The 288,358-nt window shown below is 38.9% G+C and overlaps 1 protein-coding gene across 5 annotated transcripts; it reads right to left on the bottom strand.

Moving 5' to 3' along the window:
• Positions 1–11,813: 11,813 nt before the first annotated feature.
• On the bottom strand, positions 11,814–209,532 carry COBL (cordon-bleu WH2 repeat protein). Of its 5 annotated transcripts, none has more exons than XM_032182843.1 (15): positions 209,392–209,532; positions 125,794–126,000; positions 117,764–117,974; positions 116,746–116,974; positions 114,724–114,768; positions 112,608–112,702; positions 83,656–83,850; positions 61,698–61,836; positions 58,663–58,833; positions 35,578–35,890; positions 23,610–23,713; positions 20,334–22,348; positions 19,561–19,680; positions 17,168–17,422; positions 11,814–12,114 (listed from the first exon to the last, which is right to left on the bottom strand). In XM_032182843.1, exons 2-15 carry the CDS (start codon positions 125,991–125,993, stop codon positions 12,097–12,099), a joined length of 4,110 nt encoding a protein of 1,369 aa, XP_032038734.1. In that variant the 5' UTR covers positions 125,994–126,000; positions 209,392–209,532; the 3' UTR covers positions 11,814–12,096. The 5 variants fall into 5 exon arrangements, with proteins under 5 accessions (XP_032038734.1, XP_032038736.1, XP_032038735.1 ...); XM_032182845.1 differs by lacking the exon at positions 209,392–209,532 and adding an exon at positions 170,758–170,805; XM_032182844.1 differs by lacking the exon at positions 209,392–209,532 and adding an exon at positions 167,598–167,646.
• Between the last annotated feature and the right edge of the window lie 78,826 nt (positions 209,533–288,358).

Below are 288,358 nucleotides of genomic sequence, written 5' to 3' on the forward strand. Positions count from 1 at the left end.
TTTCAGTTGTCTGGGCCTATCCGGGGATTTATAGGTGACCTTCTCTTTTGCTTGGATAGTTACATAAAGATCACACTAGAATATATTGCACTTTGCCTCTTGATTTTTGTCTTACTTATTTTTTTGGAAACTGTTTGTGATTGAGGTCCTTCTCTTGCTTGTACTAAAGCTAACAAGAGTTGTGCCATTTACATAGATACCCCTGTGCCCAATACATTTATACAAGTCCTTGCTGAGATCTCATGCCAGCAACAACAACTTAGCACCTTTAATCTGTGAAGTGCCTCACACAAATGTCACCCACACCACCTTTATGAGTCAGGAAGCCACCATAAATATCTGAAGTTTCCCATCTAGGGAAGCTAGCATAGATCACAGATTCATTACGGAGTGGTTCAGATTGGAAGGGACCTTAAAGACCATCTAACTCCACCACATACTGATATCATGAAATTTTGCTTCCTTTGGGTGATTGTTCCAGTTTTTCATAAAGTCCCAGTGACAGCCACATCCATTTTGTTAGCTGGACTGCTCCCCTTACAGAAAAACACATTGAAACCCAGGACAGGGCTCTGAGAGGAGCTGAGTGCTCATTACTGTGGTACAGTGTACCATAATGGAGGTGCAACTCACCGTGGTCTGACACCACCAACGTACAGCTCCTTTGCAAATCTCCAGCAGGTCTTTGCCCTCTATGGCTAACCTATCTCCTCTTTAACATCAATCAGTTTTGTTTGTTCTGCTGGTAAAGTCTTTATCCTTCTGTCTTTCTTTGACCAGGTTGGCCACCCCGACCTTGTGAAAACAAGATGAAATACCATGCTGGAACCTAATGATTTAAATATGAGACTGCACATTTCATCTTGAAATACGGATGGTCTTATTAAAGTGTGGAGGGAAAGCAGACAGAAGTACAGCCTTTTGTGTTTGGTTGGGTACATGTATTATTTATGATGTGGAATGAATGACTGATTGTCTTGAATTTTGATATGTGAGGCAAATGAAGAAACGTTACCTCTTCACATGCAATGCTACAGGAAAGTGGTTTCTTCAGGCCTCTGATGTGGGAAAAGCTGGATTATGGCACCTTTCATACATTTGAGCTGTAAGCAAAAGGTAAACAGGCAGAGCTGATTTAACCGTGAGGACCTACAGTCATCTGTGGTGAAAATTCTATTATATTTAACAGTACAGCACTGGAGCTGCATTTGCCCAGTGTGTGCTGATTAAAACTGCATGTAATGGCACTGTGGTTACTGGCAGAGCCGTGACCTTCACCCCTGCAACTCGGCTTCAAGGGCCACGGAGCTTTGCGGCTGAATAATAGACTTGTGTCTGCAGAAGAATTCAGTCATAAAAACCAAGCTGCTGCTCTGACTTTGTGATTTTCTCCTAATGGCCATCAGGACAGCAGGTGAATTAATCTCTTTTTCACTCTGTCAAAGCAGACTCTAAATTATTAAAGGTAGAGAGAGGCAAACTGTGCATTGGTATATAGCAGGAAAGGACTTGGGTCACCAACTTGCACACTATCAATAATACCATAAGTAATCACACTGTCAGCACGTACTTAAAAGCCATTTTGACCCTATTCTTCAAGTTACCCATCTTAGCACAGAAATGGAGAGGCTGCAGGCTGAGAAACCATGATGTCCATCCTTCCCCTCCTGCAGGAGTCTCGACAGCAGTTGCTTGACTGTTTCCCAGCCACCGCTCTGTTCAGTTCTCTTGTGTTCCTGTAACTTACACTGACCTACTGAGTGTTGTCTGCCTTCCTTGTATGTTTATGTAGAGCATATAAAAAAGGACAGGGCACCCACACAGACAGACTCGCACATACATACACTGGTGACTTGAGTTTAAATATAACCAGGATTTGCAAGGCGTTTTAAGGTGAAAAGCTTCGCATAACTGCTGACTGTCATTGGAAGTTGTATTTCTCCTTCCTTTTGCCTAGCAGACACTGTCTGTAAGTGACAATGTCAATGGGATAGGCTGTTCTCATGGGATAATGGCTTTCTGATGCTTCATAGTGCTATAGTGAATTGGAGATACCCAAGCAAGAGGGATGCTCACTTCCAAAGCAACAAGACAGTCAGTGGTGTGGTTCTGCTACCGGAGCTTTATTCTTCTGCTATAAAATGAACTTAGCAGACACCTTAAGAGGAACTCTTCCTGGTCGTAAGGTGTCGCAAAAACTGCCTCTTGTTTTACCAGCTGGCTCTGGATACAGCAAAACCACTCGCCAGTTGATGCCAGATATGCAGATTACTGTGCTGGCCAGTGCAAGTAAGCAGGGGCACCCCTCCTCCTTCAGGCTTTGACAGCTGGACTGAAGTGGAGCATCCAATACCTTGATAACATCACTGACTCTCAGCAGCTCTTCTTGGCATGGTGAGGGCCTGGCCAGCACAAGGGCTTTGCTATGCAGAAGGCATGCCACTGTGAAGGCCTGGCTGCACACACGATTGTATAGACTGGTATAGTAAAAATGGTATAGCTTCCCCCAGGTAGAAACAGCTGTACAGGGTATAAAGATGCTTATTTATGCTGAAATTTTGATTTCCACACCAGAAGGTAAATAAGCTGCATGGGTATGAAGCCCCTTTGTGCTAGTAAAACAGTGTCCCCAGACAGTGGTCATGTTGGTGCACCCATTTCACTGAAAACATCACACCTCTAGTGGAAATTGTTGTACCAGCACACAGCCTATAAGCAAAAATTATAAAGACAAGCTCCATTTTATGAAAAAACACACAACATATTAATAACTGAGTGGGCTGGAAGTTTTGGAGCATTGGGCTGGACTACCTTGTGGTGCTCATTGGCAAATGTGGGCCAAATATTCGGCGGGCAGTGAGACATTTCCAGCATGCTCAAAGTGCTACCACTGCACACCCTGGGGCTTGCTGAGGGTTTTCCTGCCTGTCCCTGCAGCACAGCCGGGGGTCGAGGTGGGAGAGGAGGGTGCCAGTGGCTCTGCCCACACCCCAAGGAGTTTCCAAAATCAATTCCGAGACCAAACCACACAGCAGAAGCTGTTCCCTTAAAAACAGAAAAATGCAACCCTCATCAGCCTGGGGACCAGTCTCATGATTTTGCGGCTCTGACTCATGATTCTTCATCACTGATAATTCTGCTTCACACACTTAAAAATAAAATCTGCTCCTTGGCTCAGGTCAGGCAGATTTGGGGTGAATTTCCTTCCCTACACATTCCACTTGCTGCTTCATTGGCAGCCTCCAGCACAGGACTGGTTTGTTGCTGGGAGAAAAATGTTACCTGCCCTCGGGAGAAACCTCTTCTCAAAACTGTTATTTCTGATCCCACCTTTGGTTGTTGGTGACAATTTGAGTATATGAAGAAAGTATATATTTTTCCCATTTTGGCAATGGTGGAAAACCTTCTCCTGGTTAAAAGAAAACATACATGAAAGGACCTGGTTTAAATTATTTTTGAAATCTCCTTCAGATTGCACCCTCAGTAATGTAAGATGAGATCAGCATCCCAAGGAAAACAAGAAATCCTCACCTTTTGTTCCCAGTTTTGGGAACACGCAGCATGTTATTACCCTGGGCTGGGCTCCATGCAATCTCGTAGCGCCAGGAAAAACAGTCGGAAGATGAGGTACTGCATCATGCTGGAGACCACACAGACCTAGAATGAATGGCTCTTCAGAGGCAAAGCAAAAAGAGAAAAAGGGTGGCAAAAAAAAAAAAAAAAGAGAAAAGAAAGAAAAAAAAAAAAGCTACAGGCCGTCCCCAAGCACTTTCATTGCTGCTGCAGTTACTGTGCACACCAAGCTCTGACAGGTAGAGAGCATCGCTTACAGCAGGAGGTTGCTGCTGAAGTGGCAAGATTGGGAATGCCTCCTCTTCCTTTTTCCCTGGGGAGAACAGCTACAGGTAGGCAGGAAGCCATCATGGGGACAGATGCTATTTCATGACTGGGGAATTTCTACCACTGAATTCAGCAGCTGTATTCCAGCTCCTTATTGTGTTATGTGTTTGCTGGAGATGTGTCTAGTTTAGATACAAGTAACTAGGAGCATGTTTACCTAGTATTTTGTACCTCATGCACTGGGGAGGATAAATAAAAAGACACGAGCACATTACCGCGTTCAGCTCTGGGGCCCCCAGCACAAGGACATGGACCTATTAGAACAAGTCCAGAGGAGGGCCACAAAGATGACCAAGGGGCTGGAGCACCCCTCCGAGGAAGACAGGCTGAGGGAGTTGGGGTTGTTCAACCTGGAGAAGAGAAGGCTCCAGGGAGATCTTACAGTGGCCTTCCAGTGCCTAAAGGGGGCCTACAGGAAAGCTGGGGAGGGACTCTGCGTCAGGGAAGATAGTGACAGGACAAGGGGGAATGGCTTTAAACCATTTAAAGAGGGGAGATTTGGATTAGATATTCAGAAGAAATTCTTCACCCAGAGGGTGGTGAGGCACTGGCACAGGTTGCCCAGAGAAGATGCGGATGCCCCATCCCTGGAGGTGCTCAAGGCCAGGCTGGATGGGGCTTTGGGTCTGGAGGGGGGTGTGGACTATCCCAATCCCATGGCAGGGGTTTGGAACTGTGTGGTCTTTAAGGTCCCTTCCAACCCAAACCATTCAGTGATTCTACAATTAAGGTCTCTGGGGAGAAAGACAGCTGAATGGCTGCTTTGCCAGCATTCCCGATGCCTGACCTATACTATGAGAGGTTTTGTTTGTTTCTTACTCAATCCATACCTACTGCATGCAGTATATGGGCCAGGAAGCAGCATGACTTGGAGGACAGGGCCAAAATATGACACACGCATCTCGAGTCCCAGCTTTGCTTCTGCCACCATCATCTTGGGTGACCACAGGCAAGTCACCCGAGTGCTCTGCTCCCATCCAATTCTCTTCCTGACTTTTCTAGTTTGGAAAGGTCTTCAGGGCAGGGACAGTCACTTGTGTTTGCACAGCACCAAAGACAACAGGGTTCAGGAGCTCAATTAAGGGTTGTATTTACAAATATAAGCAAATAGTAATATAAATAGAAGCCATTCTGCTAGCTCAGCATCCTGCTGCTGCAGAGGATTAACCCATTCCAGAAGTCCAATGTCTTCTTGACCGCTTTGATGCCAGGACAATATGAATAAAACATGCTACTCATTACTTTTACAAAGCATTTGCATAAAATATATTGCTACATTTTACTACATTTTCCTGTTATGCAAGCCCACCTTTATGTGGTAAGATTTATTGCAAGCTAAGATTTATTGACTTATTTCAGCATGGAAATGACTATTAAGATTGACCTGTCAGCAGTTTTTAATTTAATTGCTCTTTGATCCTTCAGCCCTGAACATATTTGCATTTTCAGCTTAGCATCTCTTGGCAACACTTGTAGAATACAGCAGAAGTAGCAGCCGAGATGCAGAGTCCTAAGAAAACCCATGAATTTCTCCATTTCTGGACATGTTCTGCTACTGAAATACAACAGCATTTCAATCTCACTTTATCCTTACAAGTAAGCTTGTGGGTGGGAAAAATACTGTTATTTGTTTTCATTCCCTAATCTTTTAATCCCACTCTGAGCAGAGAAGAGAGTGAATCTCAAAGGAACAATTTTCAACCTGAAACCAAAACAAGATGCATCAAAATCTGTCCATATTCGGTGCTCCCTACCAAAATAAGTGCACAGGACTCACCCACCCACAGTACAAGGGGAATGAAAACTGTGGCTGCTATGCATCCAAATGGTATTTTAGTTTGTTCCTTCACATAAAGCAAAGGTCTAAGAGGATAGATGATTTCCATGGTGTTTATATGGAAAAAATAATTACATCTCATCCTTTCCTGTGGAGAACACCTGGACTAATCAATATATACTATCTAAGGCAAAGCTATTTGTAAAATACGTAGGATGATCAGGACTATAAATGAGGAGGATAGGGAACTGCCCTCTCCTGGAATGAAAGACCTGCACTGATTCCCAGCTTGAAGGTGGAAAAATTCTGCCTCATGGCAGATGCATAGGATAAAATTGGCAAGCTTTAACCTGTGTAGCTAGGCTTAGAAAAATGCTTCATACCAACACTGGCCCTATCAGCAGTACAGCAGCAATTTTACATAACACAGAATTGGTGCTAAATTATTCATCAACAGACAAAAATATAACTCTTTGCACTTCTGCAGCAATGGCTATCTGCAAATTGCCTTTGACAGTTCCTTCCATAAGCTGGAAAGTTGGAACATTAACAGCGAGGCTAATGAACAAGGGAATACGTGCTGGGGGGAAGGCCAAATTACTGCCCTGTGCTCAGCATTTGCTGGTCAGGGATAACACAGCCTGAACCCATTGCTGAAGCTGACCAAGGGACTGAGGGCTGTAGCTGTGGTGAAGGCTGGATTTTATCAACAACGAGTCTACAATAGGGATGGCTGAATCTGGTTTTGAGGACATTTACCTGAGCATGTGGTTGTATTGACAGAGATGCTTGCAGTCTCAGGATCTCCCTGGTGACTTCCAACACCCAGTGCAGGTATCAGATCCCAGTGTTTTGGTGGGGTTGCTGCTCACTGAGGTTCCCCCTGGGTGCCATTGGCACTGGTACGTGTTGCTGTGGAAGGGAGGGCTGCGGCTCCTTGGCTCCTTGATTTAGGCAGAGGGCAGACACATCCAGTTCCCTCTCCCCTCACCATTACCTCTGGTTTACGAACGAGGGGAAACCACGCAGGCAGCTGGCTCCCAGGACCTCGGTACTGTAGCTGCACAAAGGCTGAAGCATAGAGGGGACTTGCTCCCCTCTTCGACTGCCTCTCACCAGAGCCTTTGTCCATCAGCATAGTGTTAGCACTTGGTTTGCCAACTTGCATGCTGGCTAAATCAAACCACATATTGGTTTGTTGTGAGGAAAAACATAGAAGTGACACCACAAGTCAGTGGTACGACCCAAACCAGGGCCCTCAAGTTGTGACCCCCCTTCCCTGTGCCAAGCGCTACAAGGAACAGATCCAAGTACATCTGACAGAAACGCTTCTGTTGGATGCATGAAATCAGATAAAGGAAAGCCGTGCATATTTGCACTGTGTTTGCTTTGTTCCTACTGCAGTAAACACAGGTTACAATATAGAAGACAATGATGTTCCACAGTCTTGTTCTTTCAGTACAGTTTCCTCTTTTCAGTTCCTGAATTGCAAAGTGGACAGCGTGTTCGTGTAGGAATAATGTCCTCTTTCAGCCTGATGTACAACTGCAACAATGTTGTGCTTTGTTCAGGGGGACCCTTTTAGGACTTCAAACACAATAAAGACCTCAGAAAAAAGAGACATGGCACGTACATGTTTTTATAAGCATATCGACAAAAAAAGTAGAGAAGAGTGAAAGGAAAAGAAGTTGGCTGAAGATGACATTATCTGGAGCTTGCAGCAGTGACTGTGTACAACTGTTGTGACTGCATAAAAATTTGGTCCCTGCCTTTCTTGCTATTTCACAGGATAAAAAGGCTACTGTAATAAATGAAAAAAGGATCCACTGGTAAAGATCCTTTTTCCAACAACTACTAATTTCCTGGAATGATGAAGAAGACTGTGTGTGTGTGTGTAGTGAGTGGCGGAAAGGAACAGACAATGAAAAGCGAGTTTGTTCTTAAATTCCTTAAGTGTGAAGAACATAAAGTATTCCTGTTAAGTTGTTCTAATTTCTCTCTCTTTTTAAACATAAAATATTGCAACAAATCAGAAATCTGCTTAAATAAGAACAACTCCCCTTTTAATTGTTAGACAAAAATAAAAGGAGAGCATGGCTTTTATATCTGGTGTAGCATCACGTAGTCTGTTAGTACTTAAACCCAACTACACTTGTTTAACATACACTTAAAAATATTTAGTAATAAGAATAAAATACCTTTTTGCTCCTAGAAAGGTTCATCCATCTTAGTGTACTTTGTTGAACAACCCTGGGAACTGAACTACATGGAAACTTTCCCCAGCCAAATGAAGACATCAGCAATGAATCAAACTCCACACCCTACTCAGAAAAATAGAATAGCAGATCAGAACAACATTTTTTTTTTTTTTCTTCATTTTGTCCTTGAGAAAGAAACTCTGCCATTGAAAAAGTCATTTTCTGCAAGTGGGGAAATGCAACCATTATGGAAGCTACAGCTCCCATGTGGTGCAGCATATTTTATTTTGTGTTCTCAACAGCAATAAAAGTGGAAAAAGAATAGGAATATCCACATAATCTTAATACAAGTTTCAGAGGCAAAGTGTGTTGGTACACATGTATATCAGTGGAGGAACAAAGACGACTAGAGGAATAATGCACAAATAAATACTTTAAATATGTTAAAAGTGCTAATTTACTGTTGTAGAAGACAACTATTTTTCATATTTCACCAACAAAGAACCAAATTATGAACATTTCATTCAGACAAACTTTGACTTAAATGAAGATTTGTGCAGATTTTTGCATTCAAATTAAAATACGTGCTTACTGCTAAGCAACACTAAACAACAGAACTGATTCTTTTCTGGAGAGATTAGAGGAAAAACATCACAAACTATCTCTGGGTGGCATTTTCCATTGTTTCATAATTGCATCTCTTGTTCTCTTCCTTCTTCCTACACACTGATGAAGTGCCAATTTTTGGCTGTGGTAAATGTAGCATAAATTGTGCAAATCACTTGAATGACCTGGGGAAGTTAAAACCTGCCACGTTCAAAACCGTAGATTGATGTACATGTCAAAAAGTCTTTTGGTCCAATACTTTGCATGACCAACATTAGCAGGCTGTCTGTATAAGTTTTCCATAATGAAGTCCCCTAAGTCAAATAGCTCATGCAGACAGTCAATATTATTTAAAATTAAATATTTAATCAGAGCTATTTAATGCTAGCTTTATGGTTGAGTGATATTCCGAGCTCGGCAAGAAAAAAAACTAAAAACAGGTAAAAATGAAGGGGGTGAGGTGGCTTTTTTTTTTTTCTTTTTTTTTTTTTTTTTCTGAGAAATGAGAGTGGATTCTCTAAGCCCTGAACATCGATTTATACCTGCACAAGGAATAAAGATAGCAAACTCAGATTCTCCATTCACTTTCTCTGATGATACTATTTTTCACCTCATTGGACTACATGTATACCTTACCCAGATAAAAGGGCAATATAAAGGACCAGAAGAACCAGGAGTGTATCAGACTTTCCTCTGGTCAAGTTAAGAGTTCTGTAGGGAAAGCCTAGGCCAAGAGATAGACTGTGGAAAAAGGGAGCTCACTGCTCTTATTTTGGTCCCTCAAGAAAGAAACCAGCCTTCAGATCGTTCATCTGAAGGTGCCATGAAAAGACACATCGAAGACTAATCTATGTGGCATGCAGACCTCTAGACATAGGTTGTATATACACTTGCAAACTGTGTGGACCAATAAGAGAAGATAAATCTAAATACTTGGTACTGAGGACATGATGTCTACCAGATATCTGTCAGGGTTTTTTCCTTTAACTTATGACAAACTCCAGTCTGGTTTCATGGAGTGAATGTCAAATTGTGATGACTGCATCTCCCAAATCAATTTCATCCAGTAGCAACCCAGTTCCCAAGTCCTGAATCACAGCAAAAGAGGGGGGTGACATGACAAAGGGATTCAAAAGAGCTTGTCTGACATGCACTGAAACACCAATGTATGCTTACTTCCCAAATGAAGACTGCTGAAAGTCTCCATAGAAAGTTATTGAATGGAAGGGTCATACTTTTAACTGGGCTTCATCCAAAATGGGCTTATATTAAAATTTCAATTAATTTGGACTTAAATTAAATTGCTACCAGGATTTCTGCAGTACCTGGGATGACAATGTTAGCAGCACACACATCTCCCATCAGCAAGAATGCACACCCAGTCCAGCTTCTTGTTGTAGACAGCTGAACTCCCTTTCCATTTTCAGCTTGAGCTCTGAGTGAACTGGCAGGATTTTTTGTTATTTTTTTTCCTGTCACACTGAAGGTGACATCTCATCTTGCAGCTGTTCTTAATCTTATTGCTTCTTTGCCATGGGAATTTGATAACCAGAAGTTTATCCAAGAATAAATATTTTATGAACTTCAGTTCTATGCAGCAGCCAGAGACAGAACCTTTGAGTCTCAAAGACTGGAGTATCTTATTATCTCAGAATCCAGTTTTGGATCCCTTACTTTGAAAAGTATGTATCTACACAATTCATTACACAAAAGGGGCATTAGGAATGAAGGGCTACAGACCCAGGCCATCAGACAACACTAAGAAAAACAAGAGGAAGAACTGCAATGAATTCCATCTCACTGCACCTCACCACGGAAGCTGCACTTGATACTGGTGGGACAATCTGTTTAGTATTCAAGCTTATGAGTGACTGAACCTTTTCCTGCAATAGCAATTTATCATGTTAATATTTCTTATTTCAAGAACACTGAGAAGACTTTTAAGGTATAAGAAGGCTAACCAGTCAACAAAAGTGATCTTATTTATCTTAGGGTGTGAAAGAAGACCTTAATTCTAACCATATTAGCTTCCCTAATGATGAAATGGATCTTTAGCAGAACTGGGTTAATATCAAAATGTATGTATACAACTGATACCTTGATTCTAGTTGTTGATTTCTAACTGTGTTCCTAAAGCATTAGCTGCGAGCCCTTTTCTGTTTGAGACATTTTATATTAGAGCCGAGATATCAAACACTGCATACTGGTTTGCTTAAGAGCATCTTCAGTTCTACTTTCTTTTTTTAAACGGAAAACATTTGGCAAAAAGAGTCTTTCAAGCCATGTAAGGTTTGATTTTATGTTTATTTGTGGCACTAACAGACATCAATATTTTACAATATATAATATACAGTCATATTAAATGCAGATGGCTAAATATTCTCTTGCTCTCAACATTACATAGGCATACATTTTAAATTTCAGCTAAAAAAAAAAAAAAAAAAAGGATCTACCATCACTCTGGCCTGTGATTATAAAAGTGTAAATGTACAAACTTCCTCTTCCTCCACTTCATTACAATATAGGAAATATGAAAAAGCATTTTGATCCCTCTTTTATAAGTTAATCATTTCAATTTAATGAAATATTTTCAAAATATGTACAACAACAACTACCAAAGTAGTTAACATTTGAAAAAGATGCTGCTATATAAATACTCATGAGACAACATACAACAGCAGTACAACCTGGAAACAAAAGGCCAACTTACGCATGACCTGACCAAGGGACTAGGTCCTGACTACTGATCCAAACCAGCTTCACTTCCTTTTGCAGTGCGGGAATGAATTCTAGACCTTGGACCTCTATGCAGTGCTCTGAAATCTTACTAGTAACCTTCACAGTCTGTCGCAAATAGAGATCCCTTAAGGTGTCTCAGTATTTTTAAAGTGCCACAAACGTTACTAGGGTTCGGTATATCTATACAGCTTAGTATTCTATACGTCATATCCCGTAAGTAACTCTTCAGTAGACACAGTCTCAATCATTATTGATTGCCTGCTTTCACAGAGCTCCACCAAAGATATGAAGTTTATCTAATCTTAAAAAAAAAAAAAAAAAAAAAAAAAAAAGACGCCATCATATGAAAATTAAGGTCCCTCATAATGTACCGTAACCTTTTTCTTGTGATTTTTTTTCTATAGATCTTTATTCTCTTTTTTCTCCCTGATCACTTTCAGCCCTTTTCTCAACCAAATAAGAAGCAAGTGAAGAGTTTATAACAGTTACATATTTTTAACAACTTGAAATGAATATTACTTTTCAGATAGCTAGCAAAGCCTTTTTATTTTGCCCATAAACACAATTAAGTATTAACACAGGACTGCACAGTGTTTATATTCTTATTAACCTGCCAACAAGAATAGTTTATTGGCAACCTTAAATATTCAGAGGCAAAACACAATTCCTTGGCACAGACGCTTTACAGCAGAGCAACACATTTTTCCCTTAGAACCATTATGCAGGAACACACAGAAAATTAACTACAACTTATTTTGGCTCGTAGACAAGAGAATAAACTAAACTTCTTGATGTTTTTTGCCACTTCAGACCTTGAATGATGATTATGGGTGCATATGGGGTTAGATTTCCAATTACCTGTTCTTTATACACGATTCAAACAAGCAGAGGGACCTGTAACAAAGAAAAGCAGATGATCACTCAAGATATTTTTAAACCTTCAACTGTTGACATTGTTAACCAAACATTCTCTTGTGGGGCTGTTTTCAAGCCTAGTCTCTTCATCAGCTCCTTAAGACTTAGAGCTTATCTGTTCTTTTTTTTTTTTTCCTAGCTGTATCAGTTGGTCTAATAAAAGGTTATATTATCCTTGCTTAAAACCCCACACACCTCACATACCCTTAGATCTTACAGTTGCAGTAACATTATTACTATAATGTAGATGACATTGTTCTGTGAACTTCCTTCATCTTGTGGAATGAACAGAAACCCTGGCTGTAAGCATGCAACATCTGAGTGTCAAAATCTATGCAGAATCGGATAGCTGTCACTGGTCACATAAATCAATCGATGAGTACTTTGCTTCCTGACTGAAGGAAATTCCCATAGCCTTTAATTCAGGAAAATCCTTAAACAAATGCTTATCTTCCTTCCTACTCCTCAGGTCATCTAAGCATATGCTTAATTTTAATGCCAGTGTACTCTTCCAAAATCAAAGTTGCTGAGCTTTGATTCTATCAGACAGATATACATTAATGTCACCACAAAAGCTAAACAGGAATAATGTATTTGATTAAGTTTCAACCTTCCATATTGGCCTTGGTATCCATGGCAGAAACTTTATTCTTGTGGAAAAAAGTAGGCCATGGTACAAATTATTAGCAAGGTGAAGAGTTCAAATTAAGTTTTATCTTTCAATTCAAATGAAGTAGCAACATGCAAATGACTGCTTGTAACTATGCATGGGAACTAGAATCACTTTATGTGCTCATTTGACTACCTGTATATCAAGCTTGGCCAACCTCTAAGTGGGGTCTTCTGCCCCATTTCCAGCATAGCAGTGCCAACATCAACGGTGGATTTGAGTCTGTAATTTCTGCCATTGCTCCCACAGACAACAATGATGAGAAACAGTCTTTCTTCATTCAGAATACCACATCTCTGATTATATGAGAAAAATAATCCAGGGCTAGACATAAAGGTACAGAACTAGGCCATACTCCCTGGAAGACACTGAACATGCCATAATTCAGATCAATGTATTACTTGCTGGCAACCAACTTCAAATTATACCAGCATACAGCACTGACTTATTGTAATAGGTGCAGTAATTACCTTACCTGGCTCCTTTGATTGCCAACAGAGTGATACACTGCACGTATCAACAGTTCATGTGACTAAATGCCGATGCCAAACACTGGAATGAATGCTTGTACATACTGTGATAGAGCCAAATTCATTTTGTTAACTTCGAAACGGCTGCTTAAATATGTCTGTCTCTAATCTTTACTGGGAAATGTGAAGTCTGTAGAATACCTCTCATACATACTATTAAAAATGGTCTAGAGAAATCGTTTTTCCATGAGCAAAAGCTTGTTTTTCAGATATGCAACTTGCCTTCCCCACCTTGTGCAGGCACATTCTGCTGCGCTATTTCTACCAAATCCCTGGGTACAACTCTACCTACTATGAGTAGATGGTATAGCAGCACAGGCAACTTTTTTAACTTCTCTTTGTTGGGTAAGATTTTCCATCCTGCATGGACTTGTGCTGCAACTATACCTACAGCTAGACATCTAATGGGTTATTTGCATGTGTAGTTATGTTATTTTTCCACAGATAATCATAGTAAATCCCAAGGCAAGTATACTTCTGTGTCTGTGTAACATGTAATGATACACAGAATTGCAGAAATCTAGCCAGATTAGGCTGCATTTTCTGAGACAGAAATAAAACGTTTAAAAACTAATCATAAGGATCTTAACCGCATGAACTTGTGACAAAAAGTTCTTTGACACAATTTAAAGAAAACATTAATTCACTTTTAACACCAGAAGCTCAGATGTTACAGTTCTACTAACCTGACTCAGTAGAATTAGCCAACATTTGGTCTCAGATCAGCTGTTTATTTCCCCTGCTGACTGACTATCCTTTGTACAGGAGGCAGACTGTGTGGCTAGGAAGCAGGCTCCTTGCTAGCGCGGTGACTTTATTTCTAAAGTCAATTAACTGCCAAAGGCATTAACTAGGTCATCTGTCCTGGTCAGTGACTTTACTTCACACCATCTCCCTGACTTGCTGTTACACTTTGGACATGCTGAACACATACCAGGTTGCAGGACAGACCACTCTAAAAACTGAAGAAAAAGGTTGCTGCCTGCAATCTTTTCCAGCATGGTAGGCTCATCACATTTGCACCTCTATTCCCTTTGGGTAGGATATGAAATCCAACCTCCTTTCTGGCAGGTCTCTGAACTGCAGTGCACTGCACTGGGGATGAACCATGTTCCTCAGGAGGACCAACTGGGCTTGGCACCCTCAAGAATTTTCCTTCAGGAGTCTGTGGACAGCAACAGTGTGCAATAAAACAGAAGCCATTTCTTCAAAACAAAGTATGATTTATTTGCCATAGCAGGCACAGTACTCCAAAAAACGGATTAAAGAACAGCCAGGAGACCTGTGCACATACTGTTGTACCTTCACTTGGCATTTCTCTCAAGTACCTATTTTTGCTCTAGTTTGTTTTGGGTGACCCACTTACAGCCTGTGTGGTGCAGACCCTGACTCGCAGCAAGGCAGGGTCAGCCTGCAGCAATTTCTTTCCTCCCTTCCTGCACAGTGGATCTTTTAACCTTAAAGTTCATGACTTCAGCAAACAGCTGTGTAATCAAGGGTGGAGTGGAGGAGTTGCCTTTTCACAGATATTAATAGAGCTCAAATTTTGGTTGGGATGCTCCTTATCTAGGCAATTGGTTGCTTTTTATGTTTGGTTGCCCTGACAGCCCTGTTTGATCTACTTCCATTGCAAATAACCCCTCATAAATAAGGCCAAATTGAGTCATACATAACTAAGCAATGCAGATCCTTCCCAGTTCTCTGCAATATTAGCTAAATAAATGACTTCACCATCAGAAGCTCTTGTTCCAGAAAACTTCGAGAAGACAATAAAAGGGAAACAGGTACATTTCAGAACTGAACTTCCCAGTCTGCTGTCTAGTTGCTGAAACCAAAATCTTCTAGAAAGCAAAGCCAAAAACGGCTCTGTGCTCATACCTGCAAATCATGACATCACAGATCCTGGACAGACAAGACAAAATAAAGAAAAAAAGTTCGCTGTGGTGTTGATGCAAAACCACCTGCTAGTTACTCTCTACCAAAACCTCAGTGCTCATTGGAGACATGTTCTTCATGTAAAGAGACATGTAAAGGGAAAAACCTCCGATATGCAGATACATACTTCTACCAACTCAACTTTTGCTATCACAAGTTGTCCAACTGCAGGGGAAATATCAGCATTCAGCTCTCATTTAACATAGCAAACTAGGAGAGAGATTAATACACGCTAAATAGAAAGCTCTTTGGGAAATCTGACATTCTTACTTTATCAGTGATCAAGGGCATGAGATACCAGATGTCAAAGCGATATGATTCCTTTAGCATATACAAGACTTAGCTTGAATATCCAATATCATGGAGGACAGCACAACAATAAGAAAATCTTACTTTGTCTTGGACAAAATGCTGCTCTCTTTTATTTTCCTGAAAGACCTGCATAATAAGAGATGCACTCTCCTGTCATCTCAATGTCAAAACTACCAAAAAATTACTCTGTCTCAAAAATGAAAGAAGACAGGCACAGTGTTTAGCAGAATATATCAGTATATCAAGATTACTTTCATAGACTGCAATGGCCATCCAACTGTTTCAAAGTAAATCCCCAAGAATATGTTAAAGACTTGCTTAAATGAGTAGTGGTACAGGTCCCCCCAGAGACTTCTGCAATAGTTATGCAGTTGGAAGAACGAGGAATTTGAAAAGATCTAGAAATCAATGAACCACAAGAAGCATTCCTGTATGTTGAAATCCCCCCTTTTTTCTGTAAGCTGGTGAAGTGTGGAAACAAAGGCCTGACTTTTTACCTTGAAAAAGTATTACTTTTTCATAATTCGCAGTCTTCTACTAGTATGCATAGTATAGATGTAGCTTTTCACATGCAAAATAACTGCACATCCAGAGTTCTCTTTGCATGCTCATGTAAACTTCACTGAAACACTTTGAGTGATTCTGTGGAATTTCTTGTTCGTCAGATTTCTTTAGCTAGCCTTTTTATTGTTGAAATTTGGTCATCTTTTCTGAATTTTTTTAAAGAGGACAACTGAGCAAGGTTAAAGACTATTTACATATTTAAGGCTGGCATTAGGCAAATCACATGTTGGGAAAATGGCATCTGTTTCTGTACATTCCCGAAAGTCTGTGGATCAAAGTCCATTTTTGATACTGTAGTATAATATTAAGATAACTCCACTCAAACCAATTAATCTGCTTCCCTTCACCTAGAAACATACTGTAACACAAGATTAGGAAGAGTAATTTTCGGTCAAAGAGATAAGTGAATTTATGCCAAAAAATCATACCCAGACAACCAAGCATTTAGCCATCTGGGAGTAAGTAACCCACAGATGACCACAGGAGTGATACACATATCATCCAATTTACAGTTAAGTTCAGACTGACATTAAAAGGAAGCCACAGTCTTACTGACAGCTCTCATCTCTGTGTGATCAGGGTGCAAATGTTGGGATTCAAAGTCTAGGACACACTACTGAAATTGGGAGAGAATTTATCTCTAAATTTGCTTCAGGGTCTCACATCTGATCTTTCGTAAGTTCACTTAGTCTGAAGGACATTCAGAATCATCTCAGATTCATAATAATTGAAAAGGGCATGGGAATGCTTTCTGAAATGATATTCATACTCTTTTCAAAAAAGTACTGTCTGTTCATACGGTTGCATGTATGTACAGCTATGTTTTGGCCTTAATAGTGTGTTTTAATACCCATTCAAAGGTTTGAAATATGCTAGATCTTTAACTCATTTAGAGAAAACACTGCACATACTTTCTCCTGATGGCAGAAAGAAATGTGTGGCTAGCACAGCTTACAAACAGCTCCCAGGGCACAGCAGCCCCAGATTACTTCATCCACATAGAAATATAAAAGTAATTTACCTTTTTTAACTTTGCTGCTCCAGCACCGGAGCGAATGGCCTCCATTAGGGCTCGCCTTGCCTCCCCAGGGTCACCTGCAGTTGTAGCAGAGAAATTAGGAGCTGCTGTTGACAGCTGAGTTGGAGGTGGTGGTGGTGGTGGCTGAGCAGGGGCAGGTGGGATACAGAACGGCTCTTCCTGAGAGTCTTCTGTTTTCTGCAAGGACAGTTCTGTATTCCTAAAACTCTGGAGCTCTTCAGAAGCCAATGAGGAGATCTGTTCATGATGCAGTTGAAAGGAGGAAGTTAATACCAAGCATGACTAAACAGTAATTACTTGACATTTGATGCACTTTAATTTCAGTACCCCAATTTCACTTTGCTTGAATGACATAAAACATGTAGAACTTTTGTTTGCTCATGAGGTTGAACATCTGTTACTACTCACTCACATCACTCAGCTGGGCTGATTACAAGCATCAAGGATTTGGCATTGACTCTGACTCAGAAACTCAATCTTTATTTACTGTGAGCTCTAGCATCCTGTAACTCTTCTTGGCATGTAAGGTAACAGACAGAGAGTTGGACTTGGTATTCATTTGGAAACAACCACAAGGGGTTTTGGAATCAGGAATATATATTAAGGCTGCAGTAGCCACCCAGGAATCTCATTACTTTTCACATTCTATGCTGCATGGAAATAATCTCATATGACAGAGAGGCTCTTCTAGATTTAAGATTTCATTGCTTCATTGAAAAAAAATAATATTAAACCTAAAGATTTTAGCCACACTGGAAAAAAGTAAGAAAAGAAAGACCAGAGAGAACAATGTGGAAGCACTGGGAACAAAACTGATTGCTCTTCCAAGTGGCTTTCTGTAGAATTTCTGAACCTAAAATTCCTGCATGAATTACTTACTTGGAAACTCTTTCTAGTTAAAATGAATGCAGGGGAGGAGGTAATCTTTCAGACTAAGCCAGCTTTTCCATCAACTGCCTCAATAAATAGTTTTGCCATTAGCAACATTACTAGTAATAATCATGATAAATTATTTGTAATCAAATGATTTGGCAATTATTAGGAAATTCAGTTCCATGTGCCAAACAGGAGGTATTCAAGTAGATGCATTAGTATTCTGTTGCAAAGAAACTGAGGCACAACACTTCCTTAGTGAAAAACGAAAGGATTCATTTCCCATCAAATAATCCAAACTCACAGAGCTCCTATGTTCTATTCCTTCACTGTATACACACACACACAGACATGGACAAATACGTGGTAATAATGTAATGTCAAACAAGACATGAACATTTGAGATGACATGAAAAGACAGCATTTTCATCACAGCACATCTATATCCCACCCTGTACACATACAAACACGATGCTTCAACTAGCACAGGTGACAGAGTGTGAAAAAGAAGCGCACGGTTTCTAGGCAACTTCCTTTAAAACGATGGCAAATGCTTCTCTGCGGGAGGAAAGTATTCCAAAGAGTCTCTGTGGCAATACAACACCACTTCGTTGTCAGAGCCTCTTTTGCACAGATCTACATTTATTCCTCATGAGTGCAGGCTGCAGTTTAGTGTGCGTGAAGATGGCTGCTGCGCTGCATGTTCTGCTCTCAAGCTCCCAGGAAGCTGCACCCTATCTGCAGCAAGGGCAGTAAGGTATTTAGAACTGCTTTGAGGGAAGGAATAAGTCCCTAACAGAGACAAGGGAGACTTTCTACCTAGTGCCAGCTATTTGGATGTGTGCTAATGGCCTGAGTCATTGCATGAGGGAAATGGGAACCTCCTTGCCAAATACACATCCTTGGCTGGATTAGTGAACTAAGGCTAGAACAATGCAGGCTTCGGCTATTAGGAATAAGAGATGCTTTAATGATTAGGTGAAACTTTCAGACAGAAGGAATTATCCCGCTGTGGTGAAAGTGTTTGAAATTTTCCATCAATTACTTGCATGCACCAGCTCATATTAACAGATAAACAGCACGCATGGAGAAGTCATAGTGTTTTTTCAGATAGCTGGAATTGAATGTATATGGAAGGAAATGCAAATATATTAACCTAACCTCATACCTCTAAAGTGGAAAAAGCAACACCTAAAATGTGAATGTGATGAACATTTGATGTCACCAGTGTACATTCACTGTAATCCATTTGTATTTCTGTACACTTCTTTCTCAGTTAAAAGCACACTGGTTGAAGAAATGTTAAGTTTTATAGCAGAGGGCAGAATCTGCCCTGCCCTGCTATCTGCATAAGTCAGATCTGGTTTTGTATCATCACACTCGCTCCCTAAAGTCTTCTCTTTGCAACACAACTTGTAATTTGCATCTTCTCCATGTTTATTTGAAACACTCAGCAGGCACAGTCTGCCCCTACGAGACCACTCATCATCTTGATTTCTTACCTTTTTCAGCTTTGAGGTGCCACTGTGGCCTCTAATTGCTGCTAGCAGGGCTGAGCGCTCATTCTCTGGCTCAGCATATGAGGGTTTGTTGTGATTGCCGTATAGTGCACTGTCTGAAACCTAGAATGTGAAAAGAATAAACCTCAGATTGTTATTAGATATTTACTTAGAGATACTTTGTAAACACTATTAAAAGTATTTTTAGCACTTGTACCAGAATGCAAGCTATGGAAACTGCTGTCTGTCTGCTTTTGTGCCTGCTTTACAACCTGAGCTCACACTGAATGGTGAGGGTACCCATAGGTCCCAGTTAGTAATTCCATACTTACAGATTCAGTCTCACATCCCCTAAGCATAAAATCAGTGCTTAGGGCAGTGCCACTCAGTGGCAAGCTGGTATCACCTAGCAATACAAAACGGAGTTTTCTTTCCTTTGCAGGTTTTTACAAGTTTTCTACGTGCTGTGTGTTCCTGTTTTTACATAACAGCCCGAAACGCAGGCTAGGCTCTTTGGCTAACCTCGATTACCTCTCCTTCATGCTGTATCTATGCAACCTCTGCTTCTTTTAGGCAGTGCAGCAGCAATGGTGTTGCGTAACATACAGGACATGCAGAACCACCAGTGGCTTGGGCTGCATTTTGCCACTATAAATTTTTCAAAGGCCATGTGTACTCCAGGTCCCCAGCAATGGTAAGTTATAAAACCTCTTGTGTCTGTCAGACTTCTGTGGGTTTCTGCAATATGAACAGACTAAAGAAAGTCTCCACTTTACCTTCCTGAGCTTCTCCTTTCCCCCTCCTGTTTGAATGGCTTCCATTAGGGCGCTGTGCAGCGACGTGTCTTTAGGAATTGGTTTTTGGACAACAGGTTTGAACTTCTTCTTTGGTCCAAAGATATTGGTCTGCACATTAACATCCAGTTCGCCAACAGCATTAGTAAGTGAATCATCAGGTTTGTCCTTCTGTTCTGACTCTGCCTTTGCTGTCACACCATTTAACTTGGGCGATGCTCTCAGCGAACTCACTTGCATGCTGTCAGCAGGAGGCCATTTAGTGATCCGCAAAGACGAGCTGAAGGGGGGTGAGACTCCTTGGAGATCAGGTGACTTGAGAGAGGAGGCTGAATTACTACGGGGCAAAGTCTCACATTTCTGGTCGAACAAAAGATGCTTCTTTTTCTCCGCTACACTTTGTTTGCTATTTAAACTGTGCTCATCTTCTGTACCATCGTTATCCTTCAGAGAGGATTTAAGTGGGACACTGACATTCTTTTTATAGAAACTAGCAGGAGTTGCTTGATTTGGTGCCCTGATGTTAACTACTTTGTTTTCCATGCCAGAATTATCACCAGGTGTGAGCCTGTGGGATACTTTTTGACTGCTAGTAAAAATATTTGCATTTTTTTCTGTTGTTTCTGCCGGTTCCATTTCCACAGGGCTGGAATTGGCCACAATAATACACCTTTTTGAGGAAACTTCTGCTTCAGTTTTAGCCTCTCCTGCTCCATGCTTATATTCATCTTTCTCATGAAATTCTGCAGAGTCAGGCTTAAAGGTAGGTAGGTTGATGTGTTTTGCAATGGCAGAGGCGACATACTGACTTGAAGTTCTCCTATGAGGTTTTAGAAACGGAAGCTCCATCTTGTCTTTATTAACGGCTGGGGCCATTAATGGTTTTACCTGAGACTGCGTGACTGGAAGAGGTGGTTTGGTCTTTTCGTTCTCAGACGGTTTTTCAGCTACCTGGGAAGTAACAGTTTGTGGTGCTACAGGTTTTGGAGCTGCAGGACTGACAGGTTTGTGTTCCTGTTTTGTAGCGAAGGACTTAGAGTTTGTGTTAACTGCTGGCTTCTTAGCAAGATGCTCCGCAGAGTCATCGCTTTGTTTTTCCACAGAACTTGACCTCCAAAATTCCTTCACTTTCCCAAGAGGAATTTCCTCACTTTCACCAGTAGAGGAACCTGGTATGTTCTTACTGACCACAGCCTTTGGGTTGATAAGGTTGCCTAGTTCGTCTATCTTAATGGCACCAGTGGAGACTGAAATGCCTCTATCAGAATGTTTTACTTCAGGTTTGGGAGGGACAACTTTAAAGGTTGTCAAACCCATTTTGGGTTCGTAATTTGTTCCCCAGTTCTGGGCACGATGACACCACGGGGGTGTTGATGGGACCTCTTCTGCCTCAATTTTTTTTGCTGGTGGCCATTTGATTTCTAATTCTGATTTACTTTTTTTCAGAGTTCTCTCTCTGTTACTGCCTTCATTAAATGGATTTATTTTCTCTTTTGCTGTACTGATTTCAGTTGTGGTCTTTGAGTGAGACGGAATCAGCTTAGATTTACACTCCTCAGACTTCATACCATGCCTGGGTGGGGCTTCCAGTCTTAAGTTCTTTTCACTTCTTTTTTCGAAGGAGGATGTGAGAGATTCAAACATATCTCTCCTCTGTTCCACAGGCAAGTGAATGAATTCGCTTTCAGATGGTTGCTGATGTAGTAGGTCTTTGGATTTACATACAGCTCCAGTATCTGTGTGCCCTTTATCAAAGGAACCCGCATTGTTGTTTTTATTTGTAAAGTTTTCTGTACTGACAGAGTCAGCTAGTAAGTTCCGTGAACCCCTTGTCTCTTGGTTTCTAGGTGAATTAGAGATGGTAACTTCTGGAACATCATCTATGACTGTCACTGGAACAGAACTGGCAACATCCTGGGGATCCTCAACTTTTCTTATATGTAGGCTCAGCACTTCACTCATACACTCAGAGTCAGAGTTACTTTTAACATCCATTGCTGCAAAATACACATATAGTATTACATATAGGCAATATTTAGGCAATATGACTTTAAATTAGACAAAGAGCTAACACAAAGTTACCCATATCAGATATTTCAGTTACACAAAAACTAACAGGAATATATTTATGCCTGTATTACGAAAAAGGAGAGATCTGTGTCCTTTTTATTGTCTGGCTGCTGATTAGGATCAGCCAAATGTTCCTGCAGTCCTCCTGCTTCAGCCAGTGGGAAACATATAAATGCAGCTGAAAGCAGAATTTAATCTATTGTTCATACCTTATCTTTGACTAACTTCTCTCAGTGATAAACATTTCACCACATGACTCCAAAGGAGAAACACTTCTGAGAAACAGTGAGCAACTCCAAATTATGTTTCCCAGACCTGGTTAGTAATAACAACCCAGCTGAAGGATTTCCTTGAGCAAGCAAACAAAGAAACAGTACTTGTATTTTTTTTCTCCATTCTTTCGTTTTCCTTCATTACCAATGACTCCAGAAGCCTCATTGTGCAAGAAGCTTAACTCTCCTCTCAAATTTGCTGGTATAAATAAAGGGTTACAACACAGAAGCTAAGAAAAAGCAGTGTTCAAAAACTCACAGAAATTAAATTGGAAGTCCACTGCAAAAGTACTGAAATAAAGATGGAAAGTTTTAAAGTATTCAGCATCGTTTGATGACAAACCATTAATAGTGAAATGTTTGTATTCACAGCTGGAAAAACAGAAGCACATTATTGCTTTGTGATTAGATTTTATCTCTTCCCATTGTTTCTTCCTGCATTTTTCAATTTTTAACTTTACAACATACGTCTGCTAATGTAGTGGAGACACGTAAAGGAGACCAAAATGTCTCCCCTTCTCTGCTTCACTAGGATAAAAGATGCAGCAGAAGTACTGTTTATAAAAGAGAGCTAAATTCACTAGTGATTTAGCATCACTGAAGTCCATGAAATTATACCAAATTTGGCCCACAATATGTGTCCACAAACTGCTGATCATCTCTTCCTAGTAGCAGACACCAGAATACAATGACAACCTGATAAACAGCTTGATAAATACTCAGTGCTGTTTTATAAGGAATGGCTGTCCCAGAAGCAAAGGGAAAGCAGCTTCTTTGGGTGCACCACATTCTGCCTCAGACCTGAGTTGCTCCCAGTGATCTCAGTGAGAAATGTGCAGATGTCTCAGATGTTTGACTGAGTACCTCCCAGCTATGCATATGTCTTTTGTACCTCAGAGGTTACACAGCTCCCTACCTTCTAAATCTTCATCCAGGTCAGCCAAAGTCTGCTGGAGTTGTGCATCAATGAATACATCCTCATTTCCATGCTTAGCTGCAGTTACTTCTTCATTTTTGCTGCTAATAAAGAGAAAAAAACACATTGTGTGTCCTGCTTTTTTGCTTTGTACTGTTGCTCTGAAATATGCTCTCATTGCAGCCCCTTTGGCTCCACTGGGGTTCTGAAATCCATTCCCCAAATTATGAAAAATACGCAGCCTTAGAGACTCAAACCACGCCGACACGTGCATTTAGGAGGGACTTCAGTGATGCCCAAGCGTATTCCGTGTGCTGGTGATCAAAAGATTAGGATTAATACACCCTGTCACAAAGAAATGGTCTGGCCTCACTGTGAAGCATGCAATTCAGCTGGACCGCAGAAAAGCAACATATGCCAAGGCAAAGTTTTTGCATATCCACGTAATTTTAAAGCAGACCGCTAGCCATCCTGTGCACACTCTATGCCAACAAATCTGCACCTTAATTAAATAAAAATTGCATGGCAATGAAAAATAAATACAGCTAAATACTGTTAGACAATCGCTCTGCATCCTGGGGGGAGGGAGGAGAGGAGTAAAGAGAAACTAATCCCTTGAGAGCTGTTTCTAGTGAAACATATCGAGTGGCCTGATTTTGCCAAGAAATAACTATATGGTTTTTGATGGAGTTGTACAATGATCTAAAACAAGTCTAAAATCAGAATGAGTGCCAAGTGTTGTCTTGGCTTATTGAAGAAAAAAAGAAAATGAAGATGAAACTAAGAAGAGTCCTAACAAAACAAAACAAAACTAAAATAAAAAAAATACACATGACAACCTGTTACACAACAGACCTTCTGTTTCTTAGGAAGAAAAATCTTGACCAGCAAAGCTTTCCTATCTAAATAATCAAAACCAGGATGTTATGTTGGACAATTCATTTTTAATAGCTACCTGTTTCTCACCTGAAGTTAAAACATTGTCATCTGTGACACTGCCTCTAAGTTCTGCCCATGTGATTAGTTTATTGACAAGATAGTTTTCCCTTCCAACCACACCTAACACACTCTGGTCAGGTGAAGCAACTTTGCCCTTTTCAATATCAAGCCCTTAATATCATAGATAAAGAAACATGACTTGGTTTTTTTTTGGTAGTTTGTTGAAGATCACATGAAAAAGTACTACTTTTCTATTACCCTTTAGAAGAATTTACCGAATAAATACTCATGGATGTTACCTGACATTGATTTAAATGATTTCTAACAGTGTAGCTTCTTTTTTTGCTATTTGATTGCTTTAGTTTTCTCTTGCTCTTAACAGGACTAACTGAAAGCACATGTTCAAGCATCAGGTATTTCATTTTTATTTTTATTTTATTTTATTATTATTATTTTTTTTTGCATTCACCTCTCCTTTCTTTGCATCTTCAGTAGCAGCCCTGGAGCCTGATTTCTTTCTCTACACTAGGATGAAATCAAGGTTTGAATATAGAGGAAGAGACGCAGTGCTGCCATAGAATATCATTTCTTCCAGCATCTTCCACTGACCAGAGCTTTGGCAGGCTCTGAATATCCCCAGAAACTGATGTGAACTGATGATGCTCAGGCTCATAGTGCAAGATCATGGCAAACTGAGTTTTCCACATGATGGATTAAGAGAAAGGTGGCACAATTCAGCCAAAGTCACCAACAGAAGCAATGGGTGCTGAAAGGCAGCAGTCCTACTGTACCCTGAACAAACACACACACACACAGATCAATGAGATCATTCATCTGAGCAAACTGATAAAAAGATTTAAGCTTACTTCAGCATTCAGATTGAGGTAGAAGTCTGGCAAACAAAACTATCAACTTTATGGTGGCGGAAAGTATGAACCACCTGAATGTCATATTGATTTTGCTGTGAAAAGCTTTATAAAATTAATAAAAAATACTTGCTCTCCTGAGTGCATTTTAAAACCAATTAATTGCAAACTCAAAGAAACCATTTGTGATGGGAAAATGATCCAAACTGTGCACCAGCTAAACAATATGCAGCATGGAAGGTAAATATTACTTTCTTCTTTAAAAAGATGGTCTTGTGGGATAGTTGTGAGCAGTTGGAAGTAAACTACTGACATACATTGAGACCCTTTCTCTAAGCTACTGTGAAGAAGGTGCTTCAGGCTATAGTGCTTGAGAAAAACCTTGGAAGATACATGTGTAAACCTCTATCTACCACAGAACTAGACCATATTTTCATGAAGGCTGTGCCAGCTCACCACCTTTTGGTACTTGATCATATCTTTCTGTCTCTTGCCTGACTGTTCTTCAACACAGGCAAAATCTGTATTACTAAGGTTATAGGTATTGGGCTTTCTCCAGGAAGTAATGAAAACAATTGGCTTGAGGATTTTATGGGTGATTTATCTAGGAAAACATATTTAGGGCTAGAATGGGGATTCTTATGTTCCAAGTAGGTAGTTTGGGTTCACTGGATTGACCAGCTCTTTTCTCATGTCAATCAGGGAGAATCTTTCAAAGACTCCTTATAGCAAAATCATCTTCTCCTTGATGGGCACAACAGTCAGCAAAGGTTTCTTTTATTATCCTCTGTGCACTTATGCAGAGACTATACATAATTTGCCTCTCAATCTCTGCTTCAATCTCCTTATCTAGACAACCAGGATAATAATATCCAATTCAGAGAATTTTTGTGAAGGAAAGAGAACAATGCAGTGAAAATGAAAGGATTCTTATTCTTTTACAGAAAGAGCTTCAGAAAAAGCAGATCTTTTCTTGTGCATTTCCAAATTCCTAAAAGAGCTATTGTTCATTTCATCTCCACACTCACCAAAAAAAGCAAGACAGAAAGTATATATTAATCACAGAGCCCGTCTTGAAATTCTTAGCACTGAGAATTTAAATGTGATACGTGTTTCAGGAGGTGAAAATCTGGTAGTTTCCAGTAGCTCACATAGTTTATAAATACATGACTGAAAAGACTCTTGCACACAACAGCATTTGGAAAGGAAAACAAGAGGGCCTCTGATTTTTACTTTTTTCAAAGACTTCTTCCCTTCTAACGCTATACACTTTTCTTTTGTTGACAGCTCAGTTTTGGCCAGTATCCAAGAAAAATATAGGACTTATTCCTACGTTTTACATTCTGGATAAATATTACCAGTGGCATTTTCTCACACATACTTTTTTTTTGACGTAGGAAAGAACTTGATAACCTTTTTGCTGCCTTTCTGGTAAAACGTGAGGTGCTAAAAATACACCACTGGTAAGCGTTTAGCACAAGCTCGAAAAGGCAAACTTGTGTGGTTCTTGGAAGCCTGCTCACTTATTGCTTATGTAGATTAGCTGAGATTTGTGCAGGAGCACAGAACTGAGCAAAGTGAGTACTAAACTACAGCCTTTAGTGCTCCACTGAGCTCAGGCTACAATACACAACTACTCCTCAGCAGTCATTCATGCAGTTGGAGACAAAATGAAACTTATGGCAGCATTTTGTCAAATTAGTGCCACGGGAGACAGACATTTATGAGAAAGTTTACATTCTGAGAAAGAGAGGAAAATCTGTGATAAGCCTTGCTGGAAATGCATTAGAAGACAATATATTTGCAATGAGAGAAGCTGCTATTTTGTTCTACTGAGAGCAGCTTTATCTGGGGGTTTGCAAATGACACAACTGACTTAAGTCTCTCTGGGCACTTCTTGGGAGTTCTGGAAAGCCTCCCGTATGGGACCATGGGTACAGACCATGGCTTCCAGCATAATTGAGAAAATATAACATGGAGCTATGCAAACTGCAGAGAAGAGACCAAGGAAGAGATTCAGTTGTTGTCTAGCTGGGACACTCAGTGCCATCTGAAACACTGTAGGACATTCAAGACATCTGTGTGGGGCTGGCAGACAACAAGGAACTGATAGGAGACCCATGCCCCTGCTAGAGGTGGAACACCAGTACACGTCTTCATCGAATGCTTCCCAAAAGTCTCACTCATTTTGCACCACCTTTGCTTTAACAAGACTTGAGAGTACAGCTCCTATAGATTTGTTACCAGCTGGGCAGGAAAGACAGAGCCATTGTAAATCAGAGGCAAATCGAGGGAGGCCCACAGTGCAGGAGCAAACACGGGGAAAGAGCAGCTTCTGTGAGGCTGGCAGTTCGATGGACATGAGAGCATTCAGCCCCTCACATGTGTCTTAAGCAGCTAACAGGGATGTGGAAGGCTGGTATTATGGTTACTCCAGACTGGCCTTTGGAGCATTTTGGCTTCTTTCCCTGCTCTGATAGTTTTTTCAGTGGGGTACTGGGGATTTAGTTTAACTCTGCTGAATGTATCCAGATTCATCCTCTTCAAAATGGATCAACAATATTCTCCTCTTACATAAATGCTGGGAAGATAAGTGCTTCTACCTGGGATTTATCATAGCTGGTGTTAAAGAAAAGACCGATGGTGAATGATTTTATGTTGTAGAAAGTAGGGCTGAAAGTCTATCCTTTTTGAAAATGCCTTTCTGTTCAACCAGGTCAGAAATGACATCAAGATATCTCAAAGTGCTTATGTATTTGTTTTGTGATTGATGCAGCAAAGTACTCTTAAAAACTGGAGGTAACTATTTTCCAGAGTAGCCGAGTTTACAAAATCTTAGGGTCCATTTTTCCATTATTTATATTTCTTATGCTATATAACTTTTTTTTTTTTTTTTTTTTTTTTTCTATTTCCTTTTGAGGAATTTCTTGCTCTCTCTCTCATGTTTTTCCTTGTAAACCAAGAGATGTTATTTAACGTCACTGCACCATCTTTTAACCTGCAGTGTTACTGTGCACAGGTTAAGTTGCTGCACTGAGATTTAAGTCAAGCTAGTCCACTTTCCTGACTATTTCTGGCAATCCTGTCTGCCTGCAGGCTTTCCTATTGAGAAGTTGAGAATGGCTGCAGAAGAGCAGTTAGTGTAAGTAGTGGGCTCTCTGGTCACTGAAGCTATGACTGGACCAAGGAGATTCTCTGCTAACTCCTGTGAACCTGAGCATAATGTTTTAAAGTTCTAGCTGTGTATGACCAAAGCCTGTAAAAATGCCATACTGTAGACTGTTAAAATACTGGAAAGTACATCCCACTTGGGATTGGCTAGGTAAAAAAGTCATCAGTTGTCTTCCACATAAGATTTCCAAAAGTGGCAGGAACTAGGGAAAGGAAAAAGTACATGTTCATATTCTGTTGAATGCCACATAACCTTGCTTCTTGTGTTCTTCAACAAGGGGTTAAAAAAATCGCTGTAAATACATTTTGAGAACAAATTGCAAGTATAATTTCTGCTCCAGGTTTTTAGTTTGTGTTCTGTTTCTAGCTCTGTGGGACTGCATCATACTTACAATGGTCTTTGGGCTGCAATTATATTTGTGCTGAATAAAAATCATCAGAAAATTTAATTAATCTGTTTTCAAATTCTAGAATACACAGGTCCAGTAGTGCCCTCAGACATAACACCTGGTTAAAATAAGAACTTGCAAATACAGAGAAGGAGGAAAATGAAGTAATTTTTCATCAGCAGCTAGGTTTACGGTTCTTTTACAGTCCTCCCCCATGGCTACTGGTCAAAAACTGTAACAGAAAGCAAATGAAAAAGCTTCTGCTTATTTATAGTATCATTTTGTGGTTTTGAGATCCTTAATGCTAGAAATCTCTGAGCTTGTTACATAGTGGGATGATTTAAGCTTCTAGAGCCCCAGACATATGTCTCATACGCTTCAGGGTCCTCCCCTAGGCTGCAGAAGCAGCAGCTTGCAGTTGCTGTACAGCTGGAAGCATGCCCCCGCTCCCCCTCCTTGCACCGTCCTCTGGCAACAGCTTCTCAACGGGAAAGCCCGCAGGCAGATAGGATTGCCAGAAATAGTCAGGAAAGTGGATGAGCTCAACTTAAATCTCAATGCAGCAACTTAACCTGTGCGCAGTAACACTGCAGGTTAAAAGATGGTGTGGCGAGGTTAAATAACATCTCTCGGTTAACAAGGAAAAATATGAGAGAGAGCACGGACCAGAGCCTTTCTCTGCTGGAGGCAGCACTGCATCTTTAGCAACCCAAGCTGCTTCCTAGCATGCTGTGTATTATACAGCTCCAAAGTACATGGCATTTTACAAGCCGATGAGTTTAACAGAAAGGCTAATCTGGATTCTTGCTGTATAATGACTGTGAGTATCTATTACTTAACTGTAATATCATTAGTACCTTCCCTCCATGAACATCTGCCAGCAGAAAAGTGCATGAGAATATCCAAATCCAAAGAGTTTTCTGGAACAAGGGGAAAGGGAAAGCCAGAGATAAGGAAGGAAATTAGCAAAACTATGTAAGAAGCAGAGGCTTGCAAATCTGTCAGACATCTGGGTCTTAATTAAGTAATTTTTCATCCCTGAAGTTCTCCTTGTCACTTTAACCCTTTCTTGTCCTTCCTCCTCCTAAAAGTACATTTATTCTGTTTTCAAAAAAGTTAAACACATGCCCACCCAGCTAAAACAAAGCCCATCTTATAAAGAAATGAGGGAGTAAAACTTTCCCATATTTCTCTAAGATTGCTACAAGTGACATGCAGTTATATAGAAGATATTTGTGCACACAAATGTATACATATTATATACACAGTGTTATTCTCCTTCCTGATTGCCTTCTGCCACTCTCGATTATACTTTTTCTTCCTCTGACCTCCTTCATCATTAAATTCTCTCCAGCTACCAAGTTCTCTTTCCCCCCTGTCCTTCCCAAGTGGAATACAAAACCTTGTAACATTTGAATTTGAATGGGCTGAAAATTAAGCAGAACAAGTTCACCCACCCCTGTCCTTTCAAGCATTTTTTTAAATCTAACTCGTCAAAACTCAAAGAGTTTTGTAGCAAACAGCCGAGTATTTCTCAGGTTGGTAACAAAGCGGACTCTTTTCCTTCTCCTCCCCATAGCTCCAGCTACCACAACCAGAGCCAAAGGTAACAAATTCTCCCAAGAGAAAGGGAGGAAATAGGATTCTCCCTCTCCAGATCCAGAGCATGAACTGATCTCCGCTTGGTTCCCCCACCCCCACCCCGTGCCCTCAATTAGCTGTACGTGAAAAAATAATCCTCCTTCATGGCTACTGACACAAGAACTCAAGGGAGGGGAAAATCCCTTTTTAACCTCTGGAAGGTATCTTTTTGTCCCTGACAAGTCACCGTCTATCATTATGCATTTACTTCGCTTTAAAACTGCAGAATTCCCTTTAGATTTTAAAATACTTAAAAACAAAAACAAAAACAAATACAAGAAAACTAAATTTAAAACCTTTTTTAAACTTTAAAAAATATTTTGTACTTTAAGTATTTTAACTGCCCTTAGTGAGGCTGGTAGAACAGCTCACTCTTAAGGGCCCTTACAAAATCCCAATTTCAGTTGCTCATATCTTTGAGAAATAATATCTTTGCAAGGTGCCAGTCCAAATACAACAGTTTACAACATGCCCACGATCATTCTATTATTTTCTTTCTAGCAAAATGGTTAAGTGTCTTTGAAGAAGAGAGTTTGAAGGAAATGGGGGGGGTGCACCCTAATACATGAAATGCTGTTTGAATGCTCAGTCCTCTGAAAAAAATGGGTCCTGTGTGATCTAACTGGTCACTGGTCTGCCTTGACTCTGTGCATCACCTCTCCTTCTCTAAAGTAGGATAACGCCACCTCTTCATCTCACGTGAGCACTGTGAAGAGAAATTAATTAAAGTCTGCATGGCACATGTATACTAGCATGATGAGTAAGATAGAAAAAGCAAGAGGAATTTAAATAATCCTGTCTCCAGAAGAGAATTTGAACTGAGAGCAAATGTTGGTATAGCTGCTCTGTTAAGTAAGTTCTGACACTTAGAAAGAAAACAGAAGAGTATGATCATTTAACCAGAGACTTTATCATACTGCACAAAAGAGGGGGAAATTAAGGTTAAAGGGGGGAAACTAAGGTTAACCAGACAGCCTTAATATTAATGTTACCTAACTTTGAGCATGTGACTTAGCATCCCTAATAACATTATTTTAAAATAATTTTTAATGTGTAATTATTTATAAAGCTCCAGACAGTAGGTGTGCATGATGCTTTATAGGCATATAAAATTGACTGATCCCTGCCCCAAGGAGCTTGCGTGATGACACCATACAAGGGATGGGAAAGGAGGGGGTATGGGAGGACAGGGTTGCAACACTGTGAGATCATGAGATGTGCTTACTGCTACATAAGCAACATTTCAGCTTCTCTGTGGTTTTCTTGTTACTCATTTAACACTATATATTAAAATTTGGTGAACAGATACATAACACAAATCAACTGTAAGGAAGGATATGAAGAAAGAGAACTATGTTGTACAGTGTTGGGAGTCAGCAGTTAATATTAAAACATTCACAGCCCAACGCTGCATGTAGTCAATTATTTATATGGGGTTAGCCCGTGGCACCTCCAGCTGAGATCAGGATTCTGCTCTCAGGCACTGTGTGAACATATCATGAGATATGATAACTGTGTGAAGAATTTTACCGTAAAAACAGTAAGTGTCTGACAGGAATATCAGAGGCAGAGCGACAAAAATAGTTTAACAGGTTAGAGGCAGGTAGAGTGAGTGATTTGATACTCTACATGATAACTCTTAGGTGTATTTGGATTAAGATCGCTTGAACAAGAATCCCAAAACAAAACAAAGAAGAATGCAGGTGCAAATGGCTCCCATGTGCTGGAAAACAAGACCATGGAGGAAAAATCCCAGCCTGGAAACCCCTGCACTATGGGGACCTTCTTTTAAAATTTTTTGTCTGTGTTCTCTGGGAACTGAACAAGATTTGAACTCTGTTGCAATTTTCATTTCTGTGTGTGCAAAACCTGTGGTAGATGCCATTTCTTCCTTGGCCACACTATTATAATGCTACACAAAGACAAACCTATTGCATATTGAAGCCTGTACCCTTAAACACTCACAACTTTCCTCGAGTTCAGTAGCAGATGAGGTGCAGACCCTGCTGTGATATTCCAAAGCCATCAGGTATTTCAGCTGCTCTGAGACCACCCACGCCAGCCAGTGAACAATTCCAGAAGCTTTAAGAAAAATGAATTTAAAAATACACGTACAATTAACTAAAGTAAGCTATGTGGTAAAATACTCTTGATGATCTCCTGGAGCACAGGCTAAGCCTTTGTAGCAAACCTATCTCTAACAGCTACGATCTTGATCATGCTTTTCACTGCAGTTTGTTATGGTGCACATGCCAAACACCACTTGGTCTTTCTTTATAGCCTCTTCACACTCTAAATATGATTTGCTTCCACTTTAAGGGTGGTTCTCATTACCCACACAGTACAAAATGATTTTAGTATACAGCACTACAGTTATTTCACAGCGTGAAAAGCCCAGATTTTAGTCAGCTTTATAGTTTAAAGTGATAAGCTAAATATTTCCATTATTCTTATTAACTTTTTTCCCCCCAAGTCTGGGCCACATTAGTCACTCACTGCAATTTCTGGCTTCAGTGGAGCTCAGAACTCAAGGACTCCAATTCACTGCTGCTAGCTACTGTTTCTCTACAGCAGTGACATACTCTCCAAATTTCTTTGTTCTTATCCTCTTTTTAGAATTGAGTTAGATCTAGGTACAGGGAAGAAGACAAAGGAATTAAGAAACTACATTTTAATTTTTCCTTGAAGTTCTGCAGCTTTTGAAACACATTTAAATCTCTGTATAGGTTGGTATCGATAATTCATAAAAACTGCGCTTTGACCTGTCTGGGAATTTAGAAGGCTTGTTGGTCCTGATAGTAGCCCATTCATCACAAGAATTACATATAATCCCAGAGCTCCCAACAGATTTTGTTATTGGGATGGTGGCTGCTCTGACAGCAGAAGTTGACGTTGATGTTCTCCAAATTGGCTGTACCCCAAATTGTACTCAGAATTGATTTAAATCCCACCAGAACAAGCATTTAATATGAATAGCTTAAAAAGAAAAAACAACCACCAAAAAACACAACTATTTTTTCTTCCCCTCCACACTTATGAAGTGACTTTTAAACACTTAGCAAGCTGACCTCAAAAGGATTTAGAAAAGCACAATTTTCACAGCTGGTTTGTTTATAAACACATGTTAGGGGGAGTGCTGGATTTACCTTCAAACACTGCTGGCACATTCAGAGCGCAAAAGTTTAAAAGATTTTACTACCAGTATCTCTGCTGTGGCAGCCTAAGTGATTGCTGCCATACGACTAGAATCAATCACAAATGTTAGACTGCTACTCACTCCTAAAGGTGATCTGAAATAATTTTTCTGTCCCAGAGCCCCCCCCAAAAAACATGATTCATGAAAAATAGCTTCACTCCCTGAACAACAAAACTTCCTCCTCTTCCAGCCTAAAACCTCTCCTTTTTAATTATAGTTAAATACAGATTATTTCAAATGCTAGAATCACAAAAGTTTAGGTTAGTAGCATAGTCCAAGCAGGGCTAGTTTCAAAGCTAGATGAGGCCACTGATTAGGATTGTTCTTACAGCACCATGCTTTGATGTCTTTGTTCAATATTATGGTAATCTTTTCTTTTTCTTTTTTTTTTCCCCTAAATGTACATGTGTGTTTTTCTAACCAGTTTAGAACCTGGATTTTGAGGAAAGTTGCTACTGCTTAATTATTTTACTACTGAAATTAAAGGGTTGATTTTTCAGACTGAGTCTGGAAGGTTCACTGTAGCTACTATATTAGCCTATCAAACCCTCCAAACAGAGACTGTATCAAGACCTAAGAAACTGTAGAAGGACAAATGCTGAGAATAATGTATTATTGAAGAAGTATTTAAATGAGACTTGACCTTGTTCCCCTTGATATTGATGGGAAAAGAAAAGCCCTGAGATCATTCCAATAGGTTAAATACTGACTTTGGCCTAATTTATCCCTAATTTATCCCTAATTTATCGTCCACTGCATGATCCAGGATGAAGTTCTCCCTCAGAAATGTGTGGAAGGAAATAACTAGGTCATGATACATGTTCTTATGAAGGGGCTACAGATTAGCAGCTGAATGGAGAGAGACCAGAAAGCACAGACTTTGTGTCAACTGAGAATTCAGAGGAATTTCTGGCCCCTGTCCCATGACTCTGCAGCATCACACAGAGCGGATCCCTGTCAGTATTACCAGGCCACCCTCCTTGCTGGAGGCACAGCTTCCTATTTGGCCAGTTTGTATTTGCAAAGTCCTATAAATTTTGGGTTCCTTCTGCAGCCCTGCCACCAACTATGTGAGTTTTGGCAAACAAACAGTGTCAGAGTCACTTCTGCTTGAGGGCAGTTTCTAGTTAAATTCCAGGTTCTCGTATTTTCTTGCAAAAACTTAAGTAAAATATTTATTAAAAAAAAAAAAAAAAAAAAAAAAGGAAATATGCTGGGAAAAAAAAAGAAAAAGAAAAAAAAACAAGGTACAACATCAATGGAGGTTAGCATTAGGTGAACATACATATGCATGCACACACCCACAAATAAGCCCCCAAATTTCACTGAACACAATTCTTTTCTACCTGGTTTTCAATGACTTGAATTTTTCCATTTTACACATTTTTCATTATATGACCTGCATGTAATTTTTCTAGATCAATACAAAGTACCATTTTAAGTGCTTCATATCGGAACCACAAACTACAGCAAACTGAAACAAAATTATTTCAAACTTCTTGGAGAAATTAACTCTGGAGGGCAGCAGTCTTTAGCAAGAAATGTAACTACAAGTTCAAACAGAAAAGTGACCTTTGCCTGTTGCTACAAGTATGTTACCGGAGGGGATTTGGCAGAGAGTTTTTTCACTGGGAGGAGTCACTTGGCATTGGCAGTGGTTTATGAAAGAGCAGAAGAAAGAATAAGAAGTTGGTTTTCTTAAAAGATTCCCTACAAGGAGGATATGCAAGATATTCTCTAAAAGCCAACCGCAAATGAATCTTTACCTCTGTGGAGCACTGTCATATCCCATGTTACTGCAGCAGGTCTTCTTTACAGGGCATGTCTCTGTGCCACACATTGCATCTGCCTCAGCTGAGTCCACGTAGCCATTGACCAGCTTGATGTCTCTTGACTTCATGCTGTCATTTTGTGAATCCAAAGATACAATGTCAGATGGGGAGCTCACAACACCTGAGTCTTCCGTGGTGTCCTCTGATGCAAAACAGCTGCTTTCTGATGCTGTTTCTTCTACCTCAGATAGCTCCATAACTGTGTCATCCACTGCATAAGCATTATCATGTGCAGGCAGCAGGCTCTCTAAATGAAATACAGCAAGGAAAGTTAGCTGAAAGTCATTAGCAAATAAACCAAGGACAGATCTATTGCTTTATACCTAGAAAAATAATACATGAAATCCATTAGAAATAGTAGAATGGTGCTCAATATCTGTATACATGATAGAGATGATTTGCAAAGTGACAAAAATTTCATCCTTCTTTACTTCTAGAAAGGTGTTTTGCCATGCATGTCCTGTGGAGTTTGGGTTTTTATAATGTTCGTATCATCTTCCTTACTTTTCTGAAGAAACAACTCTCTAGGGACAGCTTCTTGAGGAATTCGAGAAATGCAAGGTCTCAGCTCCTTCCAATGAAGCATGAAGATAAATTTAACTGATATTGTATGTAAAAAATAAAATAAAAAATTCCCATAAGAAGTCCATAGAGAAGTAAAAATGGGCTGCATTTCCTAGTTAGGAAACTGAATTTGTAAAATAGTTTTTTTTATTGCTGGCCCACTCTGTGGGTTACTTTATTTTACCACGCTTCAATTTGCTACGTGTTAAGTGGGAGAATAACAATCACCTCTTTGCAAAGTATACAAAACCTAGTAAGTGTTACAGAAAGGTAGACAACTTAAAGCAGAACCTTTTCCAACTTTCAGTTGTTTATATAGGAGATCAAGGGATATGCCCTCTGTATGTTTAACTGTAACATCACTGCAAGTGATGATAGATGATTAGATATAGCATTTTATGCTCCAATTTAGTTTGGTTCCTATTATCTACTTTTTTTTTTTTTTTTGTATGTGTGAAAAATACAACTTTGTTATTACCCTTAGGAATTCTACAACTCTGGATTCCATCCTGCAATTATGCCTTTAAAGGGGAATTCCCAATAAGGTCAATAATTTCAGAGTGACTGAAGACAGCATCACGCCTAAACACACTTCTTTTGATCACGAGGAATCAATAAAGACTAATCTGAATGTTTAATTGGGAATTATAAGTGTGCTCCATTCTCTTCTTCAACCTCAGTAAGCAAAAGGAAGGTTATAGAATTGGTTATGGTCTGATCCTGCAGACAGTTGTGGTGGATGTTAATTATATGAGAAGTCCCACGTCTACAAGTATGATTAAGATTTAACGTACACTTCACTGTTTATAAGGTCATAATCTACAAGTTTTTGAACTACACATGAAACTACAGGTCAATGAAAATGATGAATAGGGGGAACTAATTCTGCATTATAAATAAAAGTATTCTCTTTAGGTCAGGGAACTGAAAACAACTTTGTTAAAGTATTATAGAAATAATTTTGTAAGGGCGTAGCTTAGCAGCGAAGCCTTGAGTAAAACTAAAATAAAAATCAAACCAACATTCTCCTTGACTGAGGTTACAAGATGCCATTAAGTACTGAAATTGATTTCTGACAGCAGAAGCAATAAAATTCACAGGGTTACAAATCATGATTAAAGTAATAAGTGCTGTCAAGCATTAATATTAATGATGGGAGATGATCCAAAGACTCTATCGTGACTTTGGAAGTAATGTTACTTGATTTCTTTGACCTTATTTTCTGTAACATTAGCTCTACATTCCAGATTTAATCCAAGAGATTGTTCCATGTAAAAATATCTGTTACAGAAAAAAAGTATGCGTCACTGACGGATTACAGTATGCTCCAAGACAGAGTAACAGTTAGGAAAACACCTATATCAGGGAGAAATAAGAATAATTTGACATTAAATGCCAAGAAATAAGCACAAACAAAAATAGACAGCAAATGGTAAAAAAGGTAAGAGTGTATGGCCTACTTGGCTTTCAATCAAACAACAACAAGCGCCAGTAAAAGCTACAATAGGTTGAAAACAGAACAAAGTAAGGCATGGTAAAGAAAAGAAGCCACAAGTGGAAGTTAAACAGTGGAAGCAGATGGGAAGTTTTGGAGTAATGCACAATGCAGTATATTTTGATGCAAAAAGACCTCTATGTAATACTGGCCACATCTATTGTTACTAGCATAAATGAGCTCCACCCTGTAGCTGGCATGACAAAGAACCTTCTTCCAGTTCCCGACACCAAGGTGACAGACAGGCTTTTCCTCCTGAGCTGTCTCTCTCATTTATGGGTCCTCTCTTTGCCTGCCTGCAACTATTTCCTGCATCTTTCTGCTCAGGAATATAGATAGTAACTACACCCTAGTCTCTCACTGGTTTTATCCTCCACCCTCCAGCCCCTTCTTCCCACATACTGTCAGAATAAAAACCAATTCTCTTATTATCAGGGTCCATGTGTGATTCGATCCCTATCTGATGATATGCCTGGATCTCAGTAGCTGAGTCATCCAGTCCACTGAAAGCACCTCCTTGTTCAACAACTTCAACCTGAAACACGGGAATACAGAAAGACATCTTTCTATTCGATGATTAAATTCCCTGTGCTCACACAAAACCAAAATGTCTCCCTCTCTTCAAGCCTATCGGTTTGTCAAAGCAGTTCCCTCATCTTTTATTTTCACTGAGAGGATCCATTAATTCTTAATATAGTTAACACATGTCAGCAGAGCTGCTGGCTGAGGTAAAACGTTTTGATTGCCACTACCACTCATCTGAACACGAAGGCACACACTTAAAACCTGACTGCTGAAGTTGTGTGTCATGTTAACAACCTTGTTTCAGCTGTTTTTAAGTGGTGTGATCCTTGGATGGATGAAGTGAGAACCCGCTTTTCCTTCTACACATTTGATTAAGTCTCCACCAGTGCAAACTGAAGATGGCCAGGCTGCACGGGGACAAAGCAGCTTGCTGGGTAAATACACGGCATGAAAAAAGCCTTCCCCAGCTTACTGAGTGGTCTTGACTCTGGAAGTCAGAAAGTAGCTTTTACAACTTTCCAGTTTTACACAGCGCGCTGGGTAATGCGTTGTAGTAGATGCAATTCTGCAATTTTTGTGATTTTCAGAGTGAGCACACCTGCGGAACAATACCACACACTGAGCACTGTGTGACCACAGTGATGGCAGCCAACTGAGGTAATTTGTTGGTTGAACAAAGACAAATCCCAATGTTTGTTTCACTCTTCTTTGTCACGACACTAAAATGACTTCAGTTTGGGCCCTGATCTTCAAGTCCTTATGCAGACACGAAATACCCAGGCTAAGATGCAGAATATTGAGTAAATACTCCAGGACTGGGAACACAATGATTGCCACGGACAACGTGTCACTGGAACAGTGCTGTAACTCAGAAGACTACCTGCATTTCTAAAGGCATGACAACACCAAGCTCTTCTTTCAGTACCTCGTAACCCACTGCATCGGCTTCAGGTGGGGTGCAGTATTTTGAAGGATGCAGAACATGGCCTGCAGTCTCCAAGTCCGGCTCAAACTTGTGTGACATCTCATCCGTACCTGAAGCTGGGGGGTCCTTCGGTGCCCTGCACTCCCCCAGCACTGGGCTGCAGAAGCTGCAGTGCCCAGAGGAGCGCCACAGCAGCACAGCTACCAGCTCCGGCACAGCACCAGCAGGCCGCACAATTAGGTCAGCCACAACCAACAAAGGCTTTCTTGGGGGGGGGGGGGTGCTGCAGGAATGCTGCCACTGATCATCAGGAAGGAAAGAGGAGAGTAGCTCATCAGTAAAGAATGCAAGCTTCTTGTTTAACACAAAAGAGATCTTGTCGCTTTAATCTCAATAGGCTGTAAGTAATTAGGAAAACACCGAGCTTGGAGTTTAGGAGAGCCGTATCTGCACTCCTGCAGCCTGATATTGCATATATGTACACATTACTCATACAGAATGCCAATGATGGGGAGGCAGATAAACCTCACCTAGTTTAAATGCCAATCAACACTTTCAGATATGAAGGCTGAATTCAATACGTGAAGACTATCATGGGTGACATTCTCACTTTGATTACTACTATGAAAATTACCACCATTTACTTCATGTGAGACTGAAATCAGACTTCAGTGTTCAAAGGACGCATGTCCTACCCAGATGTACAAAATTAGAACTGAGTCCACGTCATTAAAGCCCAAACTGTCCCTCCCTCTGAGTCCAATGGGCACAGAGCTAATTCTTTACTTGCCAAAGCCTAACTGTTTGCTAAGTGCTGTGACCTCCTGCTTTTACAGCACTGCTGGTTGTTTATTGTCACATTCATTAATGATAGAAACAGTACATCCAAAGGCATTTTTTAAGACGTAGCAGATGATATAACCCTAACACGGTGGCTAACTGGAACTTTGTACTCGTTTTACAGATGCAGAGTTCCTATAATTCTTCTGAGTTTTTGCTCTCTAGGAGGTTGGCAATTATTTTCCAATTTCTTTCATCACTTGTTCCACTGCCAAAAACTTTCTTTTCATGGATTAAAATTGCTTTGCTGTAGTTCAAATGGCCTATTACAATAAAATTGTAAAAAACGTTACAAACTTCACGATGTTAAAGAATATTAATTCTTAAAATGATCCCCAAATTACAACATAATTATTTTACTGACAGTACTTAAAACTTCTAGTAAGAGAAAGAAACATTGCTCTAATTATTTGCACTGGCAGTAAAAAGTTGGACCATCACAAAAGACCAGTATTAAAAAAATAGTGTGAATTTTTTCATACACTCAGAAGAAGCCTGGTGGAAAAATGGTAAAAGAAAGCATATATTATGGCAACGATTAACAGAGATTATACAAATGAGCAACACAGGAGTACAGTAAGAGTTTTCATACAAGTACAATATGTTCTGGTTACATTTTACTCGTTTTGCTCATCAACCAAAAACTTGTAGGTTTAGGTAGGAGTTAAAATACAAGACAGAATGGGCTGCCTTCTCTTTATTTATGACAGTTTAGATCAATCTAATTCAATATATTTCTTAGCATACTTGAGCCTACATGCCTACTTCCATTTTGTTTTCAATTGAAAGAAAAAAAAAAGAAAACAAATGACAACTGTTATATATTAACAACAGCATGGGGGAAGTGGGAGAACAGATCAAGCTCTGAAGCACTCCTCTCTCAATTTTGTAAATGCCTTGCAAAAACTGAATGCATGTCCTAGAAAGCCTGTGGTGAGGATGCTTTGCAGCTCTAGCCCTCCTCCAAAATGAGGATGCAGGGCAGCTTAGTGTTGGATCTGTTCATTTACCTCATAGAATCACAGGAAAAACTTCATTTGGAAAGAACCTCTGGAGGTCATCCTCCTCAAAGCAAAGCTGTCTTCCAGCTTAGATGAGGTTTCTCAGGATATTGAGAAGCTGAGTTTTTAAAATCCCCAAGCCCAGAGACTCCATAGACTCTCTGAAAAATCATAAATCGTTCCCTGGGTAATGTTTAATGCTTCTCCCCATAAAGAACTTTTTCTTATAACAAATTATTATTTTTTTCTTACTGCAAGTTGTAATTGTTGCCTCTTATCCTTTTGCAGTGATCTCTGAGTCTGGCTTGGTCTTCTTCTTCCTACAGATTCATTTCTGTGATAGCATTCAAATCCTCCTGACCCTTCCCTTTTGCAGGCTGAAAAAGCCCTGTTGTGCCTCAGCACCTCCAAGTACATGTGATCCAGACTGCCATCTTAGAGACCTACCAGACTCAGCTGCTTCTGCTCCAGTTTGTCAGTATCTTGTTTGAGAGAATTCAAAACTGAACCCACTTTTGGACAATGAACACACATGTGGCTTCATGGCAGCCAAGTAGACGGGAATAATCATTTCCCTTGATCTGCTGGCTATGCTCTTGTTAGTGCAATCCAGTATGTGGTTAGTGCTTCATCACCATGAGGGCACGTTGTTGACTCACACAGTCATGCATGTGACTCCCAATTCTCACATAATGAGAGATTTTCGGTCTCCTTCCTTGCCTTATGCCCCACATGTTTTCTTTGCCAACAGGCTCTTTAAATGCAGTCCTTCTCGATGCAAAAAATATGCAAACAGAAATAAATCTATTCCTTTGCACACTAGTCAATAAGAAAAATGAAGCCTCACAAAGGACGTCTCACTACACACATCAACAAAAAGGTACATACGGAGTATAATTATATACACACCATAGATCTACAACATTTCCATAGTCAATCCTAAGCTGACCACACTTAACTTAGCTACCCAGATCTACTCTGCTTTTCCGTGGTTGAAAAATAAATGCAAGAGAGACCAATTCCACCTGCCTTACTAATCTGAGCCAGTTAAGCATTTCTCACTTCTCCTTGTCTGCTGTTTGTTGATTCCTAAACAAAAAGGTAGTTTTGTAGCTTCTGCAAAAGCTTTTTTGTCAGTGGTGTTCCCTACATCAAATGCAATAGAGGATAGGATCAAGCCAAGGGTATTCTGGTTCCTCCACTGTTTTTTCCATGTACAAGTGACCACAAGGGTTTGTGCACCAATGTTTCATTTCCCTTTCAAATTTATGCTGATTTTTTTTTGTGAAGTCTCTCTCTCAGAGCAACACTAGGTAAGTGTGTCTACTGTCTCTTTGAAGGCTCAGAGGAAATGGCTGCCCTCCCATTTCAGCCCTTTATTTTTACCACCTTACAAACAGGAAAATAAAGAAAAAAATCTGAAATTATGCAAAACAGATTTTCAAACAGGGGAAAATTAACATACAGGATTTTATTATCACTATTTCTTTCCCACAGTCTTTTCTTCCATGACTGTAAAATCCTCCCTGACCTCTGCAAAGCTCGTTTGACCTAGAATGCTGCTGCCATTACTAGACTGATTTTTATCCTCTTTTTTGGCACCCTTTTCAACCTCATTCTTTGCTAGTTCCTTGATGTTATTAAAGCCTTGCTTGAAGACTCTGATGAGTACGCACCACAGTCAGTAACTAGCCATCCTTCTATGGAATCAGGCTTATAATGGCTCCCAATTGCCTGCAAAAGCAACACGAAGAGCAAAAAGAACAGGATCGGGTGTGCAAATAGACAGGTCTTCTTTTGACTAACTGAAGAACATTGCCACTTGGCTTGGAGAAGGATAGATTTTAAAAAATGAGATAGTGGTGTGAATTTTCCATTTAAACTTATACACGATAAAGTATGATGGGGAGACTTTCATAACAGTTCCTAGTGTTTAGTATCTGAGTTAACAGCAAGCTAGAATTACATACAGGATGCCTTCCTGGCTCTGCTTGCTCTTTTGCTTAGGTATGAGGAGAGATGCGGTGTGCCTAATCTGGGCAGCTCAAAAGATTATGAACAAGCAGACAACATAGGTTAAAGGAGCCAGATAAAAATGGGAATATATTTAAGAATATATATTAGATGGCTTCAGACTTGCACTTTATAAATCATCATGCATAATACTAGTAACATGCCATTATCAATATCAAATGGGGCTCTTTGGTGGCCTTTGTGGGAAGGGAGAATCTAGATCTAACAACAGAAACTGCCTGATAGAGTAAGCCTGGTGGAGAAATAAACCACTCTCCACATTTTGCTAAGTGATGCATTTTGGCAATCTGCATCCTTTACAGAGGTGGTCGGCTTCAATTCAAGTACACTGCAGAATCTAAACAAATGGACTGTGAAGGTGATTTTCATGAGCCACCTTTGAGAACAGACTCTATAAAATTGCTTGAAAATTGTATGCAGTATAATGATTAAAACCAGAAACGATTAGTGCACCTATACAATAAAACAATGTTTTATTAGGTGATTTTTAAGACCACAGAAAAAAGGCCATTTGCTCAACATTTCTCTTTAAACTTCTCCATCTTTTCCCCTGTGCATTCTGTTCGACTCAATTCATTCTCTTCCTTGCTGTTTGTCTTTATTGTTAACAATTTCATAAAATGTCTACTACAGTCTCACATTTCTAGCATAATCCAGAGAAAAGAACCATAAAACACTTTTGCATTGTAATTATATTTTCCCTCCCCAGAGACTAGCTGCCAGAAAGCCCAGCAAGGAAAAGACAAAAAAGAAAAAAAAAAAAAAGAAAAAAAAGCCCTAAACACACTTACACATTCACTTGCAGGTTTTAAGAACTTATTTTGTATTACAGACATGCCGTTCTGCTCACAATTACTTATTTACTTCTGATTAAAAGTAATTTATAAGTTGAGAATTGTGGAGGAGAATCAGGTCAATCTTTGATTATCTATTACCGAAGCCATCAGGAATCACACACATATAAGTAAAAAAAAATTGAACAGCTGCTTTCTGTTTATGGGGACAAAGTACACTTGCCTTGACAAAGTACTTCTGTTGATAACTTCCGCACAAATGAGAAGAAAATACTTGCTTTATCTTCCTAACAATATGGATTTATTAACCACTAATGGCAACAAACACTAGTCTTGCTTAATGCCAACAGTTAAGAGTGAACTCCAGAGTGGAGTGCTGGTTAACAAGATGGGATTTTATCGCTTTTGGTGTTTTTTTTTTTTTTCTTTTTTTTTTCTTTTTCTTACATGTCCTCACAGCACCTCAGTCTGTTCAGAACTGCGATGTTTCCCTTCAGTTCCTCCATCAATGCATCCGTCATATTCCCTTACATCACCTTCTATCTTGGTACAGAATAGTATCTATAGCATCATCTGAAGTCAGACAGAGCCATGAGAAAATTAAATGTTTCATGCACAAACCACCTGTCTAACTTACAATTAGGACGGCACAAAATAACTCCATTTAATTGGCTAAAACATGCTTCAGCCAAACCACCAATAACATAAATACCTTCACAGAAGTTTTTCGGCAGCCAGCTCTGAATTTAGATATGAAAACATTTTTATACATGTCTGTGCCATAAAGACACGAAGCTCTACGCAGACCTCTTTTGATGTATGCTTCCTGACTCTTTCCCTCTTGGACCACCTGATCAGTGGATAGCTGCTTTCGTCTCCAAAGTTCAAACTCCACGAGGCTACTCTATATACTTGGGCTGGTGGCGTACTTTGGCAATTATATTTGTAGGAATATTTTAACCTAGAAAAGCAAGCTTCTTTTCTAAGTTTAGTTATTGAACATTTTACTCTGCATATCCACACTCAATGAGGAAGAACTACTCTTCCAGCTAACAAAACTAAGGACCAGAGTGTGGTGTCTCCCTGAGGATCTCGTCCAAGACCATCCACAGGGACATCGTGCCATTGTCAGAGGACATTTCATAGTCACCCTGACCAGACTTCCCTGCTGGGAAATGCATAAACCAAGGGCAGTGAGACCAGGGCAGTGTACGCCAAGCACACTCATCATGAAACACCCTTCCAGGTACCCTGGGGCTGTGCTGTCAGCAAAGAGCCACAGACATGCTGCAGAAACCCATAGGGGCCATTGCTTACATGGAAGGACAGCAAGGGATGGGCCTCTTTTCCATAACATATACCCAGAAAATGACCACGCGGGGCAGGAATCAAGTGCTGGGTACCATGAACTCCAACTCAGACTCTAGCCAGGAGGTTATCTGGTTCAGCTGTGCACACTGAAGGTCTCAATGACAGCCTAGTAAGGAAGGAATATAGGACAGGTAGAGAACATGGTGCTCACAGAAGAGCTTTGCTGTTGTGCCACTACTCTCTGACAGCACATGAACTGGATTAGGTCATTTCAGACTTAAGCAGAGAAAGCAATACTTAAGTCAGAGCTGAATTTGGCCTGTTCTTTCAACACCGTCTTCTCAAGTCAATTATCTCATCAATCATGCTTTGCCCTGGGGCTTTCTTTCACTATTAACTTGAAATACCAGGAGGCAGAAATGCAAACATGCAAGGGTGGTAACTGGATTCTATGCTTTGTACTCACGTGTGGATAGTAAAAAGGTAATGGCAGTACCATCTCTGGCACTGCTGTGAAGAGTACCCTGATGCAAGAAAAGCTCTTCTTTGGAAATGGGTCTTCATCTGAGCACCCACTTGGAATAAACTTTCCCCTTTCATATTTTGCTCTGTTAGCAACAGATCCTACATGTACTTCCATTTTATGAGGTGGGTTTTGCCACTGACTTCAGCGGGAGCCGGATCGGGCCACTCACTTATTAAAATGCAAAGCCGCAGATATCTCCTGCATGGGAGGAATCCCCACAGGGAAAATTTGTCTGCATTTTTATTCATGTGAAGCATTTTAAGGCTTTCATTTACACAGTTCGTTCAATAATAATGTGTATGCTGTATAATGGGGTACCCGATTAAGCATGCTTAAGTGCTTTCCTGGAGCAGGGCCATTTCCAGAATTTGAAGGTTTACTATGACCATATCCTCAAAACAGACATGCTAATGTGGGGAATTCTTCACCTGAGTTAATGGGCCTAATTCTGAACAGGATCAGCATAAAGGGTCATTTTTTCATATGAAATTTGGAAATGTCTTTGACTTTTTTTTTTCTTTTTAACCTCAAGTTCCTCCAGAAAGTAGGTTGAGAAAATTCACGCTACTGTGGGTTTATGATGAAACCCTCCAGTAACTTCTAGACTGTTGGCCAGTTTCTCCTGAATTAGTCAGAAAGATTAACAGTGCTAAAGTTCAGTTCCAAAAGTTTCATCAGGAAGTAGAAGGACAGAGCAAGGAGACTCATACATCTTTTTATCTACCAGAGAAAGGGCATCTATCTACTATCCATCTATCCATATACTGAGGGAAAGATGCAACAAACTATAGCTAAGCTTCAACCCAGAGCACGGTGTTTTTATATACTAGAGAACTGTGTCATTAAAGCAGAAGTCCAAAAGAAATACTTAAGGAATTACTTGATGGGGTCTGAGGGAAGAGAAGAAGAAGACAAAGCAAAAAAAGTTTGAGTCCCCTAATCCTAATATCCAATTTGGTCTTGGAAAAAAAGCAAGAAGGTAATGCTTTTGAGGTTTTCTTCTCCACCTATTTCTTTCCCTTTCTCATTCCTAAAAAAAAAAAAAAAAAGTCAGAAAAAAAGAAAGCACCTCCTCTTGTAAATAACCAATTATTTTTCTCCTAAGAACCTAAAAACACCATACAAAGACTGTGTTTGGAAAAATTTTAAGCAGGCGTGACTGGCTACTGTACCAGTTTGTACAGTACACTTTGTACTGTAATACTCAAACAATATCTTCACTCTTCTGATTGCTCACAATTGTCCTCTCACCTTAGAGTGGCCCCTGTCACCACAGAAGCAAAGAATTGAGATGGTGATTCGTTATTACTTTTCACACCATGGCAAGTAAGTTTAAAGACTTCTGTCTCCAGTGCTTTCAGTCTGCTAATTTTCTCACAGGCACTCATTTAACCACATGGAAAAACCGCAAGGAGTTGCCTTGTGCAAGGATTTTTTGTGTAGAAAAATTCAATCAATGCATTGCCAAAGCCTTGCATTATGAACAGTGACATGTATTTTGTGTACCCTGCAAGTGCAGAAAAGCCTTTTTAGTACAATCTGTGTCCTTTGTAGGAGTAGACTGAAGACAAATGATTTTATTTGAGGAACATCTGAATCACATCGATTAGCTTGATGAATACAGAACAGGAAAGCTGCCAGGTACAAAGGAAGCTGGGCATGTCCACAAGGGAGTGGAGCAAACAAGCAAATTGCAGTATATGCACTCTTTTCTTTTCTTTTCTTTTCTTTTTTTCTTTTGACCAAATGTTTTCATTTGGAAAACTTGGACACTTAAACCTATAAGTTTCTTTAACGGACTGGTCAGTTAACCAGCACAATGTTCTCACCTTCTGAAGGAAAGCAGGAAAGTATTTTAGAAGTAAAAAAGTACTTTAAAATCATAAATTATCAATAAAATGTCCATTTGCATTGTGTTTAATTGTAATAAAGTTACTTTTGGGAAAAAAAAAGAAATCTTTTCTCTCTTTGAGGAGAAAGCAGGGTAAGTGTTACCTGGTAGAAGAGAATCATGCCATTCCTGACCATTGATTTAGCATATCTGGAGACTGCAAGTACACAAAAAGTTTTTCAGAATAAAACTAAAATACTAATGTATTCTTTCAATCGTCCCAAAATATTTAGTTCTACTCACAGTAATACCAGAAATTGATTCAGGCTGGCCCTTCTACAGCCCCCAGAAGACCACTGTTAGGCTTTCTCCGTAGAGGCTAAGTATAAAAGTCTACATAGCTTCCAAAATGCTCCTTTCTCTTATAAGCATAAGTCAAGTACAGAAAATTCTTACACTGAACTCTGAAGTTTTGCTAGTAATTTGTTTATTTATTTTATTTCCCTGCATTTCTTATATAATTCTTTATAATTCTCATAGAATAAGAATTCTTGAATTCTTATATCAAGTCTGTACTGTTTCACATATAGAAACATCTTATAAATAGAGATCGCTGCAGTTTTTTTACTTAGTTGAGAAAAAAATGTTGGAAATGGTTCTTCATTGATTTTCATGCTTTTACAAAGTTAACAAAATATTCTTCCCTTCTTTAACCTCATCAAGTGAAAAAACAGAGGAAAGAAACAATCAGAGAGAAAACAAAAAACTGCTAACCTGTATGTTTTTAAAATCAGGTATCAATAATAATTTTTATTATATGTTTGAAGTAAAAATAGGTTGGTTGTTTACTCTAACAAGTAAGTAGATATTCCCCTACCACTGTTTATGAGAGGCTACCATATATTTTTAGCAACTTCACTTTCATCTTTTAATCACAATACTCTTATAAAAATATTTGCCAGCCATAATGGTCCTTTCTCATTCTTTCCTCTGTCTTCTTTTGGTTTAGGTCTTTGTCCTCCATTACACCCCACCTTTGCTTATGGTACAGTAGGTTGGAAAGTAATTCTTTTATCCATGCCAGGAACCAATTATGGAATCCACAAAAGGAGCTGACAAAAGAGGCTCTGTCTCTGCTCTCAGCCTTTTGCTCCCTCAGGCCCTAAAACCCAGAAGTGAATGTGCATGGCCAGAATTCTCAATTTCTTAAAAGAAAGCAGGCAGTCATTTTAGTGAGTGTTTACTGGCTTAGAAGTGGTAATAGGAAAAGCTGAGTATGAGCATCTCTAAGGATGGACAAGCAGTTTGGTATGGTACTATCACCTACCTGGAACAGAGAACACAAAAAATTTCAACACTTTGCTTTCTGTAGCTCTCTGTGCAATGACTGCACTTGAATTGGTAGGATCTTGCACTACAAATTTCCATGCCATTTCCAACACCAACATCCCTGTTTGATTTGGCCCATTATGTGTAAATCAAGCCTAACTTCAAATTCGTACCCAGGATTGAATTTCCGAGACACACACAGTCACACCACGTGCATCTGGCTGGCTGGACACAGATGTTTAGTTCAGCTCGTTAGTGATAAAGCGCAAGTCTGCTGGTATGGGTGTGACGGTTTCTACAAATCCCACAGAGTACATTTAAGATGCTACCCAGTTATTAAAGGTAAGACTCGCAGAGTTAAACTTCTCTTATTCTGACTAAGGAAGAAGAAAACAGGGAATTTGGTTTCACTTAGAATAAACATTCACAGTTTATCCACAGACCACTTGGACTGCAGAACTGGGCTGCAAGGGAATTAGAAGAGAAATGTCTTTATATTTAGTCAGGGTGGGAAATGGGAAGCTAAGTTTTATTCCACACTTTATGAAGTAGGTAAATAAACAGTCAAAGAGCTAAATATCAGGAAATGAGATTAGAAAGACTATTTGATTCACTGGAGTCCAACCCCTTACTTAATGTAAGCAGAAAATATTTTGTTATATTCAAAGGAATTAGGCTAGGGCTTACTTCTGGCTTGAAGTCTGCAAAGTCACAAGTATTATTTCCAATACTGTGGTGGGCAGCTGAGTAGAACGGACATGTAAGGGAATACAAATTCAATCCTTCCAGCTGGTGTTACCTTTACACAGGAATGCATCTCCTTCAGAGCTTTCTCAAGGCATGAGAAAAATTAACAGATTTGGTGACCCAAATTTAGGATTTGCTTATTAGAACTGAACAGGAAAAAAAAAATCTCTCATGTTCAAGAAACATTCAAGGGATATAAAGGATATAAAGGATGCTGCAGTTACTGCCTAGTCAGTACCTTATTATGTTCTAGAGTAGCTCCCTTTTGCTACTGGGCTGTACCCTTTCAACAGCCACTGGCCACCTGAAGTCACACCATCACAGAAGAACATGCAAGAAACTCGTAATAAAGCAAATCATAATGCAGACAAATAGAAGACCACCTTCCCCCTTCTCCACCTCAGCAAACAAAATGAAAGTGGAATTCATTAGGCATAAGTTCTTCTGGATAAGCAAGGAATAAACTGTGTCAACTTACGTATTTCAGCAGTGGATTTCTGTGGCCATGCAGGTGCTATTTGGAAGCCTATCTACACACTATACATGAGATAATGTGAAAAAGAAGTGTAAACAGTGGCAGCAAGCTTGTTTCACTGTCCTTGAGGGGGGAGTTCATAGTTTTGCAATGACATTAGAAAACAACATGGCTGTAATTTTGGAGGGATGGAATAAGTTACATTCTGTCTTCTAAAATAACATGTATTTTAGTATGGAAAGTTAAATGGTGCCTGCTGCATGAACTAAATATATATTGAGAGTCATGGTAGTGACGGGAAGCCAAGTTAGGGAGACAGAACTGCTGTCTTATACACACACACAGAGCACGACTCTCACACTGGGGCACTTCATACTGGGATGGAACCATAAGGAGGGCTTAACGTGGCTGTAAACGTAAAGAATAAAAATAATATGAGAATCATGCCCACACAGCTGACTTTACATATGCATAATAAAGGGGCAGGTGATGGGCATATGATAGGTTGCATGGCCATATCTAATAAATAAATGCATCCTAGGCCTTTGTAATTTACATCACCCAGTCAAAATGGTGTGGTATGTATTAATCACTGTCCCCTGACACTTATTTGAGCACTCTGGACCCCATGGCCAGCTTCAAATAATTACAATTAAAAACAAATAAAAAGAGAAATATTTCCTCCTATCATCCATATATTTAGATTATTCTCTCATATATTTGGAATATTCTAAATATTCTTTCCACACTTTACCTGCCCAGAATCAGTTTCAGTTCTGGACCAGTAGCACATTTTCTAAAGATAAAAATGGAATGAATTCAAAGCTTAGTATTTTGCAGCCCTGTCACTGAAAAAGAAAAAAATTCCAGCTGCTCAGTGAGAAAGTCTGCATTCATTTAAACCCTCGAAGATCAATCATAAAAAAAAAAAAGAAAAAGAAATAAAGAAAAAAAAGACAGCATTATATGGAGAAAAAACATTTAAGGGTGTTTGGAGAGTCTTCAAAACTTCAGTCTTCATCTCCGAATGACTGAATTGCTGATAACTAAGTCACTTGTCAGTGAAAGAGGATGGATACTAAAATAATCTGCACACACTTTTAAAATGCTACAAGTCATGCTGATAAACATTTCTAGCAGAACACATCCTTCTATATCAACACTAAACATGACGTATTCCTATGCACTTGTTCTTAAGCACATACAGCAGCTATGTGCACTAATTTCCACACCTTGGGCATAGCTAGACTAGATACACAGGCAATATCTATACAATATAATAGGCAACATAATATGCCAACACCCTTTGCAAGAACACCTCAAGTAAAAATTTGAGCTTATGTTTGGAAGATGCCATCACACTAGCATCACATGCAAATATTATTTATCTTTGTTTTCCTATTTGTGATGAAACTGATTAAAAATCATAGAAAAGAAATTTGTTTTTCGTTTTAGTTGATGAACAGAACAACTCGGTAAACTAGGTTTAATTTTATGACTTTGTTAAAGACTTAAAGCCTTTGCATAAATATGACACCTATAGCTTAAAATTCACTTTTAGCATTATCCTTACTTGCTACCTATTGCAGATATACGACAACGTCAGCTCCCTCTGGTGGTCAACATTAAAAAAAAAAAAGTTTTAGAGGGGCAGTCAGTAAAATCTGTGCATCATGAAGCTTAATCTGTTTAAGGATATTTACCATGCATCAGAATGGGACTAATCATAAATTACATATCTGTCCTTATTTCCTAAAGGCACTCGGTGTCAATGCCATTGGAGTCATAATACTGGAAACTGTCTTGATTTATACTATCTCTGCATTTACTTACCCTCCTGAGGCATTTCCCAATGGTTAGGATTTTTTTTTTTCTTTTTCACCTGAGGTATCCTACTCTGAAGGAGAGTATTTCAGCATTTCTGTTTGGTAGTGCAGACAAATGCTGAATAACTTAAATGCATTTTCTTACTAACTCTGGTAAGACCATTTTGGTGAAGCATAGCATAGTAGTTTAGCACTAGGTTAAAGGTTGGACTAGATGATCTTAGAGGTCTTTTCCAACCTGAATGATGCTATAATTCTAATAATTATCAATCAGTCATTCTCAGCAAATTTCTATTGTCTCTACAAATAAAATGAAAGGAGTAAACAGTCAACATGCTTTTATATCACTGTTAACTTCATGTTCCATCAAACTGACCTAAACTAGTATTTCTTCCTGCCACTGAAAATGACAGAAACACCCTCATCTCTTCCAGGAGCGTTCTCTTCAGGAACACTGGGTCAAAGCCCAGAGCAAGTGGGGATTCCCCGAGCGCACCTCGGTGCTGAGATGGTGCTCGTGAACCAACATCCATCAAGTTCACATTCCCATGGTCACGCTTTGCTTGAACAGTCTACCCCCTTGTACACACATTATTAATGAATTTACAGTTGTGAAATGGCATATCTATGCAATTCCATTGAATAGATTTGGATTTAATGAGTGTCACTGGAAGTTCTTTCCCACACTGTATATACTAATGGGAGGTTTTAAACATGCTAATGATAGAGCATAAGAATAATTTCTTATAATTAAAATGATTTCTTGTAAAGATACAGTACTTTTTATTTTTTAAGTGTTATTCAATACTATATACATGTACCTGGCATTTAGAAATTTTAAGAAACAAAGGATACGAGCTAGCAAAAGCATGGATTTTCTTTTTAAAAAAATCAGGAAGACAAGCTAGCTAGATAAAATGGGTCATTAAAATATTTTACATAGAAATTTGACAGACAGTATCAATTTCCACAAACTTTTTTTTTAAAGGCAAATGTTGCATTTTAATATAAAAAGCAAGTATATTAAGGATGAGTCATGAATTTTTTTAGTTTTCACCTAGAGCTTTTTCAAGTTTCAGCAGACCACATGGAAACAGCTTCTCACAGCAAACTGTCAGATATATGGAGAGGGTCAGAATTATATTCTTTCATGGCAACAAAATTTTTTCATCAAAAATGTAATTTACTTGAAAACTTGAGCTTTCAGTAAGTGAAACTGGTGTCAGTACACAATACTGCTTTTACAATACACTGTACTTCTACACTGTGCTCAATATAAACCCCTTTATTTCACCACTTCATTATTCCATTTTTATACTAGTCTTAACTCCATGGGGCATGTAACTCTGTGGAGTTACAAATAGGTTGTAAATAGAGTAATGAGAAGGGGTAAATTAGCTTCTTAATCTTCACATTGTGAATATCTACTAGTTGTTTCTTTGTTTTATTTTATTTATTTATTTATTTTAAGAGAGAAGACTTACAATTAAACCATTGTCCTGTCTTAAGAAGCTATTACAAAGTACCTGGCAGCATCGAGAGTTCAATTCTACTCCACTTTTATTAGAATACCTTAGGGTATTAAGTATACTTTCTGAGGCATCACTTAGAACTTATTAACTACATGTCATATTTGTATTAAAAACCATCAGAACCCTTTTTAGTCATGTTTCATATTATCTGTAAGAATGCTTTGTTTTCTTATTCTCCATTTTGCCTACCTGGAAAGGATTCAAGATGAACATGATTGTTTGCTTGAGGGTAAAACAATAATTTTTCATCATTTAAATTATAGTTATGTATTGCAACTCACTAATTTAAGTAACATAAATGTCTTAAATCACGGTACATGTGAGGTCAGAATAGTTCTGGGTGTGTGCACCATTGCAGCTCATAAAACCTATGTTTATAATTCAGAATGATTAAAAATACATGCCTTATGGGCTGTTCACACGAAGAACTTTCTTCAGTGAAAAGAAGTTTTCGTTAAGTACAGTCCTATAACTGATATAATTATAACATACTGAGTATTCCTATTACAGCTGTAAAAAGGGGAGTTGTGGAACGAGATTTATCTTGAGCAAACGGTGTTTGCATCTTTTGTTACAGAAATAGAACACACACCTTGATTTCCATAGGATGTCTCCAACATCAAGATAAAATTAATCATACTAAGCATCAGGATGAAAGCAGAAGTAAAGTCTATGAATCAGTGCATTTGGTACTGATTCTTAGTATCCCTTTTAGGCCCCTTTTAATCTGACAGATCTTTCTTTTTTTTTTTTTTCTTGGCACCTTGACTGATAGCCAAGATATAGAAAGAATCTTGTACTTCAACTTGCCTAGGCCATGCCCAGTTCTACTTTTGTTCCAAGGGAACAGAACATACACTATGTAGGAAAAATAGGATAAATTTGAGAATGTAAAATGTTATACCTACGCTAATAGAGGAAAGAAAAATGTTTTTAGAAAGTTTTCATGAAATGTTTAGATGGTATTGAAAGTAAACCACTTTCCCCTCCCCCATACACACACTATTTGAAACAACAAATCAAATCAAACCATGGCTCAAAATAAAGACAATCTTTTGAAAAAGAATAGACAAATGTACGGATAATCTTTCTGAGGCTGATACATAGATTTATATAACACAGCATTCAGTTCCAGAGCATACATCTCACAAATGAGTAGGAACAACAGCCAAAAATAATCAATAGTAATTAAAAGAGAATGTGCAAGTTCGAAAAGAAAGGAAGCTGAAATTTCAGTCATAAAGAAAAAAGGTTCTTTTCCAGCAGGGAAAGAAGAAAGGCAACAGAAGAATCAGGGTAGCAGAGGCAACAGGAGGTTCAGAGGTATGAAGGTCATAGGAAGAGGCAGGGTCTGTCAGACGCGCTTGGTGTATGAAGGGAATGATGCACAACAATAAACTGTTGGGGGAAAAAGAGTAAAATGATAAAATTATAAATATTGTGTACGTAAGACAATAGAATGGCTAGCATGCTCAGCAACCTTCAAGAATCAGATGCCCAAAGGAGGTGAAGTTAGGTGCAGACATACAGAAATTCAAAATCCCACAGATGCTCTGAGACTAACTCCCTGGGTTTATGTATAAGCTAACTTGATCCCAACAGCACAAAACTGATAGGCAGCATGTCTATGAACTCTGCTTAACTTGGACTGAATTTTAATTCTCTAGAAGGTACAAAATAGATGGTGTTGGAGATTCAGCTTCGTTCTTTATTCTCAGATGAGGCTGGAAAAGAGTGATGGTGGTATAAGCCTCCTAAGTCACCCTTACAGATTTTCTTGCCTTAAAGCCCATCTTTAAAAAAGAAAAGGCTGGGAAAACTGAAAGACTCCTTTTGCAGTACTGCATTATAATAGGCCAGCAAAGTTACCTACTGAGCAGTCCACAGTTCTCTATTAATTTTGAAGCACATGTAAAAAAGTCATTTTCTCTCTAGGAGTTTCTCTATCTGTTTTTGCTTAAAGTTAACAAAGTCCAACCCTTAGAAACTATCCCTAATCACTGTGAAAAACTAAATATCTAAGGTGACTGAAGAAATATGGCTAAATTGCTTGTGAAACTGTCACAGCTTTTGTCAAGTGGCTTATATTACCCATCAGTATATCAACGATATCACAGAAAACGTTAAAAATTAAACACGGGGACAAGGCTCCTTTCTTCTCTGTTTCTTAAAATGAACTTGTTATTACCCATCAACTAGTAGCATGCATGTTGTTCATATAAGATAATTGGGAAATACTTCTTCTACTAATCACTTCATCACTTCATCCCTACTTCATCCCTTTCAAACTTTCTGACTAAGTCAGAAGAAGAATATTTCTGACTAAGTCAGAAGAAGATCGATTATTTTAAAAAAGACAAATTCAAATAACAATCTCATTTTTAAAGACAGAAGTTCATTATCACCTTATTCTGTGTAAGAGTGAAGGTGAAGTGTCTTTTGTTTTTTAACCTTCTTAATTTCTTACTGGATTTCTATATGACAGTTCATAACAGCCAAATAAAAATGGCTAATCAAAGAGGTTCACAGGAGTACTGAATTTATTCTAATGACCCCCATGGCAGGGGTGTTGGGTTAGATGGTCTTTAAAGGTCATTTCCGACCCAAACTGTACTGCCTGATTATCTGATCTACTTGGAAACACTCCAAAGCAATACGTTTTAGTTGTACCTCTAGGTACAGCAATCTTTCAATATATGGATTCTTTACCTGATATGAGTAGTACAGAGCTTGCTATTGAGTTGTTTATTGAGAACTTCAGGAGCTAAATGCCAATAACCAAAGCCATGCAAGAGAGGTGTTAATCTCCATTTCTGTATTACCAAGGCACACTCAATCTTAAAATCACAGGCCATGAACAATCTGATTAGTAAGATAAGGAAGGAGAAAGGATCCCATAAACATATAAGTTTCGACATGCATACAACATGCATCTAAGGTTCAACCACACCAAAAATTAACAGGAAAACCCATGTAATGAGAATAAAAAGATTGAAGAGCAAAAACCAGGAAGAACAATTGCACTCTTGTTTGTGGGAGAGACTCTTACCACTAGAGCCAGAAAAACCCAAGTATCTTACTAAAAGCTCTATTCATGAATGACTTACGCTCTACCTAAGTTTGGAAAACCCTGTGAAGAGCGGTTACCACCATCCCCTATGAAATGAAAATTCCTCACCATGGGTTTCTCAGAGCACAATGGGACGACTGTGTGTTTGCTGGGAAGGAACAAGGGGTGGGGCACAGTGCCTCACAAACCATAGCAGATCATAAGGAGCAAGAATTTAAACTCCACACGATCGCAGAATTATAATTTCTGAACGGGAATCGCATCTTGTCAAACTGCTGCTGACAGTCACCCACTCAGCAAAAGGAGACCACAATCATCATCAAAGAAAGCTGTTTTGAGAGTGATTTCAGAACAAATATGCCTTTCATCAATATCTGGCATCAGTAGCTTATCCGCCTTCCCACCTTGTTCTATGAGAAAACACTTACTGAGGTTAGAGTCAGGAAGACTGAGAACTTTGTTGTCCTTTGAATCTACCGCCAAAGTCCTATTTGCACTGCTTGAGGCATTCTCAGGCAATAAAAACCATCATTGCAAAACTCCGTTCCTATACCACTCAGTCGCTACGGTATCTAAGCACCTTTCAGAATGGCATTAAGCAATATAATTAGCATCCGTCATGTGTGCTGCCTTCTCTCATGGGTACATCTATACACGTTTCTCTTCTGTAAATCTATACATGACTATATCTAGGTAGCGCGCAGCATAATTATGAAGCTAAACTTGTCCCTCTTCAACACTGATGCTTTAAGTCTAAAATAAATATCCACTAAGCAGTACTGCTTTGCTCTTAGTAAACTGAGGATAATAAAAACTCATCTTATGTTTCCATGTACAAGCTTAATCAAATCATTTTGGCTGGGATATTGTGTTTGTTTAAGAGCAAGTGATCGGGCGGATAACATCAGAGCTGCATTGATTAAAGTGTATTTGATCACCAAGGTAGATCAGGAAAGTGTTGCAAAATATTGGAGTGGTAGAAACTCAAATGAAGCAGAAATATTAATGCAAAGAAGGCCACAACAGACTTTTAATAAAGAAAACATTGTAGGCAACCTGATGGTATCTAGTAAAAAAAAAAAAAAAGATTTCAAGTATGATATGGTTTCTGTGCATATGGTAGTAAAGAAATGAATTAGGTTTAATCCTCAATAAGATTCAAGTTTTCTGTTAGTATGGATCTCCCTTTTTTTTTTTCTCTCCCCGCTATAAAGCTCATCAACCTGTATTTGCTTAGCACAGATTTGAAAAATAATACTTTAGATTTAGTTGGCACTGAGCAGAAAAACCACTGATGTTAATGTATCAGTTTAACTGCTACCCGAAGAATAATTTTGGTAAAGAAAATGTCCTGGAAAAATATCTTTGTTAAATTAGCAGCTAATGGAGGCATTTCTCTATTCCACGGTTAGGAGACAGACTCCTAACCTTCAAAGAAGTGTGTCCATGAGATGCCATAATGTGCAGAGCTCTGTTGCCTTTACAGGATCTCCATGGGTGTGCAGGTCAAGCCCGCAGAGAATACACTACATGATCAAAGACTTGGATCATGTACAAAGACTTAAAGACAGTCAATGGATAAGCGTGAAAAAGCATGAAAACATGCTTTTCACAAATACACATGGATGTGGAAACTATTGCATTTTTTTGTCAGATAACAGTTATGCCCTGAGGGGAAGAGCACACAAAGGATTATCCAGAGATGTCAAGGAAGATGTATCCATTAGGACAGGAAGGCCTTTAACAATATACAGCTTCTGTAAATGGCTTCATTTTCCTGAAGGGAGACACCCTGGAGTTTTCAACCTAGACTGATAGACCTATTGACTCTCAAAGGAATTTGTCTCTGGAGAGAGAAAAAATGTTAGTACAGAAAATCAAAGATGGAGAATTAATACAAGGCAACGAATTTCTGCTTTCAGCTGGGTGAAGTCACGTTTTGATGGTCGCTTTTAAATGCTTCCAGAGAATGGCCAGGTATCTCCAGCAAACCTGTCTCCAAACAAGTCCTTAATTTACTTTACATCAATTAGTTACACTGCATTGGGCATTTCGAAAGACAACAGGCTGGAAAAAAAGGGAAAAAAACAGACACGTATATCCAAAGAGCAGAAAGGAAAGTCTGGAAAGGCTACCCCTGAGAATAACCATCAACAGAGATGAGATGCATATACATATATATTTTGAAACATACGTTTAGGTACCAGCTTTGTTGGTGCTGTAACATCTGCTTCTCTGTAACAGACTGCTGGATCCATACTGTCTCTGTCAGGAGGAGGGTAAGGTGGGGGTGGGGGGATCACTAACTCGGGTGGACCCCGAGTGGTGCCTCTAGGAGGCTTTTGTGGCACCTGCCGTCCATCACCTACAGGGGGGATCAATCGACTAGTTACTTCAGCGTCAAGACAACGATTGCTACGTTTGCTGTTATTTTTAAAACACACAATGATTTTCCCTTACCCACAACCGAAGTCTTTCTGGATCTAATTCTAGTCTTATTTAGCCCCAAATAATTAAGGGAGAAGGAAAAGCCTGGTCTCTCTTAAATCAACAACAATGGGACCAGAAATAGGCTAAGCACATACGTGTACATCACAGCTAACAGCTGAAATCTTCACTGGTGTTTTGCCAAATATAAGGAAGGATGAAAATTCAAAAAAGAAAAGTGAAAAAAAAGGTATGTAAGAAAATAAAAACAAGAGAAAACTGTTTTATTTTCCGTAAGTGCCAAACTGCATGAATTTGTTGACCTCTAGGATACATTATGTGACCATTTCCCCTCTCTGTAAGAGAAAAAGGAGAATGCCTAAGATCAATATTTTTAAGTAGGTATGTTGACGGGTTTTTCTTTTTGTGAGTAGTTTTTGTATTATTTTGACATTGCGGGGAAACAGCTGATTAAGTCATTTTTTATAAAACTGTTTTAAGCTACCAAAGGAAATGCTCATAACTTGCTGGAGGCTCATTTCAATGCTATGTACAATATCTGCATAAATACGTGCACCGTTGGACTACGCTGCATCAACCATTTGCAATGTTGAAAAGCTGCTGCCAGTTTGTGGTGTACAGACCTAGAGCTATTGCAGCTCAGCAAGTCCTTGGAGGCTGCAAGTCAGCTGAGGAAGCAGGACTGCCTGCTTGTTTTGCTCTCATGCCCTGCCCTAGGCATCTGCTACTGGTCACAGCTGAAGATGGATGCTGGCTGAGATGGACCTCTGGTCTGTGCCATCGCTCCTAGGCTCATGCTCTGGTGCTGCTGAGAAGGGGAATAGCGCCAAGAGGCAGGAAAAAAAAGATTAAGCCATTCTGATTTGTTACTTAGGAGTCACTAGTTTGTAGAGATTGAAGACAATTAAATGCTGGCAAATGTGCAGACTTTTTTTAACTGCTTTGAGGAAATTGGGCACAATGCTTTGGGGTCAGAGTAAGTGGTTCAGTACTGAATGTGCCCCATTCGCCAGTTCGAGGATATTTTTGATTGGTCTTTTGCTTGGATTCATGTGGCTAACTTGGGAGATATACAGGTAGTTTTAATCCTTTTTTCATCATGAGGCTGCCTGTTTCTTGCAGCACTTTTCCCCCCTCACTACTGTCTTGCTTTTTTCACAGCTTTTCTCTCCTGCTTTCAGAGCCATCTGTGCTTTCTCATCATTTTCTTGCAAGGGCCTCAAAGAGAGGCTGTTTTACCAACCTTCCCTCACTGTAACATTTTTTTCTTGTTAATGAATGTATTCATTCAAGAAAGCAGCAGAAAATGAAAAGCACTGGGGATCGGGCTACTGTGGGATGAGTTCTTTGTTGGTGTAAATTAATAAGGCTCCATTAAAGTAAACGATACTACAGAACCCTATGTAACAGAGTCTGGCCAGCTAGCACTTATGTACACAGCACTGAATGGACTAGAAGTGGTTATGCTCTGCTTTATTTCAGCTGTAACGTTATGAGCACTGATACAAAATAAAATTAACACTTACAAAAAGTTGAAGCACCAAATGTCATCAATAAGTGACTTGCAACAGGGCAAGACATGAGGAGTTTCAGGCTGTGGCATCAGCAATAGTTAAAAGTAAGCCAATTTGCTGAAAAACCTTGTATTATATGGCACAGTGATAACATTCCCCTTGGAGGGTTTAAATAAGAGATGTCAATGGAGTCGAGCATGTCACAAGATAATGGACTCCTGCTGCTACATAAATGCTGAGACATTAAATGTGAAGCATTTACTGTAAATAAATGTTGGAACAAAGCCAAGAGGTTTCTTTCTAAACTGTGAGGCTTTCATAATGTAAGCAATTATGTATGACAGGATGTCATATCTGTATGTCTTAGGCACTTTATGGAACATGAGGTCAAAGACATGAACTGAAGTGCACTGAGTGCATTACAGCACTTGAATGCTTCTCTTAATGTACTGAAAAAAACGTTTCAATATGTGGGGTTATTATCTCATATCTTTACCCATCACAAAATCACGTTGTTTGCTAAAAGCATAATCTTGGGGTCCTCACTTGGACAAAGCTCCCACCAACCTGAACGAGCTAGCAGTCAGATCATGACAGAGGTTTGGGAGAACATTTTCCTGCGTGAGAGTAAAGGTGTATCACATACTGCTGAAGACTACAGTTCCCTCATTTTCACCAGCTATGTATGGAATTCCTTTAAGAGAACCAGTTCTCTTCTTCTAGCTAAAGACTCGGGAGAGATTAATTTAGGAACAAATTCAAAATAAAAACTTCACTGACCATCAACTGACTTGATGTCAAACTTTTGGAGGCCTACAGGAAAAGAAAATGTCTTCAGGCTTTAGGAACATGAGGAGAATATGAACTAGCTTAATTGTACCTCAGTTCTAGTAGACCCCATGGCTTCAGTATGGTATTCAGTATTGCCTTGTCTCTCTCTTCACTTTTTACTAGCAAAATGACCATGACCTTAGAGGCACAGAATAGCTACTGCTTTTGAATACCTAACTTATACAATACATTCAAATCATCTGACAAGTGTCATCTACATTTTACTGTTTTCTGGTCCTCTGAATGGTGCCATTAAAATGAGGTAATATAGAAACACTTATTTCCAGACTTTCATTCTGCAATGTAAATGCATTCTCCCCCCCAGCCAAGTTACAACACTTCCCAACTCACTGCATAACAGAATTAAAGAAACTTTGAACAGTGAGTGTTGAAAGCACATGCATGGAATTATACAGGAGAAAACAGCATCTCTCACCCATTGTGCTCTTCCTCTTGTCTTCCACCTCTTCTGTCCTATTTGGCATGGCAGGAGTGGGCGGAGCAGACAGAGTTGGTGGAAGAGGCGCACGCCTCTTCTTTTTCTGTAAATCGTTTAGGGATGCTCCTTGTGAAATCTAGGAAAATTGAAAAATATGCACAGTAAAGGATGTGTGTGTGTGTGTGTTTTTCTTAAGTTACCAACAACAAAAAAAAAAGTGATTGTCATATGCTCCTTGCTAATTTCTTTAGCACACAGCATCACCAAAATATTTATAATACGTATTTATAGTGAGGAGGTTGAAAAGGCAGCCCAGAAGAGCTGTAGCAATGCACTCGGAAGGAATAGAGCAAGAACCTCAGAAATACGTCACAGCAGGACCACCAGTATGCTTCATTTGATGGTTTTGGTAGAAGGGAATTGGTTAGCAACACACAGTTTGACACTACCTGCAATGTTAGGCTTAACCCATTGCACAGTTAAAAACTCCAATCTGTACATGTAGGTAATAAATACTCTAATTTCTTTCATTCTTCTCTCAAACTGATATTTCAGGACTTTTGAGAGACTAACCAAAATTGAAGGTCTGCTTGTATGATGATACGAGATCACAACACACTCTATTTATGTCTACTGGACTTAGACATACTTCTGAAGATCTGTAACACCTCTGCTTCCAATAATTGCGACACACTGGTTGGCCAGCCAAAACTTCATTACTGTTTATACTGCTTTTTAAAATATGGAAAATTTTATTGCAAGCGACTTGGGTTTCACTGCATTGAGTAATATTTTCTGTTGATTATTGGAACTTAGCTCTATTTCCTTTCACCGGAAGAATAATTAAAAAAAAATAAGTAGGAAAATCTGTTGAATTTTTGTATTTGAAAGGTACTGGCAATGCCAGACAGCACCAAGCGCAGCTGAGGCAGAGGGTAATGGAAGCTGCCCACACATAGAATGCTGTTGGCATTCCTCAGTCTTCCCTCACATTGCTTCTCTGCTCTGTCCATCCTGATACTCCACATAGCTGAAGATATCTAATATACAGAATTGCCCAGTGGTTTTCTAATATTACAAAGGTCTAAATAATAGTAATAATCATCATCATCTCCCCTTTAATCCAAAGGGCTAATGATCCCCTAAAATGCATTTGTTGTGGGAGATTTCATTAAATAAATAGTAGCTTCACACTGCTCAAAGCTATTATCAGAGTTCACAGGAAAGGCATTCATTTGTATAAGTCTTTTCATAGACTGAGTGAAAACTCTTAGGATAAATGATTTTTCCAGAGAACAGGACCTGAATAGAGCCTCCCTCACTTAGCCTTCCTTTTTTAAAAGCCCTCAGGAAGGGCTTAAGTTTATAAAACATGGACATTCAGTTCCCACCTTCCAGGACAATGCTCTAACCACTACACCACATGACATTCAGATGCTCTCCATCCGTTCTTAGCGTCCTGCACACAGCAAAACTTGGTAGTAACAGAACTGGAAATAGAGCACGTTAACCAGGATGAGCCGCAGCTTCCTACCAAACAGATTTTGTCACGTGCAGGGGGCAGGGGGTGGGAAAGGAAAAGCTGTCCTGGTTTTGGTACCTGCTACCATGTTTTGTTTTTCTTTTTCACATTAAATATCCACTGGATAGAGTGCACGACTAAAGCCAGTGAGGCCAGTCTAGATAAACCTGGCTAGAGTTAATGGCAAAGAATGTTGGCCAAAACTTCATGGAATTTGAAAAAAATAGCCTCCCCTCCAGGAAAGAGCACCAGGCCAAACATTCAGAAATAGACAGCAAAATTTTAGATCTTATTTGAAAAACTTTTCCCCAAATTAATAATTTTGCTCTCTATTAAGATAGGGCACATCTCCTGATGAAGATACTGTCTGCCACTTGTTAGAAACAGATTACAGTTAACCGAAGTCAGATTTAATATTATTTTTCACAGAATCACAGAATCACAGAATCACAGAATTTCTAGGTTGGAAGAGACCTCAAGATCATCGAGTCCAACCTCTACCTAACGCTAACAATCCCCACTAAACCGTACCCCTAAACTCTACGTCTAAACGTCTTTTAAAGACTTCCAGGGATGGTGACTTTTAATACTTATAGAACCAGAAGGCCCAATACTCAGCTGAATATGGATGGGAAACTCTGTTCAGTGAAACAGACTCATTAGGCTTTGGTTTTGCAGATGAGGAATTACACAGATGACAGCTACCTAATTCTGCATTCTGCTCCATGCCTGTTTGGGGTAATTGGCAAATAAGCAGTTAGAAAAAAAATCACATTCTTCTGTGCTGCCTTTTAGAATAACTAAAGACATGTAAGCATTTAACACTGTATCTTGATTCCTCGGGATACTACCTTACAAAGAGAAAATTATCAATCAAAGTTGGGACTAAAAATTTAAATCTGACCATACTCTCTCCAAAATTCAGTAGCTATGAAGAACCATCTGGTAGACAGGCATTAACTTCCCCAGCACTTCACAAGCATAAGCTATGACTTCAGCAGCTATTTAATAGCATTTTGTAGTTTCCAAATTCACTCCTGTCTCTCCAGGCAGAAAGGTCATTTTATTTAGGGACAAAAATGGATGGGCTGGTGATTTAAATTACAAGCCTAGGAAATCTTGAGAATCAAGGCAGAAAGAAATGTGTTTTTCCACTTGAAATGACAGAGATCACTAGTCAACCTTCACTGAGTACCAGGTGAGTGAAGGATATTATTTTGCCATACAAATTCCTCAAAGATAAATCTCAGCTTTAGAAAGAAGAAAGAATCCTTTACAGAAGCCAACATAAATGAGCTATATGCTTCTTATTTAGTTGAACCTTCTAAGAACATTACATAGATGTATGGATAAACAAAGTGCTACTTCTAAAGAAAAGGATAGAAAATAGCTAGAACACAACTGCAATAATGAAAGTTTGGTCAAATACACACACACAAAAAAAAGCTTTTATCATACTGTCAGCTAAGTGCAGCATACTTCACAAAACCCATAAAGAAGATGAAAAGCTTGCTTAAAGTTAGACATACTACCATGTATGTAAGAAGTGTCTAGTTCAAGAACAGGTTGTAAAAATTGTAAAAGTAGTTCTTTAAAGCCAACCTCGGTAAACCAATGAGGCTAAACATAAATAGAAAAAAAAAAAAAAAGTAAACACAAAGAACATTGTTTCCTTCTTGCAATTGTATATACCAAAACAATAGAACTTGAAAATAATTTGTTATGACTCGTTGCTTCTTTTATAAAGAAATCAAGCCTTAACAACACTATCTGAAGTAATTTCCCATCCAAACTTTGTTACAGGATGCCCCCTCTGAGAGTAACAGAGTATTTCCTATTCTTAGCACGTGTGCTTTACCTATCTAGAGTTAGATGGCATTATTAGGTGAGCTTCCAGTTATGCAACAAATACATAACTTTTAAAGATGTTAGTGACTGTTCTCTGACTATAACTAATAACATCAACTGAGCTAGAGATGAATAAAGTGGTCCAAAAGGACCTAAATCAGAGAAATACAGCAATTTCTATTCCCATATTGATCATACCAAATATGATGCAAAAACAAACAAACAAACAAACAAACAAACAAAAAACACACACATTTTCCATTAAATTCACATCATGGCTCACATACTGTTTGAAATATACTTTCAATATTGCAGACAAAATATTTGAGGAATATGCTGAATGTGGTGTACCTCTCTGAAAGCTCAAAACCTTTATTAAAATTTGAGGGCTTAAAATAAAATTTCAGAATATATAATATTCAATGCCAAAATAACAAATTCATAGGGAGGCTATGTGCCAAAACTGTGAGGAAGGGCACCCTACAAAGCCAGTGCTTGAAAATACGAATCAGTAGCATTTGATAGTCATCTCACTACTTTACATCTTGCAAAAGGCTTGTGGATACAGTACCAGTGGATGTGTAAACAGTGGATGTGTTCATGGCACCAAGCCTGCCAGAGTACAAGAAGTGTTTGAAAAACACTCTCAGGCATATGGTTTGATTTTTGGGTGGTCCTGTGTGGAGCCAGGAGCTGGACTTGATGATCCTTGTGGGTGTCTTCCAACTCAGGATATTCTATGACTCGGTGATTCTAAACTGATATTTTTTTTCATGTGTAAGAATCCAGTATTTTCTTTGGGTTAGATTGCAATGAGTATGTATTCATGAAAAATCATTGAACCATAGAATGGTTTGGGTTGGAAGAGACCTTGGAAGACCACCCAGTTCCAACCCCCTGCCATGGGCAGGGACACGTCCCAACAGACCAGGTTGCCCAAAGCCCCATCCAGCCTGGCCTTGAACACCTCCAGGGATGGGGCATCCACAGCTTCTCTGGGCAACCTATGCCAGTGCCTCACCACCCTCTGGGTGAAGAATTTCTTCTGAATATTTGATCTAAATCTCTCCTCTTTTAGTTTAAAGCCATTCCCCCTTGTCCTGTCACTATCTTCCCTGACACAGAGTCCCTCCCCAGCTTTCCTGCAGGCCCCCTTTAGGCACTGTCAGGCCGCTGTAAGGTCTCCCAGGGGCCTTCTCGTCTCCAGGCTGAACAACCCCAACTCCCTCAGCCTGTCTTCATGTGAGAGGTGCTCCAGCCCTCTGATCATGTTTGTGGCCTTCTTTTAGACTGATCATCTTCATCTTTTGGACTCATTCTAGAACATCCATGTCCTTCTTGTGCTGGGGGTCCCAGAGCTCAATGCAGTGCTCCGGGGGGCACTCATGAGAGCAGAATAGAGGGGGAGAATCACCTCCTTTGACCTTAATGGATCCTTGAAAAGTGCACATAGTGCATCTTTGTTAAACAACAGAATACAGTAATGTTGTAAGTCCTATAGTCTTATCTTGCCCAGTAAAGTACGAAGCAACTACCAAGGTATTTCAAAATGGTGATACCAGCAGGTAAAAATGCTTAAGCTAGTGTTAAAAGCCCAGCTGGATTTTGTGGACTTGAGGGGAAAATATCAGGAAACTGCTATACTAGATGGTGAAGACCAACTTGAAGCTTTCTATGAACCTTTTCTATGCCTTTCAAGCAACATGCTTTGTCCATTTATTGAATAGCTGAGGGAGATTTCATCATCTTCAACAATTGCTGTGTTGGGACACATAGACCTGGGGCGAATAGGAGACAGAAGAGACACATGTACTTTCTGCAGGGCTGAGAAAGAGCTTGGAAAAAAGCTGGGTGATCCCAGCTGAGAAGCACAACTAAGGACACAAGGAGGGAAGAATAACCTAAAAATTGCCATGGAAAGACCCTCTTGGATTTGTGCATTAAAAGCAAACAGCACCTACAGTTACTTGGAACAACTGTGGGTATCTGTATTGTAGTTGGTGTCTACACCTACTGGAGAAAGCTTTGTCAATTGATAGACAAATATAAACTGTTCTAACAGAAGCCCTCCTCCACCAGTGGATCTAGTCAATATGTGATTGAAGTGTTAAAAAAAGTGCATAGCTTGTCTTTCAAAATCCAAACTACTTTTCGTAGTATTTTCATAAAAATGAAAAAAAACGTTTGTCTTAGAGCAACAGATTTTTCCTTTCACTCTCACTGTTATCATTTTTACCATAGACCAGGAAAAATGGAAACTTGAAAACCTAACAATTTTCCAGAGTTTGCTTTTTATCAAAATCACCCTTAAAGCTATTTTCTTTCTGGTCAAACGTTGCAGCTACAGATGATACGCTTATTCTATCAGCAACAGGATTAAGGACTGTTTTTAAAGGATGTCCCATGATGGCTTAGCATATATGAATCAAATATTTTATAGTAAATTATATAAATTGTGTGAAGTAAGCTTATACTCTCTTGCTCCTTTTTCTCTCTCTTTTTTTTTTTTTTATGCAACATGTCAGGATCTTTTATTATTTTTCAGAATGCTCTTATTTTTGTAACTTCTGTCTAATTTGTATGTAAAACATGTTCAGGGAAACAGTGAGTGATTATTTGTAAAAAATATTTTTAGAAGCAAATTAAGAGGATTGGAAAAAGAACACACATGGATTCAATCACAGGCATGCCCTAACTACAAACTGATTTCTGTCATCCAATACAGACTAGACACACTTAAAAAAGCCAGATTTCAATACACCTGCTGATGATGATACTGTGTGGGGTCAGAATGCCTTTTGAATTACAGGATTGTTTAAAGATGACCCACAGAAAATTTCAGAGTTAACTTTTAACTAAACAAACAACAGTATCACCCCAAACTATGTGTGGGACCATCCCAATTCTTGTCCCCTCTCACAGAACTGTAAGAGATCTTGAAATAATTAAGAGCCATTTCACAATAAGCTCTGGAAATAAAAAGACACATTTATTAACCACTTTTAAACTCTTGATATAACTGTAACTGAACTGAAGGTTTTGCAGCATTGTACAAAAGACAAGTGGTAGGTTGGTATGCTAGTAAGATTTATGGTTTAAGAGTTTTTAAAAATATTTCTGCTATGATTTTGTACATAATTTAAAGCAGTTGAGAAGAAAATATTTTGATCTGAGAGGAGCTGTTCTAGGAAAATCAGAGAGATAAATCTTTCAGCTGCAGAACAGAGACATAAATCTGTCCACTAAACTTGATGATATAAAAGCTACTCTATCCAGCTGATTCTGCATTTTCACAGGGTAACAGATGCTTCAACATGCCTAGCACCAGAAACCACAAGAAGTCCCAACTGAACGTTAATGTGTCTTAAACAACATTTACTCATATGTCTAATATTCCCTGGACAGGTCATACATTATTAGGCTTTTCACTGACATTAGGCATATACTGACAAAGGGAAATTCTGGGAGCTCTCAAAGAAACAGAGCTTATGAGCAATTCATGAGGCTGACCACTGTCAGTTACACTGTATTAAACTGTCTATTCAGCAATGAACTCCTAGCTTGCTTCTTTATTGGGTAGTACTCCATTACTGTTGATTAAAAACTGAGTTTCTAATCCATGAGTATGTTGTAGTGGCATTCAAAGACAGAAGTCTGATGTTTCTCAAAAACATGTCTTTATGTTGCAGAATGCATTTGAGTGGTGGGATATTTAAAGTGCCTTCTAGGATGCCATGCAATGCAACAACATATTGTAAAAGCAACATACACATGGATACTAAAAAAACTGGCACATGGAAACAGCTTGAGAGAGCATATTCTTTGAAAAACTTGCCATTTTGATAAAATGCATAGAAATGACTACATTTCAAAAACTGGCAAGAAGCTTCTCTGGCTCGGTCATTTCAGTACTGTACATCTTGATTTCCTAGACCTGGATCTCACAAATGAATAGGATAAACGTAAAAGTAAAGGGAGATTTTGAAATAAACCATACGAAGATAAGAAATGAAACTGTGATAACAAGATTGATCATCTGACATTTGGACTGACTGGACCCAAGGTCTTGCTCTACCTTGGACATGTCAGTCTCATACAGCACATTTACATGGGGAGATTCCCAAGCTGCTGCCAAAATGCAGCACCAGCTAACTCACATGAGTGAGTTTGGCTCATGTGATGGCTGCTCCCCCACCATACTCATGGCTTCAGATTCTGAGCTGCTTTTCTGCTGGAAGTGTTCAGTCTCTGTGTTAAATTGGGAAGTCAGGCTTATAATTAGCGTGCAAACTGTATTGCTCTTCTGAAAATACCCTTACCATTATCATTTTAATTAGATGCCACAAAATATTGTATAATTTTGCCCACTTTTATGCTTTTTAATTTCAAATTAAATTTCTCACATTATACCATTCTGGTATTAAACAGGATTTTGTAATGAAATTTAGTGGTCATTACCAAAACTGAATCTCTGGCTGCAAAGACAGCTCAGTATTAATAACAGATAAAAAGGTCAGCATTACTGGATTTTACAGAAATTGCTACGCTCTTGTGCTTTTTTTATTCATAAAATGAAGAAGACAAAAGTCAAGGATGTCCTTGAATGCTCAGTTGATTGGCGACAGAAAGCTAAATCAGTTGACACAAGAAAGCCACTACAAGGTGAAGGGGCAAGCTCATTTTTCCGTCTGTTTTTATTGAACACACCCTTTGTGAAATGTCATGGTCAAGGGCAGTTAAAAATTAATGTCATTCTAATCTTCTTTAAACACTTTAACTTGTTCAGCTAAATGTGTCAGACAGGAAACTATCCATAAACAAATTTGAAATGTTAAATTACTAAGATAGCTGTGATTTCCTTCTTTTGCAAAATCTCATTACTAGCTGGAATATTATTTCCACTCAAGGAAGTCACTCTACAGCAGCAAATACTTTCACATGCATTGAAACATGTAGACTACACAAGTCTGCGGATGTTTGTTTTGGCAGAGAATTGAACTTCCTCTGTTTCTCTGAATACAATGTAATCCTCCTCATTTATGTCTTTATTTAGGGGAAAAAAAATAAAAAACCTCAGTCACTTCAAAATCATATTTTAAACCACCAAAAACTGATTTGCTATTAAGATTGATTTCTCTTCTAGAAATAGCCTACGAAGTAAAACAAAACAAAAAAAAAGGCAAAAAAGAAAAACAACTCAAAAATTTCTTTTAATGTTTCTGCTTATCTTTTCAGTTAGAGCAATAAATTTGAAGAGAACAATTGAGCATTAATTAGAGTTTAAAATACACAGTTGGACTGTAGCTTAATATTTCTTCTGGCAACTTTATGAATGAATTTGATAGGTGTCTGTCATACCTCCTTGAGCCACTAGTGCCTTTAGGAAAGGCCATGGCATGAGGGTTTTATGTATAATCTTTTCTTCCTCTGTATCTCATTCAGGATTACAGGCTGGTTGACTAGTTGGTCTGTTGTTCTGTCCCTAAAAATCTGAGAAACGTCATAAACCAGCAGAATATCTGCAAAATTTAGTTCGCATCTTTGTCCAATTTTCTACTAAAAGGGTGGGCTGCAATCTAACATGCTAGGGCCAGGAAGTGGAATGCAATCACACAAACATTTTACCAGAAGCAAGGAATTCCATACCCTTTCTGCTGCCAGTAAACTTCATACCTCTCTGGAGCTCAGGTTTTCCTTTACACTTAGAATTTTCTCCTGTAGAGAAAATTGATGGGAATTTCTAGCACTTAGAACAGCACCAAATCCTAAGCAACATCCTTACAATTCTTCTCAATTTAGAAAAGAGCACACCAGATTTATCTGCAGTATTTACCTTCCTTGGACAAGCCCTCTCTGTCTGCAAACACACAAAATGCCTGGGAAACCTGTTTTGGGCAGTATGTCAAGTGATAGTTTCATGTCATCATTTCCCACTCCTCCCTGAAAATTTCCACTCAGTCTAGCTCCTTCCAGGGCTTACAAAGGGCAGCCAGAAAGCCCTACTTCCACGATCTTGAGAAACCAAGGAAAAGGTGGAATAGCAAAATGGTATCACAGTGTAGATTAGACGTATTACTATGGACTGTAGCGTAACACAGCTCTACATCAAGCCACTCCTCACAAATACAACATTTTTATCACCCAAAACTATGAACGGGCTCTGACACAAATCTTGGTCTGAGAAACCCACCGTGGTATTCTGCTTCCTATCCTCGCCTGGAAGTGGCAGCAACACGCAGCTGAGCAGGGCTCGGGGACAGTCTGCTGAGCTCTGATGTTCTGGTTAAGGTGGGCACACAGCAAACAGAACGACGTGCCTGTACCTTTGGGTGACCTACACTGTTGTTTCTCCAAAGAGATGAAAAACTGAAGTGACACGCAGTCAGATGAACTGGATTTGCATTCCCCTCTCCCTGTTTTTATTACTTTCATGGTTTGACTGTGAATTAGCTCAAATGAAAAAAAAGCTTTAGAAAGCAGTGAACAGTTTTTACTAGATTATACCTATTTGTGATGTTTCTCCTTGGTTTCTGATTTAGCTAAAAATGACCAGAATACAATTAAACCTGATTTACACAGCATACATTTACTTAGTTAACTTTTTTAGTATGTAAATATTTACCTTTCTAATTTAAGATATAAGAAAGGTAGAGTTACAAGTGAAATCTGACGAGTGACACAAACCCAGTTTCTAAATTAAGCAAGGTGTTAGGGTCATTTTTCACTGCTTACTGAATGCCAGTTCTTTGGAAACCTTGCAGCTTAAAATTATCTGTCTATTAACTTCCTCTAAATACCTTACCTGACAAAGTCTAATAATTACTCAACACATACTTTCTCTTTAATGAGACTTAACGCTTACGATGACATCAGCCTGTCCTATTTGTCTGTGACTTGCAAGCCAGATGAAGTTTACTTACTAAATGTTGCAACCCTGCCAAAATTCAGGGCTGCATAGAACAGTATGTTCGGGCCCTGATGTCTTGCCAGTTTTCAATGAAGTGCTTGACGGAGACCACATGTGGAGGTCAAGTGATACTATCATGATCTCACCAGATGGTAAATTGTGGTATTATTCCCAAGGCAGGTAGCATAATCTGTTCAGAAACAGTTGGCAGGTGATCCATGAACTCACAGCCAGAAGCAACTGATTATTGCAAAAGATCAGGAATGTTATTGATGTTGGTGAAAAAGACTTTCCAAGAATTTTTCTTGCACATATCTTAGGACTCAACTCTCAAGCTGTATGTTTTCTTGAAAAAAAAAAAAAAAAAAGGATTTATTTTATTAACTGCTATCCTAAATTAGAAGCCTTTCCATAAACAAATCTTGTACCCTTACATGATTATTATACGATGCATGTTAAGTGGTTAAAACAAAGACACAACAAGCTCAGTTTGCTTGGGTTCCTGTTACTACACAGGTTAGAGGGCAGGACTGGATTACTTTGCAGAGAACAGCAGGAAAGATGACCATGGCAGGAGTCACAAAATTCTTCAGGTCTTCTTTTCCTATCCTCGAATATCAATCAATCCAAACCCCCGTGTGAAACAAACTGCACTTCACACAGTCCAGCCTTCAGTTAAAGCAGGTAAGAACTTAAAATCAGTTCTGGATTCATCTGACCTTTCCTGGAAAAAGCTGCAAAAATATTTCTAAAAATGTGACAAAGCCGCACAGTGGATTTCTCTTATGCAGTGACTTCTTCATAATATTTTTTTTTTCCCAATCTAGAAAAGCAATATTCTCCTTCTAATAAAGACAGGACTTTACAGCAGGTTTTAAAATTTCAAGTTCCAATGGTACATTACCTATAAATTAACTGTGTGTTTTATCTGAGTAAAGACAGATTCTCCAATGGCCAGTGTAGAGTCAGCATTAGTTCTCCTTGTGCTTCCGAGAGGCTGCACCTTCTGGCTAACATCAAAACCTCCACTGAAATTCTACACTAACATCCTCATTCATACTGACCAAACTTCAGAAAAAAAATAATTAATTAATTAAATAAAAAAAGAATCAACTGTACTTAATCACTTGTGACTGAGAAAGTCACGATTCCTTTTAATTAATTCATCATACCAAGAAATCTTATGGAACAAAGGAAAATGAAAATAAATATATTAATTACCAGTTAGAAAAAATATGGACACAGAAGAAACTGGAAAGTAAGCTGCTTACATAAAAATCTAAAGATATTAAAATGTTTTCTGAAATTTTATTTCTAAAATAGGACACATGCTGCTAGTAAGTTAATGTGCAGCAAAACAAAGTTGAACATTAGGAGCTCTAAAGAGGTTGGGTAGCAATTTGCACAAGCTATGGAATTTCTTTAGAGATATGGAGAAAAATTATGCATTATAATTAAAATGTAATATATCCTTAAATGATACTCTTTGAAGATATTCAGAAAGTAGTCACCACAGTGCATAAATCATCTACCTTTAGCCTTTCATAAATGTTTTGAAAGAAATAAAGTTTGCTTGATTTAGTATGCATGCACCAGAAATAATTTTTCAGAGATGTTTTTCTTTTTAGAAGAGGTACCACTTACTCCCTTTAGCTAGCAGCTTTTTTTTGAGGCTTTGATATGTTTTCTAAAATTGATTCTATGTATGACAGCAAGATAAGCCTTCAAGCCATGACTGCACTTTTCTCTCTCTTATTTTAATTTGGGCCTGCATCATTAGCCAAACTAGAGTGTACTTGTCTAGCTAAATTAAGCATCCAGACTGCACAGCAAACATTATCTGATGTTCTGTCGGCTGGTTTCATGTTTGCCATCTGAGCATTGTTTTGTCAGACATGAAAAGAACAAGTCTGGATACCTCTCACTCAACTAACTCAATGTCATGTTTAAAGCTCTTTAGGGAAAAATGAACAAATCACCTTCAAATTACAAATTAATTGTTCTGTGTTCTAATTTCATAGTCATTTACTTCAATATAGAGCATTTTAAGGACCACAGACCTCCTTTAATACTCACAATTGTTTCTAGTAATTGGTTCTGGTACATCTCAATAATGGACCCTGTAATAGGATAGCACTAGCCAGGTTCAGCTCCAGTGAAAATATTAAATAGATAAAACTTTCCAGATTTATGACTGGTTACAAAGACCATTATTTCCATAAAACTTAATTTAGTATATCATCACAGAATTTCACATCTATGAAGCGCAACAGTTTATGTACATGGCTTTTTCAACACAAAGCAATTAACTGAAAATCATTAAGAAAAGCTCTGTGCTTACACACTCATCTTAAAGAAAGAAATATTGCCTAATCCTTTTGGGAAAACTAGATAGGATCCAGGAAAGCAGCATGCTGTAATAGATCTATATGACTTACTATCTTCTGAAAGGTAAAAATGTCATAATTTGCTAAGCAAAACAATAGACCCATCACTACACAAGAAAGAAGTGTACCAACAGTCCATTCCTCAAAGGTCTTGTAATCTAGAAATCAAGCACAGAAAGACAAAAGAAAGTACAGCAAGTAAGCATCAGTAAAATAAACAGTTCATCTGCTTTTCTCTTAAAGAAAAATCTGTCCTAAGTTGATAACGATTGATGACGGTTGGTCTCAGAAGCAACAGCTGTGAGGATAGGGCAGTGAGCATGGAAGACAGTGGCACACCTAAATGACAGTACAAAGCTACAAGAGCAGTTTTTTGGGATTGGGAATTGAAAGTACAAAACGTGACTATCCACTTGTCCATTTTTGTCTTGTGTTCCTCTTTAAATCAATAAGCAACCAATGATTCATTGACATGGATCTGATGCTGATTTCACATGGAATAGGATCAAATCTTTCCTGATGCTGCCTTGCTTTTTTTTTTTTTTTTTTTTTGGTTTCAGTGAAGGGCACGTGTTCAGTGGAGTGCACTGGACATCAACTACACAGCTCCCAGCTATCTGCAATTTGAGCTGCCCTCCTGCATCTCCCCATTTTGAGATGTAGCCTGAAAATATAACCCTCCTGAAGGGCACTTTGATGCTGCAGTTACAACACTTACGTTGAAACACATATACCAGGGAAGTTGCTTCAGGGGTCATCCTGGAAAGTGATTATTGCTCACATCATTTACTGGCAAAACTTATGACCTCATTCTGCAAATGCAAACCTTTGCACTTAGGACCACAAAATAGAGAGCAAAGATGGGAATAGGAATCAAGGACAGCTGCTTCTGTATTAACAAGAGGCATGTTGCCTGGTTATCTAAGTAGTAGTGATCTAGTGAATTCATTGAGAACGTGTATTACTTCACAGTTATCTACACAGAGTATCATCTGTTTGTTGAGCAGAGGAAAAAGAGCCCATCCCATCCATGAACTCTCAACATCTACAGCGATGTATAAATGAAGTTAATAAGCTTCTAAATAAAATTTCAGACAACAGTATGACTGGAATAAAAGTGCCAAAACAAGTGGGACAGTAAAAGCCTAATGGAAAGTTTCTTAACTACCATACAGTATTTGCAGCCTATGCCATCCAAAATAAGTGGTTTCTACATGAATTTGCAGTGAAATACAGAGGAATAGATACAATTTCCATTCCTAATGGGTTAGTCTATTAATTATCTATTTACTTGTTGTCTATTGACACAGAGAGAAAGACTCAGCTACTTTTTGATTGTATCAAAATACTGACTAATGCCAATTGCGTCACAAGTCCCCAGCCTCTTGATCTGGCATTGTACAGCAGTACAATGTACACTACAGCAACTAATATCCAAACTCTAATACAAAAATGAGGAAGAGAGAATGATTTAACAAGTTTTCTTAGGATCTGTACCCCCTCTATAATTTTTAGTATTATATCCCACTGTAAGCTCAAGAACTCTGAAAAGTAACATTGGGTTTGTTTTTAAACCATGACAGGACATCTCATACATCCTTGACTACCTGCTGCTGACTTCTTAACATAAGAAGAGGATTTCTTCGTTATGTTTACATAATTTGGGCACCTGAAGGTTGTTTTTTTTTCAAGAAAAAAAGCATCTTTAACAAAGATTCGATATCCCTGTCCTCATGACAAAATATTGCTGAGAGGTATCACACATCGCCTGAGGGTTCGATCAAGTCTGCCGCTAACACCAATGAAGATTATGATCTAGTAGTCACGATGTCCTCTGTTAAAAAACAAAGACTAAGGATCTTTAAAAATAACACGCGCCATTCACATTTCAGGCCTTCTTAATACACAAAAAGAAAACTGCACCAGAACATACAAAAAAAGGGTACAAAGCCAATCACTAAATTCTTTTTATTTAACTTTAAACAAACAAACAAACAAACAAAAAACTAAAAAGTCAAGTGTTTTCCCTCGTCTTTTAGAAGAAATCTTGCTTTCATATCCTCAGGGAGCTTATGGAAAATTGAGAAGTGATCTACAAGATGCAGTATTTTGTAGAACTAAAGGACACATTTTGAAAAACAGCTTTTTCCTGCAGCAGAAACTGATTCATTGCATCCTTCCTCAGAATGTGAGAAAAAGTATCTGTTATTCTCAAGGGAGACTTCTGGATGCTCCACATAAAAAACAAACCAAAACAAAAACACATAAAAATCCACAAAAAAATGCAGAAAAAACACACCACAAAAGACCCCCACCCACCACCACCAAAAAAACCCCAACCACATTCACAGAACACTTAAGGGGAAAGGAAATGTGTCATAAGAGAAAGGTTGAGAAGACCTCACCCAGAAGACCTCTGAGTCAAAAGAAACCTCCCTTCCTCTCTGAAAGATGATAAAAAAAGCAAGCACTCATATCTTGTTGACTTCTAGCAGACATTTCTGGCTTAGGTGTAACCTATGAAAGGGAGATAACTGATAACTGAGTCCACCCACCCTTTTGTTGAATTATGGGCTCCCTATTAACAAAGAATACAACTGTCAGATGATCTCCACCATGAACTGCTCATTACCTTTCACTTTACGTAGAAATACAGAAAGATTGAATTTAAAAGGGAAGCAAATACCCATAGCAGAATCCTATTCTGCTGCATTATGAAGAAACAAGCTCTCCTTGTCCCCCAGGTATGCATGAGTATAATCATTTGTGCAAAATTAGGACTGACCAGCTTAGTAAATCTAAACAGATATGAAATTCTGCCCCTTGGGACACAGAGCTCTGGTTAAGAGTAGGGTTTGCACAGCAGTGAACTGGAGCAGATGCACAAAGGAGGAGGTAGAAAGACTACTCAGGAAGAGTGGTCAGGCATAGGGACAGGTTGCCCAGGGAGGTGGTGGGGTCACTGACCCTGCGGGTGTTCAAGGAAAGGTTGGACATGGTTTAGTGGGTGACCAGATGGTCTTGGAGGTCTTTTCCAAACTTAACGATTCCATGATTCTAATACAATAATCTGGTCAGAACAGGGTGCTGACAAAGATGATTGCAGCATAGACACCTGCCCACTATAAACCTCTGTTCTTCAGGTAACCACAGTAACTTTTCTCATTCAGTTGTGATTCCATCCCTCAGTTTCACTACAATTGTAATACCTGCTGGTATCATGACTCTCCTTTAAAATGATGCTTCTGACAGTCCGAGAAAACCTGTCAGAATAAAATGCACAAACAGAAGAAGGCACATCCACACAAGCACAGTCTCTTTGCTAAACACTCAGCTGTTTCTTAGAAGTGAGTAAACTGCAGGAGTATTATTATTATTTTAAATGTCAAACTGATCCAGAGTATCTAGCAACAAAGCAGATTCAAAAAACTTTAACCCATGCAGCAAACAGCGAACTCTACTGATGGCCTCTTCACTGACACAGCTGCACATACTATGAACCAACTTTACCCTTCACTGCCCTACAGCATTGGTATCCATTGCGTTAGGGTCTAATTTGCAGCCCTATGGAAATACGTCACTTTGAAAACCTGATGTGAACAGCAGTAACAGTGTGATTTCATACCAATCGAGATTATCCCTGCAGTCAGCACACCACAAATCTGTGCCCTTAGATAATGAAGACGTAAGGTTGAAGAGTGGTAATCACTTAGTGGAAATGAGTGTGAAAGATATCTGCTAAAAATCAGGGTATGCTGGCTGGACGTGAACAGCAGAAACAGTTCCTTTGCTCAGATTTTTATAGGAACAATTTCAATTTAAACTTCTTTTGCAACAGAAGGTGGCATAGTGAAGAATAATATGATAATAAAATCACCGTGTCCAGATACTGAGTTGCTGAGCAACCAGACGTAGCTTCTGACATCTCAAAAGTTCAGCAAACATCAAGCTACAAACTCAGCTTCCTAATTATGGACAGCAAGGCTAACCGTTTCTAAAAATCATGGCCACTGTTTAAAGTATATTTTACTTCTAAGGAAGATCATGAATCATATTTCCAAATGGCTCCCAACTTCACCCCTGTGGCATACTCACATGTACATGGGACTTTTGAGAAATGCAAATTCAGGGACTGATTCTGGAAATCCAGGTGAGTGTATGGTTTAACAATTCTTTGACCAGATTTCCTCTGTTAATTATGATTTCAACATAATTTTATTCATATATTTCCTTCACTGCCTTCCCTTTATTTTTACTACTTGAACATTATTCCGTGGTTCTCACTGGCAGTATCAACAGCAGGTATGTTTTCACTACCCAGTGCCCATGTGTGGTGTGATTTGGAGTACTCCAGGGTTGCCTGCAAAAGGACATAAATTCAATAGCTTTTAACACAGTATTTCATTTCATTAGCATATCTCATCCTTTGGACACACTCTTAATGTGCTCCATAAACCAGATGGGACACACCTCTCATTGATATATTCCATTTATATTGGTTTATATATAAGAGGACAACGAGTGGTACTGTAGCACAACTTCTCCTGTGAGAAAGGTGTCATTACCAAAGGCATGACAATGCTACTCAGAGCCCAGGATGCCTAACCCAGGGGCCTGTCATCTCAGTGGCACTTCTCTCGTGGAGTAGTGGTGGAAAAAGAAGTCTTGGAAGCATAAGATGTGCTGGAGCAGAGGAACATGAGCCATGGGAAGCTGCTGTCTCCCTCAAGAGTACAGAAACATTTGAAAAGAAAAAAAAAAAAAAAAAAAGAAAACAACAACAGGAACAAAACACCCTTGTGTGGTTGTCAGGAGAATTTTTTAACTAAGATGGTAAAAAATAACTTTTCCTCTGCATTTGCATATTTTTAGTTTTCTTCATTTAATAAAAGATGTACAGCAAATGCTGAAATATCTTCTCCAAATATACAATAAATTTAGCAAATTTTTAACGAGTATTTTTTTTCTCCAGGAAAGATAAAAAATCTCACTTATATTTGTTGATGTTAAAACTATCACCGTAAAGCTAACTACTCATTTAGACATAAAACTGGTCGCAAATAAACTGGAGGTAGGGAGAACAAAACCTGCCAGAAATGCTCTGAGTAAGCTTGTGATTCTCTTTGGCTGCAATATTCCTTTTTATTCATATGAGTAAGCCTCTTCAACAAGCTATTCTTGGTGAGAAAATATCACCCTTGATAAAACACTGAGGGCAAGTGGTCTCTTCTAAAGGAATGGACTTGAGCAAGAACGATGAGTCAACAACTGTCCTCAGCAATCCAAGCTGAGATCTACATGGAGAAGAAAGGTACGTAAGAAGCAAGGCAAACCCCACAGCATGTCACATACATTTGTTTGTTTGCAGCAACATCCAGGAAATCATATAAACATGGGGAAAAAATATATTTTTTGGTGCCTTCTGAAAATGCGAGGCCATTTCTTCGCCTACACTAGGAGCAAAGATACAATTTTTAATTGAACCCGCTGTCTTGCCATGTTGGCAACTAAAATTAAAAACTACAAAACAAATGCTAGAATATTTATGTTTGCTATATTGCCCTATTCTTCATTCAGTACAGGAATTTGACTGGCTAATAACAAATCCCAGATGCCTCCCGTTACATCTACATATTATATGAAAGTGCTTCTGTTCTGAAAATCACAGCAGCTGAAACAGCACATGGCTCCTTTATCACAGTCTACAAATTGCATTTCTGGCTTCTGGAGTTGACATTAGAGCTATTAAAAAGATGGAGGCACTGAAGAGCCCTCTTCTAATTCTGATGTTGTCTCCAAAAAGCCTCATGATTTTACTCTGAATAAACCACTCAATTTCATAGAAAAGGCTCTTACAGAAAGCCCCTGAGGCCTAATTTATCATCTCCCCTCACTCTAATTTCTGTACTTTTCCATACACACTGAAAATAAAAAGTGATTATTCCCATAAACTTATTTGCCAGTGCACATTAGTCTTGACCTCCAAAAGACTTAAATACTCAATTCTGCAATTCTTCCAAGAAATGACCCAAACCACACTTTTTCTTTTAAAGAGAGGCCAGTGAATAAGCCCCTGAGATGTGCTTAATTCTGTCAGACTTCATGTGTGGCTTCTCTTCATGTGCTCCATAATGGAATACTCATACAGATTTTCTCTTATGTGTTTTGTCTACATAGCACATGCTTTTTGGGTTGTGAACCCAGTTTTTAATATGCCTACAATAAGGTGGCCCCAAATTTTGCTAGCACATCCTCTAAAATTCTGTAACTGTTTGCAAAATGTGTAAAAGAGTTTTTCTTTTTTTTTTTTTTTTTTTTCCAGCACTCCATGCTCTTTTCTACTCTATACATTCGAACACTTAATGGTAAAACAGTGATATCTGAACAGTGTTATGACAAAGTGTTACTACTATACCTTGGCCTTTTAAAAAATATTTTTTCAATGGGCTTCTCATTATTCTAAATTGCATCACTTGGGAGATGTTTACAAAAAGGGGGAAAAAGTCTCCAGGGAAGAAATCCGTAAACTCCTTTCTTTGACTCTGAATTCCTTTGTAAACTACTTAGTGTATGCACAGCACACTCTGAAACATCGCTCAATTGCACTTCGAACTGAAATAAATACTTGCTAGAAGAGATTTAATACAGTTACAGACGAAATACTACCTCTCAATAGACATGGAAATGGGAAGACTAGAAACAGACTAGGAAAACTAATGATGCTGCAGTAAAAAGTAATTAAAGTTACTGCAGGGGCCTTACCCTCAAGGAGGTAAATTACTGTAAGAAACAAAAGCTGCACAACAGCAAAAATACATTGCCATGACCCACCTATCCAGAAAAAAAACAAGCAGAGAAAATATAAATTTAGAAGTATAAACATCCTTTCATACACACAGAAATTTCTTAGTACAATTACTAGGTAGGGCAATTACATGTATACTCCCAAAGCTTTATGTATGCCATAAAGAAAAGAGAATGCCCTAGAGCTTAACAATGGGTTAAAAATAATGGGCTTGTTAGGTTGGAAAATCAATCTACGTGTATCCGTAACAGCTCCATTATTTGCTTTTCTATGCAGCTTTATGGAAGGAGACAGTTTAAAAAGAAAAATCCTTCTGAAAGTTCAGAATACCACTGTTTTAATTTTCTATTAATGTGCTAGCTTCACTGGAAATAAACATGTTCCCCTTTTGCAGGATCTTCCTGTTAGTAACAGTTGCACATAAATAAAGTTTTCTAAACAAACATCTTATCTTTTTATGGAAGGAAGTCCATTAATAAGGAATTGACGTCCTTCCCTGAAAAAAAAAAAAATCAGTGCTAATTCTTTCCCATAAACTAAAGAAATAAACTTACACCCTGAGATTTTTTACTCTATTTTCACAGCAAACTGGATAGTCTGCACGTAGATAAAATAGAACTGTTTGGGTTTTCATGTAAACAATATTCCTGTTGCTACCTTGTCACAGAATACGCAATAACTAATCTCTTCCCTCAGTTTTTCATTGCTTCATTTCAACTGTACTTCACTCATTCCCGTTTGAACTACAGTGCAGCCTGTGATCCACTTTCAATCTGGGAGCTGCAGAAGCACATAATAACTGTTTAATATTTTGACATGGGCAACTTTTTTCAGAAAGATGTCCATTACCCAACAAATGCAGGCAAACTAACTCTAGCAAATGTGCCCATAATATACCATATTCTTCAATAGCTTTGTCAGCTCCACACAACAGTTCTATTGACTAAAATTAATTTTGCTATGAAATATCCTCTGACGCAACCTTCATCTCTTTCCTTTTGTCAAAACAGCTTTTCCTTTAGACTATGAGAATTTGAAGTTGCCACTGTACTGTATGCTACTTTTGACAAATTAACACTTTTTTTCCCCAATGGATTCAGAAAGCCAGCACTTCCATCTATTTGCAACAAAGTTGATGCTAAAATGTTTAGTAAGAGTTTAGCTTCTCACTGTTTTTGCCTAAAACAATTTAAAATGTCAATGCCACAATGCATGGAGATAAGCCTAAGAGAATGTCAGAGTAACACATTATGTGATGACTATACTTGTATAAACTTAATATTTTTATTGAACACATTGAACGTTTAACTTCAGGGGACACAAAAAAACCCATCACAGTATCTACACTGAGAATTTCAAAAGATTTTTTTTTTAACGGTGCACCAAATGTTGAGAAGTAATATAATCATTTCTCTAGAGCTATATCTGTAGATGAGTGTTCTACCAATGGCACCTAACCGTATTTTGAAAGATGAAGCACCATCATGTCCCACCAATCAAGCTTTTGCCTATCCTAAGAATGGGAAAGTGAAATCTGATAATCCATTACAAAGTCCATGTATCAACTTTGCTTACACAATGCCTCATTGGAAAAGGCACTGAAGGTATGTCTAACGCAGGTAAATAGAAGAGTGACAGGGAGTAAGACTGAGCACTAGACTCCTCCTCATAAGCTAAAATGACCTTGAACATTCCTCCTTGACTCCATTTTGGACTAATAGAATCCACTTTCCAAAAATAAATCTGCTATAGATATGACAAGCTCTAAGCAAATAGAACCAGTCCACATTACATGGCCTTGAAGGTCAACTGGTTCCTTGCATTTTATTTGGCATCCATATCTAGTTTTATGCAGTGACTATTAAAGTTTACATTTAGAATAGAATCGTTTTGTTGATGGTGGAACCAGAAGTCTTTATGTGATTGTGCATGTTTAGTAACACTTTCCCACGTAACTCCATTCTTTTCAGATGGTTAGGTCCTGAAAAAGGTTTTTCTTCTCAATTTGTGTTTAATTCAGCTGACTGTGTCATGGAACATTGAACCTTTTTAAAGGGAAAACAGAACACCACTTTAACATATCTCATGGCACAACTGGGAAATAGGGCAGATCTTCTAGTATCCAGCACAGGAAACAATCCAATAAAGCTATCTAGTCCCCCTGTATAACTACCAACTTCTCTATCCTTACTTCTTCTTCCTCCTCCGTCTTTTATTATAATAATGCTTCACATAGCTTTTCTCATTCAGAAGAACTCTTGATAGTGGGAAAAGCTTGGGGAGGTCTCAAGAGAGCTAAATAAAGTATGTACAAACCCAATGCTTTTTCTAATTTTATTTGGTAAGATTAATTTTGGTAAGTGCTGTGAAGACCTGCTGCAGTTACTGGCTAACCAACAGATGTGTGAATGACTGCAACTCTGACAAATGAACTGAGGGTAGTCAGCACATTCAGCAAAGAAGCTGATTTCTGTGGTTTCAGTTACCTGTACTGCCATCTTTTCCTGTCCGCTCATCTCCATGTTCTGCAACGGAGGTGTCACAACTGGAGGAGGAGGTGCTCTGCGCTTTTTCACTTCTGGGTTTGCTGTCATTCCTGAGATGTTACCAAGGGACAGCGATGAACCCAGGCTACTGGAACGAGAATTCACCGAAGGAGAGTTTGGTGCCGTGGAAAAACCCTGTAAATGGATTAACATGTTGGATTAACATCACTTTTTAAAAACAATGGGAAAGAAAGAAGAAAAACAAGACACATCTGGTTACCGTTTAAACAATGATATGAATAGTCATATACGTTTCTTTGCCAAACTTGCTGAATTGCAAACTGTAACTTTTGGACACTTCTAAAGGTCAACTGGAACAAAGCTTACAGGCAGAATTAATAAATCAGAAGGCACTATGAGCACCTACTGCAGCTTAACAATACTGATGATAGGAACACTACTGCTGCTTGCTATTTAAAATATAAGCTTAAATTACACGTAGTACACATTTCTGAAAGCCAGATTTACTCTCAAGTGAGAACACAATATTAATCAGATGCTGCCTGTATACCAGGCTTGTCTATTTTGTTATTGATATGCTTGATTTACCTAAGACTTCTCTGCAGCTTCACAGAAGAAAAAATCTTCTACCAATAAATTATTTCAAATTTACATGAAAAATCAAGCATAAGTATTTACAATCTGCTAAAGCCAACCAATGAATCTGGTCAAAAGACATCCCAGTGACAGGTACCACTCCAGATTTAAACAGGCCCAGATGAAAGGAGAAGCAGAAACTATTTCACTAATTCCTTAATGTTAAAATTTACTTAGGCTCAAAACTTAATAAAATCAATGGAAAAATGTCACTGATTTCTGAACAAGACCTTCCTACATTTTTATATTAATATGCAATCAGAAATACATACAGTCATACAGTAGTAAATCCATCAATAGAAATGGACTAGGAAACATGATTACTTGAAAATGTGCATTTTTATTTTAGTTTGGACAACTGAAATTCAACTTATTTGCATTTTTAAATTTGCTAACGATGATCTTGTAAATACATTTCCCTCAAAACCTGTTAGTTCCCTTTCGTTATTTATATTAAGAGAAGCCTCCATGCTAACATTACTATTTAATTAAGTTATGAGACAGTTGTTTCTTCTCAGAAATGGCTTCTGTGAAATCATTACTGATACCAATCCACTATGAGCTGGAGAGAGATACCTACTCTGGAAGTGAAGGTTGATGACCATGGTTGATAATGCTGTTCTTATCACAACAGAACATGCTACTGCATGTGCAAAACTCACCCATCCAGGATGTAAAGCTCTCAGGTGAAATTTTGTTCAAGACCACAGAATACATACTAGCAGGAAACTAAAGACCACCACAAATCTCATCACTTTACAAATAAAAGAAGCTGTTCTTTCAACCTAAGTTCTCTAGTCTGGGAAGTGGAGGAAATGCTCTTCCTCATTTGTATGACTGCTTCATTACTGTGGTGGATACGCATGAGATAGTAGGATAATTCCTTTCTACAAGTGTAAAATCTTAGGTAAAAATTTAAAACATGGGGCATTGAGCTCAAAAAGACAATTAATTTAATTTGAGCACTGTTGAGGAAGCACTCATGAAGCATAACGAGCTAAAATATATAGCATCACAAAATATACACACATAATACAGGTTCCTGACTGCCTAGCAAGGTTCAGTATTTTGTAGATTCGTATGAAAGCAACTGAAAATGGTAATCCAGATAACAAATTGTTTTGTGTCCTGACCTCCATGTGATAATTACCACTGACTTAAAACTATTTGCTGGACTTTTTGGTTACCTTTTACTTTGCACACTGCACAGACTTCACAATATTTAGCACAACCAATGCATAGTACCAGCCTCCTCTGATCACCTGTAGTTTTACTAAAGGATTAGAGCAGTATTTGCCAGATCTTTTTCATGACTAATTTCTCTGAACTGACTAGCATCAATAGTTTTTTCACCTTTCTAGCAAATGAACAAAAAAGCTCTAATTGGAAGGTGGGGTTTAAGAGACTTGGTCTAATCTTATAAATTAATAAGCTTTTTCCTTGCTCCTACATCTCAGGCAGTGGGAAAAATAATGATCTACTCTAAAACCTATTAAGTTTTAAGTTGATCACAGTCCATATTGTACCTGGTTCTACAAAATAAACTTTGTTCACTCCTGAAGAAATGATTGGGTTCACATGGTGAAATACACAGTAGTCTCCTTTTCCCGCACACTTACAAAAGGACTGAACAAAATCATTTTAAAGTTTATTCTACAGGCTATGCTTTTGTGACTGTTTTAATTCTTTGATTTTCCTTACTGCATTAAAAGGTTGAGAAAATTTGTTCACAGATTTACAGATAAATGAAAACAATAAATAACCCAAAATCTTCCCTCCCAGCATTACAAATACAATGTACTGATAAGAACATAGGATGTACCTAGATTTAAATTAATATCCCATTCAATTCTAACTCAGTGTCTTGTGGTTCCCTTTTCAGGCACTTTCAGATCACTGTGAAGGAACGCAGTCATGAATAACTAAACATTTTAACCTATTTTTCTAAAGCTTAAATTTCCTAAGAGAAGATACAAGGAAAAAAAAGTAATACTAATATGAAACTGTAAATAGTCAATAATAAAAAGACTTTATCAAGAGAAAAAAATGAAAAACTTGGAAATTCCTCTACTTTTTCATCACCCAGTTCAACCTTGATATCAAGCCCTTTATTTACTGAGTGAGCATTTCAAGAATATTCATGTTGAGACTTTTCCCCTACAATAAAAACATACTACATCTTCCAAGGGAATGGATTGAGAAAAACATCAAAGTAGTTTTGAAAGCCCCATCATACAGCAGTGAGAGCTCTGTCTAACTGGAGGCAGATCTTCAAGTTCTCCCACAAGTGGAGCCCTTTTCATTATCTTTAAGGAGAAAAAAAAAAACACCTTTGGACATGAACCATTGATAAAAGTGTTTTTGGCATTCATTTGGATTCATTTTTTGTTGTAAACCTGACCTAGAGAGACAACACTTTACCCAGCTCTAAAATATTTTAGGTTCAGTTAGATGTATTGCAGCTTCTTTTCAAATCACTGGATTTTGGAGACAGGTTTCAGACAGGCTAGTAGGGCAACAAGTAAGAGCATACAACATTAACTAAGCAAACTTGCAGGGACCTGATATGCACAAGTCATTTGCCCAAACTCCCTCTCATTTGTTCTTGTTTTAATTTGTTATCAGCGGACCTATTTCAGTGGGACTACTCAAATTATAGCAGCATAGGTGAGAGGAAAACCAAACTGAAGCACTACAGCCAGTATAGTTGTCTGAAGAAGACAGCCCTTATCTCCTGTTTCATTTGATAACAGGCTATGGTTAATGTTTTGTTCAGAATCAAATTTGGCTCCTACAATCTGTGTGTTTTTAACTACGCTGCAGAAAAAAAATAATAAAAAAAAATCAGGGCAATGAATTATATAAAGAGCTTTTCAAAATGTCTCCTGACTCGTAAAATCATAGTCTTTGCTAGACCACTGGTATTACAGCACTTTGCCTGCCGTTCTAACAACAATTAAGTAATGCAAACTAGCAAGAAAAAAAGTTTCCTCTTCTTTTTTCAAATTAAGCTGAAGCAAACAAACACAGATGGACCAGCATAGGTCACCAGTAAACCTGGCCTCTAATTGAGCAAGTGTCTTGAACAGGTCTTAAACTTCAACCCCAGACCAAAGTCCATTTCAGTTCCATGAAGCAGATGTTGGAAGGAAGCAAAGAACAGCTACATCTGTTCTGATGTATACATTGTTTAGTGTTACACTTGCCGTGGAGTTTTTTCCTGCTCCTTAAACTTCTGAAATATAAGGGACCTTCTTTATTGTTAATGCATATGACTCTTTAGGGATAAGCAGTTTAGTTTCAGTGTTTTCCTCCCAGTTCTTCTAGTGGAAAATTAGCTTTTGGATGGCCAGTACTGTTTAAAACACAGAAGCATAAAGGCTCAGAGTAATCTGGTGACTTAGGCATACCGATCCCATGTTCAAAAGAATTTGACTTTCCACAAGACTACCAAAGGCCATAGCCCACTGAACTCAAGACAGGTTATGAGTCTAAAGCAGAGGCCAGTCTGTGTTCCTAGACCATCACCCTGCAATGCAATTATAAAATGCCTTTTGCAAACTATTCGCTTTTTAAGGATGAACAGGAGAGGAGCTCTCACATCTTACAGGTACTTCAAAAAAAAAAAAAATATAAAGATCGTATTAATAAACAAATTTAATTTTAAACTATCTATTAAAAATCCATTAATATGTAACAGTACTGTTGTGAGAATTCTGTTTTACAAAAACAGGTACCTATAAAAAGGGAAGTCATCTTATGTTTGTTTCCAAAAGATATCCCTGATATAAAACTCGCTTACCCAAAGCCCTGTTATTAGCATTTCCTTGATTTTCTGATGACACTAAGTGGCATTTAAAGGTCAGCAAGGAAGAGACTGCAGCTTGCCTGTGAGAGCGATCTGACTTCCCGTTCCCTGTCCACACCGGTCAATAAAAATTTTTCAAAATGTCAAGTTCTTTTCTTGTGAGGTTGCTATAGCCAGGGCTTTCTTCCGCAGCTCTCTGCCAAAACCCACATGCTTGAGCTCTCAGTCTTGTTATGCAACTTCCTTCTGAGAAGTTTTTAAATCAAAGGTAATCAGTTGGGTTGTTTTTTAGCACGTGATGTATGGGACACATCAGCAAAAAGTTTTTTTTTTCCCCAAGAACAGAGACAAAAATAAGAATACAATATCATAACAGAAATTATTTTTTTTATAATTATACCGTGGGCAAATATGAAAAATAAGATCTAGAGCAGGGAGACAAATCCATCTACACAGTGACAAGAATATTTATGCCTGTTGCATGTTTAAACTCCACTAATGTAAACTCTTATTGATTTGCTGAATGATACCCCAACTGGTTACAATTGGCCATTTAAAATGCCAGACAATCTACTGCACAAATTAAAAGTTAGTCTGCTTTCTTTGAGATGATACTGAAATTCCTTATACTAGCATTAAATTTGACAACACCAAAATTGAATCCAAGCTCCTTTGCTTCAAAACTGAAGCAAAATACTGCCATTGATGAGATTGCTTAGAGACTAAAAAAAAAAAAAAAAAAAAAAAAGAAAAAGAAACTGTGACCACTCAAATTTTCCTTTTTAACTGGCCACATTGAATATGGTTTGTTTTTTGTATTCCCTGAATCATCATATCATGATGGTACTTGCATACAGCCTGCAGCCAGAAAACAAAAAAATCTTTTATTGCTCTGATTTTTTTTAATGAATTTTTATGCAATTTACTTTATGGTGGTTTATCATCTCATTCTCTGTTCATATTGGTAGGAAATAACCTGGTAATCTCTCTCAGTATTAAAAGAGAAGGACAACTATTTAATTTTTACAGCAGTAAATCATATGGGCATTATCATCTTGATTTTAGATATCTGATGAGGCTTTCAAGGTCCTACTGTAAAAGTTTTGAGTTATGTTTTAAGTCTGTACAACTCCAACCCCACCTTACACTTGTGTAAGTCTATTTTAGAATCTAGCCTGCAATTCCAGATCCTTAAGGCTACGTGGTGGACATCAGAATACTCAGACAGCCAGAATCAGAAATGCCTAAAAATTTTCTCTCTCCTGTGCCCTTTCAGTTCTCCCTTACCATGGCCAACCACATTTCTTCCATTTTAGTAACAAGTTTGTTAATCAGAAATCCTAGCAATGCCAGGTGCAAGGAGATCACCTACTTTACCAGGTCATCTACTGTATTTCCCATCACTGAAGTAGCACAACCCAGCTGTCCCTGCAGAAGTTACTAAAACCTTCCTATGACAAAGGTCCACACTATCCACAATTACTCTGTTTTACTGCTTAACTGTCCTTAACATAACAAAATATTTTTCCTTGTACTTTAAGTACAATTTCCCTTCTGAGAAGTTTATCTGATTCCTTCTTGTCCTCACCTTAGTAAGGTCATTCAATGTAAAATATCCCGATGTCTCTAGAGCTACGAGTGCAACTTTGGTTTATGTTTACTTTGCACCTCCTGTGGTGTCCAACCTCTTTGAAAGAGTAGAGAAAAACCTAGGTGATTGTTCTTTCAGCCTTTATAGTATGAAAGTTACCACCTGGGAACTACAAAAGAGGAAGCCTCCAGGAGAAAAGTTTTCAGAAACAGTCAGAGGAAACTTAAGAGTGGGCTGCTTGTGAATTTCTAATATTAAATAAGTGTGGATATTATTTCAAGCCCCGTGCACTACACTGAGAACAAAGAGGGTGCCCAAGCAGAGAGCTTCCAAAAACCTTTTTTCAGTTTTTGTTAAGCTTTTTGTGTGTGAAGTAATCTTCAGAACTCCTTTGTCGCTTGGAAATCTGACAAGTATTGAATGAATATAGCAAAATTCTCAAAAAAGTTTATTACTTTTTTATGAACAGTGAAATATTTGAGTTTGATGCTTAGGAATATTATTTTTTAAATCAGATCATTAGTGGATTAGAAAACATGGACTGGGAATACATGCATTCCAGCTAAATATAAACTTGTCTAAATTCTTGGAAATGCAAAAATTGGATGCAGTATAATCACACCTAACTGCTAATATCAGCATCACCTACTACTGCTAACTTCCTCAGTATTCAAGCAGTCTCAGATCACAAATTTAATCTCAGTTCTCCAAAGCTGAATGAACTATTGTGGCACATATAAAGCAGTGGAATACACATCTATGAATTCAACAATGTGTATATAATATTCAAGTACTTTGTTGAGATTGTCAATTTATATTTTTTCAAGATTTAATAATGGATGTGATTCCTCAGTATTTTGAGAATAGAAGCTGTCCCTGAAGTATGGCTCAATATAGGAATTTGCAATAAAACCTGCTGACTCTTCCATTTTAGCACTGTACTTCAAAACCTCTGGTGATTTAAAGTTCAGTATATTTACTCCAAATAATCTCTCCTTTTCCATTTTTCACTATTCCGATTTTCCCAAGCCACACGACTCTTCATGCTTAATGTAATTTTTGTCTACTCAAAACCACTCCTGTGTCAAAAGTAGCAAGAATTCATCTGAGAAAGTATCCCTGCTAGAAAGAAAAAAAACAGTCATATATCAAGGGAAATGGATGCAATGATTTCCTTCCATCACAGCCATACATGCAGATGAGGGAAGACAATCTAACCTCATTTATGTTTGTATGCTTGTATTACCTCTTCTGTTTAAGTGACAGTGTGCTGCATATACATTAAAAAAAAAAAAAAAAAAAAAAAAAAAAGTGTATCCCAGCAGAATAAACAAAAATAAACTTTTTCGACAGGGGAGGGCAGACACTACATTTTCTAACTGGTGGACAGAGGGAAAGAAGGCAGATCAATCTCTAAACATTCTCATAAGGCGGGAGCAGGAACCATGCCTCCTGGTGATAATGGGAAGAACTAAGTGTTTGAATCAGTGTTTGGGAGGCACACAAGAATTATTTGTGCCCTCTGATATCAATCCAGACACTTAAGTCACTGCAGTAACAAGCAAGCATGCACCCTAGGGCCTTGTGAATCAGAGCTGAGGAACTTGGTAACAAGAAGGGAAAACATCTTGATTCAGAGCTCTTAGCATTGACAAGCCAACCTCAGTTCAGTGCAGTGAAAATGCACCTGCTACAGGTCTGTCTCATGCTCAGTTTGTTTAGTTTCTGCCACTGAGTGTCCTGTGAAGGATAAAAAATCATTTTGTTGAAATCTGAAGCTAATTAGTCACAAATGAAAGAAACTTAGGTTGCTGAACATTCTCTTCTAAACGAATGTGATTGGTAAAATAAGTAGGTGTATGTTCAGAAAAGCAAGCTTCAGCTCATAACCACACAAGCTGAGATATTTTCCACTTAATATTCCAGATATAAAGTAACTTCTGCCTTCTACCACATTCTCAATTTCCAGAAATACAACTAAAAATCTGTGAAACATAAAATTATTGGAAGATATTTCAACATTGTTATAAATCTAATGACATCCACGAAACAGCCACAAGCTTTAGCATGCATGTGTTACATGCATATCTAATCCCACAAAATGCCACGTTAAGATAAAGGTGACATACAGATCACAGAGAAATCAGACACATTTATGCACGAGCTCCCAGAACACGTCAAATTCCTTCACGCCCTTCTCGTGCTGTGTACCTGATACCATCCGGCTAAATGCTTTTGATTTATTTATTTTTTTCCCTGGATGACAGATGTATTTTAAATAGCTCTACAATGTAAATATTCTTGGTGTTGTTTTGGATATGTAAATCCCAGTGAGACAAAACCATCATTAACATAGCACAAAAAAATACATCAGCACTGTATATTTTCTGTCCTAAGTGGTAGTTTAATACAACGTTTACTGTCCACCACTCTGGCAGGAGGTAGGACTGCATGCAGGCTGCAGAAGTGAATTTGCAAGTCAAGCTGAACCACGGGTGACAGTGTGATGCTGGCAGGTGCTTAAAATAGTTTCCTTGCATTTCATACAAGTGTGAAACGTTTGATCTTGTCTTTCAGAAATACATAGACAACTTTGTGCGTTATTTGTTAGAATGCTGTCTTTTTCTTTCTTTAAAAAAAAATAAAATACTGTTTGGGGAAAATACCAGAATCAATTTATATACAAAACGCACCCTCTCAGGGCTGATTTACATCTTTCTGGTTAGACTACTAAAAACTCATCTTCCACAAGTCCAACACTTTTTGTCACAACACATTGTCAAAATGCATCAGCCGATTAAAAAAAGACCATATTTTGAAATATAGATTTTTCATAACTGTCAGAGATATGAATATGTAAAGGCAATATGGGGAAAAAGATTAAATTCAAAATATTATCACAAGGGAATGGCTAACAAAATAGTCAGCAAATTCAGCTACTTACATTATTTATCATTTTTTGGATGGTTGCATGCATATAAACTAAATAACTGTATCATTAAGACAGATAAATGACAACATGAAAAAAAATCGTCATGTAATATGCCAAGCAATTAAAAAAAAAGGAAGGAGGGGGAGAATAAACTATGAAGAAAAGGGAAGGTTTATCCAAGATAAAATGTCTCATCAAATGGGGATGGAAGATGGACTTGCACTGATAGATGTGGAAGAAGCTTGGTGAATTACAAAATGAACTGGGAAAAAAAAACAAAAAACAAACAAACAAACATGGAAAACACCACAAGTCTCTTTTGCATATCTGTCCAAGTTGTTCAAAAGGAGAAGAGGAAGAAGTATTAAAGAAAATAGGAAGAAGTAGGAAGAAATAGGGTAGCAACAAAGAGATGGTCATTGCAGATAAAAATGAAGTGGGTATGTTCACCAGATTTGACCAGAGAGGAAACCCCTGCAGAAATTCAAACACAATAATCTGGAAAAGGAGAGGAGCAAAGCAAAGAGCAGAAGACTTCAGAAAATGTGATGATAGAGTACTGGCTCATATCCTGGAGAAGAAACAATGAGCTCAGGAGATTATGCACAACAGAAAACATATTCTGCAAGAAAATGCAATGATTGTTCATATGTTAGTCCAGGAAGATGGCAATGTTAATGCTCAGTTGTTGACATGAGAATGGTGGTGGTAGGGAAATCATATGAACATAACTCAAACTGGTAAAGATTCAGCACTGAAAAGAAGAGGGAAGGAGGTGAAAATATGGATTTGTGAGTATGTAATAACTATTCCTGTGCTAGGAATTCAATGCATACAGACACGCAATGAGGCAGATTGGAAGAAAATAACCAAAGAAACATCTTAAAACCAACCAAAAGATGTCTACAAGTCAATGACAGACACTAGTGGAAAAGTACGTTTTAAATAAAGGAGAAGTGAGAATTACAGAGGAAAATTCACATGGATTCTAACATTCAGTTCAATGTTCGTATAGAAAGGAGACAAAAATATCACAGCAGAAGGGAAACAAAAAGGAAAGAACATTTAAAAAGAGTCTGTTTACACTTGGCCATGGGAAGGCCATTAATAAATCTAGTGAGAACAATCTTGGAAGAATGAAGACGGAAAAAGCCAAATTTTTGTAAGTCTGAAAAGGCTGCTTTCTCCTTTCAGTTACACTTTTGCATTATTTAAAAATAGATGAGCTCAACCAAATAGTGAAGCACAACCAAGCCAAAAATCAAAATCTGTCTTTATTAATGGCCTGGCAACAGACTCCAGGAAAAGGGGAGTTCAAAAGGTCAAAGACCAACAACAGCAAAAAAGACATTTTCGTAATTTCCACTGGTGTTAAGCATTCATCAATCATAAATAACCGCAAAAAGGATCAGAGGTCCTAAGCAAAATTAATTCATCATTGCAGTAAGAGGTTATTTTTTCTAGGCTCAGTGATTCTTTTAAATCAATCAGCCAATGTGATCAGTCCATGGAAGATATAAGCTGCCGTATTTGTGATATATGTCTTTATAAAATTCAAAGTATTTTGAAAAACTACCAAGAAGAACTTCCACCGCAATAAATTCTTTTAACATATAGGGGCTAGAGTTGAACATCTTCAGTATATTTTCACTGTAGATATGCCAATGTATACTGGAGGAGGAGATGGAAATTTCACTTAAAACATACAATTTAAAAAATATCTGCTCTAATGCCTGTATAGCCAATTCTTACGGGACCAAAAATATGAATAAATCCTGGCATGAGTTTTTTGTGTATCTGTTTAGTTTCAAAGAAATAATTTCAATTTTTTACCAAAAGCATTTTTACGCCAGGTTAATTAAAATGAGTTCCCTCCCCCATTTTAATGGAAGTGGTGCCCCCTTCAGCAAATTTTACAGAGACAAAGAACATTAACAACTGATTCTCATCATCCTTCAGGACTGCTGAGCTTGTGACACATATGAATTTTGGCCTCTGAAAATCATTACTTGGTAAAAATAGTATAGCTATTGATGAATGGAGAAAATCTGCACTGAAATTCAAAGGGAAATTTCCACTGAGATCTAGAGAACTTCTCTAAAGTCAAAGAAGTTGCTCTGATTTACTCAAGCTCAGGGAACTGGCTTCCAGTTCCAGTCCCTATAGTCCAATTCCCACACAAATACTTTGTTAATTTAGAATGAGGTTGTGCAACTACTTTTCCCTTTGAAGTCTATGGTAACTGTAGGTGTTTAGCTAGAGGGAGACAAATAAAATCATCCAACTGTCAAAGCAAATTTTCAAAAAGGAAGCTTTATAATTTTTTTAATGATAAAACTGCCAAAAATATTACTGCAAAACGATGCAACCTCTGAAGATTTTAAAATTTACATTAGAAGAACAAATCAGCTTCTGAACTCTGAATTTAGTGCATATCTTAACAGAAATCCTAATTACAGAGTCACTAGGAGGACTCTAGCAACATGAATCAGATGTCGACAGCCAGGAATTTTACTGTTTTAATTAGCCCTTTCAATTGTCTGTGCGCGCGCGTGTGTGTACATAACCTGTGTGTGTATATGCATGTATATACATACATACATGGGTATGTACACACAAATTTTATTGCTTCAATTAGCTCTTTCAAATGCCTGTATACGTGTTTATGTGTGCATGTACACATACTTGAATACAAAGAGCACAACATCTTGGGAACTACACCATAAAGGGGAACCCAAGCCAGCCCCCAAACTGTATCTGCGGTTTCCATGCTGAGCATTTCTGGCAGCAAGTGATGGCACTGAAGCAGACCAGCCTTCTTTAAGGAGATATGACAGCTTGCTGCTTAAGACAAAGACAAAAAACAAATTCACACAAGTTCACGCACACTATGATCAGAAGGTTAATGATCAGGTACTGATGTCAATAAATCATTTTGATTTACAACAGCTGAATATTTGGTCCCAGTTTGACTGTGGTGGTCAGGAAATATTAGTATAGTGGTGAAGAGAAGGTATAGAGACAACATTTTGTGGCTGGACAGTGAAGAGAGCACATCCAGGTGATACGCACATCCATCTTTTGTTTCATCATACTATAGATCAATACCTAGAGAAATTAAGCTTGTCCCATTAGAGTTGAAACATTTAGGTAGAAAATATGCACACTTATATTCTGAGGAAGTCACAAGGATCTAAAAGTCAAAAGTCATTTCAGGATCTAAGTCTTGCAAGAGCCATAAATTTAGATTTAAAGATTCCTCTCCATTCTGGAGGATTCTACAAAGGCCCTTTAGAGAACAATCAAAATCCTCAACATGCTGCCAAAAATCACACAAATTCAATAACTGGGCACAGAAGCACAGGTTAAGAATGAAGAAGCAGATCTATCTTTGAATTTTCTTAGCATCTTATTCAAACATGAGTTCAAATAATTTTGGCCTTTTAATTCTTCTTATTGTAAGCATTTATTATTATAGTTATAATGCTGACTTCTAAATAAAAGCCAAGATAGAATATAGAATACTGCAAAATGACTGGACGTACAGCTGTGGTGGAGCTCAAGCAACCGCCTTTTCCACTCACCCACTTTTATGTATATCATTTCATATTTCATCTTCCTTTGCAGAATACTATGGCCAACTATGTTTTTCCAAGTCTATAAATTCAGTACATTTTTCCTCATGACTCCAGAGCCTGACTTTTGATAGTCCTAAAAGACCAAATTTCCAACTGTGTATAACTTTGTTTCCTATGCGGATTTAGTGTGAAATACTAAGAAATTAAAGCACTCTGATTTATACGTTCACATTGACTGGACTATTCCAAGCCACTGGAGTGCACTCCCCATGGAGGAGCCGTGGAAGAAATTTTTCAAGTTCAGCTCTGAACTTAAGTGGCAGTGAAGTTAAAATCTGTGGAATCAGATACAGCATATACCTACATTTGGACTTTCACCAGCAATGGGACAACTACCTCTTATAAAAAATTAGTGCTGAGAACTCTGCTTATTTCTCTGGGTATGCACTTCTTCAGATAGCAAAGAAAAATTTGCCTTTGCAACAAATTATTGGTTGGGGAAAGCCACTCCTTCCTTCACCACTGTTTGCAATTCATCTTCTGCAAGACTTAACTTGTTTACTTTGGGGTTTTCTCCCTCCCCAATGGGAAAATGTTCTATAAATTAAGCAACTTCAAGGGGTTTATCTGTGTCAACTGTCCATCAAAAAGGAGCTAAGTTCTTATGTTTTCAAAGAGGACAGTGAAGTTGCCAGCAGATCTTTCTCCATACAAAAGAGAATCTAAAGTAGCAGAAGAAAGAATGATTTTAAAATGGCCTAGTGTAGATAATGGCTAACAGCTTGTAAAAGACATGGTCTGAAGCCAATTGAAACCAACAGGAATTTTTCCACTGGCTCTAGTGAGTTCTGCAATGGTCATGCAGTCTGCATGTCTCCAATGGTCACTCTAACTTTACGATGCCAAAAGACAGTAACAATGTGATCTAAACTATGCTACCCCTTCTCCAGCATATCTTTTTCTTCAGTATATTCCCAAACTCAACGAAAACGACAACAATGCCAGAATAGAAACCACAGCTCTTATTTTTTAAACACTACATTTGACTACAGATACTGATACTTTAGTTTCTGCTGCTGAAGAAATGAAGAAATTAAAGCCCCTTCCAAAAATACATGCATTAATCGAATCACAACCAGTTGGCAAAGAGTTGTATTAGATGTGTTACCAAAATGCACATTATGAACAGAAAGCCTAAGGAAAGAGCACATGATTAGACACACTGATGTATAGCCTGGCTGTGGAACTATTTCGAGAGGGTTTAAAACAACAAAATGCAAGCACCCCTAGCCCCTCACCCCAAATGATGTTAAACAGAATTTGAACAAATTACTACAAAGCTAACAGACCCTATACTACTTTCACCCTCAGCATGATGCTTTCTTTTGATTTAATATTCAGCCACAGGAAATTAAAAGTAGGATAATATATTAAGACAGTTCACAATCCAAAGCAAAAGCACTGAGAAGTCTTGAAGCCTTGTCTTTTCTTTGCACAGGCATAGAAGGAAGGGTTTTTTCCTTAATTCAAATAGGTTGCATTGAATTTTTTCTCCCAAAACATTTTTTTTTTGGTGGTGGTGGTGGAGGCAGCTTTGGAAAGGCATGTTGCTTTTAATTATCTACTAGTTAATGACTTTGACTGACTTGTACAATTGCCAATATTTTTAGTTGATATTGCCTTTCTGACCTGTAGCCCTTAAACTGGAACAAGGACCTTGTTTAACGTTTGTTAAATTTAGACGGCGCCACTATCCACTATTACCCCCCTCCCACCCCTGCTGCACTAATCTCCCATGCCAGCTGCTCAAATGTTTACATTTGAAGGGCTTTCTCTGTTTGTGCAGAAATGGTCTCTGCACAGTATCTCTCATCTGTACATTTGCCAGAATCAAGGCAAGAAAAGCCTCGCTGCTGGAATTCTTGATTAATAAATAGTCTTAAATGCTTCTTCTTCCCTTCCCCCTTCTGTCAAATCCATTGCCATTAGGTTTTTATAAGGCAAAACTCCATAGTGCTCTTTATTGGCCTGACTCTTGTCCTATGCAAACAACTCTAAATCAGAACAAGCTCCATTTGGAGTCTATGAAATTACACCATCTCTGTGCTGAAACTGGGAGAGATCAAAATCAAGACGTGTACCTGAACATTTGCTGGGATGGAAAGAAGAAAATGTTATAATCAGAGGAGGGAAACAAACCAACGGCACTAACAGCCATAAATCTTATGCTAATCTCTCCATCTCTCGTTGGTTTGCTTCAGAGTGGCTGTACAGCTCACATCCTAGACATCAGTTCCACCCGGCTCTCACCGGGTCACCAAGGTGCTGAACCAGAAAAACACATGAACAGGTGCTCAGGATGACACTGGAAAAGTCAATGGGTCCACCTCCTGCACCGACTGCTCATCATCAAGCTCTCCAAGGCTATGTCTTGCTATTTGCCTTGATCTCATTTCCCTTCTTCTGGCCTTCCAGGTGACCATTTTTAAAGCCAGAAATACTTTCCCTGGTTTTCCCGAGTACTTTGAGAATGGCTTAAAAGTGTAAGTGACAAAAACAACAACAAAACCAATCAATCAAAAGTCAACAAGAAAGTTATCTACCTGTAGGTATCACAACTTCACTCTATGTAAATCTTCACAAAAACTGACCACTATTTGTCGCTCTCCTTTCCCTCTCCCACTTGCCTCCCAAAATGCTGCCGTGTGAATTCGAAAGAAAAGCTAAACACAGGAAGATAACAGAAAAATCAATGTCTGAAATTACTTGTAATCATTTCTGTTAAGCACAAGGGGGAAGATCAGCATAGAAGCTACAAGTAATAAAACCTAATTTAGCAACTGTTTATTAAAAAGAAGAATGTGAAACAGCTACACAGACTGCAGGCAATAGAAGGTCTCTTGCAGCAATTAACAGCTGAAGAGCACACACGGAACTGAGAGTTATACAGTCCATGCTTCATATGCACAACTCCTGTTTGAGTTAAAGGGAGACCTGTAAGGCCTGTGAAGACTTATGTAAGTTTGACTTTGCATGAGAGAGCTAAGCCACAAAGTTCACTTAGGAAAACTCCCCCATCAAAGTGAAATGTATTGTGTCCTGTCAGCAAATGTTGTTTTGCAAATCCTCTCTCACCTGCCATAAGATATTATTGAGACATATGGTTTCACACACTACCAAGCAGCTCAGTTTTGCCAACGAACAATAATGCACAGAACAAATATGTGTGGAAATCATGAGATCATCTAATTAAAAGAAATGTTATTGTTTGCCACTACTTTTAATGAAATCGAGTCTTTGCTGTCCACAGAAGAGGCTGGAAAAGAACCAAATCCTATTAGCGCTCATGCCTCAGAAATTCTTTGCAAGAGAAGAGAAATTATACCTTAGCCAGTGTTGAAAATCTTCGCTGTATCTAAAATCTGTATATGCTAATAGGATATTTTAGACGAGTATAATGAATCTATGGTTACATGTGATTCAGATTATGCCACTACAAAAACAGGTGTTACTGTCTGAAAAAAAATTTCCATTGTGTATTAGCAACATGGAGTCCATGACATGCAATTAGCCATTCCTGATTTCATCTAGTAAAGGGCACTGGCATAAATACACACTAATCCTTTCATTACAGTAGTTACATTTGGAAAGCTTTAGAAGAAATATTTTGGATATCCATCATTAAATCAAACAGAAATGTACTTTGCAATGGAATTAATAATTCCCTGACTCATTCCCAGACCATCCCAAACTTAAACACAAAAAGCATTTTATGTACACAGAAATATGTGAAATCCCTTTTTAAGTAACTACATTTCTGCTTATCCAATTGCAGAAAAGCCTGATTCTTGGATAAACTTTTATTTAAAGGTGGTATTTTCAACACCACTGCATGCTGGTCAGTTACACTAAGAACAATAAGCTGAATAAATTATGACCAAAGATGTATTACAAGGCTATTATACACTATTAAGGGTCTCTGTTAATATTAAATACCAAGGAAGCAAAGCATGAGTGGTTGAGATGTCACTAGAAAAATCTCAAATGGAATTTAAGTTTGTCTTTGTTTTGTTTTTTTAATGTCCCCTTATTAATGTAAATTAAAAGCCATCGGCCTTATTAGCTGCTGCTTTATTCTATTTTTTTTTTTTTTCAGTGAGTTAACTTCAAAACTTTTCAGTGAAATCAGTAACAAAAGATGAATCAGACATAAAAGGATTTGGGTGGTTAAGGGTGTGTCGTAAGGTCTTAATTAAACATCCGAGGGAGATATCTGAGCCAACTTACGCCAGCCCGACTAGGTACATCCACACAACACAGAAGGATGCCATGGAGCCCAGGTCTGGAAGCTCAATTGCCTCACACATCTGGCCAGCCTAACTTACTGCGTTCTTGTTAGCTTGGGCCTCTCCAAGTCACACCTCTTTGTGCTTTCCCTTCAATAAGCCTGACACATATCCTTATGATGTGCTTACTCCCAGCTTTGGTGCCTGAATTCTGCTTCTGGGCATGCTGAGCATGAAACTGCTGAGAAACTATGCTGCTAACCTCCTGCCTAAACTCCTAACCTCCACTGGACAAAGTTGGCAAGTAAAGTTGGCAAGTCTCTCTGTCTTTGTCAGCAAAGGGGCTTAATCCAAGAGGTGAGCACAAGGCACAGCTAAGAAACCTGGCTCCAAACAAATCCTAACTGCTGGAAGAGGCAGCTATTGGATTTCTCTCCTGTCTTGTCCTTCTCATCCATGCATCCATCCGTCCGTCCATCCATCCATCCACCACTTCAACAGTTCAGCAAGAACATGGGAAATCCAGGTTCAAAACTTTATTCTAGTTAGGAGGAAGCAAACTTCCTTCTCTCCGGAGCAGATTGAGATTATGCTCTGTTCAAACACACAAATACACTAGAAGAAGAGTGAGATGAGGCCACTCATCCCAGCAGTGAACAGTGGCCATTTGGCTCCCCTGCTTCTAACTTCAGTGACAACTTACTTGCTGGATCCAACATCTGCTTAGCATAAAGCATACAAAAACATCTCCGGCACTGGCACTGGAACGCAGAGCTGCCACCACACTTAAGTTATTTTGTTACTGGTCTGAATAGTTAAGCTTGCTCTTGGTCTGTCTTTCTGAGTCACTGAATATTTGGGTATTTTTACGAAAGGGTGCTTCCCACATCAAGAATACCTCACAGCTTTGTTCCAAGCATCTCTAGCCCAGCAAGTATTTTGGTTTTCATTACAAAGGAGGAAATAATTCTTTCAATAATGGTCCTGAGAGAGATAGATTGGCTGCTGTCTCCAAAGGCACAGAAGGGATCCAAACTTTGATCTCTCGCATTATGGCTAACAGTGGTAGGTGGTAAGTTTTTAAAGTAAAAGCCTTAAACTCAAGATTTCATCAAGAGTAGAGGCCGGCAGCATATACACAAGATGGTCAGAGTTTAACATGCGACTCAAGTGTTGATTTTGGTGGCTTCAAAACTCAGTAAATTAAACTCTGATGCTTAGATCCAGTGCCCTACATAGCTAGAGAGCTTTTCCTTCAAAACTCCCTGCAGAAGCTACTGGTGGAACAGAACCTTCAGAGTCGCCCTTTCACCAGCAGCGACTAAGGGAGAAGAATGACACAACTCCAGTTTTTAAAGACATGGCTGTTTTCTTATTGCCTGGTTTGATCTATGACAAGCAGGCAAATGCAATGCATTGTAGTGATTTTACTCTGTACCACACAACTTTATGTAAAGATGCAACTTCTGGTGATCACCGACTACATGACAATCTTTATTTTTAACAAAACCTTCACTGCTGCCAAAAAAGTGACCTGTGCAAACCCAGCACTCTGAAGTGGAATGGAGGGAAAGTCCAGCCTAAGTGATTTGTTACCAAATCTCATGATCTTAAGCCACTTTTGTGTGGTGAGGGAAGGAGCTGACAAGTGATTCCTGAATGCATGAAGTTGGCAGCATTTGGTTGTACAAGCTAAGAAGCACAGCCAGAAGATGGGTCAGCCAACATGTCTCTTCGCAAGAGTCTGTTTTCAATAGCTTGTAACATTATGATGCTTTAACCAGAGCTGCTGAGACTTTCCATTCCAGGTGTCTGCCTAAGGCTATTTTTTTTTTTTTTTTTTTTTTTTTTGAGACAAAGTAGTTCAGCTGGTTCTGAGAACCAGACTTCTTTTACACTCCACACTAACTCCAAGGACCTTGTCTTTGAAGAGGTCTAGTAACACCATGCTTTGGAGCGAGAACTTGAAGGCTCATGGCAAGCAGCCACTGTTCCAAGCTCTTGCCTTCTGCTACCACATAACTGAAGAAAAAACTGAAGGTATTATGTTAAATATATGAACGTATCTATGATTCACATAAATGGAGACAGGGGATCCTGTAAGTGCGCACCACATAGCTGCATCTCTTCAGCAGACATAACTCTTGATGAAAGGCACCTAATCCACCTAATCCATCCTTCTACTCCGAGACAGAATCAAGTATGTGTAGCTCAACCCCAGGATATTTTCGTAGGTTTTGCAGCCCAGATTAGGTGATAAGTATTTCACAGTCTCTTAAATCCCTTCTGAAACCTCCACACAGTCAGAATTATTTCCCAGTTAGATTTTCATTGCTATACATAGAGCAAATTACTTCTTCCCCTGCCCTCAGTGGACAAGGAGGAAAAAAAAGTTGATAACTGTCTTGTTTGCTACCTATTTGAATTTTGTGAATGCCAGTTACAAGACTGTTGAATCTAGTGAAGCTCAACTACTTGGCAAGAAAAGTTAACAAAATGGTTTTTTTTCCAGAATATCAAAGGACATCAAAATAAAACTGACATCACTAATGTGATGGTGAATCTCATCTTAGATAATTGGTATGTAATAAATCTATTTTTCTTTTAACCATGTAAAACTTTGCACAAGAGAAAGCATTTTTAATTATGTTGCATCTTCTTGAGTGTGATTCTCTGTTAACCACCTCTACTGGCTTATGGGCACCCTGTAACAGAAGAGTGATGAGGACAGACCAATCTGTTGTAATTTTTAGACAACTCTCCATACTCATGTTGGGTTTTAAATTTTGCAAACAAAACTACGCTAAGCAAAATTGCTTCAAAGCCATATCACAAATCTATGCCTTTGATGTCATTGCTCAGATATCTCTAACTGTGTAAAATGCAATAGAAGTATCCCAGGATTTGACCCTGCAAGTGCAAATAGATGCAGACAACATCCTAAGCACTGCCAGGAGACCAAGAAACAAGAATACAGATCTAAAGTGAATGCAATTATCAGAAATCAAAAAAAAAAAAAACATATTAAAAGTAGATGTCTACTCACTTCCATTTAGATGACATGAACAATATTCTCATTGCTACAGCTCTTACTATCTGGCTACATGAGGTGAAATACTAAACAGCAAAGATGATATTCACTGGTCACTTGGAGCCTGAGATGGTTGAAAAGAAATCACGTTTTCTTTTATGTTTGCATAACCATACTTGATCAGCCTCCAAGCACTTCTGAATTTAGAAAGTGCATCATGAATAACTCCTGCCAGCTCTGAGACATCATAGTTAGAATATATTAAGAGCAAACAAGGCCCTGAAAAGGTAAATAATAAGTTTTTTAAAACCTTTTATAGGGAAAATAGCTATTTCGACCATTTAAGAAGTGACTGCCAACGTTACTAATGTACCAGAAGTGCTCAAGATTTGTTTTCAAACTTTAGGGCAGTATTTTTCTTCAGGATTTTTGACTTTGTTTTTTGTATGGGGACTGGTATGTAAATCAAAGAAAAGCACAAGTAAATATAAAAACAACACCAGAAACAACAACTACAAAAAAATTATACATATGTCCTAAATGTATCTGGTAACTGTTTGAAACCCAAAAGTACTTTTTTTTTTTTTTTTCCTGGATATTTTTGTTCATGAGCATATGTAATAATGGCCATGACAGATTCACTAAGCAGAGAACTACTAAATTAGCTGCTTCACTGAGGTTCAGTGATTCTGAGTAACATATTAGTGATTCTGAGTGGCATATTCAGTCATACACATACCAAAGACTAAATTTTTAAATATGTGCTGATGAAAATCTTCTAATATTGGTCTGCTGAAATCGTGTTTGAACTAGAGAAACCTTATGTGATAAGACTTTGTGCTGAAGTTTCAAATCCTCTGATAAGTGTCCCTGGCTGTACTTTTAAATATTTTTTCCCAAGCTGATTTATTACATAAACAAATTCCACATCAGAGATACACGTCGTTCAGCACTTGGGATGTGTTTTTTTCACTCTTGATTTATGAAAACACAAAGGCCCCCAAAATAAAAAGAGCTAATTTTAGTACTGTGTTCCAAGTATCAGGTTTCATCTTGATCAACTGTTCACTTGAGGACAGTGACACCAAGTGGCAGAGATGACAAACTCCCCCTTTCTTTCTCAACTGCAGCTGAGTCCGTCTTTGACGCACAAAAAAAAATAGGGTTAACTGTGCTGCAACTTCCAACTGCTTCATTTGTATGTTGAATTCATACAAGCTCTTCTGCTTAGCATAAAATTGGTACAAATTAAAATAAGAGATTTCTGCTTTGTTTACAACATACCATTAAATTTCAGATCCATTAAATCGTTTACTGATGTATGGTAAAATGAACTGCTGCATTCTGAAGACTGTCATGAAAAAGACTTTTCTTCCATTCTTACAGTCTCTGCAGTGTTAAATTTTTCTTTTATCTTTTTTTTCTTTATTTTTGCTGATACTGTAAATGTCCTTTCATCTCAGCATAACTGTTGACTTTCCCATCTCGATTTTGAAAATCAATTTCTTCATCAACAATCAACATTTTAAAAGCATTAATAATTAAAAAACTATTTATAAAAATAAAGAACTGAGGATGTTCTGGTGTATATAAAGGGAATATAACTTGTTCTTCAATAAATATCAAAGACTTCCTAATTCTTATAGCTTTATTCTATCCCTTCATATTCCTCAGTTAAAAAAAAAAAACAACAAAACAAAACAAAAACAAAAAAACCACGCTAACACTAGAACAGAGTCATTACTTTTTCTACTTTTTTTTTTCCTATTTTTTTCTTACATTTTTCAGTGCACATTACCACCATATAATAGTGAAAAAAAGTATTTAAACAAGGAACACCAAAGTTCTTCATCATGCCCACAACTCAGCTGTACTTCACGATTTGCCTATTTCCATATAGGCAAGAAAGATTTTCCTGATCCAGACAGTGTAACTCCTTGCACTATGCTGAAGACAATCTTTGAAAGGCAATGCCAAAATATTTTCGTTTCAAAAATTACTCTGGAACTTTGGTTTTAATTCCTGCACTGCAACGCAAAATGCTTTCAAGATGACCTACAACAGTGAAAAAAAAAATCTGAAGGACAGACTATTCAGTGGATAAGGAATTGGCTGAATGGCCACAGCCTGAGTGTGGTCAATGACTCTAAGTCCAGGTGGAGGTTGGTGACAAGTGTTGTCTCTCCAGGGTCCATCTGAGGACCAATGCTGTTTAAGATCTTTATCAATGACATATACAGTGGAATCAAGTGCACCCTCAACAAGTTTGCGGGTGACACCAAGCTGAGTAGTGCAGTTGATACACCAGAAGGAAGAGATGTGATCCAAAGGGACCTAGACAAGCTGAGACCACGTGAAATGAATGAGGTTCAACAAGTCCAAGAGCAAGGTGCTGCACCTGTGTCAGGGCATTCCCAGACATGAGTACATGCTGGGAGAAGAACTCAGGGAGAGCAGCCCTGCAGAGAAGGACTTGGGGGTTCTGCTGGACAGAAAGCTCAACATGAGCCAGCAGTGTGTGCTTGCAGCCCAGAAGGCCACTGCGTCCTGGGCTGCATCAACAGAGGGGTGGCCAGCAGAGTGAGAAAGGTGATTGTGTCCCTTTTCTCTGCCCTTGTGAGGCCCAACTTGGAGTACTGTGTTCAGGTCTGGGGCCTTCAATCATAAGAAAGACACAGAGCTGTTAGAGCAGGTCCAGAGGAGGGCCACAAACATGATTAGAGGGCTGGAGCACCTCTCCTGTGAAGAAAGGCTGAGAGAGCTGGGGATGTTCAGCCTGGAGAAGAGAAGGCTCTGGGGAGACCTCATATTGGCCTTCCAGTACTTGAAGGGGGCTTGTAAAGAAGATGGAGAGCAACATTTTATGCAGGCAGATAGTGGTAGGACAAGGGGGAATGGTTTTCAACTAAAAGAGGGGAGATTTAGATCAAATATTTAAAAGAAATTCTTAACTCAGAGCGTGGTGAGGCACTGGCACAGGCTGCCCACAGAAGCTGTGGGTGCCCCATCTCCGGAGGTGTTCAAGGCCAGGCTGGATGGGGCTTTGGGCAACCTGGCCCGGTGGGAGGTGTCCCTGCCCATGGCAGGGGGTTGGAACTGGGTGGTCTTCCAAGGTATCTTCCAACCCAAGCCATTCTATGGTTCTGTGAAACCACGGAATGGGAAGCCTCTACTGCATGACAATTTGCAGGAAGTCCTGTCTTACCCCATTAAAATTTCTTCTATATAATGAGATCTACATGTATATTTGACATACATGGCCATGTAAGATACCATTTAGTTTGAGTAAGGATACTCAGTTACCCTGAAGTATATAAATGAGACTACAATCACTGGAATAAAGAATTACTCAGAATGACTGGGGGTCTCAAAGTCCAGCCCATAAGGAATTGCTAAGCTGAATTTTAGAAGAAGTGCCTTCATTGGAATTTCCAGATTAATTTTATCTTAACATATGTTAAGATACATATGTATCGAACATATGTTTATACAAGTGATCTATGCTAGCTGTCTATGCCGAGTTTACAGTATATTAGAATTTTTTTCCACCTAAGATCTCACAATTGTTTACCTTTTTCTTAAAGCCCATCTAGCCTGTTTGAAGGATTCATGTCCTGAACTGCTGAGAGAATCAGTTAGACTTATTTTATACATTCTCATCAAACTTTTAACAGAATAGTACAGAATTAAATTGAACTATTTAAATACATTCATTCAAGTATGTACTTATGACTTAGTAGGATCAGTGCTCAAACAAAAGTGTCAAGCCAGAAGTTGAAGATATAAACACTGAACAATGGCTACATTGTTCTTGAAGATTAATTGCTCTTAAGAGAAAAGAAAAAAAAATCCCTGACCTGAAGGTGTTGATGTAGCTGAATTAAAAGGTAATGCTTTTTTTACCTCCTACTACGAGATCCCTTTGGTCTCTAATCTCTATTGTTTGTGCTTTCAAAAGACAAAAGTTACATTGTTTTGACAAGACAGGTTTGAACATTTTTCATCAATGACAAAGGAAAAAAAGGTCTTCATTTGTAATTTGCCCTATGAGATTCCCTACAAAAATTAAAAAGAAGCATCCCTCTTCTGAGGAAGCACCACACGCTAGTATAAAAGACAGTTCAGCATATTTGAACTACCTTCATCATATCTTCACTTGGAATCCCTCTTCTTCCTCCTCCTCTTGTCATAGCTGGGTATTAAGACACTGAGATTAATGTTTAATGGCAGTGAATAAAACAGATATTTTATTTTTTGGCAAGATTATGAAGGTTTTTGTAGACTTTTATCTCATGTATTTCAATTACTGACATGACCTTGTACTATAACTTTATATCAATAGAGACCTCAACAAAACAGTCTTTTTACAGTGTCACCCAAGTTTTTGGTGTCATACACCACTTTCTAACTTTTGTACTCTTTCATATAAGAAGGCTTCACAGATTTGAAGAGTTAGGTGTTTTTTAATCTCACAACCAATCATTTCTCCATCTATTTCCCCATTCTGAGTTCTTTCATATAATTTTTATTATTATTATTCTTTAATTTGGGTTCTGTTTTATCACTCCTCCTCCATTTTTTTCTGTAATTTTCTGTCACTCTTCACCCTGACTAGTGATTTGCACATTTTGCGGATCAGCACTCTTTCTCCAAATATTTGTTTGTAAAATGGGGATTCAGATCTAAGTCTCACATTTCAGGTTTCTATCATGTCATCAACACAGTCTTCTCCAGGTTTTGAAAACATAAGAAAGAGACAAGTAATAATAATAGTAATAATAATAAAAAAAAGCAACAGAAAGACACCACGTTTATTATGATTACAAATCCAAAAGAACAGCCTTACAAAAATATATAGGATTCACACTTACTAATTATAAACCTAAATCCTGGTAGTTTCGTAGTCTGACAGGAACTTAAAAACCTTCCTAAATGTGGTTCACAGGATTTTTGTGCCCCCAAACCTACTCACGTATGTAACAAAACCCCCTTCTGTTATCAACAGTATTTAAAACAAAAGTACTCTCCATCCCCAGCTACTTGAGAAACAACTTGAATGCTGCCATGCGGAAAGCAGACACATAAAGGGATAAAAGAGAAAGGTGTGGCTTTATAAGAAATGTCACAGATAAGGCACATAAACACATGCTTGCATCAGGCACTGTTTGGAAGTCACAACTACACCCTTGTTTTTTTGCTTTTTTGCTCATGATTGCTTAGAATTTAACTTTGAAAGAAACATGATTTATAATTAAGCTAGCAAGAGTTTTATCTGAAGAAAATGCATTGCACTTCAAGATGTGAACCCAGGTAACTAAACTAGGAAGTAGGCTATTTCTACTTCTACTTGGCTAAGCACTGGGAACAGCAGTGGGTTCTGGCTACTCAAACTGGAGGATCTAATAGGAATGCAGTAGCATCTACAGGCCACATTAGTACTTACATCCAAGCTTCCTTCACTTGTAGATGTAGAACTAAAAACATCCTCCTCACCATAATCTCTGTTCATCCTCAAGTGTTCTTCTGTCTGCAACACAAATAGTATCCTACACAGAAGTAGCAAAGCAAAGAAAACAGCAGAAACATGCCACAGCAAAGCACCAAACCTCATTATGGAACCAGGATGAATTGCTGCAGTAGCATTAGATCTGATTGCTGAGAAACACTGAAGTAGTCTGCAACATTTTTCTGATGTAGGCAAGGCCCCAAAAAATCTATTAACAGGAGCATGTAAGAAAATGAAACCAGAACAATTCTAAGGCAAAGAAAACAGGTAGCAGCAAGCAGGTCCTGCAGCACCAAGGGCCAGGTTGTCACTCTGCTATACCTGCAGAGACAGGGTTGCAAGCACAGAGCTTCTTTCCCCCCACATGTAAATGACAGGACTGCTTCATATATCCCTCTCAAGCCTGGATCCCATGATCATCTGCAAAGGACCTCTGCACTGCTGTATTGCTTAGCAGTGCCAATTTAATCTTGATTTAGCCTCAGGCACGTGGCTACATTTCACATCAAAAAGATATGGGGTTCATGACACCTTTATGTTTTTTATGCCAGCTTCAGGAGAACAGAGGGTAACTGATCCAGCATAAAATTAGAATGAACTGAAGATGATACCTTATCTGGCATTAAGCCTATAAGCACAAAGTTAACCAAAGAAATACCTTCAATCAGTTTGTATCAAACATGAGAATAGGTTTCTGCTTTTATTCTGTGTCATGGTGTTTTTCATATAGCAGAAAAAAAAGAACTCTAAAAGCTAGATCTAGTGTATTGTCATACCATGATTATTGCCTTCAGCGAGCTCAGAAAGCAAGTATGTGTGTGGGCATGGAAATCTGAGTGTGGGCCTACAGAGTGGAGTGACACTTGATCCCAGACAGCTTGCAACACAGGCTAGTGCTCTCTTCTTCCCTTGCAAAAGAAGTCGTCTTCCCTGTAAATGTATGCGACTCTACAGCATGCCCTGGGTTCAAGACTTTGGACAAGTCTTGCCAGTAACTACTTCTAAAATAGAGACTACACACGGCCCCATGCAGTGATTCTGTCTTTGTGTGTGTGTATGCAAACGACGATGCAAACAAAAAGAAATTAAACAAGTAAGCAGAACCGAATGAAGTCTTGCAGAGGAGTAAAACTCTAAGGGAGTAACAATTAAAAACAGTTTTGGAAAAAACCTTCTGGGCCTGCGTGTGTGTGTTCTGAAACCACAGCACATCCCCCCATACAATCCCTTCATAAACTTATTAAATCATTTCTTAAAAGAAGTTAGTTTGCCCCCATTCTGCTAACTACATCTGTTCAGCAGTTTCACTGTTGTTTTGTCTAGAAATCTGCCATAATACTCAGCCAGCTGTATTACGGCCACTTAACGCTTGCTCTTGTGTGCTGCACAGTTCTTCAGTTTTCAGTAATTTTTCTGAATATTTGGGCTCAAATTGCTAGAGGTTCATACTGGAAAGGTAATGATGACTTCCTTGCAGGTCTAAATAAAACTGTTGTTTTAATCCCTCTTCCTATAGACTATTCAACATCTGAAAGTAAGAGTTCAATAAAGACATCATCAGGAAAAGTCAATTAACTTGTCAGCCAGCAAGACTTGTCTGACAGCAAGACTTACACCTTCACTTCAGATTTACAAGTTGTTCCTCATACTTGTTTGAACAGTTCTTACTACCTACCAGGACAAACATTACTTGTACCTTATTAATCGACCCTCCGCATCTTTAACACTTATTAAAATATATCTTTAAAAAAGCAACCTCAGAGTATGACCTCCTGTGTCTGATTTACAAGCATGAGAAAGAAGAGAGGGGGGTGGTGTATAAAAGAATAAAGAGTTTGTAATTTCTAGGACACTCATTCCAAACTCGGCTGTGAAAAAAACACTGCAGTAACCACAGCACTGGCAGGTTTCAAAGCTGTTTTCCAGTGTTGTAAGTGAAATTATTCTGTAAGCTAAATCTGAGCTGCTTCTGGAATTACAACTCCGAGAGCAGACACTTCATAACGAGGTTCAGTAAAATGGGAACAGAGGAACAACTTTAACACAGTAAACTTCATGCTGCAATATGTTCAGTTCCTCCAGAGCAGCTACAGAGCCATGGCATGCCCTAGAGGCTTGTGCTGAGCTCCTTTGTGATCTAGATTCTTCCAAGCAGATGCTGTATTATTACTCTAGTTATGCTTTTGTTCCCTGCTAAATGGGAAATAATTTCTTACAGAGGATAAACACACAAAACTGACTCACTTACTATCGCATAAAATACAGCTCTGATGCATCATCCTTCATAAAATGTTAAGAATAGATCAGCATCCATGTTTGACCAAATTTTTCAACATAGTGTCGATAAAGTGTCCACACAAGAAGCCATTGCCTGATAAAAACACTCCAAATTTGATCATAATAAAAAGGGCTGAGAACTAATAAAAATTTTGGATAGCTTATACAGTTTTAAAAATGTGACTGAGGAGACTGGAAGGGTTAAAAGTAACACTGGTCCATCAAGGAAGTGTACGTTACTTAGTACCAGTTAACCTGATTTCACTGCAAAAGCCTTAGAAAGCTTTTAAAATAAGACAAAAGAAAAATGCTATTTTACTCTGACATTCTCAAGTAATAAATACTTTATAATCAAATCATTTGACACAGCTAATTATAGTGAAGGAAGTAAAAAGTGTTAAGTTAAAAGTGTAGTATGTTCTTGAGCTAGAAATTTTTACTATATTTAATTTCTGCAGTGTGGCACATATTTTTCAAAAAGGCTTCTCAATAAATTCTAAGATCTACAGAGAATGCATAAACATTATTTTCTAGTTTTCTCCTTATAAAGTCACCATCACATCTTCTTCTCTAATTGTTTAAAGTTATTTAAATTTAGCAACTCTAATTGTATCTTGAGTTTAGTTGAAGCAAGTTTTTATACAAACTTTCTTTTTTGAATTTTCCAACTCCAAATTAAAAACAAAGTTAAAAATGCCCAACATGCACCCCTGTGGACACTGATCCTTCAGTTTATTACTCCTTTTAGTACTGTGAGCTTTCTTCTACACCTAATTCACCAGTTTTACAGACTGGAGATGGCAATAACGCAAAAGTACAGATTACTGAAAATATAAATGCTTTAAAACAAAGTATCACACACACACACGAGTTAATAAGACACTTCTACGTGATATCTAGAGTAATGTGTTCTATATTGCATCAGTTCCTTCATAAATGCTTTTTTTTTTCCTCTTCAATCTGAGTGCTACTAATAAGTGGATATAAGTTGCTTAAAACTCCTGCCTTTTGTTGCTACCTACTGAAGTAACAGCATTTAAAAAAAATAAAATTAAGTGGTTAATATGCCCAACTCCTTGAATTAGCTGAAATCCCCATCAGACTGTACTGATTAACTGTAGTTTATGCATCTGCTAAAAGATGACTGCATGGAAAAAAAAAAAAAAAAAAAAAGCAGAACAAAACCAAATCAACAACAGACCCCATTGCCCAGAGACAAAATACAAAAATACATCTGGAAATAAATCAATTCTCTTTATCAAGGTAGTACATTGATAAACACTTACCTTGCTGTTGCTTCTGTTAGCTTTGAAAAATCCCAGAAACCCTTTCTTTTCTTTTTCTACTGCATCACTGCTTAGCGAAACACTTCGACTTGGTTCTGAAACAATTACAATAGAAAATTTTTACATTTCTGCAATAAAGATCAGTATTTTAATACATTCTGGGTTAATGCTGTATTTTTATGAGCTGGCAATGTTATGAACTGCAGTATCTAGTAAATGCCAGATCCTGCGCTTTCTTTTTCATTAGACTTCTATTTGCTCCAAGTTTGTTCCCATATCCAGTGAAGTGAATAATAAAGTCATAAACTTAGTAAATTTTTGATCACAATTTAGTACTCCTCAGGATTGTCTGATTCCCTCGATCTCCCTACAACTTCCCCCTCATCAGTTCAGCTGGATGAGTGATGTGATAAGGTCATACCTTACGGGGAACAAACATTAGTTTGACATTTGATATACAGACTGTCAAACTCAATTTTATTTTATTTTTTAAATGAACACTGCATAAAGCTAGAGAGATTTATTCTCTTTCAAGAACATCAGAATATCCCACTAGCACAAAGAGTTTAACACAGAAAAGTTGCTTTCTCTTTTAAGTATTTACTTGTTTAATAACAATTAATAAAGCATACAAAATAACTTGTTTCTTCACATAAAAGTCTACTTCACATACACAAAAAAAAAAAAGACAACTTTATCCCAGAACTTTGGTAAACTAACTTGCATTTCACACAAAGCACATGATTTTCACACAGGATCACTTGCACATCCATAACATAAGGTGTTAGAAGGTGTTATGCACATAGAGTAGTTCAAAGCACAATGGAAAAGTAGAGGTGGTGAACCCTGGGGAAAACAGGGAGAAACTATCCCTAAGAAAGACTGCAACTCCACTGAAAAAAAAAAATATATATATCCAGTAACACATTAATACCTTCCTCAAATACGAAGCACTGCCTAAGCTCATTCACCAGAAACTTCTTCTTTTCTACTCAGGGCTGGGCTGCACCTGGATGTGGATCGTGATTGCCTTGCTCAGCTAGTCTTTGACAATGGTAAGCCATGGTAGTAACTGCTGATATCAGCAGTTTGATGGAAATCTAAATGGAGTTGGGATCTTAAGCACTGCATACCATCTCAAAACAACAAGCAATCTGCATATTTTTTTTTCTGAAATAAGCACAGCTGCTATTCACTTTAGCATCATGCTCTGTATAAGAAGAAGCCACAACATGCAACGACTTAAGAAAAAAAGCACTGGCTTCAGTGAAGCCATGAGGGAACAGGCCATGAGTTAAGATTCACTCAATGTCTGTCACTGTTTGCTTCCTACCTGTAAAGTTATAGAAGTTATTCACTGTTTTATTTTGGTTATGTTGTATTTACTACTAGCAATGCAAAGAAGTAACTAATCAATCATTCTTCTCTTGAGGATAATTAATTTAACTATAACAGATTTAGTGGAGGAAAAATATATTAAATATACACCTTTTCTGTATAACTGGAAGCAGAAGCACAAATGTCATCTAATCAAACCCTATTTAGTGTAGTAGTTCAGAAGTCGGCATCTACCCAGAGTTATCCAACATGCATGCATATGTTTAAGTTTGGTATTAAAATGCTTCATTACAAGTAAATTGGAATTAGTGGAAGATCTCATGGGTCTCAAAAGACTTTGTCTCCACTACTATAAGAAGTTTCAATGCAGAAGACTTGAGATTTCAGTATTCCTGATATTCAGCTAATCATGTTTTAGGTAACAATAAAAGGTTTGGAATCTGCGTAGAAGCATACGATGCCAGACAGTGGTTAAATGTCAGGATTTGTTAATTGTTGGTATTTTGATGGACAACAGTTAAATGACAAAATTTGTTAATTGTTGGCATTTTAGTGGCAATTACTGAACAAGCATTATGAGCATTATGCACACAAGTGTGCTGGTTCTGACGCAAAGCATGACCACGGGAACAACACGGTCCAAAAGACAGCACAGACTGTGAAAATAGCTTTTTTCTTGACAGCGCTTTACACTAGGATGTTAAAGATCCATCTCCTAGAGCCACAACAAACAGCAGGAAGGGAAAGCTGACTTCCCCTCAGCATCATTGTACAGTACCTCTGTAGTTCAGAGAAGGTTCAGACTGAGTTTTTGATGGAGGAACTGGAAAAGGCAGGCAATGAAAGGACAAGAGAAGACATATTAAAGTTCTAGTATTGCCCAGTAAACCGCAGCATTATTCATTCATCACTCCTAATGTTTGTGTCCTAAGGACTGTGGAAACAAAACCTTATCTGACATCAGACATGCAGCGCTCCTACTAGAAGCTGCTTAGCTGAGAAAAAGTTTGTGTTCCTTGTCGGTTCACTAGGGAAGTTGCTTCAGCTGCTACACCAAATTGTGTTAGCAGGTGGCAGCAGAGCTTGTCTTTCTATATTTTGGCTTCGGTATTTTTACTTCAGGGAAGGAGCACTTTGTTTTTTAATAGAATCTGCTCTTATAAATGCAGCCTGTGCTTTCAGCACCTCTGGTGCCACACTCATTAGTGAGAAGGTACTTTAAAAATCTGTTTTTCTGGTAATTAAATAGCCTGGACAACCTACTCCATGCACAATCCTTAGGCCAGATGCTTTTTGGAGCAATGGGGTTACTCTGCTGGAAGGTTACAGATGAGAATATGGGAGGAAGGAATTTGCTCGAACAAAGGGAACCTTTCCTAAATTTCATGTGTATTTACTGTTCTCATCAGGACCACAGTGCAGACTGAGAGGGATACAGAGAAGGCTGACATACATTCAGGAACAGGGGATACTATCAGAATGAAAGGTATACTAAAAGGTTCAAAATGATAACATATATTTTTTTCTGATGCTGAGAGCAGCACCAAGTGTTACAGAATTTTCTGCTGTAATCTCAGGCCTGAAGTCAAGTCTTGTTTTTGACTGTACAAGATAATTGGACTTTTCAACCCTGGACTTGCAGACCTATATAGCACCTATATATAAATGATCACTTTCATTTAAAAAATAAAAATGTAAGGAAGGACTAGGTTAATTTTTCCGTAAGTTGTCCCTGAAGTATGCTGAACAAGTCCTGTTGAATACTATGCATTTTCAATATGTTGCTCCAAAATGCTTAGCTTAATTACAGTAAACATGTCTTTAAAGAAAAAAGAAAAACACTAAATTCAGTTATGACATGTTGTCAGCAACTTTTTGAGCATGCTGACAATTCAAAGGAAAAGGAGACATTTAGTTTACTTAAGAGTCTAAACTCATTGAAATTTGGCTCATATAGAGTTAGAACTGTCACTTACCACAGGAGTTTGAAAGGAGAGACAGAACGTCAACATAAATAAATAACCGTATAAATAAAAAATAAGCCTGCTGCTCAGTGTATACAAGACTGACATTATCTAAACAATAAGTAAGGACGTCTACTGTGCTGGAAATGATACCAATTGAGACAAACTGCAGGAGACAGTTTTAATGAATACCACTTTCTGACCTCAAAGGAAGTAGCACTTGTCACTATGTACTTTAAAGCATGTATACTTAAAAACACACGGCATAATTCTGCTACTTGAATACACAGGCTGATGAAACTCAAGCCCAAGAAGCTACTGCTACAACATCATCTATGAGAAAAGAAAAGGGGGGAGAAATAACCAAGAGAACAAAATTTTAAATACAAATACCTCTCAGGTCCTCTTCACTAAATTGTCAGCAGCTTTGCTGTTTGGAGGAACCACCTCTGCACCCATCCACAGTCTGTTATCACAAGCCCCGCTCTGCTGCCTCTGCCTCTCCGCTTTCACGGCTGCCATGACTATGGCACGTCTCCTCTTTCTTTCTCTCTGACCCACAGCACAGGTCGATGACGGGACCCCAGGTGACATGCGTGGCACCAACAGCAGCTCTGGGAGGTACAAAGCTCCTCCTTTCGCCCTGCCCTAAGCCAACGTGTGCTAGGGGCTAGCAAAGCCTGGTGCTGGCCCCAGAGCAGCTAGCAACAGCTGGGCACACCACTGACCTGGCTGCTACTCTCTGGGACTGAGGCCCCCAAAACGTCCTTCAGTTGCCCATAATACCATTGACACCTCATCTAACCCAGCAGCAACCGCTTTCAGCCGCAGCTCACCTCTTTTTCTGTCCCAGGCGTACAGCTCACTTATCCCCAGCTCCTCCAAGGACTTGGTAAGCTCCAGCTCCTCCCCAGTGATGCTGTCTCGCAGAAGAACGATGTGCTCCTGACTGACCTCGCACTTCTCACAAATAGCCGGAATGATGTTGTGGAGAGGCACCTCCGGACTGACTCGAACCACTGCCTTCTGTGTCTTCAGGTAATTCACCACCAGCCTCACAGACTTCTGTAGAAACAAGCACAAAGTCTCAGCTCTCCCTCTGTGATGGCCATGCATTCTTATGAGAAAGGTTTTCATTCAGAAAATGGAAAATGTACGAGGGACATCCGTATTGTCTTCATTCATTTTACACAAGCTTACCCCACATGCATATTTATTGCAAAACAAAACAAAACAAAACCCTATTGAAAATAAACAAAAATTCTCAGAACACACCTATCATTAAGGAGAGAATCAGAAAAAACAGGCAAGTAAAGAAAAGGAATCAGATACTTTTTTTTTGGACAATGTTTACAAGTGCCACTCTGAAAAACATCGCAGTATATTAACTATCCTGGTCCAAGATAATTAAAAATTCAACAAAGAAATATTTCAAAAATGGCTACTTCTCAATATTCACAATTCTGTGAAATACGTTTATTACTGAACAGTCTTCTCCCTTATCTTTAATAAAGGTGGCAAACAAAATATTACCAAAGTTCCACCTACTTCCGCACAATCCCATAACCCTCATGTTAACCACTCTTGTCAATTTCCATCATTTAAGTCTTTGAACAAAGTTCTTTACAAGAGCAAATTTCCATCTAAACAACTGCATGCAACATAAAGTTGTAAATGCTGCAGTCCAGACTGGCAGCTGCCAATCTGTGTGCAAATCATTTAACTTGTAGAAAAAGTTAGAGTCAATCTCAGGCCTCTCTCACCTGGTCTGAAGATGCAAAGGTTGGAAAAACTTGAAATGTTAAGAATGAAATGACATCTCACGTCACTGTTTCAGTGCTACAGGGTACTGACCTCAGGGGCCCGTGGCAGAGGTCGCTTTATCTTCTCATCAGGCACCTTCTCTTTCAGAAGTACTGTCTGTACGTCCAGTGCTCCTATCAAAGTGTTTGCCTTGTAACTCAGAGGCTGCTCAGTTCCCAAAGACTTCAGTTCAAGACTGTATTGGGATGGATTCAAATGATACCGGCTGCATAAATCAACCAACAGATCCATCACAGCTTTACTGTAGGGAAGAAGAAATTCACTGTTAGCATGGAGAAAAAACAGTTCCTAAAAAAAATGACTTTTGTTTTAATATTGGAGAAAAGACAGGACAAGGTGTGGATGTGTCGCAAGGAAGTAACAGTGCCGATGCTTTGAAATGCTAGAAATCTCAGATAAAAACATTAGGACTTAAATACATTCATGCTTAACTGTGTGCTTATGAGCTGGTAATTAACTATTCATTATGAGGCAGAAAACAGTGCCAACGATAGCACTAACAAACCTAAGCCAAAAGCAGAGAAAGTGCATCTTATCTGCTAACTGCATACATTAAATTCATTCAAACCCTGTTCCTTATCAGGAAGACAAGATACAAATAAATGACTCATTCAAGGTACGGTAAGCTCTACCTGCATTTGAACCATCACATAATGCAGACCAAACTGTAACACATGAATTTGAAACAAGAGGTAGACAGAATTTTTTCCAGTTTCCAGATTTTTGTGTGTGTTCATCTGCCCTCCAATTACACCAGTAATATTTCCAAGTACAACTGAACTCCTCCATATTTATTTTGGTGAGAATATTAAGCCAGTATAAAAATATCTGACTTCAAGTATTTGCATTATTAAGACGTCTCATTGCAGATGTGATTCCCAAACCACGAGGTTAAAAAGTCAGTCACTACTCCTTAATACAAAGCAGAGGCACTAACTCCACTTTAACAAAGCAGCAAGGTGGCTTGATAACGTCTGACACAGCAGATACAAACTACATTCCTCCGCACACCAGAACGTCTCCTCTTAACCGAGGTACTGAAAGGTTCTTTTTTTTCGAACTTTCCTTATTAAAATTCCATTCAGGATCAGAGAAAACATGTTTATTATAACTGGTTATGTTTATGAAAAGTTTTGGTTTCATAAACCTGCATTTGCCATTAACGAAACAACCAAGGTTGAAAACATTATTGGCCCTACTTGAAGCCTCTGATATACAAAGGATACTTTTATTCTAGTGGAAAAGAGATTAAATGTGTAAACAGCTTATCTCCCAATGAAAGTGACACCTTTTTTAATGTGTATACTGGAAAAGTGTATACAGATTCAAAATGTAGCAGACAAATTCAAGGCAGAAAAAAAAAAATCCTTCACAGATTCAGTACTTGGAGTACTGCGTTCAGCTCTGAGGCCCCCAGCACAAGAAGGACATGGAAGTATTAAATGAGTCCAGAAAAGGGCCATGAAAATGACCAAGGGGCTGGAGCACCTCTCCCATAAAGACAGGCTGAGGGAGTTGAGGTTCAGCCTGGAGAAGAGAAGGCTCTGGGGAGACCTCATATTGGCCTTCCAGTGCCTAACGGGGGCCTACAGGAAAGCTGGGGAGGGACTCTGTGTCAGGGAAGATAGTGACAGGACAAGGGTTAATGGCTTTAAACTAAGAGAGGGTAGGTTTAGATTAAATGTTCAGAAGAAATTCTTCACCCAGAGGGTGGTGAGGCACTGGCACAGGCTGCCCAGAGAAGCTGTGGATGCCCCATCCCTGGAGGTGTTCGAGGCCAGGCTGGATGGGGCTTTGGGCAACCTGATCTGGTGGGAGGTGTCCCTGCCCATGACAGGGGGTTGGAGCTGGGTGGTCTTCCAAGGTCTCTTCCAACCTAAACCATTCTGTGATTCTAAGATTATTAACCACACCACCATTAAATCTGTAGCTCACGAACTGCCCCTCAGCTGCAAGCTGATGGCATCTGAGAGACTGCTCTGTGGGGGGCTGCCCATCTTCTTTCTAGGCATGTGCCCTTTGCCTACAAGTGTCCAAGAAGTTGGTGAAGAACCTTGGAGGGCTAATGACAGAGAAATACCATGAAAATGGGAAATGGGTCTGATCCCTTATTAACAGGCAAAACACTAAAACATACGTAAGTGCCAGCCAGCTTTTGTGCAAGAGATGAGAAATAACTCAAGGACCTATTTCACAGTAACCTATTTCAAGTTTAACCGAGTTATGCAATATAAGCTGAGAAAATTGAAGGTGTGGAAAATTTGAAATAGGTGATCGTATTTAAAGGAAATGAAAGTAAGTGAGAAAATGAAGATCAAATGAGGAGAACTTTGTTAATATGTATAGCAGGCTTCAGAAAAACTGAGGACTGTGGCAATGCTAGCATAAAGAGCATCTAAACAGAAATGGGTATCAGGTCACTCCATGACATTTTCCAGTGCCTTGTTCTGGCACTGTCCCCAAATGGTGAATGCCTCTATTTCACAATCATTGTTACTTCACACAAAACAGAAACTAAGTCCAGGCTATACAAGAATCCTGCATACACTGACATTTGAACAAACATTCATTATGTTGTGCAGCAATCAGAATTCAAAAAAGTGTCAGTCTGTTTGATAAAGATCTCAGCTTGTCTGTTTACAGATATATTACTTTTTAAGTGAAATTTGCGTGTTGTTCTTTTTTTCCCCTCAGCCTTATTACTGTTGTTTCAGAGAAAAGTAAATAACGTGGCAGAACCACAGTACCTGGTATTCTATTTGATACACATTTTAATTTAACGTGGAATGCTAATGTATTTCTGTAGTGTATAATATTGTAATAATTCATTCAAATTTAGACATTTACCTCACATGAACTACTTCATTCAAAACACTAAAAACTGCAGCACTTGAAAAAAAAATTATACCCATAGTCCATCAAAAAGGTACTTTATGATGCTGTGTACAGAGTGTTAACACTTAATGAAGTCTGAAGCACCCCATCCTGTTTCAAACTGCTCAGAACATACGCAACTGTTGAAAAGCATCCCTAGGCTTCATCTGTACCATTTAGGAGTACAAATTAATCAAAATCTGATTTTTTTTTTTAAAGATCATCAAAGTGCACAATATGCTCTTCTCAAAATGTAAATTTGGGAAAAACATTTCCACAAAACTTCAAAATGATAAAAAATAAAGCAAGCAAGCAAACAAACAAACAAAAAAACATGAGGACAAAAATTTTAAACTCATGTTTCCAGAGACGTTAGAGAGCTCAGAAGTCCTTCTAAGGAGGTTACTCTTTTATCAGACTTTAGGATCACCAACTCTAAAAATTTCCCTTCTAAACTGCAATAGCTTTCAGCTTGGTTTTAAATTTGAGTTTTATTTCAACCAGTTCCATACATACGGCACTCACAGAAGAGAGCCACCAAGCACAGCAAAGAGAATGGTACTGAAACAACTTTTCTTTCTAACTTTGAGCTGAATATGGCTCTTGGAAAATGCAAAAAGTTTCCTCCCCATTTCCATCTTGATCCAGACATACCAGAATTTGATTGTAAACTGTTTTTGAGACCTGGTACAGCACATACTTGATTTTGAAACTCAGGCAGGTCTGATCACAAAAGACTAATTCTAAAGCTGAAGCAAAAGAGTTAAATTTCTCCTGTATTTCCAACTACTCATCTATGAAACATGTTACTTTCTTCTTCTAAAAACCTTGCTGGAGTTTGGGAGGAGACCAAATGCTATGTGACAGACACTAAACATTCATCCCTGATAAGGAAATACAAAAGCACAGAAACAGAAGTGGAGAATGAGGCCAATACATGATTCAGACAAGGTGGTCCAGACAACTATTTTTAGCAAAGAAGAATACTTTGGCTCTATCCTGGTATTATATTACTAAGCTGTACAACATTAAAAAAAGCAATTCTGGAAAGTAAAGAATAACTACTGTGTCAGCAGCACTTTTCAGGCTGAGGTCCTGACCAAGCAGGAGTATGTCGGACCATTTGTGTCCTGCAGTTCACCAGTAAAATGCAGCAAGGACATCAGTAACTTAAGAGGTAGAAAAAAAAAAAAAAGTTGTTTTGGGTGTGGATTGGGCCAATCTCTTTGGGATCACAAAGAGCAATCCATTTTAAAATACAGCCTTGCACACCTAGGAAATAAATTTGTAGGATAAAGTTGTACTCTATAAAATGACTGACTCTCCTGTTGTCTTCTACTTTCATGCTACAAACGCTCATAAAGGTAAGACTAACTAAAGGAAAGAATTTCCTTTATTTAGATTAATTTCAAACACACATCAGAAAGCTAAAATGACAGACTGGAAAAGAAAAATGTTAGCATAGAGGGAATGAGATGAAGTCTCTAAGGCTTTAACTATGCACATTTAAACAGCAGAAAACAGTGTTAGTCATTATTTTCTCATGCTCCAAAGCACAGCAGGCACTTCATGAAAAGATTAGAAGTTTTCCTACGCAACCAGAAATATGTATAGTAAAAAGGCAAATTGCATTCAAAAAAGCCATGGAAGCATGATAAGTAGGTATTCATAAATGCTGTCTCTTCCTTTTGTTATTTTACTGATGTATATTTCTCTCTCATTTTCCATATTGGAGAAAATCCACAAAGAGGCCATCAGTATGATGTGTATGCAGCAGCAGAGGACTGTGTTTTTCGAGCCTTTCACACCTTCAGTCTTTTACCATTCTGTATGTTGAGCTATAAGCCACCAATTATTATCACTTAATTCTCTCACAGAGAATAATGTGAGAATATACTTTCTGTGATGGCATTAGGTTTATGCTCTATGTAGTGCATGCTCTTTGCACTCAGCTGTGTCCTCCGTTATTTGCAGAATAGGACTAAAGCTTCAGCTAGTTGATTATTTGTACCAGTGTCCTCCTCTGTGTATCGCACGTACAAGCAAATTTGCCTACCATGTAAGAAAGCAGCAGTAACAATTGCCCCATCTCCTCTTCTATGGCATCCATGTGTTGACAACTCCAAACCAAACACTATTTATCTTCAAGCATCCCCTTTTTTCTGCAGTATGTATCAAATACTACTGATTTCTGAAGCTGCTGACACTAGAGCTCTGTATCTGCACTAACCAGGAAGCTCTCTTCAGTGTGACAGACACACAGTCCCTGCATTTGCAGGTTACCCATTCAAAGAACTATCCATGAGCATCACAAACAGAAAAGGTTTCTGGTAACTCTTTTAAGTTCTTCCAATTATTTTCTTTCTAAATGTCTAGTCATCCCCTCTGTCAGACCTGATAATAGTTTGTGTGGATCTGCTGCATATCTGTATGCACAAAACAGTATGCATAAAGCACCAAATCTGTCTATCCTTTCAGGATTTCATGCATTTCTCATACAACAGTACAAATATAGATTAGTTGTGGGGGGTACTTTATACCTTTTTTTTTTTTTTTTTTTTTTTTTTAAGGGGGTGTTGTTTTTTTTTTTGAAGAAGGGGGAGTTAGCACGAATACTTTTACATGTTTTTACAGTAGAGTTTACAGGGACCATTTTTTTTTTTTTTAAATACCATTCTATTGCTACACACACTCTGCAAGGACTCAACTTTGCTCTTAAACTGTGCTACGCATTTCCAAAAGCTGCAATAAACTGTGTTACAAAATGGCAATAAACTTTTGAAGATGGACTGTCAGCTTGAGTTAACTTTTACAAATAAATGTACTTAAAATTTCCAGATTCTAATAGAGGATCTTTAAATACTATGTACTTTTTTTTTTTCCTTTGAACAATATTTCAAGGGAATTTAATGAGAATTTTCTGCTCTCTTGCTGTTACTTAGAAGAAATTTCTATAAAGAGAACAAAGTAAAATTGATGACATGCTGCTTTGCTTACATACAATGAACAAATTGAAAGAGATAATTCTGACTTTCGATTTAGTGCATTTATAATAACCTTAAGTGATACTAATTAACTACAGTAGTTACATTTTCAAACATCCTCTAGAGGACTTCATTGCTCTGTGAACTGCTTTCCTTGAATTACAGAATGATTTTTCATTATGATGATGCTCAGAGCAAGATTTTGTAAATTTTTTCTGAAAAAGTTATGTCCCCAGGGCACCCAAGAGCAGATTTTGAAGAATGCAGTTCCAATGTTGGCCATGACAATACTGAAGATTTACAGCAGTATAGGCAATAGCAGAATTTTCTGAAATCTCCTTCCATGGTACCACCATTGAAAGTGAAGAGGGAACAGAATTTATTAACTAAACTAGCCCCCATATTTGCCTCTAACTAAACTAAACTCATCATTTTTTAAATCTGTTATCTTGCCCATTAAACATTTACCTCTGAAGACCAACACATTTTGTAGCTGTCCAGTTTGCAACATCAAAACAACACAAAAAGATGAAACACTCTCACCCAAACCTGGAGACTCAAGACAGTCCACCTCCTAAAAATTTCAAATGCTTTTGGAATTTTATTTATTTACGTTTGTATCCCACATCCCTAAAACCGTAAGAAGTGCTAAGGTACAGACAATTTTATCTTCTGCCTGCAAGGAAGAACAGCAGCACACACAAGGCAGTTGTCGCACAGGGCTCATGAGAGGGTGCTCTTTTCTTACTTCATCACTTGTTCAGGTAACGCAGCCCTCCCCTCGGCTTCCATAATTTTCCACACTGCCCACAGCAGCTTGCCCATGCCCGACATGCATTACAGTCGTGCTGAGGGAGAACACCCGCTGCCCACGTCAGGCACGTGCAATGCACAGGAGAGCAGAGGAGAGCCAGCAGCAACTCAACCACCACCTGCACTGGGGCCTAGACCCGCCATGAAGCCTACAGGGGAAGCGGGCACCCCACTGAACAACCAAGAGGTCATTTTGGTTACCTCAAGTGCTTCACATAGGCCAGAGGAAGAACTTCATAGAAATGTCTGAGGTTTAATTTGTTCACCTCAGGTTTCAGTCCCCAAACTAAAGATTGAAATAATCAAAAATAACCAGCCTCAGCATAAGTGATAGCAATGGCACCTGAGACAGACTGCTTGCCGTGCAGGGATTTTCCCTTTGTTCTTTGCTCTTGTGACTCCTTCAAAAGGTCACACTGAAACACTACTCTTGTAATGCTGTTGGAGTGGGTTTTTTTGGTTGTTGTTGTTTGCTTGTTTTTTTCGAGGAGGACAAGAAAATCTTTTCTACTCATATAGCAAGGATATATCTCTGCCCACAAAATGCTGCAGGAAAATTTGCCTTATTAGCTCTCCAAGTGGCTGCGTTTTCCATTGAAATATCAACTTTCTTTGGCATCTCACAACCACCTCTGGCTTTGGGGTAGACCCACAGAAATTACTGCTTGTGTTAGTCTCCTGAGCGTGGCTAAGCAAACACTAATTACTGCAAGAAAAGCAGGAGGAAGAACGAAGCACCAGACACTACAAGCTGCTACACACCTCTTCCTCAACCATCAGAACATACTAACAGACAGTTAAAACAGACTACTATATCAGACCAAGATGAGCAGTTTTACAGGAATGCAGACTAACTATTGCAAGCCCCAGATGTACAGACCCTGATTTATCGGCAGGCAACTACATATCCTCCTAATCTGATATTATTACTTTCCACAATTTCTTGACTGCACTGTGGCCACTCACATCATGGTTTGCTATAGTTTCATCAATAGCATTGAAGATATTTTAAAAAACTCTTCCTCAAGGTAATATAAATATGCCAGTTCCTTTCTGTCCAAGCAGAATGGATGAGAAGATGGAAGAGCTCCCACAGTGAAGAAAGGTATCTCAAAACTACCTTTCCAATACAACTTGACATTGACAGCGTCTTAATTATAAGGAGAATGTCTCTCTCTCTTCCAATGGAAAAAGGAGACACATACAGAAAAGGGTTCCCAAATTCCATCAGATGCTTTGCTACCTACGCAAACATAATACACTTATGAATGCAGGATCTCTGAATTTGATGAATCATTTGTCTTCTGAACCTAGAAAAGGAGACACTAATATCTGTAAGTATCCTACTAGCAATGGAGGGCTCCAAAAAAGAGCTAATCAAAGCCTTACCTTCCTTGTACTGTGGTCTTCTGTTCCACCCCATTGGGTAGAATAACTGTGAAGTCCACCGATCTGTTTATCATATTCTCCTTCATGCTCACAAGGTTCTGATCAGAAATTACTGCTGTCTCTGCAGATGACTTGTGTTCGTTGTTGATTCTACTCGCTGCAGAAGGTTGATTTGGTGGAGGAGGAGCGCGAGCTTTCATTCTTCTCCTTAAGAAATAAAGGTGAAAAGAAAATAAACAATTTATCATGAGCAAGTTATAAGCACGTTAATAAAAAAAAAAAAAAAAAAAAACATTCTTTAAACCATAATCTCAGATTATTTTTAAAAAGCTCCTACAGCATGAGCCATTTTTCTTTACCGTAAAACTTCAATGGAGCTGCATTTTATTTTTACCTCTTCCTCTCTAAAAATACACTAATTTTTTAATGTGCATTCACTCCTACTGCTTGCTTTCCACACCCCAGGGTATGAATCAGTTCCATAATTAGGATATGAAGTAATCATTCTTCTGTTGAGTATGAAGCATGTTTCTATGAAGAGAGAATCAGAAATACTGGGTCCAGTCCAGACCTGACTCAAGAAAAGAGTTGTATTTATGTAAATTAATGTTTTCTCCAAGCCAGAGAAGCAGGAGGGGAGGTAGGGTAAGCTTTCATTCAGCTCATTCAGCTGTGTTTGGGTTCCATAACATTACTCTAGTTAAAATATTGTCTCTGCCTTACTGAGCAGTATTAAATTTGGTTTATCATACTTGATAGGAAAGGGCCAAGAAAAGGTCAACCATGAGTGATACCACTTCTTACCATGCCACACAGAGAGCTCTCTGAAAGCACCCTGAGGAGAGCTTGCTCTCCAGCTTTTCTGTATGAGTGGCATACAGAAAAGCTGCATCAACTTGCACCATGTACTTTGCAGGGAGATAAAACCACCACAAACTCAAAGTTTCCTTCATTGGCAAGCAGCACGGTTGATAAGCAACATATGTGAGCCGTTAACTTCTGAATAGCTGGCCTCATACCAAGCACATGTTTAAGAGGATTTATTCGGATGACTAATATCTCAGTGACCTCTTCTGACTAGATGTATGCCTAGTTTAAGTCAGATTTCAACGCAACAGATGGAAAAGACAGTAAAATATTTACTGAGAAATTATTACTCAGGCTTACTGCCTGAATTTTTTTAATCTGTTGTTAGGGTGGAAGAAGCGAGCAGATTATGATTCTGCACATCAATTTCACCCTGCAAAGAACATAAGCAGAGACCCAGAAGAAAGACTACAGAAAGAGTACTCTAACTCTTAGAAACCTGCAAAGCTTAGTGGTTCAATCAGACAAGGACAAAATTATGTTCAGGAAAACATGCATTTTAAAAACTGAACAGGATTAATACCAGACCAGCACTTCTTTAATTAAAGACAATGTGTATTCTCACTGATAAAAGGACTAAGCATACAGCCTGAATTACCAGCCTAAGTTCCTGGCAGAGAGCAGAGGAAGAGCTCCATCACAAAACAGTTCAGAAACAATCCAACTCCTCTGCACTTTTTAATCAGTATTTGTGTTTGACCACTAATTTCTGTGACATGTTTCAACTTGCCAAAAAATCACTATGTTGCCTTGAAAGTGTGTTTCAGTGAGAGCACATCAGGATGCTGTAGGATGAGCTATGCATATATGAGCTAGGTACTTCCATTCATCCACTACATGCATAACAAATAGCATTCCCTACAAATAAGCAGGGAGAGCTACTGCCACCTTTACTAGCACACAACAATTTTTCTTCTACGGGAAATTTTCCCTGGACTTTCACTTCTTATCCTATATACACCTAGTGAGTCATGCAGGCATCAGCTACTAACCTGGAGCTTCTATTTTCCTCCCCACGGAGGTGATAAGAAGCTCAAGGCTTTACTGTTTGGCAAACCACCTTCGCTTTCTATACCTCCCAGAAACAAACTCCTAATTTATTCACTTGCCTATAAAGGAAAAAAAAAAAAAAGAAAAAAAAAAAAGAAGGGAAGTAACTGGGTTCATCTCATGCTAAGATCCCTTTATGTCCAGCTACAGTTGTTACTCGTAAGCAGGTGGTGAGTGACATGGCAGTTTTGCATAAATCCATTTCTCGCCAACGTAGTCTTCAATATAACTCAGCGTAGCAAGTGCAACACTGAAGGACTTCAGATCAATTTACAAACTACATAACTCTTGCCCTCCATAACACCAACTGCATTAATATACACAGCTTATTCACAGCTTTACACAAAATCATTTTTGAAATCAAAGCCTTTTTTTTTTTTTTTTAAGGCTTTCCTATAATGTCAGGGACCATCTCCAACACAGTGCTGCTAACAGTGAGCCACAGGAGTGGGAATAAAAGCAGCAGCCGGTGTAGTGAACCTTGCATGACCGTTTTTGTTTGTTTGAATTATGATTTACCTGGACTTGTAAATTCTACATCTCAGGGCAAAGAGAGGAAAGAAAGCAATCATAATAAAACAAGCATGAAACTGAAAGCAGCTGAAACTGAAACCAGTGGAGAAGTAAAGAACAACTGAGTTTTGAAGCTGATGAAGGAGCTGGAAGTGAATTGGGAGTGTGCTACACGCGTGACTGTTGCTTTGCAATGACATAAAGGTGCATCTACTTTTCTGAAGGAACAAACAAACAAGGCCTGACACCTTAATGTCAATTTATAGCTCCGAAATGGGAGGACAATTTTTATTTGACTTCTTTTTAAGTACTCTTTATGTTTCCTGCTACAGCTACAGACCTCAAACAATGCTGCTGGCAGGGGGAAGCCAGGCACCACACCACTACCAGCTTCAGCCATATGCTGACCAGTGATGCTCCCTTTGCCTCCACGTACTTGCCTCCAAGTACGTAACAGCATGCATTGGTTTTGGCGTTAGGCAGTCAGGACCTTTCTCATGTTATAGCTCTCCTCGTCTTCCACTCAGAAAGGACGGCGCAAATCCATTTCCTTCACAGAAACTAGAGAAAAGAAAAGGGAAGCATTCCCACTATAGCCCTGTTAATCCACCAATAGGTCAGGCGACCTTGTGAACTTCTCCACAACAGTGACAATATATTCTCTTGAGACACTCTAACTGCTTAAAATGCCAGCCTTTCAGCCTTTTCCCCAGTGACAAATCTCAAATTATTCCCCTTGAAGCAGATCCCTTTCAGGTTCACAATTTTACTGTGATACACGGCACAGATTTGCATTTCACAGTCGACCTTCTGCAACATCTTGGTGGCAGAAAGCAGCTCCACGAGCCACAGACTGCAAACCACAACTCAATCTCACCCTGGGATATGCACAGAGCGGCTGCTGCCCGCCCGTGCCCTGCAACCACAGCCTGACCGAGTGGAGCAGCCTGGCAGCACTGCACAATGCTGGCCAGAAAAAGAAACCATCTTTCTCCAGCACAGCTACAATGATTACAAAGGACAACACAAAAGCACTCCGTAATGAAAGATTTTTTGTTCCCCCACTAGAATAACGCACATAGAAAGAGCGTGGTTTAAGAGACAGTTTTAAACAGGCTTGCTTTCCATGCTACAAGCACAACATAATAATAAAAAAGGCAAAAATATCATACCTTAGTCTGAGCTAAATTCTAACTAGATTTAGCTCAACAGCGAGTTTTGTCCAGAAACACCTTTCCCTGTGCTCAGCACCGAGACACTTGCTAAGCTCCCAGCTGCTGTTAGCCTGCTGCTGAAGTCGCGAGCGAGAACACCTCACGCCTCTGATTCACCCACGGTCACACCACGGCTTCCACCTGGCCCCAGATAATGAGACAAAGCAAGAACAAGCGGCTGATCCTAACACATACATGTACAATAGCTTTTAACGAGGATTCATCTTCATAATTCATAATTCATCTCATTTTCTTCCGAGCTGACAAAACGCATGTTGCCATGAAATGACCAGGTAGAACAGGAAAACAACCTACCAGCACTGTTCTCATCAGGCTTCCCAACACAGGAAGGGAAAAACAACAAGCAAACTGAGCAACAAGACCAGCTTTTCTGTAGCACAGTCTGTAGAAGAAAAGCAACAGAAACAAAGAAAAGTTTCACCAGATTAAGGAACTTCAAGACGAGCCCTTTGGACCTACACTTTATTAATATATAACTACCAAGCAACAGGATCCAACCTTGAATTTACAATCCCATGCTGAAAAAACATGCTCTCTTTCTAACCAATGTAGTCCTGGGACTTCTACCCTCATGGCAATGCTATTCAGGTTGTCATTCTTCAGATAAGGTCTAAGATGCAGAGGGGAAAAAAAAAAAAGACTTTATTGACTGCCAGGTGATTGCAGGCCTACATGCACAGCTACAAACCCATCCATGAGGCACACCTCATACCTCAGACCATCAAGACACAGATGGTATGACAGGAGGACCTTCTGCCCAGTGATCCAGCAGGCAAAGCAGACATCCTTCAAAGAACTCTGTCACTCTTCATTGCTCATGGCAAAGTACCTAAGTCACAGACCGGGAAAGAGACCATCTCTAACATGAGTAATGGTATGCCAAGTTTTTTCCGCAGAGTAGAGTTCTTTCACTTTGTAGACACAGCAGTTCAGAAAAATTATAATCTCAACACAGATGTGAAGTAAATAAAAACAGATTAGAACCAAAATAAAGCTGCATCAAAAATTCTGAAATGGAAAACAAAAAATGAAACAAATCCCACAAAGACGTAAAACAAGGAAATGAGATTATGCAGCAAGGAAATGAGATTATGATGATGTCCATAGCTACTACAGGAGTTCATCCAGACAGTCCTATGTTATAAGCTAGAACCCCCTTCCATTTTGCCATCAGTAACATTTAAACTAACTAAACTGAGGTTTTATTTGCTCTTTATCTGAAAAAAAATAAAAATGAAACAGCTTTCTCAACTTCACTCAGTCTGCCACAGGCACTCATGACATGTGCAACATAGGCAGTTTATGTCCTTAAATGCCTCATACGTAGACAATAAATTACAGGTCTAAAATATACGACTCCTACAGTAACTTATTTCCAGTATCCTTTTACATTCCCTAATGATTTATAATGTCACAAAAACATTACACTTGCTACACAGCTGAAATTTTCAGCAGAGACTAAGATCTAATTAACTAGATTACTCCCATGCTGATAGAGCTCTGGGAAAAATTAGCACTGCCTGATACTTTATTTCCCCACTTTTAAGAATTCTTTCTCTTTTAAACTCAGTCTTCACTCTGAATTCCCTGGCTATTATGGCATATAATTGTTGTATGCTTTTCCCTATTCAAACATTTATTTGAATTTCATACTGCTTTTTAAAGATCATTCCTTTTCTTAGGAAGGATCACGCTGACAGACGTGATGAAAACGATTCCCTTACGGGTGCGATCAAGTCACCCAAAATAGACAAGAAAAAATAATTTGTCTTTGGCAAAGAAATGAAAGTTATTTAATTATATTTTTGATCTGCCATTTGATTTTACTGATGAGAAACTCTACAGCTTTACGTATTTTAAAAATAAAGTTTTAATGCCAGAAAAAAAAAAAAGAAAAAAAAAAAAAGACCAGAAGCTAGCTGAGTGAGAGCACTTGCGGAGGAGGAAGCAGGGATAGAAGTACATGGCCATGCTTGCCCAAGGGTGAAATTAAAGGAAAATAAACAAATAAAAATCCAGCTGAGATGACACAATCTAACAGAAGTAGTTCCTAGCATTGTAGCTCTAGTTTCAAACCTTTCACAGGCTTCAGCAATAGCAATCAATCATTAAAAATCACGGTACTGCAGTTTCCCAGTCTCACACGTGCAGGCGAATGACCGAGGTGTCCCCCACCGCAGGGCAGAGACTTGGCTGCAGCATGTGCTGTCCAGCTGCTCAGCACAAGAAAGCTGGTGTCCTCCTGCATCCTCCTGCCCTGACCCAACTTCACTCAAGTGACGAGGACGAAATGACACCAAATGATCTGTCAGTGTACAGCTGGTGTCCTCAGATACATTTTTTTTTTTGGTTTTGCTTTTTCTTATACATCACCTGAACTTTCGATTAATACTGCATTACCTTCCAGTAAAAAATCTTCCTCCCAGTCACTGTGGCATCCCCTCAAGATCCAGCACAAAGAAGCAAACATACCAGTCTTGTGATGCATCCATCCTTTAGGGCCAGAAGAAACCACCAGGACACGAGCCTGGACTCCTGCATGGCACAGGTGGTGCAAATCCACCCCGATGCAACCTCACTCACAGTGAAAGCAAGGATGGAGCTATACGTGGGGTGGGCTTTAAATGATCAAGGAATAATACTGCAGCTTACAAATGCTTTTACACCTATTAACCACAGACACACTAGGGAGCCTAACAGATCTACCTGTATCAGTTCCCAAAACCAACTCAAAACACGTAGACAAGCCCTAGAGAAAATCTTTTAAAAAGCAGCCAAATCCCAGGATTTGGGTAGATGCCCGCTGCAGTTAATGAAAGCACTGCCTGAATAAGCACTGCGAGGCCTGGCCTAGTAGCTGCGTCTCGGGACTTTGGGAATACCACCCATGCGTTCAGTGTGTGGCAAAGACCACACTACGAGCTGGTGCCACTGAGCGCGATTCCACCAGCCTCGCGTTAGTGAACCGGAATGAAATGGGAGAGGAGCTAATGATAGGTAGTTATTTGCCTCATCTGATGAAACAGATTTCTTTTTCTTTTCTTAAAGAAAACCAGAAGTCCTTGCAAGGCAAGAAAGCACAGATGAGTTACTCTTATTCCAACATGGCCAACTCCTTTGATTTTAACTGTAGTACTATAGAATCTCTGTCTAAGAGATATACCAACACATTAACTCTTTAGCGTGGGAGATGCAAGATAAATAATAATAATTAAAAAAAAACACATTGTAACCATTCACACTGGAGGCTGGATAACAATCCTTACCTCCATAAAAAGCTGCTCTAGAAAAGCAGTACTAGGAAAACAGCCCACAAGGTCATGATGGTGGAAACTTGCTCTTTCTTCACAGTGACATCTGCCAGAGGAGAAAAGATTCAACAAGATACCGATAAAGGCAAAATAAATGTAGGCTTTGGGAAACAAATGCTTAGCCTCCAGCATCTGAGCTAAAACCACCTGCTAATCTCACACAGACCAAGATCCAGATTGTTGGGAAATGGCAGTTTGAAGGACCCACAGAGGAACCAGCAAGAATTGGTGCGAAGCATTTAGTGACCAGCCTTCCAGTCCCATTCCCCTCATTATTTTTGACTTCTTCCTCCATCACCTACACACTTGTATTGTTTTTTCATCCACTTACCAAGTACTGAGCTATTAGTCTCATTCCATTTCTAGCAAGAAAAAAGAAAAAAAAAAGAAAAAAAGTAAAATTACGTTGCTCATGTTCATCTGAAGTATTAACCAGTGTCTTCAGTTTTGATGGCACTGTTTTACATTATATGCTTAATAAAAAAATAGATGACTGCTATTTCTATGTTAATAAAGCTTAAGCACAAGTGGCACTGCCTAGCAAAAACAAACAAAACAACAACGAAAAAAACAACCTCCATGCTGAAATCCCAAGAGACATGCAGAATATCAGTGCTTACACTGCAATACGTCCAAGCCCTGCTGCCAACATATCCTGTTGTGTCCTCAGTGCTCCCTGATCTTAACTGAGCTTCTGTAAGGATGCTCAGTTTAGCAAACAGAGACTACAACCACGCAGGCAGCCACCGCACAGGGAGCTCCCTGCAGATAGCAAATGCTGTGGCTGACCTGGGAAAACCACGGTGCTAAAATACAATTTGCAGGTGAGACAACTAGTGAGCTTTCTCCGAACTATTTGTAAAGCTGTAGTTGGGTTCATGCTGACTAACTAGATTCTTACTCACCAGGTTCTCCTGTGGGAATACACTGGCATGAACACAAAGTCAACATCATTTCTAAGTGGGCTGGCATCACCACAGGCATTGTATCCTATGTACATTCCGGGCAAACATGCATCCTTCAAACAGTGTGCACTCTCTCCTACTGTCAGCTGTGCTTTTTCAAGGACAAAACAACTCTCAGTTTGTTGTCTGTGCCTGGTGCCACAGCACCATGCTAAGCTCTCCAGTAAAAATCTGAAGTCTGGAAATGTAATGTATTAGTTTGATGGATTTCAATAACCAAATAATTATGTGAGTGCTCATCAATCATGTTTATAAATAGCAAACCAATAAAAAGCAATGGGAAGATAGTTTGTTTCTAGTTGGGTCAAAGACTACAGATATGATTATGCAAGCCTGGGACTTGCTCAGAAATACTCACGCTTCAAGCTATGTCCTCTGAAGACACAAGTGCTATGTGGATTTCAGTATGGTTGTCCTTTCTTAATCTTTTCTTATCAACAATCACTTTCAATAAGGTTGTTTAAACAAATAATAGAAGTTTATTGCCTAGGCAAACACTGATTTACAAAACTCTCCTGTGGTGACTAGTATCATCGACTGAGATACAACTTCCACATGCATATGCAGTACATTGATGATTAAACGCACACTGGACTGTGCTCTATCTTTGTGCCCACAGAGCTCTTACCTCACTACCATCTACTGAAAATTGCTCTCTCAAGGCTTGAAGACTGTAGATTGGGGCCCTGCTGTAATAAAATGCTTTGTCTGTTTACAAGGGATAGAGAAGACGGAATAATTTTGAAAGACAAGGGGAAATGAGAAAGGCATCTCTTGTGATTTACCGTGATTAATTCCTAGTTTTATATATGCTTACAAGTGGGCACTTCAGTGGATAATCACTGACATTACTATAGGATAATACTCCTTCTGATGCCTTTTGCAACCAGGAACACCCTTAAAAAAGCATTCAGCTGACGTGCAGATGGGGAAGAAGTATTTAGAATGATTGATTACCTGCTTAAATATATGCATCTGTGGTAAATGTTAATGCACACAATCATTTGCTGAGAGATCATCATTTCTCATTTAATGACAGTGCTCCAGAAACATGCTGCTGAAGTTCATCTCAACCCATTCACCCTTGCTGAATCAGATCCTAACAAAACACCCTGGCAGTGGCAGTGAGAGAGTTTAGCTTTTTGCAGAACGAAACCAATGGTCTGCTTCTCTACGGCCTCTATGTTTCCTGCCAAATTTCCTTGCCCTCGAAGAAGCACTTGTGGTCTTGTCACGCTGACCGTACACCGACATTTCTTGGGGCAGGCTGCATTCACATCCATGGGCAATTCTACGTATTCCAAATCTAGATCTGCTGACACACTGGAGGAGAAGCAAGGAGACACTGTGCTTACTTTGCATTGCCCAGATTAGAACACCCAAGATATGAATCTATCCCCTTTTTATTTAAAATTATTCTGCAAATCTCAACTCTGTAAAGCACTACATGTCCCAGAAGAAGGCAGCGCCAGAACTACAGGGCCAGCAAGCTGCTCTCTAGAGCAAGAACAAATCCGCCTCAAAGGTCTAATGATGCAATTTTTTGTAAGATAGTCTACATTCACTTGAAAGGAGTAAAAATCAGAAATGCCAATACATTCCTTGCTCCTTTAATCATCTTCTTAATTAGCATTTATAATTTGTTCTTAATTCACACTCCAGCACATAGTAAGAAAATCACATACATCAGTATATTAAAAAAATGTTAATGAAGCAAACATGCAGTGTCAATGAGATAAGGAAACGCTCCACTTTCAACATAACAGTCTTAAACTATTGTCAGACACCATATTTATGGGATGACACAGTTACTTTTACTAGAAAATCCCACTGCTTCAGCCAATTTTCTACGTATTTTCCTGGAGCTGATTCACTTAATAAAATTTCTTATAAAAACAAACAAAAACACACACACACACACACATATTTTTCTTTCAGTTTTAAGATATTCTTTCCTTCCCAAATAACACAGGAATCTAGTATTTCTTAGTTTGAACTGAGATTTGAATATTTTCTATTTAGTAAATCTTAATTATAAAGTAACAAAACTTAAGTAAACTAAGTAAACTTAAGTAAAACTTAACTGTCAAGTAACAAATCCTACTCCAACCTTAACTCCAGTGTAAAAGACTTACATTAATATAAAACAGAAGTCTGATTGAAAAAAGAACTGCAAATGCTAGTAACGCAAATAAACTTACAATACCAAACAGCTGCGAAGTAGTGCTCTGAAGTTTGATCTTCATTTATCAAGACCAGAAATGTTTTTGTGATTTTTAGAAGTCAGAAAAATCCATTTGTTTAGTTAGTTTCCATTTAAAATTATTTTTAATGTATCCTTTAGGCATATTCATTAATAGATTCTAAATCTCTAAACAAAAAGGGATGTGGTATCAACCTAAACTGAAGTGCACTCTGAAGATCTTGATAAATCAAAGCACAGGCGTGCCAACCCACCCCCAGAGTATCAAATCAGAGGGGAAAGAGCCAAATACCCTCCTCTCTTTATCGCACACATTCCAACCAAGGTTGAATAATTTGGATGTTTTATGGATGTGAGGCACTGGCTCAGGACACAGGAGACAGATGATGCCATTATGGATGTCACAGGGCAAAACCAAGACTTTGAATCTGCCCTGCAGCAGACGAGAAGCCATGGGAATGTACTGCATGTTTTATATGAGAAATCCCATTAGGAGAGCAAAGGTACCTACCACTGAAGAGGTTAAATGCTACTCAGAGATAACCCAACACAAACATGCTTGAGGCTGTTCTGCAAGTAGTGAGGGGGCATCACAGCAGCGACAGCAAGTTATGTAGACGTGCCTGAGCTAGCTGCAAACACAGCACAGCCTACAAAACCCATCTAAGAAGCAGGATGTATTAGACAACCTTCTAAGATGAATTTCCATAGACGCACTAGAAACGGCACAAGGTACATATACCAAATACAAGCACCAATGAGTACAATCATTTAGAGATTATCTTTTAATCAAGAGAAAGGATTTCCACTTCTGGAGCACTGGATGACTGTCTTCAGCTCTGGACCTCATGCTGCAGCTGAATTAAAAAAAAAATAAGGAAAACTGAGAAAAAAATATTAATGAAAAATGCAAGCACAGCTATCATTGTACATCACCTCCCTGTGGACTTGGTATCACTTCCAGCTCTAAAATTGGACGGGGAAGTCAAGGAAACCTGAGGACGCAAGATGAAGTGGGAGCTGCCGAACCGCAGCCTCTCTGGTCACCTCTCTGAAATAGGAAGGTCGGTGGCATAGTGATAATTGGTGGACAATTACCAGCACAGAGCCAGCACTGCCTGGGCCAGGGCCTGACAGCTGCTCACTTGACAGATGTTGGCACTGCTCTTCCCAACAAGGGACGAGGACGCTCGGCTGCAAACAGACCCAAAGTAAATCCTGAGTGCTGCTCATTGAGCAAAGCTCCTCCAGAGACCTCTCTTCTGCTGAGCCTGACACAAATGGCACCCAGACGAAGCTGCAGGGCAGGGGGAACCAAAATCTGAGTGAAATCTGCCAAAACAGGAGGGACTTGCTTTCAAAGCTGAGACACTGAAGCTTTCCATGCTGAATACAGGAGCACAGATGGTGGTGAAAAGGGAGCTGAAAGATATAAAGACGGCATTTCAAATTCCCCAAAAGTCAGAGCTGGCCCCTCAGCAAATAACACAAAGTTCCAGGATGTCTGACAGACCCTCCAGAAAAGCGCTGCCTTTTATTTTGGAATATGCAAAAAAGCATGCATATTTTCCCCCTCTTCCTGAAGCAAAAGTAATAACCTCCAGCATAAAAGCTTGCCTACAGCATTGTTTGAGTGTCATGTTTGAAGTATAGGCCTTATCAAAGTTGTGCATCCAAGTTCTTTCCCCCCCTCCCACTTCCTTTCATAGTACAAATTGCAGCAAATAATTACTGTTTTATATAAATAAAACATTTTTTTCCCTACAAAATTCAACCTACAAAAGGTAGACCTCTGCTGCTAGGAGGTGAGGCGAGTTCCAAATCATCTCATTAGCACAGCTCTGCTTCAAGTAAGAGGGGTAACACAATCTCGTGACACATCCCAATACAGTCCTGCTACATGGCTCCGGTACTGGCAGACCTAAACCTAAACACCGCTACCATTCGTTATGCTAATGCAGGTTTTGTTTTCAGTGTCTTACTGGCACCCGGAGAGAAAACTTCCTCCTCCAGTGGCTCCCCAGCTAGCCCAGGTGTGCCGCAGCAGCAGGGCTAATCGCAGGCACGTATGCCAGGGGTGAATCATTAACCTGGTGCTGGGGCTGGCAGGCAAGAAACGACCGGCCTTCACTCCACTGCCTGTTTGATTCTGACAGAATAGTCCTTGACAATATTTTAGATAAAGAAATGATGAGAGTCATCTACTGAGCCAGGTGGGCCGAAGGACCTTGCTGCTCTATGGAAGGATGGCACCAAACGCTGCTTCTGAGGCGGAGCATCGCTGACCCAGGCCTCCGAATTCACCTCAGGCAAATTTTTTACCACAACACCAGCATATGGCATCAGCCAGCGAAGGCTGGCTGTGTTCAGGAAACTGCTAGACCAAGCTGTTTTCCTCCTCACCTTGACCTAGTAGGCTACAGCATGCCAAAAATATTACTGTGCGACTACGGAAGGCATAAGACAACCATAAGCATCTCTGTGTCATCACTGCCCATGTGCAAACCTAGGGAGAGACACACCACGGAGTCACTCGGTGACAATACTGTCCGCATCAAATCCCCACCAGAGGATGTGCTGGTTTTGACAGCGCAGTTGGTATGCCAGGTCCATCAGCTCAGAAATGGAGCACAGGGATGTTCTGCCTGGCCTGAGAGGGAGGAAAACCACGTCCCTGCTGTCAAACATGATGTATGCTTGATGCTTCATACCAGGCAGCAGAAGAATGCATGGAAGCAGGCACCTCCTAACACACCAACACAGGCGTCAGCTCGACATAAGCAGCAACACAAATTCCATCCCAAGTGCATCAGACACACACAAGTCAAAATACTACTGGCAAGCAGTCCCATCTCTCCGTCAGTGTGCAAAGATTTGTTAATGCATCAACCTTACTCCAATTATCATGACCACACAGCTGTTAGAAGCAAGATAAATTTTATCACAGAATTCCTTGATCGCAGGATTAAGGACCACAGAGATGGGGTAGTAAGAGAAGAGTGAGAATTTCATTTCACCAGTGCTGCTTCTCAAAATAAATAATGAATTAAAAGTTTAATCTTTCACTGAATACCTGGCATGTTGATAGTCTTGGCAAATGACAGCCAAATTAAACATATATGAATGGTGTCACATAACAAGTCTAACCACTTATTTTTAAACTTGGAAGAGTCTGAACAATTGAAAATATCTGGGTTGGGCTTACAAAGTAATTCCACACACCCTTTTCATGCACTCAGTCTGCATAGCTGGTAGTAGTATATGGCACTGGGAAGAGATAAGAAATCTAAAACAGAAACACACAGCTAGGAAAGCTTGCTATATTCATGGTATTCATGAGAAAACAGTATGCTGCATACTACTGGTCTTAGTATCTGCTGCAAAAAAAGTACTGGGGAGAACTCTGCATATGATATTAAAATCAATGTATAGAATTAGTGTTAGCATAAAAAAAGGCTTCATAAAAATAAAACAATCTAGCTTTAACTTCAGTCAGTCATCTCTCCCCGAATTAGGGAACTTATCCACATGAACTGGTGATGAATAGACAAGAAATGGGCTTTTGCATTTTAATTATGCATGTATGCATGAAAAGAGAATTTCTGTCAATCCACAAACATTGTCACCGTTGAAAGAAGAGCTAATCTTAACAGAAAGCTTACTCTGGCTTCAGTTGTTATTATTTAACAAGTAACTTCCACAGCTCATTAATTTAACCACTTTGGAGTTTCCACTTCAACCAGTCTGAAGAAAAGCCAGACATACATAGCCCAAACACAGCAACATATTTCCAATTTTCTTTTACCAGATATTTTCCATCTATGAGTTGTGGCTGGTTGGGGGAGCATCTGAAAGGTGCATATAATGGCCCACATGTCTAAGTGGAAAGGCAAGGTCAATCTGCAGCATCTGGGCTGCTTGTGACTCACGAGGAGTCCGAGTGCCTGGCTGTGTCTGAGCAGGCTTGTGCTAGGTAATTCAGTCACCGGACCAACAGCAGCAGCTGAAGCCAGCAGCAGCAGATCTCACTAAAACCCAGGTCCGTGCCGAGCCCAAGAATGCTATGCAGTAAAAATAACACAAACCTCCTGGGGCCAGCTCAGCTACCTGTGAGTCACCCAGTCCACCTTCAGTCTGTGCCAAGTCTGGTATGTGCGTGATGAAACCAGACAAGTCAACTATGAAGGCCAACGAGAAGCTTCACCTGTGGCACACAGGTGGCCAAGTTCCTCATTCTATGGCCAACACTGCTGGATTACACATGGCCTCAGGATTTTGGCAAGAGGACTTCAGCCTTACCTTTGTCATGCAGCTTTGACTGGTGCTGTACCTTAAGAGTCATCCCTATCAACATGGAATCTCTAATTATTTCAAGAAAAATAAAGCTCCTTATCATTTTTGCCCTGATATTTTTTTCCTCACTCACTCAGACCTAGCACACGAGTGATATGGGAATGTTTTACTATTATAAATACTTCAAGACAAACTTCTGTCAAGGTGTTTGCCATTCAGAGCTAGCTTTCATTTAAATGAACTTGCAAAACTTGGACATAGAAATAAAATAAACCCAAGCACCCAGTGAAACCAAAAACACAAAATGTAAGCTTACAGACAACAATTTCTTAAAGCCAGCTGAAGAAAATGCTACTTCAACCACTAAAACAAGGTAATTGCAACTTCCTCTTACAGTACTGTACTACAGGGATGTAGTGACAGATCTCGATGATGGCAGACAGGCTCTGCTCATTGTTCAAACTATGAAACTCCATACCCATGTTTTTGTTTCAAGTTTTTGATTACCTTGCTACCATATGCAGGCCACTAAAATAAGGTTCATAAGCAGTTAAGATACTAACTTCTCAAACAGAAAAGTTGGCAGTAACAGTCTTCAAAGCCATGAACCAGATGATCCTACTCAACTCGGACTCTTCATACACATCACATCGTCTTAAAAAAGCAATTCATGAAATAAAGGTACCCATCACTATAGGCAATGCATCTGTACTCCTGCAGCCATTCCTCTGCTCACACCCTCGCACCCTTTTCCTGTGAGTCAGAATAATGACAGTGACTTGAACACTGCCTTCCAAATTTGAGAGAGATTCACAATCATTTCCTACGGCCACCAGAAACAGGGTATGCAAAACCTCATCAAGTAGTATGCCTCTATTTAAACGGCTCACGTTTACAGCTTTGCTTCTATTTGCAGAAGCTTTTAAACATGTTATGCTTCTCTTGGTAGGGATGAAAAGGAGAGAAAGATGAAAAAAAAAAAAAAAGATATTTACTCATATTGGTACTGCACACTTGTCTCTAGATGCTCGTAAATATTTTTAATGAATCTACAAAGCAGGAAGGTTTTTAACCACAGTTTTAAGATGACAGCATCTCCATGAACAAATTGTGTCCAATGAGATGAACAGGGCAGCCAGGGGAGCTGCACTAACCCCGAGCTGACCAGCAGCAAGACCTCGATGAAAAACCAGACGTAGCAGGCAGCAGGAGCTGCTGATTCCTGTATCCCACACTATCCCTGCATGTCAGATGGGACACTCAAACCTGTATTATTCTCAGCACCATTTCACCTACTGCATTCTTATTGCTCATGATGAAAAAAAAGTGTGAGAGCCAAAAAAAGGAACGCTCTTTTCCTCTGATAAAACTGCAAATTATGCCACCACTGAAGAACTCGCTTAAAGCACAAAAGGCAAGCAAGCATCTCAGCTGCCTTTATTGGACAAGCAGGGTTAAAAATAAACAGTCTGCTTGATTTTGTAATAGCCCTTACAGAAATATAGATTTATAAGTGGTTAATTCCCTTGGCATGTAAATTGGCATAGTCCATTAAATTAATAGAATAACTCTAATTTAACCAACGAAATAATCTCTTCCTGGGATCTCTTTAACATACACATCCTATTACTGAACTGTAATTTTGAAAGAAATACCCATGTGTCAAAATAACTGTGAAATTCAGAGCTTTCGTTTTTTTTTTCATATTCTAAAGATAATCACATAAATTTATTAAAGGAAGCTATGCATGAGGCATGGAGATTTAAAACTGATCCCAGTTGTCATTACACCAACAGAATTAAAAAAAAATAAATCTACAATTAAAAAATGTAAATAACATATGTGAAAATTTTATAATATGCAATGATTATTTACAGGCAATGGGAAACTAATAGTTTATTTTTTTAAATCATCGTATCCTCACTGTACAGCAAGCCCCAGATACAATAACAGCAATGTTACCTCTCTCAAACCGAGCGGCCTAGGACAGAACAGTAGTAGTGCATGAATCACGTCTTTTGCATAGACAACATCAGGAGAAAGAGGAGAGCATGAAAGGTGTATTTGTGCAAACTGGGACCAGCTGGGAAACCAAAATATATCCCTTCTTCTGAAAACATTCAGTATTAAACTTTATATATTACTACTGGACCACTCATTCTTGTAACACTTTCTATTAATTACCCATATACTAATGGGGAGTAACATTTTACATTTTCAGCACGATTTGCAGCCATTAATAACAGGTAGACAAGCTACCCCTTTTCGTAAGATGGAAACAGAAAAGGAGTGGGCAGCAATGTGCCTCCCTCCCTCCAAAAATCAACAGCAGGGCTGCCAGAAGAATTTGATGCATGAACCACTTGATTTTGCTGCTCTGCCCACACAGGAGGATTAAGAATTGGGGTTCTCTGAACCTAACCTCGTACAAATATTTACTTAAGCTAATACTAGGAAATCTGTCACTCTGCAACTTAGCCTGCATCTCCAAACAACTCACTCTTATGTCTTCAAATATTTTTTAAGAATGGAAGCGATGCTCCATCCAGACTTAACCAGAGGACGGTTAAAATGCCCTGCCTTCCAGCTGAACAGAATCTGCAGAAAAACCCAGTACTGCCAGATAGCCAGCGTATCTGTGCTTTATTCAGTAATCTGCTGAAAGCTAATCTTCAGTACCACAAGTAAGTCATTGTGTGCAAGAGAAAGTCCACTGTCTCTACTACTACTGCACATACAATAACTACTCTACAGTATCCAATTTTGAAGCAAGAAAGAAATGTAGAGGCAGTTATTTACAGACAGCATAATGGATTAGATCATGCATCAAGGGGCACATCCATTTCATGTTGCTGAGAGTAAGAAATTTATTAATCGAAAAAGGCTCATCAAGTACGTCCTACTTCCTGACTGTTTATTAGTATTTTTGTGCAAAGTTCCCACCAAAAGAAAAATGTTTAACATTGCATGATGCATGCTGATTTATACACTGAGGTAACATTTTGGTTTTCTTTGCTGTGATTGTTTTGTCACATCAACTTACTCGTCTTGGGATTAATTCTCAGCTAAATATCCTTAACTCACCTTCTGCTCTGTTCTGTATAGTGAGACATACTGGCAGTGCCAATGCTTGAACTGAAGTCAATGTCATAATTCATGACTTCTCATAACCTCTCAATCTGATGCCAAGTACTGCCACAGAAAACTAACAGACCACTCAACTTTGAACATGAATTTCAACGGAGAAAAAGAAAAAATACATGTCTATTAATATTTTATGTGCTTAAAGACACCTGGAACCAAACTGCTCTCTCCCACTGATTACTGTTAGATCCTGCATGTAACAAAAGCTTTAATGCTGCACTAGCAGAGAAGCTGAAAGAGATTAATAAAAAGAAAGAGATCTGACATCTACCCAAGATTAGAAATAATGTTCTCACCAGCTACAGCAGTGGTGTGGATCAGTTTCTGATAGACTAAATTCGTTTTGCACTTGCGTGTGAGTCAGATCCACAGCTTGAACACTGCAGATCCCAGTTGGCTTGTTGCACAATTAGTCCAAAAAGGCAATAAGTGGCTTTTAATAGCAACAGCCAGAGATCTCTTTGCTGTGGTACTGCGAGTTCACTATGAAAGCACACAGCAGGTGAAGAACACACAAGTCCTGAACAGCAACACGTGCTTAAATGAGGACTCCCAGATGACAATGAGGTAAAGGGTAAGCTATCAGCAAGAGCCAAAAAGGAATCCCACTGAAAGATGTTTTTACTATATTTTGTGTCATAACTTCATTGTAGAAATGCCACTGATGTTCTGCTATAGTCAGAACAACCTTGACAAAAACCGAGTCTGATTAACTTCTCAAAGTGAGCTCCACATTCCCTCTTATTACCAGTCCGGTCTCATATTAAATGCAATGTACAACAACCCAACAGAGAAGCGCTCCTGAAGTTTGTGTTTCTGTATAAAGTGCATAGTCTCTAGCTGTCACCATCTACGAGATAACCTGTACTTCTTCCTAATTTTATGACCAAAATTTGACATTAAGAAATGATACAATGACATGGAACTCAGTATTATACCTTGTGAATAGCTGCCACATGAAACTATGCAGGTGTACTTTGCTTTTTCAAACTGAAAAAAAAAAAAAAAAAGCTTACAAAAGTTAATGATAGGGTATTTGTTTACCGTGTCCCATAAGAAGATTTAACATCAGAAAATAAAATCACAAAGTTGTCACAGTGGTATCACCAAGAGACACTGGACAAAAAATATCCCCTCTGTTCTGCAATACTGGATGGTGCCCTGTGCTAACTATCCATGTGGTTTTACCTCTGCTCAGATCAAGACTAATAAATTACAGCCTTTGTAAAGTCTCTGCTTTCAACCACCTCTTCCAGTCAAATCCATATCCCATTTACTTGAAGAGCTAAGGCTTGCAAAGCACACAAGTTATTTATTATAAGCAGCAGCACCCTTTTGAATATCTCCCTTTTTGCTTTTGCCACTGTATTTTAGCACCAATCTACAAGTTAATATCTGTATCTACCTGCCTCTGGGGGGGACTCGTATAGCAAATGGTACAAATCTGAAAGCTGAAAATCATAACTGAACTGGGGGTGAAAAACTTGGACAGATCTCCTTCTCTTTTTATCTTGGGCATATCACTGTACATGTTTCTTCAAATATAATGGATACCCAGACAGTTACACTACTTGTTTTTTTCTAAAACAACTCAATAAAATGAGATGGTGCATTTATGCCGCTTTCTGGATAATGTTATTTTTATTTTCAGGTAGCTACATTAAACCACGTGATCTACCTGGGGAGAATTTTGCCTGAAATCACTTCAAGCAGCAGCTTAATTTCAGCTGCTGAACTATCACATGTCCTTCATTCATCCTCCTAGGGAAATGAAAGGGAAACCGTTTCCTTTGCAGGACTGGAGCCCTGCTTTGTTTCTCTTGATGTTGGATTTATATTCGTAGCTGATCATCAATGAATCTTTGGCTGCTGAAAAACAACAGCTCCTCTGTCTGCCATCAGCAAGGGCATGAAAGGGAAATGACACACAGACACACACGCATACAAAAAAAAAATAAAAAAAAGGGGAAAAAAATCTCTGTTGGATCCAAGCCTCAATTTATACACTGTGAAGCAATCTCTCTGCAAGCTGGCTTTTCATCTGGGCTGGTTTTGTGGCATCGCAGTGTGGCAAAAATGCATGGGATGCTTTGCTTATGCCCTGCTCTTGCCTGCTCACGCCCTCCTCTCCGAAGGCGGTTTACATGTGGCAACACCTGTGTTATCTTAGAAATACTTTAGCCAAGAATAACCCTGCACACAGCAGCAGACTATTTACACCTGAATGCTGAGAACAGAAGGGCACGTAGCCTGGCCGAGTGGATTTGGGTTGGCACAAAGAGTTTTTGCTCTAAAGCAAAGGAGTCAAGGCAGTGGCTGTGGAAAGGTGGGATGTACCAGTAATTCAGCTCAGCAAAAAGTGCAGATGGAGGCTTGAGAGGTGCAGCCAGCTGGAGAAATGCGACGGACAAGGCAGAGGTCAAAGTGTACGAAATGTGTCAGGGGAGATCAGGGACCCTGCATCACATGGGACCTGCATGCAGTGCAATGGACACACCACCTTTAGGTGAGGAATGCCTGCTCCCATGCCAATCAGAGGCTTGCAGCAGCTTTTAATGAGCGTTTCTGAATACTTCTCCTCCTCACCCTATTGCTCCCTGTCCCACGCCAAGCAAACCAGAACAGAACTTGCACAACTCAGTTAACTTGGAGCTGGCTTAAACCTTCCCAGATGGCTTGCTCTGGGGCTGCGCCTCAGTCTGCAACACCTCTTCCCATGGATTCAAAAGCCACGAGGACTCAAAATGTATTTTCCAACAGCTGGATCAGCTAGAAAAATCCACCGCAATTACTAACAGAAAAACAAACAAACAACAAACAAACAACAAACCACCTTTGTACATCTGTTACAGATGCCTACTGCATAACAAGGGTCTAAGTACAATATTATATAGAAAGGAATAAATAAACCAAAGACGGGCAATGTGAGAGACTGTTCGCCCTATGTGAAGGGAGTGGTGGACCAGGATGCATTTTGTGTGGTGTTACTGTATGGCAACTTGGCCTTGAAGCCCCAGAGCTGCATAATGAAATGGCACCTCACTTGAGCAGTGTGATGCAGGGTAGCTCAGAAATGGACTTTCTGTGCGGGAGCAGGGTTTGCACTGTTAGGGCATCTGTTGCTGTGCCTATGTTTGCAAAATTTACTTCTCCTAGAGAAGTGAACTGGCTCTGTTTCTGAGCCTGGCCGTTCTTTAGCAACTCCTGATTTGCAGAGCAGCCATACACTGAGGGAAAACACCTCCCGCCACAAACCCAACACAAAGGGTTTGGTGGTGTATACCACGTTCAGGTGTACAACTAAAGCTTTCCAAGGGGCTGCTCTAACTTGCACGTGAGGCTTTCCAGCTCCTGCAGCAGCTCAGGATCCAGAGCAAGGCCGAAGGAAGCAGCAGGCTGCTCACACAGGACGCGGCTCCGACGCACCAGCCAGGTCTTGCCATAAAGCTCCTCAGAGAAACTGTACATCAACCTGTCACTTCCCAGGAGGAGTCTACTTAAACTGCAGCTTCAAAAGAGACAGAATTTGACAGAATATGGAGGCATACACCTGGGTAAACAGTTTAATCCCAAGTGCTGTTGAGGTTTCTGCCTGCCCAGTCTCACATGGTCTGGTCTGCAAACTCTGCAAAATCATCCGATCTCGCTGGCTCGCATAGGCAGAGCCAAGGGCTGAAGACCAGAGCCTCGGGCTGAAGAGCCAGACCTTCCAGATTAGCTCCCACAACCCCCGAAGAGTTGTTTAATTATGATAAATTATAAACATTTTCTACGTATTAATAGCGGTTTTTAAAAATAACCCTGTAATTTATATTAAAATGCTGTACAGCCCAGACAGGTTTAAGATTCCTATCATTTATATAAATCAGTGGCTACACTCTCACAAATCACCAATTTCCACTGAAATACTCCTGATTTACACTGATATAAATGAGCAGAGTGAAGTTTATGGTTGTTTTCTTCCCTATATATGCAATGGATAGCACTCTGCCACCAAATTACACAGGTGTGAACCTGAGCTTTACAGATAACTCGTGATATCACCATCCCACAGCTTGCAAACTGGTGCAAGTGAAATTAAATTAATCTGGCCAAATACATATTCTCTGGTCCTGAATATCTAGTTCTGCTTGTGAGAATAATTTTTGTTCAGGAATCCTTAAGGTACATCAGAGATGTGCTGCTCTCAGGAAAGGGAGCAGAATGAAATTAAATTCTGTAACATATATATAGTCTCATATGCAAAGACCAAGCAGCCCATTCTCATATTTAGACCTGATGTTAAACACTGGAAATGATAAACAGACACTACCCAAAACCTTCAAAACAGCAGAAAACAGCAGACTACTGCACTGATTCTGTGTTTGAGTAACTGCAGGACTTTACAGGCAGCAATGCAAAGGCAGATTTTTGTCTTGTCTTAAAGCACTGAGGCATATATATATATATATATATATACATATTATTATATATATTTATATATATTATATACGTTATATATATTATATATATTATTATATATATATAATATATTCTTATATATATATAATATATATTATATATATATAAAAAAAAAGGAAAAAAAAAAAAAAGCATGGAACTGTCATTTAGAAAAATATGAACTAGCTAATCTGTACAACTGTACATGGAAACAGCTCAACTGCTCCCAAGCATTAATGAAAGTAACCCTGAGGAATCGTCTTTGTGTCAAAGGCTCATGCTAAACCCCTGTATGATGGAGATACTCAATCCTTTAAAAAATATTCCATTACGTTAAAATAAAGCCGCTTGTGGTGCTCTTGGCATGGAGATGACAATGAAGTGCCCAGCTACCTCTCTTTGCCACCCCACCTGCTTCCCAACAGGCAGTGCATTCATGCAGCACAGCCGCTCTGCAGCGGAACATTCTGAATCCCCATCAGAATGGGGAGCATTGTCTCGAGGATTTACACCAAGCTACTCTTCTTTTCCATTAAGGCTAAATTGCAGTCATGTGTACAAAGATGGAAAAGCAATTACCTTCCAAAAGGCAATTAAAGAATCCTTAATTTCCCTGTAAAAAAAGCTACCAGGGAGTAACTTTTTTATCTCTGTAATAAAACCACCCCTATGTATATACATGCAATCAAGTAATAGTCTATGGTCTGCATACATACATTACTCTACCACATAAGATCAAGAAGGTAGTTTCAAAGTTTCTTCTTCATCCCCTCCAGAACAGGAACGTCTTGAACCAAAGCCCCAGCCCTCAGAAATAGCCGAGGGGCTTACGTCTCGCCAAGGGGCTGCCGTCAGCATCACCTTCATGACGTGTGGAGCCTTTCCCGAGACCTTCACCCAAAACCTCCTGGCCGGCCCCAGAGCCCGACCTTTCTCCTCACCTCCAGTCAGCTGCTGGCAGGGAAATAGCAGAGGAGATCTGACCAGGACACAGCACCTTCGTATGTTAGATCAGTATTACGTGTGTGTCCAGACATGACTTTGGAGGCGGGGGAGCAGTCTTCACTTGGTGTTGTTATTCTAAAAATCCCAGTCGCCGCCTCAGACGAGCTCACTCGGTCGAGTGCAACGCCGCCGATGCCACGGCTGTCATCAGTGCAGTCACGCTCGGTGGCTGGAAGGTCGCTTCCCTCCATGACTGACTAAAAGGAGTCACAAAAGCTTTCAGCATAAACTAGGGCAATACCATTTTTCTATCTGTATTGGTTTTGTACCTGAAAGGCTTGTACGCTAGAAAATTGAATCACTTTCACCAAATTGATAAGCTTAAAAACAAGAAAAAGACACTTTCTTTAACATGTGGAAACTGGGACTTACAGACGCACATTTATACATAATCGTTGGCTTTCAGGATAACAGAATATGTTGTTTTCCAAATAAAGCTAGGCAGATACTCCTCATCATGTCTGCATCCACAGTACTGCAGTGGGCAAAGGTATGCCAGGGTTGGGGCATGAAGGAGCAGGCTGTGGTGAGGGACACAGAAAACTCAAGACAAGCTTCAGCAAAAGACGTAGAGCAAGTAAAGTTTCATCTCCCAAATAAACAGCACTTCTTTGACAGCTCTCTCAATTACTTTTTTCCTCCCAGTCCTGTCTTGTTTCTGATTCTCTCGCTTGGCTGCCGCCTAGCACACATCACTGATTTATTAGTCAGTGTTCAGTCATGATTTAGGGTCCCATCCAGTCATTATGTGACCTACAGCCACTGAGTGGTTTATATCTGCTAATGTTTGTGATGAAAACAATGTAATTGTGGGATTACTAATGGCACCCTTTTAATGTTACTTGCTTTTCCACATGTCAGTATTTTTTTCCCCTTAATTTTGTGACTAAAATGTGGCCGGCAACCTCCTTGCATTTGCGGACATTTGAAAATCTCATGACTTCATGCCCAAATAAAACAGCCCACACAGCAGTCAGGCTGTCCTTCCAAGGCGAGGAGGACAAGAAGCCCCCCCGGTCCCGCGGCTCTCCTTTGAGGGCCGAGCACTGCGCTAGCCCACACACCCACGCCTCATGCGTCCCAGGAAGATCATTTCCCAGCAGACATTTGCGGACGTGTTACTAATGATCCAGCTGCTAATTTAGCATCTGCTCGGGTTCTCGGGTTACCGGCGGGTGCCTCCCCACCCCGCCACCCTGCTCTGAATGGGTAGTACTCACGCACGGCTTCACCTCAAAAACACGGTGGTATATTTAGAAACAGCCAGCCACTTCACGCGATAAGGTGGCGGCACACTTCGCTTTAAGTAGGTAAATAAAACTCAGTCAAAAGTAATAAAAAGCAGACTTTCCAAGAAAAAAAAAAATAAATCTTCCTGATCTGGGCATTTCAGAAAGACATGAAGGAGGAAAAAAACCTTTGTATATTGCAACTTAGTCTAGGGAAAAAACATTTCTTTCTCCCTCCCCTTTCTCTAAAAGGCAACTTGCTGCAGTTTATTTGAAGTAGAATTTCTTCACTATGAAATTAAAACACGCAGGATATGTCATGTATATTTGCTGTAGAAAGTGAAAACTCTCCTGTTACCACAAGTACATTTTTGTTAGAACTGGATATTAAAAAAAATATTAAGATATTAAAAATTACTTTAAGTTGTCTGTTGGAGAGTGAAACTGCCACCAGAAAACCTCTGAGCTTCCACTTCAGACTAAGTCAGTTTTGCAGATGAAAAGGTCCCTGCTTTTTGTATGTAAGGCATCTTTGTTTCTGCCTAGAACTGAACTTCATGGCTTGAATAATTTTACAAAGCTATACAGCACTCATTTTTTGATTAAGTTTTAAGATGGGGTGAAAAAAATGAATGTACTGTAGTACTAAACCACCGTAACTATTTACTGAATATCTACATACAAATTTAGCCACTCTGCGACAAAAAAAAACAAAACACAATTAAGTAGTAAATGCTATTTTTAAAGGAAAAAAAAATCACTATAAAAAATAAGTGCATTACCGTCTACTCAGTTCTCTCATTTAAATTGAAATACTAGTCCATTATAATACATCTATTTACGCAAACTATAATAGTGACAGCACGTTATTAATTACAGGCTGATTTAAACACTGAGGCATACTCAGACATAATAAATGTACTGATGCCAATACTTAGATCTGTAACCAGAGGTGATATGGCTTGTTATCAATTTTATGTCATTGAAAAGGTGCGTAGCAGAATCCACCCGGGGTTGTTTAAGCTTGAAAAGAGCTGGAAGCAGATTATGTGAGAACACATTTTTCTCCCTTTTTTCCTGAACCCTGGCTAGATAAGATCAGCACAGAGAACTGAAAGATGTCAGGATAAACGACAAGAAGTGGCTTAAGGAACAGGATTCATGCAGCAGTGCACTTCTAGACCTTTCCCACCTCACCACGTGCCCTGCAGTGTCCTTACAGGATCTGCAGATTCGGGACTCCCCAGCCCCAAAGCAGCAGTGAGGGCACCATTTGGGCCACCAATGCAGCAGCCAGCGGCCAGCTAGAAGACAAGTAGGGATGGTGGCGGCTCCTTCCAGCTCTTGGAAATCCCGGCCCTCAAGCAGCAATAACTCAATCCTAGGTGCAAGTTCAAGGATGAAGCTCTCCTTTCATGCCACAAAACTAAAAACTCGCAAGAGTTTAAAAAAAGGCTAGAAAGGATAAACTTCACTATCAAGAGACAGTTACTTTTTTTTTTTTTTTTCTTCCTAAAATGTTTTCTTCAAGTTTCTTCTCTATTTATTCTGAGCCTCCAGGGACGTACTTTCAGACGACATGAATAAAACCACGAACACCAGAACGCCACCACTGCTGAAACCTGCAGGCACCACTGCCCTACCCAAGACATTGACCATGCAGAAATCTACAAGTCTTGTAGACTCCTGTATGTGCAAGTAACATGAACTTCACCAAGGAACACTACAGGAACACAAGGAACACTGTAGCTTGCATGGTCTGTCAAACTATCATCCTCAGAAATTCCTCCAGGACTTGACAGATGTAAACTGACCCCAGTCCAATTCTGGAAGGAGCAGCACAGCTGTACGATACTGGGAAATGCTGGCTCCAGAAGTAAGGTCCTGCACTGTAACATTTATTTTCAATATTACGCAACACGCATTACCCAAAGTTTAATCTTCCCTCTGCAACTCCGTGTGAAATGCAAACACAATTAACTCAAGAGATAAGCGCAACTTTCAAAGAATCCCAAAATAGTTACACGTTTGCTTTTAAATGTCCAGAGAGCCTACCAAACCATGAGGATCAAAGAACACACTTATAAAAGCAGTAAACCAGCTCAGTGCCATGCACGCATTTGTTCTACTCCTTAGCACTAAAGCTGGAGACGATTTGCATGCAGTGATTAGAGCTGTGCATGAAGCACCTACATATCCTCATCCTTCCTCACACCTCTCCAAAGCAGCTACCCTTATACTACTTACCAGCACCAAGCAAAGCAGTCCACGAGAGAAAAATCATCCACTTCCAAAACAGGTCCCCTGTGGATCTCTCTATGCCCGTATAATTTTATTAGGAAGAACTGAGGCATTTTCTGTCTGGTACAAATCACAGACACTTCGGAAGTCACAAAAGGAACATGAAGTCTCCAGTTCACTCAGAACCCTGAGTTTTATACAGACATTTTACCTGGCTGCTGGGAAATAAGAAAAATACTCTTTTTACTCCCTTAGCTGCATCAGAGTAGTATGGTTGATTACCATTACACTTTACTGGTTCTCTTTCTGCTACAGAGTGGTGATATCCTCGGTAAAAGTAAGAAGCAGCACAGAATACTAAGCAAAGTCTCTCTAGATAATTTTAATCTTTTAACTTTAAATAATGCTTGGCAAAGACAATTTGATGCAGGAAAAACCCTGTTGCTGATTTGGGGTTTTGTCTTAATATAAATAATGTTTATGAAAGATTTATAGATATTTGAATACTGCTGCACACGTACAGCCAGGTGCTAAACAGAGCACGGGGGGTTTGTTTGCAATCTGAGCTTGCACATTATGTTTTTCCAAGTAACTCTGCCTACCCCTTCCTGGCCAAGCTGGGGACAGAAATTCAGCTCCCATGCTAGCGACATGTTCGTTCCCATCTGCTCGGATAAAGACACAGCACAAGCGCAAGCTAGATCATTGCTCCGAGATTAATCAGAAGGCTGAAATGCCACAGATAGCCTCCAAAAGAGCAGCAACAGAGTGTCTTGCCCCTTTGGAAGTTATTTGGGTCATTCAACTTTGCAGGGCTTGTCTGCGGCAGAGGCTGGCACACCCCGGCTGCTGAACCATGGAGCGCTCTGCCCCCGCCATGGCACTCTGTGGGGTATTATTCACACGCGGCACCGAAGCCCTGCACGCAGAGACTGTTTACATGAACGCAGCTCCACGCATTTCATATGCTGAACGGAGTTGTTTATCCTACAACCAAAAAGGTAGGTGGGAATTTACATTTTAAAAGATTGACTGAAAACTGTTCATATATGTGTTGCTTTTAAAGCAAAGTTAATTTGCACACACAAAAAAAACCCAGTGCTATCAAATTATTTCCAGGCAAATTAAGCTAAGCTGGAAAATACAGGTACTTCAGACTTGCAGTTTTCCTATCGGTTCAATACTCCACTGAATTAAAAAAAATAATCAGAAATTATTCTCAGGTAGCAAATTAGTAATATAAATAATTGGCAATGCACTGCAAGCAATATTTCTTTCCAAGTAACTCCTTATGAAAATGAAGCTGCATGGGGAATTTACGGTGCTTTTCATGGCAAGAAACCCGAGGTATCTGTATAAACAGGTTTTATACTTCAGGCAGTTTTATATTTGTAAAATACTTTCCAGTAGACCTAGATCTCATTTTTAATAGGAGAAAGTATCGTATTTAACCACTTGAATGCAAAGAGATTTCATTCCAAAATAACTATGGCTAATTTGAGTGTACACAATAATAAACAGTAAACAATGATATAGATGAGCAGCAGTCTTAAACGCAGCTGGCGCAATGTCATGACAAGTTGTGGGCTTTTTAAAAAAAAATAAAAAAATATGAACGCTGCCTGGTCCTGTGAGAAGAACAACAGTGAGAACAGGAACAACTGACCTCTTTATCCTCAGCCAGGACGAGCAACCTGTCCTTAGTGTGGAACAGGTCCTTAGCTGTAAAATACCACTGGAAGCACGGTGCTGCGAAGCTTCCTATCATGTAAATAAAGAGCATCCATGGGTGGAGGAGAATATAGAGGAATATAGGCACCTAACTCACCTATCTCCACACACGTGGCCTACTGTAAGGAGGTACCTCATTTGTGCTAGTTCAGCAGAAAATACCAACCAGATCCCCATTAAAGAGATGAGGGCAGTGAGCACCCACAGCCACCCCCCAGTGCACACAAGTGGCCCTGTGCTGGTCTCTCTCCCACACCTTTGGCCCTGCAGCAGATGCTGTGATTTCATCCTCAAAATGGGCACAAGTGAGCCTGGTAAGTGAAGCAGAGCAAAACTGAACGTGTCCTTCACATGGGCCCTTCACACATAAGCTGAGCTCTGAGACAATGGAAGTGTGGATGTGCCCACCCCCCTCCAAGCTCAGTGGGTCCTACCAACTCAAGCTGCTCCAGAGCAGCTGACCAAAGCCCCATTTCCAGTACCACATTAATTAATTAATTCCAATTAACCCATACTGCTGCTGTGCAGGGCTTCCTGACAAGTGCATGCAGACTCACTGTCTCTGTCCCAACACAGCCCAAGAAACCACAGGAACAGACAGAATCTGCCCAGCCCCTTTTACTCATTTTGTACTATATTATACTGGCAGTCTTTAAAAGAACAAAAAAATATATTTAAAAATAATTAAAAAAAAAAAGAAAAACAAACAAAAAAGCAAAAAACAAACAAACAAACAAACAAAAAAAAAAAAAAAAAACAAGCCCCTGGTTTGTCTTCCATAAGGAAAATAAACCTTTAAAAAAGTTGAAAGAAATAATATAGCGGAGGGATGGGAGGCAGACCCTGCTTCTTGATCCTTGCATTGAGTGCTAAACCACTGAGATGCTGTTTATTAACTGCAAAACAGAACTACTAAAAGCAAAATAAAATAACAGCTTTCATTTAATCCACCGATATATCACTATTTCTAGAATTCACAGTTGGTCTTCTTCAGAAAGAAGAATTCTTAAACAAAGGTATAATACAGTTTCCTTAGAAGAGTAACTTTTTCCTGATACCAGTGAGATTGAACACTGGGCAAATACTAGCTGCAGAATAACTAACTGCATTTTCAAGATGGTATTCTCTTGTTTCTCACAAATCCAAGCAAGAGATGGAAGAAATTAGTTAACTGTATTAACTGCTTAAAAGTTAAGAAGAAAGGCAACTTCACTTTCATCATGAAACTGTTTAATCACCAGCGTATAGTTCCAGGACTGTCTCTTCCTAAATAGCTTGTACCATCTGTGTAAAACTGTCTGCAAAACTTGAATTGAGGAGAGAAAATAAATCAACTCAACTTTTTATTTAAAAGTGAAGTGTAAGTTTTTATCCTCCTTAGTACACAGTAATTTGTAAAATCCACAAATCTCTTAATTTAACTTAAATTACTCTTCTGCAATTACCCACGTAAAAGGATAATTGTCTTTTTCCTTTCTTCTACACTTTGGGTTTGATGCTGGACCCTTTATCCATCACATGTGGATGCAGTGGTGTTTGTCTCACAACAGAAAAGCCAGGTTTGGTGAGGAGAAAGTAATGTTGCATTAATATCCGTTCAGGAGTAACAGACTTGGTGTGAAGACAGGATGCAACTGACTAATTTAAGTGCAGAAGTAAAGATATATTCTAGTCTTAAAATAAAGTTTCAGTTTAAGGCTGTGTTAAATTCTCGGGTGACGTCGATGCAAACCCTGGTTTCTTCCCCTGGGACGCACAGCCCAATTTGGGAGGACAGACACCTCCTCCAGCTGCAGACAGAGCTCCCTCCAGACACACAGGGACAGGAACTGGCCCCGGTTTGTCTCCCTCTAGGCAAAGAGCTACCCAGGGAACCAGAGTGTAAGGCAGACCTTAAGGAGCAGTAAAACAACAGCAAGAAGTCCATGTGCCTCAAAAAGCAGATTATGAACACCTGGCAGCAGATCCTAACTTCTGCACGCTGTGCTGCTCCACGTTGCTGGTAGGCGACCAAGTGATTCCCCACCTCAGCACAGGCAGGGAAACAGAGGTAATTAAAAGCGAGCAAAATAAATAATTTCCTTAATTACAACACCTGCAGTTTAGCAACATGATCTGACCTAGCTGTAATCGTATGTAATGAGTTTGTAGAAACAGACTTGGGAAGATCTGAAGGTGTCACCCTACCAAGATTTTAATCATGCCAGGAGGCAACGCGTGGTATCCTTCCCAAGGAGAAAGCCCAATATCGCCGACGCTCCACAGCACGGCCCGGCATGTTGGTCAGAGCGACTGGAAGCAGCATGACCAGCCCAGAGCAGAAAAACCGTGCTGATCCTGAAACATGAGATGTACCTCCAGGGAAACCAGGAGTCACTTCTTCGGTATCCTTGAAACTGTAGGCTTGGTACTAAGAGAAGTTACTCAAAAAAAAAAAAAAAAAAAAGTAATAAAAAGGTGGAATCTGGAGTCAGACCAAGGTATTCCCTCACCACCATACAGAACCTTTAGAAATGGAGAAGAGGATATAAAAGAAGCGCACATGAGAAAAGAGAAAACAGTCTTCCCTTCAAATTTGGATGAAACTGTGTATTGATTCAGAGAGAAAACCAGAATGGAAAATACTCGTCCTCTGTGCAGTATGAGCATACTGTCCTCGGTGTATTTATCTAGGAGGTATTTTTGCTGTATATGCAAGATATTCACCTCAAACAAAAGAAAAAGGGAAGAAAAAAATAGAAAGGAAAGCCACCTAAGTGCAGAAGTAAGCACAAAAATGAGTAACTGTTATATTGCAAAACAACCTGGAGTTTTATGCATCATTTTGAAACCTATCAAAGCAGGAAAAACATGCTTAATATAACCCAAAAAACTCTACAGAACCTACACAGAAAATGAAATAAAGATGAGTACTTTAAAGGGTGCTGAACAGAATTTGCTGTTTTCTCTTTATATACACCTCCACAGCTCCCAAAAGACCTCAGGGGTGAGCACAGGGACATTCCCGCTGTGGTATGTGTAGGGCGGGCAGAAAGAAATGTGCTTTTCAAGCAAAAGCCACATAGACAACATAAAACTGAGCTCTATTTTGCAGCTGTCCTCTTGTTTGTCAGCTTTGACTGAGCTGTTCCCACGTTTGGTGGGTCTTCCAAAGACAGCAGCCTGAAGACCTTGGCACAGCCTGGAGGACAAGCTCCTCCTGGTGTCATCACTGCCCCATCTCATAACACCAGCAAGTAAGGAGGAGAAACCCAGCAGCCTCACCCCAAAACAACCAGCTGCCTCTGAGAGAAGCCTTCAGAGGGAAGAGGGCTAGCAGGCTACCAGAAACAAAAGGCTTAGGAGATGGGAACAAATGATCATCAACGGAGTGCTCATATTTAGGAATTTTGTTGGTCCCTACTGTAACTAAGCTGTCATCTTCAAGGAAACTCGCTAACAGACAACCAGATGTACCTACTGTAACGATAAGTAATGAAAAAGCTGCAATATAAAAAGGTTTCATATCATCTCACTATAGATGGTGGTAGCACATGTTTAGTAAAACAATGCCTGAAAATTCAGGAAGCACCTCACTGACCATCAGTGTTACCCATATTAAATCTCTACGTATTTGTGAGGTTTTCAAAAAAACAGTATTAACCACCAATTACAGAAAACTAAGGGAGTTCCACCCTGCTGGCTCAACTTTACCATACAGTCTCAGGAACAGTTGATAAGCTCAGTGTGCATTTATATAAATAAAACCTGATACATAGCAATGGAAAACAGGTATGGCAAACAGGGAATGGTTCTGCTCATTAGCTGTTCTTACTAAAAACACGAAGGAACACTTATCTGATTAAGCACTTCTCAATTGGTACTAGCTGTTGAACCTTGCAATATGGCTATATTTAGAAAACTGATAACAACAAATTTGATTTTCCTGCTCAAGCTCCATGCCAGTGGTGAATCTGGCAAGCTCCATGCCAGACTTTGCATCTTGTCTGTTCATTTTATAGGGTATGGGAAGTTTTACTGTTAGCACCCCAAAACCAGCATAGCTCAGAAAGACTATTTTCTTTTAGCCTCGGTGTCATTCCTAGAGCTTGCTATGGAACAGCTTTAGGAATATAATGAGGCTTACATTTATTTGGCTTCTTGTTCAAATGAATGCGGACTTTTGGGTGGTCCTGGTAATTTTGTGTGGCGAAAGTTAATGCTGACTTAATCCTCCACCCGTCCTACACACAGCAGGTCTACATATGTGGTTTTCTGTAAGCAAGTTCCCAAACAAGCTGGCTGCTGATTACTGAGGTGAGCGACTCTCCATCACACCTTACCAAGCCATGATGCTTTATACACACCGCAGTAGCACAGAGAAACTCACTGACCACCCTTCTAACTTGCACATAGCTCAATCACCTTTAATAAAAATAGACACTGGGGAATTCAGAATATCACCCCAAAATGCAGTCTGTCTACTTCGCCTCTGGTGAGTATCTCGCACCCAGCCTACACCAACCTCCTACTTCATTCGCTTGTTTCCTACCTGCTTCAATGCTGCTCACTGCCTCAAAAGGAAAAAAAGAAAAAGGAAAAAAGAAAAATAAAAAAGAAAGTTTATCTGTGTTGTACCATTTTTTGAGCATCACAGAAAGCTTTGTGACTCAAGTGCCATCACTGACACCATTACAGGCAACTGCCAACTCTTCCCATGCAATACATTGCAAAGCACACACAAAATGCAGCTGAACACTCAAATACCAGGTTGCATTTACAGGATCAGAAATGAGATTTTTTTTAATTATGTTTTGTCCAAAAGACCCTCTCAATCTGGAAACTATACCGAGAACACAGGAACATCAAGAGAAAGACCACTTTGGATCTGCTTTTTTGCCACACCTCCCATTACAACTGCTGCTCTGCGCAAATGCCCAGCGTCCTGTGCAGCTCATTAGCTGGGTGCATAACGAACCCGCAAGGGCAGCCTTCCTTGCGCAAAGGTGCTAAAAGTGGGCATCAGGCACCACGTGTGCCAGCCACCCTGGCACTGCCCACCGTGCAACCTCTGTGAGTCACTCCTTGGCACGAGCAAAGTCCCTTGCTCATCGCTGGCATTGTAATGCTGAAACTATGACAACAATACGCTATTCCCAGGATCACTCATTTTACGATAAGCAGCCTGGCTCATGGGGCAGCTAGCAGCTCTGGAAACACCCTACACATTAAGAGGATTTAGCATGTGCTGTAATATCCACTATCTGGAAATGCAGCTACTTTTTAAGATTCTTCAGTCACAAATTTTGACGGAAACATGGATCTTAAGTCTTCTTCCACTCCCAGCTCCTAATGCAGGAGCTGCTGGCTTAAGCCACTCAGGAAGAATAAATTTCTAAAGACCCCTCAGTCTCTTAGAAGAAGTATTAAAGTGTGAAAGATGTCAGTTTTCATGGAAATCACAATGCCAGAGCACCACAAAAAAGCTGCAGTATACAGACCATAGTTGTTGCCAGAAAATCAAGTGTTTGCTGATGCTGAGAGAGTAGCTAAAAGCTGAGCACAGGGGAACACTTGTTCAGGCTCTGAATTGTGATTCAGGAGAAGCGAGTTGCTTCCCCAGCTCTGCCACAGGCCTCCTGGCAGCTTTCTGAGCAAGCCACGTAAACGTGGCCACACTTTTGCCTGTATAAAATGGAGTCTCCCAGGGGTATTTCCTTACCCCTGAAGAATACTGTTAGGAAGCCTCCATAATGCTTGTAAGATAATTCAAGTCTGTGACAACAGGAGTCTAAATAAGTATTTAAAGCACAATAGATGTTTAAGAATATGTACGTTTAGTCAAGAAAAGTCTCATTCCTTCAAAGGCAAAAAAAAAATATTTTTTCCTGGTCATAATCACAGTTGTACTCTGATCTGAATCACTCTGCAAAAAGCAATATACCACTTCACCAACAGGACTGACTACACACAAAGCAGCCATATATTTACCAAACTGACTTCCAAATAAATATTTAAGAAGTTTTTTTTTTTTCCTTAATGGCTAACATCAGCTAAAACTGCACACATGGGAATGCTCTAACTTGTAATCAGCCCCCCCTCTCCCTGACTTTATCTACTGGAGCATCCTGGATATCCACCGAACTTGGTGCAGCTTGCCCAGACGGGGCGGTAGGCAAAGTCTATCCCATCAAAATGTAGTGCTACCCCCTGCTGAACAAGGACGTGCTTTTATACAGACAAGCAATTTGACCAAGATGTAAGGTTATAGGAGCAAAAGCTGACAAAAAAAAATGAAGTTAGAATTACAGGAAGAAAATATGAGGAGCAAATGCGAAAGGAGACAGCAGGAAATAGGAGTTTCAATTTCATCCACAGTGGCAGAAACAGCATGATGAAAAAAGAAGAGCAAGATGAAAAAATATGGAGGATACCTATGGAAAAGAAAATAATGAGACAATTAGGAGACTGGGAGAGTGAGAACAAATCCTGAGTATTCTGGGCAGCCCAGAAATGGCAAGAACTTCAAGAAGCCATCTATTTCATCCCTCTGCTCTGGTATGAGGCTAACAGACTTAGAAAGGGAAAAAATGAGGAAGGATAGGAGAAATGGGAAACTGGGATTCAGAAAGAACAGCTGTAAGGACTGAACTGCACTGCATTTATCTCTCCCTTTTGCTTATTGTTACAATTAGCTTGCTTATCTTCAGCAATCCTGAGACATTAGTCATAACTGAAAATACATGTGTTTGCAGTATATCAGGTCAATAGTCATGTTCATACAGAGGTGCAAAATACAGTAAAACCCACCCACATAATAGCAAGCATAATTCTTCTGGTACTGACACCAGAGGGTTTCTGCTTTGTTGTTGTTGTTGTTCTGTTTTTTATGTGACATATCTCTGCTGACATGAAAAGAAATAATTTGGATCCCAACTACATGTGAGAGGAGGACAGGGCTAACACCAGTGTGAAAAACGTATGTGCCCATACTAAATGCCATCTGAAGTCTGCAACAGCAGCATACGTACAAACCAGGACACAACACAAAGGGTAACGCCAAAAAACACGTGTCAGTCTTTCATCTGGCCAAGGCAGGAATTATCAAAACACTCTGATACTCCACATTTTTAATTGTGATCATGTACCTTTGCTGTACAGCACTCTGCATATTTCGCACAAATCTCTCATAAATACAACGCAGGCGAATTATGAAAATTGCCCAGTTTTCCAATTTAAATGTTAATTACACCGTTTTCTCTATATAACTTAAACCTTGTAACACCAGGCACGCAGCATAAGATCTGTTATGATGACATTCACACAGACATTCTGAGGACAACAGCACTCTCCAGGCTTTTCCAACACAATGTTTATAAATAATATGCTAAACATATGTGTAATGGTTTTGGTTTTTGTTTGTTTAAAAGCTGGGTGTGGAATTTCACAAGGTAACCTGCTTAACTATGTGGAGTAGATACAGAATAAAAGGGAAAGGTTTCAACAAGCTGAGGTGTGTGACCTATGCTTCTTACCCATGGGTTTCATTTCTGAGAAATGAAACGTCACTAACGTTTTGCAGCCTTTATCTGTTTTACCCAGTCACTTCAATCCAGCAGATAAATCATTCCAAAGCAGATGCGCTTGCATGTGCCTGTGTTTGTGCTAAGACCCTGTGAGACAGGGAAGGAAGCCGAAGCAAAAACAGTAAAAGTCCAACTCAAAGAAAGTGCTCGTGTATCTTGTTTCTTGTAGGGACTTTTCCCACCCTTGCTGAAGACTATAGAGTCCACTCAAGGAACGAAGGAGCGCCTACAAACTGTGGGCTTCAGCAGGAGATAAAGATGCTTGCACTCGCAGCAGACGATGCTCTGCTCTTCGCACAAACTGATCCTACAAGTGCTCATTTAGGCTCAAGTCTTTTATACTGCTTATGACCAATGTATGTCAGTTTTGCCATGCTACTGTCAATAAAATCACCAACCAGCTGTTCAAGAGACCTAGACAGAGAGGCCTATCTCTGCTCTCCCTACTGAAATCAGCACAGATGCAGGTACCAAGGCAGTAGGTTTTAAACATGTGCGTTTCTCTCTTCCAGCACCCATTAAGTGACTACAGAAGAAATAATTCCTATTTCTGGCACTACTACTTGTCTTGAATTCCCCTTCATAACCTAAAATAAATGTTAATTAATTAAAGCATTACAAACCCGATCAAGCTTTATAAAACTTGTGCCTAGAAATTACTACTAATAAAATTCTTGATACTGAAGTCCACAATTATTCTTGAAACTGAGAAATGGGAAAAGCTCTTCAGTAACAACACAAACTGCATTTTTTTCATTTTGCCATTGAAGACCAAATAAAAGTCCATGAAAACCAAAGAACAGTATCCTTCTTTTAAATGTGCAATTCTCAAGCAGCTGTGGCACAAAATACATGCAGTCGACTCATCTGTGTAAGGCATACAGCAGAGCTTCTTCACTCTTTACCAAATTATACATTAAATTAGTTCACCGTTGAACGAGTGAAACTCTTAACATTACTGTTAATGATTTACATAATGACAAAACAGCTCCGCCTAAATTTTGTTAAAAATTGTAAACTTGAGGTCATTTTAACCTCTTGCTTTCGTAACTGCCAGCTAACCCAGTCAATGAGCTGGGAATTTATACAGCATTTCTTCTGCCACAACAGGAGTACTTCTGCCACAGTCACGTTAAAATCACACTCCTGGACAAGTTCTACAGATGCAGGTGATACCTGGATTCATATGGGAAGCAAGACGGACAGATGAAGCTGTCCTCGTTGCATTTTCCTGGTCCTAGCTGATTTCCCAATGGAAAGCGTATATCCTAATTAGGGACCAAACATCCACTGGTTCCTGTACAGCAGTTAGAAGTTCAAGGAATTACCAAGATGTCAGTGAAACCCACAGGCACATCCAGGCTGAGATTTTCCAGTTCCCAAAAAAGGACAGAAGTATTTCCACACGTACATCAACTCAGGCAAAGCGGACGGGCAGTCCCTGTCAGCGTGCATCACAGCTTTGCCACCAGCACGCCACTATGCAATATCCAAAGCGTATCTTAACCTGAAGATTAAATTCTGCTCCTTGAGCTGCCGGGAACAATCTGACTAAAGTTAGTGCAGTTCTTGTAACTTCTGGCCAGCTGTGTGATACCAGAGTCTGGGCGTGGAATAACCTCACGTTCACAGTGATGAAGATACCGGGAACTTTATTCAAAACGCCCCCAGACCTCAGTGCTAACCTAGTCAATCATTTTAATGAAACTTTGGATACCTAGCAAACAGGACAAAATTTTAATCAGCCCTGTATCTAGAGGAGTGCTGGATATTTGTCAAAGCACACACATAAACCAGTATCTCTACTCTGTCAGGATTTTAGGCAACAGCCACCCTACTACATCAACTCTAACATCAGAGGGGAGAGGGGAGGCACATTATGCTTACTGTTTTTCATAAAAGGTTAGCTTAAGGGATCATAGTTAAGGGTCACAATCAAATAGACCTGTCTTCTAACAGGAATTAAGCATTTATTTACAAAAACAAAACAAAACAAAGCCCCGGCGAGCTTCCACCGGTGGCAGAAGCACAGCACAGGGGCAGCTTCACTACCGCCGCACCGGCACCGGCATCTCCGCACCCGCTCCCCCTGCTCTCCTTTCCGCGGTGCATGCTACAGGACTTCCCAGAGGGCACAAAAACCGAGGAAATTAAACGCAACACGGCTCCTCGGGCGCCCTATGAGGCACTTGGGGGCCGCTTTCTGCTCAGGGGGGCGGGCGGCTCGGGCACCTGCCGGCCGGCTGGCGGGGCGGCCATGCCGGGACGGGGCAGGAGCGGGGGGTCGCGGCGGTGCCTTACCCGCTCGGAGGCTTGGCGGCCGCGGGGCGGACCAGGGTCTCCATGGCTGCTCCGCAAGGGTCTGGACACGGGCCCGGCGGCGAGGAGAGGGAAGAGAGGGCAGCGGTGAGACGCGGCTCCCCCCCCACACACACACACCGACACTCCGCCACCGCCCCCGGTCCGCCCGCTCTGCGGCGGGCGGCGCTCCCCGGCCGGGCGCTGACAGCTCCGCCGGGCACCTCCTACCTGCGGGACGGGACGGGACGGGACGGGACGGGACAGGGAAGGGACGGAGCGGGGACGGCCGTGTCGCTGCCCACCCAGCGGGGGCGGAGGCAGAGCCGGGCCGTTTCCATGAGACTGCCCGCGGCAAACACAAACACGGCGGCCGGCACCGAGGGCACGGCGACGGCCACGGCCACGGCCCGCCGCCCCCGCACCGGGCGGGGATGTGTCGGAGCCGCGATGTGCCCTGATTTGGGCACCCCGGCCTCTCCAGCCTCACATCAGCCTTGTGCAAATCCTGCCCCTCAGAAAGCTCGTCGCCCAGCTCTGTGTCCATAGGAAATGCAGTAAGCGTCTCTGGCCTCAGCAGCCAGAGTTTCTTCCTCAGCGAGCAAGATTTGGCAACTCTGTGCCAGAAGCTGCACGCCAGTGATGGCTCTGCTATCCGCAAGCTATTAAATATTTGGAAAAGTTCAGACACTGGATTAATTCGCCAGTCACAGAAAGGAAAAGTATGCCTTCATCTTTCCAGTACTACGTGGATGGAAGATGACCATAAACCCCCACCTTTGTCTTTTACCCATGCTCCTGCATTATGATCAAAGCACCTGTTTATGTGCATTTACTTAAATGTTCAGTAAAACACTTATTGTGATGTAGACATCCTTAATTTCCTCTTCCCTCACTTTGACAGCCCGAGGACCGACTCCTGGCTGCTCAGCAGAAAGTTGAGAATGCTGCTTTCTGTTTCCTTCTCCCCTTCCATGTTATACAGAGAGGTCCTAAGGGTAAGGGAGGCAGTTGGCTATCCCAGCCGTAGGTAGAGAAACAAAAATACACGTTTGCAAAAGCAAAGCATTATTGTCCTCTTATTTCCCTGTTAACGTGGGTAAAAGTTGACTGAGTCACCACAGCTCAGTAATTACCCCTGGTCATCCGAGCCGTATGCCGCAGTAATGAGCCACAAGCATGTTCTTAATTTGTTCCCTTATGAAAATAAATAGCCTAGCTCGCATACTTTGTTTTGCAAGCTTTGTGGATTGGTTTGGAGTCTGCACGCTGTCACTTACCATAGCTCCAGGAATGAATGGTGAGCTATTAAATCACCGGATCTTGATTTCGTAGCACCGTTCATCCTCTATTTAGTGCATTTTCAATCTCCCTTTTTCACTCCTAAATGTAAATGAACTCCTGCCTATCCTAGAATACATGCTAAAGCTGCACGGGCACAAAATCTGTACAGAACCCCCCAGACCTTCCCACCTCCACATCAACAACAAACTACATCTCTCGGTCTGTTTCAGGAACCTGAACCCTTGCCTCAGCTGTGACTCATCCCACTGTGCTGACCCTGAAGGAAGGTGTACGCAGCCTACATCACACCCACTCCTCCCTTGCCCACCCATCTCTCACGCCCACGTATGTGCCCAGTGACATCCTCACTGTTCCTGGCCCCTTCTGCAGCTAGCTGTTTTACAAAGCAGTACCCGTGTTGTCTTCCCTCCCTGCCTAGAGTCCTCTTGCTGTTCCCCCTTCTTGCACCCTCTCCTTGACTTCACCATTTCACGTTAGTTTATTCTCTAGCAACGTTGTCTGAATGTTTTCTATGTGATAGCATCTTCTCTTCCAAGCCATGTAAAATGTCATTATGGGAGTACATAAAGGCTGTCATGACCCAGCACGAACAACAAAGTAGTATTTTCTTATTATGTTCACTTTATTTTATACAGCACAGCAGAAGAGTGACGTAAATCACTGAAATCACCATCTCAGTGCCTCTACAGAGTGCCAGGAGCAGCAACACAGGTTGACCACAGCCAAAATCCTTCAGTACCATTTAGCTGATGGAAGAGCCAAAGGAAGTTCGCAGAGCGCGGGAGCTTGCCTGTGGTCTCCAGTCTCCTTGGCAAGTGGCCCAGCTCTCCAGAAAGGGCAAAGGCTGCGCTTCTAGCGAGCATTGTAATCCCCACAATTGGGATGCTGTGCTCAGTTTTTAGGCATGGTGCTTTAGGGCTGAGAGGGGCTGTATGAGTTCTTGCGGATCTCATAAAATGTCTGTGAGAGTGAGCATTTTAACCTCTCCCTGTCTGTATGACTTCATCAATGATCATTTCTGTTGAGATGGCCTTCTCAATATGTTTCCTACAACTATTAGGCCATCTAGATGACATTTTTCCTATAAAATAGTTTAGGCCTTTAAAATAAAACTTAATCAGCTGTGCAAATTCATGTTTCGGCTTTTATTGTCTTCAAGACATTCTTTGTATTTTTCCTTACCTTCATTGCTAATAACATTACCAAACAAACCTTGAAGACTACATTCTTTTTCCAACAAATCTGGCATGCTGGGTTTCAAGGATTTTAGTTTGAATTATAAACTTAACTGAACACAGAAGGAATACAGTAAGAAAAGTGTAATACTGAAGATATTTTTTCTAATGTAGCAAAAAGAGGTTAAAATTAGGTCAGCATTAGCTAATATGCACCAATTAACCATGCCCTTTCTCTAATCTAGCACATATCTTTTCCTATGATATAGCTGTGTGAGGGCCATCCTACAACTGGAAACTAGGTTTGAATGTAGAAAACAAGGCATAAATGCAACAAACCTAAGTTTATAGCAGGAAAAAAATTGTGAATAGAATGTCATTAGTTAATGTGGTTAGGTTTAGTTAATAGCCAACACACATTTTTAACCACATAAATCCAACTCCTTTTCCCATTCTAAGTAACCTGTAAATTGCCATTTAGGCTTTATTCCCTTTAAGAGAGCATGTTTACTGTACAGTTGCAAAATTCCTGGCTATGTAATTATAAAAATTGGAGTTGTGTATCCTCAAACTCACAATATTATTTTATTTTTGCTATCCACATATATAAAAAAAAATATGAAGGGAAATTAGATTTTCAGGGCTTGTTAGACCATTGCTTTGACTCCCAAAGCCAGCCTTCTTCAGAGAGCTGTTTTGGGATTTAACCATACAGGTCCTATTGGTTTTATTAGGAACTTGAAGTAACTGTGAGCAAATTACATCAATTTTAGAGGAATCTTTCAAGCTAACAAAAGTGATGAGTAGTTTTTGAATAAATGTCAAATCATTACTAATCCATTCAAAACTAACATAACATTATCAAATACCACTGAAGAGACTGAATTTACTTTAGAAATGCACAATTACTTAATGACTATGTGGACTCAAGGGGAAACTGGATATTGTGTTTGGCTCTGTCTATAACCACACAGCAAATCACTGACAAGTTTCTAGGGTCTTTGGAACAGTGATTTCATTTTTCTTTGTGGTTTTAGAGACATAATGTAAGCAGCCTGTGATGTCATTTGAGAACCTGAAGCAATACAGGAAGAAGCAAAAAGATACTAATCATACAAAAACATGACAAGCCATCTAGAAGAGCACATGGATATGGATTTGGATTTTGTATTAATTATTATGTAGCTACAGCTGAGGTAATTTATAATTTTGTAGTTATCAGGTAATGACTTACTGTGTATGTAGAAATAGTGAGGCATGGCCTTCGTCTTTAATGATTCCTAGACGTGTCCTGTTCAGTAAGGTAGATCCCTTCAGATATTTCTTTTTATCTCCTGAAGCTTATTGGAGTCAGTGAAGGGGATGTTTTGCCTTAAGACACCTAGAAAAGGGAATTGGGAGCATGCATAGTTTCTTGCTTGATGCAAAAATCTAGAGACTTTCCCAGCCTGCGTGTGGAAAAAGCTGATGAGGAAATCCCTGCCTGACCATTCAGTCCTGCCTGCACACCTCGGTGCAATCTGGCAGGAAGATACGTGGGGCAAGGGACTGCTGGAGAGAGTGCACATGATTCAGGACTGGCCAAATGCTTGTGCTTAGGAGCTGCAGACAGATTGAGCACCGTCATGCACAGTAAAAGCGTCATGGAAAGAGAGGGTGCTTTTGCCCTAGAGGGTACTGCAGAGCATGCGTGCAGGGCATGGGATGGGATACCAATCCCATGGGAGGGGAAAACAGTCTACAACTGTGATGTGAGTAGAGTAAAAGGAATTTCTGTGAACTCAGCCATCAGGAAACTAAAAGCAAGTTATATTAAATGTGGCTAAAAGTGGATACGGTAGACATTGGCATTACTCAGATTGAAGCTGGTATGACTGTATGGTGTGCTGACACAGTCTTGAATCTGTGAACTCTACACTCTGTGCATTTTATTTTAAAAGTTGGATATTTATTTTCTTTCTCTCTCTCTCTCTCTTTTTTTTTTTTTTTCCCCAACAGTTTTATTGTTTATTGCTTTCCCACAACATTTTATTTATGTATTTTGGACAACTAATCTATATCCTCTGTTTTCTGCCATTCCTATTAGGTGAACTTTTTTCAGGATTTGAAACCCCAGCTCTAGTCTGCAGATAAGCTAATAATAAGAAAAGGATACCTGCGCAGACTATTGGCCTCATGGAATGACTCAGACCTCGCATTCTTGGGCTCAGCTGTGGTCACAGCCTTTCTAGGAAAGATGCTAACTTAAGTTGCTTCCCAAAATCGTGGAGTTACATCGCTCAAACTTATCTGAGAACAGTATAAGAGAAGACAATGTAATTATCCAGGGAAAATATTAGATTATTCCTTAAGAGCACATCATATAATATGACTGAAAAAAAAAATGGGCAGTCTTTACCAGCTTGCAAATCAAATCTATATACCAACAAAGTATTAGCTTATTGACGTAAATGTATCTTCATTGCACTGAAGCGAGTAATCTCACTCAACGTGCTGGTCAGGGTGACCCAGCTACAGCCCTTCCTTACTGTAAGGATATTGCTCTTTGTTTGTCAAGCCAAGGAGAACCTGAAATTGTCAGAGCAGCATTTCAGAAAAGAGACTCACAGCCTCCCAGATGCTGGTGCCACAAACACTCCCTCCAACATTACCTCTTTCTGTAATGAGAAAATGTTGTGCTATGCTTAAAAATATCCTCTCAATTTTCTTGGAAGAGAAGTAGAGCTTTTGGACCACTCAGCCCAGCAGGTTTGGTAGAAAAAGAAACTCCATGAGCCTTCTGTGTAAATAGCTTTCCATGGGTCTGGGAACAAATCATTTAGAAGTGATGTCAAATCACAACACTTTATTTTGGTATGACACTTTTCCGGTCATTTGGGTATAGATAGGCTATGCTTTTGTAAAGCAGGGTAGGACTGGCAATACAGCAGAAGGGATGTTGCATGTATTGTCTTGTGCAATAATGAGGAATACAGAAAACTCATTGCATAAGCTATTGACATGGCATGTTCCCGATTTTCCTCATGCAGCACACTGCATACACAACAACACGTGGCTCCACCATTTAAACTCGCCTCTGCCCCTCCCATGTATTGTAGCCCAGACTGCCTCTGAGCAGCAACTGCTTGCACTGTAAATAGTGGCAGTGAGGAACTGCACTTCTTTGAAATACTGACTCTTAGGATAGGCCTGTGCTTCTAAATGCTGAAGTAACTCAAAAAAATTAGTCCCTGCAGTGACCAAAAGCCCTTAGAAAACAATTCTCCAGTGAGCTATGTCTGCACTGAATATTCAATACCAGGGTTTCTATTTCAAGAAGGCTATTTCTATTTCCATATATATAATATAGCCAAGCTATAATCAGAAGAATTATATCCACCCACAGTCCTGTCTATAAATATTAAATACTGCATGAGATAAGCTTTATTAACAACGTCTGCAACTATGTTTTAGCTCACAGACTGGTTTGAAATTTCTACTACTTTTAAATAGATGTTTCACTGCAGTCTTTCACTGAAATTTAGAAAGTTTCTCATTTCACACTTGCATCACCCAGTGGACCTTTCATGCCAGGCAATTAATCCTGATTGATAGCAACATAAAGTGAAAACAGGTTTTGGTTCTGTATTTAAATCAAAACTAACATGCTACAGAGAGAGACATACACGTATGAACTTACCCCAAACCAGAAAAGTATCACTCTTGGTATGCTGGTATTTTTGTTAAGTTACTCAACTTGTGATTGCTTTAATTGAACAACACCTTAGAGCACACAAAGATACATACACATGGAAGCTCACCAGTATTATGCTGAATTTATATTCTTTGATACTTTAGAAAAAAGATAGGACCCTTTAACATATTATCTCTAGAATCCTTTATCTACACTAAACATAGACTTGAATAGCTGCCTGCTGTTAAATCACTACATGTGCTCCCAAAAGCCTACTATGCATTCTTCCCCTAAATGTAGACCTCTTGAACGTGGTGAAATCACTGAATTATATCAACATGAGAATCAGATCCCTTAAGGATGGAGCTTCAATGGATGCTATTGTCAGGAAAGCACCTGAAGAAGGCAGGTGAATTCTGAAGACTGGTATACATAAGACCTTATACACAATTCATACCCAGGTTACAAATATAAGGAGGTAAGCAACAAAGAAACTTACCTTGAGGAATTCTCACTGAGCATATTTGGATTGCCATCATGTGCAATACATTTTTCCCAGTCACCACCATGCCACGGCACATTTACCAGTGCAGAGGCTGGTTTCCCCACCACCCTCCCTTCTGAGGCCAGCAAAGATTTCTTGACTCTCCTTTCAAATATTTCTGAGGCTTTACATCTCGTCACAAGACGGTAATACCTTTTTCTCTTTCTGATAACGTACCTTGAGACCAATCCTGCTATTTATCTTTATTTCTAGAAGATATGGGTTAGCTGGGTATGGCAAAGGAAGAAGAAAGGAGGTCTTCCAAAGATGTCGTACTAATCCAGGAGAAGCTGGGCTGAGATGATGCACACAGCTGGCTCACCACAGTGCCATTGGACAGCCGCAGTCACAAGACAAGGTAATGTTTTGCTCTTTAGAAAGGGCTGTGGTCACCTTCCTCACCCTGCTCCTGCAGTCAACATATAATTAGAAACAAGAACAACTCTCTTTGAATTAACAAGGAAGAGATTGGATAAACTGGTCAGCAAAGAGGGGTGGATGAAACATGGGTTATCAAGAGAACATCACTGGCTTGATTCAAAGCCTAGAGATATTAATGAGGTTTTCTACTGGCTCCAACTGGTTTTCCCAAATTTTTCACATAACTTGCAAACATGGGCAGTAATGACTGGGCTTTTTGCACAACCTTTCTTCTATCATTTCTTCCCTTCTTCCTCCTTAATGTGAAGTTAAGCATGTCTTAATCATACCTCTAGTCCCTTGTATTGGTGCACCCACAAATAGCCTGTAACTACATCAACTTTTACAGGAGCCTACTGTTTAATGGCCCCTAAGGGCCAACATAAAGGAAAAGTCTTTAATATACTTTAAATACCCTGTACCTTACATTAGGTGACTGACTAACCTTTGGTAACTTTTTATTTCTCTGTCTTCTCCTAGTGTCAGCTCTCCTCACACTCAATCTCAGCACAGGGGAGGGGTATAAGTTATGACATAATTAACCTGAAACAACACTCCCTTTCTTTAGGTGAGTCATCTGCAGTTATCCAGAAAATGTGCGGTATGAAAATTACCTCCGGTTCAGGGTATTGAGAATACAAAGTAGCCACTTAGAGTTACTTCGGAAAAATAAATATGGAACACTTCTAATTTATAAATAAAGAAAACTAATTTCCTACCATTCACGGTAAGTGGCTAGAATAACCAGATTACACAGCCCCCCATGCATTCCCAACCAGGCCTGTGAGCAGGGTGGTGCACTGGCGTGTTGCTTGAGGGACAGCCCAGAAAGCAAACGGTGATGCACAGACCTGGGCCTGACTTCCCCTCTGCCCTGTGGCTCTTTTTCCAAGAGCATTGCCTGAAGCAGCCGGTGTCTGGCACGGCGCTCATTGCCCAGCCTGCTGGCACGATGGTGCTTTCCACAAGAGCAGGCAGCAAGCCAAAGCCCCACCTCGTCTCCACCTTCTCCTCTCTCAGCAGAGAGGGACAAAAGTGAAAAACAATAGTCCTGCAGGGGCTGAGGTTTCCACTCAGTGCACGTATGACAGAAGTGCCTTACTAGCCACCTAGGGTCTAGAATAGAGACGCCGATCTTTATGAAATAAACATCCATCCATAGTAATTTAAAGGAAGATATTGGTTTAATTTTTATACTGATTCATAACCTGGTGAATTATTAAAGAAACCCACTGATTTATTTACTTTTTAAAAAATTTCCTTTTAACAGAACATGACAAATGAGAGTGTAAATCCTCCTGAAACATGTTAGATTAATACCTGTCATAATGATGGAAGTGCTTTCACAGCGCTAGTTGGTGTTTTAAAACTAGTTGTCACAAAAGTCACACTGCCTTCAATGAGCACAAATGAACCAAAACGTGCAGATCTTTGCAAACTTTCAGTCAAACTGCATTTTGAAAACTGTCTACTGTTTCTTTGAACTTCCAAGGGGAAATGAAAAACGAGAGTATGACATTTCCATTGTTCATATCTCATTTGCTTATGACATGCCATACAGTTCCAGGATTTATGAAGTAGGAGCTGCTTAAGTGAGACGCTGTACATATGCACAGCCAGTAGTGAGCTGTGAGCCATGCAGCAACCTTTGTAGCCCAAGGCATGGCTTCCATGGAGATTTCTTGGGGTGTTTGGTGCAAGCAGCACCCTGCTTGTCCTCATTAGTGTACACACAGGAGATAGTCATCCTGCAGAGGGGATGGGGACCTTTGAGACAGGGAAGGCATGTTTGCATGAAATCACTGGCAGCAATTTTGCATGCAGCTGCTTCCTGGAAGTGGTGACTTTTAAAGCAGGGATTTAGCACTCTCAAAGTGGTCCTGCCCTGCTGTAGGAGTGAGCAAGCTCCCACTCGTAAACACTTGTGTGCCACCATAGCCTGGCACAACAATTTTCTTCTTTTGCAAGGAGGTGCGAGCTGGAGCTGGGTTCCCATGGCAGGCAGTCTTGAGGGAACTGGAGCCATCCTCACTGCAGGTGAGAATGCAGCACTGCAGGTGAGAATGCTGATAAGCAGCAGTGGCTTCTTCTCAGGTGCACGCCCTGATCCTTCTCCATCAGAAACCCTGCTGCACAGACGTAAGCACAGCACGTCTGGGGTGCAGAGAGTGCTTTGCGTGCCTGCTGTATCGCTTCCAACCTGCAGAGCTCCCAGACACTGTAATGCACCAGAGTGGTGTGCCTCTATGTTATTGCTACACATGCTTTTCTTCTTGTTGCACGCCAGCCGTTATAGCAAAAACATAGGGATTTTCCAAACTGAAGGCTTTCCTGCACTTCCCTACAGCTACCACAGCTCTGAAACCCTTCTTTATCAGGTTGCCCAATCCTAGCTGAATCACTGCCAAGCTGCCAGCCTATGTTATGATCAGCCTCCAGTGCATGGGTGTCCCAGAGCAGGTACAGATTACCCATTCCCTATTAGTCTCAGACCATAGCAAAATAAGTGGACAGCTTGTCTCATGCAACTGAAGCTGTAGCATTTTTAATCACTTGAAAAAGAGTGACATTCGCAAGAGCGCCATTGCAAATTTAGTTTCAGTAGAGTTTCATATTTCATGAGTTTCTATTTTTTTCAGTTTAGCAGATTACATGTGGTTCATTTATGCATTGCAGTTGCATCTACGAGCTGTTGTCTAATACAGATGTTGAAAATTACATTTGTTACCCTACAGCTTTATGAGTACCTCATTCCTTCCCAAAAAGTAAAGGCTAATAATGGCTATGCCTGGAATTTCTAAATGGATTGAATATAGACTGTAAATTTAAAAAATATATCTTTATGCACATATATGTGATTTTACAATTCTATAATTTTTGTTTTGTTTTGTTGTTTTTTGGTTGGTTGTGGCTTCTTCAGTGCCCAAGTGAGTGTAAGTGCATATTTGCTTATTTATGTTAGTGTACCCAATTTAGATCATTGCATGTATTGTTAGCACTCTGAGGACATTTGAGGTCAACTCATAACTGAACCCCAAGATTCTGAACTGTTATGCCTAAACGGAGTTTTTTCAAGGGAAAGAGCATACAGTCCTTCAGCTGAGTCAAGAAATTAGATAGGAACTTTCTCTTTGTTTGAATTGGAAGCACAAAATGAAACCAGAGGTTTTGCAGTGCTCTGGTAAGCAAGGACAAATCAGGCTGTGGAAAACCCAGGGAAGGAAATTTCAATTACTATGCTATCTTCAACAGTCTTGTGACAATGCGTAACAAGAAAACAGCCAAGGGAAGTCCTCCTAACATTTAAATTATTGGGTTAAGGCTTGTAAAGGAACAGAGATTGAGAAAGGGAAGAAAGGGATCAGCAGAAAAACAAAACAAAAACAAATTTTCCCCAAGGTCTTATTGCAAAATTAGTCTATAAAATGTTTGTATCCAGCACCCCTACTGGGAGGCCTCTGTCACTGGGCCCTGGGGACACGGGGCCAAGAGTCCCCACGTGCAGCTCTGGCAGAAGTGTAAACTTCATTTCTGAGATGGCAAGGTGAGCTGGGTATCTCTGCCTCCTGGAAAAGAGAACAAGCTGGTTTTATTTTAATTATGATTGGCAATCCCCAGCTATGTTCTAAGGAAAGCCAAACAGTTCTAACTTTTTACTGCAACTGGGAACCAAACGTGTGGGCATGAAGAGGGTGCTCCAGGGAGGTGGGTGATGAAAGATCCTGCTAACACAATGGTAAAAGCAAGGCTGCAGCAGGGTGCTGAAAGGATGCCATGGGTAGCTTTCTTACTGGAACTTCCAGTTTCAATGGCAGAGTGATTGAAAAGTGAGCAAAAGGATTTTGAATTCCTGAGCTCATGGCTGCTTTGAGAAGCTGAAGCAGGGGCTGCCAAGCACCTAGACAGCAAGGCTTAATTCAGTCCCTTTGAATCCTGAACTTGATGTCTCAGCCCCAAAATGAAAGAGATCCCCCACACACCTTGAACCCTGAGGGGAGGGAAGCCCCAGCAGAGAAGTGCTCTTTTGCCATTCAGTGGGGCAAGGGGGAGGTGAACAGAGAGCACCAACCGACATGCCCTAAACAGTTTTTGTTGTACACTGTGTTACAAGGCTTGAGAGACATTGCTGAGAAATGGAGTTGCAAACTGGAGAAAAGTTTGCAGCTATAATAACAGTATTTATTGTTTCATAATTTGCTTGTAGCTGTGTGAAATGTATCTGGGTAAACGGCTGTCCTCATCCAAGGCAAGGACAGCCTCTGGCAGCCTGAGCAAGGTTAGCAGTTCTGCTCAGCAAGCAGGGAGGTCATGAGGTTTTGTGTTACAGACCATACAAACTTAGGAGGCAGAAAGCACAATTTCCACCTCTTCTTGAAGGTCTTTCCACTTTTCCCCATTCGATTCAGTTCAACTACTGGCTATCTTAGGACAGGAGCAGCTGGTAGAGGCCCAGGGGCCAGGGAGGGCCGGAAGCAGAGCCAGCAGGGAGGTGAGCAGCTGAAAGGGAGTTTCATTGCTTGAAACTGATGTTTATCACCCAGCAAAACTCAGCGTCCACAGTTGATGGGGAAAGGAACAGCCTAGAAATTGATTCCATACAGGAAAAGACTGTGAGCTGTTGCAGCTGAAGAATAGCTATATATATTAGCTATATATATATTATATATATATTGCTATAGCAATCAGTTACTGTTACTCTGCTTATCTACCCAGTCAGATCGGTGGGTTTTTGTTCCCCCTTCTCAGAGAAAACAAACAAACAAAAACCCTCAAGCAAACCACAAAGTAAAAGCTTTGTTAGCTATTTGATTCATATCTGCCATTGGGAAAAATTACCTAATTCAGCGCAATTTTCCCAGTTGCTCAGGTGTGGCCTAAATCACTGCTTCAGGGGCAACTCCCTTAGATTTGAACTCAGACCCTGCTATGGCCAGTCGCATCCTGGCAGGAGGGTTGCATCTGAACAACACGAGCAGTGTTTCAACTAAATGACTGCATTTCTTTTTCTAGAGGATCCCTGCTACCACTGGTTGTAGGACGGAGGCTAGTCTGAGGATACACTGACTGCATAGTCTATCTCATTAGTTGGGAAAGGAAGCAAACACAGAGATTCTAGGGGGAAAAAAGGGCAATGTTGTATTAAAGTAATTAAATGCCATCCCAGGCTCCAACAGACTACTTGGCTCTGAGCAATTATGAATAATGCTGGGTACACGGGATGAAACTTAATTTAGGCTGCAGTTTCATAGTCACTTCAAGCTAATCTAAGTTGGCACCATATAAAAGAAACAGTCTCGCCTGTCTGCCTCGCCTGTCCCCAGCAACACTGCTCCCTCTTTTTTTTTTTTATTATTATTTATTTTTTTTTTTTCCTGCTGCTACTCCATTCCCTCTTCCCCCCACCCCCTGGACACACAGAGCAGTTTTATCTGTCTCAGTATGGCATGAAGTGGGACAGGAGGCATGCCTGCGCGGGGCAGACAAAGCTGATCCCTGCTCTACTCAAGCACACTTAGAGCCATACTGCTCCAGGTTAGAGCTGTCCTGTTAGTAACATAAAAAGAAATAAACAAACAAAACCAACTGAACCAGAAACAACAGAGAAGGATTTTGGTTTCCTGATCTGGTTTGGGGTGGGCAGGTGCTGCAGCAACGATTTCGAGCACTAGTGGAAGTGTGGCCAAACGCCCCAAGTATGGTAAAACTGTGGAGCAGCTGAAGCACCAGGACTTGAAACTCCATGCAATCAGCACTAATTCTGCCATTTGCTAGCTTAATGTTGCTTTATGTTATTGTTGTGTAACATACTCACTTCTAGAGGTCACAGCCCATCAGCCCTCATCCACTCATCAACTGTCAAAGTACAGACAAGCAAAACCCTACCTATTTTAGCTGGGGTTAGGAGGTTTTCTTTCTCGCATTAAAAAAAAAAAAAAAAAAAAAAAAGATGTTTGGCATGTTAGGATATTGACACCCTTCCACCACTGTGGAAGGGGAGTTTATCTTTGGATACTATGATGGGACATTGACCTCAATCAATGTTTTGGAGTCATTGATCCCATGTCAGGAAGCCCAAGCTGAACTCAGCAAACACAAACAAAGTATGTGCCCACAAGTGTAAAACTTAATCTACCTTTTCTGCATTTTATATTTATTTTCATGGGAGAAATCTCAGTGTCACAACTGAACATCCATGCTTGTTTTTAGGTAAACACACAAGACAAAATACGACCGAAGTGCAGTAGCATTATTTAAGATACCTAAACTACAAATAAAGGATGAGTAATCAAAAAGCCCCCATGATAATTTCTGAGGTCACATGCTCATTTTGCAGGAGGTAGGCTTTCTAGTGCTCTGGAAAAGTAAAGCAACTGTAAGGCAAGTGTTATTTGGGTGTAAATTTTAGTAAGATCTGTTCTTTACTGCCAGAGATATGCAAAGGAGTTCCACATAAACCAGCACTGTTTACAGATATCTTCTCAGTAGTGGCACTCCATTGTTAAACATTAATTCTTAGGAATGTGTATGTTGTGCAACCTTTTTACATGCTACCTGGATCTGTTAGCAATTTGTAAGGACACTTTTGGTAATTTAGGATTAAAGAATAGGTTTGGAAAAGTTTCCTACACGAAATATAGGAATGCACACATTAAAGAGTAATTTTTTTTATTTTTTTTTTTTTCCTGGAAGTAGAGGTTCCCAGAAGTCTGTGTAACAAGCATTTAACTATTATGCTATCATTAAAGAAGGGGAGTAAAAATGACATCGACAACTTGTCTCCTCTGGTATATTTGCATTCTGCCAATGGAAGTGAATAGGCATACAAGAGGTAAAAGCAAGCTGGCAAAAAGACTAGGGAAATAATGTAAAATTATTTCATTTCTAGGGAGGCAAGCAAGCAAGAATACTATTTTTAATGTAAGTTTCCTGTTGAAAGTGTCATAGGTGAGAGGTCTCTGCTCCTCCTGTTGGTGGAGAGGAAGAAAAAATTCTCCACAGGGAATTAAATAGAGTGAACACCCACATTTGACAGCATCTCTCAGAGAGTGTGCAGCAATAGTTGTGTGTGAGCTGAGTTTTCTTTGTCTTTTTGGAGAAGAGAAAGTGAATCACAAACCCCTAGAGAGATTCCAGAAAAAAAAAAAAGAAAAAAAAAAAAAAAGGAAAGAAAAGGAAAAAAAAAAAAGGAAAGAAAATGAGTTCTTGCCAGCAGGCAACCTTGCCTGACCTACAGTTGTGACTTCAGGGGGATTCATGGACAAATGCACCTCACTGTCCAAACCCTACACAGAGGTGTTTGCTTGCTTGTTTGTGCTTTTTTTTTTTTTTTTTTTTTTTTTTTTGGGGGGGGGGGGAGCGGGGGGAGGTGGATTTTATGGTTTAGAGTCTGTTACTTCACAGCACTTTGACTACTGGCTGTGAAGGGAGCCCACCAGGCTGGGGGTGGGATGGCAGTGGTGTCACGTCATCTAACAATGGAGAGGACTTCATTTCATTGTTTTACATGGTGTTCTGCTTTTTGCTTACCACAGGTTGACGTCCATGGAGAAAAATGTCCAAAGTGCAGATTCCTTGGCTGTTTATTAGTGTTATCCTGGATTGATCTGCTCGGTATCTGGAGGTTTCTAGGACAAACAGCCAGTAGTTTATATGTCAAGAAGCATCACATCTGACATCAGTCCTTCCCTGTGAAAGGTTTGTTTTGGTGATTAGCTGAGATATTGGAGATTCACTTAAATCTTGTCTGTGGGAAAGCACATCGCTGACCATGAGAAAAGCACACACACATTGCATAAATGGCAACATGTGTTAAAATGCTTGTGTAAGGAGATTAGGACTGACCCTAGCAGGCAGAGAGAGCTAGAGTATGCACTTACAGCAAGTGTCTCATTCAGTGAAGCACAACGCATGCTGCAGAAAGTTCAATGCGGTGTCCAGGTGTCAGAGCTGGTCCATATTTTTAGACTCTACAACCTCAGAGTTCGGCTATAAAACTGTGCAATTTCCTTAGCAGTCTTGAAAGCCTGAAAGCCTGATTCTTGTTGGGGACATTTTTCAAAATGCCCACGGTAGGAAGAAATTGCCCACCTATATGTGAAGCCAAGAAAAATTCCTACAGGAGCTGTCATGACTCAAGAAGAAACGTGCTCTGCCAAACTGGAACAACTTCTAAGGGAGCAGGGCTTATGATCAATCCATTACATAAACCTCAGATAAGGGAGTGGCAAGAAACTTTCCTGCCACCAACCAAGAAAAACAGTTAAGGGAAAACAAAGCAGCCACTGCATCTGCTCTTAACAATCCACTCCATCTCAGTAGCACAAGGGCCCCAGAGGGCCTGGTGGTAAATACAGAAGAAATCGAAACCAGAGATTAAGCTGCTGTGCTGAGCCATAATGTCATTTCTTCTAACATTTCCAGGCACAGACAGCAGCTGCTGTTAAGTAGATAGCCTTAGGAAATAGCTTCTTAGTGCAAGAAAGCAGGAGAAAAGTCATTTTCTTTCCTCACATTCTTTTTGCAGTATTTGTTGCTGAAGTTACAAAACTGCTATGAAATGTAAGAATAAAAGACACTCTTGTGTAGTAAGAACAAATGAGAGAAGTTAAGCACCGTATCTTGATCCCAAACAAGGTCCTGCATAGGTTTGTATTAACTGATGGTGTCTTTGTGCATCAAAACACCACAGACACATGGAAAACACTATTGTTTCACAGAGGTAAAGCCTTTCAGCAGAGGTGTCAATAGAAAATTAATGTGAAACAAAATTTGAAGCTATGTTTCATACTAAATCTGTCATAATTCAGTACTTTGTTACATGTTGACATTAATGTCCAGAACCCCTGCAACAGCTGTTCTATGTACTGTGCAAGATAATACTGTCAAAATCTAGGGGGGAGAAGAAAACAGTGAAATGGATATTTATTCAGTGGCTGCAGCGAGATAAAGATTTTTATTTCACCGTCCTAGTTCATCCTGAGGGAAGGGAAATTTTTTGTGCAAACAAAACATAAAAATGTTCGACAGGTTGAATGAGAAGTCTTAATAATATGTGAAACATTTATCCATGGACAAAATATATGCACATCAGAAATGAACTCCAAGCTCTTTCTCCTAATATTGTGGTACTTTTTCATCATGTAAGAAGACACGTCTTTCCCATTGTTTATAACCATCACTTAAGGGTTCAGATATGACACTTAAAAAATGCAAAACATACTGAAACCTCCTCATAATTTTCAGTTAGCTACAGAATACCTTAAAAAACAAATTCTTTAATAGCTGTGGAGAGGAACTGCAGTTAAGTTACAGTAGAAGAGTGTAAGTCTCTCACATGTCCTAGAAATAATTAATCTGGCAATGTCTTTATTCTGTCTTTGCATTTCCCTTACAGCCCAGTTCAGGCCAGGACAACAGGCAGGGCTTAGACTGAGCGGACTCAGTCTAAGAGGACTGAGAGGACTCTTAGACTGAGAGAACTCCTGCAGAGGAGTTCTCCAGCTAAGGTGCCCTAAGTCAGACATGAACCAAAAAAAAATCAAAAAACAAAACCCAAACCAAACCAAAAAAAAAAACAGCAACCAATCTACCAGAAAAAAAAACACACCACCACAACCAAAGACCTGAGCAAATAAACAAAGAAAAAAATCCAAAACAGAGTTAAACAATAAAAAAGTAAAATTTTGTAAGAACAACCAGATTAGCTCAGACTAAAGATCCACCTAGCCCACTGTCCTGCCTCTGCCAGAGGCCACCAGCAGTGAGCAGCTGGGGAAGAAAGTAAGATTGGGGTAAAAGTAAATTGGTAATTTCAGGTGCCTCAGTAAATGTTCACCAACATAAGTACATAAGTAAGCTAATGCTTAATTTGTGTTTAATTAAAGTCTACAGCTGTTATAGATGCCTTTTTTTTTTTTTTTTTTTTCCCTTAAAATAAAGGAATAAGGGAGAGAGGAGGAAGTTTAGCAACACCATAATTAACTACTTAGGGTAAATCCTCCCATCAGATTCATGAGACAGATTTCAGATAAGCAGCTCAAATGAAGGATTATCTTGCCAGCAATGCGGAAATGTTGATCAGCTTGATATTTCCATTCTGCAGACAAGAGTTCATGCTGGCTGTTCACTATTTTCTGCAAGGAAGTAAATCTCCACTAAGGTAGCAGGTCTGATCCAGAGGGGATTTTATTTTTAAAACCCTGGCATGTGACAATCTTGTACTTGTTGGTTTTCAGGCAGAAATGAGATCTGAATATAAATGATGCTCAGCTACCCCATTAGAGCAGGGTTACTAGGCAGACAGATGCCCTGGTGATATATGATGGATGGGATAGAACGTACTGCATATGTGCTAATATTGTCTTAATGCAAACATTAGCACTTGTGAGTATTACTGAGAATTCAAGCATTCTGGAAATATTAAGTTCAATTAAAATAATAAAAAATCTCCTGTGACTGATACAACTCTCTCAGCATATTCCTGGTCCCATTCAAAGACAAGTGGAACACACCTAGCCATTACCATTTAAATTTCAAGGGAAAATGTCCTTTACATCATCAGGAATCCACTGAAAAAATGTACATAAAAGTTAAAATGGAGCCTTTTGATATGGATAGCAGTGTTGCACACACCAGTCTTGGCTGCTGTCTGGGCAAATAATGTGACTGAACAAGGAAGATACTTCCATTCCCATTGGAAAGGAGATACAACATCTTGTGGCATGTCATACCTAGCTCTTACCCTGCCTGCTTTTTACTGAGACATTTTCAGCCCAGAGGAGGGGCTGCTGTGTTGTAGTCACTTGCCATCAGCTAGGCAATATACTGCAGAATATTTTTGTATTTCTGACTGTTTTTCTTTGCAGCTATCCCTGATACGGACAATAACATTGGCATAGCAGGTAGCCTGTTAAAGGATCAAAACCATGGTCAATAGTCTGAAAACACTTTCCAGACAGCCTGCAAGAACCAGGTCTTCCAGGTGATAGACATGCACATCTGACATTGAACTCTGTCAGGAAGGTAATGCAAGCAAGTGCAAATAAGTTGTTCTGTGCAGCTGGGCCAGGACACTACAGACAGAAAGTACTGAAGGAAAGCTTTGATAAGAAGAGGGAACATTTGCAAACAAAACCTTCTTGCGCTTCAAGTTCGATTAATTCATTCACTGCAAACCAGTCATTACAAGGAAAAAAAAGCTAACAGTATCTGTGGGGCAGGCAAATGCAGGTGCCTTTTCTGCCAGAACCTATAAAGTCTTTACACAAACCCAAAGAGGGAGGGCTATCATTTTGTCACACTGACATCTCACAAATAACAGAAGTTTAACACAAATTTTCCTCTTGCTGCCAAGGTGGCAGTTGAGAATATGGGCTGGATGCTGTTTTTCTCATGTATCATCTGCATCAAGCTCTTTAATTTCCAGCAGCAAGACTGGATGGCTTTTGTCTCATTCGGAAGTGGTAGAGATGGCTTTAACAAAATCCTAATTTCATTGTCAGGAGCTAAAAGCAGTTTGCTGCATAGGGTTCAAGGATCTCTCTCTTTTCTTCCCTACTGAATAGAAATAAATAAATACACACTTCAGTTCTTTATCTTTTTAACAAGCAAGGGAAGATCCAGAAGCCTTTAGGAAACAAACAAACACAAACAAAAAACCCACAACCAAACACCAGATAATACAAGAGTTGCTATTACTGCACTCATAGAAGTAGTACCAGTCTCTTCAGATTTCATCTCTTGAATACAGACTGCATATTTGACCAGAGTAGGTACAAGAAATTCTGTATGTCCAGGGAAATGTTTTTCATTCCATTGTTTGACTTATGCAAATAGGTTAGACATTTTGCCCACAAGCAAAATATCATATTGCCTATCCTTACAAAAGAAAATGTATTGTAGTCATGCCCCACAGTTTCCCCCTGTGAAATTATTATTAGGTGTCCATATTGTTATTATTAGGGGTCCATAAGAGAAAGGTAGGCAACAGTATGTTTTAACTGGCATTTCTTCAAAGAGGAGGCTGTTCACTTAAAGTTCATCTCATTAGCTACACTTTTTTTGTGTGTTTTGCAGTGGTAGAATTAATCTGTTACAACAGAAAAAAAAAAGTGTTTTAAACTTGGAACCTAGCCCTGTCCCATCCTTAGTCATATGAAATCCCCCCAAAAAACCCCAAACAAAAATAATTTTTCCTGAATACATGCCTAAGAAGATAAGCCTCACAGTGAGATTTCCAACCAGTATTCAGGAGACTTAGGTATCAAATTCCCACCAACTGAAAAAAAAAAAAAAAAAAAAAAAAAACCCCTTTTTCCCTCCAAGAGCTTTGAGATAAGATCATGTGCAGACATCACATCACACTCAGCTCATGTCTGCGCATTTAGCTCTCAAGTGTTTGTATTGTTTCTGAAGATGTTCAGCCCTGGGCTCCCGGCATATGAGCTGAGTCTGACGGCTGCACTCTCTTGGAGATTTCCTTTTCTCACTCCAGAAATCGGCACTTCAGGTACCACGTCTGAGCCCAAGAACACCAATGGGGCAGCTCACCAATGAGTCATAGGATGCCCACACTGCCCACATGAAATCATTTAAAGCCCTACAAAGCAAATCCAGCACTATCATCTTCAAACAGGCAGCTGCTGCCTGTCAGGAAGAAAAAGCTCCACGTGTTCAGAGAACAAGATACCTATCATATTTTTATTTTTTATTTTTAATTTTGCTAGCTCTGTCTTCGGAGATGTCCATTTCAAATGTCTCTGAAAACAGTATTGCATGACCAATATTGGTAAAAACAATCAAATGGCACAAAAAAAAAAAACATAAATAAATACAGTAGCTGTCTGTACTGTACACACAGAAACAATGATCACTTGTATGCTCCCAGGCATACAAGCACTTACTGAATGTGGAAGCCAAATGAACAGGTAAATTGTTGATCAGCCCTCCGGCAGCAGAGTCACTAGGTGGGATCATTTGCATTACCACCCTTAACCTCTTTATCAGTAATCACCTTGTTGATAACATGCACGCTCATAGGCGCCCAGCTTCCTTCACTGGAGGATAAGAAAAACAGTAACATCTCAAGCATCCTTTCATCTTTCCTCTTGCAGTGATGCATATGTAGCTGTTGAAAAGTGGAGGCAGCTGTGCACGAAAGGCTTGAGTCCCAAAGGCACCCTCTGGATATCGCCCTCACAATGCCACCAGGAGGTGGCCCTGCCTGCAGCAGTGGATTGCAGCCCTGTGACACAAAGAACAACAGCCTAAAAGGATTTTTGGGAAGCATGCAATGGCAGAATGGAGCCCAGGATATTGCTTTCAGGCAAGAGTTATTCCTTAAGAAAAATGCCTTGCTCACAGGAATAGTTCTCATTTAAGGTTCACTACAGCTATAAAATTCTGTTTTCATCTTTCTATGCTAACCACTACTCTTTCAGGCAGCCTGCAAGGCTCAGCTTTATAGTAGCAACAGCACTGGATATAATCCTGTTCTACCTCCATTCCTCCTACAGATAGCCCTGAAGCTGTAACGAAAAAACAATTCTCTGAATGCTTATACATAAGGTAACATTTATAGCAGACACTGAAAACAGTTTCATACACTGTAGGCTGTAGCTTGCTTGAAATTTACTAGACTGTATGAGATACTTGCCAAAAGTCTTACTTTCCACAGCTACAAGTGTATGAGAGAGGAGGGAGAAGCAAAGAGGAGAGCAATGCTCTCAGTGACCTTGCCCTGTAAAATTGCTTGTGGCTTGGCCGTGACTGCAGAGTCCCTATTCAGCCACATTGGTGTTTACAGTAAATCTAGTTCAGGTTGTTCTTGCGAAATAATCTGTACTTCCCACAAAAAAAAAAAAAAAAAAAAAAAAAAAAAAAAGCAAGTACCTGTAAAGTAAAAAGGCTCTGCAAGCAAGTCTTATTTACTGCCAGGTAGCTGCTGGTTATCTCAGTTACTCAATAGCAGAAGAAGCTTTCACAGACCTAGATACTTGTTACGCACTCATTAATACTCTCAGCTCTTACTGAAATTAGTGGTATTATGGGATTGTTACCTTCAGGCATTTAACTTAGATAACCAGGTTCATCCTCTCTTGCTTTAGACATTGCCTCCCAGAGACAGAATTCAGTTCAGAGCACTCCCAGTTTCTTGATTTGGAGAGAAAGCTGAATCCCTCTTTCTTTCTATGTTAGGAATAAAGGGAACTGTCATTCTCATACATGAGCATGTGTACATTAGACAGGATGGAAATCTGTATCAGGATGTCCTTGTAGTTGATATAAAATAAACAGTAATAAATACAATTTAGTCCAGATAATACCAACGTAGAGAAGGAACACCAGAGAGAAGACTTACTTACTTAGAAAGTAGTAAGTCTTCTCTAGTGTCCTTGTCCAGTCATATGTCATATGACCAGGAAGACAGTCAAAATAAGGTGCAAAATAAACAAAGGCCAAAGGGTTTTCTTAGGGCATAAAAAAGGGAGGAAAGTTCAAGGCTACAATAAAATCATTTTTAACCTCAGCTTCTCATCTTTCTATTCATTTCATTCCTTGCTGTTATACTGTAATTTTCTTTGGCAGAAGATATTATTTGTATTGCAAATAAAGTGGATTTATAGACATGAAAACCATATTTTAAAAGGCTTGAAAAGAATTGAAAACTTTTGTTAACACCAGTTTGCTGATGAGTTCTCCAAGTTCCAATGCAAGGATATTTATCAGAAGTGATGGTATTAAAAAAAAAAAAAATATATATATATCATAAGAAGAATATGTACCTCTCCACAAAGTGATTCAGTTACTACTGGATGTTAAGATCCACATAACATCAGACCTGTCCCTCTGGGTGCATATTCAAACAATATGGAAAATTAAACCTTTGTGCAGGAACTATTGAGAAAATAAACACATGGGGAAAAAAATAATAATAAACTTAATTAGAACAGCTTTCTAATGCAAAGCCACTCAGATAGAGCTTCTATCCAAAAGACACTCACTAACAATATCCCAAATGCACATTTAGGGAAATGGCTCCAAAACCCAAACACCTTTCTGCTATTTCAAGCCATTTTTTTTGTGAAGTTTAAGTGCTATACAGATATCTATTGGACTTATTGTTACCCTCACAATGGAAGTGCACTGATTCTCAGCCTGCTGTCAGAACACAATACATAGAAGATGGACACCCATCCTGCAGATATCTGGATATCAGTACCTCAGTTTTAAGGGATGTGGGGTATATAATGTACATGCTACATGTTAACGCTGTTCAGATTTTAGCTAGTTAACATGAGATGAGATGGATGGTTCCAGTTGCTTATCATTCTGATGAACTGTGACACTTCAGATCAAAAGTTAAAGGACAAAAAGGAGCACTATTAACCAGCCCATTGCCTTGGACTCTAGTGGAGATGTAGGAAAGGTCGACTCTAGACCCTGTTCTGCCTGAATAAAATGTACTTATTCTATCCTTATTCACTGGAGAATTTGTTTTTGACATGATTTTATGTCCTGTCTTTTATGGCAGATTTTGTTCATATGCTTTATTATACAATCAAGTTCTTTCCAGTTAATATTTTTCAAACCAGAACCTTTCCACAAAATGTGTTTCCTAGTTAACATTTTTTTTCCAGCAGCAGCAGCAGCAGCTGCTGATTTCCAAACAGCTCAAGGAAAAATACCGTGGATAATATTGCTCTTCCCTGTAATACAGATAACATAGCTAATGTAATTTATGTAATAGATGAAATCAGCATAGTACATCTTGTTTAACTTATTTGTGACTAAACACTATATACAAAAATATATGAAGTCAAACGCAGGGTGAAATTTTCTAATAGCTCTATGATACAGCACCCTTTTTCTTTCTTTCTTTCTTTTTTTTTTTTTTCTTTTTTTTCTGAAACATCACAATCTTCTCATTGCTTTCATAACATTCTTAAAGCTTGCTATTCTTTTGATTAACATTTTCTCTATTAACACTGGAGAGATGTGGATTTGGTGGATGGACTATTAGATGTGTAAAGAATTTTCTGGATGGCTGCATTCAGAGAATTACAATCAATGTCTCAATGTCCAAACAGAAATCATTAATGGGTCATATCCCTTGAGGGTCTGTACTGGGATAAATACCATTTAATATCTTCATCAGTGGCATAGATAGTGGGACGGAGTGTGCCCTGAGCACTGCACAACACCAAGCTGAGTGGTGCAGTTGATACGCTAAATTAAAGAGATGCAATCCAAAGGGACCTTGACAAGCCTCAGAGGTTGGGCCATGTGAAACTCATGAAGTTCAACAAGGTTCTGAACCTGGGTCAAGACAATATCAGTACAGACATGGACTTGTTAGAGTCCAGAGGAGGGCCATGATGATGATCAGAGGGATGGAGCACCTCTCCCATGAAGACAGGCTGAGGGAGTAGGGGTTGTTCAGCTTGGAGAAGAGAAGGCCCCAAAGAGACCTTAGAGAAGCCTTCCAGTACCTAAACGGGGCCTAAAGGAAAGCTGGAAAGGGACTATACCAGAGCATGTGGTAATAGGATGAGGGGTAGCAATTTTAAACTAAAAGAGGGTAGATTTAGGTTAGATATAAAGAAGAAATTATTTAAGCTGAGGGTGGTTAAATACTGGAACATGTTGCCCAGAGAAAATTGTGGATGCCCCATCATTGGAAGTATCTAAAGACAGGTTGGATGGTACAATCTGATGTAGTGGAAGGTGTCCCTGCTCATGGCAGGGAGTGTGACCAGATAAGCTTTAAGGGTCCCTTCCAGCTCAAACCATTCTACAATTTTCAACTCACTTATTAGAGAAGTTTCCTTTGTAGGATTCGTAGGATTCTCATAAATGTTAGAGCTACTTGTGTATTATATTATTTACAGAGACTTCTTCACAAATCCTTAATGTCTAGTGACATGGAGTTTACAGATGACCCAGGAAATTACAAGTTACTCTAGCAACTCTATATCTCTATATCTTTTTTTTTTTTTTTTCTTCACAAAATGAAGACCCTGTTTTTGTCATTCCTGGTTGTATGGACAGGATATCAATGACTGGGGATGTCAGTGGACCAGGTGCCAATATACCTTTACCCCTCATTTGATAAGAAAAATATGGGGTTACATATTAAAAGCATCACCCTACTCTATGAATAGCTCCATTGTCCTTAAGAACCTCACTGAGCAAGCTTCTGTTCAGAGTAAATGCAGTATATGTCTTGAATATTTTTTTCCTTCAGGAAAATATTTCAACCACTGATTCCTATTAGTCATCAGTATGAACAGAAAGCAGGACCTAGCCAAAAAGGAGCAAACCCAAGTTTCCTGACCATCTTGAGGGTCAATAAAAATTTGATACTGACTGTTGCCAAAGACAAAAAAAACACCACCCCTTGGACTCAAATATCTCTATCAGAGCTAATTTTTTAAAAATTCTGCTATAGGTTTTACTGATGAAGATCTTGATCAGCCAGAATGTGGAGATGTCTCTGTCTGATGCATTCAGGTTCATCTTTTAAGAAGTCAAATATTTCACTGTTTCTAATACTGTTTGCTTACTGTAGTCCGTGGGAGCTTTGCTACTCCCTTTTAGTTTCACACCAAAGGATGAAACTAAATATTACATAGAGTTACTAACACTGCCAGTTTACTTCTCACAGCAAGAGAACAACTCACAAGCAGCACGCAGGAAAGAACAGTTTTTCCCATTTTCATAGAAAGTTAATTCAAAACCAAGGAAGACTTCATCTGGATCATGCCTGTGCCTTTCTTTTTTCCTTCCACCAGTGAGAATGTCACCCAAGTTCATCCCCTATTACATTCAGTAAATCATACTTGCATTAAACATTCATACACATAACCTCAGATATTGTGTTGCATCAAACTTTGCAGAACTAGACGTGTATGAAATGGATCGCCTTTAGTTTCACAAGAACAGCAATAAATTTGGTTTTCCTAAGCCAGGTTCTTAACATTGATTTCATTCTTTCTCCCCTCTCCTTGATAAGAGTGCAAATTAAAGTATACATAGCAGGACACACTGTCCTCTTAGATGGCAAGGTTGCAGTTTCCTATACGGGAACTGTATTTGCAAGTCAAAGCCTTTCAGAGCAGGATGCAGCAGTTTGAAATTTCAAAGGAAAAAGGCTTGATACCACTGTATGTGTAAGTGAGAATACTTCTCCACCCTTTCAAGATTAAATAAGAATTCTCTGCAGAATATTAGGGAGTTGGCCTCAGCTTGAGCCTCAGGAGCAACCTGTGGTTTGGAGGACTCTGTGCCAGTCAGCTGAGAAAGAAACTGCCAGGAATTCAGCAACATGGAGCTGGTCCATCAGTGTGTCCACACAGTTCACAGAAGAGAGTATTCAAGGCTCAAAGTCTATTAAAATAATTCTGTAATTAATCAACAGGTGAAATGGAGGCCTTGTTTCCTTGGAGGAGAAACAACATCACTGCTCGATTCTGCTAAACTACTCTACTGCTAAAATGGATGCATCTTAGTTAAGAAGGCAATGTTCACTGTTTAAAACCACATAAGAAAGCAAAGCAAAACAAGAGCAAACAGCAGCACTTGCAAGGCACTCTCCAAAGTCAGTTCTCTGTCTCCTCCCCTGCCCTCCTCTTCTTTCCCTTTCCCTCAGCTCCATAAACATAGTTAACAGTATAACATACTTAACAGTGCCTTTAGAGAATCTGGTATAAAAATCATAAGCAAAAATGACATTTGATGAAAACTATTTTTTAAGAATAAGTAGGATGGCTGGAAAAACATTTTTCTCTTTTAAAGGGAAGTGATTATGTTCTTTCTGTGAGAAAGGGAAAGTATGCCTATAAAAAAAAATATAAAAAAACATACTAATCCAAAGTCAACTCTGCAATATTAAATGATTCAGTTTAGATATCTTGTTACCACAAATTCTTCTTTTATTTCTCATGCAAGTTGTTACTTAAATCTTATATATATATATATATATATATATATATACACTTCTGTAACATGTTTTGATTTAGCTGGGGTTTGTTCCAAAGAATGGTTTTGTGTTAACTCATGACATCAGGTTATCGGGTGTATGAAATGCACAGCAGACTGCAGATGTGCAAACAAATATACTTTGCAATCATCCAGGCAAGTATTTAAGATGAGGCTCTGCTTTGCTCCTGCTTGTACAGAAACATTGTCCTCACATCCCACCTTCATGGCAAGCCAGAGGCATGGGACAGTGCTGCTCATGGGTGTGTGTAAATGTTCTCCCTGACCTCTGAATCGATCACCAAATCATGAGCTGGACATGTGTCCTCCTCTGTCACTTCCATTCAGCACTAGGGTTGATCAATCAGATATCAATCAGATATGACTGAAGGGGGGACGTGTGGGTCTGTGTTTCTGCTGATAGGAGGAAAAGGAAGACATAGGTGAACACAGAAAAGTTTTATGGAAAATAGAAACTTCCCAATTGCCATCACTAGCTGCTGCGCTAGATTGTCAAATGCAGCAAGACCATGGTTTAACTCATTTTTGTACTTTTAGGAGAAAAAGAGATTGGTACTGTTAGTGGCAGAAACATTAACCCAGAGAACATCTCAATCTCCTTTAAATTCACTTTTAGTCAGTCCCTGAGGTGCATGTGCAGACAAAGAAGGGGAAAATGAATGCAGCGCGCATCTGCGTAAGTACCTCACAGGCTGTGGCCAGCTCACAAAAAATCTTCTGTCTGCGTGGGCTGTTTGAAGGTGACAAATGCTGGTGGCCCCAAAGATTGCTACAGCAATGCCACTTGCACTTTGGGACCTGGCTCTGGTTGCTAATGCAAAATAACATGGATGCTATACCAGTCCTCCCACTCTTGTGCCAGCTCTGCAGCTGTACCGAGACGAGCAAAGTGCTAAAGACCTTCCTCAGCTGAAGGTTTGGGTTTTACTTAACTATATGGAATGTGTGCACAAGGTCAGATTGTGAGCAAGATGCCACGGCCATTAAAAAGCTGTCTGGGGCTTTGAATGCCGAAGGGCATGCAGATGACTCACTGAAACTCTGTCAAAACACAAGACATCTGCTTAAAGATGTTTCCTGCCAGTCCTTTTGCATGGTTGGAAATAATGGGCCAGGGATCCTCTCCTGCTCCATCAGTCCTGGCAATGGTGGGCTGGAAAAATGCTGTAAGCCATGTTTCCCCTCTGAACGATGGCAGCTGCTGCTCAGCTCCAGGCAGCAAAAGGAACAAGGGAGAGTGTCAGCATGGGAGCAGCTCATGCCAAGGCCCTCGTGCTGTGCTCCTGGTTCCCCAAGGGCTATCAAGTTATGTGAAGCCATTTCTATTGCTGTCCCCTGCTCCCAGAGCTTGTGGCAGAAGGTCACAGCTTTTTAGGAGGTCCTGCCTGCTTCCATCTCTGTTCTCACCTTATGGAACCACACGCCACATTGGGACATGACAGTTTAACACACAGCAATAGCTGCAGTGATCCCAACAACTCTGAGGAACACACTAGAATTATTAAGGCGATAGATAATCTTCTCCAACAAGAGGCTAGAAAAAGAAACACTTTCAAAATGAAAATAATAGCAATTTGCCAAAGCTTTTAATAAGATTTGGTGCTGAAGATGCAGCCCTCATGACACAACTTGACTTCAAAGAAAGCATCGGTGTGTGAGATACATAGGCATGCACCTCTAAGCAACCATGCGATAAACAACAAAGCACCGTCACTGGCTTGCCTGTAACAGCTCTACCTTAAAAAGCGTGTGCCATTGTATTTTTTTCCCTCCTTATGAAGGGTCAGGCCTAATTGTGCTGCCCTGAGAAGACAGCATTTCAACTACAAATGAACTCTTAAAACTATTTCATGTTAAAAATAAACTTTAAAGCAAAGCACCAGATGCTGCCTTGGAACATATCGTGGAGCTTTCATGAGATGCATGCATCTGTCCAGCTAGAAAAGCAACTGCTTCAAGCAAACTAATGGCTTTTCAGTGTTGAGAAAAAGGGTAAAATGGTAAAATACAGTGGAAGGCATTGGAAAAAAAAAAAAAAAAAAAAAGTTAAAAAGGTCTGTGCTGGAATTATGTGACTCAGATAAAGTTTTGGATCAAAGCTTGAATCACTAGTAAAAACAGATTGAAAATGTCAGAGATGCAAAGAAATATTTGTTCATAAAGCAGAAGGAAGGGAACTACTTCTCATATGCATGAAAATGCAAAGGTTTAGAGGCAAAGATCCACCTAATTTTATGCTTATTTTTACCTGAAAGCTTGGGGAATATGACGATTTTCTTGAAATTTTAGCTTTACAGAAGCTCTAAACAGATGCTGATGCCTAGTGAAACACTAGGGAATGAAAAAAATTGCTGAATTTAAGTGCTTACTTTAGTTGTTCTACTTCTTACTACTGATTTATAGACAAATGTGTGCCAAATGGCACCTCTGTTCTTATTTTTAAGTATTCAGCTTCCTGTCTTGTTATCTTAATGAGCATGGGCAGTCTTGGAAATGCTAACATATCTAGAGTGAACATAGAGATTTCACAAATAAATCTTCAAATGCTTTACAAGTCACCCCTACTAACACCTTACCTAGGTTTTAGAGCAGGAACAGTACAGGTATTGAGAATTACATCAATTTTACAGAAGAGGAAAATGACCCAACAAAAATAGGTTAATCAACCCAGGCCATAAAAAACAAAACAAAAAAAAAACAAAACAAAACAAAAAAAAAAAAAACAAAAACAAAACAAAACAAAAAACAAAACAAAACAAAAAAACTAGTAAAAATGTTATCAAGCATCATGATTTTTTTTTCTTTTTTTTTTTTTCTCTTTTTTTCTGCTTTTTGGACCAACACCACATTTAGTTACTATATAATAGTTAAGCATCCCAAATCAGAGCATATCCAGCTATTTAATCATTGATGTATAAGATGAGGTACTGGAACTTCATGTGCTTACCATGAGTTTCTCCATAAAGCAAAGAATGGACCTATATTGTGTTTTATCATCTCAGGTCTTACTGTCTCCAATGGAAGATAAAGACATCTTCTAGCCCCGAAGGAAGATCTTTCCATCTTGCAAAACAGAGGGCTCATGCTTGCCAGCAGAGCAGCCCTATCACACAACTGTGAAGCAGGCAATCAATTTATTTCTCAAACACAAGTGGCAGAAAAATGGAAAATTTTGCAATTTTAAGAGTTTCATATTGGGAATAAAATATCTTATTTCCTGCAACTGAAGTAGAACTGCAGATGTAACATACAAACTTTTAGAAGGATGGAAATGGAAAGAAGAAAGTCTAAACACTCTGCTCTGCTCTTTTTATAATTAATCCTGTAATTGTTCTTATACTTCTTTTATGTATTGGGCAGACATGGTTCATACTGAAGCAAGTTTGACCACCTACAATATCCATACTTACGTACCCCTGAAAAGCAGTCCCCAGTACTGCTTTTCTGAGCAGGTTTTCTGAGCCAGCAGCTCTAAATAAAGATAATTGATCTTTAATTAGTGTTTAATTTAGTCTAACGTCTAAACCATTGTGAGGTTTGTAAGCTTGCCAATAATTGGTCCTAAATACTTTTGCTTGCCAAAATCTGATTCAATGCTCTGTGCTCTTCCCTAAACATCAATATCTGAAAACAAACAATAATTTTTATTTATTTATTTATTTTTTTGTATTGCTTTAATTGTTATGGTCACTAACTTTTACTGTTAGCAGAGGAGGAAAACTCAGGTTATAAAGCCAATAATATGTTTTATTATTTATTTATTTTTAACAGTATGCACATATAAAACATTTTTTTTTTCACCAATTGTAACTATTTATTTCTTATTGAAGATGACCACTTTTGCAAAGCTTGCTATATCATGGGATATTGATAGCTACTTTACAGGCAAGCAGTAAAATGCTAAAAGCTCTTGACATTAAGTTTATTCTGCCTCAAACAGATTAAAAAAGCTGAATCCACTCAAACACTTCACCATTTCTATTTTCCCTTTAAAAATGAAAGCTCTTCACCTCAGTTGTAAATCAGAAATGTTTGAAAGAGACTAAAACACCTCCAGCTCTCAATAAATTTTTTTTTTTTTTTTTTTTTTTTTTTTTTTTTTTTTCTAATTTGTAACCAGTCACAAGTACAGAGAAAAACCACTCTTGTCTCTTTGGTATGCTCTTATGTAATTTGACACGGGACATAAGTAAATCAGCTGGTTGGCTGTGCCCGAATAAGACACTGAAATAGTAGCTTCACTCATTATATAACATCTTCCAGCCTTCTCTTTATAATTCAATACCTCGCCACAACAAGAGATAAATCTTTAATGGCACTACACAATTTGGGTAGGGTAAATCATTTACTGAGATGGAATTTATTTCATCAGAAGTCTGTTATGCCTGGAGTTTAAGGACAGCTTTTCCTATTGTGTTTTTAATGCCGACTGTCCTGTTATTCATTGACATAGTGTTCCAGTAACACACACATGGAGCAAAATCCTACTGTAGTAGTGCTCAGACTTCTGATCAACTCTCTCCAAGGTTGGATTTGACATAAAAGATATGCATTTGACCCTGTATATTTATTTTTAGCTTGTTTCTGAGCTCTGTGTCTCAACATGACCAATAAATCAGGGATGAAAAGATAAAACTTGTGGTCACAAAACAACTGTGTAAGACATTAACAGTGCTTCTTTTCTCTTCAGTTTACCAACCTTATTTATTTATTTATTTTAAACCAAATTCCTTACCATCAGTAACTGGCAAAGCATTTTTGTCAACAATAGGAAATGTTTGATTCTTTGCTCTTACATGAGCATTAAAAATTATTGTTGTAAAAAAAGAAATGGTCCAGCCTTTTCCATGACCATAATTTTCTCCCCAAAACTTCCTTATAGCTCTGCTAAAATATGATCGCCCTTTTGAGAATATGCACTGCCTGGAAACTGGCTGTTTACTGGAGGATTTGTTCAGACTTTCTGCACAGTCTGCCCATTAGATGACCACAGCATTTGTTTTCAATAGATGCCTTCATGCACAGGCAGGGAGCAGCGTGTACAAGAAGGCTATTTTGTCTCAAGGTAGATATGAATTAATGTGCTATGCTGGAGTGTCTGGTAAACCAAACCAAAGCCATAAAGTTCTCCTTTTTGTGATTCTCTATATCCAAGTAACAAGCAAAAGTCTTATTTAAAAAGCTTGCAAAAAGATAAATGTACATATAACTGTATTTTCCTATAGGACAGCTCTTATGATAGGTGTTCAGCAGAACACTTCCTTCCATTTCTCGTAGAAACATCAGTATGGATTACAAAGACACATTGCAGTTTGCACTAGAAATAGCCTCTGCTTGTGATCTGTTAAGTGCACTTGAAAACTAAGTGCAACAGTGAAAAAAAAGAGGTTTTAGCAGGTAGCAGAGGTAGCAGTATTGTTAAAAGAGCTATGTCAAGATAACAAATACACAGCTCATTCTTTCCAGCACATTTTTATCAACAGACTTAAACACTAATTGACTAATAGGACCAGCTACATTCAGATAAGAGCACAGCACTTTTGAGATGGGAATACCATTTAGGGATTTTTCCATTCAGCACCACTGTGCTAACGTATAATACATAATGTAAACATCAGAAGACATTTAGTGAACATAGAGTGATTTAATAAGTGGAACAATTGTGAAACCAACACTTTAAGATTAGGCTTCCCGGGATTTTTTTCCAATGCACACCTGAGGCAGGCTGTGCTAAGATATGGTGCTTAGTGAAGGAGAACTACACCTGTCTGGAAAAAAGCTGGGAGCAATTGAAAAGCTGAGGCTGGAGGTTTGTCAGCTTGTCACTTAGATCTCAGTCCTCAAATGTCTGGGCTTTTCTCAAAGATATTTTTAACATGGTGTTCACAACTGCTTTTTTACTTTGTTTATTCAACAGACAATTGCTCACTGTCTACGTTTGACATCAATCAACAATTCTGGGGGATTTCTTGTTGAAGGAAAGGCTATATCTTTTTTTTAACCTGCCCAACTGGTTTAAACAAACTGTGTTTGGCTCTTGCAGATCCCACAAAGGGTCTTTGTTTCCCTGCGATTTTTTTCCCCCCATTTTACTTCTTGTAGTTTGCAGTTTTTTTTTTTTTTTTCCCTGTATGTAAATCATTTAATTACTAAGAAGTGTAAATTGATATTATTTCACATAGCTCAAAAACTGTGATTTCCCTCTGGCCCGCAGATGCATTGGGTATCCCATTATTCATCAGTGGAATGTAGAGAGGCAGAGAAGGAGGGAATGACATTTTAGGTGCCCTGGGATACCCAGCTCTGCAGGCTGTTCAGCGGTTCTCAGGTCAAACATTTCACAGGTAATTTATATCTCTTTAATGGAAAACATTCAAAAACTGTGGATTTGAAAGGGAGAAGAAATCAATTTTTCATTAAGAAATTAAGATTTTTTTTTTTTTTCCATTAAGGAAAGAAAATATTGTTAGCTACTTTCTGGAGAACTGAAGCCAGGCTCCCCACCCACAAATTTATAGAAAAGAAAAAGAGTTATGAAAATCTATACAAAAGCATGGAATGTTGAGAATTTTTTTTTGAGATCCAAGGATATTTTTCTGGCAGCTTTTGTTCATAATACTTCAGCCAAATGGTCTTCAGATAAAGAATAAGATTATCTTCTAAATTCTTTTAAGGAAGTACATCCTTTCATCAAATTCAACAATCTGGTATTGAAATTATTTTTCAGGAAAAACAAAACAAAACAAAAACAAAAAAACCCTAAACAACAAGAGGTCTAAAGAAGTATTTATAGCAAAAAAATAGCTGAAATCTGGACTGCAAAACCACCTTAATTATTTATTTGTTATTATGCCAAGGCTGCTCCCATGCTGTGAGTGTGAATAGAATGCACTATTCATTTGTGCTCCCATGACTAAAAAGCCCCACTTAACACATAATTGAATATTTTTCTGAACAGACATTTCTGTCAGCAGTCTCACTGGATGCCACACGGACTTCAGGTAGTTTTGAAGTATAGGTATGCAGACTGTGAAAAAACACTCTTATGTGGACTCTTAATGGAAAAATAGATCTCCTGAAAAAAAGCCATCCAAACCCCAATTGACTGCACAGGTTGTGCAAAGTGTTGCACTCCTGTAGCTCCTGTTGCACTATGAATCTATGTAAAACCATAGAAAACCCATTACTAGCATCTACAAACAGATTTTTGGCTTCAGTTGAAGTACTTTACTCAGCTGGGGAATTGTATTTTTTTTTCCCCTCCTGTAAAAATGAGAAAAATGACATTGATTGATTCATGATGTCCATTTATTCAGCGGTGAATTTAAAAACTACATAGGCAATCCTTCTTGTGAATTTATTTTGTTTTCTTAACATGTTAAATATTTTATGCAAATTACATATAATAATTATCCAGCAGATAATTCATCAACCACATTTAATGAGATTTAAAATAAAGTATTTTGGAAATGTGTACAAGCAGACGTTGATTTTTCTATTCAGATGGTTAACCATCATTTTTTACTCTGTAAATGCTGCACTTCTGAAATCAGGTCTTGCTTTCTGTGAACTCTTTCCAATCACTGGTTAAAAACGAAACGTTCCCAAGCAGATTCGTGCAATTAATACTGCTTGTTTGGGTATTTGGTGAAAGGAATACAAACAGGACTCAAGTATGAACAAAGTACATTTGTTTAAGTATTCAAATAAATATCTATGGAAATATGTGTTTGTCAGGCTACAGTTCCCAGCATCAATAAATGTTAGTTACATCAGAAGGCTTAAGGAAGAAACATTTCTGCACCAACACATCCAAGCTCAGGTGTCCAAAGGCAGCACCCTCCTTATGTCTGGATACCAAGAATAGTTTCTTTGGCTTCAAAAGTTAAACCCCATCAAGTACAGGGCAACCTCCCTCCCCAGGGAAAAACAAACAAACAAACAAACAAAAAACAGCACAACACAGATAACTTGTTTTTTGGACCCCTGGAGGGAAGGTCCACTGGGGATAGGGAAGACAGGGGCAGTGACAAGGGAGGGAAGAGTCACCATTTTCCCTGCCTGCACAGGCCACTGAGCATCAGCAGCCATGAAGAACTTTTCTGAGTGATATTGAGATCCTACCTCACAAATGTAAAATGTGCTGGGCAACACTGTTTTTTGCTTTAATTAAATCCCTACTAATTTGGCCAATAGAGTAAGTCTTGGAGGGCTGTCAAAGGTAGTCTGCATTTTCTATCCAAGAGGCACATTTGTTATTGTTAGTGCCTCACCTATGCTCATTACTATAACCCTTCTGAACATTTCTTGGCTAGAAATAACAAACAAATACACAGTGAGACAGTATAATCTACGCAGAAGTGTGATGTTTCCCTATATGTATGACTGCTAGTTTATATAAAAACATTGAATAGACCAGATGTAAAAAATAAAAAATAAATTCCAACCACACTCAAATATTTGAGTTTGTGAAACACATGATCCTAACATACAGTACCACAACATATATCTCTTCAGAAGCCTTAACAAGAGTCCACAGGAATGCACTGTGATGTCCTCATGTCCTTTGAAGAGCAGCCATGATGACACCCCAGAGGTACACAAGTACTAAGAAGATGAGCTATTCAGTGCTATCCTGCATAAAAAAGTCTACTTGTCCAGTCTTCATAACTCTGCTGAGTAAACCAGATTTTTTGTTTAATTTGTGTGCTATTTCAGTCTCATCATGTCCATACAGCTTCATGCATGTCTTGCTCTTAGTTTTGCTTTTTATTCTGATTTGGATCACTTCTTTCCTACCAGTATGCGAACACCCACCTCTCAGGCTTGTTCCACACCCTCCTCGCCCATTACATGCATAGACATTTCAACAGCAACTAGGGATTTGGTGGATTTATGTATTTACTTAAACATCCAGTTGCAGACAGTTTAACATTCCTAGGGAAGTATTCTCATAATATAGTTTTCCTAAGATGGCTTGAAAATGGGTCAAAATCAAGACACTTCAAGTAGCAAGTTATCCTTTAAAATCAGGAATGGTTTTCAAATCTCAGCTGTTACATTCTCCTTCCTAAAAGTCACTTTCATGAAAGTTACCCTAATTTTTATGACTTTTTTGCCCTCTTAAATTTGAAAATTGTAAAGAAATAGGATTTTCCCTTTTTAATTCAATGGATACTTACCACTCAGGCTTTAGACAAAGCAAGTTGTTCTAAATAATGAGACTTAATGAGATGACTGTCTGTATTTATGATTCGACAGTCAGTTATTTAAGCATTGTCAGAACAGAAGGTTGTTAATAGTGGGGAAAAAAAAAAAAAAAAAAAAGGAACTCCATAGTTAAAACTGAAAGGCTCTTTAGGTTGCAACCTGGAAGCCTGCCCAGATTGCTAACCATTGACAATGCTGCCTAATTGCTATGGAGCCCTCAAATGTGAAGCTTCTTGATATCTCATGCAGAAACATGTTCATCTCCCCTGAAGTTCAATGGTAATATTAGTGTATTAACTGACAAAAGCTGACCACCTGTGCTTTCAGTTCTGATCTTTGCAGACAAGTAGGGGGCTGCCAAGGTGGGGGCAGCACACAGGGTGCCAGGGATGCAGGGCCCCTGACCACAGTGGGCTCTCCAGTGTACTCTGCTCCTGCATGCCACAGCCTGAAGTCCAATCTTACCCCAACTCTGAGGTCCTCCTCAAACATCTAGTAAGGTAAACAGACCACAGTCATCTCCCAAAGAGGTGATTTGTGTTGTGGTTTTGTTTTTTGACTGTTCTGAAAGGATATTTGCAATGGTGTCTATTACAGGTCCTTTTCTGCCTTAGTCTATCACATTTTTTGCATCTTGCTTCTTAATCTCTTCCTTGTTTCCTTTTATGCTTTGCAACAAACATGAGGTGGCGCATGAGTTCAAATAATCTTTGTTTTCTCTGTAACTCCAGATATCTGAAGACTTTCAGGGGCAACAAATATGCTTTGACAAGGATACTGAAAACAACTCTCTGGTCTCTTCCAAAGCTACAAAATAATTAAAGCCTTACTTTTAAAGGAAATGAAGTATACAGAACAAAAGAGGAGCAAGTAATGTTTTTATTAAGCAAGATGAATAGAGAACACACTGAAAGCTTTTTCATGTGTTTTATCCCCTATACATTTTCTTTATCTGTTGGCAGTGGAAAAACAATGGAGAAACTGCCATTTTCTTCCTCTTCCTTCCCCTAGGACTGCAGTACCCTCCAACTGTGTTTGACAACATCACCTGATCAGGACATGTGCTTTCAGACTAGAGTTATTAAACACCATAAGTTAATCAAATGACAGACTTCACCAAGGACATAGAGCAGTGTTTGTCCCACAAACAATACTGTGCCCCAAGGCTTACAGAACAGTACAACAAAAGCAAATTACAGCACACAGAAACTTATGACTGGAGTAAGGAAATTTATGAGTGCTTTTAAAGCTTGTTGACAAACACCTGCCCAATGTATTATCTACCACTCTGCCTGGACAGCACTTCAGTAAACTTACATTATGTTTTTCTGAACTAAGAAGGAAAACTATGCTTGTTTTTTCCACAGCATGTTTAATTTCTTAGGTTGAAAAACAAACAAACAAACAAAAAACAACATATAGAAAGCAAACCTAATAATGCAAAACCAACCTCCAGGCTGTCAAATGAACCTCAGAGAGCTGTTTCATAGAAAAGGAATAATAAAAAACAGAGAGCCAGTCCTGGGATGTCTTTCACAGAGTGTCTTGTGTGTCATGTGTGTCTTCTATACACAATAATGTACGTGCAACAACGCCATTTGTAACTAACAGAGGTATCTGGGTACCTGAAACTGTGCACCTGTCCTCACAGGAAAGGACAGCTAGAGAAGAGGCAGGTCTAGTTAGCCAAGATGACTTGCTTGCTGTGCTTTGTACACAGCACAGGCTTATGATTCAAATACATCCCAACCTTGCCTGCCCAAGGAGCTTAAAAATTTTCATCTATTCCACTCCAAAACTCACACAAAGACTATGATGTTTCATAACACTTAGAATAAAGTTTTGCTCTACATTTTCCTAGGGCTTTAGTACTCATCTCTCAGTCTTCCTATCTGCAGAAAAAACAAGAAAACAAACTGTATTTTTGCTTTGCTTCAGCAATATGAACCAGTGGGCTCACAGTGAAAGAATGGCACAAAAAGTACCTCTCACTTTGTGTTGTGATCATACAATCACACTTACTACTATTTTTAAGCAATAACGAAAATTCTGGCTGTCTGTTGTCCTGGATGATTGCTTGCGATTTAGACATCCCAGATGATGCACTGAATGCCTCCTGGTTTCACAGCTCTTTGTCCTGTCTTGCTCTGTAATCTCAGGGCTCCTTGTCGAGAAAAAATGAAACCCTGAAGCTTGCTAGATATCCAGTGTTCAGAAAGTCATGAGGTTCCAGCACATCGGCATTTACTTCAGATGTGGATGACAAGAGAATCTGGACTTGTCAAATAATGAACTTCTAGAGGGGCTTGCAGATTCAACTCGGCAAAATACTTCACAATCAGATTTCTGGGAAGTGCTTGGAAGAACTTGGAAAAGAATTACCTCATTGGAGAAATACACCATTTTCAGATAATGCTGTATAAAATGTTCAGACATGCTTTTAGTGGGTGCAGTTGGCAAGACTCCTCTCTCTGGGATGGTAAAAGGCCTTTCCCTAAATGCATTTTAAGTATTTTAGAAGAGCTTTTATCTTATTTTTATGCTTTGGTGACACGAAAGCCATATGGGCAGAAAATCGGTGCCTTCATTACATGGTTACCCCAAGAACCGCTTCCAGAAATAATATGCCAAAATACTTTCTGAGACTGAGAAAAATTTCTATTACAGTTTAAGCCTGAGACTCCACAACAACACAAATAAATAAATGGATATAGTGTAAAAAAACAAACAAACAAATAAACAACAACAAAAAAAAACCAACTTACTAATGCAGGAAAATTTTCACCTTAAAATATCACTTACTCTTATCTGAAGTAAAGATTGGCCTTGAACACATGCACACCACAGACAGCTTATACCAACTCATAAATTAGCTTAGTCCTAAATTTTAATCATAAACTTCTAGTTATCTGGACATGAGTTACACACAATCGTTACACGCGATTAGGTGCACACACAGTCCTAGGAAGGCTGAATGGGAGTGTCAAGCCCAAAGGCAGCAGGAGATGGCTAGAAGCAAACAATGGCAACCAATCCCCAGCATTACGTCTTCCTTTCAGTGAGAAGCAACCAATTCTTGCATATTTAAGTGATGCAGATGCCATACCAGTCAGGAAACTGAAGAGGGGAGATCCTATGCTAATAGAGGAGATGTGCACACAGAACTTTGAAGACCTTTGGAGTTTTCCTGTGAAGTGCTACAGAAGTGCTGGAGGGGACTCTGTGCCCTGGGTGCACTTGCAAAGAAAGAAATGGGATAACACCTTCAATAAGAATGAAAAATTTTCTCTCCATCACATGGTATCACTTTAAAAATGGAAACTGAACTGCACGGTTAGGTGTTTTGTTTACATGTCAGGCTAAAACAACTTATTTTTAAAAGTCAGCTTTCTCCCTCATATTTGTCCTATCAATCATTTATGTCATGGCTTTTCTCACACATTCCCAAGCTGAGCTCACCCATTTTTGCAAGGGCTTTTGACATAAAGCCTGGATCTGGTTGATCTCTTGGATGATATTTAGCCTGAGAAAAAGCATAGCAAGAATTTAGCCTTTAACCTTTGGCTTCCAGACTGCTAGGAAAAACAAAGACATCTTTTCACAGGACAACAAAGTGATCAATACTGCACCATCATGCTTTGGGTTTCTGGAAGAGATGCATTTACAAGTTTTGCTTTATGAAAGAAGTTCATTTTCTCAGATTCTTACTTGCTGTTATGGGCCACTGGGAATGAATGTGCATACAAAATGGTGTGGCTGGTGATTGCCAGTGCTTCGATTGCAAGGCCAAGCTTGGGCAGCATTTTGTTCCTTCCCTTCCAGAGAAGTCCTGAAGAACTACAGCAACCACAGCAGGTCCTTCCCCAATACGAAATCACCTACAGAAACACCTTCTGTTTTTCTGGTTTTGTCACTCTTTACATCGGGGTCAGCTTGGACCAAAGCCTAGCATATTGGAGAAACGAGGGCACATCTGGGTAGAACAGTCTAATTTGACTTTGTTCAGTCCATCATAGTAGGCAGTCTCACCATTAAGAAAAAAAGCTCTTTAAAAAAGTTTTCACAAATGAATTAGATGGTTTAGAAATGCAGGAGTTATCCCACAGAAGAAATACTGAAGTCTTTTTGTTCTGAAGTAAGTGACTCTGAGATGATTCTTTCCTTTTTCTATTTGTTGGTCTACTGATGTAAATTTGCCACATAACCAATCTGCACTACCTTTCTTTTTACTTTATTTGCATAGCACCTAAAAGAGGTGACAGCAGAGTTAATTTTGGCCAGTCATTCCCTCTTGACAGGTGCTATCAGGACACTGACTAAAAGGATTTCTTATGATATGATTTTATGATGTTCCAAAACCCCTCATATCTGCCATTCTTGTCATCGTCATTTAAACTGAAAATTTCATACACACATTGAAAAAAAACAAAAACAAAATCAAACAAAAAAAATACCCCCCCACAAACAAACAAACAAAAAAGAAAACAGCCATTATCATTTAAAAAAATCACTACAAGAAAACACCTTTGACTGAAGTGTCCAGGTATATTCTGTAATAAATGTTAATGAAGTTTGGTCAAACTAAGCCTGATCTAATAGCCTGATAATGAAAAGTGACAAACCTGAAGGACAGAAAATTATTAACTGCTTTTTTTTTTTTTTTTTTTTTTTTCTTCTGGAGACTGGTAAATCTCATTATGTTTTATAACTCACTTCTAAGTTAAATTAGAAAATTATGTTATATTATATAATTTTAAATTAAATTAGCAGACCTTTAAATAGAAGAAAGAAAATCAAAGAAAAACATTTCATATTCCTCATATGCATATTTCCCAGTTTTGGAAAGTACAACTCCAGAATGAATCACTAGCAGACTGGACTTCTTCAAGTTACAGCTAGTTTCAGTCACTGTAATCTAAATCTTGATGAACAACTGGACTGTTCCCATGCCAACTGACAGACAAGGTCTATGATGTTTGTCTGTCCCAATTTTGTAATGCCCCAAAAAAGAATAGATGGTAAAATAAATTGCAGGTGCTGTCAGGCTACACTATTTTAAGATTATCCTGGTCATTTCCACTGACAGTAGGGAACATGCTGACTGCAGTAATGGCATTAAAAAGGGATTTAAAATAATTAAGGAATTTCAGTGTTGTGCCAGAAGAGGTAAATAAGGTGACATGCTGTCTGAAGGTATCATGAAAATACTAGCTCCTCTGAGTATGTAAAAATCAAGGTAATTTTTGAAACATCTATCACTATCCTGAATTTCTTACACAGCACATACTTCTCTGCCTCTTCCCCCCCCCCCTCCTCTTTTTTTTTGTTAGTTACCGAATAGGGGAAGTTTAATTTTAAACAACAATTAGATATTTGGGAGGTCCTTATACAGTGACTGAAAAATATCGAAATACACTGGAACGCATGAAAGAAAGTTAATGCCTGAGTGTACAGTGTTCACAAGAAGATTTAGTTGTTTATTTATTTGGTTGGTTGGTTGTGTTTTTGGGCAGTGTGGGGATGGGGGAAACAGTTTCAGTTTCTTGATGGGAAAATTTTTGTAAGGATTTTTAGTTATGACCATGGTTATGACAAAGTTTCTTAGTAGGCTCCACTCAGAAACCGAGCCATCCCAAAATACCTGTCAAGGAACTTGGGTCAAATGCAAAAATAGGTCTGACACTTAACTACATTAGTTGTGGCAGGATTTATACCAATTCCTTCTGCAGTTCTGTGAGTGCCCTAATGACCAGAAGAATTAGCTATTTTTAAGCATGAGAAATGAAGCAGAAGAGTGGAAGCTGACATACTGTTGGAACAAAACCACTGACCTGACCTACATTGTAATAGCTCACATTTTTTAGCCAGATGCCACTGTTGCAGTTATGATATTTTAGCCAAGACAGCAACTACAAAGGGATTTTATGTTATGATTTTCACACATTAGTGATGGTTGTAACATTATAGACAGCACTGAATAAAGCCACTTGTCCCAAATCTTATTTTCTTAGTCAGTCAAAAAGGACTTATCTCACACGACATCAGTTCAATCAGGATTGAAAAAGATTGGAGGACTATGGCTTAAAAGCCTCTGAGAGAAAAGCTTCAGTAGACAAAAACATTACAACAAGGGAAATTAAAAGACATCATTATTAAAATTTCATTGACAATATCACTAATTATTTTAGTCAAGTTTACATAATCAAGAATTGACCCAAACCCTCAAAACTAATAATAGAAAAACACTTTCTACTAGGATTTTCAGCTCTGCAAATCGGAGATTTGCCCCAATAGTCATTCCTTAACTTCAGTTCATTTCATTGTTGCAAAATGTCAATACCATCCCAAGCTGTGGAGGTATTTCACACACACTCCTCCATCCCAAATCCAAGCCCAAATGGAAATTTAATTAGGTGCTTTATGTGTGCACTCCTGAGAAAAACAAAACTAAACAAATCAAATCAAATCAAATCAAAACAAAAAAACATTTGAGAAGAGAGATACTGAACCTCAGCACAAATTCTGGACCTCAGCACATCTGAGTTCCTATCACAGGATGCTCAAAAGGAAGTACCACAACACTGCACATGGTGAGTGGCTGCTGCTTCTTTTCTCCTCTTTGATCAAATTTTGCCCAGGTGTTCAGATAAAACAGACCTAAACCACTAGACCATTTACAGATCATAATCTTTCTTCAGAAATCAAATTGCAAGAGCAAAACAAGTTGATTCAGTTTTCTGAAACAGTTCCTCCAAGACTAGTCTTAACCAAACATCTGAATCTCTTTTCCCCTCCAAGCCATGAGGACTGGGGATGGTTTGGTATATGGGTCCTGTCAAAGCTTTTCTTAGCACCAGAACTGAAGTCACTTCACCTCTCCATGGTTTAGCTTACTTCTCTGTGTCTGTTCTGGCTTAAATTGGAGCTTCTTGCAGGCCAGCTTCCAAATGAAAACTACCCTAAGAAAAGCTGGGTTGCTATCTTAAGGCAAATAGTGAGTGTTAAGTAGCACTGGAAGCAAATATTTGGGGTTATGACGTCTGTCCTGATCCAGGGTCATCACCTGACCAGTTTACACGTCACAGACCTAATGGAAACAGGATATGGACATCACTGTAAAGTAGCAGCTTCAGACTTGGAGTCAAAGGGGACTCTTTATTTACTCTTTATTGTGAAAAGGAAAAGGCCAGGCACATCTCACAGTGTATATGTATGTAGCAGACAAGCAGAATGCTAGCCCCTGGGTGGGAGGAAGCATCTACGTCCTGTTGGAAATGGATGTCTGTTTATTTTGTATTAGAACTAATTAACTGCAAGTCACTTGTCAGAAGAGGAACAATTTTTCTTGTGTCAGACATTCCTGTCAGAGGGGCCAGGCAGGCACAGCTGTTGAGCAGGGCCATATGATGCTCATGGGTGTAGGGTCGTCTCTGAGTTGAGCCCAAGGAGGAGGTGGGATGGTACAACTGGGCATAGTTGTGCCTCACCAGCAGAAAAATACTGCCTGAAGTTCACTGGGTAAATGACCATTTCATTATTATACCAAGGGGTATATACCTAGGAAAATGACAACATGAAAAATAAAATCTGTGCTTGACTTCCTGATGGGTCCTGTGATAACAGCATGCTCTTATTTCTCTGATGGTCACAAAAGCTCTGAGATAACCAAAGCCTTACAATTCCCAAATCAAGCACCTCCCTGAGGTCTGAAAACATAAGTTAACCTAAAAATGAAAAAGTTTAGTTGTGGCAACCAGAATGCCAACATTCCTTTTCTTGTAGAATGACAACAAGAGGTTTCCCCAAATATAACTCACCACATCTGAATGTCAGATGTTATTAGAGGCTGAATTCATCCCAGATGTGATCAGGTACACACAATTTCCTGCAGAAGGCTCAAGAGGAGCAATTCTGTTGTGTCCACCCATACTATCACATTTAGAGCTGGCTTGGGTGTTCTGACCTGCTGCACAGGTCATATTCATGCTGCTGCTAATGTCTATTTTTATTGATTTATTTATTTATTTTTCTGTCTGCATATTTATTTTGTGTCCCAGTACCATACCTGACAGTCTCATGTTTTTCAGATATAATAGCTTTGGCTCTGAAATGCCAATAGGTATTCAGAGCAATTAAATAACGTTTACAGGTGTAGATCATTATGATAAGCATGAGCTATTGCTTTGCTTGTTACCAGAAAATGCAGCTGGGTTGGCATGTGCAAAAGTTATCTTAAAAGATGGTTTGAACCTAACAAATTCAAAATCTCAAGCCATTTATGCTTAAATGATTTAAGAATGAATTAAGAAAATGGTGCTACATGTCTTTAAAAAAAATAAAAATAATTAAGCACATAAGACAGGAAAATGGCACAGAGATAAATATTTTTTAAGCAAAGCTCAAGAAAAGAGCCTGTAAGAACATGAACACAACATCTCCTGTCAATCTCTAGGCAGAATTATCTCCTAGTCATTTCCCAAAATGTTATATAACACTTATCAGGACTATCAGGCCTGTCCAACTAGTAATCAGATAGTTCAGAACCACAACAGCGAATTGTGTTAGATACACCACAACCTCGTGCTACCCACAGATACTTTGAAGGGAAAAAAGATCCTAAAAAACTAGATGCGCAGCACCCTCTAGTGACATTCGCATGTCCCCACGCTCGGCTTTATCAAGTGGTGCTACTGAGGAAAAACAAACAAACAAACAAACAAACAAAAAAAACAACACACACATTAATGACAGAAAAAGCTTTCCAGAAATATAAATGTGCAGAAGAAAGAACCAATGAAACACCAGTCATTGTGAAAAAATCCAGATCATCTGTCTCACCCCACTGCCAAGTCATTCTATTAAGTTTACTGAAAAATTTTCAGTTCACTGAAAATTCAGTGATTCCTCCCATTTCCCTAGAAAGTTAGGTCTAAAAAAACCCCTGGAAAATAAAGTTATTACTAAGCAGAACATCCTGCTTCTCTAAATTCAGAGCTTTTCAGTCTATGTTCCACTTTTCAAGGTTTTATTGTATTTGATCAATTTACTTAGGAAAATATTAATATTATACTTAGCATTTCAATTACCACTGATTTTTTTTTTTTTCCTCTAGAAAAAGTTTACAGAGAAATCACTATGTCTTCATTTCCACATTTTTTTTTTTTTTTTGATGAGAAAATCTCCATTGGAAAACTAAGAAATACAGGAAGCAAGTGTTTCTATTACTAACTCATGTATTCCAAGACCTATGCCCTGGAAGTAAATGTAAATTTATTTCACTCAACAATGCAAAGTTACATACAAAATATAAATACTGTATTGAAAAAAGTTGAGAACTGAACACAATTTTTTAGGATGTAAACGGATACCTATGTGTTCTTCTGGCACTGTCAGTTCACTGTTTTATGATCTGACCTCTCAACTCTTCTTCCCCCCTCACATTCAAAGATCAAGCTATGAGAATCATCGTTAATGCAAGATCTCAGCATTTTTGGGGGTGCTGTTAAATAACATTTTGTTACTTTTCATCTGAAGAAATACTTACAAATGAAAGGAAAATACAGAAGTTCATGATCCAGGGTGTGTACTTTTAGCCATTTTAAGTTCCTTATTACAAGTGAGCCCAAGTATTTTTTATTTTTTTTATTATTATTATTTTTGAATTTTGAGTATGATAAGGCATATTTAAAACAATAGTGGGGTCCTGCAACATTAATAAGGGAAGAAGAATACAGATTTAATTCAGCACTTAAAAAACACCTTATTTCATCAGGATATTTAACCTCTGAAGCTTAACTTAGTAAAAAACATGATTTAAACATGTGATTAATTTTTCAGTGGAAAACAACAAGATACTTAAGGAAAGGATAATTCATGGACGTATGCAAGTTGCCTAGCAGAGGGATATGCAGGTTGTGTTGGACATATGGAGAACTTTTGGCTTCACTTCTGAGCTAATTTTCCTTTCCACTCAAAATATAAATACATTTTGGTGACATGCAATCCAGATACCTTGAGAAGCATTTTAAAAACTTGGTCAAAATAGAATTACGATTTTTTGATTGAAGCCAAGGTCAGGGACTGTATAACTTGGACCCACCCAAAACAAAGCCCAACAAACTCCTCCTTCCCTTCCCAAATACACACAGACAGACAGACAGACAGTTTCTCAGGTAGTCTTACCTATGTCTCCTAGTACCTTGACAGGACAATGCAGGGCTGCATATACATCTACGCACACCGTCAATTAATTAATAAAACAAGTTTGCTTTCTGGAGTCATTTCTCTAAATCTCAAATGCTTGAATGCATTTCAGTCTGAATAGGGAAGAGAAAAGCTTCCCACAGTGCTGGTGCTTTCTCGCCTGTGTGTTTCAGATTGCCCCTCCCTTGTGTTCAGCAGATTATGGCTGTCACACTTGCCTCTGTTCATTTATGCTAGCTAATAATTGCGCCCTTCAGCCAGGGTCTAAGAGGTCCCTATATCATTTACCACCAACGAATAAGATAATACCATTAAATTCCACAAAGTTACATTACTCCTATAAGGAAAAGTATACAAGAAAATTGCAGGAAAACAAGAAAAATGTTTTTCAACTGAGTCACCACAGAGCTGCATACAGAGGTTGGGTCTGATGACTTCTTACTGGGTTGCACTGCTTTGAAGAAAGCTTCAGTGAGATTTTATAGTAGGCAATGTTAAATGACATGCATTCACAAGAGCACAAAGAACATTTAAAACCTTAGAGACACTTTTCAGAAGCAGTTAAATAAAGTATAACAAAGTAAATAAAGCACAAGGGACTGCTTTCATAAGAAGCTTTCTCGTGAGAATTGGTATTTTTATTTTCCCTGTTAGTCACAGTGAGAAAACTTCGTGTTCTATCTTACCACTTTGAGTTTCTTGCAGGGATACCTTTACCACTGCAGTTTCAACCAATATTTTAATCAATGTTTTTTAAATGGTATCTTTGAGGATATTCTTCATCTCTAAATTTGATGTTTCTCTTGCACATAAACATGCATACTTCTGTCCCTAAGGGTCAATTCATTAAGCTGATTTTTTTCCAGCTGTAAATTTTTGAAGCAAAGCTGAAGTACAAAGATGCACATGAATATAATAGCTTAAATCACATGATCATCATACAACAGAACAAATGCCTCAAAGACTAGTAGGATATATATACAATACATATACACCATTACTCAAATCTCATAAACCTTTTTCATGGCATTTCAAAGCTGCCATTAAATTATAATCTCCCATAGAACTGGAGATTATTATTTCCATTGCTCAGAGCTGAATTATAATACTACATTATTTTATATAATTTGTGCAGTCATTAAATAGATATATTCATACATTACTATAAATCAATGAGCTGATCTCAAGAGTTTAGGAATACTTTAGCATTCAATTTGTAGCTTGGATTGCTGTTCTTTTGTGTTCCCCAGTAGCACATTATTTGTGTCTATGTCCCAGTGGGATCTAAACTTTTTCAATTTTAGTGTGCTGCTTTGACTTTCTGACCTTCAGTTTTAAATACAAAGTCACTGGCAAGATCTCAACAACACTCACTGCAAAGCTTGAAAGGATTACCTTCAGTCAGTGCTGGAGAGCTCTGCAGGAATGATCAAAGTTTAATCTGTTTCTAATTAAAAGCTGATCTGCTTGACCCTGTGTTTTAAAAATATCAAGCTGTTTATATAAACTCTGTTGCTGATTTTTTTTTTTTTTTAACCCTCATGATTTTATAACAGAAATAAAAAGAATAAAAGGCACTAGAAAGATGTTTCTTAAGTGGTTTGGGTAGTTATGTTTTAGAATAATTAACACAAGAAACACCAAAATTGACTTATGGAATGCTAGAAGTGAAAAGACTGAAGAGGTGAATTGGTAAATTAGATACATGAAGCCATCTTTCACTAAAAAGAGCAAAGTTAATTACAAAACAGCAACAGACTGTATAAACACCCACTGGCTGCGTGATGTACCCAATCTGAGATGCTATAGTTCAGTTAAGCAATGACAGGCCACCAAGGGGACACAAGAGTCACAGAGGAGATCATGCGGATAAATAGCATTGCTGTTAAGTCTTACTTCACAGTATTTACTAGATAACTAACATTAGGTACCAGCCACCTCCAATTCAGACCCATAAAGTACTTGAGAACAAGGATTCAGCAGTTTGTATAAGCTGGTTTATCGGAGCCACCTACTCCCTTTTTATTTTCTTCTTGTTTCTCCATTGTTCCTTCTTTCTATTCAGACAGACCAAAGAGGTCTACTGGTTTAATTTTATTTTTGTTACCCAACCAAGAGAAAGCAAAAAACTAACCAACCAATGAAAAAACAAACAAACAAAAACAAACAAACAAACAAACTAAAAAACAGCAAAGCAAGCAAGCAAACAATAACAAAACAACCTAGGCTATTCTTTGAAATAATATTTTGTTTTACATGAAAGATTGAGTGTACTGGTTTTAGCCAGGATTGAATTAATTTGCTTCATAATAGTTTGTATGGTACTTTGTTTTGGATTTGTGACCAAGACAGTGCTGATATTTCACCAATGTTTTAGTTGCTGCTGAGCAGTTTTTGCTCAGACTCAAGGCCAATTTTGTGCAAGGGCTCTGGGTGCAGAAGGAATTGGGAGGAGACACAGCCAGGACAGGTGACCCCAACTGACCAAAGGGATGTGGCCATATACCATACAACACCATATACCATACAACACCATACACATCAATAAACCTGGGTAAAGAAGGAGGAGAGGGGACATTCAGGGTGCTGGCATATGTCTTCCCAAGTAACCAAAGTTAAGTGTGACAGAACTCTGCTTTCCTGCAAGTGGCTGAATATGTGCCTGATGATTAGAGGTTGTGAAGGGATTCCTTGTTTTACAAGGAATGTGGAACTTCTGCTTTCCCTATTAAATTGTCTTTATCTCAACACATGATTTCTCTCAATTTTACCCTTCCAATTCTCTTCCCCATCCCATCTGGAGGGAGTGGGCTAGTGATGCTTAGCTGCCTAACAGGATTAACAAGCAACATTGAGAAAGACTGAAGTTTTACTTCAGAACAACAGCCTTTTCAGTCTGACTGTGATGTAGGCTGGATTTTTTAAAACAAAATTTCTCCTGAATATCCTATTTCTGAGAACTCTCTCACACATTCTCAAGCATGCTGCAACTCATGAGTTTACAGATTACTGGGGGTTGGGTGTGTGTTTCACCCTGTGTGCTGTGATGCATGACCTACAGAAAGCTACATACTAAGGTTAAAAGTCAAGTCACAGTCAAGTGCTGAGCAGCACATATAACTTATTTCCATTTGTTTTCAGCCTACCTAGAGTTACACAGTCCTTTCCTGAGGTCTGTGAATTCACTGTCAGAGGCCCTGGGAAAACAAGGCTCCTCTTCATCCACCTTCTTAAACAGCACAGAATGCAACAGAAACTCATTTGAGAAGCTTGTAAGGCGTAGGGCTTTTATCTGAAAGCTGTTCATAGCTAGAGGCTACAGGACCCCATTTTGTAGCCTGCTTTGACAGAAATAGGATGAAATGAAGCCATTATTTTTGTTAATAGGTGTGCACAATACACAGAAGATAACATTTAGCAGCACTACTTCTTGGGACACCCAGATGGTACAATGCTATGACTTCCATGTAAAAGTTCTTGTTTGGGTTTCAAGATGGGTCAACAGAGTTGTGACTATGGCTAAGACAATAGTAGCACTCACCTGAAGGAACTGGAAAAGATTTCATAGTTTATATTTACTTTCCTTTACCCTAATCTTTTTTTCTCCCTCCCCCTGCCCCATTTTGTAGATTTTTTCAACTAGAGTTTGAAAAGATAACTGCGGGCATTGTTTATCCCTGTGAAATGGGATAAACAAATATCCCTGTGAATGTCCTGTGAAAACTTTTCTCCTTAGATGTAGTATTTACTCACACTTCACCATGTCTGTGTGATTTCCAGGTTATGCTGCTGTAGTGCACTGTACTTGAGGTTATGGTTTATTATGACAATGAAAATGTAATCCAAATGCATTGACTCATTTGTTAAACAACCCACCAATAAACTTGCATCAGTGCTTTGTAACTCTTAGTGATTTGTGGTATCCTCTCAGAAAGATTATGATGTTGGTCACCTCAGCTAAAGCCAATTGTCCCCATTAATAACATACACTCGAGGTTGTTTTTAAGCAAATATCTGTCATTGCTTGCTCTAACCAGCTGAGAAATCACACAGATTTGAAGTAATTCCACTTTAAGTGCTAAATATTTCCTTTCCTTATGTGGTAGATGTCAACAATTCAAGAAGTAGTCTTGAACTGGTTTCTCTAGCCAGTTGAGTCTTTTCAGTGACAGCTTTGCATATTATAACTTCAGGAGAGAAAGTATTTCATGAAAATGGTTAAACGCAGCCTGGGTTTAAGTGGTAGAAACAGTGAAGATTAGAGATGGTGTTGTGACTTACTTATTCCAGGACTTGATGTCTATTTGCTGTCTTTGTCACAGCAGAATGAGTCATTTCCAGTAGACAGCTGTGAAGATCAGGCTCAGATGTGTGCTGGGTTGGGTTTTGTTAAAATAAACAGATGCAGCTGCATTTTTACCCTACATTTGTGACTGGGTATTATAGAAAGATGTGAACCAACAATATTGACTTCTGAATTATTAGTGTCCACTAAGCTGACATTTCCATGGTTTGATCCCTGGAGAAAATACATTCTCTCCATTCCAAAACAAAGTTGTTTGTTGTGGAAATACGAAAAGCAAGTCACAGGAAACTCCTGAAATGGCAGGAATGGTCTGGTGGAAATAAGTTTGAGAACTAAAAATGAGACAGAAGATGTCTTTTCTAAAACAGCAGGAAACAAATGAAATGTTTTGAATTCCCTCAAGAGTGACACAATAAGGAATTTTGGTTTTGGGAGATTTTCACATAACTCAAATTAAGGATCTGGCTCTTGGGATATAGACTCATGGTGTGACCAGGCTTGAATAGATGTTTTAGGGTTGGAGGGACAGGCTCCATGTATTCAGCAGTTGCCAGATACTCTGGAAGGGCACCAAGCTCTTGCTGTTAGATAATTTAACTCACCATAGATTGCTAGATATAACTGAGGTGGGAGAAGAAAAGCTGCAAAAGAGAGGTGGAATCTATCAAATATTTGCATGAAGGCTTTCTCTGAGCTGGTTGTAGACTGAGAAGAGGGAAGAGCAGAACTGATGATTTTCTTGCAAGGGTGCAATAACTTCTGTCTTATTACTATGATGGGAGAGCATTTCTGCAAATGGGAAAGAGCTTTCTGCCAAGCCAATCTGCTTTTCTCTAAAAACTATACTGGCACTACAGTCCCCACGTCCTTTGAAGAACAAATACATTTGACACTGCAGCTACGGTTATGGAAATACTTACATTTCTGCTTAATGCACTGTTTGCTTTTCACAGTTCTGCTTTCTGGAACATCATGTGGCTTATTCCTCCAGAAATCTCGTCACTGCAGGGAATGGTAACAACAGTGATGTCTGGCATAAAAACAAGTGTCCATAAAAAAGAGGAAAAACTTCAGTGGGAATAATTGCCTACTTGGAACAACTTAACACTGGATAAAAGACACTATAATAAGTCTCCTAACAACAGGTTTGGCATTGTTTTTGGAACATAAGGAACAGCTGGCACCTCAGTATAAAACAAGACATATCAGCATCTGTTGTCCAGACCAAATACTCCACTGCATTTTTTCTGAAGAAGGAAAATAAAAAGAAGTCAGCTATCCTGGGAAAAACCTCAACAGTGCATGTTTTTATTTTCAGGTTGCTGTTTTGGGAGTTGTTAGGAATTTCTAATTAGATGCAACTACTTGCTAATATTGTGGTGAGACTATAGACTATGGGTCATACTTGCTTTACACAAAATTTCCTCTGAAACAGGCATGAGTTGATGTTTTCAGGAATGATGTGGTGCATGCCTGTCTTGGACATTTTGCACCGGACAGATAATGAACATCTGAGAAAATGCTGAGATGTGTGACTGTAAGGGATATGGACTTCTTATCTTTTCCTGAGATCAGTTAATAAAATTTGTATTTGATCTTATAGCCTATGTGCTGAAATAGATATACTGTAGTTCCCACACTCTTAATTTCCATAGAACCTCCTGGTTACCATGAGCTGTTAGAGAAGCATCTTTGGAAAACAAAGAAAGAGGAGTCTGGTGGGGGATTCCTTTTCTATAGCTTGTATGAGTAACAAGAAAGAACTTTTCTGCAGGTTGGCGTAAAGCACTGTACAAACATGAATTCAGACTCAGAACAGGCACATATTAAACCATCAGTTGACCAAAATAAAGTGATATAGACTGTTCCAGAAGTGTAGGAGGGTCAGATTATAAATCTTGAAAGTCAATAGCTGTGTTTGTGCTGATCCTGCTCCCATCACTCCAGCAGGACCTGAGTGCATTTGCAGAGCTTGGAGCACATGTAACTAACTAGTCCTGCCTGGAGAACAGCAATCCTCCAGGCAAGAAGAGGAGGCCACATCTCTGTTCCTCATCGATCAAATGGAAAAAAAAAAATAGTCCTATCCCTGTTGTCAGTCATTAAAGTTACTCTTTAATTTAAAGTGCTGTAGTAAAAAGCATAAGGAAGATGGATGCAATCAAGTTGCTTTGAGTCTTTTGCCATTCAGCTGTGAAAAGAAGAGCAAAGGGGAAAGAAGAGGGCAACCAGCAAGTGCTCTCCCTAGTTGGAGACATCCCTGAGCTCGGAGCTCTTATCCAGCAAGCACCTGTGCAAGCCAAGACCTATTTAACTGCAATTTTTCTCTTCAGTAGTGTGGTTTTCATCTGTCTCTGTTAATAGCTACAGGAGGTTTTGGTATATTTTATTAATTCCCTTGGTGATGAGTTTGCAAGGATGCATACTGATTGAGCTGTGTTAGGTATTTCTCAGTTTTTATTTTGTTACAGTCCTTTATATATTTTCATTTCAGTCACTGCAGATGCCGGTAAATGTTTTGCAAAAGTAAGTGTCTAATATTTTAAGGGGTTTATCCTGACCTTTCCAATGTGATTCATTTCTCTTGAATAAGGAAGCTAAAATTTGTATTTTTATAGTGATTTGGACTCTGTATAAATATCAGTGACCTGTGGAAGGATGTTTCTGAATACCAATTAACTCAGCTTTCTAGTGGCAGTTTAATATTCGGGCAATGGTGTTTTCTTTCTATGACTGCTCTGAAATTCAGCTTTTGAAATTTTGCATTGAGTTTAGTTGTATTCAATTCTGTGTTCCTTCACAGTGCAGTGACAGTCTCTTTCACTACATTTTCTTGAAGTTAGACCGTCGTTTGTGTTGAGGAAGTATTAAGGACACAGTTAGACAAGAGGTATACCTGGATGCTAAGTGAGAAAGAAATCATCATTCGCATGGCAGCACAAGTACAAGGACTGTATGCAGCCAGAGTAAGGAGGTGGAAGCCAAAGCAAATAAACTGCTTTTCATCTTGGGAAGAACTGAAGCTGCATTATTCAATCTTTTTTTTTTTTTTTTTTCTTCCCTCAGATCCACAACTTCTTTCTTGCAGATATAGTCTAGCATGCATTGGAATGTTGTTATTATATTGTAGCTTTTCCAACAACTCCATAATGTCTCGTGATGTTAACAGTATCTGTGAAGAACTGACCCCAATTTTATTCGGTTGCTGGATAATTTAAATCTGCAATACCCTGAGAACAGCTATTGGACTAGATTTTAAAGGCTAGGTGATCTGATAATTTGTTCTTATGGTCATCAATACAATGCGACTGAAATGTTTTCCTTTTTTGATAAGGCAAGGCTATTGATTTGAAAAAGAAAATGTCATGTTTGTTTGTCTCCAAGACACGGCAATTGCAAAATAAGACTTCTTATGTTTACTCCTCGTGTTAGGCAGACAATTCATTTTCAAGGTATGCTTCTGTGGAAATTATACTTCAGTCAGGTTTGATAGGAAATCTTGCTTTGGCACAACTTTTGTTTAAGTTCCAGATGACTTTGAGAATGTCAAGCTGTCATCCTAACTTCCAATACTAATACTACCTCTTATTTATTTTTACTGATATCATAAATATTAATGGAGTTTTGCATCTACATAGTGGTTTTCATCCGTGAATTTCAAAGGCTTTAAAAACAGTGAAAAAGTCTCTCTCTCTGGTAAAGGATTTTAAGCACAGATTTTGTACCTATACCTTAAAAGCTTATCTACAGAGTGTATTTCCATGGATATCTTGCATAAGTCTCTTAATGCATGGAGCTGAATAGCATCCATATTTATGGTGTTTAAATCATTTCACCCAGAGTCACCTAGCCAGACAGAGAACTCCTGATCACCATACATAGCTACTGGGTTGTAGCTACCTGTTCAACTGGAAATTATTTACCCATATTGAATAACACTGTGTTTTGAAACCAAGAGCTGAAACCAAGATTTTTCTGTGATAGAAAATGAAGAAAGAATTCTGAAGCCACTGGGTGTCACTGCTTGACTGCAATTTGGTATAAGAAATATGTGAAGGTCTACTAGGACTAAAAATAATCTGCAGCAGTTCTCAGTGGTGCTTTACCTGCAAAATGCTTAATTGCTTGTTCAACAAACAGCATTTGTTATCAGTATCATAAGTACCAAAAAACTTTGCTTGCAAAATGATATTTCTGAAATATCATATTCATTTTGACTGGTTTGTTTTTCTGGCAGCTTTTAAAATATAGATTTTTTTTTATTTTATTTTATTTTTTGTAATAAATGATTGAGAGAGATTTTGAATACAGTGACTTTCTTATGCAGGAAAGGAAGAAAAGGATTTTTATATTAACTGAAATAATTTGCACTTGCTTGTTACTTTTAAACACCTTCATATCATCAGTTTACTATGGCATAAAGTGTTTTTTTTAAAACAAACAAACAAACAAACAAACAAGGTAGAAATCCCAAATAAAATCAAATTAAAATTTAAATGAGATAAACATATGTGGTATTCACTCTTTCCATTTCTAGTGTCTCATTTTTAAGGTAGCATAGACGTAATTTGAAGACTATTGCCAGAGAATATTGGCCGATCCTGCAACCTGAAAGCAAAATCTACCATTACAGTAGTAGTTCAAGCTGAGATAGACTGTATTTGTAGCTTTACTCAAATAGTTAATAGATGTATTGTTTATAGTATACGTGATAGAAAGGACATAACAGGAAAAGTGTTAAATTTCAACTTAAAATGGTGTTCATTAGCCTTATGCAGCATTGCTTCATGATCTTGGAGTATCTGAAATTTCTGGAATGATAGCATAGGTGTAATTTAAGAAAGAATTAGTCGTCCTTCTCTCCTTTTCAGTTTTCCTTTTCTCTTGGTTCCATTTTTTTTTTTTTTTCCCCATGATTTTCTATTTTCTTCCAGCTCTGGCCACTCTTAGGGATTTTTTTCCCCTTTCTCCCACCCCCCGCAACCCCCCCAAAACCAGGTCATTAACAACTTCCCAGATATTCAGAAAGAACACTTCTCAATAAACAATTCATTTCAGAAGTTCACAAAGTAAGATCCATACAAAGAAGAGTAAGCACACACACAATAAAATAAAATAAAATAAAATAAAATAAAATAAAATAAAATAAAATAAAACAAAATGAAGCAGCTAATAACTAAAAACTTTTTAAAGTTGCAATGATTTTACCTGTTTTGTTTATGGAGTTAAGGAACATCTAATTCTGAGTTTAATGAAAGTATTGTTTAAACCTGGGTTGTTTAAACCCAAGCCATCTGAATTTACTTTATTTTAACTGTTAAATTGTTAAGTGCTGTTAAAAAAAAAAAAAAAAGGTATACTTTATGTTCATTGAAGAAAGGGTGGGTCTTTGAAGCATTAGAGCCTTCAGTTTTTAAAAAGCTATTTTTTTCAGAGAAATTCAGGATGCAAACCAGTTAAAGACTGTCCCATTCAAAATTAGGAGCAAAGAACACATAAGTAAAGAGAAAGTATAGCAATTGCAGTGAAATACTGGAGGAACTGAGGACAGGAATACTGAAGGAACTGAGGCCATACAGTAGCCAAACACAAACTGGTGCACTCCAGGAAAGCACTGGGGAAATTCCAGCCATTCTGAGAAGCACACAACCCTCCAGTCACTCCTTCCTGCCTCTCCAGTGAGAGTTACCTTGCCCTGCATAAGAATGGTTCTTCATCAGAGGGAAGGTAGTGATGTTCATAGTGCTGGCAATGGCTGTTTTGCCAACTATGTTTTGATAAAGAATGTGTTTTTCAAAGCTTATTAGTGTTAGTACCCTTCTTCCTTTTCAAAACTCATTTATTTACTGCACATTTCAAAATATAGTAGGGGTATCTCTCTCTCTCTCTTTTTTTTTTTTTTTTTTTTTTTTAACCTGCTAAGACCCTTAGTCTTCTATCTAATTTTCTCCAGTTGAAACAGGATAAACAAACCAGAGGTCATCCTATTAGTAGTGGCTGGCAGTATCACAGTTGTCATGACAGCTGAAGCCAGGAGGAGCTACCAATGAAGCATAAGATTCAGTGTTTGGATTCAGCACCCATTCATTTTCATTACTGAGTTGGAGAGTCTTCTTTCAAGCAAGCATATTCCTGCTATATTGCTAGATTTAATTCAGAAGAGTCAGCCTGAGAAATTACATTTTGTACAACAATTTATATAGAATGTTTTGACTGCAACATATGCCCTTTTCCATAACCTTTTCCTTCAGCTGGGTTCTGCTCTTAAAAGCACCTAAAACAGTATCAAAATAGATCAGATGATGTTTGGACTTTATGATCTTGTAGGTCTTTTCCAATCTAGAAGATTTTATGATTCTACGAAATAATATGTTCCTCACCTCACACATTTTTTCTCCATAAAAATGTTTTCATTCTACATATAAAATTACAAGGGTTGCTTCTTCCTCCTTCCGTATTCACTGCCAGCCCTGCAAATTCAATCTGGCTCCTAAAAATAAAACAGAGTGGTTATTTTCATTCATATAGACTGCTGTAATTTCAAAGGTTGCTTTATATCAAATAAAGCTCACTTAGACCTTCCCACGTGCATTGTCTTTGGAATTTATGCTAAGTGATGTTTACAGAGTTGTTGCAGTTCTTTCGTAGTTTTGCACAGAAATAACAGACTAGATTCGGTATTTTTTGGACCCTGTTTTGGTATAATTCCAGCAATTAAAAAAGTACTAGGTATGATGTGGTACAACATCTGGTGTGAATTTAGATATAGTTGGATAAAAATGATGATTCTCAACTCCTATGCCAAACTTCTTATAGGTTTTTAGGAATAGCATACACATGTGCAGAGGCCTTCCTGTTTCAGACAACATGTCTGCACACACACGCAGCCTACATCACCCATCTCATCCTTCTTCCATAATAACATCTTTTTTGATTGTGGAGGAGTCAGCTAGCTATAGATATGCAATGCTTACATAGAAGTAAGAATTACCTGTCTCTGCACATCTTTTAAATGCGTCACTATTGTTCTGCGCTCTTGCTTACATGAAGGCTTTGTCACACAGGTTCACATCCTGTCCCACCACATTCAGGGAAGCTGAGGTGCTAGTAAAATACTTTTCATTTGGGAAATTAACTTGACGCCACATTTGAATGTTGGGAAGAAACACACTTTGAGAGTGCACACTCAGCTAATCACAGCAGAGGTAAGTGAAAGCAATTGAATTGTTTGGGGGAGAAAGATTTATGAGGGGAATTTTAGCTACAGGCTTAATTGGATGAGGGAAAAATTATGGGATGGCTGTGCCAACAGAACATGTATGATTGTCCACAAAGCAGCAAACACGAACAATATGTGCCTTCCTCTTTTGAACAAAAAGAGGAAGCTTTTTTTTGTCGCTTTTCGCGACATCCTTGTCTGAATTTAAAATTGGTCAGTCTGTCAGCTCAGACTCTTAAATCTTTATTAGCCCATTTTCCCTTCTAGGTTTCATTTCTGCAAGGCATTTAAACACATGCCTACTTTTAAACACAGAAGGGCTGCTGTTGAAGGCAATCTGAATTCCAAATTAGCTATATATATTTTAGTACTCTGCCAAAGAGGAACTTTGAATAACAGTATCAAAGAGTTGGATATTTTATTCCCTTTACATTGATTAACCTGAGATGTGTGTATGTCTCAAAGCTACTGCAGTGGCCAGTCCATTTGTCGTAGCAAGTATTGACCATATCGTGTTCTTTTTGGATGGCAGTTTGGAATAATATGCCATCAGGAAGAGTGATTTATAGAATCATTTTTCTGATTTGTGAAAGACCCAATCTCTTACATTCAGGCCCAGGATTTGATAAAAGCTCTACTGTAGTGGTTGCTAGTATTTATGGTGCAATATATCTAGAAGGCTTACAGTTGCCATCATGTTGCCTAATGCAGTTTTCCTCTTGACTTTGAAATATATTATCATGCTTATCGATGGGAAGGCTTGAGTTGGTGAAGGCTGCTGCATAATAACGTAGCTAATGGGATGTTGATAATTATTTATAAAAATTACTGAGGGAAATGCAGCGCTCAGTAAAGGTGAAGGCTTGAAATCCCTGGACATGGAAGTACTTTGACCTTTTCCTTTGGAAAGGTATTTCTGTAGCTCTGGGAAAAAGCCAAGCGAACTTCCTCATCCCTACTGTTCTTCCTCCCACATGTAGCCAGGGCACCTATGCAAGCAGAAAGTCAGTTTTTTTGTTGTTGTTGTTTTTTTCTTTCCCCCCTCCCCCCCCCCCCCCCCCCCCCCCCCACCTTTAATTCTTGACCTTTTGTTGAGACTGCAACCAATTAATGTCAATTGAAGTGTGTTTTTTTTTTTTTCTTTTCTTTTTTTTTTCTTCCTTTGTGAAAGCTGTCTGCAAAGCCAGAGGACTAAACCAGCAACACTTCATACATAATAGAGGATTCTGCAAATGGCTTGTAGGCAGGAAAATTTTCAAAGACTGATGGGCTACACATTTTTTAACTCCCTGGATACCAAGCAGCCTGGAGATAACATTCCCTCTTCCTCACATTGTGTTTTCAGCCCAGGCTAGTAGACAATATTTTGAAGTCCTGAAGTAGCATTACAAATGCCAGTTTTCCCTATGGCTGGAGACAGCTCACAAACCCTATGGAGAAGTCTTTTATAAAGGGCTTTGCATAAATCCTATTAAAATGGCATATAGACCTCTGTAAAATACCCGTCTCTGCCAGCTTACTCTTACTGCCTCATTAACATTTCCATGATTAGTTTCACATTAAATCACATTTTCAGTGGTTGTTGCTTTTAAATTTGCTAATATAGAAGCAAATTTGCTAATATTGAGACCAAGGGATATTAAATCCAGTAAAACCTTCTTGATATTCTTGTATAGGAAAGAAACTCATTTGAACAACTCAGTATCCGGAGGTCACTGACAGCTGGAGGTCACCGACAGACTTGGATGGCACCACTGAATGTGTGGCTGTGTGAAGGCTCCTTTGCCTGTCAAAAATCCTACAGTTCCTGGGAGTAGCTTTAGTGTATTGTGGTCATGCCCTCTGGCATGTGGTAGTCAGGCTTGACCTTCATTTTACTTCGGGGCTCTATTTACTGGTCACAAGCTTTGGGCAGGACTCTAACTTTTGACCTTCATGAAGCGGGTGGAAAAGGAAAGTGGCTGTAATTAACGTAGCAAAAAGAGTGCACAGCCAGCAAAATCGATAACATACCTTTTTAATGTTCTGTTGCAAATATGAGCTATGTACCTTTTCCTCCAAGAGACATCAAACATGTTAAAAACAGTATAGGATTAATACATACTGCACCTCTGCATACTGATGAGGGGAGCAATCCATTTCCCTCAAAATACCTTTATGGACTTTTATCTATTGTACACACAACTTTACAAAGGTCAACTTTCCATCTTTTAGAGCCTGCAATACAGTTAACTAACAGTTAGTTAATTTCATTATTGTAGATTTTTTTTTCCCCTTAGGCTTTGTTTAAGGTTTTTTTCTTCCTTTTAAGCATAATAGTCCTGAGTCCCAAATTAATTTTGTCTACTCGTGCCAATAAAGATATAAGGATCAGCCCTTATGTTTTATTTTAATGAGCATTCAGATGATACTCCTCCTGTCTACTGCAGAAACTGTAACCCTTCCAGACTCTGCTTCTGAGAAGTGGTAGTTTGAATTTGAATCATATATACTACCTGCTGTTCTCACTGCATCTCCAAAGCTAATGACTGCTATTTTTGCCCAATTGCTTTCTGCCTGCGTACTGTGTGGAAATAGTTGCAAAGTGATTTTAAATATTTAAAGAAGCAGGAAGACAGCATATTATTTAATAAAATTATTATACCTACTACAGTATCATTTCCGTTGCAACTGAAGGATGACAAACATTGTGGCACATCATTTGTAAATAAAATAAGCTATTAACAAATAAACTTCTACTTGCAAGTAAAAATGTGTATGTTTTGGGCAACCTCTTCCCAAGCCAAGGCTAAATTTCATGCACTAGATATAAGGAGCTCTGAGCAGCAGGGAAGAAAGTAGGGAAAAGGTAAGTGGCAACGAGGAGAAAACATTAAAATACAATGTATGTACTGAAGGAAATGAGACAGAATAGGAAACTAGATGTATAAATTGGGGAGTGGTTATGTAATGAAAGGATTAGCTTGCACAGGAGAGAAGACTGAGATCAGAAAGCAAAAGAAAGCAGTAAGATCAAAGAGAAAGATGTTGAGGGAACAGGAGAGTGTGAAAATACTAGGCAATGAAGTAGGGAAGACAGATAGAAAAAGAAAACTTCAGCAGACAGCTAATAATGGAGAGTGGAAACTGAAAAGAGAAGTTACAAGTAAAATAACAAACCCAGAAAAAGAAATTGCTAAGTGGGAGAGACTAGATCTGTGGGGAGAACAGTCTGTTCATCCTGAGGAAAAGGACAACTTTTGCTATAACTATCTCTAATGGTGGCAGCAATGATAGAAGCTGTTGATATGGAAGATGAGCACAGGGATCACTTACAATTACTGTTTTAAATTGGTGTATGCCTGCTATGACCTCATGAAAACCATTTTCTACCAGGTGATGAACTTTGTATTACTCTCTTTTCCATATTTCTAACCTCCCAAATTTTAGGTTAATGTTTTTATCTTCTCAGGAAGCTTTAAGAATTCATGTTTTAATCATTCTCCTTAAGAAATCATGATGCTCTTCTACAATAACCTGGTCTTGATCTAGCCCAGAACAGCAGCTATTCTAATTGAAATTTTCATTAATGGGCTTTATTTCATAGAAAAGGAAGAATCAGACAGTCCATAAAGCGGCTACCACTTTGCCTCATGCTGAATGAGAGTGTCCTTAAGTTATTTTAATTTACGGGGACAGACCTCTGCACCCAGGAAGTATTTTTCAAGTTCATGCTTTTCTTCAGCAAGAATACCACTCTGGACTCATGGTTTTGTAATAAATCCTAAGGATTTGGGCATGCTCCTCGGCTCTTTTTTTTTTTTTTTTTTTTCAGTAGATCTTCTATTCAGCAGTACCATTTACTTACCTGAACCATTAAAGAGATTATATGTCATTTACATACCTGTTCTCTTCACATCCAGGAACAAAATTTACCTTCCAGACAGCAGTGGGATAATATACCCTGCAACAACATTTCGATCACTTTAAATTCAGCCAACATAAGGAACATTTTGGTGATGCTAACAACATCTAAGTTTCCAACTCATTGTTCACTGCACAGACCTCAGAATTACCACCTGAAAGATACAAATAAGTCTCTGGCAGCCACCCTGCACAGAGCACTTATTCCTCATGTGTCCAAGATGCTTTGTGCTGATCTGTGGTGAATTGAATCCCAGAACAGGCATCTGGCCTTGGCTGTTTCCATTTTTCTGCACTGGGCTTTAGAGTAGAGCAGGTGGAAGAAACAGCTGGAAACCTTCCGGAGTGTCTTTAATAAACAATTCCACCGGGCTCAGCTGCATAGACCCTCTCTGGCTGCTAAATTCCTTTCACTTGAAATTTATATAAAGGATTAACAGCAGCCAAATAAACATAAGACAACTGCAACAGGTGATGAGCCTTTCATTTCTTGAAAGGAAATCCTAGGAGCCTGTTCCTGAGATAAAGACTCACCACAAGTCACTTCTAGCCCTAGAACAAGACATGTGGATTATGTCTGAGATCTGCAATTACCTTCTGAGTGCTATTTAGCATTTGGAGAACATAAGTATGCTGAAACCTCTCCTTTCTGATGTTGGTTCGCATATTTTAGTCCTGGCTTTTTTAACACTCTGTTGGAATATGCTAATGTCCTGATTAAGGAGCTTCAGGATTCTGCTGCTGATGGTCTGTGGGTTGCTAGAAATTCTCACTGGTAGGAAAGGCCAAGCTAAAGCTGAACTGTGCCTCTTCACGGGGCTTTAAATTGAGTGCCAGTAAAATTCTTCACTGGTTTCAGAATTATACAAAGGATTTAGTTAAATGTGCTTTGTACCAACTTAAACTTTTTCCCACGGAGATTTTACTATTACTTTCACTAGATATTTATATTCCAGTTGCATTCAATGCCTCAGTGCAGATAAGGTCCTATGAAGAGCTTTCTCTTGCTTTTAAAGTCAGGCAAAGATATACAGCGAGACAGGCAAAGGGGGATACAGCTTTGCTCTCAAGGTGTTACATCCCCTGGAGCGATCAATGTGATTTTAAGTCATCATACAGCAGGGACTGCAATGCTGCCCAGCTCCCCATGTGCATCACTGCCACCACTCCGTGTTCAAATCTGCTGCAGGGCTCTGACGGGCTGTGGAACCTGCTGGGGAAGAAAGAAGAGGATCCTTGCTGTCTGTCAGGTGCATCACTGTCAGCCTGGAGCAGCTATTGTGGAAATATCTGATAACATTGGCATAACAGGAAGGTCAGGCCTGTGATTTGCAATAAGGAGTTTGCAATCATAATAAACTCTGCTAGGTGAAGTGGACATTTTGTGGTTTAGCCATGCTGGAATTGAATCATAAATAAATCATATGCTGCTGTAACAACATTGACAGTACTTACAGGAATAAGTTACTTCATCTTACTTTATATATATCTGTCTGTATATATATGCAGATATACGCAAATATATAATCTAAAAAATAGACAGCCATGAGTGTGGTTACTAATAGGTATATAATTGCTGCTGATACAGTATTTTGGCCTCTAATTGGAGATGTAGTAAAAATGAATACTCCATTTACTGGAATGCTGACTGCATGTAACACTGATTGATCTACAGGGCAGCTTATAAAGGACAGCAGATCTGCTTCTCTTAACCACTTGGCAAAGCAATTAGACTATTTTTTTTTTCCTTTTTCTTCTTTTTTTTTTTTTTTTTCTTTTTCCGAGGAGAAAGGAAGAACACAGAGTTAGCCTGGGTAGACATACATAGCAATAACACGGACAGGGGAACAAGTGAAATGCTCTGGGTTACAGGAACTTGAAAACTGGTGCAGTAATTCATTGTGCTGTCTGTCAGTATGAGCATCCAAAGTCAAATTCAGAACACTGCATTCTCTTCCCCTACCTCATGTCCTGATGTTGCAGAGTTACAGCTTTTAAAGGTGCATTGGAGCATACTTCTCTCCAGTTACTCAGAAAGGGCTTGTGCTTATCACAGGGTTTACTGGCTTACCCTAATCACTCACTTCTGTAATATATTTTATGGTACTGTAGGAGAAATATGACAAATGTCATTGAGGAAATTTGAGCTGAGCCTTCCCACTGCTTTCCTTCATTTCCTTCTGCATCCGTTGCTGTTTCTCACTCTGCTGAGCACACACACCAAGGCTCTCTGGATTTCTCACACATTTCCTCCTTAGTCAGTATTCTGTGATAGAATATCTTTTCTGAGATGAAGACATTCAACTAATTAAACTAATTTCTGATCTGAAAATATTCAGTGAGTGTAAATCCACAAATACTTTTTGGAATATTTAAGCTGTATTTTCCAGAGAATTTACTACTGGCACAAAGATGTCTGCTAGCCTCTACTTGTAAAGATATAATGCTCAAATAATAATTTACATAATAATCACATTCATAGCTGAGGAACAAATATTTCTCCTACTACATGGGTCATAGAGAAGAATTTGAAACACAAGCTGATTTTTTTAGAGAAGATTTGACTATCTAGTGTCTATTCATTTCAGCGACATGAAAATCTCTCTGATATGTAAGCATTTTCAACTTAGCTCAACAGCGACTTCTATTAAAAAACACTGTTACACTTAAAATGTTTCTGTTATCACTGGTGTGGTATTCCTGGTAACCTGCACTTCCAATACTGTCATGAAATATCACTACTTAATTTTGTCCACTAATTCTGTTAAGATTTAATAATCTCAATTGTCTACAAAAATATAATGTGTAGAAACTAAAAAGTGGCAGTTTTCTTAAAACAGACTCCTAGCTTCTTTAATAAACACTTACGGGATATTGAAGACAGTGGAATGCAAACAATAGTGTAAAACATGTTGCAGTGCAGAAAGTCACATTATGGATGCTTTGCTTCCCCTTTGCCATGGGCACATCTTCACCAGCTTGCATCATGTATCATCCTGATAGCAACTACAGATATTATTTAATGGATAAATTTATATTGGGCAAACACGCATATGAACTCCATAGATATTCTTACTTGCCTCCTGGTCTTCTGTGTCACCTGCTGTGCTTTGGAGTTGTGTTGCTGTTCAGCTGAATTTATAGTTATCAGTGCAATCTTAGTGTATTTGGCAGTAGACCAAAGGCAAGGAAAATGAACAATGGCTTTTTGAAATAATGGACTAGATCCTCAGCTCAGCTGCTTCAATTTATGCTAGCTGAAGTCCCGTTCCAATATCATCAGTGTCTTCAATCAATCAATCTTTATTGCCACAACTTTTGTCACAGCAGTTACATAAAAGCACTATCCGTATGCTCACTGAAAATCCACTGCACTTACATGAGCCTCTGAATACAGGCAATGTTTTGTTAATGGTCCGTAGATAACCATCCAAAATTCAAAGTCAGTGCTTTTTCTTAACAAAAAAATAAAAGAAATAAATACAATTTCAGTGGTATAGATTCTGAAAACAGTCTCTGGATATCATTACCATTTTGGCAGCAGGATGAATATTTTAGAGGAGAACTTTTGAGCTCAGTCAAGTTCCAGAAACATTTGGATCCATCATTTATTTCAGGGACGTTTTTCCTATCAATGGCTAATTAGTGAAGATGGATGCTTGTAAATGGCTGCTCTTTCCTTATGCATCTTAAATCTAGGTTTTATTGATGTGAAGACCATAATCCTTTGTGAAAACTCTCCCCTTGAGGGGGTAGTTATGATGCCACAAACAAAAGGTGACATTTATAGGAGGTTCAGATTAGAGGAAAAAGAAAATTCCTTTTGACACGCAAGTGTTTGAAAGAGCAGAATAATATAAAACAACAGAAGGCAGGCTAATGCAATGAGGCTATTGCACTGAGTGTGGAGCTTGCTACCATTACCTTTGAGTGTAAATGAAAATGGCAAGTAATTCCTGCTTAAACAGTAAAAGAAGTGGTTAGCAGCTTTCACAGGGAGAATAAACAGCTGAGATGATTCTAGCTCATTTGTAGAACAACAAAACTCTGATGTAGAAAATAAATAAGCTACCACCTTTTCCCCTTTGATCATTTATGGTAGGAGGCTCAATCCTCTAATTTCAGACTGTATAGTTCGAGTACTACTAACTGCAGGAACACAATAGAGCAGATAAATGTATATGCATACATCTACAATACACTGTGTATGGTATTTTAAGGTAAGCTATAGAACTTAAAACTGTAATTACATAAATAATTTTAATGCACTCACAAACACACATATTTACATGTGTATGCATATGTAAGTAGAAATGGGAAGAGAAAGGCTCATGGAGTAAGTATACAGATTGTCTGATATATTTTGTTTTGTTTGTTTTTAGCTGTGACAATTCTTAGGTTATGAATTTTGAAGTTACTGTGTGTGAAGCAATTAAGAGGATTTGGAGTTCAAAAGAAAGATGTTAAAATGCATACTTTCAATTCCATACCTAACAGTATGGAGAGGGCACAAGGATTTCCTATGTCACATGGCTTTCTGCTGTGAAGAGAGCAAATGCAAGAGCATGAAATGTCATATACCAGCCCTTAACTGATGCTCCAACCCCTCCTGTGCAGAACAGTCCTTAACATACCCAGCTCTGCCTTAATCCAGTTGCTTTTAGGCAATAGCTGAAGATTTATCTGTATGGTTTAGAACTTCATAAGTGATAGGTAATAGTTGGTGTACTGCTTTTAAGATACTTGTATTACGTTGATCTAAAGAGAACAGAATTCACATTCTTCCCTGGTGAAATGATCTCCACAACATAGCTGGAATTCTTTTACCACTTTTACCACTGTCCTACAGCTTCCAGAAGCTCACCACTGCCTGAGTCCAGTTGCTACAGGTCATTTCTACCATACCAGCCTCTGTGTTTACTTGTTCCCTGATCCACCAGGTCCATGGAGGAGATACCTATTGCGTTTGTTGGAGTAATGCACTGCCTGCACAGCACTGCTATGCTGCCCAGTCTCCTGATGGAAAGATCACTGCCCTGCACAAATGGAAAACTTTGTGTTGCTAGGGCCTTGAAATCACATACAGTACAAGCTGGATGAAAGTAAGTGGGCAGGAAAAGTCTGTCCATTGAATCCAAGTATAGACATTATCATTACAAAATACCTGACACATGCAGGAGAGCCATGTTGCATCTAGTTGTGTTAAGATCTAACCCACCAGGTCTCTCCCTCCTTTCCTAAAAAGGACTTGTTCTAGGAGTTGGATACTCCTACTTTTTGGCTATTGGCCATTCTGTCTTTCTGGAATTCCTAATGTACCTTTTGAATGTCTCCACGCTTGATCAAATTTTTAATGTCGTTAAGCTGTAGAGGGATAAATGTACTTTCTCTGCTGGTGAAACAACCCGTGTCATCGTTTGAAGCCCTTACAGACATCAAATTTAATTTCCCTGTGTACCGGTACCCAGGCTTTACATACACTGTAGTGTTTTTTTTTTGTTTGTCTGTTTGTTTGTTTTGCTAAGCAGTCAAACTCCACCACAACCACTTTCTCACTCCTCCTCCTCAAAAGAAGAATGGGGAGAAGAAAGTATGATGGAAAGAAAAAGGCTCACGTGTTGAAATAAGAATAATTTAATTAAAGGGAATAAAAAGAGGGAAAAAAAGTTAGCAACTGCTCTGCAGAAGCAAAGAGAGAGAGAAAAACAAAACACAATTATTCTCTACTTCACATCCAGAAGTGTTGTTTGACCTCCTGGGGAACAGTTATTTGGGAGGACAGACATCGTTGTAATGAGAGCTCCCTTTCTCCTTCCCATTCCCAACCCCAACTTTTATTGCTGATTGTGACACAATGTGGTATGATATATCCCTTCAGTTGGTTTAGGTTAGCTGCCCTGGCAATCAGCATCCCCTCCCCATCTCTTGCCCACCCCCAGCCTGCTGGCTTTTGGGGGGGTTGGAGTGAGTCCTGATGTGGTGCTACCACTGCTCAGCAATAGACACAACACTGGTATGATGCCAATGCTGTTCTATCTACAAGTGCAGAGCACTGTATGGGCTGCTGCAGGGAAAGTTAACTCCATCCCAGTTAGACTCAGCACACGTAGACACCAACATGATAAATATATGCAGCTCATTGCTGAATCTTGTCTCAGGCCAGCTTGACAGCAATCAGTCACTTTGATGTGATAATGGATTTGTGGAGACTGACCTTCAGCCATGCCTTAAAGAACGCCTTGACAAGCCACACATGGACACTGTGGCTAAAAAGAGATTTGAAAGCACTGACAAAGAGATGAGTACAGATCTGTCAGGTCTTGTGGATTTGACATGGTAACACGATTGACATTTGTGTTCTACTGTCACCTGGGAAAAATTGCTTTCCTACCTTTCTGCCCATGAGATGAGATATCTGTGCACTGTGTTGTACTGGCCTACCAGAGTTATATATCCCTGCAACTCAGCATGTGGCCAGAGCATTTAATGGGATATAACAAAGTGTGACTGTTGTGGATATCCTGTATCTTGTGTCATGCTTCTCCCTTGCAGTATTCAGCACCAAGGAACTTCTTTCGTTATGCCTTTCAGCACATTTTTTCAAGGCCAATTTTGTCATTTTTGATCAAATCTCTATGAAAAAAAAATAAAACCAACAACTTTTAGATTCAATAGTTAAACTGAAAAGTATTTTAAAACCTTGGCTGACATTTTTACAGAAAGAAAAAAAAATGTAGAAAATAAAAACTTGGGAGAGCAGAGTTAGGTAAAGAAAAGATCTCTCTCCTTAGCCCAGAGGGCTAAGACACTTCACTGACTATCAGCTTCAGCAAATATTTAATTTTTTGATATTTGAAATATAGAAAAGTGTCAGCAAAACAACACAGAATGTATCTCTGACCTCTTATCCCACTTGTCAGCTCAGTATACTTGAAAAGTGACTCTCATGAGCAATGAAGATTCAAAGAGCAAAGGATTTACTAGGAGGTAAAGGAGCCTGTCATCTTCCTATTTGTGCTATGCATTTCCCACAATGTCTTATTACCTGCTCAGTTTTGTAGCTGAATTCAGCCCTGAGTTTCAAGTCCTCTTTGGTGGAGGAAGGGAAGAAAAAAATAAAATTAAAAAAAATGAGGCTTATTTCTTCAATTTGACAAATAAAATTTCAAAAAATGTTTTAGCAAGCATGAGAATGTGAGATCTTGGAATCAAGCTGATGAATAAAATATTTACAAGGGTAAATATCAGGTCTATTATGAACAGTTATCTTGAGAAAATTAGATGTCATATGTTAGCACCAGCAGAAGGGAAGGGAGAAAGAAAAATGTACCTGCCAAACTCCACAGTTTCTAAAATAGTCTGTTCAAAATTGAATAAATTAAACAGAATGCTTCCTCCATGGTATAAATGTATATAACTTGTCAGAGGTGTTACTTGGTCTCCAGATGACCAATCTGAAAGAAAAACCTGAACCACATTTCTCCCATCTGCTGATCACACTGATCATTTTGGCAGGTCTACAGAACTTTTAATGCTGTTCAACAAAGAAAAAATGTGGCTTCAATGGAAAAGTAAATTGGCAACTATTACAGGGCAGATCCCAGCAGTGAAAATTAGTTGAGTTTAATAAGTTGGCATCAAAAATCTGTAATTCAAAGTGGAACTAAATTCAAACCTGCCTATTTCTCTGGACCTTTTTGAAACAGCTTAGCTACAAAATGTTTCTGGTAGCTGGTTAGTTCAAACGATAGTTTTGCTGATCTGGAGCTCAGAAAACTCCAGTCCCCTTCCTCCCTCTCTCTAATGTTGGACATTATTTCCCTTAGATATAATTGTCTAAAATGGTAAGAAAGTGGAGATGCTACAGAATTATAATAATTTCTAATATGTCAACACAGCACTGAATCTTCCTGATTAGCAGTAAGCATATGAATTATCAGATCAATACGAAATTAGCAAATCTCTCTAATCTGCTCATCCTCTCTCTCTCATTCACATCCTGTGAAACCAAAGGAGACATGGATGTCTCAGCTCCACACCTCCTTCCCATCCCTATATCTCATTACAACAGTATGCCCTAAATCTCTTTCATCTCCTTCCTCCTGATGAAGGCACAGCCCATTTCATTTTTAAACAGGATCCGCTCCCTGTCAGCAGAGTGACACTGCATTTATTTTTAATAAGTCTCTACCTGCACTGTGTCTATGGCATCAAAGATATTTAGGTGCTCAATTTCTCTGAATTTTAGTGATTGCTAGGTGGCTGAAGGGCTCTGTGGATGGGTGCCCAAGTGCCCAATTAAGAAACTCACAAGCTCCTCATAATGCCAACAACCACTGGTTTTCTTGAAATTTCCCTGCCCTCAGGTGGGATACCTTGTCACATTCAATTAAGCTTCAAGGTCTATAGGGGAGGACTTTGAAATCCATCCCAATGGCAGACCAGAGAATGAATGTTTACCCTTTTCCACACCTCTTGGTTTACTGAGAGAACCGAGCAATTTATTCAACCTCTTTTCACAAAGCAGTTTATTCCTTGCTGTATGCGAGGCTGGTAGGGAGTAAAGGCTCTTGCGGATGGATTTTTCTTCCATATAGCTGTCTCTCAAGTGACCTTACTTCCCTTTATATCAACAGGCACCAAGGCAGATCTGTGCCCTTCTTTCACTAAGCTATGTGGAGCTGCCTACCAGTAGCTGTGGACAGATTTTGTTCTTCTGTGCTTAGCTGTTTCTCTTCTCCAAATTAAAACCTTGGAGAAAAAGAGAATTCTTTTCTACAAGTACTTATTAATCTGAAAGACTCTGAAAAGTTGTTTTTTGGGATAACTTCTCCTGACATACTACTGAAAATAATGACAGCAAACCAAAACAAATGCATTTAGCCATTTTCAGAAAATACAGGCAAGAGTTGTTGAAGTACACAAATGCTTATTCTGTTTATTTTTACTGGCATTTGCTGACATTTTACCTTTAAGGCAGTTTTAAGTATATTTGCCATAGATTGCCTCTATATTAATCTTTCCTACATGGCCATTTGGGGTTTGTGATCATAGTGAATTATGGACACATACCTCTGGAGCATTCAAAAAGGACCTCTTCTGGTATGGTTTTCTGTAACTACAAGTAAAACTAAAAGGTTTTTGCAATGACTAGCTATTCACAAGCTGGAAATTTTCTTTATTGCAGTTTAGCTGAACTATGAAATGAAATATAAAACACAAGAAGAGTGGGCTAGACACCTCATTTAAAAGTGTATATATATATGCTGAAATCTCTTTTATGTATTGTATATAAATTGACAGAAAATGGTTGCAAACATGTACACAGGTACTGATTTTCACTACAGCTATTTAGATATATATATATATTTTTCTGCTGATACAAGTTAAGAATGAACTCTTTTCACTTAATATCCTAGGAAAAAAGATAAAGCCATAATTGCACTATGTTGTTTATGTTCTCTGCTGTTCTACAGAGATGATGCTGTCCCTGTGTAAAAGTGACAATTTACTAGAGAACTTTTGGGGAGGTTTTTTGATAGACATATATTCAGAACACGCATGCTAAAAACTAACACAGTGCAATGAAAACTGTTCATAACTAAACTTTATAAATTCAAGAAACACACAAACTACTTCTGCTCTTGTAAGGTCTTAAACTTTGAGAACCATTGATTTGCAGAATTAATTATGTGAGTAACATTATAATCTCTCTAGGAGGACAAATAAAATAATGATTTAATGTAATTATTGAATGATCATAACCTTCATAGTTATATCCAAACAGAATTGAGTACAGATTGAAGAGGTATAGTGAAAAGAGATGAATCAGAATCACAGAATATCCCAAGTTGGAAGGAACCCACCATGATCATTAAATTCAGCTCCTGCCTCCACACAGGATCATCCAAATACCAGACCATGTGTCTGAGCATTGTCCAAATGCTTTTTAAACTTCAGCAGGCTAGGAGCTGTAACCACTGCCCTGGGGGTCCTGTCCCAGCACCCGACCACCCTCTGGGTGCGGAACCTTTCCCTAACACCCAGCCTGACCCTCCCCTGTCCCAGCTCCATGCCGTTCCCTCGGGTCCTGTCGCTGTCCCCAGAGAGCAGAGCTCAGCGCCTGCCCCTCCGCCCCCCTTGTGAGGGAGCTGCAGGCTTCCCTGAGGCCTCCCCTCAGCCTACTCTCCTCTAGGCTGAGCAGACCAGGTGACTTCAGCTGCTTCTCACGTCTTCCCCATCTTTGTAGCCCACCTTTGGACACTCTCAAATAGCTTTGTGTCCTTCTCATACTGTGGTGCCCAGAACGGCACACAGTACTCTAGGTGAAGCTGCAGCAGTGCAGAGCAAAGCAGGACAATCCCTTCCCTGTTCCAGTGCCTGACCATCCTCTTGGTGAAGCCAGCCCCAGAAAAAGGTCCCTCAGCCCCCCAACCCTCCTCCTTCCTCTACATGAGGGAATCTTCCAAGGCCACTCTCAACACAGCCACCTGTATTTGGCCACGCAGGGGCCACTCCATCAGAGAGACTTGCTAAGGTCATGGTGGCCACCACTGCCCTGCCTTTGCTGCGGGCCCTATAAAAAGCCTCCCCTGCCACTGGCCTGCCACTCACTGAGCTTTGAGGCCCTCTGAGAGCCAGCTTGTGTGGCAGGAAGAACAGAAGCAGGAAGGTGAGAGGCAGCCCTTGTTGGTGTGAGAGGACCGCGATGCAGTCCCAGCAAGCACCAAGAAAGAAGGCAGCTGATGAGAAGTGTCATGGGCAAAGGCAGAGCACTGGAGGCACAACTGACACCAGTGGCCAAGGGAGCTCAAGCGTGCAGCCCATAGACACCTATAAGTGGTACCGTTGGCTCCGCAGCGACACGGGGAACAGGCCAGACCCTCAGCCATCCAGCGACAGGGGGTCTGGGCCTTCCCAGTGGCACAACACCAGTGTGGGGAGAAAGCAGGAGTGTCATGCAGACAGCTGTGTGGAGTATAGGTGTGCCTATAGTCCACAACAGACTGCAAGACCCACCCACGGCCGCAACACAGACAGCAGCGTTGGACCCACAAACAGCAGTGAAGTGCACAGTAACAGGGGACTGTGGCATGGAAGCAGACGACCGTGTGGTTCAGCACCCCGGCCTGGAAACTTCCCAGATAGAAGGCATCCCATGCAGACTGTCCCAAGAAGGGATGGGTTTGATCATCAGCCACTCCGGGCCATACGCAGTCCTTCCTGGTGACAATACAGTGACAGGAGGTCTGCACCTTACTACCATGGGCGCAACAGCGGCATGGGGCAAAGGCAGCAGGATCAGGCAGACAGCCATGGGGAACACAGGCATGCATATCATCCGTACCACAGCGCAGGACCCAACCAGAGCCATAAACCAGATGGCAATGTCAGACCTACGCAAGAAAATCAATCTGACAGTGGACGGAAGCATGGAACTGGACGACCCCGTGGATTGAAACTCCAGTCTGGAAACCTTACGGATGGAAGGCATCCCGTTTGGGCAGTCCCAGGCAAAGATTGGCTTAGCCTTCTGCCCAACACCGAGGAGCCCATGGAGATGGATCCTCCACAAGACATGGAGGAACCGATGGAAGTGGATCCACCTCGGCCAGAACAGACCTGGGACTACCACGGTGCATCTTTGCTCTCCACTGTCCAAGCACAAAAACAGTGTTGCAGGAGTGCCTGGCCAGCCCCCTACTCATCGTCACACAGGCTCCATCCCAAGCATTAGCTTGGAGCCCCCACACACCACATACATCCCTCAGGCTTACCTGCAAGTCATCCCGGCAATAAACCACTCTGTTGCCAATTTTCAGGGGTTGTGTGAGTGCGTCTTTCCCATTCCCCAGCCCTTGTGCCAGAGGTGGTATCCCTTCTGCACAGAGCCTTGAGGAAGACCACAAGAGAGGACCCAGCTCCCTTCGGGCTGCTGTGCTGGGATGACAGGAGGAGTCCGCGAGGGCCACCATGCACCTCTAACATTTGTACAAATAGTAGACTGAGGTGTGAAAATAGGAGTGTGTAAGTGATTATAGATAGCTAATTTCTTATCCTAGGAGTGAGTTTCTCTAGCTGAGTACTTGGTAATGACAGACATATGATTCTGCTGTCCCCCTGCCAGCCACCCCACAGTACTTCTCCAGCATGACACCATATGGTACGGAATATGCCTTTGGCCAGTTGGGGTCAGCTGTCCTGCTTCTGTCCCGTCCCAGCTCCTCCTGCACGCCCAGCCTCCTCACTGGCAGAGCAGTATGAGAAGATGACAAGTCCTTGACTCAGTGTAAGCACTGCTCTTCAACAATTCAGGCAAAACCTTTCTTCTCAGAAAGAGCAGTCAGGCATTGGAATGGGTTGCCCAGGGAAATGGTGGCATCACTGTCTCTGGGGGTGTTCAGGGAAAGGTTGGACCTGGTACATAGGGACACAGTTTAGTGAGTGACACTGGTAGCAGGGTGGTGGTTGGACCAGATGATCTTGGAGGTCTTTTCCAACCTTAATGTTTCTATGACTCTGTGTTTCCACATAGCACTGAGATTATTGGGAAGGATACCCAGCCCATATCCCAAGCAGCAGCTCTGTCAAAAATGGACAAGAGCAGTGACAGAAAGGTAGTAGCACCATTCATTCATTGTGGCCGGCTAAGGATTAAAATGTTGACTTATTTAGGCTTCTAATGAGAAATATTTTCTTTTTGCAGCTTTCTCAGAAGGACAAAAAACTGAATGGAAAAAGACTCCTAACATTTCTGCAGAGGTTGTTCTACCAGACTCTGAAATTTGACACAACCTAAATAGCTGAACCTATATGAACCTATATGGAACTTGTGGAAGATGAAGATCATATATTTTCTATATTTTTAGGCAAAACATCAGGAACAAAGCCAAATGATCTGTTTAAATTGGATATTTATTTATTTATTTTTAAAAGGTCAGGATAGAGCTGAATGTGCAATTACCATAACAATTAAAATCTGCAAACTAATGCCTTGTTCTCTCAGTAGAAAAACAAATGAAACGTGTCTTCTATTAATTTGCTTCCTACTTGGGCTTCGAACTGGACCTGACATGTAAAGACACTATTTTACTCTCTAGTGGTTAATTTGGTGACATATCTTACGTTTTGGCAATTTGAAAGTACCAACTTGGTGAAATATAATTTCCATAGCTAACTATTTCCTTATGATAGAGCACAAATATAGTCACACTGTCAGTAAATTGTCTGGAAAAGGAAGATGGAACTTTAAAACACAGAAATTGTGTCACCTTGCATGGCACTTGATTACCATTTCTAGCCCATAGGCATGACATATTATACAAGCTAAAGATAAATCTTGTTTTGTGAAATTTTCAGAGGGCTTTGATATTGGTTATCCAAAAATTACTATTAAAAAAAGTAATCAGAATTTGTCTTGCACACTAAGCCTGAGGATTACAATCACTCTTTCTGATTTGCAATTAGTTTTGCAAAAACTTCCAATTGAAAGTGTTTTGCTACAGTAGAGTTGCATATAAAAATGTGATTAGCAAAGTGTTAACACTTTGCTTTTTTTTTTTTTTTTTTTTTTTTCCCTGGGAGGGGGAGGTTATTCGTGCTAATCTTACTTATTTATTTATTTTTTTCCTGAGGTTTCAAGAAAAAAATTTCAAGCATTCTAATGAAATCTAAAGATGAGGTAGGACAAGGTAAATTTAATTAGGTGTTTTCTTTCCTGTTGATATTTTTGTGCTTTGTGGTGTGATCATAAAGATGCCCAGAAAGGAACCTGAGGTGCTTGACTTGCCATCCAGCTACAGAAATGGAGAAAAGGAAATCTGCACAGAAAAGCAATATGATATATTATTAAAATAGTTTATACCAGGCTCTTGCTATGAAAATGCCTTTGGGAATGTTAATTAGCAAAGATACTCGGGAGATCTATGCTAGATGCTTTATATTAGATTGTTTTGTCCAGCTTAGTAAAGATTTGCAGGTTTAAAATATTTGTGTATTCTAACACTTTGCAAAATATATTCATCTTTAGAAAAAAAAATAGTCTCAAAATACAGAATCTGAAGAGAGTCTGAAGGAGGCAATTCTTTCACATAATTTACAGAAGCCTGAGAAAAATATTGTAAAATTATGTCATAATTAACACAGATATAGTTAAGTGAATCATGTAATAACTTTGCTCTATGAGGAAGACAACACAGAAGATAAATGTTCTCACTTGGATACAGTATTTCTGGGTAACAATGTTACAGAGTTTTTAATTTACAAATTATATTTTGGGTGATTAATATTGTCAAAAAGATAAATAATCTGCCTCTGTATAAATATAGATTTAGAAAATTGTACTTAAGGGGTTTACCCAGGGGTTGTATATCATTGTCAGGTAGAGCAAAAACTGAGGGACTGAAGGTACATAGCTCTGCTCTGGAGCAGCACATTGCTGACTAATGTACAGCACAATTATGGGTATGTTATTATTTTTTATTTGCAAATTAAGTTTCTGCCTCTTCTATATTGCTTTTAAAGACAGAAAAGTACTTTCTCTTCTTTCCCCTCTGCTGCTTCAACCCCAGGCTGCTCTGCCTTCAAACAACAGCAATAAGTGTTATTTCCAGATGGGAGGAACAATCTGAGGCTCTGCTATGCGGCTATGCACAGGTATTGATTACTTATCCCTTTATATGACTCACTTCACCTCAGTGTCCTGTCTCATATTTTTCTCAGAGTTCTGAAGAACACTGTGAAAGCTGCTCCCCCTAATTTGTCCCAGAGGCCACAGTTTGGAAAAGTGCTTGAACATGGTCTTAAATGTTTTGGTGAAGAGGGCTCAGTCAGGCAGGGAATATCTGGGGCCAGGGAAGTTCCCTCTGCTGCAGCTGAGCAGCTCTGCACTACTCAGTCTCATGTTGGGAAGGGGAGGTCACAATGAAAACCTGTTTCTCATTCCATTGCACTGATGAAGATGTGACATAGAAAGAAACAACCCCCCGGGCCACAAAGCTGTAGATACCTACGAACACTTTAGAATATCCAGGCTTAACTACTTGCTGAGATTATTTGGAACAAAACAGGGATCAAAAATTTATTACTGCAGGGTTGCTCCCAATCTTAATTTTTATTTGGGGGTGGAGGGGAGAATTCTTCCCCCAACTCTTTCTTTTTTGTCTGCTAGAAGCTAGACAACAACACAACTGCTTAGTATGGGGCACTTTACTCTATTCACCTACTCTCAGACTGAAATAGCCCTTATTTCTTCTGCTTAGAGCATTTTGAGTTTTGAGCCGCCTTTTTTTTTTTTCATCCCACTGAAAGCACTGGGACAATGGTAATCCTAATAAGAAAGATTGATTTTTAAACGGGCATAAAGTGGAACTGCTGACTCACTTATATTCCTTAAAATCCACCTGGCTACCATCTTCTCTGCTTACTAAAAGACCAAACAGAAAAGATGAATTACTTGATCGTATTAAAGCAGCCTCCTCTCCAACCCTGTCTGCTTAGGCTGTCAGCATTTCAGGGGGGGCTGAAAGTGACTTCCATGTGAATTACATGCAGTCTTAGCCCTCTCTGACAGCACGCTTAAATGCTGTGATATCTTGGGTCTGGTAACACTAGCCCTGTAGCGAGTGATGGGAGGCACTGGGGTTGCAGCAGGCTATTTCAATCTCTAGGCAAATGAAGTAGTAATTCTGTGCTGACTTGCCCCCTGTCTGTTACCTTCAAATTTAGTAATTCCCATCAACCCCAAGCTACCCATGCTTGTTTTCCAGAATATCTGCCTCCAAAATAGCCTTCCAGTCAGCCCCTGGAGAGCCTTGACACTCATGACTCATGTGTAAATGGCTTAACTGAAGGTAAGGCTTTGAACCAAACAGTATTTCTGTATTTCCGTAAAACAAATGCATGAATGACAAACTTGGCCCTTTCCCTTTTGTCTCAGTCCAACAGAAGTAACATTCTAAAAAAATAAATAAATAAATAAAAAATACAAACACTAAAAGTGACTGTACAGGCAATGTGAGTGAGTTAGCAGCACTGAGATTTAAAAATAAAAACAATAAAAAGTAGACCCCTTTCTTCAGGACTGCTCTCTAGCTTCTTGCCCCCCAGTCTGTACATACAGCCAGGGTTGCCCCTTCCCAGGTGCAGAATCCAGCACTTGTTAAATTTCATGCAGTTGATGATTGCCAACAGCTCCTTTTAATTTAGTGTCATACACTCCAATAAAATCCAGCTCTGTAAGGTGATTCTCACACATCCCAAAAGATGTATACATGTGACCATGTAGCACTCAGAGATGGCAGAACTGTGGCTCCATCATCTGGTCCTGTCTGTGCAAGGACAACAGAGCACATGTAATTGGTGTCAATGACTCCTGATAGCCCTGCAGCCAGACAGGACCATACCACACTGACATAGTTTTAGCTTCTCTCATGTTTTAAAGTTATTCTGCTGGACCTCTCCCTTCCCTGTGTGTGATATTGAGGACCCTGGGGCCATGTGCTGTCAGCTAGGCTCTCACAGGCTCACTGCTGCTGAGTTTAAAGCAGCTATTAGTTCCAGGCAGGGTGGTATTTTCAGGGAAAGCAATATTGATGGATTTTCTATGTGACATATTCTCTAGCAATTTCTTAACATTTTAAGATGAGAAGATAAGTGTGCATTCCTTGACAGGGTCAATGCAGTGGAAATAATATATTTCTGTAAACAGCCACATACTGTAGGAGTCTATGGTCCTAATGAGTTAGATGCTTTTCTCCAGTGCAAGTAGCCTCACAGCTTTATGTTCAACAACACATCCAAGGTTGCATGCTCTATAAGCCATTAAAGTTCACACTCTGTCATATATTATTCCTGCTATATGCAAGCGAAGCCTGAGATTCCCATGCAAAAACAACAACAAACAACAACATCAACAACAAAACAAACCTTTATGAATAAAAAATATTTCTCAAGCTCCATTATAGGCTGTGAATTATTGATAATGTTGGAAGACATTGCTGAGCAATTTTGACCTGTATCAACTGCAAAAAGGGAAGAGTTCTCAGAAAAAGTCTAACACCTGGTTCAGATACAGAGGTTGTTATGCAAGCACTGGCCTACAAAAAAAAAAAAAAAAAAAACAACAACAAAATCAACAAAAAAGCACCATGTTTTTCCCTTTGGAGTGGCTGCACTGTTCTAAAGTACATATGAATTACCAAGAGGAACAATTCAACGTTTAATTTCAATGTTGTGCAAGGTGCTAAAAAAGATAGACAGATAGATGAGGAAAAACTCAGAAACCCTAACAAAAGCTTGAAGTACCAATGCCAGTCAGTGCAGTGAAGAGACAAGAAATCTGACATGCAGCTGAGGGGGATCTCTGACCTCAAAGAAAATGTTATCACAAGTCATTCCCCAGATGAATAGACTTAAAGGCCAATGAAGAACAAGAGAGAGAAGCAAAAGCTTTAAATACAGTGCAAAAAGAGACAGAAAAAAAACATTTATTGAGTCATTGTTGTGGGTATAGCACCTTCAACAGAGTCTCAGGCAACAACTGTTTAATGGTTCAGCTTCTAAGTTCTGTTTTTTAAAGCTTGATTGACAAAGTAAGAATAGTGTCCAGGAATGTTTACAGTTCAGTGCAACAGAACAAATTCTTCCATGGCTCCTGTCAGAACACTTGAACTTTTGCAAAATTGTTTTACTGAAGTGCCATAGTTTCTCTCCTCACTTATCCCAGGGCAATTCTAAGTTGGTCTTCAGAGGAAAAGTTTGGGCTACAGCTGCTGAAACTCTTGCAAGGAGGGACATACTAACACCCCCTCCCAACCTCACCTTCCTAAGAACAAAATCCCAAGGCATATCTGAACCATGAGCTATCTTAACGGCAAGCCTGGGAAAGTACCCTTTTGTTTATCTATGGTATGTTTCATGATCAGATGATGATCAGTGGGCTGAAGCGCCTCTTCTATGAAGTCAGTCTGAGAGAGGTGGGGTTGTTTAGCCTAGGGGAAAGAAGACTCTGAGGAGACCTTATAGCGGTCTTCCAGTACCTAAAGGGGGCCTACAGAAAAGCTGGGGAGTAACACTTTATCAGGGAGCATAGTGATAGGACAAGGGGTAATGGCTTTAAACTAAAAGATACTTAGATTAGATATTAGGAAGAAATTCTGTACAATAAGACTGGTGAGACACTGGAACAGGTTGCCCAGAGAAGCTGTGAATTACCCCTCCCTGGAGGTGTTCAAGGCCAGATTGGATGGGGCTTTGAGCAACCTTATCCAGTGGGTAGCATCCTTGCCCATGGCAGAGGGGATGAATATTTAAGGTCCCTTCCAACCCAAACTATTCTATGATTCTATTATCTAACACAGCTATCTTTTTAGAATTAGACTGTAAAACTAAAAGCATATTTGCAAACATCTCTCGTTTATAAATTTGATTGCACATGTTTGTAAATTCAAATAACCTTTGGACCCTGAGTACCTGCAAACACCTGATATTTTCATGAACATGAAATACAATGAGCTTGCAAACTATAAGGAATGTAAGAGTTTAATTGCACTCATCCAGGTGTTAGGCTGCATCTCAGGCTGTTTATCACTGACAGCTGTGCTTGTGGCACAGCTCAGGGCTCTGTACAGGGGTGAAATAAGGAATAGTCCCTGTCACAAGGAGCTTTTAAGACAAAGGGAGTGTGAGAGGGGAAAAGAGCAAAGAACTGGAGCGTAACAACTCACTTCCTTCACATAGAAAGGTAAAAAACAAACAAACAATGTTTCTTGACTACTATCTGGGGAATTTTGCCTTTGTAACACTCATATTTCCAATGTGAACAAAAAGAGACTATTTTGTTTCATTTCCTGCTTGTCTTAGGAGACTTTTTCACTTTACCAAGATAGCCAAACCCTGGTTTGGCTGTTTACCAGTTAACCTGCACTGGTTATTTACCTCAGGTTTCAGATTTTTCCCAAAAGTGGAACCGCATTTTAGATTTGCTCTTATGTATACATGTCTGCATTACACAATCCTGGTTTAGATGAGATACTTGCTCTGTAATGTACAAATTCAAACTACCTGAATGGTTAAAATCTTTAAAGGCCTTTAGCTGCAAGAAAACATGGTTGTCTCTACAGTTTTAAAGAACTTCAGTAGTTATACATACCTCAGAGTGGGTTGCAAAATATTTTGCTGTTGACAACTTGCCAAAAAGTGTTCCTAGTTCCTTTTCTCTTCCTTCATTTTAGGGACTGAGAGACTTTATTTACTTTTTGAGAAGTCCCTTGTCAACATTCTTAAAGAGCTTGGAATGAAACTATAAACTACGAAATGCCTGGATAGGAAGAAAAATATTTAGCAGGATCTAACAGTTGGATTTCTTGCAATATCCTATGATTTGTTCCCAATTTATCTTTTGTGCTTAAGCACGATATAAAACAGAGTTACTTTTAATTGGTTTTGGATCAGGCACTATTATTTATTCATTGCATCACAGTGGTGTTCAGGATCTCTGATTCTGGAACTTTATCCTGCTGTGCTAGAAGCCATACACACAAACCAGAAAGTCCCTTTGTGATTGAAATCATCTCTCTCAGCATGACTTATTCTTCCAAAAGTTATCTGAAAATAATCTTGGTTATTATTTCCAAAGTCCTTTGCAGTGTAATTTCAAGTTAAAATGCATAACTAGTAGGAACAAAAGTAATTCTGCCAATGTCCTAAAAGATACAAACAAAATATTTTCATCTGCCTACCTACACAAACACACATATATGCTATGTAATTATATATTTTTCCAAGATCCACCTAAGTACTTTTTCAAAAATGGAGACATATTTGCTTGAAAAATGTATGGATATCTGCTGATTGAAATGTTCTGCAAGAACTTTAGAAAGTTACTATTTTATTATTTATAATTTATGTTACAAAGAAAGGGAACTGAAACACAAGTTAAAGAAAAATGGGATCCCTGTCCACTGAGGCTCTTGTGCTACTGCCCAAATTGCAAGATCTTTCAGATGTCTATACCCTTTATGCAGTTTTAATATGAAGGGCTTCTTAAAATTAACATGGAGACACAATCCTCAATTTTGATTTTAATGCTGTATTTTGATAGTATCCATATCTTGCAAAGAATAATCAATTCACTTGTTTTTCCTTTGGCTTTATATAGACTACAGACATGCAATTTCAATCAGAAATTTTGGGTGAAATTTATCAGCACAAGTTGCTGTTCTTGTTTGCATGTGTAATTTTCTTACTTTGCCCAGGAGTTTTGATAAACTTATTTTGTCTAGATCCCAAAATGCCCTGTAATATCATTGTAACTGTCCAGGGAAACCTTTATTGAACTAGAAGTGTCAAGTAGCACCCTCTTTCATATTGCAGTTTAATATTCAGGATGAATATTACAGCCACATGGATTAGCTTTCCTTGATGTTTATGGCATTGCTGTAAAAGCAGATGGATAATCACTATAGCAACTTAGCACATCAGGAGAGAGCCATTGAAAAGAATTCCATAATCAGGACCATGACCTTGACAGCCCTCACTTTCAATTGCCTAAGCAATATTTTTCATCTGTTGCAATCAGGCAAATTTGTTGCATGCCAATAACCCTAGCTGGATTGTCCCAAAACACTGTCTGTGCCGGAATGGGCAAACCTAAGAAAGGCCATGCATCTCAATGTAAGATATTTTACTACATTTTCCCCTATGGCATCTCATATGTTACTTCTTGCATTTCAAACTTAGCATGCTGAAATAATAAAGTAGCAAGTGGGTGTTATTTATTTCATCTTCAGTAAGATACTGTCTCTCAAAACTTCTTTAGAGACAAACTGAGGAAGTACAGCCTAAATAAGTGGACCATGAGGTGGACTGAAAACTGTCCAAACTGCCAGGGTCAGAGGACTGTGATCATAGGCACAAACTCCACCTCCACCTGGAGGTCTGTCCATAGTGGAATACCCCAGGTGCTGATGCTGGAATCAGTACTGTTTGATAGTGTCATTAATGAACTTAACAACGGGACAGAGTGCATCTTTGGCAAGTGTGTAGATGGTACAAATCTAGGAACAGTGCATGGTTGTGTGGCCATTCAGAGGAAAATTGACAAGCTGCAGAAATGCACAAGTTCAACAACAGAAAAGGCTGAGTGTTGCATCTGGGGAGGAAAAGCCTGATGCACCAGTGTAGGCTTGGGGTGACAGGCTGGAAAGCAGCTTGGCAGAAAAGGAGCTGGGTGTCCTGGTGCAAAAAAAAATTGAACATGAGCCAACAATCTTTCCTTGCAGTAAAGAAGTCCAGGTGTGGGGTCTTGTACAAAAAGGAATTGGATGTACAGGAGTGAGTCGGGAAAGGGCCAAAAAGATGATTAAAGGGTTGGAGCATGTGTCATATATGAGGAACGTATGAAAGAACTGGGACTGCTCAGCCCAGAGGAGGTGGCTTGAGGCAGGTTCCTGTCAATATGTATAAATTCCTGACTGGGGTGGAGAGCTAAATAGAGTCTGTATACAGACTCTTCTCAGTGGTGCCCAGTGATAGAACAAGAGGCACTATGCACAAAATGAAAATAAGAATATTTCACTTAAACATAAGGAAAAAAAACAAAAACAAACACTGTCAATACTTTACTCTGTGGGTGGCTGAACACCAGAAAAAAAGTGTTCTCTTTCCTCCAAGACATTCAAAATCCAGCTGGGCATCCATCAGCAATCTGTTTCAGGTCAACCTACTCTTGGCAGGTAGATTGGACTAGACAATCTTCAGAGGTGCTATCCAGCCTCAGTGACTGATTCAGGCATTGCGATAGGACCATAACAAAAGGACTTGATATCTGATTTTCTCCAGTTAATTTGCTCATCTGAAGTTGTCCAGAGACCTTCACATTTCGTATGAGACTAGACTACTGTTCCTGTTCTGCTGTTCCTCTTACGATAGGGGATCATTATACAACTTTATAACATGTAAACAGAAATGAAAAAAATCCAAATTACAACATTATCAGAAAGAATTGTTGGAAGACAAAAGGAAATATAAGGAATGAGGTACAGCCCAACCTTGCAACAGTTGGTATGGACTTCTCTCCTCTCTGGAAATTGCTGTTTCCAGCTTCCAAAGGTGTGGAAAAGTCTGGTCTTCTTTGAACCAACAGGTAGAGATCATGAATCAATCTAACCTTTATCGCAATAGGATTAGTAGTGAGAAACTTGAGATGTCTCAGCAGTTTAGTTGAGCTACTCTGCAGATTGTCTGGGCATGTAATGACCAGTTTCCATGGAAATATAAAAGGATTATATTTTCTCAGAATTTCTGGCATTTATTGATACTCAGCTGAGATGAAAGTATCACCTGAACAGGCCTCATAATATTCTAGATATTAGCTGGTGAGTCCTGAGTATTTCTTTACTGCTCAGAGAGATTTACTTACAAAGAGAAGCAGACTTTGTCTGTCTTACAGACAGAGAAACAAAGGTACTGAAGACTCAAGTGGCTCATTCAAGGGAGGAAAACTGGCTGACAGAAGAGAATGCCATTGCCTTACTCCAGTGAGATAATCAGCAAACAAGAGAAGTCTCTTTCTAGTCTTTTTGTGCTTGTGGTCCAAGCTGAAAACAAAAAGCTCCGGTGTACATACAAACAACATTAAAAATTAACCAGCTTGTCCTGATTTAAAAATCTCCATATTCATGAGATCTTGGATAAGGTTTTTGTTCTACATTCAGGCCAACATTGACAGCCAAAAAAACCCTTACTAAAACCAGCAACAACATTTTCTTCACACTCCAGCTGCTCTTTGAATAAAAATAAAATTTCTAACTTGCACTATTCAGTTGACTAATGGAGACTTTCCTGACTGAAAATAAAGATGCAGTTATATTGCCTGTTTGAAGATATGGGTTGAATTACAGAGACCCTTCTTTCATAGTAGAAATAAGAAGCATAGCTTTTTCATTTATTTTTAAAAATTCCCCATAGATAGGAAGAGGGGAGAATTCAGTTATGACAGAATGTGTCATGGTGAGGGACAGAGTATAACTCATCCTGGAACAGTGGCAATGTTTAATGCTGCAAGATGAACCTCCCTGGGAGTCCCTGGAGTTAATTTTGATTTGAAAAAGCCATGAGGCTCAAAGATGCTCTTAACACTTTTGATTACAGCTGACGAAAAAACAGGTAGGAGAAATACAACCATGTAGAGAGAATTTTTCATTTGAGAAAATGAAGTAATTAAAGCACCAACAGAGGAACAGACCCTGTATTTTGGCATATAAGTGAAGTAAAGCTTAGCTCCCTGAAGTAGCTGCACATTGTACATTGCTAATGGGCTGTCTGTGCCCATTGATACTGAGTCTGCACTGCATTGCCCAATCTTTCTCATTTGCCTCAAAGAGTACACAAAACACAGACATAAGCAGTCACAGGATGATTGATATCTGCAGCGTGTTTTATGTACATACATCTGAGCATCTGCAAATGGTGACTACTTGAGAAATGTTTGGTTTTGAAATAAGGATTAAAAATGGGTAGATGAAACTAGTATACTTCATGCTTATTTTGGTCTTTGTTAGATGATGACTACTTGCTTTGGAGTAAGTATGTGCAGCCTTCAAAATATAACTAGAAATAAAAAACTGAGTTTTCATGCTGGGTATAAGGCTATAAGCCACCAGCAAATTTGAGAATTGCTAGTGCTCCTCTGAGAGCTGCCAGCTTGGGAACCAGCTCACTTTGTCCTCACCGAGGGCCATCAAATTGCCCCTCACAGGGATGCTCCTTTGGATCACGGAAAGTCACCTGCCGGCAGTTCCACTTGTGCAACTCTCTCTTCCATGCTTGGCAGTGAGATCAGGGCAGTTAGTATTCCCATGCCACTAGCTGGAACGGATTTTCTTCAATAAATATGCTACCTACAGGTAGCAAAAACCATCAGAGGTGGTAGCTATTTTGCTAGTATATATTACGTATGTTGTATTGCCTCTAGTAGACAATAGGGTTTAATGAATCAGCACTTATTAGTAAATGTGTCAACTTGACCTCTGACCTCAGTTTGAAACTCAGTGCTTACTCCTACTTTTAAAAAGCTGGTCCCCTGAATAACACTGCAATTTTTTAGTGACCCCCATTGGTAACTGTGTAGAGCATGGAGCCCCCTATAATGTTTGAATGTAAGCCTTTACAAAAACATTGCATTACTGCATCCTATGCCTGTTGATTCAGACTGTTCTCTTTTTAGCCTATTATAAGTACGATTGGAGCAGACTTACTGCTTCATAGCTGAATACTAATGCTTATCAACAAAGCTTAAACATTTTATTGCAATGGGAACTTTATTAAAATAGCCTTCTGGAAGAATTTGTATCTAAAGATAATAATAAAAGGTACATGCCTAAACAACTACGTCGATACATTCTGCACCTTTAGAAACTGTTGTGAAAAACACTGCAAGTTTTATTTACATTTTACTGCTTGGAAAGTTACATTAAAATGCTTAATTGGCTTTCTGAAGGTGACACATTAAAGTCACCGACAGAGCAGCAATTGCAGGGTAGAAAAGCCAAGGAACTGAGTGCTAGCAGCCATAGCACTGGCATTAGTGCCCAACATTTAAGTAGTGCCTGGCTCCTCTAGGATAAACGCAGCAGGTTGTTTCTTCCCTTTTCCCTGAAGAACGAGATGATTTGCTATTTCTGCGGGCTGCTGTGGGTTTGTTTTGTGGTTGGAAATGAACCATCAGCAGGTGGCAGCAGCTCGTCAGTCTTCCGACCTCTTCTGTGTTCGCAGGCAGGAATCTCTGGCACATAAATGGCTTCTTGCTTCCTGGGTTTGCTCTGTATTCCTGCAGAAGAGAGCTGTGACTCCCGCTAGCCTCCAGGAAAAGCCGGGTACTCTCAGTGAAGCGAGGCATGTGCAGCACCAAATACGTACCAAAGGCGTCAGTGGAAGGCTGCCTGCTTGGATGCAGAGAGCAATGGGGCTGTTCTGGGAGGCTTGGGTATGATGAAGAAAAAAGGGGCAGATAATTTTATAATTTTCTATCAGCCTCAGGAGTACTACAAGTGTACCCTGATTTAAGCGTGGTGGCTAGAATGACTTATGCAGACATCTGAAACAAGGCTATCGAAAACACTTAAATATTCTCTGTGAAATAAAGCAATTAATAGGTTCATTTAAGTACTGAATTTTGCTACATGAGAATACATGCCAGTAATTGTATTTATTTATTTATTGGTATATTTCCAATTAACATGCATGGTTTCTTCCTTTTTGAGTTTTACAACACAAGCAGTTTCTCAAGGATATGTAAGCTAATTGTTTTGCACTGAAATGGCTGTGTTTTTCATCTGTTAGATACAGTTATTGTTGTGTGCAGGAATGCTGTTAAAACCTTAGTAAACATTATTAAGCACAAAGAGAATGATGATAGTTCAATGAACACTAAGCCGTGGACTAATGGAATGATGCATGGTACAATGTAAGAACATGGGGAAATGACAAAACGAACTCCACATTTGCAAGCAAGCTGAACTTTGTGAAATCTCTAAAGATAAATTCAGCAGGGTAAGGAGTGATTATGTACTTGCTGCAAGCTGTGTTTCTCGGTAGAACAAGCTGGCTCTAAGAACCCTTAGTAAAGGCTCCTATTTTCATGGTCTTACTAGAGGAAAGAAAGAAAGGAAAAAAAAAAACCAAAGCATTTATCTATATACACATTACAGCTTTTCTACATAACACTGTGATGTGTAGAACTACACATTTTGTAGCTTCTATACATTTATAATTTTCATAATTCAATCCACGATATGCTTATGGCTGTACTCAGGAAAACAGACTCTAAAAATACAGATATAAACTCAGTTTCCTCTCACATTTTGATCATTAATAACACCATCCTTTTGCACTTAGTATGGACCACGCTTTATGAGTTAGGAGTACTAGGAGTGTACCCTAAATTAAGTGTGGTGGTTAGAATGACTTATGCAGACTTCTGAAGCAAGGTGATTGAAAACACTTAAATATTCTCTATGAAATGAAAACTGAGGCTGTGAAAAGTGACCTCCAACCCTCTGCATATGGCCTTTCACTTCCCTGAGTTACTGTTGCAGAAGGTTATGTGCCATTTTTTTCAGAAAATATTTTTCCTTTTGGTAACCAACAGTGAACTCCCACACATGTGCTTGCTGTCCTTTTTGTTTGTTTCGTGGTGGGGTATTTCCTAGTTCTAGCCATGAGCTAATGAGGTCCCTATATTGTCTGGCACAATCCCACATCTACAGGGATTAGGTAGGATTTGAGCTACCAGAACAGAGCTTTGATACATCATACACATGCCTTTTCTTCTTTCTACTTTAACTGTTTTCTTGGTACTTACTGAGGTTTGACCCCTTTAGCTGTGCTTCTCTTGTTAGACAGATTTGGATTTGACAGGTAAAGAAGAAAGTACCAGTTGAACTGAAAATGCTGCTTGTGACCCACAAGAAAGAGAGCACTAGCAACAGGAATGCCAGGAGTAGATTTTAATAGGCAGCTTGCAAACTGGTTATGTTTTTAGCAGTTTCTATGTTTGACTGAACCAGTCCAGACATTCTTTGCACAGCTCTCAATCAATGGGAGCAAAAGTAAGTTCATAGGTATTAAAGCCATCCCCTTCGACAGACCGACCTTGAGAGAGAGCTGCAGACTTCACAAGCAAACTCCCTGGCAAGGTGTATAGTCCTGAGTATAAAAGAACTACATTTTGCAGAAAGGAGGACAATTGGCTATTATTTAGGGTTGCTTTGGGACACTTGTCTTGAACGTAATGTGTCCAGCTTAGTTTGAATTGTCTTAAGCACTGTTCTCCTGGTTATTATAAAAACTGAAATTTGCTTTAGTTATCCTTTATTGGAAAAACAATGCAAACATTAACTTTCCTGGGTTTTTGCATCAGCGTCTTTTTAATTATAATATGTAATACTTTGCTGAATTTGAGAAGAGGAAGTCTGTTTTATTAGACTTGGACTTGAAGCATATTAAACTGATTGTAAATGTTTAGATCAAGTCCCCTAAGGATTTAGGTCTGTTGTTCAATACCCATGTGGTTAGGGTAAAACTAGATTCTCAGCTGGTTAGTGAGCTGCAAGAGTCATTTGCTTCAAGTATGTCCTGAAAATACTGCAAACTGAATAAATAAAATAGTAACAAACCCAATCAACTTGCTCATTTTCACAGACAATTCAGTGAGATGCAATGTTCTCAAAAGCACAGCTCCACCTGATCTCAGACAGAAGCTGCACAGGTTAGAGGAAGAAAAAAGCCATTGGCAAAAGCAGACTTGGCACTTATAACCAAGTAATGAAATGCCTTTGAAGTACTGACATTAAAAGCAACCATACAGTCAGCTGAGAATTAGTTTATTCTGTGCTCCTCTGACTTCTTTAGCCTTACTACTCTATAACCCAGCTGTCATGCAGCTGACAACAGGCCCATTAACTCTGCCAAATGATGGCTTTCCTATTTTCAAACACTGTAGGCTCCTAAGTATTCATTCTCTAGTACCAACAGCTGAGTGTCAACTTTCATCACCAGCTTTAAGCCACTCAGTACCCAGTAATTTATCAGGTTAAATAAATCACTGTTTTTCACTGCACACCCTCCTTCTCCCCATCTCAACCCTTGCCGAGAGTTTTTCATTGATCTTTTATGTTCATATTGGCAGAACAAAGCCTAGTTCAGGGAAGAATTTGAACACATATATTCTTAAATTATATTAGAACTCCCCAAACCAATGTAGCACAAGTAATTGTCAGAATCAGGGCCAATCCATGGGAAATGCTGCTCTTCAAAATTTTCTTCCTCATACTTGTTTTAAATTCACTCATGCTTTTAACTGTATTCCAAATCATTTGTGCTGTTACTTTCCAGTGTTTTGTGATATATTTAATAGATCCCTACCTCTCTAGTTTAAAGGTGCATACACATTATTGCTCTGAAGATGGAGCTAAAGATTTTTGCAAAGTTAGAAGGCACTGAACACAAATAAGAACAGATAAAAAGTTTTTTTTTTTTTTTTTAAATTTCCTTGTAAAGGACTGATAAATAAGACATGTTTTCCTGACTGCAGCTTATGGAATTGGACATCTGTAGCTCATTAGTTGTTGACGACTGTCATTCAAATTAATTAATTGAAAGAATTAGGTGCTTTCAAAAAGAGGAACAGACCAAAAATAAATTTACTTTTCTCCATTTCTTTTAAAAGTCTTTCTTGCATTATTATCTGCTAAGCACAGAGTAGCATATTGTTCCAGATCTTTTATCTTTCCTTTTCTTTCTTCTCCTTTGCATTATCCAGTGCTTTGTTTGCATTCAGAAATATCCAGCAGTTTCATTCATACTCAAAGCTTTCAGTTTTGGAGAGGGATGCTTTAGATCCCCACAGTTATGAAAAGGCCCTTTTGATACCCTGTTTATTGTAGTACAGTGGCCTAATATTTGAGTATTACATCTTCTACATGGTAATTCTGGATCTGATTAAAATTATTTCAGGTATTCGTTCCATGCTTAGGGCTATGGTTTTCCATGATGTTTTCCACTATTCTAAGTCTCCTAGTTTTCCTTTTGAAAGGTTATTGCAAATAATCTTGCCTATATTTGCTTCAAGAAATTTTTTCCAGTATGAATTACTTTACGGATTGCTGGGAATCTATGTTATCCTCTTTTGCTGGATATCAGGAGAGGAAAACTTAGGCAGTCTTCTGGAGTAGCAATAGAAGATAATGAATTTGAGTTTACATGAATTCAACTAAAAACTCCATAGCCTGCTGGTACTACTATCATGGCAAGGACGACTGGACAAAACAAATTCAGTTTGTACAAGTGACTAGAAACTGAGGCAATCCTTTGATTGCCTAACTTTGTAATTGCATCTGATTTTCTTTTGTATAGTTTTTTGTAAGTAAGTATCAGTGCATTGAAAAACAGCTCAGATATCCTGCTGTGACGATGCTGTGCCTTTGCAGAGAAAGATATAGTCCCTTTCTACAATAAGGAATTAATTCCAAACACTATCCCTTTTGTATACTGCAACTCAGTCTACTCCTGCCAAAATCATGCAGCTCTTTTTATGGTTGCCAGTAGCAAAGGCTTTCTTTTCCAGTCTAGGTCATGATAAAATTGTTGTCAAACCCTCTCATGATCAGCACTTCTTGGGATCAGAACTAAAATACTGAAACCATCAGACCACCTGACATAGGACCTTTCAGTTTACATGTCCTACCTCCATTTTGTCCATCTGGTTCTGTGAATACCAGTTTAAGATCATAGCAAGATCTGACTTATAATCAGGTTCTAAACGATCTTATAATCAGGTATTCTAAAATTAAGTAAACCTAAAGATTGCAAATTCCTCAAAGAAACAGAGAACTGTACTTTTGTGGTATCTCTCACACAGTATAAAAGTTCTGTTACTCAACAGAAGACCAACTACTGAACAATGCACTCAAAATATCAGAAACCAAACCAAAACAAAAACAAACACCAACCCATTGACTGAAAATTAACATAGCCCATAATGAAGTAGCATACAGAAATAGAAAGAAACACACACACACAAAAATAAAAAAGTTTCTTTCCAGGATTCATGTGTGTTTGCACATGTTTAATGTTCAACCATATGCTATTCAAAATCTAAAAGCAATATTTATACTTGTTCCCATTCCAGAAACCTTTCTCACTCCCAGTGGATATTACTCACGTGCTACATGTTTCTTAGCTTAATGAACTGCCACAATTTGATGGTTCTGGTTGTGTGGAATCCACTCCAAAAGCCTTTCATTTCATGTAGTGCCAGATACTACATGGAAAAAAAAGTACAGAAAAATGAAAGATTTCTGATGACACATAGAGTGAGTACATGAAATTCTTAATTTTTTTTTTTTTTTTTTTTTTTTTCCAAGTTTCTGTCTTCTGTCTTCTCCTTCTGTAGGCTATCTCAAAATGAAAAGTTAGGCTACAGCCTAGTGAGCCTTCAGATACTGAGACCTTCCAATTAAGATAGGAGAAAAAAAGCGGAGAAAATGAAATAATGTTTTAGAGAAGGACCAAATCTGAATGATAAAGACTAGCCTATACTTTTATATTACATAATCTGACAGCTCTTATGGAATGCAGCTCACCATACAGCAATAACTACCTCAATTATTCTTAATTACTCTTTATGAGAATTCATCTTAGCCCAGAAACTTGTGAACCACGTGCTGGAAACCTCACTGTTAGGAGCTGGGCCTAGAATCAAGGATTCTTTGTTATTTGCAAGTTACATGGCACAGAGATTTGCTTTAGTGGCTTCTGTAACACTCAGATTGGTGTATCTAGATGCTACTATTACACAGAATATTAAACATTAATAAAAGTTATTGTTCCATCATCTCTCCCCTAAATATTTTGATTTTGATAATGAAGACTGCTGAAGCAGTCCTGTGTAAAGTCAATGCAGACAAAATCTAATTGAAAATAAAAAAAGGAATTTAATTTGATTATGAGTTCTAAATTGTCAATGTGTTTGTCTTTCAGTCTCAAGATAAAATTTAATGTTAACTAGAAAAATGGGCTTAGACAGCAACCTAGTTAGGAAATAAATGTGCCTCTGGATTGAAATGCTCTTGCACAGTTGAGGATTGGTTGGCAAAAAAGTTTAGATCACATGGGAAAATAGGAACATGAAACATTACCTACTAAGCACTACCAAAGTTGAAACAGACTGGTTGAATCAATGTAGTTGATTAGGTCCTACAAGCAAACTGTTTCTACTCAGGAGAACCATTTGAAATAAAGAACTTTTCCCATTTTTCTTTTGAGAAAATTCTAAGTATTTTGCTAATTTTCCCTAGAAAAATATGTGATTTTTTTTTTTTTTCTCCCAGTATTTTTCAGAAACCACATGTTCTATAAAATATACCTTATGGATACCTCAAAACTCATTGTGTAGGTAAAGATAAACTATTTCCACACAGTCCTAGAAATCACACAAAGCTGTGTCTTCCAATACCTGTCCTTGCCTTTTGGCTCACTATCTGCAGCTAAATGAAGATTACTTGCAACCCTGGCTGAAAACATTTACAGGTGATGTTTGCACAGCAGACTACAAATTATAACATACTTTCTCTACTTACAAACTCTAATTATCTTTGTTACCTAATGCAAATGTTAAAGTCTTAAAGTTCTGCTTAGCCTTTTGTGAGATGCTCTGAGATCTTCAGAAGAAATGTGCGTTTTAGAATCAAGGCACTTTCACTCTTAGTACTGCTATTTATACTTGACAGGATAATAGGAAAGACAGCGATTAGGGTCTTTCAGATTATGAACCTTTCTTTGAAGTACTGAGACCCTACATCAGTTTTGGTATTTTTTTCCCTTTTCTTTAAAGCAAAGTAGCATTTCTCAAAGAGTTTTGCCTAATGCATCCTTGCAAAGAGGACAAAAGCATAATTAATATAATCAGAAAAAACACAGCAGAATTCTCTGTCTATTCTCCCTAAAAGCATATCCTACAGTTTAGGTGAACAGTTACTGACACTGTCATGTGCGTCAAGCTAGGAATGAGCCAAAGTGATTTTCTAGATTAAGGTCAAAGCTTTCAGCATCCTGCAGGTTTGACTCTGCTTCTGCCAGATTTTTAGTTTGTTATAGATGAAAAGTGTTTTAAGTGTTTTTATTTAATGTCATGTACCCAAAACAGTAACCACTTCTGGCCATTTGGCCCGGCACAACTTTAAACCACAGTGGAAGGAAATGTATAACTGAACCAGATGGAGATCTTGACAGGATCTTTAGCTGAATGAAAAGAACATCCCTACTGAACACATACTGAGGGTGTTGCCTAGGACTTCATGTCCCCAGAATCATAAATGTTGGAGCTTAGTAGCAGGGATTCTGAAAAGCCTTGATAACTAGCTCAAAACTGTGCTAACCTCCAGTATTCGGGATTGCTTTCCATTTTCTAGCATATTATTTCAATGAAAATAATTGAAAATGCTAAAATCAGCTAAATCTTATATGCTCAGCCCTGACAACCACACATGCCTCTGGCTGCAGGCTTCCTGCTTTCCAGGAAGTGCTAAGGGAGCTCTGCAGACTCAAGGTCTGTAGAGAGTCCCTTTCCTGCTCACTGCTATTTCTGTGATGGCTCCTAGAAATTCTAGTGGCGTCAGGAATTTAACACTATTTTCTGCTTCCTAAATCTTTCTCTGCTTGTTCTGAGGAATTATATTTGATCTGCTTAGTGGTTATACGTCCTATAAAACAGGATCGTTCCTGAAGTTGTCAGTTTGTTTATTGAAAAATAATTTCTCAGCACGTCCTTGGCCAGAGGCAGATAGGAAGGACACAGGATCATCCTTGCCCAAATCAGCCTGCTCTCTGGCAGACACTCTTGCATAAAGGTCCACCGTTTTTGCAGAATATATGGCTAAAGCCTTGTTTTACACTGTGTGTGCTAAACAAAACAAAACAAAACAAAAAAACGCAACCAAAAACAGCCAACAAACCTCCATTGAAATATGGTGTTTAGCATTATGTTTTGAAAACAATTGAGGTTTTTATTAATAGAACTGAACCCCATAAAGACCTTTTAAAGAGCTTCACATTATAAACACACTTTATAAAAGAGCCTTCTTCACTTGCTGGGGCCAGTGGGAGGCAGCAGGGATAAGGAATATCAGGCTAAAAAGGCCACGGGACAAAATTAATTTGCAGTCCAATTTAAGATGGCTGCAGGTAAATACCACCTTTCTGAACTACAGGTGGCCCAAGTGGCTGCACTGTGATAGCTTCAGCTTCACAAGCCGCTTGAGAAAAGCAGGGATTTTCTACCAACTGCAAAGTTCTGTGATTGCTTAAGGTAATCTGATGTTGTGAATACTGAGATATGATTTAAACATCCTTGGTAAGCTGTATGACTAAGTAGGAAATAGAAGGATATTCCTATGCTTAAATATGCAAATATAAATACCACAGGGCTACCTTGGGATATAGATTTTCATAGAGAATGCTGCTGGGAGTATCTGGGTTTGAAAGATGTCCTGTCTTATCCATAGTCTCCCAAAGATGACAGATTTACATCCTGTGAATGGCTGTTGGTAGTTCATTGCCCTCATTATTTGTAAAAAATTAGATATAAACCAAGCCATAAGGTGAAAATTGAGGTCACTGTTCTCTCTCCTCTCTGCGGAGCTTCCAGCCTACTCACCCAAGTGCAGCAGCGTCCAGCATCTCTCCTCCTAGTTCACAACCCCTGAAAGGTTTGACCTCGCTATTGTCTGATCACAGTTTGCTCCTGACTTTTCCACTACAAAATTGTCGAGTGGTTTACCCAAATGTCACAGAAAACATGGCTCTTGGCAGAAGTTCTCCCTTGAAACTGATTGCTGATTCTTATTATCAGGTTTGAACCTATTCTCCTCAAATATTCTCCTCTTAACATTTGTAAGCAGGAAGAACTAATGTACAGCACTACTTCAGCCTTGCAAACAGTCCCTGCACTGGAATGCAAACAAATTTTATGGCAAAATGCAGCCATCATTCCTTTACATCTTTTTTAGCTTAGAGACTGAAAGGCATTTTTACTGAACGTGGATCTTACAATGGTCAAAGGCTAATATTTCATAAAACACTTTTTTTTTTTTTTTTTTCACTGAATATTTCAGATTATTTTTGTAGGCTTGACTCACTCGTATTTCTGCCTCTTGCTGTAACTGCTCTATTTCCGTTCTGAAAGGGTATCCTGATGTATGACTTGCAAGGTGCTCCTCAGCTTTCAAGAGGGATCCACTGCTGCTCTTACTTCTGTGCCTGCCTGTTTGGAGTGTGTCTGTAGAGCATTTTCTTTTCCCACTGGAGAGAACTACCTAACTTGTCCCATTCTAAGGTGAGTTGATCATTTTAGACAATGCCAGTGCTGAAATTTTTGGACCATTTCAATTACTATCATTTTGATATTTATCTTTGAATGGAGAGATGACAGCAATGCCAGAGAAGAGCAACAGTTAACTACTGCTGTGTTATTTACAACCATGGCAAACTTTCCAGAGATTTCACTAGGTCTTCGACATCTGGGAAATATTTTCTGTGGTAACCATGGGGTTTCCCCATACGCCTTCTCTTGTTTATCTTTTCCCCGATTAACTTTTCATGCTTTTCTATTCTGCTCCACTAGGAGACACTGTTTAGTAAGAAGCTCCGGTTAGTAAGGAAGTTGTGCATGTCTTATGGTGAACATTTTTTTCAGCAGCCCCTTCCCTAGACTTAGCAGCTGTCAATGATATAGAGATTTGGAAGTTGCCTGCACATATGGGCATGATATAAAAGATATCTTGTAAAAGTAACAAAATAAGACAGAAAGCTGAATTTCCAGATGCTACTTTTAGATTCGATTCTGGTTGCAAGCCCATATCTAGTCCATACAGAAATGTACTGTTCCAACACAGGAACCAGAAAAATAGTGCAAATGATGTTTCTTTTAAAATCAGCTAAAGGTTAAGACGGCAATCATTAAGCATTGAGAATTAGAAATACTCTGCAGATAGCCTGTATTCAAGATAGAATCATTTTTAGGTTCTTCTAAAAAGAATAAAAGCATAGAGAAGCAAATCAGAACTGCTGAGAGTTACATTGGCTTGCTCTTAGAAAAATAAAAAGTAAATGCATGAAATTGCAATAGCATACTATACTCTATAAAACAAATAAATTGATTTCAGCTAATCATCTGCTGAAGGACTTGGTAAAGTAACTGCAGAGAAATAATAAATACTGTGAGATGCAAGCGAAAACGAGTGCATCAGTGATCTTCACGCGTGGGAGAAACCAGTAATATTTGACACAGAGCGAGAAATTATAGTGCTCCTTTCTGGAAATGTTTCTCCTACAGTGACAGAGTTGACATTCTACAGAGAATAACTAAAGTTTTTATTTATGCAGTAGAAAGAATGGATCCCGTATTTCAAATCTCACTATATATATATATGTATTTATTTATTTATAATAATTATTATTATTTATTTATTTATTTTCTATCTTAGCTATCATTTGTGGATGTACTAGCTTTAATGAATTATATTTTCGTTTCCTGTTTGATTTTGTTTTCTCAGATTAAATGTCTCAATTTCTTACGAGGATATAAAGGAAAATATGGAGGGTCAATTTCATTTGTTTTAACAGCAATGTGTAAGTGAATAAGAATAGGATGAATAAGAAAAGAACAAGAATTGAATTCCATTTGGGAGATGCTTTTGCTTAAGGAAATCAAACACATTCAAATTAAAATTTTATTTTAAATTAAAAGTATTTTATTTTTCCCATCTTCAAGTTCAAGAAAGAACTCTGTGTTACTACCCACATCTTTACTGATGAAACCTGCCAGAGCTATTCTGTGTGGACATCACTTTGGAGCGTTCTATGAAGTTATCACGTTTGAATTTCTCCTGGTTATTATGTATTGTCATTCTCTTTTGGTTATTGTTTTCTCACTCTGTAGTAATGGAAGGAGCTGTCATAGGAGAACTGCAGGTAACTAATTGGGAGTCACTCAGAGTGTGATTAATTAACTGCAATTTACTTTCTGACATTTTTGAAAAGAACAAATGCTTTCCTACAAAAGTAAAGTTGCTGAATTTAATTTTATCAGAGTTGAGTTGTTTTCTTCTGAACATAAATGTTTCAATTCCCTTATTTTTATCTAATATACAGTCACAATAAACTGTGCATAATCTCTGTACCACATCAACTGCTATGTTATATCAATTTAAAACTGGTATAACTCAGTGAAATAAACAGGAAAAAAATCTAATGACTTAAACATACAGAATGGTTATACATTGGTAAATTAATTGTATAGTATAATCCCCATGTATTTTGATTCTAAGGTTTGCAAAAGTTGTGTAACATGAATTAAGAAAATAATAGAATTTGACATTATTTTATAGGTTTAAAATATAAAAATGGCCTAAATTCTGTTCTAATTTTTAATAGGTTCATATATTTGGATGAAAATAAAGTATTGAAGCTATTGGAGTTAAAGGATAGAATTAGATATCTTTCTTCCAGTAAAGTGTTGTTTTTTTGTTTGTTTGTTTTGTTTTGAAATTAGAGATGAATTATTCCTGTAATTCTAAATTACTGTCACATAACAACTACAGTAATATTAGTAATTTTTTTTTTTCCTCTCCAGCTAGCTTAGTACTGTTTACTTTCTGGTTGGCCTATTTTCATCATGTCATGATGTAAATATCTGTGAATTGTGGGGTTTTGTATGTTCAGCATTTCTTGCTTTACCAGTCAACTATACATCCATACATTACATTTTCTGAGTGCCCTAGGATGTCAAGTTTGTAATTAATACTAGACTTGTCAAGTTCTCAGAGAATAGAAAACATTGAACTTCAACTCATTTTTGACTTACAAATATGTGCACTGACAGTGAATGTTCAATATGTGTATGAGGAAGTGATTGTGAACTGATGCATTTCTTAAGAGAAGTGGAAATAGGTATTACTAAGATTTTTTCCAACTTATTCATCACAAGACTGTATTGTCTTGCATTTAAGTTAATGCAATTAAAATAAATGGAAGTGTCAGATATTTGTATGACTAATATTTTAAGAACTAGTTTCTTTGATTTGTAATGCATGCATTTGGAGAAAATGCATATGAAAAAGTCTGAACCTGGCTTAAAAAAGACATTTTTTTTGAGTTTAGGAAATTCATTTTTTTTTAAATGAAATGTAGAAGGTAAAGACCAAGGAATAGCAAATGCAGTAAACACAAAAAGTCAGGCTAATGGATGAAACAGCTGACTAAGAAACTGGCCAGCCCACCTGGTGCTGCATATGCTTCTTTTTTTCAGGTGCTGCAAATAAACTGCTCACAGAAGTCTGCTTCTCAGATGGCAAAGTGTTCCTAACAAAGGCAAAAGAGAGAAGAAAAATTTAAAGTCACAAAAGCTTGCTACAAAAATGCTTGTGCCTGGGTTATCAATTTATCACTATAAACCTCAAAGCAGATACTCAAAATTTGAAACCCTGAAAACCAGCATCCCCTCTGCTTGCTGGTGCAATTTACTGGGGAAATAAACAAGAACAAAACAAGAACAAAAGCCTATGCATATCAGGTGCTCTACAGTGCCAGCTTGTAGGCATGCATGTTCTTATAATGCACAGGGACAAAAGAAATACTCCAGGGAAAACAGCAAAAGAGAGATCAGTGGTCTCCTACTCATGGTGTTTGGTGTTACTTGAAGTTGGGGAGGGTAAGAAAACCTATTTCTACCTTGAAGAAAAAAAAAAAAAAAAAAAAAGCTAACACATTACAGGTTCTTTGAGTGGAAACAGTTTTATATTTGGCATGTTAGTTTAATGAAGAGGGCTTTTTGTTTGTTTGCTTTTTTTTTTTTTTTTTTTTTTTTTTTCCCATTGAAATACAGTGGCACAGTCTTGATTTAGGAAGGAAGCTTTGATATTTTAATATTTGATATATCACAAGCAAGCCTCTCTCACAGGTAACACGTTTTTCACAATACTGCTGTATTTAGCATATTTTCCTATGGGTAAATCTCAGAAAGATGGCAGTGCTGAGAGAAAATAGATACAAGAACACTAGAAAATGAAAGACCTGATTTTTACCGGTCTGTACTATACTAAACCAAGTATCCAAATATGGGCTCACCATACTTGTGACAAAATCTCTAATGTGCAAATGAAATTATACATGAACAACTCATCCTTGTTAGAATCATAGAACACCATATATCTGAAGCATTTAATTTATATTGCTGTAGCTTCTCAGGAATGGTTTTGAGAAAGCTCTTAAGAACTTAGGATAAAAATAAATAAATGTCATATGAACACTGAGTTATAAAAAACAACCCTATTTCTTCAGAACTGTACAACAAAAAAGACACATAGATAATTATTTTTGTTGGAAAATAGAATAGGGAAATGTAATATATAAACCTTCATCCTTGTTAAACTTGACAGTTACTGTCGCTAGGTCACATATGGTTCTTTTGCTTTTGTCAACCCTACATTTTGCAGCTTTTTGATGCACTGCTCAAAAAACAAATTTTAATAAAGCTTTGGTATGTGTGTGTTGAATTTTAAGGAAAATTATTGTTCATGAGAAATGGATAGATAGGTGAATCTTCCCTGAGAGAGGACTGCTGGAGAAGATCAAATCTCCAATATTTTAGCTGCATCAGTGGCCTGTGCTCAAAGATCTGATGATAATGATGGTGCTGTAAAAAAGCAATTACTAAACATGTAGGTGCTCAGTTAGAAGAGGAGGAAAAGAGGAACACTGCCCTCTCTTTCAAAGTCAGTACTTCTTGGTGTTGTAATTTTGCTACGTAAATTGTTCTCTCAGTCTCCCAGCAGCTAACAATTTCTGGATAGCCTCTGCCTGCCATTATTTTATCCCACTTGTTACTAGTCAGCCAACTAACTCCACTAGGTGGGTAGTGGCTTTGTCATTTAAAGCTTTTGTGACTCTCCTCGGATGATTTCTTTTATATTCTCTCTCAAAAGGCAATAGGAGCATACTCTCTAAAAAGTCTCATGTGCAAGAATAAAGTCAGTGTTCCCTCCATAACACCAGTTCTCTATAAAGATAAGATCTGCTTGTTAGCCAGAATGCCATCATACCTTCTATCATACCTATCCACAGCACCCGTCCACTTCTGTTGGATTTAGACACTCTAGCAGGACACTGCCAGTCACCAGCAGTTACCTAGATGGTGTTATCTGAAATCCTACTGACACACAAGCACTCTCTTCAGGTAGGCTTCATAATTTATTTTCAAGTGTATATCACAGACCTATATGTCTTTTTAATAATGCTGCTATAATCATCTCTGAAACAAAGGCTTGGAGAATGATTTGACATGAGAAACCAGGAATATCTGAAAACTTGCTAAATACACAGACTTTTTTGTTTGTTGTCCTCCTCTCCCCCACACCACAGATTACCAGATGCTTAAAGGACCACCACACCTTCCAGTAGACAGAGGTTCCCATAATGTCTGTCAGGGATGCTGCTGTTATGCAGCTGTTATTTCATTTCCTGCTAATGTTGTCATGCCATGGACTGTGTCTTGTTCTAAAATCACTGCAGAAGCAGCATGTTGTTCATAGCTGCTGCTTTCTAACCATCACTTGCTCCTCTAAGGCAATTCCTCGTGGTTAAAACATCTCCTGGATGCCCTGAACTACCAGCTGAGTTTCTCAGCAAAAAGAACATCTCTCCTATTCAGTATAAGAGGCAGAAAATGGGATAGTCACACCCCATTCTTGCAATCCTCCTTTTTATTCCTTCTTAGAGTTATGATCTGGCAGCTCTCTGCTAGTGAATACCACCCAGGGCACCTCTCAGTTTCGCAGCTACCATCCCTCTTCCAAGAGATATCCTTTTCTCTCAGATGTTGCCCATCTGTCAGCTAGCTGCAAGCATTAGCACTGCTGCTCAAAGCTTAGTGTCTGTTGTAGGCTGAAATATATAATGCCACCATGAGAATGATCACGGTTTTGTCAAAAAAATATTTTTCCTACTTAAGAATGGGAGATGTGCCCCTTCAGACAGGTGCAAGCACTGTTTGTCTTTGTGGCTGGAGATTTTGAATGTACCATTGGCCACTCAGAGCTGCTGACCATGAAAAATAATGCTACTGGCTGCTGGAGGCACTCTATGGGCTGCCTTTGAAGCAATTCGATGCAGTACTTTACTGCAAATACTGACTCTCTGCTAAAATATAACTTTTCCTTAAAGACAAACTGAATGCTTCAAGAAATTCATCATCTTTGCTTTAGCTTTTTGAATGGGCAGCTTTTGACTACAATTTGTAACATTATCTCAAAATAGTTTGTGAGGGGCTGCCTCACTTTAGGAAGTGCTGAATTGCTCTCATTCTCCAAACAACTTCTGAGTTTTAATCTGGATCTAAGCTCTCAGATCACTATCCTTCACAGATATCCTTCAGAGATTGATTTTAATTTATTTTAAATTTTGACTTTCCACTGTACAGTGCCTTGCTTCCCTTCCCAGAGAAATTCACTATTTTTCCTTGTAATTTTGAAGTCTGTCCTGAATATTAACAACAGTTATTTGTTTTGAATCTACATATTCATTTGCTTTATTTTCTTTTGCTGATGAAAAAAATCAGTTCCGTACTCTGGCAAATTATTATAACTTCTTTCTATGCCACAGCAGTGTTACCATGTTCAAGCATCTTGTTTGTCTTCCTTTCCTGAATCAGCCTCTGAATGTGGTCATTAGGAAGGGGAAATGTGACTGTTTCCATATTCTCCCTAAGGACAGCAGAATTGCAAATGCTTGTTGAAATGTAATTGTGCTCTGGGCTTGGGTAGATTTTTGTTGCTCCTTGATCCTCAACAGTCTGCAGCCATTCCATCGGAGTAAGGATGTACACAGTCAGAAGAGTTTGCTTTGCTAGGAATCCAAAAGAGATTGCATTCTTTAACAGCCAGCTTTCAACCTCCTTCATTTCTTTCTCCTGTTCAGTAGTACTTCTTACAAATCCCATTAATGATCCTGGAAAAATTGGCAGATTTTGCTGCTCATTCAAGGATGAGTCTTTGCTCTACTGAAACCCTTTTATTAAATCAAAATTTTATTTGCTACAGAAGCTAAATCAGCCTGAATGCTGTGCTTTGTAACTATTTGTTGTGTACACAGTTTGCTTTGAAGAAGCTCAACTGGCTCTTAGAGGAAAAGCTCTAATTTCCATGCTTGCATAATGAATAAATCTTATTAATGTAAACATACATTTAAAGTAACTACTAAAGCCATCATCTGACAGTGTTAAGTGTGTCAGTATCAGTGTCTTTGCACAAAGGTGATTAAACCCCTGTGCTCACTCATTTCTTGCCTGTTCTTACAACTGATGAGTAATTTGATGTGAGTTTTGTGTCATTTTGGGAACTGATCTGAGCTAGTAGATTGATTTCAGTAGGTTAACAGTTATGTAGCTGTTAGCAGGTACTTCTGTCACCCTGTGGTTGACTCTGGTTGATACGCTGGTAAGATTAATATCTACTTTGACAAATTGTGAAAGAAATCCAGTGAGTTTAATATCTGATGGTTTTGGGGTATCCAGATGATATGTTACTGGGCACACAACATTGTTGTGTCAAAGAGGTATTTGTTTAAATTCAACCAAATTGATACCTGACCATGCCTCTGTGGCTTCTCCTAGGAAGACATCAGGACAAAAAGGTAGGATACTTCTGACCCATCATCCATGTCAGGAATGAACTGGAAGCGTTCTCAGCCTTTTATATAAGACACCAAACAGTATTTGATCTTGAAAAATATGAGATGCAGGAAACCTTATCTTCCTAAATTCGGCTACACAAAATCACACCATGTAGCCCCTTGCAGTCATCTCCTCAGTCATATGCTGGATTCTGGTCCTCACTTTCCCTGTAGCAGACCATTTGGAGTGCTGAGGAGTATTTGAGCTGAACCAGACACTTATTTTATGCAATAGATATTATATCTATGCATGGCTGGTATTTGGGATTGTTTCAACATGACTCCCATTTGGGCAGAAGTGTGAGGGTCTTGGAGAGGTGTATGCTCACACTACGAAATGGCACATACAGATTTTAACTGTGCCTACACTGCAAAAGGCAAACAGACTAGCAAGTAGTTAGTCATGGAAAGTTAAGAAGATAGGACTTCATACTAAATATTAACTAAGGTGAATTAATGTTTCTGCAAAAAGCTCTGGGGACGATGTGCTCTCTCTAAAGTGGTGAATCAGACAATTAGATTCACAATAAGTCTTTATTTAAAAAAAAAAAAAAAAAAAAAAACTTTTCTCTGTTAGATGTATGTTCAAAGAACCTAAGTTTGTAACTTGCTGGCTGCATCTAAGCAGTGCAGACACCTACCCTCTAGCAGTAGTAAAAGCTTTCGTATAATGCTTTAGTATCATTCTCTTTTTATCTCCCTTGAATAATCACTTTATTAAAAAGTGACTTCATCTTCACTTTCAAAATCCTCACCTATGAAAGGAAGAGAGTGTTTTAAAACTAAACTGAATGTCTTTGGGAGCTGGAATAAAAAAGGTTTGGGGGGAGGGACACGTAGCTGCTGGGTAATTCTCCCTCCCTGTTATCCACAGCTGACATTTATTAAAACCTTCAAGCATCTGCAGAGGTTCATATGTGCTTGTGGCTAACTTTCAATCAGTCCTATATGCTTTTATTCCCGAAGTGAATCAATACAGAAAGAGTTATTTTCAAAAGGCCCAAGTCATCTGTAGTCTATTTGTGTTTAGAACATTATTTCAGCTTCTTTCCCACAGAGCAAATACCACTGGCAGTAAGACCACATCTTTTCATATCTACACAGGGAAAAGGACAGCTTAGCACTTTTCGCAAAGATATAAAGATATCATTGCTTTAACTATTTGATTTTTTTTTTTTTTAATCTGCCCCAAAAAAATACAAAAGAAAGAAGATGGACTAGTGCTCTTTGAATTTTGTAATGTTATCCATTTCAGAAGAGACTGCATAGCAACCCTGCAGAAAGATGGATTCTGTGAAATAACATAAGAAATATGCTAGCTTTCAAAAATGAACAAAAATCTCTTACTCTAAAATCAAATTAGCTTGATACATAAACTGTTAATACAGCATGATGCCTAGCATTTTTGCCACTTGCCACTTCTAAGTATGTAGATGTCTAGGGATTAAGGAATGACATAACACATTTTTATTGAAACATTTGTTCAAATTTCAGAGATAACTTAAACTTGACAACTATTTTTTAATGACTGCTTATGCAGCTAGGCATTATTAGCATGCATATACAGCTAAAGTGGATTTTGAAACTGATAATAAACAGAACATCACTTACACGAACATGCTTTTTACTGCATTGCTGAAAACCCAATCCCACTTAAACACAAAAGAAAACAAAACTGCAGGCAGATTTTACTGATTTTCATTGATAATCTAATCTCTGTGGATTATTTATTCCATCAGACATAGCTCAGAAAAAGTAACATGTAACATGTAAATAGCTGACAAAGCACAGACTTTATAAAAGCAATTTTTTTGATGATACTGTTTTTGTTACTAAATTGGATGATTTTTCTAAGCTTTCATTTCAGCATTTATTCCAATTACCACATTTTCAGTGGTGTAAGTGAGAACTCAATTGGTACAGTATTTTCTCTTATTTTGCCAGGATAGCTCCTAATGTGCTTTCTCAGTCCAAATAGCATTGATTTGGATTAGGAATGACTGAAGATGAATGAAAATGAGGTAAGTAGAAGAAGAATTGTAGGATTCAGCACTTTATATGAATGCATGAAGTTCACTTGAAAATTCCATTATGTGTGGTTTAATAATTGTTCAAAATGAGGTCCTTTGAAACGAGGATGAAAACTGTAGAGACTTTTCATAGCCACCATTTCCTGAGTTTTCAGAGTATCACATATATATGTCACAGAATTTATTTGAACTATCTTCTATCTTCTTTGAGATAAAGAAGTGAGTATATCTGGAGAACAGAGGTGTAGCAGTCCTGTGCAGAAGCTGCGGAAGTATAGGAGCTCCATCTTGCAGCTAATGCGTACAACAAGCGACAGTGACATTTTGGGAAGTGCTGGAATGGTATATAATCATTTTCTACTCAGTTTGACCAACATACATGTTTATTTATTGTAAATCTGCTAAAGAAAGGAGAGCACTGTAAGCTTTAAGACCAACAGAGCTGGATTCCAGACAACACAGTGTTATGTTTTGAAATGCCCAGTCTGGCATTTTAATCTGACAACAGCTCATCCTATGCTACTGTTTAATTCTACACTAATATTTATTGTAATTGTAATTCTCCTAAGTTTACCTGTTGGCTTTCTTTATAAGATGAAATTTTCTGTATTGACATTAAATTCTACAATACAGCTTAAAGATAGAAAATAAGTGGAAGAAGTGGTGGAATTGTACATGCATTCTGGCTGTGGCACTCAGAAGTGTTTAACACTTCTATTGTAGATACAGCAATAGGAAGATCTTCTACAGAGAGATATACAGTAGTCCTTGCTTGTGATTGCTTATATTGCAAGGGCAAGCTAGCATCCCCATTTTATAGTAAGTGTCAAGAACGAAAGGAATAATTTCATCATTCTTACTGGATTAAGAATACAATATATAGCACACTTCAGAACTCAGCTTAGCTGCAAGCTAATTCTTCCAACAATTATTTTATTTGTGTATAATGCAAACAAATCCTAGATAAAAGTTAGGAAAAATAAACCTCTTGTTAAAATTTTTTGTGGTCTACTGGCTTCTCAAAATAATAAGACTCACAATGTCAAATTAACCCTCTGAATTGCTTAATTCTGAGAATATAATTATTTTTTCTTTCATGTGTGGAATGTATGACTTGCTTGAGCTTGCAGTGAATATATATTTCTTAATTGGTTTAGCATTGCCAATACCCAAGAAAATATACAGCAGCCTGAAGAGTCATGCAACAGAAACCTTCTTGCTGCATTTGCTTTATCAGACATATATCAATTATTGATCACGTAGAAGGTACAATATCACTTACGGTTGTTGAATATATGGAAAATTGTAGCTGGCATTTCTGGAACAGAACAGTATTGCAAGAACTTCCTGGTATTCATTTGTCAAAGGTGAGCCGCTGAGTAACCTCTAAACTAGCACAATCCTCACTTTGGACTAATGAGGTACACTACAAACCTGCCTGCAGAAAATGTGCCCTGAGACATAAATACTAGGGTAATGTTCAGAAGTCCATAAAAAGTATCACATTAATTCTAAAAACAAAAGAATACTGCTGCTATAGTTATGGCTGTATGACATTTTCTGTTTTCTTAACAATGAGCCTTTCACCTCCAAAATTTAAATTGAATCAGTTGGAGGCTAAGACAAATTCTGTTTATCTGAGGTGCTGTAGTCATCCTGTCTCACTGCTGTGTGTATTATTTCATAGGGCAGAAGTCTCTTCTGATGTTCATAGTGGTCTGAGAATTTTCTTGTACTTTCACTGAGAGGCAGAAATTGCAAGGCAGGCCCAGACTTGGTTCAGTGGGCTTAGCTGGCTGGAGGTTGTGAAAGCTAGTCCAAAAACTCTCAGAATGAAGCTTGGCTATGCTAAGAGCACTCTCCCCTTCTGTACTTTGCATTCTCTAGGCAGAGTGTAGGATGACAGGTATCAGTAGTGCAAGTAGAAAGGTTACATTCTGCTTTCACTAGCTCTGATATCTGGGGGAACCACTTGCACTAGAAATGGTAATTTCCTTTTGGATTCAATGCCTGAAAACAGAATTTGAGCACAATCACTTTATTCACTTGCAATTACAGTCACAGCTTTATATTAAGCAGGAAGATATGCTTCAGATATGAAAAACCAAGAACTTACAGTTCTGTTTGCCTGTGAATTCAGCTGGGCACAGGGAAATGGACAGAAACCAGAGGCTGTGCCAGCTTTCCATCAACTGCACTGATTTACAGAGGCAAACAAGTATGGTCCAGCTAAAATGTTCCTTTGTGACTGAATTTGCTTCTAACAGCATTAAGTCTAAGTATTCAAGGGGACTCAGTTTGGTGTTGTAGGGCTGAAGATGGAGGCTAAAACCAAGTTTGGATACACCTCATCTTAAGTAAACAAAGTGGGGTCCTACTTCTTCATCACTGATTGCTCAGGTTACCACATCTGCCCCCAAAGATTCCTGCTGAAGATATGTCTATGTTGTTCATAAAACTGGGTAAATAAATAGGTACATGAGAAGCATGCTGTTCAGTGCAGAAGCGTGAGGAACATTTTGGTCTCTATTACCTGGTTCCCTATCCAGCTGGTATAGTATTACATGCCAAAGAAGAAACAGACACACAAGAAATAACAGTGGGCCTAACGTGTTGGTCATTACACTGGAAAGTCTATCAAGTGGATGAGGTTTAAATTTGAGAGATTTTATATTACGTTAGGCTCCATCTGGTCTAGAGAAAAGTCACCCCCCTGTCTTGATAAGTTTAATAAAATGGCACAGGACTAACTTCTGATGATACTGAAGCTATCCAAGCACACACTGCAGAGCTATGCAGACAGTGCAGAAAAGCTCTGGCTGGCAGTCCTGGGAGAAGATTTAGATAAACCATCAAGGACTGAGTATAATATGTGAAACCTGTTGCCATAAGTTATAAACAATTCAAGTCCATATATATGGACGGAAGTGGAAACTTTGTTCAAGTTTCAATGCAGCACATAGGGTGTATTAAAATGATGGAATTAATATGTAGTCATGTTAGATATTATAGCTTATCTTTCCTGACAGCTGAGTACTATGGAGACAAAAGCACTTTGTTGCCAGGGTAGATTCAGAATGCTGCTACCAACTTTTGATCCTTTTATAAAAATTGAGATGTGTCAGAGCAACTAGTAAAAGGATGAGTTGTTAGCGAGATACTGAGTTACTGCACATACTGCATTACTGTTGTGATACGTGTTTCCACAACCATTGTCTGTTAGAGTACTTACTGAGAACTGCCATGAGACAGTTTCATAATTTGTCCTGTTTGGGGTCTGATACCATGATGTAATTTTTTTTTTTAATTATTATTATATTTTTTTTGTTGGGGGGAGGGTGGGGAGAGGGATAGGGGAACATGCATAGTTCTAGACACAGATAGCCATAACTAGAAATCAAGACAGTCTAGGCTATCCCTGTAATAACTATCTCTATAAACACATTGTTCCTTTAAATACAAAATTATTTTCTATAACTATTAATGCACTTCTATTCAGCTCAGTAGAGCAGTATAAATGCATGAGCTGATCTCAACCATTAGAGCTTGAAACTGCAAGTTATTTAAGAAGGTCACAGAAATCGTGGATTTTTTTTTTTTTAATGCATCTATATATACACAAACACTTTCAATAAAATTTGTCTCACTGCTGTTTTGCATAAAGAAATACAGGAGTATGTGTATGTGAATAAATATACACTCCTCAAACTCAGTCCAACCAAATAGCAACACAATCACTCTCCCATTACAACAGCACAGTTGGCTCCCAGCTAAGCTCCAGTATTATATGGAATAAGTCCCTCATGTTATACGTGGAAGCAATAAACTAAAAATACTACTGCCAAAGAGCAGCAAGGTACAGACCTCATGACTAGGAACTGTCCCACCACCCCTGAGCCAGGTGAGCAAAATACATGGAGGCAGTAGCCAGGTCTAATCACAAGTTCAGATCAAAAGACGATATCACTGTGGTGAAGTACATCAGAAGCCTAGACATAGGTTAAGGTCATATCCAACAACCACTGTGCAAGGCTATGACAAAAAACTAAGATCAGCACCCAGATCATGATGCTTAATAACTAGAGATAGAGGCTGTGCCTGAGCCAAAGGCTAACTCTTCTCCAACAAGATTCATGTAGGGAGTGTTATGCCCTGGTGGAGCTTAAGTAGAGCTCCTGAGCCCATGGGTGTGGAGGAGGTCCCAGGTGAGGCTTTTCAGGGCTTATCTGTGACATAGTTATCAGGCTAATTACCTGCAATAAAAGGAAGAGAAGAACTTCTACATTGCAGTAATTCAAGTTATTCTGTATTAGTTGGAGAGATTTTCATTAGTGTTGTTGTCCCCATTCTTTCCACTCCTTTGTCATGAGGCTGTAAGTAGCCTTCACCTTATAGCTAGAACAAGCAGTGCTGTGGCACTGGCTAGAAAAAGCATTTGTCAGACCTGTAGGTCCCTGCAGTACCCGTGTGTGCATGTGATCACTAGCTAATTACAACTGTGTTTCTCTCTCTCTCTCCCCCCCCTTTCTTTTTTTTTTTTTTTTTTTTTTTTTTTTTTTTTTTTTTCCTTTTCAGTGCTTTCCTGTGCTGTAGAACTGGCTGCTAATATGTTTCCATCCTGCTAACCCTTTTGTGGGCGCAGATTTTCATGCAGCTGGGAATGGAAGGGAAATATTGTTGCTTTTCTTAATGCTGGCTGAACAATCCTTGGTGGGCCTAGTGCCTTTAGCAGCCACTTCAGTGGGCCAGTGTTTGTTGACACAGCCACACTAAATCTTGAGCGATGAGCTTACCATTTGTGAGAACAGGGCTTGTCTATTGCTAATGGGTTTTGTGTATGCTGGTGATCAAGAAGATTGTAAAATAAAAACGCGCATCTGTTGAATTCCAGAAGCAATTTTCACAGCTGGCTGATAGCTTGCTAATTTGCAAGGCAAAAGGGGGGGGGGAAGCTAAAAACAAACCCCACCACAAAACCACCCAGCTGTTATGCAAACAAACTGTAGTTTAGGGAATTTGTAATCTGAGATGTATAAAGGACCATGCTTCTCCTTGGTACCCATAATAAGATAACATTAAATATACTCTGGGAAACAGACATAGATATGAAGAATAAAGCGAATGCTGTATTGCTACCATTTTCTCTTGTTTAATCAAATGCTTAACCCTCCTCCTTTCTCTACTGATCATGGAACTATCAAGTAGATTTCTCATTAAAAGAACTCAGTTAATCTTGATAAACTTAGTTCTCTGTCAGCTTCAATATGCTGAGATATAACCTGAGAAATGATTTGTGTTTGGGAATCCAAAAAGTGTTAATAGTTTTCTTGTGAATAATAAACATCAATAGAAATACAAAGCCTGAGAAGTGTCTGTGTAATTTTAATTTCCTCTTACCTCACAGGCTTGCCAGTGCTATCTTAAAGTATCAGATCTATCTAATGTACAATATCTCACCACTTGCAACACCAACTCAGTGCCATTTTTAAGGGAGAAGACTATGGATCCATTAGGCTAGTGTTACTCATCGGTGGTTGAACTTCTCTTGTTAACCTTACTGCTATGTAAGAACAGATATAAGATTCAGAGCATACAAGAGGTGATATATGAATGAATATCCCAGCACAAAGAATACCAGATTGAAAGAGGCTTTTTCAACAGTAAGGTATTTACAAAAAAATAGATCTGAATATTGCTCTCCTAAACCCAATCACACACAAGGTATCTGGTGAGTGCAAGAGTTAATGTGTCCTGCAATAGTGTTCTCATGTTCCTTTGTTTCTGTTTTGCAAGCAGCAGTGCCGACACAGTAACACTGAGCAAGGCCATTGGCTTAGTTTTCTGCAATTTAATTTCCTGTAGTTGATCATCAGATCTTGCATTCCAAGTAGTACCCTGTGAACCATAAATTGAGAACTGAAATAATGAGATTGAGGCTTCATGATGTTCTTTACTAATCTACGGATGTTATGGATAGAAACACTGATATCAGCTTTCTTAGGTGGAAGTAGAGGGAAAGCAAACTTTTGTAATGAAGTGGTACAGTCTGTTTCGTGCAGCAGAGAGACAGACCTACTTGTCTTTAAAGAAGGTAACTCAGAAGTTGTCTTGTATTTATGTTGTAATTTTCACAGAATCATCTAGGTTGGAAGAGACCTTCCAGATCACCTAGTCCAACATCTGACCTAACACAAGTCCTCCACTAAACCCTATTACTGAGCTCTACATCTAAATGTCTTTTAAAGACCTCCAGGGATGGTGACTTCTCTGGGCAGCTTATTCCAATGCAGTGCAACCCTTTCAGTAAAGAAGTTCTTCTTAATATCCAACCTAAACCTCCCCTGGTGCAACTTTAGCCCATTCCCCCTCATCCTGTCACCAGACACATGAGAGAATAGACCAGCCCCCACCTCGCTACAGCCTCCTTTAAGGTTAATTTTAAGGAACTCTTGAAGTGTTCTAACAGACAAAAGTGTGCAAAGCCTAAATGCCTTTGATTACTTGTGTATTTACAACTTCTCTTGTGTACTACTTTATTCGAATGCTATCATTAGACACCTCTGAGAAGTGGCCTTGTTTTCTTGTGATGGTCACTGCCAACAATAAGGTAAACATATTTGGGTGTTTTGTAACATGTACAGTGGTTGTTCAGAAAGTCTTTGGGGAATTTGACCAAACCTCTACATTTGATAACAAACAAAGGTTGATCATTCATTCAATTAAAAAAAAAATATATATATATATATATAAACATTTTTTCTTTCTGTGGTACTCTAATAGTCTAATGTGAAACTTAGCCTACTTGAAATTAAGTGTGAAGTTCTACAAGAAAACCAGATTTCAATTATGCTTTAGAATTATTAAAATATACTCAGCAGATATTGAATTGAAGGTTGGTCTTAATTTGAGTGTAACAACTTTTGTCCAAAATTGCTTAATTTTTTTTTTTTGTAACAAAAAGTGTGGAAAATAGATTTTTGAAGCGTGAATGCTCAAAGCTAAAAGCAAATTTTTAATTACCTGAACACTGCAAAAGCACAAGCAGTTCTCTGGTGGCTAGTTTTGTAAATCACCTTCCTCTTAAATTGGTCAGAATCTTGAAACTCACTGCTTAATCTAAGTGTTAAGCAAAAGTCAGGTGTGTACTTTGATCTGTGTTAGACTACTTGATATGCAAGTCAGATGACGGTTTCATTACTCTCATATGAATAAGCTGGGTGACTGAGTAATGCAGCATGAATTTCAAACTGTGTATTACAAATGCATTTGAATAATTTGTAAATGATTGTGTGCTAGTCAATTTAATTTGTATTTTTTTGGAAAAGTTGATATTGCTTTATTATATCCTTTAGAACCTCCCATAAATAAGGGCAAGCTAAGACTTGAAAATGCAATATCAAAAAGGTACTGTACTGAGTGAGTCATCTTTTGTTCCTCTGAATTTGTTTTAGTAACATTAAAATTCAGGGTTGATAGCAAGCTGAGAGGTTATGTTATGAGAAAATACTTATATGTGGTTAATCATCTGACTTACTCTAGGAAATGTACCAAATGAGAATGTGATGGCAGGTTGTGAAGTTGAGTTGGAGTTCACCCCACATGCAAGATGAGTTTGGATATGCAGGATTTTAATTTGAGATGCTATTTTCTCCCACTTCAAGTTGTCATGCTGTTAGGATCAAAACAGCAAGAGCACTCTTGAGACTCGTAAAATAGCATTGCACAATGCATACAGGTATCTGACATGTTTTTAAAAATCTGTCACTTATGACTCATCAAGAAAGGATGGGGAGCCTGCACAACACTATCCTTAGGATTATTTTATATATCCTGATGCCACGTGATCGGCCTGTGTCGCTGGTTAAAGGAAAAGTGCCTATAATCATATAGGTACTGGGCACTGACCTGGGTCTGCAAACATGGCTTTGTGTCTTCTCAGACTAAAAGAAGAACATAGCGGAGGTAAAACAGAGACCAGCAACTAAACTGGTTAAGAGCTTGGAGCAGCTACACTATAAGGAGAGGAAAGGGGTGCTCAGTTTAGAGCAGAGGGTGCAGGGGATCCTGAGGGCTGAGGCTCAAGGATCCTGACGGCATTGAAAAAGAATGCAGGACTACTGTTGGCTAAATCCCACAGTACTGGAACCAGGGGACACTTAAGGAAATTAGCAGGTGGGTTTGGGGTGGATAAAAGTACTCTCCTTATTCAGGGAGCCTCTGTGATGGGAGGACTGGCAGGTGTGTGGTATCAGCAGATAGATGCATTTGGGTAGGCATTCACAGAATCACAGAATCACAGAATTTCTAGGTTGGAAGAGACCTCAAGATCATCGAGTCCAACCTCACAGCTAACAGTCCCCACTAAACCATATCCCTAAGCTCTACATCTAAACGTCTTTTAAAGACTTCCAGGGATGGTGACTCCAACACTTCCCTGGGCAGCCTGTTCCAATGTCTAACAACCCTTTCAGTGAAAAAGTTCTTCCTAACATCCAACCTAAAACTCCCCTGGCGCAACTTTAGCCCATTCCCCCTCGTCCTGTCACCAGGCACGTGGGAGAACAGGCCAACCCCCACCTTGCTACAGCCTCCCTTGAGGTACCTATAGAGAGCGATAAGGTCGCCCCTGAGCCTCCTCTTCTCCAGGCTGAACAAGCCCAGCTCCCTCAGCCGCTCCTCGTAGGACTTGTTCTCCAGGCCCCTCACCAGCTTCGTCGCCCTTCTCTGCACCCGCTCAAGCACCTCAATGTCCTTCTTGTAGCGAGGGGCCCAAAACTGAACACAGTACTCGAGGTGCGGCCTCACCAGAGCTGAGTACAGGGGGACGATCACCTCCGTAGCCCTGCTGGTCACACTGTTCCTGATACAAGCCAGGATGCCGTTGGCCTTCTTGGCCACCTGAGCACACTGCTGGCTCATATTCAGCTGACTATCCACCATCACTCCCAGGTCCTTCTCTGCCTGGCAGCTCTCCAACCATTCCTCTCCCAGCCTGTAGCTCTGCTTGGGGTTATTGCGCCCCAGGTGCAGGACCCGGCACTTGGCCTTGTTGAACTTCATGCAGTTGACCTCAGCCCATCAGTGCAGCCTATCCAGATCCTCCTGCAGAGCATTCCTAGGTTTACAAACTAATGGGAGTAAGCAGGGATGGTGCCCCTTAACTAGCCACACTTAAAATATATATATGTATATCAAAAAAGGAGAAATAATAAAAAAAAAGATGCTAGGAAGGTGTGTGGAGGATACACAGCAGAGAGAGGTGGGCTTGCATGCCTTCACTAAATAGTACCTGACTCTACTGGAGACCAAATACTGGGTAAGATAGACCATTGGCCTGATTCAGTAGGACTTTTCTAATATTCTGCATCTTAAGTCTCCAGATCAACACACATCTGTTTACTGGAATAATGAACGTTCATCCTTTAAAGATTTTTTTCTCCTTCTCTGTCCAAAACTATTTCAGAGTCTTTTTATAATGCTGAAGAGAGACTGATCAGCTTAAGATGAATCCAGCCTAAACTTGAAGAGGTTAAAAGGTTTGGAAATGACTTCAAAGTTTACTTTCTCGTCTTTGAATCTGTTCATAATCCTTCCCTGAATCTTTTTATTTTTATTAAAAAAAAAAAAAAAAGGAGTTTTCCCTTCCTGGGATATGTCTCAAGTTATATCATTGAATCTTTCCCAATATCTGAAGTCACCAAAATAACAGTGGCATATCTGGGTCATAAACTTCTGTAATGTTTGGGATTTTCTATTCTGGAGTGAAAGTTTTATGAAATTATGGATTTGACAGATATTTAGACCAGGGAAAGAGTAGGCATTATTTCTACTTTGCATTCAAGCAGAGCAATTTCAATACATATATGGTTAGACAGCCATAGTTATCACATAGAAATCATGCTTTCTTTTGCCTCTTGTGTCTAATTTCAGATATCTCAAGAATATTTCTGTGCACAGAATATTAGAAAGTGATTAACAGCTCAATGTGCTTTCATCACAAGGCTATTATCTTCAGTGCTTTGCTTGCACAAAGCATGGGCAGCTGTGTCTTATTCTTCAATGATGTAGCAATGCAGTGTCTGGTCATTATAATATCCTAATATGTCAAATTATACCAATATCATAAAGCAACAGTAATTTAAAAAATAGAACTGCTCAATTACAAAAAAAAAAAAAATTCCTCCTCAACTACTCCCCAAGCTTTTCAAAGGAAGCAACAGATGTTAATGGAGACTGGGAGCCTAATTTGGTCAAACGCTCTTTTTCCAAATCCTATTTTAAAATAGGATTTTCTTCAAAAGAAGAAGGAAGGGTAACAGACGACTTAATGTCCTAGATCTAGCTTTTTTTTTTTTTTTTTTTTTTCTTTCCTAAATATTTCTAAGCCTCCAATTTTAGGATGCTGTACTGCATTGGTGTATGAAGTGACAGCCAATTCACATAGTTGTTTTCCATTTTGGGTTAGCTTATCCATGCTGTCTAAATTAAGAAAAGGAGATGGCTTCTGCTTTGACATGTCAGCTGGCTGCCCTAGGAGGTAAATTCAAGCCTGAATGGGAGCAGATGTCTTGCAGTCAAGTCGTAGATCTTCTTCAACATGCACAACAGTTCTGACCCCTGTGTCCTGCCATCTCTGCCAGGCCCCTAAGCTTCTGTGCCGTGTTATCTAGAGCTCTTCAACTGATATTCCTTGTGAGAAATGATCTGACGTGATAGATATAGCTGGATACCTAAATAAAATTAGACATGACATTAAACTTGCACCTTTGTGAGCCAACTGAATGTACTGTGTTCCTCCATGATGGAATGACATTAATTCTTTTATTTTTATTTTTTTTTCTGGTGTGGAACAGGAAAGTATGGAAAACTTCAGGAGGAGTTACTTCTTGTGCCTGTGAAGGTATCACAGCTTATGCAGTTGAGTTTTTCATGCCAAATCCTACTGAAATGAAGGTCCCAGGGATTTGGCTGGTTGAAGCTATTGCACCCACACGAATGGAAATTCAATATCATTCACAAGGAGCTGTTCAAAGAGTTAAATAGTATTAGTATGATTGTTTTCAACCTTGTCTTCACTTCCCAGCCAATTCTTCACTTTTAACATAACCAGAAAAAAGCGAAGCGGTCAGGAAGATAAAAACTTGGAGTAACAGTCAACTGCTGTCAGATTATCAAGTATTAAGGGGAAGGGAAGGAAAAGTTAGTAGTATAAGCAAAGCCATGTGTGAAAGAACTCATATTGCTGTTCCCAATGTAGATTTTTTCCACTGTGTGGGTTGCTACTTAAAAATGTCTGACTTTTTTTTTTTTTTGACTAAGTTACTAACTTCAGTTGTAAATTTTATGTAAACCTTTGTCAGGTCCAAAATAATTACTAGCCATAATATAAACAGAGTTTTTTTCTTTTTAAGAAGGTTTCAGTTAGGTGTTTTAATCATAAATTTTGCTGAAAAGTCGACCACCCAAAAAAGATACTGGAACATATTACATGTAATAATTACTAATGTTGTTACTAGGCCAGACAAATGAATCACATGTTTTTCACTTCTAGCAGTTTTCTATTTCATTTGGATTTGAGAAATCAAAGTGAAAGCAAAAAGCCATAGCTGACTGCTCCTAGAATTATTGAAGGGCATGTGTAAATAAGTTTTTTGTTTTGTTTTGTATTGTTTTCTCCAATTATATATATATAAAAATATATATATGTAAAGGGGTGGGGTTCTGGTAACTTAGGTGAGTCAGTTCTGCAGGGTATCATAAAAGAAACATGCAAGAGAAAAAAGATGTTATTGGTTTCACAGCACTGTTAAATATCGACATGTAAATGGAGAGTATGTGCCAGCATATTTAATTTTAAAATCATTTTTAAGATCTTCCGTAATTAGGGTTAAAATTGTACCATGAATCCAAAATAGAAATAAATTTGAAACTGCATGTTTTCATTATTAAGTATTGATAAATACTGAAAGATAAAAGAGACAACGATTTGTGAAAATTAGTTTCCTGAATCAATGCTTTGTTTCATGTGTAGTAGTTCAATGGAATGAAACACTTGCCTTTTTTTTTTTTTTTGAGGATTTTAAAGGACCACCTGGAACATCATGAACATGCAGTAACTATTCACTGTATGTCCTATTGAAGAACAGGATTAGTGAAGGAAGTAAAGCAAATAAGATTCGACACAGAAAGCAGAAGCCAAGTATAACCTAGCCTGTATGCAGTCTTCTAGACAACTGTAACAACATCTTGTCAGTGTAGTGGTATCAGTTTCCATTGAGTAGGATGATCCAGAGCAGTAATGCTGTTCCTTCTTTCTCTAATGTGTTTGCCAATGGAACGCCTCAGAAAAAAATCAGAGTACTGATATTGCTTCAGTAGTTATTTAGGGGAAGTGACTACTGTATTCAAATTCAGGCCGCGTATTGCTGAAAGAAAAACTTTGTTTATTTTTCAACATTTTATGTAGGCTGTTTTCATGCTTTTAATTGCTGTAAGAATATTATAGTTCTGTTTTATGGCTGCCTGGAATGCTGAATTCCCCCTGAATACAAATTACAACAGTTATTTACAGGTAGCCTTTAGTACCAACATTTAGCCATATTCCTCCTGTAATTATACTATGTCTACAGACTCAGGCTTTCTGGATTGATGCACTCTACCAGACAGTTTCAGTCTACCAGTTGTCTCTTGGTGTGCTTTAAATACTAAGATCTTAGATCAGCTGAGGATTATCCTCTTCATGAATCTACTGATAAAAGGATTTTATTTATTTTTTTTTTTTGCTATTGGGGAGTGTTGCTGTTGTTTCCCATCCATAGGAGGTTCATCTTGTTGTTACTCCCCCTATCCCTTGAATATCTGCTTCGAATATTTTTCTAAGAGTTAAAACTGCCCCAGGAGCCCAGAAAGGTACTTACTCTCCTTAGCAGCTTTAGCAACTCAACACTTTACATAGCAAAGGGACTACTGTGACTGGAAGGAGAACTTAGAATTGTCATAATCCTTTTTTTTTTTTTTTTTTTTTTTTTTTTTGGTCAACAAATGTCTGAAAATAGATATTTTGTTTCTCTTTACGAATGAAAAATATTTTTTTTCACCTCACAAGCATCAGTGAAATGCATTCCTTGAAACGAAAAATAGCTTCGTACTTGGTACCAAAATGTCACTGGTCCTTTACCATTTCATTAACGTCAAGTTACCGTTATCTCTAAAATTATCTCCATCAATGACTGCGTAAATAAGAAGCAGGAGCACCAGAATCTAATCACACACTGTGTGGGGCATTGTAATGAGTGAAGTCTTACAGGAATGTGTACAGTCACTTTGCAATTAGTGCTGTGTTTGGGAAGGACCCCCAAAAATTACTTCACTTTGCTTCTTCTTTAGCTTGTTTTATAAGTGCTTTTAAGCATACCTGCTACTAGCATTTGCTTCACCAGTGAATAATTCTCTTCATGGTGTTACTTTGATTTGCAGGTTCATGGTTCTGTAATCTTTTTGTAAGAAGGCAGAAAGAATTCTATTGCAAACCTTAAAAGAACAGAGAAACTTTCTTGCAGTCAATTCATACCTAAGTATCTCTTTTAAGATATGAAAGTTAGCTAACAAATTTACTCTTAAACCATTTACTAAGGTTATTAAGAGGCAGATGAGAAATGGGAATTGGATATTTTTCAAAGATTATATGCTTGGGGGAAAAAAAGATTTTTTTTTTTTTTTTGATAGTCATCTTGCCAGTCTAACATGCCTTTCAGACTTTGAAACTTTGGAAACAATACGGATGTTAGTACCATTCTCTGCATCTGTGGATGAGGTGGCTGTTACCTTCCTGTTAAGAACTTAATGTTGTAACTGTTCTCATGGTGCAGGCTTCTCTAGTCAGAAGCTTTTGTGCTTATTATACAACTGTTGGATGTTAAGGTGCTTCTGTCTGACTTTTCGTTGAAGATGATGATTCTCTGCCGGAGAAAGTGAAAGATTTTAGAAATTCTTATCACAATCTTCATCTGAAGACAGATTGCTACAACATCTTCATGTGTATTCACAGTGAATTTTCACAGGTTCACAGGGAAGGACAAGTTAATCTCAAATCCATTTATATGAGTACTGAAGATCTCTGCATACTTGTAGAGGGCTGTCATGCCTGGTATCTCCTGGTAATTCACAGATACTCATAAGTGTGATTCAGTAATCCTGGTTTAGTCCCAAGAAATTCCTCTGTGAGTTTCTGAAGTACAGAAATATTCTTTCTGAATGAGCCCAACTGTGAAGGCTTGTGTCAGCATCTCAAATACACGGTTTGATGGGAGTGGCACCTGCAGTATGGTGACTGTGCCTAATGTGGCAGTGTTCACCAGCTAACTATCAGTAATTTGTTGTTCCTAGTCAGGTTTGTGAATGTTAGTAATGTCATTTGGAAAGCTAGACTCAGTAGTGGGTAAAGATGGGGATGGGGGGGAATCAGCAACTGATTTTTTTTTTTTATCTGGTAACCAGAGAAGTACTTCCAAGTTTAAAACTGGATTTGGACCACATTTTGAGCTGCTGCAGCTGTCAGGCTGCCTCTTTTACTTATACAATGTTGGTGCTGAATTTAGTGCGAGCTGAGTCTGGAGCGTGCAGCCTAGGGTAACACAAGATAGCATCAGGATGAAAATGTGTTTTCTTTCACTGAGCTATTAATCTCTTCTTTTCTACATCCCCCACTAAATTGTACGCAGTTGCAAATGCTGTGTTATGCTCCAAGCATTTGCTGTGTGGAATGGGGAATGTTTGTTCTGGTAGTGAACAGAGGAAAAAGAGTGTGAAAAGAGATGGGGGTTGTTAGCCAGTGATTAGTTTGCCCCAAGTAGTAGGAAAAAGTGAGAAGGCTGAACATGGCTGCTGAACATGGTCCTCAGTGTCCCTCAAAAAAGAAGGATCAGGTTATAGATACCCTCATAGGCAGGCTTTTTGCTGAACCTCAGCACAATGAAACACATCAAGTACCCTGTCAGCAGGAAGGTGAGCCCACCACAGCACATTCATAAAATCAGCGAGGATAAATTAAGCATGGCTTCATGTAGTGCCCACTGAAGCAAAAATAAGAAACAAACACAATTTATTGGTTTTCCTTGGGGTATGTGAGTGTCTGTTTCCAGGGTAGGCAGCACAAAGCATTCAGAAGGGAATGTGGACTCCTGGGAAGCTCTTAAAAGCATGTCTCTGCCATCTAGTGTACTGATGCATTACTCAGATTGATAAAACTCAGACTGGCCACTGATTGAGGAGGTGAGTAGTAGTGATGCTCAGCAAATGGCATGGCTTGAATGATGATATATGATCAATACACCAGCATTTGTCCTTTGTATCTCTAGTACCCAAGAAAGTGAGGCAGAACCAAAAAAGTCTCATGCAGATGGATGGGGTGCCTTCCAGCTGCACACATTGTTTAGTGGCCCTGAATAGATATGAAAGCTTGGTTGCCTGAAGCAGCATGGTGGAAGAAGCCAGAGCTCTCTGGTTACTTACCTGAGTGGCTGCTGCCTCCATGCCTTGAAATACACAGCGGTTCTGCTGGCTGGATAACAGTGACTTGTTAGACCCTTGCTCCTGTGAGCAGAAAGACACATCAAAGGTGACCAGTCTGTGCATAACCACATTTTTTTTTTATTAATTTCTCCAGGGGAATAAATAAATAAATAAATATATATATTTATTGATTTTATATATATAAATATATACATATATACATACATACATACATATATATATATATATATATATATATGACTTAAAACTGCTGAGTTTTGTAGCGGTAAAACTTTTGGTTCCTTTGTCAGAATCACTTTATTTCATATTCAGGGCACAAAACTTTCTCATCAACTGTATTGGCATATTGATCAAGTCTGAAGTCAGGGTTCCCACTGGTACCTCTATGATGAATAAAACCCAAGGATGGCTCAGCAAAACAAATTCATACCAAAAATTGTATGTTTTTTCATTCATTAATATAATTGCATAGTTACTTTTAGTTACTTTAGTTGCATTTTGCACACTTCAAAGTTGTGTTGTTGTTGTTCCACTGTAATGTGTTTTACTGTTGACCATGAAATCCTGTAAGATACTTGTGTATCCTGGTACAACCGCATACAAGGACTATTACCAATGATGTGTTTTATATTTTAAAGTTCACACTGCTTCAGAAATTATTTCCCTAAGCCTGCAGCTAAAGGTGCATACTGAATTGTTTTGCTAGTTTAGGTGTATGTGCATGTTTACTCTGTATATAGCATACTGGAAAGCAGCAAAATGACTTTGCAGTCTTCAATTTTGTTGATTTTATGGCATTAATAGTTTCTCAGAATGATCTATCAGTCTTGTATTTCACGTGTCTTATCTTTAAATGCTAACTATAGTTTATGCAAAAATGAAGATTATTTCACTATCTTGCTGCACCACTTATCCATACCCTTCTCCTCCTACTCATACTCACAGTGGCATTCAGAAGCTTGCTGAACACTTTTAGCCTGACAAGGTATCCTAGAATAACATACATATATACCCGACAGCATGACAAGCCTCCTTTCAAACTCTGTTCTAATCTGTAACAAACTAAAAATGTTAAAGAACAAAGTTATGTTTCCAACAGAAATTTCTAAAACACATTTATAATCTTAAACTTCATCATGGAATCAAGTAATTTACTCTGCCTTAAATTTTTTGGATTGAAGTCCATGGCTTTTACTATTAGAAGAAAAATAAAAACCAACAATGAAAGATCAGCTGCGTGGCTGATGAGATTAGTTTATCAGCCAACACTGTTACTCTTCTGCTAATGTAGATCACGTGCGTCTCCCAGGTACTGCTTCAAAGAGTTATCATATCTGGGAGTAAAAGCAATTGTTACAACACAATAGAAGGCTCTGCTCAACAAACAAATGACTTAGCTCTTGGGGGCCTGTTAATGAGAAAGCTTTACTTCCCTTCTATTCACTTATCAGTGAGATACGGTTCACCATAATGTTCACATTCCTATTGAGGAGAATGGCAATGAAACTGTGTTATTACCAATATAAATGCTAAATTTGCCTTTTCAGTTACAGGCTGATTCTTTCCAGGTGGGAGCAATAGAGCAAAAATGATGATTAATGGGCTCACAACAATGCTGTACATAAAATATTCAGTCAAAACCCAAGAGGAGTATGTCTTAAAATGGTTCTGAGAAGCATGTGAATTGCTAAAAGAAACTTGGGTATGTATTTAAGTCAATTAGAAGTCCAAGTCCTGTTTTCAAAGGCAGTAAGGTGTTTAAGAGTTTAAGCCTCTTTAAAAATCAATGGTAGTTTCTAGTAGAGGCCTACTATAGCTTTTTTTTGATGTTTTGACTCTCTTCCTGTAAAAAGCATAATTTCACCTCTACCAATCTAGAACTAATGACTCACCTAATCTGGGATAAATTCATTGAATAAAAGAAATGAATACTGAAGTACTGAATACTTCAGCTGAGATGTTTACCTGGCCAAATGGTGTAAAAACAAATAAATAAAGTTGGAGAACTCTAGTACTTTTTCCCTTTTTTTTTTTTCTTTTTTTTTTTTTGAACAGCTGTTACATTTCCTGGATTCTAAGGTAGTCAGGAACATGTTTTGTCTCTTTGAACCTGGTGTTTTTAGTTTTTGACTGCAAATTATAGAAGGAGGCAGATTAAAGTTGCAAGTGTGAACTGAAGAGAGAGGTTATTTGGCTCTTTATGTAAAACCAGAGCTGGGGGTTAAACTGTTATTGATATTGAAAAGACAGTATCCCTTTATCAACCCAACTTTCCGAATCCTGTAAGAGTAAAGGTGGGTTATTTTGCCACATTCCTTAATGTGCTGTCCTAAACAATTGCTACAGATACAAGAAAATTCAGTGTACACAAATGCAGTTGATCTTTCCATATAAAGTCCTTGCTAACCATGTCCTGGAAATGAGCATGGGGCTTTTTTTTTTTTTTTTTTTTTTTTTTTTTTTTTTTAAGACAACAGTCAGTATCAAAAATAGGTACTACATTCCAGATAATGCTACATTTCTTTTTTCCTTCAAGTCTCTCAGACTAAAGAACAAAGTTCAATTAATCAGTTTTGCACCCATGTGAGATACAGTGATAAAGTATCTAAATTTGTTGTCCCTAACTCTGTTTAGGGAGATACTGCAAAAAATGACTATTTCATCTAGTGTCTTAAAGAATCTTTCTGTTAACATTAAGGAAACTTAATTCAGTTATTAATCTGGACTTACTGAATAGGAATAAGTAATGGACATGGTATGGGAAGGTGAAAGAAGCAACACCAACTAGGAATCCTTTTCATATCCTATGCCTACAATCTGAAAAAAACAGAACTGTTTAGCTGAACATGCTTTCTTCACTCTCCTTTTTCCACATATATTTAAGCATGATTTATTACAAAAAACTACAGCAAATACATACTTTTTTTTTTTTGTCTCTGGCAGGTTCTATCATGCAATTCTAAACTACACAGAGGCAGAGTATTTCATTTCTTATTGCTGTCCATGTTCCTTTGGGAAACAGCTTATTGTTGTAGGGAAGCTTTCATTAAACTTCCTTTTAAACATAGCCTTGAATTCTATAATTAGTGAGCTTGCCTATCACCTAATTTCTTTGCCTTTGAAGCACTGAGTTTATCTGAAGTAAGTGCCCCTGCATCCCTTGGAGAATGTTGGAAAAAGTTGCATACTGAATACATGAAGTGTTTCCTTTTATCTCTAGGAAAAAAAAAAAAAATATATATATATATATATAATATATATAATATAATATAATATATAATATAATATAATATAATATATATAATATATATATATTATTTTTTTTTAGAATTGAAATAAGACTATATATATATATATATATAGTCTTATTTCAATTCTCTCTCTCTCTCTATATATTCTATATATATATATATTCTATATATATATATATTCTCTCTCTCTCTCTCTCTCTCTCTATATATATATATATATATATATATATAGTCTTATTTCAATTCTACAGCAATCCAAAGTAGACAAAAGGGTTTTCTACTATAAATTGATCTTCATATAGTTTCTATAGGTCTTCACCCTGTGGAAAAGACTGAACTTAGATTTTAACTTTTTCTACGCTTTGCTTGGTTTTCTTCCAACTAAACCTATTTTTAATCTCACGTTTTAGGTCTCACATCATGGTTCAAGCAATTACTGTGGATATTTTGCATACTTGTTTCAGAGAATTTTGGAGGAAACATGAAACAACAAAATATATTGAGAGCAAAGGCTTGGAAAGAAAATACATTTCCCAGCAAAAGCTATTTTTCCTCTACAGAAAACAGGAGGGTTTGTTTTTTGAAAGCAATATGCCTCTGTACTTGTGTGAGGCATTTGCAGACAAAGACTTAAAAACAGATATAGAATATCTTCCTGTCTATGTAACTTCCTTATACTTTGTAAATGCTCCATTGCCAGGTGTGACTGAAAAAATGAATATAATAGGAATAATTTATCATTTTGGGTGCTTACCTGAATCCTTGATTTGTTATGTAATTGAAAAATTTTCATAAACTATATTCTATTGAGTTTATGTGTATGTATATATGGTGGGTGAATGGATGGTAATGCATTTTCTAAGCTGTATTGGAACTGTTACAGGAAGTGGGGAGAGCTGCTGGGATCACAGTGAATTTGTCGTCATTTATTGAAGAGTTTGGATCTGTTAATCATTTACTAGCCTTCAGTATAGAAACAGCAATGAATTGGACTGCTTTTTCCCTCCCTGCTTCTGACTGAGACCATTATATAACCAAATTAATGTCACTGTTTTGATGGTGATTTATTTCCACTTAGCGGATCTAGAAAATTTAGACTTTTCCAACCATATTCAATACAACCTTCTCCAAGGAAGTTTCTGTTGTTGTTCTTACTGCTTGGAGTAGTAGTCCTGTGATCAGAACTGCAAAATTTAACAACAGAATTATATTGCATGCATGATTTTGCTACAATCTGTCCGGTCTCAAAGCTTTGTACATTCAAAATGATTTCTTAGTCTTCTAGTAAAAAAAATTCAAGTAAAAAAAATTCAGAACTAAGATAAATGGAACACTTTTTAAAATGACTATTTCCCAGAAGAAAAAAAAAAAAAAAAAAGGAAAAAAAAAAAAAAGGTATATGCCCTATATACTGGAAGGCTTA

The sequence above is a fragment of the Aythya fuligula genome, chromosome 2 (genome assembly GCF_009819795.1).
Source record: "Aythya fuligula isolate bAytFul2 chromosome 2, bAytFul2.pri, whole genome shotgun sequence".
Taxonomy (NCBI): Eukaryota; Metazoa; Chordata; class Aves; order Anseriformes; family Anatidae; genus Aythya; species Aythya fuligula.

What these genes read in the sequence shown, in the direction of transcription:
- COBL (XM_032182842.1), bottom strand. Translation starts at nt 163,930, where the DNA reads ATGGAGACCCTGGTCCGCCCCGCGGCCGCCAAGCCTCCGAGCGG. An exon ending in TATGACAGTGCTCCACAGAG is followed by an intron (nt 23,714 to 35,577) that starts GTAAAGATTCAT and finishes TCTCTTTATTAG; the next exon opens with CAGCAAAAATGAAGAAGTAA. An exon ending in GAAAGGAGAAGCTCAGGAAG is followed by an intron (nt 19,681 to 20,333) that starts GTAAAGTGGAGA and finishes TTCACATTCTAG; the next exon opens with GTTTCAGACAGTGCACTATA.